Below are 288,358 nucleotides of genomic sequence, written 5' to 3' on the forward strand. Positions count from 1 at the left end.
AGCCAATCAGAAAAGACCATATATGATTCCATATACATGAGGTGTCCACAATAAGCAAATGTGCAGAGATAGGAAGTAAACTGGGGCGCCTGGGTGGCTCAGTCGGTGAAGCGTCCGACTTCAGCTCAGGTCATGATCTCACGGTTGGTGAGTTCGAGCCCTGCGTCAGGCTCTGTGCTGACAGCTCAGAGCCTGAAGCCTGCTTCCAATTCTGTGTCTCCTTCTCTCTCTGCCCCTCCCCTACTCACGCTATCTCTTTCTCTCAAAAATAAATATTAAGAAGAAGAAGAAGAAGAAGAAGAAGAAGAAGAAGAAAAACAAACTTAGTGGCTGCCTAGCCTGAGGGGAAAGGTATATTGGGGGGATCTGGGAAGTGACTCCCAATGGGTACAGGGTTTCTTTTGGGGGTGATGAAATACTTTATTTTGTTTAATGTTTATTTATTTTTGAGAGAGAGAGAGACAGAGCATGAGCAGGGGAGGGGCTGAGACAGAGGGGGAAACACAGAATCCCAAGCAGGCTCCAGGCTCCAAGCTGTCAGCACAGAGCCTGACACAGGGATGGAATCCACGAAGCGTGAGTTCACGACCTGAGCTGAAGTCAGACACTTAACCGACTGAGCCACCCAGGCGCCCCATGAAATACTTTAAAATTGATTGAGGTGATAGTTGCACAACTCTGTGAATATTCTAAGACACACTGAATTGCAGGCTTTAAAAGATAAACTAAAAGCATAGCTTAACATGTAGACTTGTCAGGTCACTACGTTGTATACCTGAAACTAGTGTAATATTATGTGCCAACTGTACATCAGTAAAAAATAAAATTAAATGTGGGGCACTTGGGTGGCTCAGTTGGTTAAGCATCTTACTCTTGGTGTCAGCTCCAGTCATGATCTCACAGTTCATGAGTTCGAACCCCTCACTGGGCTCTGAGCCAACAGCTTGGAGCCTGCTCAGGACTCTCTGACTCCCTCTCTTTCTGCCCCTCCCCATTCATGCTCTCTCTCTCTTTTTCTCACTCTCTGTCTCTCTGTCTCTCTCTCTCAAAAATAAATAAACACTAAAAATAAATTAAATTTACAAATAAAATAAAAGAGAGTTATGCATTTAAGAAATAAAAGAGGAGCTACCCAGGAATAGAACAGAATATTTCAGTTCAGCTCAGTCAACAAAGCAAGGATCATGGTGTCATCCTAGGTAAACATGACCTTGACCCCCTCCGCTGCCCTCCCAAGGAGCCGTGGGGCCCCTGCTCCTTCTCACTGTGCTTCTCATTTTGGCCACAGCCTTGATGATGCAACCCCACATCTCAACAACCCTCGCAGTCAGATGTTCCTTCAACAACAGATACAAGTGAGAACAACTTTTCACTTTGCAAAAAGCAGGGGTAATATTCAAACAATCACCAACCAGTCAGCACACATTCCACGCAATCCGAACCGAAGGCCAACCAATCAAAACGTCCACGCTGCTAAGCACGTGCCTGCTGAATGTCAATGAGACCTCGCATCAGCTTCATGGTGAGATACCGGGCAATTTTCTTTGAAAGGGTCATTCCGAAAATTCTTGTACTAAAATAACATTTTGGTTATTCTATCAAATTAAACTTTTTGAGAAAAACATAGAAAAAATATTTTTTAACCTACAATGTCTCAAATAAGCTGTTTTCTTTAGTATTTATTTCAAAGTTTTGCCACATTGCGGTGGCAAATATAATTCAATAGAATTATATTCCACTGCACAATATAAATTTATCCAATGAAAAATAGGACTTATGTTAAAATATTTTTCGCAAAATGAACAATTACAGAATTTCAGAATTAAACTTCGCGCCTTACTTAAACTAGCCTCAATCATTAAATTTCTTTCCTGTCTTGCTTTCACAGTAATACATTTCAATGTATTTCTGTAATATGGTCGTATTTACAAGCATTAATTTCAATAATTGAAATTCTCTAAAAGCTACAAAAGACGACCCCTTTTGACTTCTCAATCACCAGATTTTTTTTTTATTGAAAACTTCCAACTGATTTTGAAATAAATGTGACCAAATGTAGAAGACCCATTTGTTAAAAGGCTCAATAGAATTGTACCCTCCTGACGTTGATTGACAAAATACTTTTTTGCAATTTCAAATCTTTCTAAACTTCAGTTGACCCCAAACAGCAAAAGGTAAAAATGCCTACTGCCATGCTAAAGAAATGAAGAGGAAGAAGAGGGGAAGGAGTAAACATCAGATTCATCACATAAAAAAAAAGAATATTTAAGGGGTGCCTGGGTGGCTCAGTAGGTTAAGCAACCGACCTTGGCTCAGGTCATGATCTCGCGGTTTGTGAGTTCGAGCCTCGCATCAGGCTCTGTGCTGACAGCTCAGACCCTACAGTGTGCCTCATCTTCTGTTCTCCTTCCCTCTCTGTTCTTCCCCTGCTCTCTCTCTCTCTCTCTGTCTCTCTCTCATTCAAAAATAAACATTTAAAAAATTTAAATAAAAAAGGAATATTTTAAATAAATCATCTTTTGTCACATTTTACTATTAATCACTTATAGTTCTAATCATCTAAAACCATTCTCTATTCATTTTATTGTATTTCCTTCCTCTCTTTTCTCATTACCTAATTTTTTAGCAAAATTGCCGATTTGATATGTATTTCCCTCTTATGCCTTTTTCTTATTACACCAAAAATATTTTTCATGCAGTATATACTTTCCAAACACACAATTTTTTATGGCTAGAAAAAATACACCATGAAAATGTTCTTAAATTTTGAACCCCTGACTTAGCTGGTTATTTTAGGTAAGTGATAGATTTCACAATTTTTATAATACTGCAAGAGACATTGAGCAAAAAGATTTTGGTTTTGTTTTCGAATTTAGGATTATTTCCTTAAGGAAGAATTCTAGAAAAGGAATTTCAGCTATCATCATTAAGAGTGAATTTGGGCCGGTTATTATAAATAGAAGGTTATCACGTTAATTAAATATATCTTAAGACTCAACCACCTACTTCAGGAATTTCAGAGAACTAGCATAAAATTTTGCATTAACCACAGACACTTCAGACACTTGAACCTGTAAGGGGTATTCAAGATCACTGTTGTGTTGTGTGTGTGTGTGTGTGTGTGTGTGTGTGTGTGTGGTTTGTTTTCATATATAAATATAAGTAGATAAATGCACGTATACATAGAGACACAGAGAGGGGGCAGAGAAAGAGAGAAAAGGAGAAATGGGGGGGGGGGACGCACAGAGAGAGACTAGAAAGCTTGAGTGACTCATTCAGAGTCAAGAGCAACTTAATAGCTGACTTGGGTCAAAACAAAATACTGCCCTTCTATCCTTGGATTTTTCCCACTGTACTACAAGACCATGTTAAACAGTTCATCTCGAACCACGTATAAGAAGCTATATTGACTGAAATAGTATAAGAACACTACCTGAGCTTTCACAGCAGACCTAAGAAAGGAAATTAAAGATGCAAGTTATTGGGGCGCCTGGGTGGCGCAGTCGGTTAAGCGTCCGACTTCAGCCAGGTCATGATCTCGCGGTCCGTGAGTTCGAGCCCCGCCTCGGGCTCTGGGCTGATGGCTCAGAGCCTGGAGCCTGTTTCTGATTCTGTGTCTCCCTCTCTCTCTGCCCCTCCCCCGTTCATGCTCTGTGTCTCTTTGTCCCAAAAATAAATTTAAAAAAGTTTAAAAAAAAAATTAAAAAAAAAAGATGCAAGTTATTTAAGAAAATCTGTATTTGATTCAGAAGCTTAAGTAAAAGAAAAAAAGGAATGTATGCTGTACTCAAATGTATTAGCTTTCATTATCATAAAAGCCATGGCAAGTTAGAGCTGCGCTTCCTTCATCATGTCCAAATACCTTAGCTGAGGTTTAGATTTAACATTTATAATGACTGACATATAACTTCTACCCAAAGAAAGAAATGCCACGTTCTGGGGGTGCCTGGGTGGCTCAGCTGGTTGAGCATCCGACTTCAGCTGAGGTCATGATCTCATGGTTCATGGTTTTGAGCCCTATATTGGGCTTTGCGCACCTGCTTTGGGTTCTCTGTCTCATCTCTCTCTGCCCCTCCCCTGCTAGCACTGTCTCCGTCAAAAATTAATGAACATAAAAAGAAGAAAGAAAGAAAGAAAGAAAGAAAGAAGAAAGAAAGAAAATGCTATGCTCTGGAAGTTTACTAAATATTTTACATTATTCCCTATGTTACCTTGAAGAATCCTTGACTCCAGTTGTGTAGACCAAGGTAACACGAACCGTTTATGTAATCAACTGTAATTGCATAAAATATTCTCTTCGGTCCATGGTACCCTCTAGATGCAAAGCAGGATATGATCACTTGACTCAGTATTATGTCATTTCCATGATTCTAAACCAAGAACCTTCAAGAGAGTTTGGGCTGCAAGTTCCAGGGTCAAGTCGAATGCCGTTTGTTGTAGAGTTGGCTCCCTAGCATACAGCTCTCCCAGGTAACTTGCTTTAGATGGTGTGATCGGGGGCGCCTAAGTGGCTCAGTTGGTTAAGCGTCTGACTTCAGCTCAGGTCATGATCTCGAAGTTCGTGAGTTGGAGCCCCACGCCGGGCTCTGTGCTGACAGCTCAGAGCCTGGAGCCTACTTCAGATTCTATGTCTCCTTCTCTCTCTGACTCTCCCCCACTTGTCCTCTGTCTCTCTCTGTCTCTCAAAAATAAATAAAAGTAAAAAAATAAAAATAAAATTTTTAGATGGTGTGATCATATGGCTCAGATTTTCCATGACAGTCTTATTTATACATATTGCTTCAGAATATTTATTATAGCTGCTCCTTTCACGCACAAAAGTGTTCTGGTAATTTATAAAATAGTTAGCCTACCCGTATGGAGTATGTTTACTCATTTAACATTCAACATTCAGTGAGTCACTCTCACACATGGTCCTGTGTTTAAGGCTTAATAGAGGTTATTGGGCAGACCTAGCTTCATTTTTACCAACATCACTTTATTTTAAAATAACTGAAAACCTGCCTTAATCCTCAGACTAACTCCTTAGCAGCCATTAGGTGGCTTCTGGAAATTACTTCTCCTCTATTCTTTACCCACATATCCAGGAAATGGGGAAAATTACATCAATCCTACCACATCACGTAATAAATAATGGTCTAGGAAGTAATGAGGTTTAGGAATTGGACAGAAACTGAGCAAAATGCTTTAGTACTAATTAGCAACATAGCTTAGCAGATCTGGCTAACGGATGTCTAAACGAATGCAAAGTGAGTAAGCTACCTCTAATGTTTACCTTGTTAGTCATCTTATTCTTGTATATATCTTCTAAGTGTATCTTCTTTTATATGTATCTTCGAAGTGTCCACCCTTTAGAAAGTACCAACCTTGAATCAGTTGGGCTAGAGGCTATATTTTATGCTTTGCTAGGCATCTGCTAACCCTAACAGTAAAAGAGTGTGGGCATGGTCAGTGAAGTGATTCCATATCCCTGCAAATGTTATTCTGTTAGTGTGAAGTAACATAACAAAACTCCATAATTATACACACACACACACACACACATATATGTATATATACATATATTTTTACATCAATAATAATAATATAAAGAAGTACATGGATTTACACACATAAAGTGGTTCAGGTGAAGAGTGGCTATGGTGTTCTTGAGCTGTGTCAGGCTCTGTGCTTCTGAGATGTTTGCTAACTACGAGCAGATCTAACGTCAATGCCCACTTCCCAAGTGCCTGCTGCAGTTCTGGTTTGGGACTAGACAGATGATTTGTCATCACATCTTCATTAAAATCCTGGGCGCTGGATATTCTGATCCTCATTTTGCAAGTGAGGTAACTAAAACTTAGAAAGAAAATAAATAATTTACCCAAAGTTACAGACATAACAAAGGAAGTAAGTAAAACTTAAACTGGGATCTTTTAAGTTCAAGGCTAGCTCTCTGTCCCTTGCAACATATGCCCAACAGGGAGGTTGCCCAGAGCAGCAACAGAAGTGAAGAGGCAGCTGCCAGATGGACAATGTATATTTTCCCTGTTGAAATAGTTACATCTCTTGCTACACAAACGGCATGAAAATAATAAAAAGCTTTTCCTCCACACACTACTCCAGCGCAGATAGTCAGAAGTTCCAGATTCTATTTTTAGTTCTTTACGTTTTTCTGGTTACTGAATTCCTGTGCAATTAAAAAGAGAAAAGCAGGGAGGAGGGGGGAAGTGAAGGAAAATATTCTTTGGAATTTCTTTCATGCTCGGTTCCCAGCCTGTGTATTTCTTAGTGTGTTTTTAAAAGGTTGCATTGACTCAGCAACAGGATAGCCAGTTAGGTGACAGTTCATCTCTGGTTTCTATTACCCATGATTAATGCCAGGGATCGTGTTTATACTTGGAGTCTACACATCAGTTAGGGGCTCAGGGAATTTGGTTCCGGCCCTGGGGAAAAAAAAAAAAGAGTTGCGGGGGTGGGGTGTGCACAGGATGGGGCCAAGCAGGTAAGAAAGGGACTGCAGGCATTTCCCAGGCAGTAGGGGTGAAAGGTAATGGTCAGAGGAAGGAACAACTCACCGATCCTGGATTCCAAGTGCCTAGCGTCTCCTGCCCTGTTTCTGATGACAGCCACATTTCAGTCAGGACACTCTTAGGAGAAGAAGGTGGAAGTCAGAGCTGAGAGCTGTGACCTTGTCAGATCAGAGAGGCCATAGCAATCATCCAGTTAATGAATGAGACCCTCTGCCAGCCATGAGTTCATAACCAAAATTCAGAGTGGGGGATGGGGTGTTGGGGATAAACGCATCGTTAAGAAACCACTTTGGAAGGGCACCAAACTTAATGTTTGTTTGCTGGGCACTAGTCCTTTCCATGGTTTATAGAATAATTCTCCCTCAAGGTTGCTTATAGACATTGAAAGTCACCTGGCCTGGCCTGTACTTCATGCTTGAATGTCTTCTATCACGTCTCACCAAACATCATGTCTGGATAATTCCAAGAATGAAGAAACCCTCTCCCTTTTGAGGCAGCTCTTACTGTTTAAAAAATCATTGTTCGTTCATCCAACAAATATTTATTCAGTAACAACTAAATGCCCAAGCCCTAGTTTAGACCCTAGAGAAAAGCCATAAACAAACAAACCCCAAAAAGCCCCTACCCTGATGGACTTTCCTTTCCTTACATTAAGCCAAAAGTTGGTTAAACTTCTTCCCATTGGACTACTTACAATCCTCTGGATCCTCTTTTTAAGGGGAAAATGTGCTTAAGTATTCTCCCTTGTAAATACTTGAAGACAATGGTAGTGTCTCTCTTGGCTTTGTCCATTTCCTTTAACTATTTCTAGTTATATAGTTCCAACACTCTTTGCTACGCTGGTTCCAAATTTCTGAACTTGTTCTGGTTTGTCCATGTTCCTTTTTATTTATTTATTTGTTTTATTATTTTTTTTAACATGAAATTTATTGTCAAATTAGTTTCCATACAACACCCAGTGCTCATCCCAACAGGTGGCCTCCTCAATACCCATCACCCACCCTCCCGTCCCTCCCCCCCCCCCATCAACCCTCAGATTGTTCTCAGCTTTTAAGAGTCTCTTATGGTTTGGCTCCATGTTCCTTTTTAAAGCACAACACTCAGAAATAGTTAGAGGGGTGCCTGGGAGGCTTTGTCAGTTGAGTGTCCTACTCTTGGTTTCAGCTCAGGTCATGATCTCACAGTCATGGGCTCGAGCCCTGCATCTGGCTTCCAGATGAGTTGAGCATGAGCCTCCTCAAGATTCTCTCTTTCCCTCTCTCTCCACCCCTCCTCCACTTGTGCTCTCTCTCTCTCTCTCTCTCTCTGAAAAAAAAAAAAAAAGAAGGGGGAGGAGGAGGAGGAGGGGAAGGGGGAGAGGAAGGGGAAAGGGAAGGAGAAGGAGAAAAAGAAGGAGAAGGAGAAGGAAAAGAAAAAGGAGAAGGAAAAGAGAAGGAGAAGGAAAAGAGAAGGAGAAGGAGAAGAAATGATAATATTCACAAGGAGTTCTGACCAGCATGGAACATAGCAAGGACATCATTCCCTTGTTCTACTTCTCAGATGTCCATCATTATGATCTGAGTTTACTTTGCCAGTTTTGATATCACATCTCTCTGCTGACTCATACGAAACTCTCAGCTAAAGTTTGTAAACCCTGTTATTATGCGAAGGTATTTATCTGAATTGGAAATAGGCCCTATTTTCACTGCTAACCAGCGGCAACAAACCACACAATGAGAAGTGCCTGAGAAACAAGTCTGGGGCCTCCCAGAGAGGTCGACGCCACATTTTTAGCCAGTCTGAGGACCACACGTGCACCCTGTGCAGCTCTCTCCTGCACTGAGTGAGCAGATGCAGACCCTCGTTATAAATGTCAAATCTCAACCTCAGCTAAAGTATTTGCAAACCGTAAGGCAAGAGCAGCTCTACCTTGGTGTCCTATTTGTGACGATGAACGCTAATGCATTTTGTGCCCAACATGCATTATTTCATTTCATTTTTACAACCCTTTGGGTGGGTGTTAAGTTTACCAATATCCCGATTCATGGATGAGAAAACCCAAACTTACTGAAATTAGTAAGTTGCCCAAGGGGCTCCTGGGTGGCTCAGTCAGTTAAGCGTCCCACTTCGGCTCCAGTCACGATCTCATGGTTCGTAGATTCGAGCCCCATGTCAGACTCTGTGCTGACAGCTCAGAGCCTGGAGCCTGCTTCGGATTCTGTGTCTCCCTCTCTCTCTGCTCTTCCCCCACTCGCACTCCGTCTCTCTCTCAAAAATAAATAAACATTAAAAACATTAAAAAAAATAAGTTTTCCAAACTCATTCAGATTTTAAGGGCGAAATAGAACTTACACACAGATCGGTGAACCCCAAAGCCCATCCACGTGACTACTGCAATCACCTGGCTTCTCACCTGCATTACTAGCTGCCCAGGAATGTTCCTTGAGAGGGAAAGAGGCACATCTACCCTAACATATTCTTCTTCTTCACTCCTTTTGAAAAAGTTAATCATTGGGGCGCCTGGGTGGCGCAGTCGGTTAAGCGTCCGACTTCAGCCAGGTCACGATCTTGCGGTCCGTGAGTTCGAGCCCCGCATCAGGCTCTGGGCTGATGGCTCAGAGCCTGGAGCCTGTTTCTGATTCTGTGTCTCCCTCTCTCTCTGCCCCTCCCCTGTTCATGCTCTGTCTCTCTCTGTCCCAAAAATAAATAAACGTTGAAAAAAAAAATTAAAAAAAAAAAAAAGAAAAAGTTAATCATCAAGCAAAAAAAAAAAAAAAAAAAAAAAGGCCCAACAGATCTCTTAAGTGGAGAAGGATAGGACTAGGCTTGACCAGTGTCTCCTACCAGCTCTGCTGAGCAAGAACACTCTTTAAGGTTCTCTCATGAAAAATCCCTCTGGGGGATGCCTGGGAGGCTCAATTGGTTAAGCATCGGACTCTTGATTTCAGCTCAGGTCACGATCTCATGGTTTGTGAGATCCAGCCCCCACATCGGGCTCTGGGCTGATGGCACAGAGCCTGCTTAGGACTCTCTCTCCCTCCCTCTCTCTCTGTTCCTCCCCTCTCATTCAAACTAAATAAATAAACATTTTTTAAGTTAAAAAATGTTTAAAAATCCTTCTGATTCCAGCCTGAAGACTGTGACTCTCTCCATTTCAGAAGTCACGTGGGTGGCGGGGTGGGGGGGGACTGAACTTGACAATAAATAGCACTTTCCTGGCTTCTGCATCGTTCCCCATAGTTTGCAACAAGAGTTGACTGCATTTTCTCTATTGGTCTGACTCAGTGGAGTGGCCTCTAAGTCAGGCCACACACAGCTTTGGATCTCCGTCTGCCGGGCAGGAAGCCACACAACCTCACTGTGCCCTGCCCAGGCAACCCAGGCATCAGGGAGGAACCTTCCACAGACTGTAGAGGACACTCCTGTAATCAGCCATGAAGAAGAGGGGGATCGCAGATTCTAGCACAGTCAAGTCATGTTCACAAAATTTCATGTTCTTCAGGTTTTACAAGGGAATTCACTTTCTTCGATTTCTCCACCTACATATGGGAATTTATTTTCTTTCTTCTTACTTTTTCTGGGTTGCTTCTTTCGCTGATCCCCCATCCTGTACTCCCTGCGTAACTCCAACAGAGACAACGATAAAATTGGCATTATCAGTTTGTTGGAATTGCTTTCTATTTGGTTTACTGAGATGCCTGATGACCAAAATAATGGGGTAGCGATGTATGTTACAGCAAAAGGAGGGAAAAGTACATTTCTTAAACATTTCAGAGAGAGAATTTAGATGTAATTTTTTTCACCCCCTCTTCATTCCATTTAAATAGGGATTTAAGGGCCTTTCTCATGAAATAGCCTCAGTTCGCCTGCTAATGTCACAAAGCTAAGTCAACAAAACACATACGCCTCCAAATTCAACTGAGACCCCAAAAGGCTGATACCATGCATACGGACCTATTCTTTGAACAATTTTTCTTCTGTTTTTACATGGAAGTTACTCGATCAGGTGCCCCAATCTTACAGACTCTGCATGGCAGAAAGTCAGCAAAGAAATAAAGTGGGTTAAATAGAAAGCTTACAGAGATCTAGAATCACTGACTGAAAAATTCACTCAGAGAAGGCCAACATATCTTTCTCCTTGAAAATTCTTTCAGTTTATGTGGTACAAGTTCTGTGGGTATCTAGAATGACAAAGTGTTAAGTCATCTTTTCAAGTACTAATCCCAGAGTAGTGTTTTCCTGGGGGGGAAGGGTCCTCACAGGGGATGAGAAAGCCACAGGGGATTCATTGCAGACTCCAAAATATGCTGGGTTTTTTTTTGAAGAACAAATTCATCTCAGGGGTGGCGGGGGGGGAGGAGGGGTATTGCAGATGATCTAAAAGTGTTTTTACTTTAGGGAGGCTGAGTGGTGGTTTTCATAGCTCCAGCAAGAGTGCAAGGTGTTCCTTGCACTGGTCAATGGCGACAGGAGGAAGAGGTGGAAAGGCAATGACCCCACATGGCCTTTCCAGCCTGAACCTGCATGGCATTTGACTCTTGATTTATGGGGCTCCAGTTCAGTTCTGGATGAAAATGGAAAGAGGCGTTTGTGCCCTTTGCTCTACTAGACAAGTTTGCTCAACTGTCCCCAATCTGTGCAGCGTTCACCTGTGAACTGGGTTAGCCTCAGAAACACTGCTGACTACCAAGCTTCCAGGCTCTTTGGTCCATGCTAAAGGTGGATTTATGATCTCCAAGCCTTGGTTGGCTCTGTTCATGGGATGTGCACTGAATCACAAATAGTAATAACGATGTTGGAAATAAAACAACCTGAGTGTGGCCTGTATGCAAATTCCACCCTCCCGCTGCCCCCTGCTAAGCCAGCACAGAGTTCCCCTTGACCTCAGGCTTGGCTTCACCATTCATCCTTGTAGGATTCTTCCTTGGGTTGCTACCTCCCAACCCATGACCCCAGGGGCTCCTTACGTTTTGTGTTTCCTATGTCTCAGTGCTTTTGAAAGCCTTTAGTAAATTTAATCTTTTTAGGAAGCTAGACATATTGGGGCTGGACCAGAAGACCCAGAGAACCAAACTTCCCAGCCAGTGTTGCCCAGAATTCGGTTCCTTCCTAGAAGTATGATATGCGCTTTTGAAAGCCAAAAGCATTTTGGAGGCCAGAGAGCATTAGACTGACAAAGATTTCCTAACCTCAAAGTTGACATACTCCAATATAGTTACCAGGAGGAAGTGTTCCTTTAATTATTGAATTCTGCAGTATGCATTAAACCCTTTACACAGATTAACTCACTTCTCCCTCCTCCCCTATGTTAAATTAGCTCCCCTTTACCGATGAGGAAATATTTAGCATAAGTAACCTACTAAAGTCACAAAACTAAGAAATGGCCGACACTGGATGAGCTCAGGCATTTGACCAGTATGCCAATGCTGCCTTTAAGAAGCCTTAAGATTGCTGGAGCTCTCCATCCAAACTCTTCTTCATCTGGAATGGTCGGTGACATGCCAAAGGAGAGGGCGGTAGAAGGTGTCTACACTGTGAGAAGGAGTATCACAACACTCATAGTGTTTAGAATTGCCAGTGCACGGTGATAATAAAAAAGCAGATTGACTTACAGTGAGCATCATGATTGTTTTTAATTCTTTATAGAAAATGCACCCTCTACTGCTTGCCTCTAATTCTCCCCCAACCTCCACCTTGGGGTGAATCTCAGGATGGTGAGAAGGTATTTGTTTAAGAAAATTAAGTCTGGGTTATATTTGAACTGTATCATAATGGAACTCTTGCCTATACCTGCCCAAATGTCCCAGACCAGCCCCTGTGTACAGCCTTTTCCTCCTAACCCTGTAATAGAACCACCTCTCGGAGGATAGATTACACTTCAGAAGCCATAGGTTACGATTGTCAGGGAGGGGTTTGGGCTCTGAAGGAATTTTAGCCTCAGTCTTCCCTCTGGGACTTACAGACCTGACATTTTGCAAATCAATGAAGTCTGAGAAACACCAACCCAATCAGTTTTCTCTCACTGAATTGAAATTCCGTTTTTAAAAGGTGTGGTAACTGGAAAAACCTGGCAAACACTGCCTTCACCAACTAATCCAGGTTAACTTCCCCAGAGGTAAGACATATTGCTAGCGTGTGCCCCCCAATATGTATTCTTTATCGTATTCTTCCCCCAAATGCATGCCCCAGTCTAATCATGAGAAAAACAGCAGACAAACCCAAATTTCCTGGTCAGTACTACTCAGAACTACTAGGATCATGAAGGATAAGGGGGAGAAAACTATCACAAACCATAGAGGACCAAAGGGGACATGATGATTAAATGCAATGCAGGGTCTTGGATCAGGACCTGGATGAGAAAAAGGCCATTGGAAAGAAAGAAAAAAAGAAAGAAAGAAAGAAAGAAAGAAAGAAAGAAAGAAAGAAAGAAAGAAAGAAGAAAGAAACTGTTAAAATTTAATTATTATGCGAGATTTGTTAATAGCGGCACACCAATGTTAGTTTTTAGTTTTGACAAATGTACCATGATAATAGTAGATGGTTAGCATTCGGACAAACTGGGTGAGGGGTATATGGGACTTCTCTGTATGATCTTTGCAACTTCTCTGTTAATCTAAAGTCATTACATTTTTAAAAAAATTTTTTGTGAGCCCTTGAGAAGAATAAGGAACACAGAAAAAGAAAACAAGAAGTCTTCGTTTGTAAAGGCCACCAAATGTCCCTAATGTTGACCTGGCAATCAGAACATATTGCTTGTTTTCCTATAATATTAATAGCACCAATTTTCACCCTCAAAATTGTGTTTACTGGGTGATGAAATCTATACTGACTTATCTTTGCGCACGAAGACAAACCAACAACAAATATATAAACACACGGAGTCAATAAACAAAAAGATGCTCAGTAATTCTCTAAAAATTAAATAAATGCACACAGGCATCATTTTCTTGACTTACAAGTTGACTGAAATTTATATTGAATGATGTTTTATTATATGGGTGTTTTATATTTTATTTAGTCCTCTATATCTAGGTATTTAGTAGATTACATCTGGTTCCCAGCTATTATAAATAATGTTGTCAAGAACAATTTTATAACTAGACCCATGATTATTTACTTAAGAATTTCAGGAAGGAACACCAGCAGCTAGCACAGGGACCTGCAGATATTCCTTTCACTAGTAAATAAAATTCCTGTGTCCGGAGAGCAGGCACAAACAAGGCAAAAATACACTCAGTGGAGGAGAAGCCACAGAAGAGAAATGCCAGAAGCTGCTTCAAACGTCAAAAGAGTAACAGCTCAAATTTAAATCTGTACATGCTTTCATTTGATCTCCCCAGGAGGCTCCTAAAGATGAGAAAATGGAGGTTCAAAGTAAATAAGCAACTTGCCGAAGGTCTTCTGATGCCCAAACCAGTATCTTTCCACTACTTTCCCACCCTCTGAAGAATGAACATGTCAACAATGTACATGACATTGATGGGCCTGGGCCCTTTGTTTAGAATATAAAGGCCTGGTTTCTCCTTATTGGTGACTTCCTTTTTTAAAAATTTTTATTTACTTACTTTTATTTTAGACAGCGAGAAAGCATGAGCGGGTGAGGGGGCAGAGGGACAGAGGGAGAGAGAGAAAATCTTAAGCAGGCTCCACTCTCAGTACCGAGCCCAACATGGGGCTCGATCCCACGACCCTGGGATCATGACCTGAGTCAAAATCAAGAGTCAGACGCTCAACCCACTGGGCCACCCAGGCACCCCTTGTTGGTGATTTTCTGATCCTCTCTACCTTGCACCCTCCTTCTGTCTACACACCCCCAACCCATACTCTGGCTCAGAAGTACTTTCCCAAGGGAACACAGGTCCTATTGCTTAAGTCGTCTTCTTAGTCCAGTGCCTTCAAAAAACACCCTATACTTTTGCACTTTGGCACGCTACTTCGTAATTACCCATCATTATTTCAGACAACCAACATGCACTAAGCTCATACAACTGGAAGAAAGACCTCGTGCTAGATGCGGTAGGGTTGCAAAGGCGAGACAAAATCCCCATCCTACAGTAACTCCAGTCTACTAAGGGAGATTGATTTATCCATTCCACCAGTGTGAACTGAGCATTTATTTGCCCTCCTAGTTGGGCACTGACAGTTACCGAATTATAAATTAGTTAGAGATGAGGAATACCAAGGCTGGGGAAGGAACCAGATGTGCCGTTCACATTACACAATCAGCCACCGGGATACAAAGGCCCGGAGATAAGGGTCATGAGAAAGACATAGACACATGCTGAAGGTCTTTCAAAGCTGGCCCTGGATGAAAGTGACCCGGAAGTAGCAGCACTTGAATTGGATATTGAAGGATAAGGTGGATTTCAACACTGGCTGTGGGGAAGAGGCCACTCCAGATAGAAAGTGAGTCCGGTTGGGGAACGATAGGACTTCCCAGGGCACCTGAAATTGTCCATGAATTTGAAATACTTGTAGGTGAGTGAGGAGGGGCATTAAGTGGATGATAGGCCCAAGAAAAGCCTCACTTTGGATGTGATGCTGATATTTCTGAATTTTATTTAATAGGTTTATTTAATAGTTTTGAAGATGCGGGGCACCTGGGTGGCTCAGTCGGCTGAGTGTCCGACTTCGCTCAGGTCATGATCTCGCGGTCCGTGAGTTGGAGCCCCGCATCGGGCTCTGTGCTGACAGCTCAGAGCCTGGGGCCTACTTCGGATTCTGTGTCTCCCTTTCTCTCTGCCCCTCCCCTGCTCATGCTCTGTCTCTCCCTCTCTCTCAAAAATAAATAAACATTAAAAAAATTACCAAAAAAAAAGTTTTGAAGATGCTCTTGTATAAGAGGATAAACGGATCAGACATACATTCCTTATACCTCCCATTAGGCCACAAGCTGCTGGAATAAAAGGGAATATACTTTCTTTCCTTTACATCTTCTTAAGCATCTAGAACGGAGTTTGGCCTGAAAAACAATGGGTACAGTTCAGCAAACATAGGCACCAACAATGTGAACAGGAGAGTGACCTGGTTCCAATCTTTACAACCAAGCAGAAGACCCAGTTGGAAACAGATGCGTTCAATGTCATTAGGAAAATGATAGAGTTATTTGCAGGATGCTTGGAAGCATGGAGGGGCACTAAATATTTACACTCGATAAATAGCTGTGGCCTAACTGCGGGGGAGTGTTTGGAGAGCTAAAGTTGGCATGAGATGTACAGACGCAGAGTGTGATTCTGCAGAGACCATCTAGGATCTCTTCATTTATGGCCCTTTCCAGCTCCCCCGCGGACTCTCCGCGCGAACTTGAGTGAGTAAACCTTCTCGGGATCTGTTTCTTTTGTTTACAGAACTAGGCGTTGCATGACAATGATTTGGGGGTTCAAATTTTGATAAGCTCGTATTTTAAGCTGGGTGATTCTGTGACTTCTCTGGTTCCAGACCCCTTCTCTCACTGCCTTCCCCACCCTGGGCCCCAGAGCCATGTTAGTGTGCCCCCCTCCCCAGAATCCCTGCAGGATGTGAAAACCGCAAGCCCCCCTTTTGGGAGACACAGGGGAGGGCCTGGGCAGGGACCTTGGTAAAGCTCTACACACGCAGTCAGCTTGCTGTTGGGCTGTTGGGCTGTTGGGCTGGGCAGCCCTGCCCCTTCTGTGCACAGACTCCACTCGCCACTCCAGACCCCCCTCTGTAAGGCCCCCCCACCCCCACCCCCACCCCCAGGCAGATGAGCCACCCCTCCTACTCCCACTGGTTTCTAAGCGAAAAAGACTTCTGCACTGTGTCTAACGTTATCTGGTCCCTTTTTTAAAAAATGAGATTGGAAGAGCCACAACTCCTCTCTCCAAGGGAAAACCCTCATGGCACTATTTTAATTGCGTGATGAATTAAGCCCTGCTGAACGGCTTTCATAAATCAACTGGATAATGCCTGGAACTTTAGGAGGCAATAGAGTCAGATGGGGGCTCTAAAAGTCAACTTAAAAGACAGTAGGGGGAAACAGAGAAGGACCAGCAGTAAGCCTCAGAAAAGGATCAGATTCGAGTTAACGAGAAAAATTGGAGAAGCAGAGAAATTTCTCTTTCTCGGAGCCTGGTTATTGTTGGCAAGCCACAGCGGTTCTGCTGGAGGGACCTCCCATGATGTCCAACAGAAAAAATAAAAAGATGAGTCTGTGCGGGTGTTTTCATTTTAATTAGGGTTATTTATAGAGCAGAGAATGCTGTGTTTACGTGTTGTGCATTTTCTTTCTCAATGGTCATCGTCAGCTTTTTTGGTGTTCTCATTACAGAAACAGAGAGGCGACTACTGCTTCTGGTTAGTGCCGACCTGAGAGTTGGTCGGCGCACGGGAGGGAGATTCCAGAAACCTCTGCTGAGTCAGGTGGAGATTGAGCTGAGTCTTAAGAAGCGAGGGTTCTGAGGTCCTGCCATTTCGGTCCCAGAGAAGATAAAAACTGCTGACATGCCCCGGCTGCCCCTGGGAAGGAATTCTCTGGTGTTAGCCTGGACTGTGAATCAGGAATCTCAGGAAGCAAGGAGAAGAGATTGCAAAAGTCTCTGGTGTCAGAGCGGAGGAGCCTGAGAAGTGAAGGAAACAACTGAGGGCAAAGCTACCAAGTCTGCCCCCCCTCCTAGCTCCAGGGTTCGAAGAGAAGGACGGAGGAGGGCCCCTGAGTACTTTGCTGTTGGCTAAACAGACCGCTAGACAAGAAGTCTGGGATCTAAGTGCTGGTCCCAATTCTACCATAAATAAGAGTCCTGGGCAAGTCACTTCTCTTACCTGGTCCTCAGTTTCCCTTTCTGTAAAATGAAGAGTCTTGGACTCAGTGGTCACCGAGAGTCTTTACTGTTCTTTCAGAAACCAGGGAGCTCTGTGAGAAGAGGAGAGAGCTGCCTCGCTCACTATTTCTTCAAACCATCGCTGGCCAAGGCATTGGATTTCCCGGCATGCCTTGGCTCAGCAGGCCATGAAATGGTACCTACTTCTGAAGGAAGGGATAGGGAAAGCAACGGAAGCTGGTCGAATCTGTCCAACTGTACGCGACACCATATTCACACAGATGTATTAGCAGAGACATTCGCTATGTTAATGAACATGTAAAAACACACACCTTGAGATGCCTTAGCCTGTTGTCTTAGGTGAATAATTCGTTACTCCTCTGCAGAGAGAAGTTCCTGTGCCTCCAAGGGTAAGAAAAGAAACAGACGTATCCAATAAACCACCGCCCGAATTTAAGACTGTAATGGCAACAAGGTGGAGGGGCAAAAAGATAAAAAGAAAGGAATGGAAAGTTGATGCTGTTCACCACACACAAAGCTGCCAGTGGCTCCCATTTCATAACTAGGTTCCGTATCCTCCCCCCACCCTGATCGTGATCCCCAGTGCTTGTTCATCAAATCACCTCCAAACACCCCTTGTCTTCGTCTGGGGCAGTGGTGGGAAAAGAAAGAAGAAAGGTAAAAGATCCAACGGGAAGGTTCTGGAGAAATTTATGATTAGCTAAACAAGCGGCAAAAGAAAGAAGAAAGGACAAAGAGAGAGAGGCCGCAAGAAGAATTTGTTGATGTGGACAGGACAAAAAGGGTAACCTTGTGTGTTATACAGGCAACCTCAACACAGGCTGAGCTCTGAAAACAGCGCTCCCCTCCTTGACCGTGACCAGAGGACCCCACACGTGTCACCCTTCCTTCCCCGCCCATGGCTTTCCCATCACCTCTGTCCCACATCCCCTATTCTGTTTCTGAGCAATCGTTCTAGTAAGTGAACAGTGCCCTTCCCATACACTTAGGCAGATGTAAACAGTTCTCACTGCTGCGCTCACTGCCTCTGTCTGCCTCTTTCAATCTCTTCCGAAGATAAAGACAAAAAGAATGGTGGGAAACTAGGTTTCCAGAACCCAGCAGCCAAGGAGCAAATCTTCTGGTTTGGAGCAAGGCTGAGAAGAGGTAGAAGAAAGATTAGCAACACTGTAAATTAGCTTATATGAGCTTGTGGTATATACACCCTTGCTTGTGGTAAGGAGAACTCCTGGCGACTCACTGTATTATTCCTAGGAGTTTGGCTCCTGCCAGCCGGTTTGCTTCAAGATCTTCCTAAGTTTTTTGTGGTTCCCGTATGCTGAGAAAGCCATTCTTTAAGAGGGAACTGCGATCCATTCCTCAAGTTGTGCAATCATCAAATTTGCAAAACCAAAGCGTGTTACGGCTCTGCCAGATTTCATCTGACCCCAAATAACTAAGGGACCAGTGCCGGTCATTTGCATGGCATTGTGGATCCCAAAAAGAAATCTTGAAAAGAAGCACTCGTGCTTACAAGATTGGCTGACACAATTTTTCAACTCTGTTAGCCCACAGAATGCTTACAAATCTCTTCTGACACCAGTCCCAGGCCAGTGATGATATATCAGAGAAATTGTCCAAAGGGGTGCAGTATTAAAGCTCCAAAATTTGACCCAAATTCAAAAGGATCACAGCCTGATTTCCTCTCAGCTCAGCCCAGTGTTTTTCGGCCTCTTCTTCTTCTAGCCAAATTTGAAACAATTGACTCCATACTAAAATCATTCTTTTATTTGGTTTGCAAGTCCAGGGAAGGATGGCCTTACCACAAGAAGTAAAGAGACGCCCTGTATGCATTCAGATGCGCCTGTCCCCAAACCAAGGCACATTTGCACACATCCCTAAACTCGGAAGCCATCCATGGCTTCTGTGCCAGAAACATTCTGATAAGCCCGAGGGGCGAGGATCATCTCTATTTTTCTCTCGGGGTGGCTCAGTACTAGGAGAGCTCTCCAATACGTCTTTAAGGTCTCTAAGATCTCCACACATTTTCTGCACTTTTGATTCTCCCTACCTGTGAGAGACTTCTATCCATTAAATTCCATTCTTCCTTTTTTTTTTTCTTAGTCCAACATTTCCTGTATTTTTGAATCAGCAGCTGCACACATCAGGCATAAACAGATTCCTTTTTTTTCATTTGACGACACATCCTACTTTTCTGTGTTCCCCAGTTTCATTGAGATATAATTGGCATATAGCATTGAATCAGTTTAAGCTGACTCCATAATGATTTGTTATGTGTATATGTTGCAAATGATTACCACAGCAAGTTTCCTTAACATCCGTCACGTCCCATAGCTACAACTTTTCCCCAAAGCAATGGCAGATTCTACCAATTTCGGCATCGACTCCTAATTTTTACTACCATTGTTCCAGTAACGAAAGCTTAGGAAGATATCGTCAAACGACTGCACAAGAGGACCCACTCCGTGATTTAATCCCCTTCCAGACTGTCTCTGGAACACCTCTTTCTGATTCTTCCGTTTCCCTTGGAACGGAGGCTTTTGTTCCAACAGATATTTTTCAAGTCATTCGCTTTGTCACTACAGTGTTGGCAGCAAAGTTTCGTGAAGTGTCCCCTTATCTCCTCAGTAGCTTTTGATCTTTTAATAATCTGGAGAGTGGTAAGGTGGAAGAACTGGCCGCCATCTGGAGAGAATTCTCTGGTTGATATTTCTCTGGCCTTCTGTTTTCCAAGATTTTTCTGTCTTCAAGACACCTCGATCTCCAAGGGGAATGGAGCTGAGCACTCACCCTATGACTCAGCACCCCCGCACCTCAAGTTGGGTGAGATTATGTCTATGTTGAGATATTGTACGCTCATTCTTCTGCTTTTGATATAATGCTTAGCTGTTTATTGCTAAGAACAGGCCCAGTTCCAACCACTGAAAGATTAAAAAAAAAAAGTGACTTGAAGGATATGTGAGTCTAAATCATAAGAGAACGATGAGAATAAGAGAATACTTTCTCTCGGGATATCACGTCACTTTCCATTCCTACTAAATTCCATTACATCAAACATCTCCAGTGAGCACGATAATTTCTAATGCCCAGCTAACGGACCACTTATTTCAAGAAATATTAGATATACCTACATTTGAAGCACATTTTACAAATCAGGCAGATCCTCGAGATTGTAAAGGAATGTTGCGCATGGAACACTCTAGTCACCCTGGTAAATTTCTTTAGTCTCCCATCTCTTGATCCATATAGCTACATTAAAGCAGAAACGATAAAGGCTTTACTATGACCTACAATGCCTGATATAATCTGATACCTACTGCATTTCCAACCTAATCTCCTGTCCCTCCCCATCTTTGTTATTATTTTTATTTTTAATCATACTGGCCTGAAGTTCACCATGTTCTGCCCTACCACACTCCTTAGCAAGCTTTCATATGCTTTTCCCTCAACTGGAATGCTTTTCACCTTCTCTCAAACATATCCAACTTCTACGCATCTTTCAGATCACAAACACCACGTCTCCCAAAAAGAAGCCTTCTGTGTTGTCCCCAGACTAAGTCAGTCATGGTGAACATCTGTGGCTTTTATGCTTCTGTACCCATTCAATTTTCCAATAATAAGCCTATTCCATCATTTCTGGGGAACCATGCACCCCTCACTCACAGACCACAGTCTCCTTCTGGCAGGGATCCATGGAGTCTAGGCTTAAGCCAAAAAAGATTGGTATAGAGGTGGGTTTATTACCGGATTAGATATTTATCTGAGAATGCTGGAAAAAAGATTCTCACTGTTTTCCCCTGGGCTTAAAGTTGAGATGTAAAGCTACTGTATCTACAAACTTTCTGAAAATGGCATCTACACAGTAGGAGCAGAGCTGTGAGATGGAGAAAGATAAACAGATTCAGATGGCTTTGGAACCCTATTGCCAGATAGGCCTACAGATTTCAACTTTCTAATTATGTGAGCAAATAACACCCCCCCCCTTTTTTTTTTTTTTTTTGCTTAAGCCACTTTGATTTGGATTTTCTTTCATTTTCAAAAGAAAAGTCCCTGAGAGCCCTGTGTTTTCTTGCATTTTGGCAACCCTGATGTGGGTAAGCATTTGTTCAATTTCTGTTTTTCACATTAGGTTGGGAATTTTATGAGAGCTGGAGCCAGGCAAGTCTTATTTATTGTTGTTTTCCAGTTTCCAGTATAATGTGGAGCACGTAGTAAAATATCAGTATTTTTGAATGAACAAAGGAACGAATAATGCATGAATGGGAAATTCAAGGATCCCAAGGCCCGTCCTAAGGTCCTGATCTAAGAAATGTTCTTTGTTCCAAGGTCCTGATCTAAAAAATGGGGTCTAGTTCCCTGTGCCTCATGTTGGACTTCATGAGCTGTTAGGGGACATTCCCACCTTCCTTTCTCTCCTTCATTCTCCAGAAGAGTAACTTACGCAGGTATACCTCAGCTATGTAGTCCGGCATACCCCACTCATGCTCCCTCGGCCACCATGCAATTTCTATAAACTCAGCCTTCTGTTTGAGGGCAGTGGGAGGAGGAAGGGTTCGTACAACGCAGAGACTCTCTAGCAAGACCATAGGACCCTCACACCTAAGCCATGTTCTCCAACTGCTTCTTTAATAATAAAGCCATTGCATTAATCTGCAGCCTGTTGACTCCACAGGCTGCGTGTCTAAACTGCTCCATAGACTTCGTGTCTAAACTGGAGCAAGAAAAAATGGGAAGCTATTTACTTTCCCTGTGAACCCCAACATCTTGTTTATCGGGTTGGAAATGTTCAGAAATAGACAAGGATTGTGATTTGGAAAACTAGTAGCTGTAGATTAGGGCTTCAATGGGTCCTTGATTGAAGGCTTCAGGCCATAGATTTTAGCAACCGTGGGTATTGTGAGGTTCTGACCTTCTGCCATGGGGCTGGTTTTCATAGTTGTGTGGTTGGCTTTTAACTAGAGCAACTTGTGAAGGCGGATTTCGGCCTTAGGCTTTAGAAGTAAACCATATGGGATTTTGACCTTTGTAAGTCACTGTAGTTTACGGTAGTTTTGTCTGCAGGTGAGTAGCTTGTCTTAGCACCCACAGACCTTAGCAAAATGCCAAACAAATGGAGGGGAGGTGGTGCTTGGTAAATGTGTACAAGCTGTGCTGATTCTGGCACGGATTTGATCAAAGGAAAGAGTCCTGCTTATCCACCCCTTTGGGCATTGTGGTACAACAGAGAGTTGCTGGGGCCAGATTGAGGAAGGGACACTGCAGGGCAATGTTGGCTGCTCAGTCCAGAAAGTCGGTCTAGATTTTAAACTTCGAAGGTAGCTACCTTGCATTTGTGCGACAGCACATTGTTATGTGAGATGCTAGCTTTAAATTTTTAAACCAGTTAAGTTTGTCCTAGATCAGCTACCGATAGAAGGTCATAAATTTCAAAGTCCTAAGCTTCTTCCAGAAAAGAAAAGATTGTTTACATAAACAAATGAAAAAGAAGCAGAGTCTTTATTATTAAAAGAACATACCATTATCTTGGGATGATAGAGAATAAAGTGGAATTGTTATTGGAATTATTATAATTATCATCAATGGAAATATTAAAAACTCAAAGGCTAGAAGAGAAATTTAAATACTTATGTCTATAATGCTTGATCTCTGGGGATCAAGCCAGCTCAGGAAATTCAAGAAGAACTGGAATACTTTGCAAAATCAAAACCTTTGAGTCATCCAAACAGAACAGGGGCAATAAAATAGTAGGAAAACTTGTCCAAACCCTGGGAAAAATCAAAGGGGAGGGCGGTATTTTCTTTCAATACAGAAGCTTTGTTTAATAGGCCAACCCAAGGATGATTTCATTTTCTTGGGGAATTTGTTTACGTTTGACTTTCCTATTACAATTTGATTAGAACCCAGACATTGTAAAGTTTGCGTTAATGAGAATATTTCTGTCTGATGAAGAAGTTAATCCCAAAGGTTACAGTTTTACTGCCCCGTAGGACATTAACCAATTTGGTATCTATTCTAGCAATCTTAGGCTAACGTTCCTTCTTTTTAATGCCTATAAAATACCTAGATCCTCAAAGCTGTCTTCTCTGAACCAAGTGCACATTCTTAACGGTTCCCTCAATAATGAATAAACATGGATAATGTTTGCGAAGCAGTCCTTCTCTATTTGAATGAGAGTCAGGTTTCTAACTTCTTGAAAATTGTTCTTTAACAGTTGGGAGGGCCCGATGAGATGCCCACAGAGCCAATTAAACTGTAATTGTGCATTTCACGGACTAAGCCCAAGAAGGTCTTTTCTTGGTTCTTATAGTAAGTCTCTAGTGATACTACATCTTTTCCTGCCCTGACTCTTTTCCCAGTCTTTTTTTTTTTTTCTTTTTAATTTAATTCTGTGTTTCTGTTTTTGCTACCGTCGTTAACCAAGCTTGGTTCTGCCTCGGACTTGTGCATGGCTGAGACATAATGTCAGCACTGGTTGGCAACCCAGCCTTATCATCTGATCCTTTGGTGATCTCTCTTGGACGACAGGGATCTATTCCAAGGTGGGACACAGTAGAGATTCTGGTTTATTAACTTTTGTCTTCCTGTCTACTTATGAGCTCAGATAAATACTATATGCCCTCTGAGAAGGAGAATAAATCTTTGAGATCTAGTCTGGTGAGTTTTTGTGGTTACTTCGACCTATGGCTGAAGTTGTAAAACTGCATCTGTAAGTGTGGAAAGTCTTTATCTCTCAGTGTGCAAATGTGAACTATTTTTCTGCCTCTTAAGTATATTAAGAAATTAGAACATGGGGCGCCTGGGTGGCTCAGGCGGTTAAGCGTCCGCCTTCGGCTCAGGTCATGATCTCACGGTCCGTGGGTTCGAGCCCCGCGTCGGGCTCTGTGCTGACAGCTGGGAGCCTGGAGCCTGCTTTGGATTCTGTGTCTCCTTCTCTCTCTGCCCCTCCCCTGCTCATGCTCTGTCTCCCTCTGTCTCAAAAATAAATAAAAACATTAAAAATCTTAAAAAAAAAAAAAAAAAGAAAGAAAGAAAGAAAGAAATTAGAACATTAAGTACTTTATTTATTTATTTATTTATTTATTTATTTATTTATTTTTAAGAGTCAGAGAGAGACAGAGCACAAGTTGGGGGAGGGCCAGAGAGGGAAGGAGACACAGAATCCAAAGCAGGCTCCAGGCTCTGAGCCATCAGCACAGAGCTTGATGCGGGGCTCAAACTCACAAACCGTGAGATCAGGACCTGAGCTGAAGTCGGACACTTAACCCACTGAGCCACCCAGGCGCCAAAGTGCTTTAAATTAAAGGAGATGTATTTTAATTAGTTTAGAGAGAACAGTAAGTGTCTATGCAAATATTTTTCCAGAATTAGGAATATTTTCCTAGAAAATGAAGAAACGGAACACCTCATACTTTTATTTTTATAGGAATAAAAATTCCTTCTTATGGAAATTGCTAGCTCAAAAACATTTTTATGTAAAAATCCAAATTTATGTAATTAAGGTGAATCCATGCTGGTTTGGTCTTTTTATCTGAAAACATCCATACTACTAAACCCTAGTTTTACTGGTATTAAGTATAATATAAGCATATATTTTATTTTTATAAGGCTTGGATTATTTTTCATGAAGCAACTAGTTATTCTGACCTTCCTAAATTTCTTTCATTGGCTTACTGATCAAATAAGCCAATATTTCGCCTACATTAATTACTACAATTATGAAAATTGTAACACTGTGTGTTCAACTAAATTAAAATATAATGTCTACAAAGTTGTAACATGTTCTATAATGTTTCAACTTAAAAATAACTGCCAAGTTTCTTTGTTAACTAGGACTGATATTAAATTAATTAATGGCTATTTTTCATATACCTGGGTAATTTCTAAGTAAGAGAGACTGCTAAAACATTGATCATACCATATATCATAACTTATACACCTTTGTTTCTTTCATATGGTGTGGAGTGAATAAACCTCTGAGTCACATTATCGAATATATTCATTTTTGCCATTTCAGAAAGACAAAAGTGGCTACAGGAAGTGGTACCATGTTATGCCTTTGCAAGTCTGCTAAAATGCTTGCAAATGAACAGATAATTATCAATCATCTACTTCCCAGTTTTTTTCCAATAAAAGTAGAAGTGATTTAGTTACAAGTTACAGTTAACATGGGTAATTTAGGCCATAGTAGCAGAGACGGTGTTTGCATAATGATGAAATGTGTTCTTGTCCGTCAAGAAAAACAGGAAAGGGGGCCAGCAGGCTGCAGACCCAGGGAAGAACTGCAGTTCAAATCCAAAGGCTATCTGCTGACAGAATTCCCTGTTGCTCCAGAGAGGTCAGCCCTTTGTTCCAGTCAGCCCTCCAACTGATTAGTTGTGGCCCACCCACATTATAGAGAGCAATCTGCTTTGCTCAAAATCCACCATTTAAATGTTAATCTCAGCCAAACACATCCCCACAGACACATCCAGAACAGCGTCTGACCGTTTAGCTGGACACCTTGGCTTAAGCAAGTTGACGTAACAAATTATTTTGGAGATTTCCCAGAAAGTCCTGGACAATCGCGAAGATTTGTCCTTTCATCTAATACAAAGGCAAATACTAGAAGTGGTTAGGTATACTCGGTATGGTCTGTACTTTTTAATTAGCTCGGTGATATTTCCGGAGCTGCAGGGGGAGAGTTGTTAAATCAAAGGATAATTTTACGTAGGCAAAATGTCATTAATATAAATGTTTCGGAGATTGTACACTTTATGAATTAAAAGTACTTGGAGATTTATTAATGTCTTCATTCTCTACAATATGTTCTTATCTTCAGGAGAAACATTTGTCAAACTCTTATGAAATAGCTATGTATTCTCCTCCAATAGAAAAGTTTGCATTTGGCTATTATTGATGACTGTAATAGCCTCCATTTGGCTATTATTGATGACTGTAATAAATTACGGACACAAGCTGTGATTACTTTAATTTCACCCACAAATATTTTCTGCTTACCTGAAAGCTCACAGCCTTTTCTTATGTGTTCAACAAACGACAATCTCAGAGCCTCATGCAAAGGATTCCACTGTTCAGTAGTGCAATTTCAGAGTAGAAAATCCCAAGTGTGGGCTACAGAGCTTAAAACCTAAAGTGTTTTTCGTTCAAGAGCAGATGAATTCAAGAACGCAGACTGAATCCAACATCTAGCAGCACAAGAATGAACTTCATGGACAGAATGAATTGATGAGGTTAGTTATGGTTATTTGGAAGATTATCTCTTAACATTCAGTACTCTGATAGAAATAATGAGTAAGACCTTTCCTTTCCCTTCATAATATACCTCAAATTTTCAATGTGGTAGACTCTGCTTTTGCAAACTAAAATTAAACATGTATAAATGGCGCCTGATTCTCAATGACCATTCTGAAATCAGAAGCAGTTTGAGGGTTTGCAGAGCATATAGTCTCCGTTATAACTACTCAGTTTTGATGAATAGATCTAAATTAACATAATGGTCAGTATATCTAAATTCTACGGCAGCCATGGATTATATGCAAATGAATAAATATGGTTGTGTTCCAATAAAACTTTATTTAGAAAAACAGGTGATGGGCCTGATGTGACCAGGTGGGCCATAGTGGGTTAACACCTGATCTCTGGCGTCCTGAAATTTCTCCCTTTGCTGCCCTAGGACCTTGACTATTCCAGTGCCAACCTAATTGCTAAGTCTAAGGTTTATCAGATACAAGCTTTCATTGGTGAATCATTTTTAGCGTCTTTGAATTGGTGAGGCTTTTCCTCTCCGTCTGTTTAAATGGAGATTTTATCCATGAGGTAGAGGCTAACAAGCACCAACCATCTTCACCCAAGTTAGAATTAATACAAAACAAAAAACAAAAAAAACACAGGAGTCAGAAAGTAGCGATCAGCATGTCACTTTTAATGCAGATAAAATCTATTTGGGAGAATGCAACCAAGGTTTGTAGTCAATTAGGAATGCTAGCACCTGTGGGCGCCTGGGTGGCTCAGTCAGTTGAGCATCCGACTTCAGCTCAGGTCATGATCTCACCGTCCATGAGTTCAAGCCCGGCGTCAGGCTCTGTGCTGACAGCTCAGAGCCTGGAGCCTGCTTCAGATTCTATGTCTCCCTCTCTCTCTGCCTCTCAACTGCTCGTGCTCTGTCTCTCTCTGTCTCAAAAATAAATAAAAACATTAAAAACAAAAGAAAAAAAAGGGAATGTTAGCACCTGATTCTGAATTAGGCAGGCTTGGCTTACCCCATCACAAGCACATTTGGACGCAAGTCTCTCCATGTGGACCTATCCCTGTAAAAGTCAGATTTATCTCTCAGATTCTCAATCAGAAAAGTAATTCCCCTCTCCCGGCGGGGGTGGGAGAATTGAATTAGGGGAGTATGAGGCCAGAAGTATTTCTGCACTAGAGGTTTATTCACAATGAAATATAAGTGAGGGGAGAAAAAGAAAGGGTTTCTCCCAATACCTAAATAATTCCTGATCAAAATGTTTAATAACCCCTCTTTCCTTAGAACACCAATTCTGATATCTTAGTGTGGTATTAAAGATGTTTAGCTATCTGGCTCTAATTTACAATGTACCTTATTAGCTACTACCTAGTGTGACTCTGGCCAGATGAGTCTACTCATAATTTCTAGAATATGACATTCATATCGTATGACTCCTTTCTTTTCCCATGCCATCGCTTCCACTGGAATGCCCTCCCTAATTTTCTTATTTGGCTCATATCTATCTTTAGGGCCTGCTCCAGCCTCTGGGGAAACTTCCTTGGTCATTCCAATTCTCTTTGCCCTTGAACTTCTAAAGCCCTTGGGTTCTGTACCACTCATTAGGTATTTGCAGCTTGTGTCTCCATAAATTTTGCATGATTATATCCTGTTACCAAATTTAGATTTTTTGGTTCCTTAAAGATCAGAAACAGTACAATTCTTTGGATTCTCAGAGCGGCTAGCACAGTGATTGTACATACTGTAGGTACTCAAATATCGGCTCGTTGATTATATACCTTTTAAAATGATTTGTGAAATGCTTACAAATGTATACCAACTAGGATTCTTCACTAATCTGTAAAAATTAATGTGGAATTGCTCTCTTCAAGATAAGTCCCCAGGCAATTTTTACATGTTTTTGAGCTGTTGCTGACTCAGAACCACGAAGTGAGTTTTTAGCCAGGTTGTCCCCCAGTGCTGTGGAAATACAGGTATGCTGGACTTCCAGTCCACATGCTTCGGTGAACAGCTCAGATAGTAAGGTTATTTGCTTCCCGAGAGAGAAATGGAGTGGATTCTTTCTTTCTCCCTCAAGAAAGTGTTGACTCATCTTTTGCCACAATACCCAAGTAATTTGGAAGTGTGAGAACATGTGCATAGATAGCGTACGTTTTTTAAATAACACTGTTCCATAAAACGTTAACGCTAATTTCTCAAAGTAATTTTTTTTTTTACCTGAGTAGTTCAGTGCAGATGTAGCTCCACGTTGGTAAAACAGTCTCGGAAATTTGAAGTGAATCTGTGGCTGTCACATATCGAGAGGGGATGTTACTGCCATTTAGTGGGCAATGGCCACAGATGCCAATCAGGGAATGTATAGGACATGACCATGCAATGAAAAATTACCCCACATTCCAGATACTTTTCAAATGCCCCTGCAGTCATATGGGCGAAAACCTATTTGTAAGTATCTGAGCCTAATAATTGCATTTACATATAAACACCAAGGATCTCATTTTTATACAGTTTTAAAACATGGTTTTATGTGTTTAGAGTTTTCCATAAATGCCACTGTTATGTAATTCAAGGGAAGTTTGCATTTTGGCTTGTATGGAAATTTAGCAAGCTCCGTTAATCATTCTGAAAAGTCCTATTTCCAATGACAATACCACTTATGGCCTTTGAACGCCCATTGCCACACACTCGTTAGATGTAGAATCATCATTTCAAATATTTATTCCATAAACCATTTTCCAGGAACTTCTTTTCTCCAGATTTATTCAACCCACTGATCTATCCTGCTCTTATCAACATGCTAAACACCCTCAATTACACTCATTAACGTGGCCTACAATTTTTATTTACATGTCCATGTCCCAGCTTTTAAACCGTGAATTTCCTTAAGAACAAAGACTATGCCTTATTCATTCTGATATCTTTAACATCTTGCATGGTACCCAAAATGGAGAAAGTACTTAGGACATGTTTAGTGAGCATATGAATTCATCCTTGCGTTTGTCTTCTGACAAGTATTTATTTAGCATTCACCATGTGTATCGCTTCTCGGCCTCTTGGTTAAGATCAAGTGTAGCATATACCGTGTATAAAATAATGCCAGATGGTAGGACTATTTCAGGGAGCAAATCAAATGTGGTCTCTGATCTCATGGGGCTTAAACTCTAATCAGAGAGAGAAAAAAGTATTATTTACACAATTTTTAGTTCTGATAAGCATTGTCATCCATTATACAGTTGACAAGTATAAGGTGCTATGAGAGTGGATAAAGGGAGAACCCGATTTAGGCTCAACGAGAAATAGGAAACTATATTGAAGTGTATCAGCTACCTACTGTTGCATAACAAATCAACCCAAAGTTAGTGGCTTAAAATAACCACCATTTATCATTGCCCACAAGTCTGTAGATCAACTGGAAGGTCCTGTGGGTCTGGCCCGGGCTCTGATCTCAGCCAGGCTTCCCCGTGAGTTTGTGGGCCGGGTTGGTTGGTCTGGGATGGCCTCAGCTATGATCCTCCAGGAGGGCAGACCAGGGTCATTCACATGGCGATGGTGGGGTTCCAGGATAGCAAGCAGGAGCCTGCAAGGCTCAGGCTCAGAACTGGCACAACATTTCTTCTGCAGGATTCTATCGATCAAGGCAGGCTGCATGGCCACCTCAGATTCAAAGGGCAGGAAAAGAGAATCCGGCTCCCAATGGAAAGAGCTGCAAAGTCACATGGCAAAAAGTGCAGCTAGAGGAGGGGTGGAGAATTATGGCCATTTTCATGATCAGCTGTATCAAGTTAAGACCAGAAGAAGAAGAAGGAGGCAACCAGACAGACGGGGAAGAGAATTGTGATCGGCATGTAAAGACCCTAAGGCAGAAAGAAGCATGAACGTTCCCAGAAGTCAAGAAAGCCAGAGAGGCAATGTGCTGAGTGAGAGAAAGAGCTGTATAAAAGGGGGCTGGTAAGGAGGGTGGGACCACATGCCAAAGAGCCGTGTAATATAGCCACGTTAAGAGCCTGGCCTTTCTCCAGGAATATATTGTTAGCACAAGAGGGACATGTTTAGAGTTTATACATATATATCTCTCTTACCTTATGAGTGGACCACATCTCAGATGAGTTAAATTAGTAGCTCTGGGACCAGGTACCTGCAGTAGTAAAACTTTCCCAGGTCATTCCAAGATGCAGGCAAGGTGGAAACTCTGTGTTAGAGAGAGGCAAGATGTAGGAAGTTATTACCACCTGCTGTCTAGGTGAGAGATGATCGTGGCTTGAATTAGCATACTTAGTGAACGGAGGAATGATGGATTAAATGAGTGAGTGAATGAGTGAATGAATGAATGATTAAATGAGTGAGTGAATGGACAATTAAACGAGTGAGTGAATGAATGAAATCAAACCTAAGTGAGAGGTCTAGGATCTACAGTAAAACTGCTTTGTTGCAAGCCACAGCTCCATCACGTACCAGCTCGGTGACCTTGGACGCCCTACCGACTCTCTCTGAGCCTTCCACATCTTTGTGTCCAAGATGAGGAGAGCAATCATACCTACCTGTGCAATGTGTTATGAGAACTAATGAGGTAATCCTCCCAGGGTATCGAACGCTGTGCCGGGGGCACGATAGGCACGCAGTAAACGTTAGCCACCGTTATGATCGTCGGTAAATGGATTATATCTGCAGCAGTGCGTCGTCTCATGCAGTGAACAGCTTCATCCCCAACAGTCTCCCAGAGGACACTCTATTCCAATTACAACTGTGCTGTGCAGCCCTGAGTTTGCTCATGTGGTTGCGATTAAGCCAAGGCGTGAGCTGGGACCAGATATTGTCCACTTCTGCTTGGCGTGCCGTCGACCCCCAGGCTGTTCCTCCTTGGGTCTCATGCTCTGTCATCTGGCTTCAGCCCATCTGGGGGAGGACAGGGAGAAGCCAGACAGCCGTGAATCTTGCTGTCTGCTCGCGATGTCTGCTGTCTAGGGAGGTCTAAGAGGAGCTCCTGTCAGGGGAAATGTATGGCTCAGTAGCAGAGGCGGATGCCCTTTGGCTGTGCCAGAGCTCAGGGTCAGCTGAAATCCTTCCAGAGACAGCAGGGCCCAGTTGGGGCCTGGCTTTACCACACACTCCTGTGGAACTCAAGGTGATAAGCAAAGGGGAAAAGGAGGCCACTGCAGCCTGAGCCAGAGCTGTTTCTGTGCGTGTGCAGCTGGGGACGGGGGTACAGCTCAATTCACAAGAAAGAGGTGATCTTGCACCATTCTATGTAAAGAACTGTTTCGACTAAAGTACATGTTTTAAGGAGGCTTGCACAGAAGCTAGAACACTGAGCTATCAGAATGGCGATGGCGGTTGTCTCTGAGTAGGAAGATTAGGGATGTTTTCATCGTCTTCACCCTTGTTCTTGATATTCTCATGGGTTACCAATAAGCCCGTATTTTAATACCCCTCCCCCCCAAAAGGTGGACATTTAAAAATCAAATGTCAAGTGTGACAGGGGTTTGCCCTGCATTCTTCCTGGATTGATGAATTGCTCTTTATAATTCTAGAGTGCCGTTCTGGAGAAAAAAGGTTTCACTCCCAACCAATCCCAATTTACTCCATTTGGATGTATTGGATAAATATGTGACCCCCAAAAAAGCAGACGCACAGTCTCCCTGCCTTTCCCCCCTTAGGCCTCCTTTCCGTCAGCACTTGACACTCAAGATTTGCTGTACCCATTCCTTAGGGCTCGAGAGCCCGGTTTATGGTGTTAGAGGTGAGTTGAATGTAAATCAGACACGTCTCAGTAATGTAAGACTTACCGGACCCTCAACTCAAGCTCATCATCTCTCAAATGAAGATAAAGCTAGTATCTGTTTCACAGGCTGTTTGTGAAAATTAAGTGAGATACTAGATATAAAGCACTTAACAGTGCCTGGCATACGGTGACATTTAAAGAACGATTATCCCTAGCCCAGTCTCTCTCGCTATAATGTGCGTGACGTTGACTGTAATCGCTGGGCTCTGGTCGGTTGCCCGCTAGGAAATATAAACATGAAATAAAAACTAAGTCAAATAATAAAAGCAGGCCAGTTTTTATTTTGCCAGTATGTGCCTTGGTGACATCACGTCAGTGGCATTGGCAAACACCAAGTGTTTTCCGAGGAATCTGAGTGCAGAGGACCTGCCCCAAATATCTCCCCACCTGATAAGATTTCCTGCCTGAAACTGACGGTGGTTAGGAGCAGAGCTTTGAAGACAGACCTTGGTCCACGCCCTCTTTCCCCTCCTGATAGCTGTGGGACTTGAGCAAGCAGCTCTGAGGGTTTTTATCTCTCCCGGGGGTAATGACACCTACCTTGGACAGCTGAGGGGCACGTACTGTGGTCTGTGCTGTCGTCCAGCATGTGCCCCAGAACCACCCCAGGGGCTTCCTCGCTTCTCTCGGGCTCTGATCCCACGGTGACTTCTTGGCAGGCTTTCTCGGCTCACCCTGCATAAAACAGGGGCTCTCCCCCACCTCCAACCCTGCTGAACTTTTTGCCAGTGTTCTTACCTGCACCTGAAATGTCACATGCATGTACTAATCACCTCTCAGGATTTCAGTACCACGAGGACAGGGTGGTTGCATGTTGTATTTGATGCTTTACTAATACATGGCATGTAGCAGACACTCTATATGCATAAAGGATCGGATTAATTAACTAATTTTGTCAAGGAGAGCAGGATCTTTGAGAAAGGAGGATAGACGAACACCACAGCATGATGTGGGAAGAAGTCCTTATTGGTCTCAGAGTAATACTAATTACTCACTGATACAACACTGGCCTAGGACATTGCTCTCGGGGCCTCAGTTTCCCCATCTCTCAAATAAAGACCATACCGTACTTACCTCAAACAGCTGGTTGAAGGATAAATTTCAACCGTGGAAACACATCTGCCTTAAACACTGTCAATCACCACCCAAAAATGAGATGTTAGCATCACTTATTTTAAAAGAACACAGCAGTGTATTTCCTGGGTGACACCCTCAAAAGAGAAAGAAAAAAAAAAAAGGTCCAGTCAGAATGGGACAAAGGAGAACGTTTCATTTGGGATCAGTGTCTGGTCTGAAACCTTGCTGCCTCTACCTGCGTCACCCAACGCTCCCTCACTCCCTCAGCCCAGCCTCACAGCTGCGCCAACATTGCTGAGAGCTGGTCTCTGGAAGCCTCCATCCGCCCTCGCCAGCAACGCGCCTTTGGCACATCCAGCCCAGGGTTAGTAATGGGATACAGAGCTTCTCGCTGGGCGAAGCAGGGTTTACGTCAGGAGTTGTCGCTTCCTGGTGGTTGCCTGGTGACCCTAATGGAAAATGAGCTGTGGCAACAATACCACAGAAACCACTCCCTCAGCTGGCGAGCTCCTCGGAAAGCCCTAGTGCCATGGGAGGGGGAGGGGGCTGCTTCCAGATGACTTGTCACGGGGCGCCTCTGTGTAGGCGGCGGTGGTAGGGATAGGCAGACAAGTGCGAGGCCCAAGGAGGGCCAGGCCCACAGCATGGCTCTCCTTCCTGCCTGATTTGCTGCTCATAAAGGAAGGGACCCTGCACAATCCTTAATGCTGGTCCCAGGCCCAATTTTAGAGAAAAGCACACACATGCAAAGTTCTGTCAGCGCTGACACTCCGTAGCTCCGACAACAGGTGAGGAGACATTCTGAAGCTCTGATGAGGCCCTCTCTCAGACCCATTGCATTGGGAATTAGAGTCGCCATAGAGGAAAGGCCGGGCCCACTCTGTGAAGCGACCCAGCCGAGAGAAGCCCGTGTACCAGGACAAGAGGAAGCTTTCTGGTTGTGTGGCCTGGAGGAGAGAACACCCGGAGGAGGGTAGGACACTAGTTAGCCACGAAAGTATGTGGTGCGTGCCATTATCGGGAAAATAAATTACACGGTGCATTGAAAAGACCTTGAGCCAGAGCCAGACCTGACGAGATGCCAACTTCTCAAAAGTGTGCAGATATGCTCTCCCGTGTGTTGGAGATGCTCTCCCATTCTTGTCTCATTTGATCCCAAGGTTATTACGATAATATTTGTAGGTATTAAAAGTCTTGATTTAGTGATGAAACCGAGGCCCAGAGAGATTGAACAATTTGTCTGAGGGTCACAGGGCTACTCAGAGAGTCGGGACTGGACACTTGCCCTTCGGATTTTAAGTCTCGTGGTCCTTCCCTAACGCCATACCACCACTCCCCAAAGAAAATTCTTTCCCATCACCACACCGCACTCTTTCCCTATTCTATTCCCCTTCCCTCAATATCTGACAAGCAATACGCCCCACTCCAATGGTGGCTTAGTCTCACCTTGATGAATCAAGAGCAAATATTATGGATTTATTCATTCAGTCAGTCACTTATCCATCGAGCCCCCCCTTTTTTTTTTTAGTTTTTTAATGTTTATTTATTTTTGAGAGAGACAGAGCACGAGCAGGGGAGGGGCAGAGAGAGAGAGGGAGACACAGAATCCAAAGCAGGCTCCAGACTCTGAGCTGTCAGCACAGAGCCCGACGTGAGGCTTGAACCCACGAAATCGTGAGACCATGACCTGAGCCGAGGTTGCCACTTAACAGTCTGAGCCACCCAGGTGCCCTTATTTTTTGAGGCAAATTTCAGGCATCAAACCAGGTGCTGGAGATGCCACAGCAAACTTAGGGATTCGTTCCTGATCCTCAAGGAGCATAGATTTATTTACCCCTTGAAACGATAGATTCACAAATAAGCCACAGCAAATACCCACTTATGGGGCTCCCCATTACTACGCCTGCTGTATTCGGAAAGAAACATCATCTGGATGAATGGATAAAGAAGATGTGATATATATATATATATATATATACACACACACACACACACACACACACACACACAATGGAGTATTACTCGGCAATCAAAAAGAATGAAAACTTGCCATTTGGAACTATGTGGATGGAACTGGAGGGTATGATGCTAAGTGAGGGTATTATGATGCTAAGTGGAGGGTATTATGCTAAGTGAAATTAGTCAGTCAGCGAAAGACAAAAATCCTATGACTTCACTCATATGAGGACTTTAAGAGACAAAACAGATGAACATAAGGGAAGGGAAACAAAAATAATATAAAAACAGGGCGGGGGGACAAAACAGAATAGACTCATAAATACGGAGAACAAACTGAGGGTTATCGGAGGGGTTGTGGGATGGGTAAGGGGCACTAAGGAATCTACTCCTGAAATCATCGTTGCACTATACGCTAACTAATTTGGATGTAAATTTTAAAAAAGAAAAAAAAATCATCATTTCATGCCATCCTCTTCTGTTCAAACAACTGCCCGAGCAGCAGGTCCCCAATCCAGCATCCGTCCAATGAAAAGGTTACGAGGTTCCGAAAAATAACAAGTAATATTGTCTTGATTCATATTTTTGTCTTAGGATCGAAAAGACTTTTGCTGAAAGTATTTCAATGAATGTGTTACCAGCACTTACATAATGGTCTGAGCGCAGTGAAGAAAAAGGCTGAGAACACAGCTGAGATCAATCCCATTCATGAGCAAATGAGTCAGGGAGACCCTGCCAGGAGTTCAACCCTCCCTGTCTGCCTCCGGGCCTCCCGAGTTTGGAGCAATCCTCAGGTTTCTGGGTGCTTCAGTTCATTTGTACTTGGCTGAAGACTGTTTCCTGTTTCTAAGAAAAGACTCCTCGGATGTCTTATGAGGTCCCTTGGACAGCAAGTCCTGCTGGCCTAGGCATGGCCCAGGGGTAGCAGGGGTGGGGGTGAGGGGGGTGAGGGGGGGTGGTTGGGAAGCTCCACAGGCAGGGGTGGTTCTCATTAACCCCCTGCAGCCCGAAAGGCGTCCTGGGATTCACAGAATGAGGTTATTACGAATATTTGTCAGACTGGCTGAAAAATGAAGAGACGCGTAGGTCTGGGCCAAATATGCCCAAGCTGGTCGAAGAACATCTGGATTTGCTGAGCCTAAACCGAAAGACAGGACATGACGAGGCCCACAGAAAGGGACAGGTGCGCCTCGCACCTTCCAGCCTCGGCGTGGACGCCACCCCCTCTGGGGCCGGGGCTCCCCCTCTCCCTCCGGCCTGGGCTCCCTGCTTCCAGCTCTGTAGTCCTACAAATGGCTTTTCCAGTCATGCCTCAGGCTGTTACCATGGAGGCAGCTGTTAGGGCAAAACAAAGCTGTCCCATCATCACCCTGTGGCTCGCAGCCACATGTGGAGGGGAGCCATCCTGCAGCCACGGGCCTCGGTGGGGCGCAATCGGGACCGCGGGCAGGGCTGTGGGGGTGGTGGTGGGAACGAGACCCCGTGTCGTAGGCAGGAAAGCCCACAGGAGGGTGGAGCCGAGCCTCCTTGCTGCAGGGAGACCATCAGCTGCCTGGTCTCCTCCTCCCCCCACCAGCCCCAACCCCGCCCTGGCTGGACTCTTCTAACCTAACGGATGGCTAGCCACAATTTTTGTTTTTATTTTCTTTTGCTTTATTTTTTTTAATAAAATTTATTGTCAAATTGGTTTCCATACAACACCCAGGGCTCATCCCAACAAGTGCCCTCCTCCGTGCATGGCTAGCCACTATTAACAGCATCACCGGACAGGACTTACAGAGGTTTTTGATGGGAGAAACAATGCACCAAAGGTTTGTAAACACAGGCTCTGGAGTCAGAGCTTCCCCAGGGTTCAGATCCCGTCTCCGCTGCTTACTAGGGGTATGGCCTTCCTAAAACCACTCAGGCTCCCTGAAGCCTCAGTTTCTCAATTAAGACAATAGCACATCATCCCCGGTCGGGTTGTTAGGATAATCAGTTGAAATACTGTTGGAAGTTCCCTCCTGATGGAGCTCCCGGTTTTCGCTCTTGCTTCCTTTGGATTCTTATCGACCAAGAGCCAGAAAGCTCTTGTTAAAATGTGAATCAGATTATGTTGCTTCCCCTCTGAAACACTCCAGTGGCTTCCACCGGCAATAAGAGTCTCACCGTGTCCCACAAGGCCACACCCGCTGGCAGCCCCATAAAGGCTCAGCTCTTGTCCCAGCCCCACTCATGGATCTGCTCCAGCCCCCCCCCCCCCCTCCCTGGGACCTCTTTCCGCTCTTCAAGTTCGCTTCTGCCTCAGTACCTTTTCGCTTGCTCTTCTCTCTACCAGGAACACCTCTCCTGTATCACGTGGTTGGCTTCTTGGTCAGTCTCTTCCACCTCAGCACAGAAGTCAACTCCTCTGAAGGCGACCATCTATAAAAAACTGCCACGCTCCCCACCCCCAGAGACTCTCCATCCCATTTTCTGTAGCATTTACTTGTAGCAGTCATTAATGTCTGAAATTGTCTTCATTATTTTTGTGTAATTGTTTACTGTCTCTCCCCTCCAGGAGAAAGTAAGCCCCAGGAGAGCAAGGATTTTGTTTTCAACTGTATTGCCAGTTCCTACAACCGTGCCTGGCACGTAATGAGCACTTAAATAAATATAGCTTATTACATTAAATTATTTAGTGCAATGTCGGTTAAATAAATATTCGCTGCATATATTATTAACTAATAGTATAGGATATACGTATCATTAACTAATAACATATTACCTTGTTTGAATAGTGATAATAGTCTCCTCATACACAGAACAGTCCCTTACAGATTCACAGGACATTTGACCTTCATACCTCACTTGCCTTACAAAAAGCCTACAAAATGGCGGGCATTACTTTCACTTGCAGATGGTGCTGGAGGAGACTGGGCAACGTGCTGGACTTGACTCCAGGCCTTCAAACTCCAGGACAGAATTTCAACCACCCATATGATCTGCCTTCAGACGACATCACATCTCAACCCAGGAAAAAATCATGCCTGTCCTGTTCGGGAGGCCTCCCACCTGAAGTGAGGCGAGGTGAGGATTTCAGGGCCTGTGGCAGACAATGGTGGGAGGACCCTCTGGCCACCTTCAAATCTCAGTTCCCTCCTCCACTGGGAAGCGCGGACATCTTGGTTGGCACATCTTCCCGCACTCATTGTCTGAGGCAAAGATAACTTCCACCTCAACAGCTTCCTCCCGGCCACACACCCCCTCTTCCCCTGGCCCTGGTCTGTTTAAGGCAGTTAGAAGTTATGCAAATCAAGGCCTGGGAGAGCCTACTGTGGGCTCTGGAGGCCCCAAGAATGCAGAGCTTGCTTAAAGGTCACAGCTGAGGGAAGAGAGTTTGGAACCCCCTCGCCCACTCTCTCCCTTCTCTGCTCTCCAAAAGGTCAATAGGGGGTTCCCCATCCAAGTGCGGAGCACTGGGGCCAGAGGAAGAGAGGAGGCTCTGGGGCTGTAGCCTTTGTGCAGACTGAGGAAAGGGGGCATTCCCTTCCTCACAGTGTGGGCCACATTCATAAAAACAGTCGAAATAATAACAATGCAGGCCCCTGCTCAGGGGTGACGGCCTATGAGGTACCCTACTGGGCTCTAGGATATTGTGGAAGGACCCAATTCCCTCTGGCTGAACTGGTTGATCCCAGGCCCTTCTTGGTTGGCCCAGAGGTGAGAACCCTCATCGCCATCACCGTTTTCTGTCATGCTCAGCCTTCTCATTCTTCCCATCATGCCAGAGTGGGAGGGGTCGGTTGGAGGGATGGAATCACCTCTGTCTTCTCTCCTTTCCTTTGGATTTGCCCAAGGAAAGTTGTATCCTGGCATTTCTGGTAATATGAATACTCCATGCCACGTTCTCAGTAGGTGACGACGGCTAAGTTTTCCATTCCCACCCACATCCAGCCACTGAAGTGGAACTAACACCAGCACTAAAACTAGAGATTTTGCCGGTAACTATTCCTGGGAAGATGGAAAAGAAAGATACTAAGCTCCCGCGGAGCCCTTGTTGTCTTAGCAAATACCCAAATACCAGTGTGGGTATGAGTTCAAGTGGCAAGGACATGCCATATGACACTGGAAGGACGTCCTGGGCTACATGTTGACACATGTCACAGAGATCTCAGTTTCCAGAGAAGCAGCAACCCCAGCTGGGGTGAATATACACTCCAGTCAATCAGCCAGGGTGCAAATAAACTCAACCACTTTAGTTGCAGGAATCTCATAGGCAAACGGGGGTAATAAGAGTGCTTTCCCTTTAGCATTGTTGTGACAATTAAGTGACATAATTTTATGCAGTGTGATTGGCACGGAGCCCGGCACATACTTGACCAATGCTGTCGTTGCCATTACTATTATCATTCAGTCGAGGCTACGTGCGCTGCTGGATTCAAACGTTGTTTGCGCATTTCGGTCAAATTCGTAGTTGAGGCCATCCAAAAATGTTTATTATTATTAGCCGGGGGAGGTCTCTGAGAGAGGACTCATTCAAAGGAAAGTTGGAGCTAGGTACAGCTATAGTGAATTATTTCAGTAGCAAAGCTTTAGCCAAACAAGGCTGTGGGGAGATTCTCAGATGTTCCTGTAAATAGAATCAAGGCCCTTCTAATGGGACCTCCCACCTTGGTGTATGGTAGGGGTGATGGAGGGGGTGTCATCTGTTCATTTTAGCTCAGACACTCAAACTCTCTCCCATTGCCCTCAGGCTCTGGTGTTAGTCAGTTAGCCCTTAGTATGAATTCCATCAGGCTCTTAGCTCTCCCGCACAGCTGAAGCATTGAAAACTCATTCTCTGGGTCAAGTGGAAGTTTGCAGCAAACGTTGTGTAAAGCAGAAGTTCCTTGAGATCCTTAGGATCCTTGAGATCCTAAAAGACATGGGAAAGGCACTTGTACAACGAGAACTTTGAGTCCTCGGCTGTCAGGAATGGTCTCAATTTCAAAATAATCTCATCTGTTATTCTCACGACCCATCCATTTTTTTCTGGAAACTACATTTCCCAGGCTTTTCCTCACACTTGGATGTGGTACAGAAATCCTTTATTATACCATGTGAGTCTCCAATTAATCTGGCAGAGGGGGTCAGTTCATTAATGGAAAGAATTCTAGATGAGAATCAGTTCTGCTTGGAGTAGAAGACTTTGATGGACTAAGAAGTGGAAGAATTCATGCAACATAACTCAAAGCAAGCGCTATACCACAAAGGCCCATTCTAGATCATTTCAAGGCCTCCAGAAAGACCCACGAGTCCCTGAAGTTTCAGTAAAAACCTCCCTGCGAGAACGATGGAGTTCATAATAGAGAAATACATTAACAGCATCCCTTGGGAATCTTAAACCGAAATCTACTTAGTCCTAATACAGCATCACTTGAATTTTAAAGGCTAATGAAACAGAGACCCGGGCTGAACCATCTATGCAGTTTCAGTGTCCATCAGAGTGATCAGACTGGAATTTGATTGTGCTGACAGGTTCGTCTGTGATCGTCTTAGCCCATGGAACCCATTGCCCCACCCTGGCTCTCCTCGAAAGTCAACATAAAACGGCTTAATAAGTAGAAAGAGGCTTCACTTTAAAAGGCAACTCTGTTACAGAGAAACTCAGTTTTACCACCGGCCCTACTGAGATTCCATAAACGGCATTTCCTATTACTTGGTTTTCATGCTCTCACAGTCTCTGCCTAGCTCTGCTCTAATCTGGCCACCACTCCAAGTCATCTGGGTGTGCTCTCCCTGCCCCTGTTGACTTTCTTGTGAAGTCTGTGGGCGGGAGGCAGGGAGAGGGGCCCTGGCACAGACCTGGCCTCTGCTGAGACTTTCTCATGGAGAGACACCCCTGTGCTTAGCCAGATGGGGCAGGCGGGTGCGGGGAGAGCTATCGAGGCTCAGCCTCCTAGAGATTTTGACTTTCTGAGTCCTACTGAAAGCTGCAAGAAAGGATCTGAGCCATAACCTGGACTCTCTCTCTCTCTCTCTCTCTCTCTCTCTCCCTCTCTCTCTCTCTCTCTCTCTCTCTCTCTCTCACACACACACACAGAGGCACGCACACACACAAATATGCACCGCCCCCATCCCTTCACTCCCCACTCACTGTACGGAGAAACAAGGCAGATATATCCCACGCCTGGCTTTCTTTACCAGCCCTCGCCAGCCTCTGCTGGATTTGGCTCTTTCCAGTGAGAAATGAGCCCTAAAGCCCTGGAGCCTTCTTGGTGATTTACCGAGAACTGTACTTCCACATGGGCTTTCCGGCTGCAACCAACCCCAAAGAGTCAGAGGGAGGAAGAGGGAGAAAATCATAAATGGATAGTAAGATGAGAAACAGATGTTTGGAGCCTTCACTGGCAGGGAATTCTCCACCTCAACCTCCTCTCTTCATGAGATTAGAAGGGCTTAGTCCCTGAGGGCACTCTCTTGCTCTACCCATGTCTCACCTTCCTCCCAACCACCACCCCCAACTGCTACTCCATCTTGCAAGGGTCTTGTGGGCAACCTTGCCATGTGGGTATCCACCTTGTTAGGTTATTTCTTTCTGAATTTAGCCAGAATGAATGAATGCTTGGTGCTCTGACCATAGACATGTATTAGACCCAATCCTTTGCCATCAAGGAGCTCACAAGCTAGCAAGGGAGACAAAGAAATAAACAGGCGGTTCCAAGAAGATAGGGTCTATCCTAGGACAGAAGTCAATGGTGAACACTGTAGAAGCACACAGGAGGGACTCTGAACCCAGGCTTGGGGCTCAGGTGAGTGCTGGGATGTCAAAGGATACCTGAGCTGAGTTTCGAAGATCTTTCTCAATTGACATTGATAGAAGTCACTTTGGATATATTAATGTAGCAGCCTTCAAGAGATTCATACATTTATTTGGTACAATACAATGGTTAAGGGAAACATCTCCAAAGCCAGGCTGCCTGAACTTGAAACCCAGATCGGCAACTTAGTAGCAAGTTAATGAATCTCTGTGCCTCACTTTCCTAATCTGTAATATGAAGACAATTGTACCTATCCTGTAGGGTTCTTACAAGAAGTGTGTGAAATATTATTTGTAAAACATTTAGAATAGTGCTTGGCACATAGTAAGCTCTATTTGTGTTTTTCAAAAAAAATTTTTTTTGAGAAGTTCAAGAAGTATTTTGAGCCTGCTATATATCAGGCAAGTGAAAGGCCTTCTGGATACTCAAAAGTCCCAGTCTCTCTTTTTAAGAAGTCCTGAACAAATGTGGTTGAATTATCAATGCATTACGATGCAGTATCTTAGGTGGTAAGATAAAGGTATCAGTCACAGGCATCTGATCTTCTCCATTCCTTCCAGTTGATCAAACCTGATCTAGGAGCCAGCGTGGACCCTTCCACTGCCCACCCCCACATTCAATCACAGAGTCTACTGCTTTATGATCACTTGCATCCCATTCCTTTGCTCTTTGCATTGTTATGCTAACTCTGGTTCCTTGTCACCTTTTATAGGGACTAGTGAGTCTGTAACCAGTTTCCATATCACAGGAGGTAAGCTGTCTCCTTACCTCTACTAAGTCAGTTTCTTCCTTCTTTCCTTCCTTCCTTCCTTCCATCCATCTCTCTCTCTCTCTTTACGGTTTTATTGATGTATGATTGATACATACCAAAAATGCACATATTTAATATATACAATTTGATGAGTTTGAACATACACACACACACACACCTCTGATACCATCATCACAATCAAGGAAATAAATACATCCACTACCTTCAAAGGTTTCTTCACCTCTTTGCTTGCTTGTTTGTTTGTTTGTTTGTAGCAGCATCAGTTATCATGAGATCCTCCCTGTTAGCAAATGTTTAAGTGCACAACACTGTATTGTTTACTATAGGCACTATGTTGTATAGAAGATCTCTGGAACTTACTCATCTGGCATAACTAGAACTTTATACCCGTTCAACAATAATTTCCCATTTCTCCTTCCCCCTATCTATTTTTGGCTTTTGTAAGTCTGACTATTTTAGAGACTTCATGTAAATGGAATCATGCAACATTTGTCCTTCTGCACCAACTTCTTTCACTTAGTATGATGTCTTCCAGATCCACCAATGTTGTCACCAATGGTAAGAATTCCTTCTTCTTAGAGACTGAATGATATTCCACTGTATGTATACACCATGTTTTCTCTATCCTTTGTCCATCAATACACATTTGGGTTATTTCCATATCTCAGCTATTGTGAATAATGGTGCAATGGACATGGAAGTGCAGAGAGCTGTTTGAGATTGTCGTTTCAATTCTTTTGGCTATATACCCAGGAGTAGGATTGCTGCGTCATATAATAGTTCTATTTTTAATTACTTGAGGAACCTCCATATTATTTTCTGTAGTGTCTGTACTACTGTACATTCCCACCAACAGTGCCCAAGGTCCCTGATTTCTCCACATCCTCACCTAACAGGTGTGAGATGGTATCCCACTGTGGTTTTGGTTTGCACTTTCTTCATGATTAATAATATTGAGCACTTTTTTCACATACCTATGGGCCATTTATATGTCTTTTTTGGAGAAATGTTTATTCGAGTTCTTGTTTTAATTGTGCTGTTTGGGTTTTTTGCTATGGAATTGTAGGAGTTCCTCACATATCTTGGAATTTAACTCCTTACCATCTACATGCTCTGCAAATATTTTCTCCAATTATGTGGGTTGCCTTTTCACTCTGTCGACTCTTTCTTTGCTATGCAGAAACTTTTTCATTTGACAGAGTCCCACTTGTCTATTTTTGCTTTTATTGCCTGTCCCTTTGGTGTCATGTCCAGGAAGTCATTAGACCAAGGTCTTGACACTTTCCCCCTATGTTTTCTTCCAGGGGTTTTACAGTTTAGGTCTGATTTTAAATCTTTCATCCATTTGGAGTTGAGTTTTGTGCATGATGGGAGAGGGGACCGTTTCCATCCTTTGGTGTGTGGGCATCCAGTTTTCCCAGCACCATTTGTTGAAAAGACTATCTCTTGGGGTGCATGGGTGGCTCAGTCAGTTAAGCGTCCGACTTCAGCTCAGGTCATGATCTCACAGTCTGTGAGTTTGAGCCCGTGTCAATCTCTGTGCTGACAGCTCAGAGCCTGGAGCTTGCTTCAGATTCTGTGTCTCCCTCTCTCTCTGCCCCTCCCCTGCTCATGCTTTATCTCTCTGTCTCAAAAGTAAATAAAAACATTTAAAAACATTTTATGAAAAAAAGAGACTATCTCCTTACCATTGTGTATTCTTGGTACCCTAGCCAGATTAGCTGACAATACATGCCTTGATGTATTTCTGGGCTCTCTCTACTTAAAAAAAAAAAAAAATGTTTAGTTATTTATTTTGAAAGAGAGAGGGGTGGGGGAGGGGCTGAAAGGGAGGGAGAATTTCTGGGCTCTCTCTTATGCTCCAATGGTCTATACTGTCTTTTCTAATGCCAATACCATATGGTTTTCATTATCAAATCTGTTTCTTACTGCTGCTAGAGTCATGTTTTTGGCACTCAAATTTCCTCATAGCATTCCTCAATTCAGAATTTCTCCATTGATCCCTCATTGGCTATGGACAAATACCTAAATTCCTTACCATGGCAGAGTCCTTTGTGATCTGGTTCTTAGTTTCCTTTCCACTCACATCTCTGGACACCCTCAGCCCCTCAACCCAGGTGACACATCCTTCTGTGGAATTACTGTGCTCTCTCTGTGAGCATGTTGCTCTCCCTGTTAGCAACGCACATCCTCCTTCTTTACTAAACAATGTGTGCATCCTCTGTAACAAATTCCCTGAATCCTCCAGTTCCTCCTTCATCAAATTTCCTTGCAACCTGCATCTAACTACACGATGGGGAGAGTTTGAGTGGTCAGAACATAGTACCCATTTTCCCTACATGAGCTCTGAAATGCACTTTTGAGAAAGACCAAAAAAAAAAAAAAAGTAGATGGAACGGGATCCCAAAATATTACCCTTCCTAGTGATAAAGCTGACATAATAATGAGGAGTGAATAGCTATGGGCAACTAGACAAACGACCTTCCTAATAATGACCCTAGAATGGGGCTAACTTAACCATCAAGTCACAGGCTCAGATGGACTGGTCAGTCTACCTCACTAGAGGGCCTACCACTATAAGATTTACAGCATGGGCTAACAGAAGAAAAAATGAATCCCTTATGAGCAGGACTAATGTCTTCTTTCAAAACTCAGTCATCAAATATATCAGTCCTTGGAGTAGGGTAAGGAAAGGGCAGTGAAAGGCTAGGAGGGTTACACTGATGGCGTTCCATCCACATTAAAGGAAACACCAGGAGCAGAGAAGAAAATTGCCTATCCCTTCTGCTACACACACATACACACTATATGTTATATGGTATTAGTCTTTTCTTGTCTCTCCATGAAATTTAAAAGATACTTGTAGGCAAGAAACATGCCTTTTTATCCTATATAACTACAAGTCAAATACTTATACCTGACACAAAGTAGGTGCTCAACCTATTTGTTAAACATGTTGAAGAGTGAAGAGTGAAAGTGTGGTGGGTTCACTTAAGCAGGAACGGCTCTATCAGCAGAAGTTGGAGGAGAAGGAAAAAAATAGGAGGAAAAATGGGAAGGAAGACTCTTCCTAAAAAAGGAGATATCTAAGCTGGACTGTGGCAAATATGGAGACTCTTCCTACATAGAAAAAGCCAAAGGCAACAACAATTGCATAAACCCAGAGGCAGGCATGAGATTGCAGAGCAAGTCTCTGGATTTAAAAAATCCAAATGAATGTAGTACAGAATGAGGCAGGAAGGGCTTCATGTGTTCCCCCGCCCTGGAATACTTCATAGAAATACCTAAAAATTTAGCAGCCAAAGGGTGACTCTCTCCTTGAGTTTAATTGTTTTTTCTGTGAGTTTAATTTTGATCATTAGTACAGTCGGGACCATGTTTTAAGCTATAGGGAAGCCTCCTCTAGACCTGTCTGCTTACTCTTCCTGATCCAAAAACAACTCCTACTTAGAGTACTAAGAGCCTCTGGGCTCACATCTGGGAAAACCCAGAATGCTGATGTCACTCCAGCAGTATGAAGCAACAGCGAGTAAGAGGCCACAAACCTTGGCATCAGGGGAACCACATACTGCATGTCTAGATGATGAAAAATGAGAGTCTGAAAAGGCTGCTGGTTGCAGATGGTACGATTTTCCTATTTAAATAAGCCAGGCAGATAAGATGATGTTTCCTTTATTTTCATTTTCAGGATGTTTTTTCATGAAATAATTATATAAAAATTTCTAGCCAAAAATTAAGCTTTTTTTACTCAGGAAATCTATGTTTGAACCCAAAGTTCATCACCAATGTGTGGAATATATCCCAAACTTTGATTTCTAACAATACTTGAAACTCTATGGTGTTTCAGTGACTCATGTGATGACCACCTACAGAGTTTTCCCCCTGGACCCTCTTTTCTGGGAACAATGCACCCCACACATAGGGGCTGGTCACCCGTCATATTTCTGCTGTGTGACCCTGACCCCTGACTATACCTAACTGGTTCAGAAATAGGAACTTGACTCATGCAGAGAATTTGGAACTGGGGCTGAGTTAGTTCATCCTTTATGAGACTTAAATTATAAAATCTAAACTTGGGAACTGAACATCCACCATCTTTTGCCTTTGTGTGGACTGAATACTAGAGACTGATGGTGAACAGATAGGGAAGAAAGATGCTTCCATGGATGGCCAAAACACTTGGCAAGAGACTGGATGCAGCAGAGGGGGGGAAGAAGAGTAGTCCAGGTTGATGCCTCAGCTTCTGGCCATGAATATTGTAGGAGATGATGCTACTAATGACAGAATAGAAGAGCAGTTAAGAAGGGGATATAGGTATTGGAGATCAATATTATAAAAGTGATAAATGAAATTATGAGAATTGGTAAGCTTCCTGAGAGGGTGTAGTCCCTGAGTTCCATGCCCAGATCCTTTGAGGTCACCCAAAATTAGGGGCAGAAGAAAAGGATATTCTAGGAAAGGAGTATGGGAATGAGTTAAAGACACAGAAGGAACAAGATATAACGTTAGATTGTCCCTCTCCGATATTTTAACTATCTAAATTGAATATTACATTTGAAAGACTTGGATATAGTGGGACAGACTGCAGAGCTGTTATTTTGATTTAGAAATAGTTGTTCCTAGGCACCATTGGTGGGAAGGTAGACCATTCTGGAGGAAAACATGGTAATATACATTAAAATAGTTACCTGCATACATTTTGACCCCATAGAGTGGAAACAGTGAGTTGTCTGCCCAGACACTCCTCTCTAGACACTGCCTGCCCTACCCACAAGAGAAGCTCCCAGAAAGAGGATATCTTTCCCACTGCTACATGGTTAGAGGTAAGAATTTGACCCATGCTGAACTAATCGGAGCCTTTTCCTTGGGATTTTTAAAATGATGACAGAGAAAGAGAGAGATTTGGTTTCTTGTTATGTGGTTGGACCCATGCCACCGAAACTCTGGAACTTTTGGAAGGCCATGTTTCCTATCATATGGAACAAGAAAAACAGTGGAAGCTTGCCTACAAAGAGGAGGAATAAACCTGCAGAAGTACAGAAAGCAGAAACAAGAGATGAACGGGAAGTCCTGATGATCTTTCAGTCCCTGGTTCTGGAAACTTCACAGTTCCGGCTGCCTTCCTGACAGTCACAGAGGCCCATCACTCACCCCCGAATCCATAAAATGCATATTTCCCTAGGAGATCTCAAGATGTCTTCTATTACTTGTAACTAAACAAGTCTCAACAGTAATCCCATTGGATGGTGATGGATGTTAACTGAACTTACTACAGTGATCATTTTGCATTATAGGCAGATATCGAAGGATTATGTTACACACCTGAAACTAATATAATGTTGTAAGTCAATTATACCTCAACAAAAAGTTTTTAAAAGACACTAAAAGTTTGGCCTTAGGAAATAGTTGCGGATGTGTGAAGTTATATATATGTGAAAATAAATATCACTCTTTCCAAACAATCCAGCAATCACCCAAAGGAGTTGAAAACTTAGTACACACAAAAACCTCAATAAAGTTTCTTTATAATGTTATCAGTGGCTGGTTAGCTCAGTTGGTTGATGTCCAATGTCAGTGAGGCCAAGACCATGAGCTTGAGTTATCTATAGGCCAGTTAGTTGCTCTATTTCCAGCAGCAACAAAATGCACCTGTATTTTCCCTAAACTTTAAGGTCATTGAATTACCATGTGAACGGCTTAAGGAAACTCATAATTACTATAAGTAAGATAGAATTTCTCCAAGTAAGTTGTTTAAAAGCAGTGGATCTTAGCAGACTGTTGGCTGCAATGGAGAACACTGTATTTTCTAAAAATGGTTTCTAATTAAAGTACACTAAGCTGCACATGTGTCAAGTGTATAATTTGATTGGCTTTGAAATATGTATATTCTCATGAGACCATCACCACGATCAAAGTGCCAAATATTTAATCAACTCCAAAATGTCCTTTGTGCCCCTTGGTAACCCATTGTTCCCTCCCCCTCATCCCCAGCAACGACAGAACTGCTTTCTTCTGTGCTAAATAATTTGCTTTTTTCTATAATTTTATATAAATGGAATCATACGGTAGGTGCTATTTTATCCCTTAATATCTTTAGAAACGAGCTATGCCACCTCTCTTATTCCTGATATTAGTGATTTGGGTCTTTTTTTTCCCCCGATCAGTTTAGAAATGTATTGGTTTTAATGACCTTCTCGAAGAAGGTCATTGATTTTCTTAATTTCATTGATTTTCTTAATTGCTTTTCTATTTTCTAGTTCATTAATTTGGTCTCTGATCTTTCTGTGTCTTTTTTTAGATTTGCTTTTCTTTTTCTAGTTTCTTTCTTTTTTATTTTTGAGTAAGCTTTTTATTTTAATTTCAGTACAGTTCACATGTTATACATAGTGTTATTTTAGTTTCAGGGGTAGAATATAGTGATTCAACACTTCTGTACATTACTCAGTGCTCATCATGGTAAATGTGCTCTTACTCCCCATCACTTTTTTCCCCATCCCCCTCACAGCTCCCCTCTGGTAACCATCAGTTTGTTCTCTATAGTTAAGAATCTGTTTCTTGGTTTGTTTCTCTCTGTTTTTCCGTTGCTCATTTGTTTCTTAAATTCCACACGTGAGTGAAATCCTATGGTATGTGTCTTTCTCTGACTGACTTATTTTGCTTTGAATTGTATACTCTCTAGTTCTATACACGTTGTTGCAAATGGCAAGATTTCATTCCTTTTTTTGTGGCTGAATAGTATTCAGTATATTGTGGCTGAAGAGTATTCAGTCCATTATATATATGTACCACATCGTCTTTATCCATTCTTCTGTTGATGGATACCTGGGCCGCTTCCATAATTTGGCTATTGGAGATAATGCTGCAATAAACACACGGGTACATGTATCCCTTTAAGTTAGTGTTTTCATATTTTGGGGTAAATACCCAGGAGTGTGATACTGGATCATAGGTAGTTTTATTTTTAACTTTTTGAGGAACCTCCATACTGTCTTCCAGAATGGCTGCACCAGTTTGCATTCCCACCGACAGTGCATGAGAGTTCCTTTTTCTCTACATCCTTGCCAACACTTGTGTCTTGTGTTTTTGATTTTAGCCCTTATGACAGGTGTGAGGAGATTATCTCATTGTAGTTTTGGTTTGTATTTTCCCGATGATGAGCGATGTTGAGCATCTTTTCATGTGTCTGTTGGCCATCTGGATATCTTCTTAAGGTGGACACCGTGTGCATCGATTTGAGGCCTTTTTTTTTCCCTTTTCTAACATGAGAAATTTGTGCCATAAATGTTCCTTTAGGTACTACTTAAATCCACATTTTTTAGTGTTGGTTTTTATTTTTGTTCAGTTCAACATACTTGGAAGTTTCTCTTTTGATTTATTCTAAATACCATGAGTTATTTATAATGTAGCTTAGGACTACTTGGGGGTTTTCCAGCTATCTTTCTGATACTAATTTGTAATTTAATTCTGTGTGGTTATAGAACAGATTTTCTATGATTTGACTCCTTTTAAATTAATTAGATTTGTTTTACAACACAACATATGGTCTGTCTTGGTAGATGTTTCATTGATACTCGAAAAGAAAGTATATTCTGCCGTTGTTGGGTACAGTGTTCTGTAATTGTCAGTTAAGTCAACTTGATTAATAGTGTTGTTCCAATCTTCTAGATACTTACTGACTGTCTATAATTTCTATCAGTTATTGAAATCTTTGACTATAACCGTAATCTTTGATCTGTTTTTTTCACCCATCAGTTCATCCTTTCTTGTCTCATGTTTAGTGAAGCTCAGTTACTAGGGGAATGAATATTTAGGATTGTTATATCTTGGTGAATTGACCAGTTTATCATTATTAAATGACCCTCTTTACCCTTGGTTCTATTCATTGTTCTAAAATCTACTTTTTATGGTGCCTGGGTGCTCAATCAGTTGTGCGTCCAACTCTTGATTTCAGCTCAGGTCATGATCCCCGGATCGTGGGATCGAGCCCTGCATTGGACTCCGCACTGAGCATGGATCCTGCTTAATTAAGATTCTCTCTCTCTCTCTCTCTCTCTCTCTCTGTCTCTCCCCCTCTGCTCCTGTCTGCTCACACTCTCTCTCTTTCTCATAAATAAATAAAGAAATAAACAAAACAAACAAATAAAATCTACTTTTGCTGATATTAATACATCTACTCTAGCTATATTTTGACTGGTATTAACATTGTATATAATTTTTCATCTTTTAATTTTTAACCTACTTGTGCCTCTATATTTTAAGCACGTTTTTCTAGCTAACATATAGCTGGGTCTTTCTTTTCATCACTCTGATATTTCTGACTTTCACTTTGGGGTGATTAAACTATTTCTGTTTAACATTATGTACACGATTGGTTTTAAATTTACCAGCTGGCTAATTTTTTGTATTTGTGCCATCTGTCTTTTGGTGCTCTTTGCAATCTCTTTGTGCCCTCTTTTTGATTAGCTGCATATTTTTGTTATTTCATTTTATCTCTTGTATTATGTTAATGGTCATAGAGTATGTCTTCAACATCACGGTCAGCTCTCAAGTAATACTGTACCACTTTACATACGGTAAAAGCAACTTACAACAATGCACTTCCATTCCCTACCTGCTGACCTTTGGACACCTGTTGCCATACATTTTATTTCTTCAGTGCTCTTATGTTTGCTTTACATAATCAGCGTTCTTTCAGAAAGATTTAAATAATAAGAAAAAAAGTATTTTATATTTCTGCTCATTATTACCACTTCCAAGGCTTTTAATTGTATTGTGTGTATCCAGATTTCCATCTGGTATTATTTTCCATGTGCTTAAAAAATATCCTTTGTGATATCTTTTTTTTAATTGCTTATTTTATGTTATTCTTTTAAAAAATATTTTAAATTTTATTTTAATTTCAGTGTAGTTAATATCCAGTGTTACATTAGTTTCAGGTGTACAATATAGTGATTCAACAATTTGATACATTATTCAGTGCTCATCAAGAGAAGTGCACTCTTAATCCCTATTTCACCCATTCCCCTTTCTCTCCCTTCTGGTAAGCATCAGTTTGTTGTCTATAGTTAAGAGTCTATTTTTTTTGTTTGTCTCTCTTTTTTCCCTTTGTTCGTTTGTTTTGTTTCTTAAATTCCACATATAAGTGAAATCATATGATATTTGTCTTTCCCTGATTGACTTATTTTACTTAGCATTATACTCTCTAGGTTCATCCACATTGTTGCAAATGGCAAGATTTCATTTCTTTTTATGGCTGAATAATATTTGTGATATATATATATATATATCACATCTTCTTTATCCGTTCATCTATTAATGGACACTTGGGCTCCTTCCATATCTTGGTTATGATAAATAATGCTGCAAAAACCCAGGGGTGCATATATCCTTTCAGATTAGTGTTTTCATATTCTTTGGGTAAATACCTAATAGTGAAATTACTGGATCATGGGGTAGTTCTATTTGTAATTTTTTGAGGAACTTCCATACTGTCTTCCTGAGTGGCCACATCATTTTGCATTCCCACCAAGACTATAAGAGGTTCCTTTTTCTCCACATCCTCGCTAACACTTCTTGCTTCTGGTGTTTTTTATTTTAGCCATTCTGGCAGGTGTGAGGTTATTTTATTTTAGTCTTGATTGGATATTTCAGTAGGTTGTGAAGTTATCACAGTAATCTAGTTAACATCTATCACCACATATTGTTACAAATTGTTTTTTTACGATGACAACATTTGTTTTTAGAGAGACACAAGAGAAAGGGGGTTTGGAGAAGGGCAGAGGGAGAGAGAAAGAGAAAGAGAGAGAGAGAAGAGAGAGAAGAGAGAGAGAGAGAGAGAGAGAGAAAGAGAGAGAGAATCTTAAGCAGGCTCCACACTCAGTGCAGAGCCTAAGGTGGGGCTCAATCCCATGACCCTGGGATCATGACCTGAGCTGAAATCAAGAGTCAGACACTCAACCGACTGAGCCACCCAGGTGCCCCTATGAGAACAACTTTTAAGACTTTATGATCTCTCATAATGTAGCTCTGCTGATGATAAAATATTTCAATATTTTATGTTTGAAAAGGTCTTTGTTTTGCTGTTGTCTTTGATATTTTCACTAGGTATAAATCCTAGGTTGACTTATTTTTTCTTTCTGTTCTTTAAAGATGTACACTGTCTTCTTGCTTCAATTGCTTCTGATGAAAAATCTGCTATTATTCTTACTTTTTATTCTCTGTATATATATTTTTTCTTTAATTGCCTTCCAAGTTTCCTTTTTATCACTGGTTTTAAGAAATTTGATTATCATGTGCTTTGCCATAATTGTTTTCAAGTTTCTTGTGCTTGGAGTTTGGTGGACTTCTACCTCTTGGATCTTTGAGTCTGTAATTTTGATCAAATCTGTGACAATTTCAGGCAGTAATAATTCTTTAAATATAATTTTTTTCCTAACACACTCCCTGCCCCTGTGGAGAGTCCATTTACGTGTTTATGCAGACACTTAAATTTTTCCCACGGCTCACTGGTACCCTGCTCATTTTCTTTTTAATCTTTCTTTTTCATGTGCTTTATTTTGGCTAGCTGTTTTGCTATGACTTCAAGTTCACTATTTTTTTTTCTTCTTCAGTGTTAAATCTACCATCAATCCCATCCACTGTACCATTCACCTCTTACATTATAGTTTTAACTTCCAGAAGTGTAAATTGTGTCTCTTTTTTGTATGTTCTGCATCTCTACTTAGCATGTTCAGTCTTCCCTGTAGCTATTTGAACATATGAAATTGTTACTCTCCTTTAATATACTGTGTACTAATTCTAGTATCTGTGTCATTTCTGGGAAATTTCCTCACTGATGTTTTTCCTCTTTATGGTTCATGTTTTTCTGCTTCTTTGTATGCCTGGTAATTGTTTACGGGATGCCAGACACTATGGATTTGTTGGATATTTTTGTATTACTAAAAATATTCTTGAGCTATGTTACTTGGAAATAGTTTGACCCTTCTGAGTCTTGCTTTTAAGCTTTTTTAGGCAGGAGTACACAGCACTTAGCCCAGGCCTAATTTTGTTTCATGACTGGTGCAAAACCTTTCTCAGTATTCTATGCAATGCCTTATGAATTATGAAGTTCAAGACCTGGCCAAACCAACCTATGGTAGTCGAGTTCAGTGATTGACTGCAGGGGGTGGATTCGGGAAGTTTCTGGAGCATTATATACACAAATATATCAAATTGAACAATTAAGGTTTGTGAATATCATTGTACATAAATTTTACCCCAATGAAAACATAAGTTTGGTATTAAATATACACATATTCAATAGTGAAGCACATAAGGTGATTTGTAAAATTATCCTCTGAATAGTTTTCAGTATTATTTAAATTTTCAATAAATGCACAATCTTTTTAAAACACAGATAAAGCTAATATTGAAAAAAAACACGAAAGTATTTTGGGGGAACTCCTTGCCGTGTGGAATCAGTGAAGGAGAGGAAACAAATGTTTACTGGGCATTGCCATGTATTAGCCCCATACAGGGCAATTTATTACATTATTTGACTTGATCAACATGTCAATTCTATGAAGTAGGTATTATCCCATTTGCAAAAGAAGAAATGGTGATTCAGGCAGATTGTTATTAGTTCAAGGTCCCCCAACTTGATCTTAGGTCTGCTTCCTTCTGGAGTCCACATTTGGATTTTAAAAAGAGACTGAAGCTCCCAGTATGGACTTTTGAAATTCCGAGAATAAAGAATGCTTGGCAGGATGGGAAAGTCCCAGGAATATATCACTGTCTGCCGGCTTAGGAATTGGCACCCTCAACTCTGGGAGTTCACTCTCATGGAAAAGTGAAGGCAGCCACAAATCGAGTATAGTTAATCTGAAACTCGGAAGTCTGGCCTCAAACAAGAAGAGAATTGGGTGGCTCAGAGATATTCCAAACAATCTAAGACCCTGTGTGGCTAATGGTGGGAGAAAGAGTGATGTGCTTCTTCCTAACAATTTGTCAACAGCTTATAAGGACAAAGCCCACTTTGTCCTCAGATGGGATAACCCCTCTAAGGTCAAGGGTCATGGCTGTCAGGTTACAGGAACGCGGGTATTCCCTATATTGGCTGCCTCCTGCCCAAGCAAGCCTGACTCACATGTTGGTCACCTGTCTGGAATGGACTGTGGGACAGCACACCAGTTAGGTCACCCAGAGAGCAGTGGGCCAGACCAGTTTCCTTGTCAACCTGTTCAGGCCACACCAGCTCACTCACCTTTTGCTGAAGACTGTTTCTTTGTGTAGGTAGTCTCTTTCAATAACTACACAACGTACTTTGCTGGGCTTTAGAAAACCTCACTTGCTTTCTTTTCATCAGCCATTTTCTTAAATATTGGGATGGAGAATCTCTGATTCCCAAAAAGCTCTCCCAGGTCCAATTGCAAGGGGTGCGGGGGGATCTGGGATTGACTTGAACCTAAAGCTCTGTTTAGAATGAGGGGCTCTGACGGGTATGTGCAAGCTGGTGTGTGTTCTCTCAAAGCTAGCATATGACTGTTAGGAGATCATCTAAATCCTAGTTTGAGCCACAGCTAGGGATAGGAGCCGGCAGAGAGGAAGAGTATGGCTCTCACACTCTGATGGCTCCATCATTCTTCACCTTGTATCCGTGTGTGCAAAATGGCAGCTGGGGAGAGGAACCAGAAGGACTGAGCCTCACTCCCCACGCCAGCACCAACACTGCCTCTTTTGTAACAGGGCCGGGCTGTGCCAAATTCTCTGCCAAAGGCCAGGCCCCAGGCTCAGTGGGGGCTTCCTAGTTTCCATGGCTCATTCACTTCTGAGACCTTTGGCCGAGTTGCATCATGGGGGGCTAATTACTGCCAATTGTGGAACTGTTGTTTTCTACCTTCTGACGTAAAAAAATGGTTCTGCTGGGAACTGGGCTAAAACCAACATACAACCATTTATTGCACACTTGTTAGGAAGCCACCAGGAAGGCCTAGCCAGAGTGGTTTTTAAACATACACACTCAAACCTTCTTTCCCCTTAGAGCCAGGAACAGCCAATCAGTGATTGTTTTGAAAAACACAGGCTTACCTTCTCAGCCACAAGGGAACTTTCTCCGACGGGCAGTGGTAGGATTTCATAGAGAAGGAGTTTCACCTGAAACCCTTGGGTCCTCCTGAGTTTCTCAGCAGAAGCAAGATGAGAGCCGAAAAAGCAAAACATTTCTTGAGTGCTTACTATACGGTAAGTACTATTCTAGGCACTTAATATAAATTAATTGATCCTCAAATTCTACCTGTGAGGTGCCCTCATTGTGATTTTGTGGAAACGGAGGCTCAGAGAAACGATATCTATTCCCAAAGTCACATCGTTTATTAAGCAGTGGAGTCAGAATTTAAACTGAGATCTTAACTGATTGCAAATCCTGAACTTTCATCCACCATAAACAGAAATCTTGCTGGCCCACAGAAAATATTCCTTTAGAATAGTCATCTTCAAACTTTTCTGACCCCATATGCCCATCAGGAAATATCTTTAAGCACCACCTCTAATACGTGCATATGTATTTATAAATCAGATGCACTAGTTAATATCTATCAGAATTGATTGATAATACAATACCCCAGGGCATTAATTCTCATTCATGACAATAATCGTAAGTCTATATTTAATATCATGTTGATAATTTGGACATCTTTCTACCAAATCTAATTAAATTGTTGTTGTTTTAACTTCAACATGTGACCGACAAAGAATTTGTTCCAGGAATAGAAGTAATCTGGTTTTTTTTCTTTTTTTTTCTTTTTTTTTTTTTAAGATATATTTATTTTTGAGAAAGAGAATGTGAGCGGGAAAGGGGCAGAGAGATAAAGGGACAGAAAATCCGAAGAGGGCTCTGCACTGACAGCAGCAAGCTCGATGTGGGGCTCGAACTCACGAGCCCTGAGATCACGGCCTGCGCCAAAGTCAGACGCTCAACCGACTGAGCCACCCAGGGGCCCGTGGCTTTTTTTTTTTCTTGTCTTTATGTGCCTGAATTGTTCCTGAATCTGCAATCCAGTTTCATTGCCGGAGACATTGCAAGCCACTTGTCCATTCTGTGAGGGTTATTTGGTTAAAATTAGATATTCTGGTTTATAAATCTGCTCATTGTGTGCCTTGTACACGGTAACACACCAGAATATGCTAAAGGGGAAAAAAGAAGTAAGAGCACCAGAGTAGACCCCCCCTTCTACATCGCATAATTCCTACTTCCCCCCATCATGCTTGGAATATGTGCAGATGACCCAAGGCAGCCTGACTGGAGGCATCAGGGTCCATATGCATATTCAATATTAGTAAATAAAAATGCATCGCCTATATTTAGACTAAAAATAAATATGCCTTGAAGTTTTAACTGGTTTCTGCCGCACCCCATGCCGTCTGTGCAGTTCCTGGAGCGGGCAAGACCTCCCCGGGAGACCCCTGCCCTCGAGGAGGCCAATGCTATATTCCTGATGCAGATACAGAAGGCAGAGGGGTTGGATGAGAAAAGTAGCCTGTCAGGACGTGGGGAGTCAGTGCGTGGGGCTGGGACCAGAGGACGCCCAGGCTGGAGGACCACACGAAACACTCTGAGCACAGGCAACAGAACAGCTCCGGGGCGTGAAGGCCCCACCAGAAGTGGGTTCTGGGCCATCCCCGCGCACTTCTCCCCCGCCCCCCCCCCCCCCCCCGTTCTGAGGAGGGCCCATCGGCTCCAACAACTTGGTTTTCTAGATCTCATCCTTTCTGAATCCAGGTCTTTCGCAGGCCTCCCTCCTAAATGCTTGAATACCAGAATAAATGGAAACACACGCACCAGCACAATGACCCCTTAAGGTTTGTTTTCCAAGATGGAAAATAAAGGCATTTCAGCCCTTCCATGGATAAAAATAACTTGCCGTTGATTTTGAAATCGGTTTCCTTTGTCTCCCACAGACCAGCCCCATACAATGGCACTTTGTGTGAGAACGTTCGGCAGGGGCCGGCCAGGCCCTGCTTCCTTCTGCCGGCCAACGGGAGGAGACGAGAGGTGGGCTCGGAGCCCAGCCCTGGGAGAGGACTCTGGGCAGGCCCAGCGTTGTTGTTGGACGTCATTCAGAAGTCCCCGCTCCACCGAGGGGGGAGTCCAAAGAGGAAAGCAAACAGAGCAAGGAGTAGTGGAAAATGCTGAGTCCTGGAGCTGGCCGGAAGAGCATTTGCCTTTCCATGCTCAGAGCCAGTCTCTCTGCCCACCTGCTGCCGCAACAGCAAGCATGACCCACAGCAAGCAGGGAGGCCTGGGCACCCAGCGTCCCGTCCAACGGCTGGGAGGGCAGGGAACAGACACTCCTGTCTCCAGACAGGGCCCCCCAGAGCCCTTACACTGAATGCTGAAGTCTTCTCATCCGGGAATCGGGGAGGAAAAAAAAAAAAGGTTCTCAAGGGAGAAAAAGGCTTTCTTGAACCGTAGTTGCAGATTTACTGATAACTCCCGCTTACCCAACACTGTTGTGTCGAACACCAACAGATATGAATTGGCAATCACCGTATCAATCCTTTAGGTTGGTATTATTATTCCTGTTTTTCTGGATGAAGGAACTGAGGCACAGAGAGGTTAAATCACCTGCCCAAGCTGCACAGCTCGAAAGCGAACGGGGCTAGGACTGAGGACCGTGCCGTTTTGAGTCAGAACCTGTGTTCTTAAATGTGACTGCCTCTTGTCTTCAGCCAATCACATGCATTTTCTCTCCAGGAATAAGAGATAGGAGGGGCAGAGAAAGGAAACTCAGATGAAGAATGAAGGGAATGGGTGAGAAGGAGAGAGAAGGAATCACCAGGGACTAGAATAACAGAAAGACTTTAAAAAAAAAAAAAAAAGGCAGGAAGCTGTCAGTCCAGGAGAAGGTGTGTGAGGCCAAGGGATGCACATGGCAGAAAAAGCTGGGTTGAAAATGGAAGCCATGATGGTACTGGCCAAACAGACACCTGCTCTTTCGTAAGCCCCAAATAGGACTCTGGAAATAATACTCAGAGATCACTCAGCAAATGGGGCTCAAACAGCTCTCAGGGAGGCTGGAGAGCAGGCAGCTGGAGAAGAGAAATGAGCACCTTCTCTTTCTCTTCCAATTACAGCCTGGGCTGGAGGCAGGTGCCCAGGGCTCCAGGGAGAGATTAGCACCCTGATGAGAAGAGACAGCCTATGTCAGCCCAGCGGGGAGGCCTGTCACATCCATTTGTAAGCTAAATAGCTCTTGTCCTCCCAGCAAAGAAGGGTAGGAAGGAAAGAAGGAAGGGAGGGAAGGAAGAGATAGGTTATTGGTGGCCTGTGTTTGGAGGGACGAGCCCTTGATCCTCATCAGATACCTAAAATTGGGTTTAGACTCAGAAGACCTAAGACCTAATTTGCCCCTGTCACGGGTTAGCAAGGTGATCTCAGATAAGTCACCTACACCCTCTTACCTTAAATCCTTTATCTATACAATGAGAGGATTGGACTTTATCTCCAAGGTTCTTTCCAGATCTAAAATCTGTATAACGGGGGCACCTGGGTGGCTCAGTCAGTTGAGCGTCCGACTTCGGCTCAGGTCATGATCTCGCAGTCTGTGAGTTCGAGCCCCGCGTCAGGCTCTGTGCTGAACAGCTCAGAGCCTGGAACCTGCTTCAGATTCTGTGTCTCCCTCTCTCTCTGCCCCTCCCCCACTCATTAAAATAAACATTAAAAGATTAAAAAAATAAATCAAAAATAACATTAAAAACATTAAAAACATTAAAAAAAATAAAAATAAAATCTGTATAATGGTGACATTGTGACGAAGGACAAGGCGCCTTGGCATACAGCCCCCTCTATCCCTCCCCACCCCCCACCCCGCCCCCACCCCCGCCAAGTCCTGTTCCTAGCAGTGGCTCACCACCCATCCACACCGACCAATCACCCGGTCCTAGCAATTCCATTTCACAAGTACCTTTCTGATCTCGCTGCTGATTCTCTCGGAGGGCTCTCTTCTGGAAAAATAAAGCCATTTTCCAACTGCTCCCCTTGCCTCCGTCCTTGTGCCCTCTGATCCGTTCTCTGACGAACAGAACGATTTTTCTAAGCAGAGATCGGATCACGTGACTTGGCCTGCAGGAAGGTCCTCCGGCCTCCACCTTACCCATCGCAGGGGACACAAGGCTTTGAATCACCTATCCCTTCTCCCTCTCAGCACCACTCACCACTAGTCCATTTCACCGTACGCACTGGTTCCACACTGCGACTTCCAGTTTCTCAATCCGTCCATGAACTTTCTCACCTCTAGGCCTCAACCTGAACCTCTTTCCACTTTCCACTTGGCTGACTGCTACTTACCTTCAGGATATAAATTCTTCCAGGCTGAGTGCTCCTCCTAGATGTCAAATTACACTGTTACTGCACTGGATGCTCATTCTCCCTTTACTTGTCTACAGCCTCAATTTACGAAGAGCAGAGTAAGGTAAGAGTTGTGCCTAAATTTTCCTTACGGTTTCCCTGATATTGAACCCAGTGCCAATGGCAGGTCGTCGATGAATGTTTGCTACCTGAATAAATTTGTTTGGTAGTATCGTCACATAGCGTACCTTCTGGCAGTCACATCCTGCTGGAAACCTTCCTTCACCCCAGGAATCTTCGGTTCCCAACCTGAACGTGCGCATTTCGCAGATTGTTGGAATCCATCAGAACTAATACAAAGAACTGTCATTATCAATTCCGAATCAACTACGGTCAGCTTGAAACGAGGATGTGTCGTCTGGAAATTGGATGAGATCCAATCCAGTAGAGAAAGAAGGATAAGGGCTGGGAGGACATGGAGAGAATCAGATCTACCTTCTAGTGCCAGTTCTGTCATTAATGGGGTGACTTTGGGCAAGTCTTTTGGCCTCTCTGGACCTTGAGTTCACGCATGCCTTCCTAGTTGAAGAGGCTGGACTAGATAATCTTTAAGGCCCCTTTTAACTTGAAAATGTAGAAATTTGAGGAGCGCCTGGGTGGCGCAGTCGGTTAAGCGTCCGACTTCAGCCAGGTCACGATCTCGCGGTCCGTGAGTTCGAGCCCCGCGTCGGGCTCTGGGCTGATGGCTCAGAGACTGGAGACTGTTTCCATTTCTGTGTCTCCCTCTCTCTCTGCCCCTCGCCCGTTCATGCTCTGTCTCTCTCTGTCCCAAGAATAAATAAACGTTGGAAAAAAAAATTTTTAAAGAAAATGTAGAAATTTGAATTATGGCGTTCACTCTTTCATTCATCAGCTTCTAGGCCATTAATGGTTTTTATAAGGAGACCATATAAAATATCATCAAAGTGGAAGGAACTGCTGTGAATTATCCCAGACAATGGGTAGACACTGGGACTGTCCCAGGTATACCAGGCTCTGTGGTCACCCTCGTCTTAATTCCGTCTTTGTTGGCTGGGTTTCAGGCTTTTGGCTGTTGTTTGTGGTGACAATTTGGAATTTGTGCCAAAGCCTCTGATCTGGGATTTCAAGCGGGCTGCTCACATGCGTGCCCAGAACAGCTAACAGATTCCTCCCCTCCCCCCTCACCACCATCATGCAGTTGACCCACCTGGTTCCCCTACCTGCTCCTGAGCAAGAAGCCTGAGCCCAGAGGAGCCCATCCCCTACCCCAGTGGTCTAAAGTCAGTGAAGAAACTACTTTAAATCCCCATGGGCTCATGGACAGCTTTGCTCCATCACTCTGAAAACTTGACCACAGAGAGAACAGATCCCTGAATGAAATATCTATTTACCCTCCAAACACAGCTTGTTGTCTTTACCATCACTCTTACCTTTCCTCTGATACGTGTAAACATCTCAAATAAAAGGTGCAGTGGCTGGACTGTAATTGTAAACTATCTGATTCCCGTGGAAACTAGAACACATGGGACAAAACCAGTCTACCCGAGAAGTAGATTAGTAGAGAAGATTCCCGGTTCAATCACTTTTGAGGTTCTGAACTTGTATTCCCCTGACATCTGTAAGAGCAAGGACCGGTTCATATGAGCACAACCATTCCCAGAGCCTTTTTCTCCTTTAAGTTCGTTTATTTTGAGAGAGAGAGAAAGCAGGGAAGGGCAGAGAGAGAGAAGGAATCCCAAGCAGGTTTCACGCTATCAGCGTGGAGCCTGACGCGGGACTCAGTCCCACGAACTGTGAGATCATGACCTGAGCCGAGAACAAGAGTCAGATGTGTGACCACCTGAGCCACCCTGGTGCCCCCCCAAAGCTTTTTGAAGTTCCCAGTCCCATTTCTCATCTCTCCTTCTAATATTTGGAATATTCTTGCCTCCAAAAGGCAATCCCAGATCAAAGCCAATAGTCATCATCAATTTTCTAGCCTTGTGAAGATTCTTGCCACCTCTTCAGGCCACTTACTATATCCAGGCACATCTGGGGGACAGCCCTTCTAAGGGTAGAAGAAGAGTTACAGCTGAAAGTTCAGGATTTGCCTGTGGAAAGATTAAAACTGGCCTGCTCCTGCCCAGGGTCAGTGGCTCAGTCTCACAGCATGGAAGGAGCAGAGAGAAGGTAGTGGTCAAGCTATCTCCTGACCCTCTGTAATTCCCACAAGTGGCTGCTGAAAACCCCCTTGGTCTTCCACGTGGCATCTCATGGAATGACTAGAGCTGACCTGACATCAAAGCTCTGTAAAAATGCCGTGGCTGAGAGAGCACTAGAGCCTGAGTGGCAGAGATGAGAGATTAGGGACAGACTGGGAACTCAAAAGGGCTTGGGGACTGCACAGCATGTCATGAGACCTGGGGGTCATTGTTGATTCTCTAGTGCTGCCATGGGCAGATGATCATCACTATCGTTACTTTGGACGTCAGCACACAGAGAGAGACCAGGCAATTGAACGAAACCGGCTTTCTCGGGATAGAAATATTTTCCAGGAAAAGGGAAAAGAGATCAGAACATTGAGTAAAAGAGGAAATGGCACTGGACAAGGGGCAGGGGCAGAGCCACTTGACTCCCAAATTTGCAGTTTTAAATTCTCAGCGAATGGTTTGTACCTCAATTTTGAGCCTTTTCCATTTTTCATCAATGGATTGGCACCTGCTTTCATCAGAATTCTTAAATCTCTGCCTCATTGCCAGAGGTGCTAGGAAAATGCTTTGCTCTTTGTTACTTGTTGTTCTTAGGGGAGGGTTCTCATAGTACGGAGGGATTCCAAACAGCGGTGAACAACCAGCCGCATGCTGAGTCTATTTACCCATAAAATGGCAAGGGCCAGCTACCCAGGTCAAGTTTCCCTATAGCTGAGCCAGAGAAAGGCCTCTGTCCAACTGAAAATGCATTACAAACCACCTTCCCAGAGCTACCACTGGGAAAAAGCAGAGGTTAGAAAGCTGGTTGTGGAAATGGAAAAGCTTCCTCATGGAAAGAAGACTGCCCTTGTCCCGTGTTTGATGTATGAGGTGTACCTCCTAGTAACTGGGGCTGTGGCTCCCATGGATGGAGGGCCATTAGCCAACATCATCAGAGGAGACCTTTTGGAGCTGCTGGGTGGCAACGGGACGTAACGGAAAGAACAAGGGCTCAGACGTCAGAGGGTGCTGATGAATGTGATGACCTCTTGTACTCCCTTCCACCATAGGTTCTAGAATAAAATGGGTCTCATGCCAAGTAAGCGTAGATCCTGAATAGATAGCTTCATGAGGGTCACCAAGTCAAATTCTACAGGGACCAGGCAGGAGTGCAAATGTGTGGGGCTGACCTAGAGACAGAATAGGAGATTCATGTTCACCTTGAGGGGCACCTACTCCTCGGTGTCCACGGGTGCCTGCTACAAAGGAATGCCGGGATTCGAAGACCACCCATGATTGTCCTGCAGTACACTGTTCCCCAGAGCTGCATAGGTGAGTCCCAACACCATGAAGGCCAAACTGAACATCTTTATGGTGCACAATTAGCCCACGGTCGGCCCCCACGTAACTTCTCGTCTACGTGGCCTGCCTCATTTTACCCAAAGCGCAAATCACAATCCTTTTCCTTTTTAGGTTAGAAAATTACACCTCATTATACAGGATTTTTATGTATTTGTATGTGTGGCCTGAATGTTACAATTTGCTCCAAAGTCATAGCAGTGGTGAGCCAGATTAGCCTTGGGCAATTACGTTATCCCGTAACCTCCTGAAAGCCTGTCAAATCTAGAGATTTTTGATGACCAGCTTCTCTGAACGACTCCCCTTTTTCCCGCGTCTCTATCCTCACCCTACCTTATTCCTCCAGGTCCTGTAGTTGTTTTAGAAGATACTGTCTCTCTGGCCCAGCTGCTCCCACCACGGCTCCAGTATGGTGGTCTTGGCAGTATCATTAAGAGAAATCACCCAAACCAAGTTGTCTGAGACTTGCCCTCTAAACTCTAACCTCAAACTCTAAACTCTAGCCTCAAACTCCTAGTTTGAGAAACAGAGGTCTAAGCTTATTTCATTCAAGCATATCTTGTATCTTTTAACCTGGTCAGCATTAAATCAGATTCGTTGGGGGAGAAGAGCAACTTGGCACCAAAGGAAAGCTCTCTGACCTACTCCTTGACTGAGGCAGAAATCTATTCTCTGTGTAGTGTTTATTCAGGGGAGATAGCTCTGATGGGGCCTCAGATTGGCTCAGGGACTCCGGCTTTGCTTGGGATTGCAGCTGAAGACTAAACCATATAAGGACCTCAAGCCACCTTCCCAAAGTCTCCCAGGGGGTGGTGGTGGCTTGTCTGAGGTGTAGGACCCAGAGCCCCCCTCGTGGCCAGTCCAGCGCTCTAACCACTAGACCACACAGTCAGCGTTCAGCATGCACTCAGCAAACCTCAAGCTCCAGGCCTGAAGAAATAGATTTTCCAGAAACAGAGCTCTCTTTGTGAACAATTCAGCAAAAATTCTCTTTCCAGCTGTGACTTGGGATTCGTGTTGCAAATGCTGGTGTTAATTAAAAACATCCACCTTCTACAGTTTCAACAACAAGAGAGGAGTTCCACGCAGGATGTGTTCCCAAGCACTCGTCCCCAAAGCACTTACAAATATGATTTTATTTATGGCATGGGCTGCTGGGGGTTCTGACAGATTATCATCATTCTCAGTTTTCAGTCCCAATGAAAGAGTTGGGGCCATGGAAGTGAATGTGATGGGTCCAAATTTGCACAGAGCAAAATTAGTTTCAGAAGAAACCAGAACACTGTTCATGTCCAAAGCACCAACTAAGATGTTCAACTTTTTTTGTTTTTTTACTTATTAAAAAAGGGGAGGGGCAGAGAGAGGGAGAGAGGGAATCCCAAGCAGGCCTTGCACTGTTAGTGCCGAGCCCGATGTGTGGCTTGAACTCACGAACTGTGAGATGGTGACCCGAGTTGAAATCAAGAGTCGGATGCTTAACCGACTGAGCCACCTGGGTGCCCCATCTTTCTGTGTTAATATCAGGAACTTTATCCAGTTGAAATCAAATGTTTATCTGTTGGGTCATTTAAAACTTGTTTCACGTGGCTCTTAGTTCCTTCAGACATGAGCAAAATGCGTTGTGAAAGGCCGCGGACATCCAGCTAGGATGACACCATATTATAGTCAATAATCGGGGCCTTACTTTATACTTCCCTGTATTCTCTCATTGTAAGTTTATTAGGAAATCTTTAGCTGAACTGGTCCTGAGATAGTGAGATCAGCGAGACTGAACTGCATTGATTTCTTCCTGTGCTTGTCTCTGGTTGGTGAGTCTGTCCCGCTTTCACACATGCACCAGACAGGAAAGAATCGAGCCAAACCCACATTGTTATGAATGAATTTCTTTGTTTTTAATCTCACACAGTTTAAAATACAATATGAAATCAGGCTACAGTATATAAAAAACTCTCCAGCAAAATGATGTGCCAGCATCAGCTACTAAAATAAACAAACAAAAAAACTCCCCCGTAAGAAATTTTTTTTGCATTTTAAAAAAAAAAAAAACACATAGACACTTACATCGCTACATCTCTAAGCTACCTCAGTTCTGATTTTTAAAAAGCACCTGCTTTTCCTTTTTTCATCTTGCTTTTAAATTTTCAGCTTTTAAAAAATATAAATTATATGAAAATACAAGTTGGAAAATAGTCAAACACAATATAACATCTTTTTCACCCCTATACTTCTCAGCTTAAAAAAAAAGTATTCTTAAAAAAAGTTCAATAACTGAGGCAGTATTCCTGATAGAGATAATTTCATTTTAATATATATACTTTATATATGTATATGTATACATATATTTATGGTTCCTTGAAATTTCTTTGGAATGTAGATATGAGTTCAACACATTTATATAGACCCCAACAGAAAGCAGCATGCACAGCATGACTAGAACAGAGAAGGTATAATTTTCACCACGAAGATTAGGCAGGTTAATGCTTTAAAACCCAGAGTGTTCGTCTCCAAAGTGAGGAAAAGCATATCTGATCTTTGAATGCTACCTCCGATCCCCAAAGCCACAAAACCAGGGCTCTGTGTAGGGAAGTCCCTCCTCTGCATGGAGAAGGAAACAAAAGTGACCCTGAACCCTACAGCCAAAACCAACATGGGTTATGGCATCTCCAGGAAAATAAGGGTTTCACCAGCTAAACCAGATTTGCCCATCCTTCCTCTGAAGTTAATGTGTTTTTAAAAAGCATAAATGCAACAATTCTGCTACATTTCCAGTGTATAAACCACCCACCACTCTTCCTGGGATGGTCTCTGGCCTCTGGACAGAAGGAGAAAAAGCATCTGGCCAGATCGACAAAGCTGTCTTAACTAGCACACTATCTACAAATACTGAAAACGGCCGACCTCGAGAGAAAGGCATCTTAGCAAACAAGCGGGCTGAGGAGCATTAAGGAGGCACTTTCTTATCTCTTATCTGCTATGGAATGATTGCAGGACTTAGACACACTCACACAAGGGGAGTTTTCAGCACAAATTTAACAGGAAAGGTGGATGCACGGAGAAAGTGATGTTATGCCTGGTTGCGAACAGCAAGCAATGACCGATGTCCCGCCTTGGTTCTACTCTTGCCCGTTCATTACTGAAATGTGGAAAGACTTAACTGAAAAACTCAGGTATTATCTCAGCTGTAGTTTTGCATGTCTGCAAGCACACACACACACACACATACATGAACACACACACACACACACACACACACACACACACCTTTGCCAGTGCCCAAGAAAGATCACATGATCTAAGAGAAAACAATGTAGTCTGACAGTTCCGCCTAATACTCCCTGAGCAGCTCCTAAAATATTTCGAGAGCTTCATTAAGGCACCTGCATCCGGAAGAAGATCAAAATACACAGCTGGGCCAATTCTGCTTTTGCTTTCCAAGTGGATGCTCTGATTTGAGGAAACTCATGAATCACAGAGCTAAGTTCCTGATCATTCAGGGTCTGTAAGAGGACCTGGGAGTAAACAATCCACGTTCTCGAAGATAAGCCAGCAGGTAGTTAGTACTTCCAGTTTCTCAGCCAGATCCCAAGAAGGGCTAGCCCCTGAGAAACCCACCTAAAATGTTTCTTCGCCTTGCCCACTGGTCCGCAAGAGCTAACTCTCTGTCATCATCCTTTTAAATCAGGTATCTATGGGACGCCTGGGTGGCTCAGTCGGCTAAGCATCTGACTCCGGCTCAGGTCATGATCTTGCCGTTGGTGAGTTTCAGCCTCACGTTGGGCTCTGTGCTGACAGCTCAGAGCCTGGAGCCTCTACAGATTCTGTGTGTGTATGTGTGTGTGTGTGTGTGTGTGTGTGTGTGTGTGTCTCCCCCTCTCTCTGCCCCTCCCCCACTTGCACTCTGTCTCTATCTCTCTCAAAAATAAATAAACACAAAAATTTTTAAATCAGGCATCTATGGTGGGGGGCCAGGGTTCAACTGTATTAGGCACTTTTCCTCACTGGTTAGATGCTGGTTTCCCGCCCCCCTAAAAAATCCACACATTTTTCAGACCACCCTTCACCACTGCCCCAGGTGATTAAGTTTCTTGTTAAACTTTGGAGGAGCTAAAAACTATAGTTTTTAGTATAGCATATTCGAATCTCACAGACCACCTTATTTTTCCAAGCTCCTTTTCTTATGTTTCCTCTGCCTTCAAGTCATTTCTCTCTTCTGCAATTATTACCCTTCACTTAACCCTGATCCAAGCACAGGGCTCTCCTAGTGTCTGCACTGTTCACTCTGCATGCACAGCCTCACCTGACGTCTGACTCAACTAGCTCAAACTCTTCAAAGGAAAGCCTTGTACTTCTCTCAAAGACGGCCAAGCCACATTTTTACTCCTATGCAACCCTAGTCTCCACTGTTCCCCAAACTCAGTACGTCTAAATGGCTTTGTCCGGCACTCTTCAACTCACGTCACGTCTGCCATTCCTCTTTCACTCACCAATTGGAAAGCTGTACATTTCTCTCTACTGAGTCATGGGGGGGGACGGGGTGGGTAAGCAGTAAGTATGGGATGCCGGGAAAATCAGACATAAAGGAGGAAGTGTAGGGTTTGCAATGACATGCATTCAGGACTTACTTCTTAAGACCTGAGGGGTAATGCCCGCGCACACAGCTTTTCTTCCAAGTTCTGTATGTTACAGGTATAGAAACCATTAAGAACCAAGTCAGTCCTCCTCCTTCGATATCCATTCTATGACTTCAACAGTGCTCCTACATTTACTGGGGTCCAAAACCAGGGTGGCAAAATACATTCAGTTCAAAGACTTAATGCTTCTTAACTCAACGTTAAGCCCAAACCCCGAGAATCCACTAATGACAAGTAAGTAGAGGGGTGTGATCAGTTTTTAAAATACAGATGAAATTCACATGCACAGGTCCCTTGTACCCAAATCAGCATTGTTTCTTTTTCCTTCATATAGAAGTCACATGAATTTGGGATCCCCGATCTGAGTGACAGCACTTTGCGTTTCCAGTGGGGTCTATATAAACAGTTTCCTTTCACTGTGACAGAATCCTCAGTCGGCAAATAAAAACAAACTCGCATGAAACCGCAATACTGAGACCACCTTAGAGCTTAAGACGATTTTTTAAGAAAAAAAATACTGGCACAAAATTTAATAAAATAAAATTTTAACACAAAAACAGTTTTGGCCCCTCCCCACTGAAGTCTATCTTTGTTTTGAAAGTAGAGTAAAAGGTAAATAGTCCTTGGTTTTTAGTGCATCCCCCAAACAAAATGTTTTATCCCACCTCCCTCTTTTTTGCCCTCCCAGACCTAAAAACAAAAGCAAATAAATTGTCTCTCATGGGTCTCATGACTCCTGACGTGTCAACTTCTTTTGCTAATAGGTCCACCACTCGAGACGCATTGTTTTCACGGATGAGTTTTAAAAGTAATGGGACACATTAGTCTCCTCCCTTAAGCCAGATTCTTCAAGCTTCTTAAGAAGACCCTTCTCTCTGTCCTGAAAATTTGCTCAAGAATTTCTTGTCCCCCCCCACCCCTCAAGTCCTGGCCGTCCTTTTCCAACTGCGCACAATTGATTATAGCTGCAGCCCACTTAGCGCCCACCCCTGAATGTAAAAAAATGAGTTCTGGAAAATTAAAAATAGAATAACAATTAAAAATTAAGAGTCCGACCGACGTGGTTGTTCTTCGAAATGTCTCAGCAGAGGTGCCCCGACCCCTTTGGTGTCCGTCACTCGTCGGCATCGGGCTTGACGTCCAGCATGGCGTGGAGTTCCTCGGGCGTGTACCCGAGGAGGCTCTGCAAATCACACACGAAGCGGTACACATAGCGTTTGCCCGCCGTCTTGTGGATGATGTTTTTGTCATAATAGTAGCGGAGGCCGCGGCTCAGTTTCTCATAATTCATCTTAGGTTTGTTTTTTCCTTTTTCCCCATCTCCTGGCCACCTGAAATTAAAGGACAAGGGGTGAACACCTACAGAATATTCCAAAGAGACGTGTTTATATGCCTCCATATGTACTCATGGGGACCCATGACGTTCGAGTAGGACCGATGGAGATTCCCGCGCACCGAAGATCTTTTTTTCTGACCCGTCTCTTCTAAATTCCCCCTTTCAAGAGCTGGGCAACAATGGTGATCAAGTTGATTCTTTAAATTAATGAAAATCAACCGACCCTGTATCTCTATGTGATAGAGTTACCTGATACTGAAGGGAAGAAAAGACAAACAACACTAGAGACTCTCCTTTCCTTATGTTACTGGCAGAGTGTCCTTGCTTTGAAAGCGTGAAATTTAACGTGAGCAACTGGAGCAGAACTAAGCTGCCTTTCATCCAGAGGACACCTGCTTTTCATCCACAGGAAGCCTTTTTCCTGTACTGGGGCACCATTATCTACGGGGGCACCATGTCTCATGTCTGCCGGGACACAGCTATCGTCTCTCTTCTTCAGCATCTTTGATTCTCTCTTGATGTGGGCCCAGAGCAAGCACTCAATATGCACTTGTCGAATAAAATAGTGAATGGAGTGAATGAACTGTAGTAATCCTCGAACACCTCTTGAATTGTCCCACCCCTTCCAGATTCACAGAACCACAGGGCCAGAACACATGCTAAGACATATTTATGAAGGGTCTGCTATGTGCCAGGCACCCTTTGTGCATCGTATCTGTGAGTCCTGGAAAGCAAGTGGGCATTGTGGGTATTTTCTCTATTTTCCAAATGATACCACTAAGGCTCAGGCAGGCTACATAACTGGCCTGACCGAGGTCACGAAGTACCCGGGGGCAGAGGTGGGACTGGAATCCTAGGACAGGTCATGCAGGCCCACATAACCACTTTCCAGAGTTCACCTTCCTCCCCTTCAACAGGAGTCCTCACAAGTCGATTCCTTCATACCTCATCTGGATCAGAAAGCTTGAATTCCCAGCCATCTCCGGTCCAGCTGATAAAAGACTGACAGGATTTATCAGTGAGTAATTCCAGAAGAAACTGCCACAGCTGGATTGGTCCACTGCCTGGAAACACAAGGCATTGTGAATCATTACACCAGATGCTCAGCACTGCCAGCAATGAATCCCATTTTACGTGTCCCTCTTGCCTCCTCTCCAGTCCATCCAGCCTAGAGAGAATGGAGGCAACATATAGCACAAGTGTTGGAGGAGGTGCTAAGAGTTCAAATGGACTGAAAGGTGAAAAACTTTCTATCAAAAACAAACAAACAAACAAACACAAAAAACCACACATAGTATACCATGGTCTTATCAATCTCATCTTGATTGGCTTAAAGGTCAGTCCATTTTTGTTGCTACACAAACTCTAGAAAGAAAATACTGGATCTATCCTCTGAGATATCCTCAGGCAGCACAATCTTCTCTGCCTTCAAGAACCAAGTCATTATTTTTGCCTTAATTCGTAATAAGGATATTAACTAAGGAATATCTTTGCCAGTACTAATCTGAAGTCAGAGCTCATAAACACTTCTCTGTATCTGAGAGCTCTTGGCCCCTGATTTGTAAGTGACAAGGATTGCTACCCTGGGGCCATCTAACAAGGACACAGAAGTTAGATATTCTTTAGTCATAAGGTCATAATATTCTCCACCACCATCCTGTTCCTCCAGGCCACTGGCAGGCACCCAAACTAAGAAAAGAGAACATCATTACTTTGTAAGTGATTAACCTGCCACCCACGAAATCCTCACAGGTGAGGTGAGGACTGTCTCAGAAATTCCTCATGGGTTCACTATATTCTAACTTAAATTTTTTTTAATGTTTATATATTTTTGAAGGGGAGAGAGAGAGAGGGGGGGGAGAGAGAGAGAGAGAGAGAGAGAGAGAGAGAGACAGCATGAGCGGGGAGGGGCAGACAAGGAGGGAGACACAGAATCCGAAGGGGGCTCCAGGCTCCGAGCTGTCAGCACAGAGCCTGACACAGGGCTCGAACTCATGAGCTGTGAGATCATGACCTGAGCTGAAGTCGGACGCTTAACCGACTGAGCTACCCAGGTGCCCCATAGTATACTCTAACTTAAACACACACACACACACACACACACACACACACACACCCCTCTTATCTTAGCCATCAACACTGCCAAGATCTTAGTTCTATCAAAAGCCAAGGCATACTCTGATACTCAATTTATCTTACGCTAAAGGACTTCTGCTAATAGATTTCCTTTTAAGATCACTTTCTATTCAGATATGACAATGCTGCCAGTGATTCCTATCTAATTTATGGGTGTAGCCAGAGAAACAGATATGGGTTCAATTGTCTCTGCTGCTTGTTATATGTCTACACTCACAACACCATCTTAGAAGCCATCTGGCAGAGCAGGGCTGGGAAAGACCCAGTCTGTGCAGATGAAGGAAGCCAGGAACACTCTAACTCACACAGAAAAACTTGACTTTCTAAGGCCCTCATCCTTAATCTGAGCTTCAGATTCATCTGATCCAAAGTAAAGTGAGATTCAATAGAAAACAAGCTTTAGGTTCTCTCTGTCAAAAAAGGCAACGTTCTTTATGATCTAGAAGGGTGATCTCTTGTTATGTGTGTGTTCACACACATCATTTTGCTTACTCCTAAACTCCGTCCCCCAGCTCTCTCTATAGGCGAGGCACAACAGGTCTTACTATTTCCACCCTATTAAGGCAGAGAAAGAAAAATGCTCAAGAAAGCGATATGACTTTGCTCCAGGGCACAGTGAGAAAATGGTGGTGTGGGGTCTAACGCCCTGGCCTGCAGACTCACTCCAAGTACCAAGGCGACAGCGACTGGCATGGACTGTTATTAAGCAACCAAAGAAAGGGCCACCCCCACCGCCCCCCACCCCAGTAACGGCCTGCGGGGGGCGAGTCTCGGTGTCCTCAGCACAGCCCAGGCTAAATATGGAAGATGGAACAGCTCTGCCTTATCCTTCCAAGAATGCACCTGGAGCTCTTTAAAACCATCCTGCAAGTAACACCTTATGCCCGTTCTAGAATACAATGACTCAGTGGGCCCTACAAAATAACCAGACGTTCAAAGAAACAGCCCAGAGTGTGACACTGGTAAAGCCTTAGCCTCTCCTGGTTCCCTGTGCTGTTAAAACACCATTTCGGATGCAACTCAGACACACTGGCAACTTTCTTGGGAGGGGAGTTCAAGTTACCGGCTACCGCTGCCTGCCTGGGCTCACGGGCTGCTGAGATGTGACATTATACGAGGAATCCGTTGAGAAGCCATCCTGGTGGACAGGCATTAAGTGAACAAACCTCTGTTAAGAAATGCTATGGAATTTCTGGCAGTGAAGAACTTCAGAATCCTTGCAAAAGAACAGATTTCTGGAAGAGGTGCAGAATGGCTCCATACCCAACAGGACACCGCTGTCTTCCTCTTATTTTGAAGAGAGACATAACAAAGGAAAAGTCAACTACTCCAAAGCTAGGCAAATGAGCCCTGGAGTCTGCAGCCCTCTCCTGGGCCAGACCCACACAATGGGGACACAAGACAGAGACAGGAGTTGCTTCGAGACCCTGGACAGAAAAAACTACAAGCGAGAGCTGTTACGCTGTTGCACACCTACTATGCACGATACTACGTTTGCTGCATTATGCTGATCTCATTTATTCCTTACAATCACTCGAGGGAGTAGATACTATTACCGAATTTGCTTTTACCATTCTTACGACAGGGAAAACTGCTACACTGTGCGGCTTGTGTCCACTGGCCTTGTCCAAGGCCATTCAGAAGTAAAATGGCCGTGAGTGGAACCCAGGCAGTCTGGCACTCCAAACCCCTTTGCCTCGGCACTGCTTTGCCATTAGACAAAACAACCCAGAGGCTGGCATCTAATCAGCCTGGCTGGTTGAGGTGACCACATGATAACATAGCTTTTAAAAATATATATATATATATATATGTCTTCCTCACCTCTCACGGCAGACACAAGACACTGGACGGCCAGTGGTTCTCCAGACGATCTGACCATTGGTGACCTTGGTGTTCACCTCCACAGGTGGTATTTCCAGCCCAGTGAGTCAGCCCCCCTCCCGGTAACTATTAGGCTAATGTTACTTCACTATCCCTCCCTCCCTCGGTCGCCTCCAAACCTCTTTCACACTGCTCATCTTAACATCCCTTTGGGGAGTGAAGGGCCAGTCACACCAAGCTGAGGAAGGGAAAGGAAGGACATACCAGGATACTTCTACCCAGGCAAGTCCTAGTCATTGGCAGAGAGCCGCTAGCCTGTTCCAGGTCCCAGAGAACATACCACAGTCCCTTGCCCTTGAGATGGGGCAGCCAGAAAGTGCAAAGGGGGAGTTTAAGTCATGTCGGTGGAACCAGCTCAGAGGCAGGGATGTCAGACAGAATTATTATTGCTGTTTTTCCTGGCAGGGCCATTTCCCGAATTGAAATGTCAGAGGCGCGGGTTCTATATGCCTGCTCCAGCTCTTTCTCTGTGTGCATTTGACCCCCGTCTGCATATAACGGCCGGGTTGGGTGGTGAGCAGGGTATATTCTTATCCGCGGGTCTCCTCTTTTGCTCATTGTCAATTTTCCTCTGTTCACAAGGAATACAAAACTGACACATTTAGGAACGCGGAGCCCAGGTCGTAGGGGAGGGGCTCTCAAACTTCTCTTTTGTCTTTACCCTAAAGGGAAGAAGGGAGCGTAAAGAGGTAAACCAGATGTCTAACAACAGCACAGACACTCGAATGAGGAGAAATGTCTCTGGGGGACGTCACAGCAAGGAAGTCAAGACAGGGTGATGTCAGCTCAAGCCTCCTTCCCCCGACTCTGGGAGAAAGATCGTATAAGCCCACCCAGCACTGATAGGCACACACAGCCTTCTCGCCGTGGCTTTCCTGGAGTGGCTGTTTCCCCCTTCGGAAGGCTCTCGCGTGGTACCAAACGAAAGGAATCCAGGAGACCCCACCCACCCACCCACCCCCCGCAAGGTTCCTCCTGTTTGCTGATTCCCAAACTGCCCTTTGGTTGCGGGGAGCCATAAAGAGGAAGGACGTGGAATTATTCTTCCGGTTAGAAACGCCTGGTCAGGGCAAGCATTCTGGTCTCGGGTGGCGGGGGGGGGGGGGGGGGGGGTTCGTTCCCTGGCCGGAACCAGCAGCCAGACTTAACACAGGAGCTTGCTTCCACAACCACGTGTCACCTTCATTTCAGATCTGGGCAGGCACAGCAGGGCCACCTGAGGGAAGCACACCGCAGGGAGGCAGCTCTAGGGCTGGAATGCATGGTGGCCCCCTGCCAAGAGCATCCACATCTAGGCCCTGGGGAACTGCTGAGGCCCCACAATGGTTGAAATGCTGCAAGGAGGCCAGCGCTCCCAGAGACACATCTCCCACAGGACATTTCTGTATTGCTTAGCATAGCTCTGCCCCATCTTGCACCTCCTCTCACCCCGGGCCCAGCCCCATCCACCCACCCAACTCGAAGGTGCTCCCAGTGACCTCTGTCCCAGGGAGCAGAGGATGGTGCTAAGAATAGTACCAGTCATGGGAAGGGGGAGTTCACAGACTCAATGTGACTCACAATGGTGTCCCTGTCTGGGGCCCCCAAGGCAGTCAACGGCGTCCTTCACCATGCTGCCCTGGGGTGTCACACATCAGGAATCCGGTGGCATCACTGGGAAACTATGCTTCTCAAGTAGAGACTCTCAGCCACAACAACAGAGGGGTCCCTGTTAGAAGGGAGGCTCTCGGCAAAGAAGTGCAGGAGGGAGGGCCCCACACACGCTCTCGCTGGGCCTGCACACCCCCCAGCTCCCTCGCTGGCTGCAGCAGGGGGATTTCCTCAGTTCCTCACACTGCTTTGTTCTTCTCAGCTTCTGGGCCAGAGGAAGGTACAACAGTGACAGTCCTGATGTGAAGAATGTGATACGATCTTCGAAGCAGAGGTATCAGGTGGGAACCCTCAAGGCTTACTTCAAATCCAAGGCGCCAATCTACAATTTTTTGAGGTACAGCTTCGAGTAAATTCCTACTCATTCTGGTGATGTGTTAAGTCCCTTCTCCTTGTCTAGGAACTGGAAGGCCTGCCACGTATCTTGATGAGGGCTGGTTGTTAAAAATCCCCTTCTATTTATGTCGTTGTCGTTGTTGTTGTTGTTCCCTTACTCTGAGTCTAAGAAGTGAGCAACTGCAATTTTTTTAAATGTTTATTTGTTTTTGATAAAGAGAGAGACGTAGCATGAGCGGGGGGGAGGGGCAGCACGAGGGGGGAGACACAGAATCCCAAGCAGGTTCCAGGCTCCGAGCCTGACATCACAGAGCCCGACAACGGGGCTCGAACTCACAAACCTCGAGATCACGACCTGAAGTCAGACATTTCACCGACCGAACCACCCAGGCGCCCCAAGAAGTGAGCGACTTAGATATACGGCAGTGGGCTAGGACCAAATTTCAGTAAGATTCTCCTGGTAACAATGCCTTCCATTTGCCAATCTGTCAGTCGATTTCTTCGCACTTTCTAGCTTTGGGGGCTATCTGCCCAACGGACTCACTGCTAGCGAACAGGGCCCAGGATAGGACTTGAGTTTTTCCTTTTCATTGCCACCGCAAGGTCTCACCCTGTCATCTGCGCCCCAGCACGAGGCTGACATATCAGAGCTGATTTCCATGCAGACAGAGGTCAACACAGAGCAGTCGCTCTGTCTGGTACCCGTCCATTATGGTGTATTTATACCAAGGCCGTCAGCTCCAGGCCCATCTCTCTCATCACTAGAATATATGCTCTGAGGACACACACTGTGCTTCTTCACTGCTGCAATCCCAAGCCTAGATGGTGCCTCACCGGCAAATACCGACAACCAAAAAGCTACCTGCTGCCGAATGACCCCAGTTGTTGGCTCGCTGTGCGCACGGACTACCCCTCGTTGATCCTTATTTTCTCGATGGCAGGTATGGCTTCTCAGACCAGCGCTCAGGAAACATTTACTGACTTGTACTGCTCAAACCATCGTCCTCTGAAGAAAGGGGTAAGGATCTTAAAAACCACCCCACCTGCTTCTCTCTATTAAACCAGATCTGGGACTAATCAACATGAGTGACTCCCGGGCTGTTTCATCAACATGTTCCCCAAAATAAAAACGACCACACCGCCTGCCCTTTGGGGATTGATTTGCTACTTTGAGAAGTTAATCTCTTCAGCTTGACTCTAAAAGTCAAATCAAATACCTCAGTGTGGGCAGGACACCACATTTATTTTAACCTATGAAACTCTCATGGTTGGTCACCCTTGCAAAAGGGCAGACTCTGCCCTAAGAACACACATCTGGCAGGTGGTCCTAAAACAGAGGAACGGGCCTGATGGGCCCCTCCCTTCCACCCAGGTGTCTCTACCCACAGCCAAACGATGATGGCAAAAACAGAACCCTCAAATCCAGAAATGACCCATCTGTTCACAAGTCTTATCTTCCTCTCCTACTACTGCAAAGGTGCCCACCTCTGGCAGCAGACGGGGTGACCCCAGAGCCTAAGCATCACACCCCTTCCTGTCAACCCCCTTCTAAGCTCTCGTTCATGAAAGATTCCAAAATGTCTCTATTTCTACGAAGTCCTTACGAAATGAAGTTGAGGAATGACCAGGAAACATCCTGACAGTTTCTTGCTCTCTGGACCCAACGCCACCTGAGGCAGCAGACATCTTCTGCCTGAGGATGAGTAACTGCTGGGCAGTTTGACAATCAAAGCACCGGGAAGATTTTTAAAAGAAAAGGAAGGGCAGAGATTGCTTGATATTTTGGCTTGGCTTTCTGTCCAAAAAAGGTATCTTTTCCCCTTTTTTTTTCTGAGTTACGCCCATCTCTTGCCCCCCAACCCCAACCCTATCGCATCTCACCTCCAACATGATCTAGATATGGTACGTTCTATAACTCGCCAACAATGCCTTGGTTTAATGAATCACATGTTCTATCAGTGAGTTCCCATATCAGTGCCTAGAAACTCAAGGACAACAGTTGGGGGATATAAATTCTAATAATTCAATGCACAGCCACAAAGAACACTCTCTGACAGGGGCTGGAAAAACACACTCCACGAACATAACGTACAATAACTCCGTGAACTTTATTGCTGAAAGAGCCAGTACCTAACAATGGAAGCAAGTTAGAAAACCGCTCTCAAATCAATTAAAACCAGCCTTTGATGTCAAGTCCATGTCTCTGGCACGTGAGACCAAAAGAAAGGAGAATTTCAAAAAATTAAAAACAGACAAACGTGTCAGGCGGTGGCGAACCGAGAGAGGAGAGCAGAGAGCATCCTACGAAATTAAAAAATACATAACATATGCCCATGGGATGCCCCAAGTGGGGAGTTCAAGCATTCGGCACTTCCCTGATTCACTGCACGATCTTATGCAACTAACTGAACCTCTCTGGGCTTACTTTTCCCATCTCTAAAATGGAAACAGCTATCCCTGCTCCTCCCTACTTTATAAAGACATAAATTAAGTTCCTGTTATTAAGAAATATAGAAATATAAATACACACACATATTATGTATGTACATAAAGAGGTGACCATAATACTGAACAGTTTGGGAACAATATAAAACACAACAGTGGAATTAAACAGAAGAACAACACAGCAGAAGATATAGATATAGATATAGATATAGATATAGATATAGATATAGATAGATATATTTATAGTTAATTTTTTACTTTGTGAGAGAGCACATGCTCACATGAGCAGGGAAGGGGCAGAGAGAGACAGAGAGAGAATCCGAAGCAATCCCAAGAGAATCCCAAGTGGGGACTCGAACCCACGAACAGTGAGATCATGACCTGAGCCAATACCAAGAGTCTGACGCTTAGCTGACTAAGCTACCCTGGGTTCCCCTAGAACATATATTTTTAAAAACAGACTTTTCAGAGAAAGACAAGCAAAAAAGATGAAATTAATAAAACACACACACACACACACACACACACACACACAGCAAAGCACAAGATAAAATTCAACTATTCTTCCGAGAATTAAACCGGCCTTTTACATGGCAAGCTTGGAAAAGGAGGAAGCGGCAGGCTGAAAGGAAGGTTCAAGTATATAAATGCGTGATTTTTAAAAGATACTGCACATGAGAACAACCCGTGAAGATTTGCTAAAGTTAGGGATTACTCTGTGAAGTTCTTGCTCTGATTCAAAGTAGGTGCACACAGACAAGAGCAGATGCATACTGCTTTGCAAGTGAAAGTATCACACACATTTATGGTTTGGGGAAATCTTGGCCACAGACAGACTTAGATCCTCTTTCCCCCAGTGTGCTTTTTTTCCCTAATCATTTATGCTCCTCACAAAGCACGCTCCGCCTACTTATTTTGTAGGGCTGACCTAGGAATTCAGCAGCATTGCCCACAGATGTCGGTGGGTCGGACCCGGAGGCGGATCTCATGAGCATGACCTGAAGGTAAAGCAGAAAGTCCTGTCCAGCTCATCCATGTGCAAGACAGACCGGGGGGCAAGCCGAGGTGGCTGGCCACAGGTCTGCCGGGCCGCCCCACCTGGAACAGACGTCGGCGAGGCTCCTGGGCGAGTCTGTCTCGGTCCTGAGAACGAGACAGTCACACGCTTTAGGGTGTAGAGGAAAGACCCTTGTTTTTGCTTGGGCTCCTCACACCTGCATGTGCTCAAGTACACCTGCGTGGGGGTGGAAGGAGAAAGGAGACGGGTCTTCTCTTAAAGGGGCCGCCTATATTCAAATACAGCCACTCCTGCCACCAGACCCAAGGGCCCTGACCATACTCGACCCACCGCTCACACACAGACTCGGACACAGAGAGGGGGAAGCTCGAGTCAGGAAGTGGGTTATTCAGAGCTTTTCCTCCTGATGTCTTCTAGGTAACGGACTCTTTTACGAAGTCCCCAGAAACAGGCTGGGTTTGGATTTGAGGGTACGGGGTGAGAATCTTGTTAGAAACCCAAGAGACGCTTTGTGGGACCAATGCAAACGTCAAAAGAAAATGCCTCCCGAATGATGTATCTGGGCAACAGGAAGAAAGAAAGGTGTGCTCACTGATGAGGATTAGAACACAGAATTGGAGGAGTCGGGCGCCCGCGCTTCTCAGGGGGCGGAGGGCAATCTCTGGAACTTATTCTCTCCTAGCAGCAAAGCCCCCCCCCCCCCCCCCCCCGCGTGTCCAGGATGCGACGAAATGACCGGCTAAGTCTGTTAGAATTCTCGGGGAGGTGAGCTAGACCCCAAGGGACCATCGAAGCACCGAATTTTTCAATTCTATCCAGCAATCAACCACCGAACGCCCCTCAGATGTAAGGTGTGGTAGCCAGACCGGGTTGGGTAGCAAACAGAACGTGAACAACAGTGAGGAGGTAGACAAAGGAACGCATTTTGTTCCGCCATCGTGTGATGGGCTGTGTCCTACCTACGCCTTGCCTTTAAAGAAGAAAGGACCGAGAGCCTCGCCTTGAGGGGCCCTGCCCGAGAAACTGCACCCACCTCGGCTCTGAATGTCAACCACCTCCACAGAGCTGCACCCTGCGAGCACCTCTCCAGCGAGGAGCGCCCTGGCCTCCCGTCAACGTTTCACATTCACTCACTCAGGACCACTTTCACTCTTGTGATTCTCAGGGAGAGGTGAGTCACACAGAAGACAATGCCATTTTGGCTTTGTTGAGGGCAACAACAGGCACAGAGCTCTGAAGCCTATCGTGGGCCACCAAGAGCACCGGGACCGTGGCCTTGAGTCCTGCCGCGCTGGCCTACCCGACAACCCGTGTTCGTCGGGGGGGGCTGATGTGGCCGGTCAGCAGACCTGCGGCGGCCGTGACGAGGTGCTACTCAGACCTCCGACTGCAGGCAGCAGGACTGATGGGATCCATGTCCCCGCTGAGGCCACACTACCTGGGGCCGCTCCCCAGAGGCATGAGGTTCATTCCTGGGGGACACAGAGCTGCTCCGCTGGGCGACTCTGGCATGAGGATTCCCCAGGAGTCCGACCAGACTTTTCTTGGCACTGAGCCGCTCATGGAGGCTCTTCCCCACCCAAATCCGCCCTCCCTCCCTCCTTTTACAGGTGTCAGACCTGCAGCCTGGTCTAAAAGCTCCCCGGCCTTCCCGTGCTGTCCCCCACTTTGTCCTTCATGGACCTCCCTCACACACCAAGACATTTCTTGCAAGTCTAATCCCGTCTTGACATCTACATCTTAGCAGACCCAGAATGACACTAACCCGGCCACTAAGAGTGGATCTCTTCCTACTAATCGCCCGACACCGTGAAAAACTTTGAAAGGCATCTTCTTTGTGGTTTTCTAGGCGACGTTGGGCTAGACCTCTTTCCCCCCTCTGAACTTCGATTCCCTCATTCGTACAGTGAGACTCACAGAACCTACCTGGTGCGGTGGTTGGTGACAGTTCAAAAAAGGTAATGTCCATGAAAGAGGCGAGTGCACAGTAGGAGCTTAGCACAGGTGGTTTGAGCTGAATGGTCAGAATGACCTAATCTGATATTAAGTATCTTTTGTGCCCTAAGTCACTGCCACCAATTACTGGAATTCTCTAAATAAAATACATTAACCTCTGGCCTCAAGGAATACAGAATTACACCGGAAAGACAAAAGTTGCAGGATGATATGGAACAGTGGTAACCCGCTATGTACCTAGCAAGGCTTCTGGACGCTTTCCCCAAACGATTCCTTCCATCCTCACAACCGTCCTATGAGACCATAACTATTACTGCTACCATTTCGCAGATGAGAAAACGGAGGTACAGGGACGTCTGCTTGCCTGAGGTCACACACGGTCAGTGGCAAAGCTGGCACACACGCAGGCCGACCGGCGGCCGAGTCCAGCTCTTGACGTCTCCATGAAACATAACCAGGGCTTAAACAGCCTAGGAAGGCCTCCCTCTTGGGCGTTTTGCCTGGACTGAAATGGGAAGGCATTCCCAAGTGACAGACCTACCAACCTGGGGGTGTCACATGGAAGTCGCCTTAGGGAGAAACGGAAGGGGTACAGCTGCTCTTGAACTGAGTCTCTATACCAAGGAACCACTCACTGCTCATGCTCCAGAGCAGTGAAGGCCATCCAAGGAAAAGAGAAAGATGCCAAGGGGCAAAAGCAGGAATCTTTGGGACGCCTGGCAGGGCCTTTCCCAACAGAAGCTGCGGGGAGTTTCCAAGGCCTGTTGGTTGAAGGCAACGAGGACCTGTGTGGATGCCTCAGCAGCGTGCTGGCTGACTTCTGCTCAGTGGAAACATTTTACTTCAAAGACCAAAAAGGTGGAGCCTCAAACTGGAGACAGAGCAGGAATTCCAGAACAGTCACCACCCAATTCCATCATTTGTAGTTAGCTTTTGTTAAAGAAACAGGGACCCACAAAATCGGAGACTTCGGGACTCCTCCAAAACGGGCAGGGGGGGCCGTCCCCAAAACAGAGGGGTCAACTTGCAAGTCGCCTGCCACCCAAAATCCAGGTACCCGCTCGGCCTCGGGTAGCTGGGGACGGCACCAGGGACTGGGGCACACCGTGTGAAGGGTAAATGGGCAAAGACAGCTTGCAAGGTATTACTGCAGCTGAATCAAGACGAGGAGGTGGCTCAGTCAGCTGTGGCCTTCATCAACAACGAGCGGAAACAGGGAGCCTCCCTTTCCACGTTTTTTTTTAAAGACATTTAGAAAAAAAGAAAATTAATAATGAAGCCGAATCCCGCTCCCCTGTGATCCTTTTCTACTCGTGTCAGATGATTACGAAGAACTACCACAAAGTGAATCAGGGGGCAGAAGCAGGAAAAGGGCCCTGCAGACCAGAGAAAGGGACCTCTCTCATCCAGTTCAAATTTCCCAAGGAGTTTCCCTCCCCCATGACCCACGGTGTTTCCCCGTCAGTCTCCTAAACTGAGCGGCATGTTAACCCATTACTCCAGGGAGATCCCTCCCCCCAAACCATTCCACGCACCCCTCCCCCAACCCAGGACCCACCGCGAAACACAGCACAGAGAATCAGAATCCTGCCCGGCTTCTGAGATGCTGGCTGGCAGCAATGCCCCGCTTTAGGCCAAGGGGGGGTGTCTGCCTGGCTTCCTGCAACCTGCTCATCACAGGGCCTCTGAACCGGAAAGGGGAGACACTCTCTGTTGCTGCCTTTCTCATTTCTGAGCTCGCTTCCTCCTGCCCATTCAGGTGCTACCCAAGGATGCTCTACACTGAGACTGTGGTTGGCCGCCTGCAAGCCTGCGGGCCAGCTCCAGCGTTGCCTGCCCCCAGAACCTCAGGGCACCTGGAGAAGGCAGTCACTGCCCGAAATGGGGACCAGAGTTCTATATTCAAGTCCACAAGTTGTTTCTTCTCACCTACAGCCCATGCACACACTCTTACACTGATGGCCTTCACCCAGAGACTATATTCCAGAGCGTGGCTTCGGTAGTTATCCCTCCCCTGACCCCCAAATTAAAAAGCTCTATGCTGTTCCTAATAACATACCCGTCTGGATTCAGAATTGTAGAAATCTCCCGCACAAAGTCCCGCCGCACTAGGAATTTGCTTTGGTGACCCCTCTCCCCTTTCCTTATCGGTAACTTGGGCTTATACCAAAGGTTTCCTAGGTTGCTGTTTGTACCTGAGTACCTTGAGATTGTTTTGCAATCCCGTTTTCCTTCAGAAAACTCCGATTTCAGGTAACACTGCCAAATCTCGGGTTTCATTCTGAATTGAAGGGCTTTGAAGCACTTCCTTTTGCAGTGAAGTTGTTTATTTTCAAAAACACGTTTTAGCAGTAGCTTTGGGTTACTGAACCCTAAAACTTAACTGTGAGCCAGAACGCCAAGGTTCTGGGCTTGGCCTAGGGACTTTCTTACTGTATGACTCTAGACTGGCTCCAGGGCCATCTGTGACATGGCAAGAAGTCTTTCAGTCCAGAAGCAGTTCGAGAGGGTTCCAGGGGAATGCACTGCATGGGGCTTCGTTTTCTACAAGACTAGTACTCCTGTTTTTGGTGATGTCTCACGCAAAAGTATTTGGAAGTTGAACTCCCGACAGTCCCACGTTTAGCCATAAGGAAAATGAGGGACCGTATTTTCACCAATCTGCAGAGCACTCCATCATTTCGTTACAGTTAATGAAACGAAAGTTAATGAACGGCTTTGGGCTCAGCCTTTTTCAGCCCTCAGGAAGAAAAAGAGACCTTAACCACTTCATTCACAATTGTAACTCTGGGTGGGGACATACCCAGGCACTGGACAAACAACAGCATTACCACCAGGCCTGCTCAAGAAGCACCAGTGATAGGAAGGGTGCCTTATCTGGCATAATGTCTGGCCATCCGGAATGAAGTTCGCTCAAAGGTGACCTACAGGCCAACGACTCTAGACTGAAGCCAAAGGCTAGCATTATGTCCTCCAAAGAGCCCCAACCCGTATACGTGCGGTGCTAAGTGGTAACAAGTGGGAGACGAGGTCTCTAATCTACTGTAGGAAAGCAACTGAGGTAAGCAATGAGTCTTCTCGTTCCTTAACATGGACAAGGACTGCAGGGGTGAGTGAGACAACTGGCACTTGAGGTTCAATTCGGGAGCTACTTCTGGGCACGTGGCAATGACGCGGTCACTTTTTGTGCCTCAGTTTCCTCATCTACAAAATGGGGCCAGAGGAAGAGGGAACGCTATTTGACAACACAGAATGCTCCTCTGTAGCTACTGCAATTGAAAAAATAATCAGAGACTGCTATGTTTTTCAGGGATCGGGGAAGCATTTTGCTTAGGTCTACCAAACAGATAGGAAAACACTGGGCCACTTCTCTCAGATTGTTTTGTAATTGGACGGGGTTCATAATGTATCTTCAAACAAGAGAAAATGGAGCTTTCTGATTGTATCAGTTTGATAACCGTAAGCAGTTCACAGTAAGGTAAGAAGGTACATTTTGGCGGAAGCCAGCGTTGCATTTGATGTATTCTTAACTCAGCTAACAGGCAGCCTTTCAAGCCACGTTATCTGCCCCCACATCTTGACCTAATTTAACAAGTTGCCATGGGAGCCCAGTGAAGGTTGATGCAATTTTCTTATCTTCGGAGGAAGAATGTAACAGTGCAAGAGAATGTGAAAATTCAGTTTCTAACTGATTTCCACACGTACAGTGCAGTAACTAAGACATCACATGAAGAAGTGAAATGCAGTCCTTTGAAGGTGATAGAGACAAAGACCCAAGCTCCCTGTGCGTAATGGCAGGGAAATGACTCTCTTCCCAGCTCGGAGGACGTATACATACACACTTTAGCTGAAGCCAAGTACTGGTGATGGAAACGAACACGGCTCCTCCTGTGTGGCCACACATACTCTGGAGTAACAGAATTTTAAGGGAATGAACAAAAAAGGAGAGAGAAAATAGGTGTGACTTTAACAGGCAAAAGAAAGTTTGCCAACACTCATACAACGCTTTCCGCTTGCCAAAGGCCTCTTCCAAACTTCAGCTCATCTTAACACGTCTGCATAAGGCCAGAGCCCCATCTCTAGGAATCCCAGGCACGTGCACGCCCTGTGGCTGGCGGAGGGGGCTGAACAGGTATGTTCCATCCCCTTCCCCATCCCCTAGAGTGGACCTGAAATGATACGGGACCACAATGAGCGGGCAAGGGCAAGGGAACCACCACAGAGCATTCGTTTGCAGTGTGGACAGATCTCCACCAAGCACTGAGCCCAGGAAAAATGTCCCCAAAATTTGGGCTGGCTCCCCCACACGCCTAACAAATCCTGACCTTCATGCAGACCACAGCAAGAAGAAAAAATCTAGTCCAAGTCTAAGGACAATTCTCATTACACGAATTCGACAAGATCATGAACCCTCAAGGGCTACTCCTGGCCCTTATCTGCACTCAACAGTGCTCAGAAACATTTGTTGGAACAACTGGTTTGTTACAACTGAGCTCCCAACCCACACCCCCCATGCTTAGTATCATGCCTAGCACTCCTTTGCTTCATTAACTGATTTAGTGCAATTACATTTGCCCAGATCTCCCACCACCAAGATAAGGATGAACACCTTCCACTTTACTAAAAGTAGAAAAGGGTACAAGGTAAATTTGCCTAAAATCACACAGTGTGGTAGAGCTGGGGGGCAGCCCAGGGGACTTCTGTTTTCTGGGCTATTGTTCTCACCACCATATGAGACAGGGTGAAAAGCTGTATCCCCAGCCATAAAGCAAAACTGGATGGTGAGATGCTTAAAACGTGCTTTTAAATGCAAGCGGCTGCTTTAGTCTTCGAGGCCTTTAACTGGCATTCACCTTCCCTCTTCTTCCACTCACTGGGTGTTATACTCCCTTAGAGAAAGAGAGGGAGAGAGACAGAGAAAAGAAGGAAGAAAGCAAGAGCACCTTTTAAAAACAACCCACTCAGGGGCGTCTGGGTGGCTCAGTCGGTTGAGCGTTCAACTCTTGATTTCAGCCCAGGTCATGATCCCAGGGTGTTGTGGGATTGAGCCCCATGTCAGGTTCTGTGCTGAGCGTGGAGCCTGCTCGGGATTCCCTCTCTTTGCCCCTCCCCCCTCTTGCACACATTCTCTCTTTCTCTAAAATAAAATAATTTTAAAAAATCCATCCAAATCAGGGGTGACGTCAGCCATAACTCAGACCTCCAGAGCACACCTGTATTTCTGCTGAAAGAACTTTCTGATGCTCCTATCTATTTGGCTCTGAGCTGGACTTCCAGGGAAGCCTCGCGGGCAGCAGGCTGATGCTGGGCTATCTTGATGGCAGCCCATGTCTCTAATTTGTATTTCACATTCATTCTGAATTCACAGTTCATCCCTTCCTGTCTCTCCCTGAAACAGGGACACTTGGAAAGATTCTCAGATAATTCTTTCGAGGTACTAAGATCATCTCAGTCAAAACCCTTTCAGTCACTCTTGTAGACTGTTAGCTCGGCAGGCTTCTCCCACACAGGAAATCCAATAACTAAGACACGTAACACTTTCAGAGGGGTTTCTATTAGAGGCGGAGATCGGGCTGCCACCCCTCCCAGAAACTCCTAGATCTGCGCAACGGCCAGAGATCCTGACCAGAATCTTATCCCATGAAGGGCGACGGAAACCATCAGGCTTTCTCTGGCCATAATCCAAACTTTAGAACTTAGGGGTCAGTTTCCTTAATCTCATTATCCACAAAACCACCCTCCCAAGCCAAGTTTTCATGATCACATACCTAGCTAAGACAGACTGATGAAAACTGCCATAGGAGAAACATTGACTGTAGATGCTGGTGGTGAGAAGGGTGATTATGCCAGAGAGAATACAGAAACACCTTCAGCGAGGGGAAACTAAGTTCAGGACTTGGTACCGGAAGTCAGGGTTGAGCTGAAGAAGGGCTGGCCTTTACATTCGGCAAATGGCAGAGCACGGATCTCCCCGCACTGCGAGAACAGAAGCAAGCGTGACCAGCTAGAGACCCCACCACCTCCCAAGCCCACACAGTCATGCTGGAGGTTCCTGGGTCTTTCCTTTCTCCTCCTAATTAAGCTGCATGACTCCCCACTCCTTCCTCAGTATCCAACTGGAGTCCGGGGCTTAAAATACCCAGGAGCTGAGACTACAGGAGCCAGCACTCTTATACACCTTGAAAGAGGCTGAATACATTTTTTGAATATACACCTTGAATACACTTTTCCTCATTCCAGAAGTCATTAATGGAAAGGGGCAAACTTTCTAACAGTCTGCTGTCCGGAGATGAGAGAGGACTCCCTTGGAAAGCAGCACTTTTCCACATGCTAGTGACGTTCAAGCAAAGACTGTGGGAAGCTACCGTAGAAAGAACCGGGTGCCTTTCTGGGTCCTGACTCTGTATAGACCTTGTTGCTACCTTAAAACACAGAAATAATCATTCCTGGCCACCGCTTCATGCAAGGAACTGCACCAGGAGCTAAATGGAATAGACAGTACGAAAGACACACTCCTGAACTTTAAAGGTGGAGTAAATTTTCTCAGCCTTTGAGTCGTTCTCAAAGGTCAGCTGGCTTCCCTAGTAAAACCCTGAGAGTTCCCTGCTAGAAGAATGAGGATCAAGCCCGCTTTTGAGATCAGCCAGGCACCGCCCTAGAAACACAGGTATGACGATTTGCCTCCATCCACACGAAGGGTGCCCCCATGTCAACCTGTCCAGGGTGGAGTCAAGTACAAGACAATGGTGGCCTACACAGGGGAGTAATCAAAGCTTAAAATAAGCTCCACTCAAGCGACACAATTTCTAATTCTTAGAAAACACTACAGTCTTCTAGAAAGGATCTGACAGTTAATACATTAACGCTCCTTGGATATTTCACAGATACCCTCTTCAAAAGCCTCCAAGGTTAGGCAGCACGTGGGCTACGACACGTTCAGACAATGAACTGTTTGATTACCCAGATTCTCCATCAAAGCCTAAGCTCTCAATATCCACCTCCCACACCCCATGCTCTTTCTTCATTCACTCGTAGAAGAAAATCAGTAATAGAGCTAAGTGAGAAAAAAAGCAAGGGTTTCCCAACAGAGAGGCCAGGATCTGGACAGTGTAGGGTGACCAAGGGCACTTTTACCATTTGAACGGCCAGCCGATTGAGAACTCCCCTATAGAACAATCTAGAGTGTAAGCCATTCCATGATGCCTCTGAGGGAGAAGTTTTCCCTACCACTCTTGGAAATGATCCCTTGGGATAGAATGACGCTGTTTACTTCCAAAAGTCAATGGCTATTCACAGAATGGGGGGACAGATGGATCAGACGTCTTAGAGGCTTGTTCGTCCCAGCTCCCCCGCAAAAAAGAAAGAGGCTGACTTCAGTCTCTAGGGACATGCACACGGTGCCTTCTACTGAACCCACCCATGGCAATAAGCACACAGAGGCGGCTGGGGTGGGGGCAGGGCACCTACCTGTGTAGCCCGCCAGGGCGGCAGCAGGAATGACAGGCTTGTCCTTGTTGAGGTCAGCACGGTCACGCACATAGTCCTTGAAGGTGCCCTTGGGCTTGTGGTTGGGCAGGGCGGCTGGATAGTCCTCTGAGTCGAAGCTGTCATAGGAGGGGACGCGCTGCAGGCTGTTGAAAGAGGACTGGCTGCTCCAGGACTGGGTGAGGCGGTCACAACTGTCGTAGCTCTCCACGCTCTCAAAAGAGTCCTGGCCTCCGAGCTTACCTGGGGGAAAAGGAGGTGGGAAGAGGGCAGGGGGAGAGGAATTGGGAAAAGACAACTGTAAAAACCCTCTCAGTGACGACGGATTGCTCATCAGACCCGAAGGAGGGATGGAAGAATGGAGAGGCCAGTGGAAATGGAAGCATATGGGTGTCCGGGGGGGGGGGGGGGGGGGGGGGGGGGAAGGGCGCCTCACTGGGCCACCATCCGCGAGCCCAATGCCACCGTGTTGTCCTGTGTTACAGCCCCTGGGACAGAGACTCAGCTGCATGTTGCTCTTATCAGTCAGAGGGGCACAGGAGTGTTCAGAACCAGAATTCCAGAGCCAGAAATCCAAGAGCAGAGCATCCTACATGGTATTACAGAATTTCTGGCTGACGCAGTAGACTCAACGAAGAGATAAAGAAATCAGAGCAGTGTCAGGCTTAACTCCCTACTCCAAATCAGGCCAATGAGATGATTTCAAAAGGCCCAATTTGGCAAAATACTTTGGTCATAAGAAAAAAAAAAATTTCCACTAGACTAAGAGCAGATTCACCTTCCTTGACCTTGGAACTGAAGTGTTATTTTTTAGCATTTTTTCCAAATACTATTTTTAAATGAAATACATGCAATGCCTTTATGCCTTCTCAAATACAGAAATAAGTTAGGAGATGCTTTTTTCCAAGAGATTAAAAAACAAACAAACAAACAAACAAAAAACACTATCGCTCTTCTATCCATGTTCTTTGTCCTCTCCAAGTACAATTTTGTACTTGGAATTTATACTTCACTGGGGGAGTGTGGCCAATAAAAAACAAAGGAGCTGATTAAAGAGTTAAGGTCCATAGCAATGTCAGAAATCCTTTACTCTAGGAGTTGCTTCAGGCATTCTTAACTGACCACAAGATCATGCAAGTTCATTAATTTCCCAAACCAGGTTATAAACAGCTGCTGTGATTGCATAATAGCTCCTAGAGAAATTTCCATTGGCAAAAATGCCATTAAAAAGGAGACTAACCAAAAAAATAAATAATTTGGAGGAAAATAAATGTATCTAAAAGCTAAAAAGCTCACAGGAATATGTTCTATATTCTCCTTCCAGACAGTTTTCAGACAACCTAAACTAAATCCCGGGAGACTAAATGGCCATCTCGATTCAGCACTAGCCAAGAGGCAAAAGGATGTGACAAATGTATATGCAGAAATACTACGTCAACTCTCAGTTGTTCAGAGGTGGCTGGTCTACTAGAAAGCTTAAAGCCCAGAGTAAGATTGGCCTATACAAGCTAATACTGGTGGGTTTCTGGTGTATTCTCCCCTTCATAATAGTGGGGGTTGTGGTTAGCACAGTGTAATTCAAATATTTAATTATGGTATCCAAACTGAAACTAAATATATACTAATTGGGAAGGAAGATATGTTGCTCATAAAATTTAAACAAACAACCACAAAATCCAAGATAAAAGGTATTCACCTAAATATATACTTTTTTGTAAAGCCACTGTTACAGATTTCCTGAGCCCCTTATCCCCTCCAATACTGCTTTACCTACTTAATCTCATTCCTTCCTCAAATCATCCATTCGAAAGGTAGTTATTTACCTACTTAATCTCATTCCTTCCTCAAATCATCCATTCGAAGAAGAGTAACCTCCAGAAGACAAACCAAAGAACTCCATGGGTTACTGGCTCTGCCTACCCAGTCCACTGGCACGTTTGCAAGTCTTTATTATTATGACAAATGAAAGAATTGTCTTTTCCAGAAAATTCACATTACAAGACTCAAGAAAACAGCCTACAATGCGAATGCAATAGCCTCTTTTGAACAGAACAGGAAATTTTGTGGTGTCTCATAAAAAGGTGTTGGCTAAGACCAGCTCTCCATCTTAATGGTCATTCAATTTCTCTGTGAGACAAACACACCGACAGAAAGCCGAAGAAAGAGAATTTTTCACGAAGACCACCCCACCCGAGTCGCCAGTATTTAGGTGGTATTGATACGTAAATCTCTCTGAGCTGATCCTACCTCCGTCAGTCACTTTTATAGTTGGAGGCCGTGGAGAATGGAATTTCCACAAGCAGGAGAGCTGAGTTTCCAAGGAGCTCCAATAAGCAAGGGCACTAAACTAGGCCATAACCACCCTCTGGCAGCCTCTCAAACATGAGCCAAATGTAACTCAGTGGAGAGTTGTGGTTTATGGCAGTAGGCTGCTTTCTTTTAGCTCTATTTCACAATCCTGGAGCTGGGAACCTTCGTTTACGGGTATTTTCTCCAAAAATGGGTTGAATCCAACTGGATTAGGCACTCAGTTATGCTACTGTGCTCATGCAGGGAAGCATGTGCTCTCGAAGACGTCCGCTGGCAAGCTCCTCGGAGAAATGGCTCAGAGCAAGTTCCGTCCAAAGCTATCGGACTCCACCAAAGAGACCTCAGAGCACTCTGAACAGTGGATGGGGTAGCCCCACAGCAACCCGCTGCACAGACTAACACAAAGACAGTACTCAGAGTCCAAATAAGTGGGACACAGAAGCACTTTGTATACTATAATGCTGTACACGAATACCACGATTATTACTACTAATAATCCGCTAACAGTGATGCATTCATTCGAACCAATCACACCATGGCCGTTTCCATCAGCCCCTGGAAGATGTCATGTTTGCGGAACTTCTCGACTGCAAAAAAGCAGCCATGAGCAAAATGGTCTTCCTCCCCAGTTCCTGTGGTCAGTCTGTCGTAAGGGAAGGAGAACGAGGCCAGAGAGAAACACCCCGCGCCCCTTCGTCCGGGTCACTCTCTGGTCCACAGTCACTGACCATGGGGTCGGAAGGATGCTGGGGCCCAAAACCAAGAACGAGAGAAGGAGGGGGAGAAGGGACAATCACACAAATGCAAAGCCAGACGCAATTTAAAAACAGCGTGACGGCAGAGCTACCCGAAGTTATGCCACGGCAGAGCCCAGCCCTCACACTCGGCCTCATCGCATATATGTACAGAAAGCCCCATGAGAAAGAGTTCTACTGCTTTGACCTGCCTGGAAAAAAAAAAAAAAAAAAAAAGCGCACACATAACACATGTGTGTGTATGTATTTAAATAGACATGCATCCAAAAATAAGAAAAAAAAAGAGAGAGAAAGGGGAAGGCAAAACTGGTTCCACCCATCCCCTTCGGTCTGAAACACAAACACCCTGGGGCCCTAAGACGGAAGATTACAGGTTCAGATTTTGCTAGGGACTTTCCCTCTGTAGGGCCTACTGCCTACCCTAAGTGCCTGCTGGGAGGAAGTGTAAGCCTCACACTCAAAGAAGATGACAATGTGTATGGCCCCTGGTGCCTGTAGAATGATTCTTCAAAGTGAAGATGTCTTTGGGCTCCCCTCTGAGAGGCTCAGAAGAGGCAGCAGAGGGATTCATCACTGAGCAGAAATCACTCCCAGGCCAGCCCAGCCTGTCTTCTGTGGCCGAAGCGCTCAGAGCACCAGCTCGAGGAGCTTTCTCCTGTTCCTCTTCCTGTTTGTAATTTTTCTCCGTTTATCCATTGGAAGAAGAGTCTTTTTTTTTTTTTCCAACTTTCTAGAAATCAGCTCATTCTTCCTCGACGAACAAATATCTCCTGACAGAAGACTACTTTTCTCAGAAACAAAACAATCTGGACACTTCACGAGGTGGGCGTGTGCCTCTGAGTGTTGATGTCCTGATCTTAAATTCGGGTGTGCTTGACCTTTCTTTGCTTTATAAAGTCAGTCAGCTCCATTTTGAAACATTTACTTCCCTGTCAGTGAATGTTTTATCATTGTCTTAAGAGTCGTGTCAACAAGACTACCTTCTTTTGGAAGCCTCTGGCCACCTTGTTCCCTGGTCCTCTAGCTAAATATTACACATTTCCACCACACTGCTGATGACCGATTCCAAATAATCCACTGGTTAACCATCTTGTGTCTTCCCAAATCAAAGAAGTCACCGGAGGCTAGAGAGCCCAGGCGAAGCAGAGGTCATTCAGATACCAAGCCAGGGTCTACGGTCTGATGCAGAAATACTCTAGGATGAACACTAGGGCACATGTAGAGTTCAGGGCTTTCCAGGAGGGTCACCTGAACCATTTTTAACTGGTTGTGTCTTCTTGAAGCAAAATTCTCCCAAAGAAGATAAATTATACCTTTAAAAACCACCACATGCAACCAGTTATTATTTAATAAAATATCTTACCCAGGTAAGAAATGTGACTGGTCACCATGCCAATTCCAGCACGGACACCATGGTCTTTGTCATCATGGTGGACCTGGCTAAAATTCCCGGTTGGAAAGCCCTTAATATCTACCTATTCTTGGGACCTGGAAAACTCACAAAGTTAGGTAATTTCTCGGAAACCCAAGAGCCTCTAGAGAAGAAATCGGACCTACCACGACTGGTCCTCCCCATGCACATGTTGTCTGGGGTTACAACTTCTTGTTTGATGGCGAAGTAGTCTGTCTGCAAAGTGTCTGTCTGCAGAGGGTCCCGGAGAATGACCGAGGGGTAGTCGTTCTCATACTTGAGGGAGAGGAGTTCCTCTGAGCTGATGGGATGGAGAGTCTGGTAGGACTCTGTAATGAAGCTAGGCTCTGAGAACTCCGAGGGAGGAACGCACTGAGCATGCTCGATACCATAACCTGGAAACAGAGAGCGTGTGCCATTGGAGAGAGGGCCAATTTGCACCTAAAATAAGCACATCTTCACCATTTACAATAGCCCCACAAGCTGAAAACAAGCTTACTACCTTAGAGATTGAAAGGAACATATTTTAAGTCAGGAGGGCCTGGGTGTTTAACCTTGCTCTACTACTGAACAAGATACTTCCTTGACAAGATACTTCCCTTTTCTGGCTTAATTTACACATCTCTAAAATGGGGATGATTGCAATCTTCCTCAGAGCGTTGTGATAAAGATCAAAGGAGAGTGTATGTGTAAACTGCCTACCAACACCTGCCATCTTGGAGTGAATACCACTGTTGTTATTAGAATAAAAATCATAATAAACCGGTAAAATGAAGACAACCTGCTCAAGACTCCCTTCCAAAGCAAGGCCATCAGATAAGAACAGCCCTACCCTACTTCTCTTCTTCTGGCCACCTCTCCAGTATGGTTGGGTTGTCACATCTGCTAGTAAAAGGGAAAGAGAAAGGGCCACAGCCATATCTCTAACCCAACCCTCTGATGGCCAGCATGGTGCACGGGATCAAATAAGGTCAAAGTTCAGGGGTCAAGTTGTAGTCTCTCTGCATGACTTTTATGCTGAAGATATCAGAGAGAGAGATCTGGCGTGGAGGAGTTTGCAGGTTAATAAAAACATCAACATGTAAATAGGTTGAAGCCTTGTGCCTTGTGGGAATAACAAAATAAATAACATAGAGGCTACAGTTAAGAAAATATTATTTTCCACAGAATTACCACAAAGGAGCCTGAGATCATCTGGGACAGGAATCCTTTCCTAGGTCCCCATCATAGGAAGAAAAAAACCACAGGAGACGAGTGAAAGGCGAACTTACTAATGAAGTAATCCGAGGTATAGCGGGATTCTGGATAGGTAGGGTTCACTCCATTAACTTGATATGGTTTCACATCCTCTGTAACAGACAGGGCGAGGAACAAAACAAAGAGTTCAACGCGCAAGTAACGTTTGGCCTAAAAGGACCTTGGACACAAGGACCGCAATGATCTCAGTCCCTCTTCTAAGAAATCTGCATGTTCATTAACTGAGTTGGTGTCTGAGTCTATCCTGACTGGGGCCTTGTCTAGAAATGAGATCACAAAAGTATGGCTAAGTCTATTATTTCAGTAGCTGCAAAATGGTATTTAATATCTTGGAAAGAACACCAGTGAGTAATCTCCAAGGGCTGGGAAGGCATTCCACCCTCATTCTAATGGACGTGTGTACCACATTACCATCGGAGGCTTGGGAAGTTACCAGCCCAACACTCAGGCTGATGCGTCCCAAAACTTTTCGGAAACATATTACAATCTTTAGGTAGGTTGATTTTAACCTCTTCTAACAGAAGTCTGGTTTTTGTGTTGTGTTTTTTCGATCGCCCCCACATTTCAAGTGTGGGCCCAGAGGAGAACAGGACACTGGTAAGGTGACTCTTTGGTGGAAGTGGCAGGGCTTGTACAAAGAGAGAAAACAGTTATCACCAACTGCTGCTGGTGACCTGGTGCTAACTCCCCTTGGAAGGAGAAAGGAATGTAGGCGAATTAACTAAGCACAGACAAGGTCTCCGCTGAACGAAGGTAAATTCAGGATCCTCTCATTACCCTGGAATCCAGTGCCGTGACCTCAGCCATTGTATGGAGGGGTCTGATTCTGTTTCACCGTAAGAATCAGACATAAAGAGGGAGTATTGGTTTGGGTTTTTTCCTCAGATACCTGATAGCTTGTTGGGAGCAGAGACTGCTGGGAAAACAAGTTTATGCCTGCACCGAAAAAACAGTTCCCAGTCGAGATAAAATGATTAAACTCTGCTTTAGCAGCTTATCAGATTGAAACATCCCTGTACCTTTGGCCTTCCACCCCACCCCAAACAGCTATGTTCTGTTGCTCTAGTTTAATTACAGAACAAAAGCCATAGCCTCCATGCAAACACGCTGCTCAGCTCTTCAAGGATCTGAAGGGAGATGGTTCTTTACTGCCTCTCCCAGTAGAAAATGGGTAGGACGAGAGGACTCGTGTTCGCAAACATCTTCAATTATTTCCCCATCTGCCTAAATTCTATTCCATTATGCCTTGGCGGGGAGCAAGTAAAGCCACACCTGTCTTAGGGACCCAGAGGCTCCTGCAGGAGTCCATATTATTACACAAAGAAGGCAGGGCGGGAAGTTCAATCAAAGAAGACCTACGTTTAAGGAAATGAGCGATCTAGGGGAAACCACCTAATCTGCCCTCATTTCACAGATGAGGACACCAATGGCACCCGTGCTTCTCTTCCCATCTCACGGGGCTGTTTTGAGAATCCAGAGACAACACGTATTTGAAAGCACTCCGGGAACAAGGAGGTGCTGCGCAGTTATTAACGACAGCTGTGATCACAAACGCTCCAGAAACACCTGGCGGCTCCATGGAGCTCAAGAGAGGGAAACAGCGTATCAGTAGAATATATTTGGGTTACACGGTCTGGTAGAATCCACCTTTGTGTTTATACGCCAATGGTTACATCAGATCTGTTCTGAGCCTGCCCCATCTCTTCCCTCTATAAACAGGTCACTCGTGTCAACACGTAGGAGTGGGTGTTTGTGCAGTCACAGGGACATGTCGGGGTTTCGGGAAGCCTGTGCCCGGCCGTCCTCAGGCCTCAGGCCTCAGGCGTGGTAGCCGCAGCGAGATTCACCTAGTTCTTGACTGCGTTTATTTATTTATTTTCCGGCAGAGGCGGAGAAGAAGGAAGATAACACCTCTGGGCCCAGAGGAATCTAATTTGGGGCTCTCCTGAGCATCGAGGAGTGGAAAATCTCCTCAAACAAAGGAAGGTATTATATGGAATAAAAGTTCTAATCCGGAGCTCTGCTCCCCGCCCCCAGCGTCTGCGCCACGGGCTGGAGCTGGTGACCACAGGGAAAGGGTGGGCCTGGGTCAGAGAGGCCACCGGGCTTCTAGGCTTACAGTCAGCTGGAGGGCACCGCTGACTGCTGGTAACTGCAATTTATTTTAAGAAGAAATTCAGAAAAATAAGTGCAAAAACACCCAAGTTTGCCGCCTGCTGCTGTTTCTATACTCAGCCAGGACTGTGGTACATGAGTCACTTGGTCCAAAAAGGTTGGAAGAGGCTCGTAGGGGAGGCCATGTCATTACAAGGTTGCAACATGGTATCCTGACATGACCCCGGTGTCTGTTCTGGATGACAAAGGTATACCACACCGCTGTAACCCCAACCCCGTTACTGGGCAGGGAAGCCGGTCTTACTGGTTAGCTCCGAGCATCGAAGCTTTCTTGCGGGATGTGGACAGGTACCACACTGCCATGGATCAAGGGAATGGGTATGAAGACTGCCAGGCAAAAAACAAAAAAAAAAAAACAAAAAAACAACTATCTGTCTTGGAGCTGGCCGAAGACACTGCTCGAAGAGAACATGAGTTTAAGATAAGGACGAAGATGAGAATTTTGCATCGCAAGAAGCGTCCAGAGTGTAATCTTGTGAAATATTACAATCTGGACCCCTAATACACAGGAGAAAGAGAAACTAACATTTACTAAGTACCTGCCACATGCCAGCCTGACATGCCTCCACAGCCCGTATTAAGACCTCGAGGGGACACCCACACATCATGGCATCGATGTCCCACCATTGGGTGTGTTCCCTCACCTACCACTGCAGCAGCCCCACCCAGCCTCCACACCGTTACCTTTCTGCAGGATCTCGAGATGTTCCCACAGAATGTCCCCGACGAAGTCCGGGGCCAGCTCGAGAAAGCAGTCTTTCCCTAGCGCACAGAGAGCTGCTCCATTCATACAGAACTTCTGGAAGTCCACACCTTTCAGGCTGAACTCATTCACAGCCCACATCACCCAGTCCCGCACATGGGTTTCTGTCCACTGCCGGGGGTCTGAGGAAAGAGAGCAAAGGGAGATCCAGCAGGTCACGTTTTACCTCTTGCCCATGCCCCAGACAGGACATTAAAGGATCTGAATGTACTGAGGATGCTCTCTCATTTACAGATTTAGGAAGCACCCGCCTATAAAGGCATGTTGTGGGGCACCTTTTATAATACTCCCCCCCCCGACACTCAACATCCCCAACTTCTCTATCTCGCCAGTTAGCAGATCACTATCATCGACCAAAAAGTAATACATGAGTATTCTCCACCCTTCATTAAAAAATTCACGAAGCTCCTCTCTCACTGCCTTATTTTCATTAGGTTTTTTTTTTTTTTTTTTAAGTCCAGGACAAAGAAGTCCAGGCTTCTTTAATAGCAGTAATGACAGTCAAGTCTGTTCTAGAGATTGCACTCACCCGTCCCTGCTCTTCACTGTTATAACTGACTTGAGGCATTATCATTAATCATTTTTACCTTGGTTAATTACAACTAGTAATAATCATAGCAACTAGTAACAGTAAGTCAAACGGTACTTGCTAATAATATTATCAGGTGCCTGTGTTCATCACACCAGACCTCCTGCAAGGATGGAACAGCATCAGAGAACAGACAATACATACTCTTCCTACGTGGCCTGAGGTGGAACGTGAGTACATCAGCGTGGCCCTCACAGAGTTCAGAGGGCGGCAGGCTGTGGTGCTCACACCAGACCTGCTGTCAAGGTCACCCCCTTCAATCTAGCAGATGACTTTATGAGATGCTGGCAAGCCAGTGGTCAGAATTCCCTTTGTGAATATTCTGCTTTATGTTCTCGATAAGATGTTGGCCATTGCTGTCAGCTGAGGTTTGTGGGAAAGTAGGACATACACGAGAGAAGGTTTGGAGACGCATTCACAGAATCTAACATGGGGGTCTGACTGGGCTGGAAGCAATAGACAGTGTTACCCTTACTCAACAGAAAAGTATTCTTTCTGCTCTCAATTGTTCAGGAAATGTTGCTTGCTGAAGGCTTAAGTGTTCTCCAGTCATTTGTCCTTTCTGACAACTCCAGTCCCCTTACATTCCTAAATAAACCCTTTCAGATGAGAACACCCAAGTATAAACACATTTCACCAAAGTACATGGAAAAGAAAAGAGCGATCAGTTAAATTCCAAGGAATGTAGCTCGCTGAGTTCATCCAATGATGGCCCAGAATGACTTGAAGACTGTGTTTTCCAAGCTTGTCTGTGCTTTGGAATTGCCTGAGAGGCTTCAAAAATACTGATGCCACCAGGAATTGCATGTTAATGGGTCTGAGACATGGCCCCCGGCTAGGGATTCTTTGAAGATCCTGAATCTCATGTGCAAATAAGTTTGGGAACCACTGTCCTAAGACCAAGATGGCAGTTGTCAAACCCGGCAGATGGGAAAACATTAGCATGGAGGCACTGACCAAAGTATGATTAGCAATCACGTCTATCTCACTCTATAGGTGAGAAAACTGACCTCACCTAAAGGCCTGATCCCATCTCTTTTTCTATCACCAACATACCTTTGGGAATTCCCAGTCGTTGCTGTTCTTTAGAGAAACCACTGAAAGTAGCTTTCAACGCTTGAGACATCATTTCTTTACTGCTTGGAGTTAACAGTGGGACATCAGCACATTCCATATCTGGAAGAAAAAAAAATATCCCATGAACAATAAAAACAACACGGGCGATGGATGTTAGCTAGACTTACTATGGTGATCATTAAGCAATATATGCAAATATCAAATCATTATATTGTACGCATGAAACTAATACATGCCAATTATATCTCAATTTTAAAAAAAATAATAGGTAGTTAGCCACCCGTAAGATATGATAGGACATGTCTGAAGAAAGCAAGTTGAGAAATAACTATACTAACATCCTCACCAGGGCAGGTGAAATTTGGGGGGCTTTCCACAGTGTGCTAGGCCCTCAAAAAAAAAAAAAAAAAACCTGACTCTTGCCTAGAATGATGTGCATCCTTCACAAAAAAAAAAAAAAAAAAAAAAAAAAAAGCTTATTCTTTCTGTGTAGCTTTATTAATTCACCCAGAGTCCCTACTCACACTTCACATTCACTGAGAGTGTTATTGTGACTACGTACTTCCAGTTACCTATGAAGAGGAAACAACATTCATTCATTCGACAAAACTGAGCACTTGTCATGCGTAAGGAATCAAGAGAAAACAGAAATGATCCCTACCCTCCTGGAGCTGGGTTATCAGATTCTGGCAGGGGATTCAGTCATTATAAAACCATTTGCCCAATTAAACATTCGAAGATGTCAATAAGGGCTTCAAAGGAGAAGCAGGAGATGAGATGTTAATGTGAAACAAAAATTCCGTCAAGGCTGGAGGAACCTGAAAGGGTCTCCCTTAGGAGAAGAGACGTGCATGACCAGAGATCTAAACCATGCATACTAGTTTAAAAAAGGAAAGTACTCTAGACCAGTAGTTCTCCAAGGGTGGTCCCCAGCCCAGCTGCATCATCATCACGTGGAAATTGTTACACATGCAAATATCAGTCCCACTCCAGACCTCCTGAATCAGAACCTCTGGGGGAGAGGGGGAAGCCCAGAAATCTGTGCTTTTAACACACAATCCAGGGGATCCTGATGACCATGGTCCTAGACAAGGGGGAGAAGCACAAATAAAGGCTGTGAAATGGGGGAAACTTTGCCTGTTTTAGTATCAAAAAAATGAATGCAGTGGGAGCAGAGAACCCCCAAGGACAGTTGTTTGAGAGAGGAAATAGACAAGCGCAGAATCTGTTAAGGGGTCCTGATGGATGTGAAGTGGCCCCACACTATAGTTCTGATTTGCATTTCCCTAATGATTAATGATGTCTAGCATCTTTCCATGTGCTTGCTGGCCAACTTTGTATCTTCTTTGGAGAAAGGTCTATTCAAAGACTGTGCTCATTTTTAACAGAGTTGCTGAGGTTTTTGTTGTTGTTGTTGAATTTTAGGAGTTCTCTACATACCCGAAAGAGTCGAGACAGGGTCTTAGAGAGATTCGTATCCTTCTGTTCACAGCAGCATTATTCACAACAGCTAAAATGTGGAGGCAAAGCCAAGTGGCCATCAAGAGATGAATGGATACGCAAAATTTAGTGTATACACGCAATGTGGTCTTATTCCGCGGGACGAACCCACACATTATGATAAGTGAGATAAGACAATCACAAGAAGACAAATTATATAAGGTACTCAGAGTAATCAAATTCACAGAGACAGGAAGCAGAAAGGTAGCTGCCAGAGCCTGGAAGGAGAAAGGGATCGGGGGAGTTTAACGGGGACAGAGTTTCAGTTTCACAAGATGGAAAGAGTTCCGGAGGTGGATGGTGGCAATGGCTGTACAACATTGTGAATGTCTGTAACACCACTGACCTGTACACTGAAAAATGGTTAAGATGGTGAATTTTACGTTAGGTGTATTTTACCATAATAAAAAAAAAAAAAAAAAAAAGGAGAAAAAAAAAGAGAGAGAGAGATCACCTTAGCTGTTCTGTAAAGAATGGTTGAGGCAGTGACTATGAATAGAGGTGGGAAAATTTGGTAAAAAGTTATTGCATTAGGGGCGCCTGGGTGGCGCAGTCAGTTGAGCGTCCGACTTCAGCCAGGTCACAATCTCGCGGTCCGTGAGTTCGAGCCCCGCGTCAGGCTCTGGGCTGATGGCTCGGAGCCTGGAGCCTGTTTCTGATTCTGTGTCTCCCTCTCTCTGCCCCTCCCCCGTTCATGCTCTGTCTCTCTCTGTCCCAAAAATTAATAAACGTTGAAAAAAAAAAAAGTTATTGCATTAGTTGCAGTGAAAGATTATGGTGGCTTTGAGTAGGGAGACGGTGTTACAGATAAAGTAGGTGGACAAAGTTGAAGTGCGTATTGGAGGTACTATCTATAAAACCTGATTTCTGTAGGTGGTAAGGAAGAGTAAGGTATCAAAATCTGTACATTTGCAAACATGTCGTCTTTGGCTACATCCATCTGTATTTTTATCTCTATGTCCAATCCCTCTAGTACTTGGAGAACAGGTTCAAAGCAAAGATCCACAAATATGGCTCAAGGTAAAAATTCTCTGCATTCAACGCAGGCACAAGTTCCTATATAAAAGCCAACCAGCAAAGAAATGACCTGAGAATTCCTACCAGCCATCCCGTCCGTGATCTTTAGGCAGTGATTACACTTTATTGCAGTAATTTCCAGAAGCCCTCTTCCTCACCCTGAATCTGGAGTGTATCATACGAAACTGACTTATTCAATGGCTGAGTTCCAGGCACGGCTACTGCAGAAGTTCCTCGACTAGCCATCTCTAAACCCTGGCCACTTAAAAAACTTCCCTGGACACATAGAATGTGTTATTGGCTGAATAAAATGGAAACACAGAAGGGAAAAGATGGCAATAGATGACCTCTGCAAAAAGGAGCAAACATATTGCCTCTGAATATCAAAATGAATGGAAACTACATTATAAGAAAGGAGAGCCAGCACTTGCCCTCTGGTTTGCTTTGGGGGTTGCTGTCAGGAACCAGCTTGGGGTCCAGCTTTGCCCTGAAAGGACAGAAGGGTTCACTGCAGCCACTCCCCAGGCCCTGCCACGGAGAGTGAATCTGAAGGTCTAGAGAGTGGAGAGTCTGGGCTGCCCTGGGACAATGCCCCCAAACATCTAGTAATCTAGTGGAAAAACCAACATGCCTCCAGGAAGGTTGACAAAATGATGGAAAATCCCAGATTGTTAAGAGGGAAAAATGGGGGGGGAGCGGATCAAATGTTGATTACATAACATCCAGCCCTTCAAACAATGGAATAATCACATGAGTCACCAAGAAAGACATCAATGCCGCCCCTTTGTGCCTACTCCACACACCCAAGAACAGCTAAGTGCGAGGTCCAGAAGTGTCGCCACTTAGAGTCGAAGTCAGCTTTACCTCAGAGAAAGTAACTTTTTCTTTAACCCCAGAGCATTATTTTTGAAAGGGACGACCAACTGTAGCATCCTTACCTCCCAGCACGCAGAACGTGCGAGTCAATCAACAAATGGTCAGTGAATTCAGTGTTGTCCCAATTTGAATCAACCTTCCTTCCCTTCACGCCCGTCCAACACAAACCCACGAAGTCGAACGGCGTGGGTTTCGTTTTGTGTGTTTGTTCCCTCCACTGATTTATGATTCGATGAAAAGAACTTTACTGATGGCGGATATTGGCCGGGACAACCCATGTGGAAAATACAGGCCAGGCCAAACGGACAAAGTGATTCTGCTGCAAGCTGGAAGTGAAGGAGGAGATTGGCTAGGAGGCCCCAGGCATTTTCTAAACAGAAGATGCCAAGGTGATGTGAAGGCCAAGGATGACAGCAGAAAGCCTGAGAAAGAGGTTTCCTGGAGTCTGCTTCCTATAACTCCACACACTCTGAAAGTATGGCCTGGACAGGACTGCTGGGCTGACAACTCTCCATGCGCGTTCCTGCTTCCTGTTAGGGAACCAGCCTTTTCAGGCTCTCGCTTGCTCTCTCCAAGAGAAGCAGCTGGAATTACTTTCACCTGTCCACCTCAATGCCATCTCCAAAAGCCTGGTCCACACGCTGTCAGCTGCAGCTGTACAGCACCCATCAGCTTTGTCCCTGGCCCAGGACACAAAGTGCTGGATCCTTTGGAAAAGGGCTCACAGCCCAGCTGGCTGGCAAAGGCCAACCCCACAAACTTGGGACACCTGCACTTGCACTCGATGAGCTCAGCAGAAGGCATGTCATTGCTCCTGGACCCAAAGGATTCAGACAGAAAAGTCAGAGCTATTCTCCCTTGTTAAAACGGATGGAATGCTGGTTTCAAAAAATTCAAACCTCCTCTGCAAGCGAGTGAACAATCAGCCAGGCCCGTCTTTATTAGCAGGATGGGTGCTGTGTTTAAAAGACGATGAACATTCCCAAGCAGACATTAATCTCAAATATTAAACTCTTTTTGTATAAAATACGAACGCAAAATCTCCCCCCCCCATTGCTAATCCGTGGCTGCAGCAATTCTATTAATTACACTGATCAACAATAATAATGACATCATTACACGGGTGGAGAATCCAACCTGCTGTAGCCCAAGCAGGCATCCCTGTCATTCCTGCCACATTTGGTCTCATTACCCATTATAACATTTTTGCACTAGGTACCAAATATTTCTAATTTTAGGAATGGCATCTAGAAATTAATCAATGCCCCCCCCCAGAGAAATTAACTAATTATATTTCATGGACAGGTACTAAAATGGCCTTCATGTTAATATTTGCATTGGCAGTATCTTGAATTTAAATAACACGTTTGTCTCCAAATGCTGAGAACCTGACCTGAAGATATATTATGCCCATACAGTGAAGACTAAACAGGATGCATTAGAAAGTGAAAACATTATGAGCGTATCAGGTTTCTAACCCAGTGATTATCCTTCAGGACCCTACATGTGGGTTAATATTTATAAGAATCACCACGAGTTTTGGAGAAAAGAGTTGTACAGAAGCTAGGGAATAAGGAATAGTCCCAAACTCCATCTTACCAAGATTGTACAGTATCGAGGCGGAAATGAGCACGTAGCACTACTTGAATCAGTAAGGGCATAACGAACCAGGGGCCTTCTGAACTTATGGAAACATCTGCTCATTTTTCACTGCGGCCTGACCCGTGAACAACAGCTTATACACACCCCATGGATGGTTTAAGTCAAACGCAGAACAAGGGTTTCGATTCACTCATATGCAACTCAAAGTTTAGGGCTGTTCGATGTCCAAGAACCCATGCAAGACGTTTTCATGTGACTTTTCACACCATCCCTTTAAGTCGTTTGAAACCAAATGGCTCGTATCAACCATGTTACATAGAATCTAAGCCTGAAGTGATGTGTGTTCTGGGAAAAGTCAGGCCATGGCCTTACTGACCTGAGATGTTTCTCCCCTCACCGTTCTCAAACTACAGAAGAAAAGGGGAGCATCGGGAAAGGAAGGGTTAGGTGATGAAAGACAAAGCCAAGCGCTAGAAACGCCAGGTGCATTATTCCAGTCTCGCACAGTCTCGCACAACCATCAGACTGGCCAAACCCCAGCAGGTTAGCATGATAATTAGCTGTGTGTGGTGAGTGCTGTCCCAAGGAAGAGCAGCCTGAAAGAAACACCAAGAATGAATAACATGCCTTACAGACAAAAGCTGCTTTTTGGTCCACAAAGATCTTCCATGAACACTATTTCACAATATCACCCGGGAAACTTCTGAGGCTCCTGGGAAGACATTACAGGATACCCATTTTACAGATGAGGAAACAGAGCTCCAAGGGAGCAAGAGACTGGCGTGAAATCACACAGTGAGCCTTTTTTTTTTTTAATGTTTATGTTTATTTTTGAGAGAGAGACAGAATGGAGCAGGGGAGGGGCAGAGAGAGAGGGAGACACAGCATCCGAAGCAGGCTCCAGGCTCTGAGCTGTCAGCACAGAGCCCGACGCGGGGCTCGAACTCGGGGACCGTGAGATCGTGACCTGAGCCGAAGTCGGACGCTTAACCCACTGAGCCACCCAGGTGCCCCACAGAGCCAGTCTTTGAACTCTTCAATCCAAGCTCTTTCTACTCTACTCCACTGCTGCAGCAAACAGGAACAGATCAGAGATCCAAGAAAACTAAAAGTCTGACAGCTCAGAGAGAGAAAACGGGACTTGCATTTCTTTCTTTTTTCTTTCTTTCTTTCTTTCTTTCTTTCTTTCTTTTTTTGGACTTTTATTAGTTTAAAAATTAGACACATTTGAGGAAATAATTATAAACTTAAAGTTTATTTCTTAGTTTGACAATTAGATACATTCGAGGAAATAATTACAGACCTATGAACTAGCCCCATAAAGACATAATTAAAAGCCATTTACAGAATCAACTGTAGTCTTGTCCTTGTTCGAGGGAATACGGGTAGGGACGCTTCCTTCCTTCCATACAAAGTGCCCACGTTAAATGACAACCTGGCTTCCTTCCCTGTCTGTGTTCACCCCTGAGTCACCCTGATGTGTGATCATGCACATCATATAAGGTGCATTAGTTACATAAGGTCTTACTGAAATACATTTCTTAAAGTGAAGGAAATCAAGAAGAAATCTTCCGGTTCATAGGGGGAGGAAATAAGAACGACAGTCCCAAATGGAAAGAGAACCCCAAAGACAAGGGGGAAAGATGGCGTGGGGGGTGTGCAGGGGGCTTGACCCAGCCTGTTGCTCAAAATCCCTGGGTTCTTATCCCAGTCTTGCCACTAACATAATCACCCTGGATAAGTCACTTAATCGGGGCATTGCTACAAAGAGGTCTGTTGATAGGTCTAACATCCCTCATAGCATTTTGAATTTTCCTTATGGAAACATAAGGAAACATACACCAAAGCAGAGAGACTAGTACAATGAAATCCCATTCAAAAGCTATCAAAACACTACCCATTCTATTTCGCCTCCTTCCTCACACACTGAAGACACGTAAAGCTCATCCCAGGCCACACGTCCTCTCACCCACAGATATTTTATTGTCACGAAGACATTCTCTAGGTAAAGGAGGACCATAACGTGAAAGCTTACGTGAGACAGATAAACTCCTGGAAAAATACGATAAAGATTACTTTCCACGGTGCTTACATGTTATTTACTGGCCCATCTGAACCACAGAACTTGTTTTCAAGCAGCACTACCATGATCTGGAACGTGAGGAAGTTGGATCAGAGAGAGGAACTCCAATCGGGATGGTAAGCCAGTGCCTTTGACTCCCGTGTCCTACCAGAAGAGACTGCAGGGATCATTGTTCCTGATGGTTAATGTCCGCATGAACTTCTAACTGTGACTTTGGAGTGTGCAAGAAAAGGCTGGAGCTCCTGGGAAGCATCCAAAAGGGAGTGCCAAGCCGCCTAGAAAGTCCCAGTGTGGGACGGAAGGCATCTTTACTCTTTTAGATCAATAGAAATAGAAAAAACTGGCTGTGGCCAGCAACTGATAACTGACTCCAGAGCGGCTTGTTCCTGGAAAGTTGTCACTGGTCTCTCAGAGGACTTCCCCCAGTGAAGATACTGGGATCTCTGAAAAATGTGAAAGGGAATCTCAAAACCCATTCCACGGCCCTCTCTCTCATTTGCGGAAGGGTGGATTGGAACTGGGCATGAAGAGACCTGGAAGGATCCTCTTTCTCCCACACTCCTGAGTCTAAAGCCTGTAGCAGGCCCTAGATCGTATAATCCACAAAGCTTCCGGCTGTGGTTAGTGCAATGAAGGGAAATCAATGTCCCTCCTCAGCCCCTCGGCTCTGTTGTCATAAACCTAATGATGTGACGGCAGTGAGGGGCAAGCAGGACTCTGCTCCAGCAAGCACGTATGGCGTGGTGCCCTTGTGGAGCCATCCATCCCTATCAAACGGTCCATCACTGTCCCCAAGTAATGGGACATCATGAGCTCTGAAACAGACTTCTCACAGCTTCCGCCCTTCTCTTTACACATCCAATCTCCTAAGAGTCACCGGCCAATAAAAAACCATTCCAAAGGCGGGGGGGAGGGGGGGTTGGGAGAAGTTGTACAGAAAATCCCCAATCCACCCTCCAATGACGTGAGTGACCAAAATTGCAAGCCAGTCTCCAGTGACAGCATCTCGGCTCCACTGCCAAGGTGCACCGCCACTGGGGAGTGCACACCTCTCGGGTACGACATGCCAGCGCAGAGGTAGGCGCCCCTTCTCAGGGGGAAGCCGCCTCGGGACAAAAGAGATGGTCCTCGGCGAGGCACAGCACGCTCCCAAGTGCACTGGGACAGCGGCCTCGGGTCCTGCAGCCGGGCCTGGGAAAAGAAGCCTGCAGAGAGGACTCCCGAACATCGAACATCTGTAGGAAGTGACTTCAGTCCGCTCCCTTCTTCCCTTCATCCACCCTTGCCCCATCCCCCAAAAGGAGTTTTAACACATTATTACCGCCGAAGTCCTGAGGATTTGGTGACTCACCAGGCTCACACATGGTTCCAATGAGCCCTTGACCATTACATGGTAGGGGAGCAGGAAAAACAAATGAAAGCAGTTGTAATTCGGCAGCGCCGGAGTTCAGACCTGCCAGACAAAAGGGATTGCAGGCATGTTCCCAAATCCGTTCAGGCACCTGACATGCGAAGCTATTTTTAATCACTGGATTTATTTCTTTCCTACCCCCTCCACCATCCTCCACCTCAGCAAATGTTTCGAAGTCAGAGCAAAACCCAAATTAATTCCAGGTGTTCAGGGAAACCCAGAGAGGCTCTTCCGTTCCAGAATCTGAGCCAGAAAACAGAACTGCCCCCTGGGCCCTACAGCTAAATTTTCTTGCTCTTTCCTTAGAATAGTTCAACTCTCCTACCCTAAACGTTGGGCAAATGGCCTGAAAGAGGAAATATCGGAACAAGTGGAAGGACTCCTAAATCACATGTTGTTTGTTTGTTTGTTTCTAGCAGCCCTGGCCAAGTGAAGGTGCCAGAGACAGGGTCTCCAAGACCACTGAGACAGAGCATTCTTTCGTTACCCAGGATTCTCTCCCCTCCTTGCAGTGAGGATGAGATTAAATTAAATTAAACGTGGGTGAAAATGCCAGAGCCTACTACATAGTAGGTGCTCAGTAAATTCTTGGTGACCTGAACTAAAAAGTGTCTTGTAAAATACCAAGACTAAAAACAAAAACAAACAAACAAAAAATGTACACAATTTTATTTCCTGATGTTCAAGAGACAGCAAGGAGAAGGCCTCTGGCCATTTCACCAGGTACAAGGAAGCAACTGAGAAAACGAAAAACTTATTGCAAAAAAATCAGATTCTGAGAGGTCACTGGAAATTGACATCTCCTGAATCTGGCTCTTTGTTTTACCAGACTAAGCGGGAAATCTGCAAACGAGAGAATCTTTCTTGCAGCAACAGCCTCTCAAATGTGTCCTGCCAGGAGAAGACCTCACAGCTACAGGATCCAATGCACCGAAGATGCCTTTTGGTGTTCAGCACTTCCCAAGAGTGCCACTTTAGAGCCAATGTGCCACAACACAAAATGGTAATTCTGTGCTCAAAACTCTCTTCTGTAGGTTTGCAGCTTGCCCAAACCCAAGCTGCACTTGACCCCAATCACGTGCCCTGAAATGGACTGACTCTCCCGCGATTTAACTACTGAGATGAGGATGCCTGCGTAAAAGGCCCGGCTCCGTAGAGTATTTTCAAGAAAAACTAAAAGTTCTTAAATGATCATGTAAAGCCATTTACAGAGTGCGTCACGTGTTTCATATCATTTCCTGTGGGCAGGATCACACTTGATTCCCACCATATCACACATTTTACAAGTCCTGAACATCCCCAAACTGTGCGGCTTCTTTGTCATGAACACCACGGAGAAAAACACACAGCCGTGTTTCCACATTATTCAGGACGAAAGCATGAACCGGCCCCTTTCTACCCCAAGGCTTTGCAGACAGTTACAAGAGATCCTACTGGCTCTTCTCCCGTCTCATACTTCTGTGAGGGCAAACTCCTGTCCTGCCTTCAACTGAAATCCCCATGACAGGACCACTGGCTCTTGGTCCCCATGTGGCAGAAGATAACCCCACCCAAGATGACCCAGGGAAATATGTGACATCCTACACCTTGCTTCCACCACTCCTAGTTTACGTATCAGTCTTCGATGCCTCACAGCCTGAGATCCCGGAGATGCTGGTTAACTGGGCTGACCAATTTATTTCACTTCAATTGCCCCCCCTCCCCCCCCGCCAGTGCACCACCTCTTAATTTCCAGCACGGTTATCGGAACAGAATTTCCCCTGTTGCAGAACGTTTGCTCCCATACTCCAGTATGACCCTGCAAACAACAAAGTGTGCACTCTCATCTCCACCACCCCGAGTGACTTAGCTGAGACAGTCAAGCCGGTCTCGTGGTCTAACCAGCACTCGCACCCAGATCCTCGGACACTAAAGCCAGGTGTTTTTTCTACCCAGACCTATTAGCAGAGGTTAAAGCGGGGCAGGGAGAAATGCTGAGCACAAGGACATGTCTTTCTATTTCCCCCATCGTTTTTATTAGAGAGAAAATCCTTCCTGGAAAAGGAAAGCACCTCAATCCCTGAGACCCTCTGCAGAGAGCAGTCACGTCACCAGAGCTGTTAGGGGCTCTACCGCACGACCTACCCAGAATCCCCTGGCTCGGGGCCCACTTGATGCCTGGGTATGGGGGCAAGACAGGCATGGAGGGGACTCATGAGGATCACCAGGCAGGCCAGGCTGATCAAGGTGGAGGATGAGGAGTTTTCTCCACGGGCAAAGGAAAAATCTGGGCAAACAAATGGAGTAGAGCCCGTTTATTTAGGCTGGAAGAGGTAAAGTTTTTCTGCACTTTTGAACTGTTTTCTCAAGGCCTGCCTCTCCCTCCCACGCAGGAAACAAACACAGAGACAGGCCTCTTGCAGCGAGGGCTCCAGTGGCTGAAGGCTGGCCCGGCAAAGGCTAGAAAGAAGAGGGGCAAGGGGTGGGGGGCAGGGTGCACAGGGGGAGCAGACAGAGAGGAGCTGGGAGAGGAGGAGGAGGAGGAGGGGGAGAGCTGGCAGAGAAGACAGAAGGCAGGAGGGCAGAGACGGAAAAGAGAGGCAACGAGAGGAGAACGCAGAGGAAGCAAATACTGGGAAATCTTAAACCCGCATAAAGGCCAGAGAGCAGAGGAGAAGTGGGCTGGGAAGATCCAGCAACTTCCAATTAATGATGTTCAGAAAGCAGCATTTTTCCATCAATTTTGAAAGGAAATTCTCCCTCGACTTTCTTATTTATTTATACATTATATAAATACATTTTTTAAACCAAAAAAGGACCGTTTTTTTCCAATGGGAAAAAGCCCTGTCTGAGATGAAAGCCGGTCTTCAAAAACCCCTCAGAGGAAGCTGAAACCCCACATGTCTTGGTGCTACAGAAAGAAAAACAAAGTGGACATTCTTCCTGTGTTCTAAGGCTTTTTTATGCAGATGTGTTTTTCTTTTAATAAATAAATCTGGACACAGAAGGAAAACGCGTACGCACACACATTCACACAGTGCAACTGTCTGCCTTCAACCCAGGGAAACCGCAGTGAAAAAGAAGAATACGTAAGCCCGTTTGCCGAGTGCAGGGACAAAGCTTCTCAACATGCCAACCACAGCCAGTAAAGCTATATGCTCTACCTACGTAGCCCGCCCAGGCTCCCCAGGTGGACAAGGGACTGGGTGGTAGGGAGCAATGGCAATCAGAGGTAGGGCTGGACCGGAGACCCAATCACCAGGCTTCCCAGAAGGGCCCACGGCGGTCTTTTAGGACAACACCTGACTTCCTAAGACATGCAGTCGCTTGGTCCTTTGTGAGGACCACTCAGGTTCCCTCCCGGACCACAAGAACGATTTCTTAGTGATCACACACACTGAGCTCACATCTGCCTTCTAATGAGTTCTAGCCTTTGCCCCTCGTGCTGGAGGCTGAAGCCACGCATACAGGTTTAACCTTTCTTCATCTATCGGCTTGCCAACGGCTTTAACATCCCGCCGTCACCGCCTCTATCCAGGCTTTCAAATTCCTTGGTGGTTCCTTCAACCATTCAGGACGGTATGGTTCGTGCCCATCTGCCCCCTGCTACCCAGAAGCATTCCTGTGGGCCCGTGTTCCTACAGAGCATCCTGAGCCAGGCCAACATCATACTTCTCAAGAGAAAAGGACACAATCACCCTACACGGTCCACCTCTGTGGGCCCAGCCGGCCACAGGGTTTTCCAACAGCCACACGACAGAAGCCACTCAGAGTGCACTCCCAGGCCTACTCTTCCACAGGGACTGAAGTTCAGCCAGTTCTGCACCCGTTGACTGAATCTTATTAACCTCAGTGTCAGGCTTCACATTTATCCTTATGGAACTTGACCTCGTTTGTTTGGATCCATGTTTCCACGTGTGGAGATCATTTTTATATCACGAATCTGTCCTCATTCTATGAGCTCTGTGCCATGTGCAATTCAGTAAGTATGCTTTCTGTGTCCTTCTCCAATCTGACCCCCCGATAAAAATGTTGAAAAGGCAATGACCAAGTCCTGAGCCCCATAACACCGGAGACCATGCATCATTCTGACACGGGCGCATTCAACAAGACCCTTTGGGTACAGCTGCTCAACCAGTTACAAATCCTCCTGATTTTACCACCGCTGGATCCCCATATCCTCACTGTCAGCACAGATATATCATGGAAACACTTGGACAAAACCTTCACTGGAGTCAGAACCTGAGGCTACAATTTTCAGATGCTCTGCCCAGGAAGCCAGTTCTCCCAGTTTGTCACTAAGGCCCAGGCAAGTGCAAAGGCAGCTGAGGGAATGAGAGCGGGGATTCAGATCTCTACACAAGGAGAGAAAGAGAGAGAGACCCAGAGAGGGAGGGGGGTGGGAGGGAGGCAGGGAGAGAGGAGAGGAGGGAGGGAGGGAACAAGAGAGAAAGAGAAAGAGGGACAGAGAGAGATGGAGAGAGGGAGGGAGGGAGCTGCAGCCACTTTGCATCCAGAAACAATGGGCATTTAGGGAACAATGGCTACAGACAAAGTCTTGGTCTATTTATATCTGCCACTGTGAGTCCCAGACAGGAGGAACTGGAAGTCTGCCCTGTATGCACAGCTCCAACTGGACCCGAGCTGGGAGGAAGATGAGGTCACCAAGAATGCTGCCTGCTTATAACGGGCTCCTTTTTGCTTGCATAGTTTCTTCTTAGCCTAAAGGATCTCTTTTGCCAAGTGAAGTCTGCTTGCCTACTTGCTAAAATACAGCCATCACTGAGAAGGGGTAGGTCATATGTGTAACTGCTGCTCAGCCAGGCCAAAGCAATGAAGGCCTTTCTCTATAGAGGTCAAAGGAAGGTGGGGATGTCAAGGGAAGCCTAGCCAGTAGATGGAGGTCAACTCTATGGTTCCTGAAACAGAGGAGTCCTATCAGATCTGTTCAGTACACATGTCTCGAGGCACTATGAGTTTTCCTGCAGCAAAGTTCCCTCCTCACTCCTTTGGAGCTAGCAGAAAGAGGCTAGGAGCTGAAGCTCACAAATACGTCTGTCTCACGTCTCATGACGATCTCTGCCTCCCCTTTAATTTCAGCCCCTTCGAACAGTCTCTCTCTTTTCTGGAAAGGTCATCTTCTGCTCTAACATTACTTTGGAGTGATCATCAATCTTTTTTTTTAATTTTTTAATGTTTGTTTATTATTTCTGAGGAGAGAGAGAGCATGAGCAGGGGAGGGCAGAGCAAGAGGGAGACATGGAATCTGAAGCAGACTCCAGGCTCTGAGCTGTCAGCACAGAGCCCACCGAGGGGCTTGAATTCACGAACCGCGAGATCATGACCTGAGCCGAAGTCGGACACCTAACCGGCTGAGCCACCCCGGCGCCCCTGGAGTGATCATCAATCTTAATCCTTCCCATGTTACTTATATCCGTTTCTTATATGGTTCTGCTTCTCTTTGAATTTTTTTCTTTTCTTTTAATTCCAGTATAGTTAACAGACTGTGTTGTATTAGTTTCAGGTATACAATAGTTACTGTGTTACTTACATTCTGAATCCTCCAATCCTTCCTGAAAAGAACCGGCAGTAGCCACATTCAGCCTGTCACTGACACCAAAATGAACACGGACACAGCCGAGCCAGGGAAGGAGGGGTAGGGATGCGGCAGTGAGCCCTGCGGGCAGTCACCCTGCTGCACCCCTCCACAGACAGCCCTCAGCATCCAAGAGCCACAGGTGGCCAGCGACTGCACCTTCCCGATCCGGTCCAACCTTACAGCCTCAAGAATCCTAAGTGCAAAGCTGGTATCTCCCAAAGGCAAGAAACTCATGGCTGATACAGAGATTAAGCAGCAATTAATCCGAGGAGTAATTTCCGCTTCCCATTCATGCCTACAAGCTCCTGTCACCAACTCCCCTCCTTGCTCCTAGAAAACCAACTCGAAATAGGCAGAAAGGAGCCTAAACATTAAGATCCTTTTCCTCCTTTATATTGAAATAGCTTAGGACGTGTCATTGAAACTATCCCAGGTAATGTCACCACAATTCACAGGGAACTAGAAACAATGTTTTGGAATTTAAAAGCTTAAGCACAGGGCAGACAGGTGCCGGACATGGCTGCAGTCGGTGCAAACAACAAATGGTTAAGAGTGACGCGTTGTATTCCTTCACCACCCCACACCCTCTTCGGTGACTTCAGAAGTCCCTGAGTCAAGATGCCCAGGGTTTAGGCCACTTGAGGGTGGTCTAAGAAACCTGAATTACAGACTAAGATGATATGTACCACAACATGCAAACACTCCTGCACATCTTTCTTTCTAGGCAGGTGGCGGAGACAGAAATGCAGAAGAAACATCGGACCACCTGAAATACGCCAATCTCTGAGGATGGAAGTAGGTGCGTGAGCCACCTGAGCGGACCCACTGCTTCGTTCAAACCCTGCTTCCTGGACTCCACCACCCGTGCTCCCAACAGGCTAAACCTTACCTTCTACTCCAAGGGCTCTACTGAACCATCCCAGGGAAATTCAAGAGAGCCACATGGGTGGGGCACCTGGGTGGCTCAGTGGGTTGGGCGTCCGACTTCGGCTCAGGTCATGATCTCGCAGCTTGTGAGTTCGAGCCCCATATCGGGCTCTGGGCTGACGGCTCGGAGCCTGGAGCCCACTTCGGATTCTGTGTCTCCCTCTCTCTCTGCCCCTAAGCCACTCGCATTCTGTCTCTGTCTCTCTCAAAAACAAACATTAAAAAAAAAAAAAATTTAGAGAGCCACATGGGAGCCACATGGCAGCAGCAGGGAGAAGTCAGAGACACAAATTCTCATCCTGAAGCGGGGCTGACATCAGAGAAGATGCAAAAGTTGCCACCCAAGGTATGTTTGGCAAGTGGCTGGGACAGCCCTGCCCAAGACCTATCGGTCTTCAAAAATGCCTGCACACCCGATAAAATGTACCAAAACCCGACGGCGTTGCCCTAACACAGCACATCTGGAGCTTATATCATCAGGCTTTATGTATTCAACAACTCATGAAATAAAAGGCCGCGCTCAGTTTAGTAAACGTGATTGTACGTCCCTAATGAGGAATCAGAAATCCTATTGCTTTGAGGGATTTAGGTAGTAATTTCAGAGTACCAGCTCAGGTTCCCTGAGCTGCTAAAGGAGTACTTAGGACGCAGAAAGATTGCTTCAAAAGGATTATGGGTATTCTCCCTAAATCATTAGGTTCACTGCTTAAACCTATCATCTGAGGCCACTCCAAGGTTTGTTTAGATCCACCTAATCTATAATTTTGGCCCCTGTATCTTCAACTTTGGCCTTTTTTATGGCCTTGAGCAGTAACTATCATCCCATCCACCCCACTTGTATGTTCACACTTTTCCTTGTCTCTCCTCCTCTATACCGACCTCACTATAGCGATATGACACATAAAGCCTTATCTGGGGCCAAAAAGCAGGAAAGAGGAATTTATAGAATTTGCTATAAAACTTTAACAACTCCTTAGAGGGATGTTCTCCTTCCTGGCAACTCGACGTAATTACAAGATGAATGAAAAGCAGGCTGTTCATAGAGGGGAGGAGGGGCCGAGCTCTGTCACTGGTCTGGGGTCCTACGTGATTCTCAGTACCCAGAATCAGAAGGGCCTGTAGATGTCAGCTAGTTCAAACCCTTTCTTTTACAGACAGGGAAGGTGAAACTCAGGGAGGTGACATCAATGTGCCCTTGGTCACAGGGTTACTAATTCTAGACCTCTTGATTCCTGTTCAGTATTTTTTTTTCTCTCTCTACACCATTGCTGTTTAACTAAGGCAGTGGACCTGGGAGGAGTCGGTCTCCCTCACAACTTTGCTACTATCAAGATCAGGTTCATCATTCTGGACAACCACAGCTCCCCCTCCCCCAAGTTCCTAAAAATCACAGAGGATCAATCTAAACGAAGATCCAATACACGTGACGGGATGGTACAGACCCATGATGCTCCCTGTTCCCAGTGCAGACTGTAAGTTTTCAATATCGATGGTCAGGCTCTAATACAGAAGCGTTTCCTTTGACGAGAGAGTCCGGCTGAATACCAGGAACTCGAAAGCAAGCAACCTTCAATGCCTAACTTCAATTGCGTGATACCACTGTGTGTAACAGCTTTAAAATTTAAGGGTGCTATTCCTATGAATCCAGAGTGAAGGCAGCAGTTAACTTTAGTGACCTGTTAACCTCGACCTAAAAAGCACTGAAAGGAGCATGGATCACCATCATGCTATTCAAAGATTCTATAACATTCCAGTCCTGCTGGTCCTCCGATCAGGTTGAGGGGATACAACAAACGCCACTGAAAAAGCCAGAACATAAAATCAAGGCCATTGGCCTGTACATTGAACCTGATGCTTCTAATTAATGAATCAGTCAGATCACATGTCTGACTCCAAAGGCCATCTCCCAAAGTAACACAAGCAGCTCCAGTTCTAAAGGAAATCCATTTAAATTTAGGGAGCTAAGGACTTAGGGAAAGACACACCCAGCTGTGATCTCTCAGGCTCCACGCGCTGGTTGGTTTGTGTGTTTCTCTCCTATCGGAACAGGCCTCTCTCTCCTAATGGCCCCAAACCTTCCGACAAGCCCACTGCTGCCCCAGAGTCCCGCCCACACCGGCCCAGAGCAGAAGGCACCGGATGTCTCTCCAGGTGGCAAACTCCAGAGGCTGAGGTCTCCAGGCAGACCTGCTCTCCAGATCAATGGGTATGATAGGCCAATAGGTGGAGAGCAGTGACCAAGTGATCGATGCAGAAGGGAGAGGGAGCAGAAGCCACTCTCCATCTGCCCGCGTCAGGTGGGAAAGAGAGACAAAGATGCACAGCGCTCAGCCCTCATCCGCTGCTAATAAATGGCTCTGCCTCATCAGGAAGCCATTAGGAAATTGCAGCCACCACAGCCCCCCGCTCTCGGACTGAATGGTCGGCATGCAGCTGGCGAAAGCACTCATTACTCTGCCCAGACATCCACTGGCTTTCTGCATGGTGGAACCTAACCAAGGGAGCCACCAGAATAAGGCTGGGGCTTGCCTGGTGAGGCGGCAGGGGATGGGAGGGTCTTTAGCGACTGTGGACATGCAGAGAGCACCCCCCCCTCCAGGAAAGTGCTTGGATCACCAGGGAGAGTAGCGGGGGCTCTTCTCAGGACACACGGATCCACTTCTTCATTCCTCTGTGGGGCAGCCTCGCTGGCATTCCTTTATGCAAAAAGAGCCACTGACTGCTCATGGGTATGGGGTTTCCGTTCAGGGCTGATGAAAATGTACTAGAATTACACATCAGTGATGGCTGTACAATTCTGTGAATGTACTAAAAACCACCGAACGGCACACTTTAAAATGGTGAGTTTTATATTATAGAAATTAAATCTCTGTCTTAATACATCACCATTTTTTTAAGAGCTAGGGAGCCACCTGCTATGAGCCGTGCAATGCCTTGGTGATGGGAAGACACAGAGCCTTCACTCGGAGTTTCCCTTCTAGCGGGGGAAACAAACCTCACATAGGCACCCAAGCAATAGCTACAGAGTCACATCTCATGATGGGCGATACAACAATGACTAAGACAAAAGGTTTTGCAATGGAGACGAAGTGATGTGGCTGGGCTCCAGAAGCCTTGGGGAAGAGGGCAGGAAACAGCTTGCTGATGTCCTGTGTGTAGGGGGTGAGAGACAGCAACAGGGGGTGGTCAAGGTATGAAGGCCAACTCCAATGGCAGATGGATGGCATTATAGAGAAAAGGGAAGATGGAGAGGCTGGGACTCTGCCATAGGAAAGCCTTCTGAGATGACAGAAAGGCTCTGCTCACTGGAGACCACAGGAGAGGCCGGGCAAGGTCCATTTCCAGAGGCAGACATATGATGTCTACAACTACGGAGCCACTAATACATAAACACTGAGGGGAGGGCCACAGACTCCAGAACACCTCACATTCCCCAAACCCCAAGATGTCCCCAGGAGATGCTGCCCAAACACTCAGATTCCTATCCTACAAGGCTTTCAAGAGAAAGAAATTTCCATCAGAACCTGGTGCTTTCTGGAGGTTTCTCTCCCAACCCCTGGAGGGAGACAAAGGAAGGGCAGACAGAACAGGGCTTCAGGCAAACAAACACCCGGCCAGGGCTCACTGGACATGAACCAAAGAAGGTGCAGTCACAGCACTGTGACCAAAAGAGATCTTTTGGAAAATTCTTTTCCAAGAGGGATCATGAGTTCTGTCCCCTGGAATGCCCCAGAGCAGTTCTGATTGGTTCCGTGGCCCTGACTCAGAATGAGCGCGGGCTCCACCCTCAGATGAGTAAATAAACTGACCCAAGAAATGGAGGGAGGGGGAGGAGGAAAGAGAAGAGCCGGGGCTGAGAGCAGGACAGGAACCAGGAGAAGGCAAGTGCCGAGTCTGGTGCAGGGGACAGACGGATGAAATTCTGACTCCATTCCAGAGACGGGCGGTGTGGCAGAATTCAAGGAAGAATATTCTCTGAGCCTTACACCCCACTCCAGTTGGGATACAGCCCTGCCTTGGCAGCCTGCTCACGGCTGCTTTATAATATACTGAATTAGTCACTGGATTAGCAAGCACATTTACACACACTGGCACACAGCTGTTTAAAGACACAGGATCCCCTTCTCTAGGTGCCAGATTCTGGCTGTAAATCAACCACTGCAATGGGCAAGTGGCACATCCCAGAGCTTCACGGTTCCCACAGACGTCTTTAGCTGCGAAGCACTTTAGGGAAAGTGGGCTAGAAGCTGGGAAGGTCTCACAGGCTTTTGCTGGGGGACAGAAGGGACGGGGTGCAGAGAGGAAAGAAAGATCAGTGGGCTTTTTCAAGTCCTGAGGCTTATGGTCTTCAGCAGGTTTGCCAAATGCATCTGCGGGCCTGGACCCTCACAGGCAAGAGTGACGTTTCCCCCTGGTTTGCCGTATACACAGCTAGAAGTGTTTCTGTCCCAGACCTCGGATGCCTGAGGTCGCTCCCAAGGAAAGAAAGGGTCCCAGGGCAAAGAAGAGAGTGCTTCGGCAGTCAAAATAATTTTATGCCCTGATTATGACAATTCCAAGAAACGTCCCTATTGGCGAGGCGAGGGCAATGCCTGAAAATAAAGCTTCTGAGTTGGAAACGTGACTGAAGTCCTACCTCCAGTTTGGTTAAGTATGCGTGAGTGCAGGGAAATACTGTGACTGGAGGCAGGGACTGCTCTGGCCCAATGGTTATGGGGGTGTCAAGTGGAAAATTTTCTGTAACCAGGTTAACAGAAACCACAGTTTTAACAACCGCTGAAATAATAAGAGCGCTGTCAGCAGGGAAGATGTGTGCAGAGCACGGTGGCCTAGGAGATAATGGTAAAATACCACTTACTGAGACCCTGTGGCAGTGGAAAAGTATTTACAGGAATCACCTCAAATCCTTACAACAGTTCTGAAAGCTCTTTATTAGGATCTCCACCGTAAGGATCATTTTTGAAAAGCAAGGCTTTTCGACACTTTGCCTAAGGACAAATAAGTCGGCAGAAAGCCTGAATTCAAACCCAGGGCCGGCTCACCTCAACCCTGTCCTTCCAGGACCCCATGATGCCTGCAGTGAGGGACATCATTAAAACCCACATCATGAATGACAGACTGTGATTTGGGGACAAAGATTCCTCTCTATGGAGCAACCTAAATGTAAACCCCTTCCCTTTGACTCAGATGGGATGTGGGAAAAAGGGAATGTGTCAATGTGTGTGTGTGTGTGTGTGTGTGTGTGTGCGTGCGTGTGTGTGTATAAAATATATATAGGTATATAGGTATATAGATATGAAGATCAGGGGAAGAAACTCATGGCATAAACAAATCCACCTGACAAACAGAAGAACCAAATACAATTACTAAAAAAGGGTGCAGTGCATTGAGGGTCCAGAAGTACACGCAGGAATTTCGAAAAGATTTGCAAATAGATTAATGACTGGTTTGTGTAGGAGGAGCTTATCTCGCACCAGCTTTTACTGTATTACTTTTTTAACGTTTCATTTATTTTTAAGAGAGAGAGAGAGAGAGAGAGAGAGAGAGAGAGACAGAGTATGAGCAGGGGAGGGGCAGAGAGAGAGGGAGACCCAGAATCCGAAGCAGGCTCCAGGCTCTGAGCTGTCAGCACAGAGCCTGACACGGGGCTTGAACTCACGAACAGTGAGATCATGATCTGAACCGAAGTCAGACACTTTACTGACTGAGCGACCCAGGCACCCCCAGCTTTCAGAATTCAAATATTAAGTCCTTAGAATTAGTTTGCCCATAAAAACACTGAAAATATTCTCTTCTTAGAAAGCAAGGCAGCCAAGGGCGACCGGAGACTGGACTCATCTTTGCTCCTCGCTCACTGTCTGCAGCACGTCTGTGAGCATCACAACGTGACCAAACCCTATGAACACAGAGGCAAGTTGCCAGGGCCCAATCTCATTGAAAAAAACCAACATCGCTGTTTTGTTCATCCAGCACCCCAACTCTCTGGAGACACTGAAGCCAGCCTGGAATTCCATATCCCCCCCATTAGCCCATCCATCACAGAAGAGTATAGGTGAGGGCATAGAAAAGCCACAAAGCTCCCCAAAAGAAGCCTTCAGAAATCCAGAAATAAAGAAACAGATACTTGATTTTTCAAAAAACAAAAAAAAAAATCTCCAACTGAATCAGAGGTTAACGCCAGGTCTTCCATGTAGACATTGATTCATTCCATGTGTGTTTATTTATCTACAAACATTCCTGTTGCATCAAGTGGCCTCAAGGCTGAGACTTGTACCTCTGAACATCCCCTCCCTGGAGAATTCTAAAGGAAGGGTGGGGCTCCTCCTTCATTCCTCGATTTCCCAATCTGAAAAATGGGGGCCAAGGCTCCAATTCTGTATGGGAGTTTGGTCAGTTCAGTTAGCTACTTTTCATTTGTGTATTTTGAATTTGAAAATGCACAATGAAAACTCTGGGAACTATTTTTTTTTCTCTCTCCCTGTATTACACATACCAGCGGTAGATATTTACAGATCTACTGAATGTTTTCTTCCTTACCCTGGTAATAATGAGGAGCCTAAAGAGCATAAAGCACAAAACGATGTGCCAAGAATCACAGCTTTCAAAAAGAATGTTAGCAAATTTGCTCTCCCAACAGATTCTAAGTTGGTAGGACTTTGTAATCAGAGAGATCTAAGCTCAAATTTGTGACTCGAAAGCTCTAAGGCCTCCAGAAAACGGACTGAACCTTTCCGAGAGTCAGTTTCTTATCTTCAAAATGGGGATTAAAACACTAACCTCACCAAGTTGTTTAAGGAAGGGGATTATTTGTGCAAAGCACCCCGCCGTGTGCCTGGCACACAGTGGGTGCCCTATAAATATTAGTTTTAGTTTTCTCTCATTTCTCCAAACTGAAGCCCAGATACACACAAAGGCCAAAAACGAGCACCCGGCAGTTCTGAAGAACGTTCGGTTGCCATTCGGAGGCAAGGAAGGTGTGACACTGAACTCTTGTTCTTATGCAAAATCAAGGAGCATTTCCTGTACTCACACACATGACTCATCCCAGTTCCTATGTATTCAGTACTGCAACTCTGTCTGTATCATCTCTCCCACTAATTTAATAACATTCCCTGCATCACCAATGACTCCAGAAGACTTTCCAAACCTGAGCTCATTAACTCTCCTACTCTCTCCCAATGAGAGGCAGCTCACTAGGAGTGAGCACCCTTCTTCCAGAAGAATCCAGAGATGATGCTGAGATGTGGCGACAATCTGGCAGCCCAGAGCAAAAACAGACACAGGTATCCTCATTCTGATACCCCAGGCAATACAATGTAAAGGATGACCACCTATAAGCGGACCCGTCCAGTTTTCAGCCCAGAAAATGTGCACACCAGGAAAAGGTTAAGACCAAGGGCTCCTTAGGATTGACCCAAACTACCCACCGGTGGAGAGCAGGGAGCCAAAGGCCCAATCCCATTTGAGAAGGAGACACGCTGCAGCCACAGGAAGATATGCCTTAGAGACTACATTTTCCTGACAAGCATTAAGTTCAAGTGCCGAGGTTCAAAAGGACCAAACATAATGTGATTATCTCCATTTTTGGTGCAATAAGGGTACCACCCTCTCCTCCCCATTAGTAACTCCTCTTGCCCTATGATCCAGAGCCCCCCAAGGGCCCTGCTGGCTACTCAGGATTACATTCCCCCCCAAGAAAACAACAACATGCCAAGGGGGACACTTCTCAGTGTAATCACCTGTCACTCCACGTTGGAATGCTCTAGCTTCCTGAACAACCAACACAAGGAGGGAGGGGCCTTCTTTTTACTGCTAAGGAACAACACATTGTATTAGAGGGGTAATCAAATATAATTTTGCTAAACTCCAAGTGTTTATACCTGGAGTTTATACCATAGCAAATGCCCCTGCCCCAAATGGAAACTAGCAGAGAGGTGGCGGGGGGTGGCGGGGGGGGGGGTTAAAATCCACTCATCTAAGACGTCATCACTTCTCACGTGGCTCTTTGGCACAATTCTTTCCCATAAAATGCAGGAGGAGATTCAAAGGTTTTTGTTTTTTGGCTTTAGGGGTTTTTTTCCCCCCTCCGGCTACCTGAGGTTTCTGCCAGTCATTAAGATGGACCTCATTTGCTAAAACGGGTAAACAGAGGCACAGAAGATTATATATTTCAACACAGGGAAATAGGCGGGACAGGAATTCTTTTCAAAATTCTTTATATTGAACAAAATAATATATTTCCCGAAGTCTAAGATCAAGCCACCCCAGAGGGAAACTGCCGATTTGTCTAGAAGCCTGTGGAGTAATAACTCACATTTTTTTTTTTACTTGAGAAGAAACTAACTTGCCATCCTACTGAAAAGTTGGCCAGTGGGTTGGCATCTTGGAAAGCTATGCAGATTTTTCAGATCCTATGTCAGAGTCGTCGGTGAAACCCACTCAGAGCTCAATAATGAGCCAACTGTGTGGGACCCACTAACTACATATAAAATATGTGGAGGAAATCTATATCTAGCAATAGAGAAGAGGGTGTCCTGATGGCATTTCTGATCTCGAGCTAGTGTTCATTACCATTACTGTCATTAGCCATGTATTTACCAAGACATAGAAATAGTGAAAATATATGTGGCTGAATGGAAAAGTCAGGAGCTTTGGAGGAAGACAGCTTCATGTCCTAACTCTGCCACTTACCTACCATGTAACCTGGCGAAAGAAAACTTAGGATCCGCCCTGCAGGTTCCCCATTTGTAAAATGTTCCTAACCCAAAGAATTACCTCGAGTGGGCGTCAAATGTGGTGAAGTCACGTGTCTCCCTGTAAAATCTCTGCCAAATGATAAGCAAGGATCAAGTGAACCGGTCAATCCTAAGCCCAGACAGACTGTAGTGTTTCCCCCCAATTCAACAAACATCCAAAGATCTGTGCAAATTCTGGAGGCAGCACACACAGAACTTCAGAGTTCATGGGTCTGAATCCGAACCCCTACACTCACCGGCCGTGTGAGCTCAGACAAGTTGTGTGACCTCTCAGTTTCTTCATCTGTGAAATGGAAAGAATACTCGGCTAGTAGAGATTAGGGTAAAATAGTGAGGTCCCTGGCACATCAGTATCTTGACACATTCATAAGTTAGCACCTAGTAACTAATAGAAGAAAAAGGAAAAGGATCAAGAGGAATGGAGAGACTCTGTCCCTATGCACGTAGCAGTAGATAAAGTCTACCTTATATTACCAGTGGCAGTTTTTCTTGTTTTTCCCCAAACTGGCATGCCACTGTTGGTCTGCCTGCTGCTGACAGAAAAGACGAACTGTGACAGGCTTTTCTCAAAATGTAGAAATAACATGGGGCACCTGGGTGGCTCAGTCGGTTAAGCGTCCGACTTCAGCTCAAGTCTGTGAGTTCGAGCCCCGCGCTGGGCTCTGGGCTGACAGCTCACAGCCTGGAGCCTGCTTCAGATTCTGTGTCTCCCTCTCTCTCCCTGCCCCTCCCCTGCTCATGCTCTCTCCCTCTCTCTCTCAGAAATAAACACTAAAAAAATATATAAGACAAAAAAAGGAAAGCAGGGAGGTGTTGACTTTAAAAAAAAAAAAAGAAAGAAAAAGAAAAACGATTTTCAGATAACAGCTGTGTGCAGGTGACACTCTTCCACGGTGGCAGAGAGCGGCCTTTGCAAAGCCAGGCGGCCTGTGCTCGCCACACCCCGACACACACTTGCAGCTTCCTGGACGGCTGTGGAGACTGAAGCAGGTGGTGTCCTGTCTGGCTCAGACTCCACCGGACGGCCTGCGCCCCGCGGAAGGGTCAGCCGGTTGCTGCGCAGACACCATTCCCCGCAAGGCCAGAAGCAAGCGGGCCCGGGGCCTTTCCCTCTGTACAAACAGGAGGCAGGGGCCTTGACTCACTGACTATGTCAGGAAGAGGCACTGAGGTGGCTTTCAGCAGAATGCATTCCTGCTGCAGGAGGGGACTGTTTACCTACCGAGCGAGCAGCGCACGGAGAAGTGGCAGCTTAGACGAAATAAGCTCAGGGCTCAGACCACATGCTCAGCCCTGGGGAGGCAGCTGGGGCCGGCTGCTTCACCTACTGGACACCTAACCTCCATCTCCTCCCTCCCGATGAGACCCCACCCTGGAACTGCCTTCTGCTGCAAACGTAGCGAAGGCTCCTGGAACGAGGAAGCCGTCTCAGGGAGGGGGACCAAGAGGAAGGTATGACTCCTGGCCCAGTGTCACCCCTGAGGCAACATGCCCGGATTCTCCAACTGCAAACGAGGCCAGGAATGGTCCCGGACACCTCTCTGCAGGCAAGTTATTCACCTTCGCAGATGTATCCCAAATTCTCCCACTGATGGAACTGTGAGGAACAGAATTTGAGGATTAGGAGGAAAGCATCCTCGTTTGGCCTACCCCTTGAATGACATTCTACGCTCCTTCCGCACCTGAATTATCTTACATGTTATCTAGAGTCATAAAATGTCAGTGTTAATGGGGCGCCTGGGTGGCTCAGTCGGTTGAGCGTCCGACTTCAGCTCAGGTCACGATCTCGCGGTTCGTGGGTTCGAACCCAGCGTCGGGCTCTGTGCTGATGGCTCGGAGCCTGGAGCCTGCTTCGGATTCTGTGTCTCCCTCTCTCTCTGCTCCTGCCCTGCTCATACTCTGGGTGTGTGTCTCTCTCTCAAAAGTAAATAAACACTAAAAGAAAAGGGGGCGGGGGCGCCTGGGTGGCTCAGTCAGTAGAGCGTCCAACTTCGGCTCAGGTCATGATCTCGCGGTTCATGAGTTCAAGCCCCCGTCGGCTCTGTGCTGACAGTTCGGAGCCTGGAACATGCTTTGGATTCTGTGTCTCCCTCTCTCTATGCTCCTCCCCTGCTCACACCCTGTCTCGCTCCCAAGAACAAATAAAGAAAAAAAATTTTTAATAAAATAAAATAAAATAAAATATAAATAAAATGTCAGTGTTAAGAGAAACCTCATAGGTCATCTTCTCCAGCTGATGTATTTGACCGGGGAAGAATTTGAGGTCCAGAAAAACGAAATGCTCGCCCAAGATCACACAAACAGGTGCAAAGCCATGGCGAGCACCCAGGGCTGTGGACTCTCCAACCAATGATGGGCCCCCCAGAGGATACCCTATTCACTCGACACACAATATGTATTCCTACTGTGCTGATGAGTCTCCTGTTCCATCCATGGAACCAGTATTTCAAGGATATAAGACAACCTGTGCCTCATGTACAGAATTCACTTCAATTTTAGGCAAGGAATAGCCAATAGACAGGAAAAACATATAAATACTGAAAGTATAAAGGTCATCGCATGGAAACTCTTCCACCAAAAATTTCCTGTGATGGAGTTTCTGAAGGCTATTTTAAAATCCGACTCCAAAACACTCTTACTTTAAACCTGAACGCTGAAGTAATGAATTTCCCCAGCACTAAACTGTCATCACACAAAAAAGTCATTAGAGAGGAGCCGTTACAGTACCTGGCACCCAGTTTAGAGTTCCTAAATGCTTCAAAAACCATGATCTGCAAACACTCCCTGGGTTTAGGAATGCCCTTGCCTGACCTAGATTCTTTATTTTTCATTCGTACCTTGAAAATACGTACCTGATTGATTCTGTCATCTTCTCTGAGGTTTAACGCCTATTCTGATAAACTGATACAGAGGTTTTAACAACTAACAGTATGAGTAGGAGGTAAAGTAATGCTACCAAAAAAAAAAAAAAAATTCACCCCTCTCAGAAGCCTATTCAATGTAACACTTCTCTGTCCTTAAAATCTCCCTACCTTCAAAGGCAAAATTCATCCTGAGATTCAAAATGTTCTTACATGGGTCCTGGCCTCACACTTCCTTCTCTCTTCCCTTTCTACAATCAAGGTATTTTTCTTCATATTTATGTAAGCCTTTCTTTTAACTCTAAACTTTTGGCATTCATCCCACACTGTTCTATCTAAAATAATCCTTTCCCTGTTCTTACGCCCCCTTCCAATGCTTCTGAAATAGCCACGTTCTCTCTAAAGCTGACCCGTGAAATTATTCTAGCTGAGAAGTGTTGGAAGAAAGAACCCAACGGGCCCAGGAAACAGAAATAATCATTGATCCACACAGAGTTCCATAAATTCACACAATGGTTCTCCTGCGTGTTTAGCCATGGAAGCATCTGGAACACAGGGAAGATTCCATCTGATTATCCCTGACCAGCCGTGCATCTATGAGGGATTTAGGGGGTTCTGAAAAGATTCCACGGCCTAAGAGTGGGAACAACAGAGCTGAGGTCACCCACTTGACCACCTGAGATGGGTCCCTATGAGGAGTTTTCCAAAAGTCTATGAAATAATCACGTGAATTCTTGCATTCCTTTCTTTAAGTATTTCTTCTTGTTCCTTTATGAGTTCTTTCTTACTTTCTTACTCTCTTCCTGCCCTCATTCGTTTTTCTGTCTCTTCCTTTTTAGCCAAAAGGGATGTTGCAACTGAATCCACCACTCCCTTCCTCCTCTCCTAAAGCACCGAGGGCTTGCTTTTTGCTTTTGTTTTTACCCACTTTAATGGTACCAAAAAAACTCTTTTTCTTTTCCTTGCCCTTTTTGATCCCACCAGTAAAACTTCTCATCGTGGACGCGCATTAAGACAAAGCAAAGCAAAAATGTTAATTGTCTTTGCTTCTGTAATGATGACATTTCCCCCCTACTCGAAAGTTCATTTTCTCTCTCTCTCACACACACACACACACACACACCACACATGCACAGATACACCACACACATACACACACAACCACACACACACTACATGCAGAAAGTTTACAGTTCCTCTGCAGAACCTTGCAAAGCAAAAATCAACAGCTTAGCATAGCTACCCAAAGCTACCAAGAGGTTTCAAATGCCTGAGGTGGACTTGTTTGAGGTTGATTTGTAGTTGTTTCTCAGGCTCTGAGAAATATTATATTATGCGTCAAAAACACATTTAAAAATATAACTCATGGTTGGGGGAAACCACACTGAACTTGAATTGCTTCAAACTCTTAATCTGGTCCTCGTAGCTTAGTTTGGAAGGTCTAGCCCCCAAGATTAGCGACTGAGAGTAGGTATCATAAAGAATATTATCATCTCAATTCAGTGTCTAAGTAGTGTGACCCTCGTTTGCTGGGAGAGTCCCAGTTTATGTCCATCATTCTAGTATCATTATTCACAGTGCCCATCACACTCTCAAAAGCGTCCCAGTTTAGATGGTAAATTAAATGAACTCACTACCTGTACAACATCAAGATATGAAACCCATTACAAAACTGGCCAATACTACTCTGGGCCTTCAAGCACCACCTGCATCAATATTTTACAAATCTCAGGGACAAAACTAAATGCTACAGAAAAGGACAATTGAAAAGAGGTGATAGGACCGTAAGAAGTGCCCAGTGACAGGCTTGGACACAAGCGGCAGAAACTGGAAAGCACCTGGGAAATATGACGAAATTGGCCAAAGAATCAATAAATATTTATGGCTTGACCAGCAGTATTTTGAGTGTGTCTGTAAGCATGGCTCCCTGCCAATGAAATTGGATATACTGCAACCTCCAACACAGACCAATTTCTTCTCATATCTGCACAGAGACTCCAAACTACACAATGAAAAAAGTAACGCAGATAGGCATAGGGCTTCGAAAAGTAGCCAAGTAGAAATAGCCTGTTAATGCAATTTGAAAAACATCTACCGACCTTTTGAAAAAAGATGTCTTTAACCCAACTGAAAAAAAGCAAAGCCATAGGCACATGACCAACAGAAATGATACATTTGGGAATTGTCTTGATGTTCCCAGTGCTGGGTTAAGAGCTTAGCAGCTGTAAGCAAAGAGTGGGCCTAAAAGGCTGTGAACGTGAGAGCAAATCTTATAAGAGATTCTGTCTGAGCAGAGAAGTGGGACCAACATTTCATTCTGGAGTAGCCAGATAAAAAGATGGAGACTGTGTTGTCAATATACAAATCCATCTCTACGATGACTGTGTGGGCCCGAGGATGTTACTTACTTGGGAGAAAATGCTCCCCATAAGGCAGTGATAGAGGGAACAATACCTACCCCATGGACAAGTGGTCAGGACATCTGTTTGTTCCCTATTAACCCTGGGTCGTAGAGGGTTGGTGAATCTTCAGGTAGAATCCCAAAGCTTGCCTTTCCTCCCTGTGCCAAAATACCCACAAACAGTGCCCTGACCCATGGAACGGACTTGAAAATGCTACATTTTAGTTGGAAAAAATAAAACATCTGGTGCATAGACAGAAAATGTAGGCGCCTATGGCTTCTTCCGGAAGCAGGAAAATTAAACTACAACCAAACTAAGAAAACACACTAGTTGCTGATCTATGTCTCTCATCAACCAGATTGTGAGTGAGATTCTCCGCAGAGCTGTGTGTGTGATACAAGAGGCTAAACAGGCAGCATCAGGAGGCTCCAGGAAGGATGTGAACTTGGAAGTGACCATCATCACCTGGCCACCTGTGACAGAGCAGAATACATCTGGGAAGACATCAGACAAACAAGAACCCGGGTTCTCCGCGTGGTGGTCCAAGGCAAGCATTGCTCGAACCTTCAAGCATCTTTCTATGGCAACACATCCGGACTGGCAGGCCTGGAGACTGTCTGCAAAATAGGCCCTTTCCCTAAGGTCAGAGGAGTCATGCAAGGAGGGAGCCCTGTATCTCCTCAGCCCCCAGAGCACCCACTATCACTGCTTTCTCGCGCCCCCTTTTAATTTCCGGAGTGTCTGTGAATAACACGGGGCTTCTATTTTAGGTATAACATGCCTGCAAACAGCTCATCAGTTTGTAAGTTTCTAACAAGTGTGGCCTTGGGCAAAATTATGTATCTCTTTGAGTTTCCCATTCCTCATCCGAAAAATAGATAAAAAAATAGCTCTCCCCACCTGAGTCCGGGTGAAGGGTCACAGTGTTATTTTATGGGAAAGTCCAGGCTCCATGCATGTTTCAGAGAAATCCCTGTAACTTGGGACGGCAAGAAACTACCTCCAATGCAAGCTCATGGAATGCCATGATAGCCACCGGTTATTCATTCCGCAAACCAGAGAGACGTCTGTAATTATGCTGTTGCTATAGCCATTGTAGAGTTATCTGTGCTCTTTGAAATAGAGAGCCCTGCTTTCCTGAAAAATCCTGACCTATGCTAACCAGCTCTCTCTGCCTTGTAGAGATTTTGCTGGAGCCCAGAGTAAGCCGGGCTCTGGGAGGCTGCCCATGGGCTGGTTTGTCTCCTGGGGGCGGGAACCCTACTACAGGGTGGTCTGGTCTCTTTAAGAAAGAAAAAAAGTTACATAGACAAAAAAAAAAAAAAAAAAAAAAAAACACAGCAATACAAACCAACCAAAAATGCCAGGAATGCAAGCTTTGCCAACCAAATAAATAAATAAAATGTGAGATACTTTATAATAACTAGACATGATGCATTTCTCAACTCTGCATAATTGAAACACTACTTTTCCGTCAGCCCTTCAAGTGTCCCCCTGACTCCTAGTCTTGGTGGCTCTCTTGCTTGCTTAGAGATAGCACTGATAACCCCCATCACCCAAAGTAACTGACCAAGCCCCATGCCTTAGCAGAGAGTTGGGACCTCGAGGTACTTGGACACTCTGAAAGTTACCTGGTTCACTGTGTTTGCTCCGTGGGCCACAGAATGGAACCTCACTGGTGTGAGATCTCAACTAAGGAGATGAAAAAGTTCTCTTCAACTTTACATTCTCTCCCAAAAAAGGAGATGAGGGGAAGTACATTATACAGCAACAGCCCCTATTAAACATTTCAAGGGGCCCCTGAAAATTCTACACTGGTTTTCTGTTGACTTGTTTTCTAGTTAACTGTTTAGAATCTACTTGGGGTCAGTACTGCTTTAAGATTTTGTACACCTCAATAGACACAATTCTCCTGGCAGCCCTGTGAGACAGAACAGCTATCACACTCATTTTGCGGATGCAGGAGCGAGAGCACAGAGACATGAAGTAATCTGTCCAAAGTCACACAGCTAGTAAGTGGCAGAGCTGGGATTCAATCCCAGACAGGCTGGCTCCAGACTCCGGGCTCTGAACCACTGGGCTTGTTAGTCACTAATGGAGTGTGGTCCTCGGGGGTCTGGGAGCACAGTGAGCTTAATAGCCTGGGCAACGCTGCCCGTTTTTCTTGTCTACGCGGATGACGGCATAAAGACTGACCAAAGGGACGACCGAAGGAACACATCTTCTTCCTGTCTCTGAGGACTCTGTGAGTGTCTGATGGAGGACAGGGGTGATCCTTTCATTCTTATAAAATAGCAAACATGGAGAATCAGCACTCCTGCTCCTCCCTGAGCATTTCGCTCACCTCACCAGCAAGGTGGAGTGGAGAAGGAGGGGAAAATTAAGCGGCTTGGGAATGTATTTGCTTTGGCACCCAGCCTCCACCCTTCTCAGTGAGCTCCACACCAAGAGGGAACTCATGGACTCTCCATGGCTTTGTTTCTTTTAGCCCATGTAAGACCCGAGAGCCTTGCCATCATATATTGCAATCAGAATGGCATACCCACTTTACACTTACAAGGAATATGCAATTCCAATGTTATTTCAAAGCGTAGGTTAATTTGGTACTTAAAGCTGTTGGAAATCTGGGAGGTCTCAATCTAGAAGAAAAGTGTGAAAAGGTTCAGGATCAGGTCCTAGCCACAAAAGGCCGGCAAAAAACCCAGGACTCCCATTTCAGCACCTACTTCCCTGCTGCCTCTCTTTGGCTCCTGGATTTGGGGAGGGAAAATCTTGGTTTAATTATTTAAGGCAGATAAGATCCCACACTAGTTGTCTCCACACATAAGAAACTAAACAACCCAAAGAATCATTGTGAAAAATATTTAAGTCACAGCTGTGGACACAAAGCCACGCTGTGAGAAGTTAAACTTTAAACACATGTCCTATATGGTCTGATGGGCAAAGCAAATCCCCACTTAGCCAGTGTCTTCTCCACCCCCCAACAAAGGCAGCAGCCATGGCGAATGTTTCTTCTGTCCTTGCACCTGCAAGTTTAAGCCTCAACTGACGTTTCTTTGCTGAGCTTTTCAAATGTAATTTGCAGTATCACTCAAGGAAGGCAACGTACACTGAGAAGTTAGAAAAGGGATTAATTTTACCTTAGCCACGGGCTTACTAGATTTTCTTAAGTGACTTACCTTCTCTGTGCCTCTATTTTCCTCTCTAAAATATGGGTACAATATTCACATATATGCTACCAAAAATCCAAAAAAAAAACAAAACCAAAAACTTCTATATATATTTTCAAGTTTCTCCGTCTTCCCCAAGATAGTGCCAGAAACCAAACCTCCTTACGATGAATGGCACAAGGTTGCCCAATTTCTCTGATCCACTGACATTTTGTTGTATTGAAGGATGCTTACAAAACCTGACCAGTGGCTTGTCAACCTTTTCTGGAAAAGAGAGGCATTGTAAAGATTCCTATTATAATAGATGCTGACTGTAGCATTAGGGCTTCCTGTCCCCAGTTTACAGATGGGAAAGCTAAGCAAAGTTACTTGCCCGGGGGCTTATTTTTTTTATCAATAACCAAAATAACAGCGCCATATGCTCAAAATCCCTAGTGTTAATATTAACTTACCCCCCAGATCACCTCAGCTGTTCACTGTGACCCAAAACACGTGGTGCCAGGGGCTCTTCACTCCTAGCCCCTGAAATCCACTGTAGGTATGAAAACTGACCAGCTTACATGCTATTTCCCAGACAGCCGAATCTGTCTCTTCCATAGGCATGCATACAAACAAGCCATTCTTAAGGAAAGAACCTACGAGATGAGCTTATGTCTTGGCTGCGAACTATCATTTCTTTCACGCATGGTTTGGTGCAATTGTGACTAACAGAATTTATTCTGGCTTCCTTGAACCCCAAACACAACCATCACAGCAGCATCACTTCTGAGCTGTAGCTCTAAGTGCCCGAAATGTCTCCAAGGTTCTAGCTGAACTCAGCCTTGCTCTGACCATCAACATCCCTGTGACAACAAACAGTCTTAGCCTTCTTTGTGCACCTCCCAGTGGAACCCCCAGTACCGGGGCTGAATGTGACAGGGTCTAACAGGACAAGACATGGTCATCCATGTCTTTATGAACATTTCGGAATGATCTCCAAATGACAAAACATCAGCTGGGCTTGGGTTTGAAGTTTAAGCAGATTAAGAAAGGGTTAAACTAAGCAACTCATTACAGCAGAGGCAAAGAAGCCTGAACCACAGGCGGGAGCAGCTAAACTTATTGATAATCAGATACCACAGAGAAGCAGGTTACTTCTGCGTATTATTTTCCAGATGGCATCACCTTCGCACTATACCTTATTATATACCTTTACCTCTAAAATCACTAATTTCTAAAAGATAGCTGGCTGTTGCCCATCCTAAAAGAAAACATCTATTCTTCTCAAAGCGCATCTATCCCAGGGATTCTGGATTCCAAGACAAAATCACATTCCTTTCCTATCCTCTTCTTCAAATCTTTCAAACCAAGAAATTGGACAACCAACCACCAACCAAAGACGCAAAGTCGCGTTTGGTGTCAGGACGTTGTTCCCTCTTGTAACAGATCTTTGGTGGCAGAGGGCAAATTTATGGCAGACTAGGAAGAGGGATAAAGTAAGTAACCTGCAGGAATAGAAGCGGGATGTTTCCAGAAGTTAAGACGATCATTTCAGTTCTCCTCCCATGTCCTTGCCCTCAACCCAGAAAAGAGGAGCTAGATAGCAAAGGGACATGTGACAGAGGGGCGCAGGACGGCAAGATGTTTGAAACGTGCTTGCAGGCCAGTCAGTTAGACACTATGTCGGTTCTCACTGCCCAGGGCCCTCCATCCAGCTCCAGCTCTGGTAATGCGGGGGCCAGTGGATGATGTCTTCTGCGGCAGTGTCCACCCCCCCCCCCCACAAAGCTACGGAAAAAGGCCAGAGCGTTCTCACTCATTTGGAAAGATAAGAAAGCAGGAATGGGGGTGCTGGACATTCTATAAGCTTTTTCCCATTACTCACAAAAACACAGCTGTGAAAATAAATACCACCCCCCAAACAAGGGTCCCAGGCCACCAACAGTCTTCTCTACCTTGCTTCCAGCTGCTCCCAGCATTGCCTTGCTCAGGCAGAAACGAACTGCCTGGAAGGGAACAGCGAAGCGGGGGGGGGAGAAGCGGAGGGGACCCCAGCCTCCGGCCCAAAGCTGGCGTGGGGGCCTCGACAGTCACCACTCACCCGGGGAGGGGAAAAGCTCCAGATCGACTTTTTCCGTCTTGATGATGGTGAGAGTCGGTTTGAGATCGACGGCCGCCTTCATGGTGCCAGGAGTGGGGGGCAGACAGGATTATGGCAAGTTTGCTGTTATTCTTGTTGTTTGTCTTTTTAATGGGGATTAGTAACAGGGGAAAAGGGGACGGGAGGGGGGGGGGGATCCGACTTTCTTCCCTAAGATTTCAGATTGCCGCTGACTTTTCCCCGCGCCCAGAAGGTGCGCGCCCGGCACTCTCCCGGGAAGTTGGCACTTTGCGGAGAAGTGCGCGCGCCCCGGGTCCCAGCCTCGCCTGCGCCTCGCCCCGCTCCTCCTCGTCCTCGCCCCGCTCCTCCTCTCCGCCGGCAGGCAGCTTCAGCTCGCTCTCGCTCTCCGGAGCCGCGGTCTCCCTCCCTCTCTCCCTCCTCTTTAGGGCGTTTCTCGCGGCGCCGAGGCTCGGCGGCCGGGTCTGCGCGCCCGCCCCCCCCCCCCAACCCCCAGGCTCTCCGCGGGGGGCAGGGGGGAGGAGCGAGGGGCGGGGACGGCGGGGCGGGGGCGGCCCGGGGGCGGGGCAAGAGGCCAGCGGCCAATTGTCGGCGGCGGCCCAAAACGAAAGGAAGGCGGGGCGGGGCTCCGCGGCCGCCGGCGCCCTAGCCCCCAGCCGGCTGCCTGCCCGGGCCCAGCCGCCCCGCTGCCTAGAGCTGAGCGCGGAGCCGGCGGGGCACTGAGCCCTCTGCCGCGCTGGGAAGGGCCCAGGGCCGGCGAGCAGGCTGGGTACAGAGGCTGCCACGGCCGTTGGGGAAAGTCCGTCTGATTCGCCACGCATTCTTGAGGACTTGGTCACCCGCTCCTGCCCCCACTCCCCAGTAGCAGCATAGTTTTCCGAGTGCGTGTACATCATTCATTCACAAAGACTGACACACAGGACGTGAGGCATGCGGAGGAAGGGGCGTGCGTGCGAGCGGGCGCAGGGGGTTCTCAAGCCAATGTCCTCGAAGGGCTTTATGAGTCCTGGACTGCAGCCGGTTTGTGAGTCAGGAATCGGTTCAGTCTTTCTGGAGGAGCCTTCGACTTTTCAGAGCTCACCCGTATCATGGTTACGAAATGACTTAAGACGAGGCAGCGTTGGAGAGCCGAAATCTTGTTTCGCTGTCCTTGAGAAGGATCAAGCTCAAGGCGGCCTCCTGGAGACCCCTAGACAAAGGCCCAAATACTTCTGTGTTACTGGGAGAGCAGAGAACAGGGCCCCCAAACTGGAATCCAATCATGGGCTTCCATAAGCTTCCAGTTTACCTATAGCAGTGGTTGAGTGGAAGGGGAAGCTATTATTCTTCTAATTATGTAGTCACGGGCCCTTCCTTTCACAGACTCTCTTCCACTGGAGAAAACTGGAAACCCCACAACTACCACCAGCACGGAGAGAAATGCAGAGGCCCTGTGGTTTTGAATTTCTGGAGTACATCATTCACAGCTGTGACACAACAATGCACAACCCCTGTTCCACTTGGGAATTTCGGACACTTCGGACACCACAACGCCATCCCAAATAATTAATGGTTTTGCACTAACACATTGGTTATCATAAGTGGAGGTAGTTGGTTCTAAGTAACAAAGCAACCAGTGAATATAGAGGTACGTACATAGACACGCTTAGGTATAGCTAGAGCCAGACATTGAGGTCTACCTTTAGGTAACTAGAAGATTAAGCATATATCTTTCTGAACCCCAGAAAAAGGTTATTTTTAATACTGTTTCCTGATTTCTAAGCATATGTTGAACTACCACCACCTGCCTGTTAACTGTATGTAACTGCTGACAAACACTCTCCCCCCCCCCCCACCCCATCAATTGGAACACACCTGCTTACCTTTACCTAACCCCAGTTTTGTCTCCTTGAAGCATGAGTAACTTGCAGGTTTCCCACAGCAAATGAGAGAAGGAGCCAGGAACAGAAAATAAATCTCTAGCTCTTGGTTCAAACTTCAGATGATGCCCCTCCTTCAGTAACAAGAGGAAAATATTTGTATGTGATAATCCTAATTTTTGAAGGATTGTTGTAATCCAGCTGTTAGATTTCCAAAAGGTGTGAGAAAACAATGCTGGCTTCCAGATGACAAGAACAGACACTTCTGATCCCGGGAAAAGCTGGGGGAAACCGCTGATGAATGAATTGTACATTTACACGTCCAAATGAGCCGCAAAGGAGAGGATCTTGAACCAATCCTGCCTTGCCCGTTCTGAACACATCAGCAAAACAACTGAGCAAATCAAGAGTTGCTTTGGGGAATCTTGTTTTATTGATGTTGTGTTAAGAAAATGCTGGTATTTTTAAAATCCAAGTGTGAGTACTTCTCTATTTGCAAAGGAAGCTTCCTCGGAGCCAGTCTTTTCTGTCTTCCCCAGAATTCTCCTCAGCTTTCTTCCTGCTGCCAACACCCCTCACCATTAGACACTAAAAGAAGCCACCATGATCAAACCATAAATACTTTCCACTCTGGCAATGGGGGAATTTATTATTTCGGTTCCTTAAAAATGACATCTCTCCTTGTCATCCTTTTCTCTAACCCAGTCCTGCAGCACAGAAACTCAAAATAGCTGAAGGTCCAAATCAAGGAAGGGGTTTAGGTTAAGACAAGAAGGAGGGTGAGATAGCCAAAGACCACCACGGACCTCCAGGAAGTCGACTTCTGCCCGACACTGATTGTGAATAGTGAAGTTATCAGAAATTATGCATCTAACTTCGGACCTAACTGAAACTTCACTTGGGACAAGGGGCGCTAGTATAGACAAGTTAAAACATTTTTTACATATTTGGGATATTTATAATCCAATCAGGCTTGCAAGTATCCAATCAAGTTTGATAAACGAAATTTTTATTCTCTTTATGACACAAGTAGATTCTTGTAAATGTTCTATGGACTTTCGATGGCAGTTCTATCTTACTGTAGCCTAAAAACCAACAAACACCTGGCCCAGTGCTGGACACATGGGAGACAATCAATATGTCCGCAGTAATGAACTGTCAACCTCCTGGTCACTGTGGGCACCTACTTTGTCACCATCTCTTTCTAATTTAAAGGTTAAGTGAGTTGGCTGTGCTATGGCTTGTGAAGATAAACTACAAAATGTCAGTGACTGTGCCCCTAGGTCTGCTCCTTGTCCCCCGGGGCAGAGCAGAACCCCTGTTCCCCAACGTTCATGTCCACTTAGTTTCAGTTGTGCCTCAGTTTCTCCACCAGCAAAACAAGATCAGCTGGGCCTCGCCTTCCAGCTACTTGGCAAGTTGTTTCAAGACCCTGATTTCGAGACACGCAAGAAAAGTCATCCAAGGGAATTCTTCGCTTTTGTTTGTAATGCAGCAGTCTGTTCCTCCTGCACTTGCGAGAAAACAGAATTGTATCTTTAAACATCCCTGAAACCTAGGGAATTACATCCCTCAAGGGCTAAAACTCCTTAAACTAGGAACATCGTGTCAATAAGGGTCAAAACAAAGCTGCAGGGGTTGGGGCATCGGGGAATGCGATTAGATGTTAACGGTATCAAAGAACTAGTCACATTTTTACACAGAATTCTCTCACACACATAGAAGATGTCAAAAACATAACCTTTCTCTTTTCTACTCCCCCTCAATGCCACGCCAGCCTTAACAAAAAAAGAAACATAAAAAATACACCCCATTTCAAACAATCGTGGAAGATGGACTCCCCCTCTCCACAACTGTGCTGGAATAAGTTATTTGTCTATTTCTGGAATCTTAAGCTTCAACAAACAAAAGAACCTCTGAGTTTTGAGCTAAAATATGCTGTATTGGAAGTAGGTGCAAAAACATTCAGACCACTAACGGCTGATCCAGAACACGTTTATGACTCACAGATGTTGATTTACTGGTTTAAATGTAAGATTTAAAAAAAAAAAAAAGAAAGAAAGAAAAGAAAAAAAAAGGTCCTCAACAACCTGTCTGAGTTGCGTTTGTGGTTGTTTTTCTCTGAGAAAAGGCAACAGTCCCCATCACACACAGGGACCTAGAAACAGGCGTCTAAAGCTTAACTCTAAAGCAAGTGGTTTCTATGTGATAAGTTGAGTCATTAAAAAAGCACACCGGGGCAGAAAAAGGCCTGGGGCTTCGATATCTACCATTATCAAGCAGCAATAAAATGGCAAATTGGAGATGGAAAGGAAAATGAAAATAACTCTCCTAATTAAACTCTGATGCCAGAAGGCCTGAGGGTCAGTTCAAGAACCCCATCCGCGGGCTCAGGACTGCTCTGCTGCAGGCTGGCTCTGTGACCTCAGTGAAGCCACTTAACCTTTCTGTGTCACAACCTCCTCTCTGTTTCATGGAATAAAATCACCCCTGGCTCTCCCTACCGTGTAATACAGGCTCATTAGCTATTGTTTAGAAGGTACAATAAACAATGGGCGATAAGAAGTGCTGTAGTTGGGGGAGGGGGGTGCGGGAGTTGGGCAGGAGGTGGGGGCGGGGTGCAGGGAGGGGCAGGACTTAGGGGCTGGTAGGCCCCCGGGGTGGAGGGGGGAAGCTTCCACGATAAAACAAAGAGGAGAGTGAGCAGTGGAGGCTCTGGAGTAGGACTCTGGTTCAAACTCCAGCTCTGCCAACCAGCCAGCTGAATTACTACTCCTAAATCACTAACCCCAAAGCCTCAACTCCACCAACTCCACCACATTTAAGGTAGAGGCCATAATAGCTCCCACCCTTAAGGCTGTTTGGAGGATTAAATGAGATGACACATGCCAAGCCCTTCACACAGTGTCTGTCTAGGTCAGAAGACGTGCTCAGTGAAAGTTACATATTGTTACTGGTGTTCGTCTCCAGTATGAGGAAGAATAGCCAAGAAATCATGCTGAACCTCGATGACCATCCCCTTTACCGAGTAACTTGGATCCTCTCTTCACCTGAACTGTCCTCGGGGGAGAGATAGGGCGAGCGATCGTGTGTAATTGAAAAAAATCTCTGCAGACCCCTTCTCCTCAATTCTTGATCTGGGAACCTGCCCAGCTTTGGCCTCGTTGGAGACATTCCAGCACTACCTGATTAGAAGAAAAAACCGCAGATCTGTATTTGTTTTAAGAGTATAGGAAAACGGTAGTTCAAATGCAGAAGGAAGATCGTGTTTGTGGCGCCTCTGTGGACACAAAATCTCAGGTCCTGGCTTCATCACATGTCGGAGCTAGGTGGGAGGTTCTCAGAGACGGTCAAGTCCAGCCCTCCTGCTCCTACCAGGGGTAAAACATGAGTTTGAGAGAAGAGGTCATTCTGCCCGAGGCCACATGGTCTGAAAACGACAAAGGCAGTCCAGGATCCCGACTGCACTTCTGTCTGTGGCCTCTCCTTGGGTTTACAGATACCACGCTGGCAGAAGCCACTGCCATTCAGCGTGGTCTGTTACCGGGCACTCTGGAGACACAAAGCAGGATCCCACGTACACAGGCACAGATGGATGATGATCCGACTCCATTGCTAGAAACCTGACAGTGTTCTCCGCACCCGCTGTGTCGTCTTTGGGCAAGCCTAGCGCAGGATAACCGCACTAGCGCTCCCTGCGGGAGACAGCTTGGCACGGGCGGTAGGAAGGAAAAGGGTCTGGGTTGGCTCTATTGCTGTCTGCAGTTTCTTTAGACTGTAATTAAGAACCATTCAGCTGCATCTGCAGCCCCAACAATGCGGGATGGATTGGCCCCATCCGTAGACCAAGCGACATTATAAAAGCCACCAGTTTAGACATCACGTATTCCTGTAGCAGCAAATCAGGCTCTGCTCATGCAGAAAGAGGTGAAGAGCTGCCCATCAAGGCTCCAGGGTTCTGAGGCTTCCTCCACACCCAGACTGACCCTGTTTCCTGGGATTGTTGCTCCCTCCTGGGCCTGGGTAATGCAGAACGCAGGCTACCCTAGGAGCCTTTGGGGATCATGTAATTTGGATTCCCACTTAAATTGTCCTAAATTGGCCTCTTGAGGAGGTAGAGGGAGGAGAGCATTAGCACAGGTGGCAGGAGAACCAGTGTTCTTTAATAACATGCAGAAGCACAGAACCAGGCTCCTAGCTAGGAGCTCCGCGCCCCAGGAGAACGGAATCCCAGCCCCCTCCCGAGGCTGCAGGTGGTTTCATCTGGAGGAAGGCTAAGGCCTTCCTCTGATCTCCCCCTGCTTTTCTCTTGGGTTACAAAGACAACAGCAGACTTCAAAACAGATGTTCTCTGCAGTTGTGGTCTGAATCTTAAATTAAGATAATATCATTGTGGAATCTTCCCCTTCCCCCCCCCTCCCCTGCCTTCCATTTTAAAATACCAAGACAATTGCCCCCAAAAGACTACCAGTTACCACCCCAGAGATGAAGGAGCAGAGATAGGGTGGAAAAATCTCTCCATCCTGTTCTTGATGTCGTAAGGCAGGCAGAGGAAGCAGATAGCACCAGAAGAAGAAACAGTCCTGACGGGAAAAAGGAAAATGGGAAGCGCTAGGAAGGAATCTTCTCAGAGAACAGGGAAAGGATAAGTTGGGGTCGGGGGCAGGCATGAGGAGGTACAGTGACAGTTGTTCTGTGTCCTGGTCACTTGAGGACTGAAAGCCCCAAGATCTCAAAATGAAATGAAGGCCCGGTAATGTGTCCCAGTATTGTCACAGAGTCCATTTACTTGTCCCGCATGGCCGACAGTCATGGAATGACAATAAAACAAATCAATAGGAGGTTCTCAAGCTGGAAGAGTTGCAAAGGATACAGAATGGGATCAAGGGGAGAGGATCTCGGGAGGAGGTCACAGAAGATGCAAGGGAAGGTCAAGCTGAAAATCGACACCAAACACAGACTTTCCCCCTCGTGGATGTGGATGTGCTATATGCAAAGAATTTCCCTCCTCATCCCCACGAGGTGCTCCTCTTGTGCTCAGCAGCCGGTGCAAACACCGAGTGAATATTTGAATGTGCACATCCACCTCCCCCTCTACCTAAAGGCAGCAACCAGTTAGTTTCAGTATCATACCTTCCGGTGCCCAGCTCAGGATGGGAGGAGCTTACTAAACTACACTGATTATTTCACTGATGAACAGGTGACTTCCCAACATTCCACAAATGGATCTTGAACTCAGACATCAGTCTTTGATTTCATTTCACTGACTTGCTCGTTTGTTCAGTTTTGTCGAATGCGAGACTCAAAGTTGCCCCAAAATTTAAGACTTAAAGACCTAGCCACGTGACTCTTTTCCAACGGAAAAGGTCTTCATGAAGTTTGATTCTGTTCCTGTCATCTCCCACCTCCTTTAAAGGAAAATGTTGCTTAAGGTCTGCATATTCTTTTTATTTCTCATCTGAGCCTTTTGGGGATAGTTGTTTGTGAAAAGATGGCACTTGGCTTCCCACAAAGCCAACCGGTTGCTTTGTCGTAAGTCTGAACGTTTATACAATATACGGTCCATAGTCTCACTCGGCTGCCCAGAGGTAGTTCTTTAGGGAGTTCTGAACTTCAAGCTGAATCGAATTTTATTTCACTGATTGTCATGAAGGTACGATATATAATCGTTACATCCATTATTTGTAAGAGACAAGAGAATGCATGCGATGGGCCTCATTTTCTCCATCTTCGTTAGGAAGAATGGACCGTCAGATGCTTGTAGGGAGGCCAGTACCTGTTACCAATCTCCTTTACCTTCTCAAATTTGCTCGAACTGGTCAGGTTCCCCGAAGCACTACATTTGTAAACATCCTTTGGCCTTCCTGTAGGCATCCCCCCAGAGTGACAGGTGATGGGAAAGGGGAAGGCAGAGGCTAACTGAGCCACCAGCACCTAACAGATGGCACAAGAAAACACACTAAAAAAGCCTAACCCCTCTTGCTGGCTGGACTGTGACAGACTACCTCTCTCCGTACTTAGTTATGTCTGCTAACGGATAATGGAAGTGTCGCAACAGAAAAGCAGGCTGATCTTAAACCATAGAAACCAAGGAAATAACGGGTGTGGTTAAGGTCCACCTTTACCACCAAGCTGTGGTGAGGATCATAAACCGCACATTATTTTATACCACTTCATCCAGACCTCGGTCCATACAACAGGCCCAAGGAAAAAAAAAATGGAACCTGTCACACTGAGAACATCTTACTAGCTAATAATAATAACATCCTTTGGGTACCACCATCGTGGGCATCTACAAACATCTGACTCAGGAACGTATCCCTATCTTACCTTTAGCATCCTTCACTGAACATTATCGTGTCAGAATGAATTACCACGAATACCACCTTTGCCGCTGCTGAATCGTGCAATGCAGAGGACTTTTAAAATTCCCTTGCGGTTTCAGATGTCCCTTGGTATGTGCACTGCCCTGAAAAATGGGCACAGGGTCCCAGTTTCGCACACATTCAGGACCGTAGACCCATGAAAACAACTCCAGGGTGTCCTGCGTAATTACTCATTTTTAGAACCCAGTACCCAATGTGCCACTGATAGAAAGTCAACAGTTGAAACAACCTCAAGAAGGGACATGTCAACTTTCTGGGATTAGAGCTCACATGTAGTTCTCTGTTCTTAAGAGCCAAGGAGAGATGGAGCCTTCCTTCATTTGCAGGAAGCCAGCTGTGTTCGCTCGGCATCTTACATCACCTCACGTGAAGGAGTCAGAATGTGGTGGATGGTCCCGGCGGTGACGCATGAGGTGGAACAGACCCCAGCTCACATCTCATCTATCTGGATTGGCTTCTATACAATAAAAACCTTTCTTCCTTGGAGTTAGCGGAGAGGAGGGAAGCAAATCTGACATGTGTGACGTGCAAGAAGGCGCCATTTAATCAGTCAGGCCTGTGAAGCACTTTCAAGCGTCCAGGGCTTGAAATGATAGGTAATGATAGGTAATGTGGAGAATGAAGAAAGTAGAAAATAGAGAAGTTACTTCTTAATGGGAATGTATTTCATCAGACTGATCAGAAACACGTGTTTTCCCCAGACTGGGAAACCATCTTGAAAGACTTCATCACAAAAAGGCCTTGGGTGGGAAGGGCCACTAGAGACCTACTGGGGAGGGGAGGAGGGAGGTGCAGCTGGGCGGGGAGCTGGCTGCAGACTGTGGGAGAAAGAATAAACAGCAGGCAGCTCTCTTGTGGCAGGTTCCCCGGAGAGATCCCTTTCCAGGAATTAAAAATTCTAAATAATGTTGAGAATCGTCAAATATCAAAAAGATTACGGACTTTTCTTTCAGGGCATTCCAAAAACAGTGAGAGAGACCAGACGGCTGGCAACGGCCCTTCCCGCGTCCACACACGCTCTTCCTTTTCAGTGAGCTAACATTGTCTCTTGTGGAGAGTATTTTGGTAACTGGAAAGAATGGAACTGAGGTGCAGAGGTAAAGAGACGATTCCAAACAAGTGTTCCTGCTTCGAAACAGGCCATACGAAGACCTGAAGCTTCTCGTCACGTCGACTATCAGGCTTTGATTTCTTAACTTCCCAGAAGGCTCTTAAGCTCTCAAATAACTGAGGAGGCAATGTAATAGCGTGGTTAAGAGCCCAGATGTGGCGGTAGATGGACAAAAGTTTGAGTTTCTGTTTGGCCACCCTCCAGCTGTCAGTCCTTTGGCCTCAGAAAGCCTCAGTTTCTTCATCTATAATGGAGGTGATCATCATGCCCCACTCGCAGAGTTGAACTAAATATGGAAGGAACTTGTGCCGAGTAATTTGCCCTGTGTCTGATGCAGAAAGAGCACTCGACAACACTTTGCCCCTATTTTCAATATGAAAAGTCAGAATTATGACTTTGGAGTTAGTGAGCATACCATTTTCATAGAAGTTAATCCAAGCTGTGGTGCACAGCGTTTCCACGACGAGCTTGGGATATGGTGGTCCCGCTTGCTGTGTGCCATTAAATCATGAGATAATAATAAATATAATTTTAGGTCTGGGTACGTAAACCACACGAAGTCTGACACCATCCTCTTGGACGAAAGGGGATTGATGCCCATTACGTAGACGTGACGTACGGTTATGGAAGCTGTTGTCACATGTTCACAGCTATGTTACATATTAGCAGCAAAGAGAAATATTCACCCCCTGGGATTCCTTCCAATATCGGGTCGTCCCCACTCGGGGTTGCAGGTCTGATACCCACTTGTACAGCCAGAGCACAATAAGACCATAAGCAAAGAGCTTTGCCATTTGGCTCTCAAGCTGGCCAGTGACTTGGCAGAACCTTCCACGCTGTCTAATATATACCCCATACCATACCGTTTGAGACATTGCTTGACGCGGTCCCCGTCGGGCAGTACGCCGTTGCATTCACTTCGCAGAAGTCTTTTCGTATGTTACCCATTCTACATTTCTCTTGGCTCGCTCTTTTTCTGAGTTTTCTACCCCCTGAACTTGGGCCGGAAATCTGAACCTCAAACTACCCGTGGCGCCATACGCGTGCATTTTAGTTACAGAATTCTGGACCCGTGTTGCACTTCTCCAAGCTTAGACGTGCCACCCAGAATTCAGAAGTGTTCTATTTGCTGGCATCGCCAACCTGCGCTGACCAGTTGCCCGAAAGAACCGTAGGGAGAGGTATTTCACACCGCCCCTCCTGTCGCCCGTCGGAACCCTCGTTGCTCTGCGTTGCCCAATAGCCACACAGAGTTTGCTATTTCGGGGGCACCAGCTATCATTTGTATTCTGGCACCACCAGTGCTTGGCACCTAGCCATCAAGGCTGGCACATCAGAACACACAGAGTGTCCTCACTAGCTGCCTGCTCCGTTCTGGCCAGATGAATGCCGTATCATTGGAAAAGTGGACTGAACTGGTTTTCTGGGGGTGTTTGGTTAAGTCACCCCACCTCAGCTCCAACTTGATTAAAGTGTAGCTTTGCCCTTTCCAACGACCGTGGCAAGTAAATGATGGGGAAATACTCCAACATGCACATGGCTGGGTCCTGTCGTTCTTTTTTTTTTTTTTCCTAGTGACTTTGGGGAGGTTTGGGCACTGGTCCTGTGGGCACAATACTGTTCTTGTTCTTCTTTTCTCTACAGAGCAGCCTTGAATAGCTCTGTCTAAAATTATAAGCAGGGGCAGCCCTAGGCTCCAAGAGATCAGAGCCCTCATGCTGGGTCTGAACAAAGACCTTGCTTTTCCCCAACAATTAGCCCTGTAAAAAAGGACATCTATCTCCCTCTATTAAAGCCACCACGTGCCTTCAAGTCAGCCCATTGTAAAGCTAATTAAATAACACGCCTCTCTCCCCATGCAGGTCTCCTGATTAGCTTTCCTCTGTCCAAAACCTCTGCAAGGCGCCTGGAGATAGACGCCAACGTACCACTCCTAAGATTCCCCCTTGGAAAAGCCACCTTATCCGTATCGTCGACTCTGTTCATGGCCCACATTCATCCAGAGCTCAGACTTAAGTCACCTCCAGCTTAGAGGAATGGATAAAATTGATTGTTACCTGTTATTAGTATTTGCTAGTATTATTTAACATTATTTATAAATAAATAAACAAACAAACAAATACATGAATGATTTGGGAAGGCAACATTTGTGTCCCAAGGTAAAATCTTCGGTGGGAACCCACCCACGTGGGACTGAAAGCGCTGCCCACCCCCCCCCCGCCACCATCCCACCCCCTGGAGTGGAGTGAGTGTGAAGGACTTTCAACAAAGGTCTCAGAGCCTGGGGAAGACATGGCCAAAAGGGGCCACGGGCAGTTCTCCACCACGGAAGTAGGCAGACGTGTGTGACAGATGAAGCACAAGGTTTTCGAAAAGGTATTAGAGAGGAAAGCGGAAATAAGAAGAAATTTCAACCAAAATGGTTTTTTTTTTAATTTTTTTAAATGTTTATTTTTATTTTTGAGAGGGAGACAGAGCGTGAGCAGGGGTGGGGGGGTGGGGCCAGAGAGAGAAAGACAGAGACACAGAATCCGAAGCAGGCTCCAGGCTCTGAGCTGTCAGCAACAGAGCCTAACGCACGGCTCGAACTCACACACCATGAGAGATCATGACCTGAGCCGAAGCCGGACACTCAACCGACTGAGCCACCCGGGTGCCCTTCAACCAAAATGTTTTAAACATGATGTAGAAATAATAAACTCCTTCAAAGTCTCCTTACTGCTAACCAGATAAAATCCAAGCACCGCCCAAGAGGCCAAAATTGGCCCCTGCCCACCTTCCAAGCACCCTTCACCTTCTTTCTCTCAGAGGGACGCTGGTCTCCAGTGCACCTGCGCTGGTTGGAATCCCTTGAACACACCCAAGTGCTTCACCCTTTTGTGCATTTCTGCAGGCCTGGCCCTTTCTGGAAAGCCCTGGTCCACCTGTCCCACCCATCTGTCAAGACAGAGCAGCAAACATACCCCCCTTGTGAAGGTTTCCTTGGGCCTTCAGGATAAAATCCGACACTTCCTCCTCTGCTCTCTCACTGCGAAATGCCTCTGAGTCAGCACACACAGGCTTCTGACTGAGCACATTCAACCTTCCCGAAAATACACCTCAGCCCTTGGAGGGTAGGAACCATATTCTATTTCACATGTTAATTTCCAGCAGAAAACACAGCGACTTGGACATAGGGACATCCTAAATGCTTAATAAATGTGAAAGAATAAAAAACCTGAATGAGTGAGTGAATGGAATAATGAGTAAGTGGGTAAATGAATAAAACAACCATTTGACATTAAATGTGATCTGAGACGGTAGAATTGGGCACAGCTTCACTGTGCCTGGCGCTGTGTGCTTGAAAAGGGGCGCTGTTGTTTTATGACATGGTTCCCTCTCTCCTAAACGGTCCGACCTCACACACATGCATACACATGCACATACTTTTCAGATACAATTTTTTAAAATAATAAAATGGAGAGAGACCAGGCAAGCCATTTTCTAAATCTGCTTCATAGTTCTACAGCTCAGCTTTTCAAACCCACTCTAGTCTTTGAGGTTCCCAGCTCATTTGTTCACTGGACCATACACATCTTCCTTCCCAAGTGTTTTTAAGACTCACCGATCTTCTTGGGCATCTTATGCCAATGAGTGGATGCCTAAATTACAAAGTAATCCCATATACAATTTAAGTTGCACATGAAATACTAATGGGCTTCCAAATTAGCAGAAAAAAAAGAAAAAGAAAAAAAAATTAAAGCATGTGGCAAAAGAGATTTTGAACTCTGCCAAATTCCCCAACATTAAAAAAACAGCCAAAGTCATGGAATGATTCCCATCTTTAAACCATAAAGCCTTGGGGCTCCTGGCTGGCTCAGTTGGGGGAGCATGTGACTCTTGACCTCAGTCAGGGTCATGTGTTCAATCCCCACGTTGAATGCAGAGCTGACTTTAAAAAATTAAACAAACAAACACGCAAATGTAAAGCCCCATAGCAAACTCACCACCGGATGATTTGTCCCTAAAGTCACAGCTGAACATGATGACTTGGGTTTGGTTCTTTCCTTGTTACATTGCCACCACAATCTCGATTTTTAAAAAGATGTTTTTCTAATATTTGAGGGAAGGCATAAAGACACAGGGGAAGAGGGACACCTGGGTGGCTCAGTCGGTTAAGCGTCCGACTTCAGCTCAGGTCATGATCCCGTGATCCACCAGTTCAAGCCCCTCGTCGGGCTCTGTGCTGACAGCTCAGAGCCTGGAGCCTGCTTCAGATTCTGTGTCTCCCTCTCTCTCTGCCCCTCCCCCCTGGCGGTCTGTCTCTCTGTCCCAAAAAATGAATACACATTTAAAAATTGAAAAAGAAAAAACAACAGACACAGAGGAAGATTCCACGATCCTACGGAAGCAATAAGTGACCATTTCAGCAAAAGAATTTGTAACATCCAACCTGAAACTAAGGGAGAAAACACCATCATTCATTTGACAGTCACTTTATTCTGGCAAACTTCCTACTTGCTAAAGTGGAATGCCCACTTTATAATGATCATAACGGATTGAAAGCCATAAAATTAGATTCTGGTTGGCAATAAGCTCTTTATTACTTGCCTTTGCCACAGTGTGCCCCCATTCTCAGATCTTGCCTTAAGGAAGACGCATCCAAGACCTCTAAGGTATGTAAAAATAGGATAATAAATGAAGAAAACTAGACCTGCATTTCTACATGGATCTGTCTCCTCAAGATACAGCTTAGTGTGAATACAAAGCAGCCATTGAGCATTGAGCGTGTAAAAATCACACCTGTTAATTTATCAAGAACAGATCAAATAAGCTCCATGGCAGGAATAAACTATTACAACGAAGATAAATAGAAAACATGGTACCAAGAGAAGAATGATTGGAAATGAATGTAAGTGGGAATGCCACTGTATTAATCAAAGAGAAATACCAAATGCATATAATCAATGAATGCACTTTAAGCAAAGAGTAGGAACACAAGGTAAGAACTGTGTTTGTAGATGTGAGTACTGTCACAGAGATAATGGGTACAAGGATTAAGGACATTGGGTAAACACAATATTATTAAGGTCCTGGAAAATAGCATACTTACGTGGGATAGAAATGGCTGCTTTCTAAATCCAATTGAGGTTTTTCAGCAATATTCAAAGCCATAAAATAGACAAATCAAGACACACAAGAACCTTCTCATTAGGAGGAGGAAGAGCTCAGAATTGATGGTATATTACAGCCGTGTTGATAGTTCATGTCAATACATTCCAGTTAGCAGGTTATTTGAGCAATGACTTCAGAGTAAGCTGGCCATGTATCTCTGCAAATGGGAGCCCTTAGGAGGGCAATCAGGAGACATCCATTTCATACTACCTTCCTAGAATTTGGGTCATTTTCAATCCTTTATGTGCCAAACCTCAGGACTGAATATGAGTAAGTATGGTGCCCTTCCTCTGATTGAAGGAACAGCAACGCTTTCCCTGGTCTGGCCTAGAAGGTCACAAACACTTGTACCAACATCGTGTCCCAGCACCTCCTAGATATATCTAGGAAGAGGGCACGCATCCCAGCCCTCAGCATGCCAGTGTCGGTCCAGAGTTTCACTCAACTCTGATCTACGAGAGCTGTGCAACATACTGAAGACACACATTTGCTCAACTCTTTGGAATTATCCATATGTCCCACTTTGCTCTTACCTACCACTCAGAGACCTTTAAATGCCATTTTTTCCCCACCAAGTCTTTTGTCTCCTTTGTTGGATTTCTTATTAGACCCTTTATCACTTATGTACTATAAACCATCTGAGTCATTATTTTCCCACCAAGAAAGCGTGAGGGGGAGAAGGAGGGAAGGCGTGGTGTGGTGGAGAATATATTATCATTGCATTAATTCCCAGCCATCTTCACTCAAAATAGAAATAAGCAGAGCTGTCATTGGGAGGTGGATAGAGTAGGATCCCAAGTGATGCATCTGGCTGAGCTCACGGATGAACCAGAGGAAGAATGAAATAAGGGCTGGGATTAAGGGAAAGGGAAGGAAGGACTCAGCTCCCTTCCCATGGGAACTAAGAGGCAAGGGAAACTGACATGGAGTAAACTCCTGCACTCAGAACACTCGACATCGGCTGTGCACCTCACAGCTGCAGCAGGAAAATGTTGGGAAGCATTAGAAGTAAGAGCAGCTGGTCACAAAACACATATTTCTAATTGTCTTTTTTCTATTTATATATGTATATTGGGATTTTACAATAACGTGTTCCAATAGTGATTTCAGGACAAGTAAGACATTCATTACAAATGCACACACAACACATTCTGGGAAATGTTCCGTCCTTCTAAAGTTACATACCCCCATTCTTCACCAAAGGCCAAGTGAGCACCCGAAAGAAGCAAGAGAGAGGAAAGAAACGGGAAGAGAACTTGGGGGATTGATTTCAGAGGTGATATTTATTGACACCTCTAACAAGAGGCAGTTCGGCTTCCCTTAGATTCACAATGTTTATCCCTTCAAGATGCCCAAATCGAATGTATTAATTTTACTAAAAGTCTTCTTTATGGCCACCTCTTACAGACTCAGGATATTTTCAAAACAACTGTGAGTGACTTTCTTTGAAATCTATCAAAGGTAAGACCCTCAAAAACATAAATAAATAAATAAATAAATAAATAAATAAATAAATAAATATCAGTATTGATGTCCTGGGCAAACAAACATGCATTAAGTGATATTTACACAATTAATTCATAAAATGAATTAATAAAATTTTCTTAGAAAAACCTGCTGTTGTTTTTTTTTTTTTTTTTCTTCTTGGAGTTAGAGAAGTTCTTGGAGTTTGATTAATTGATTGGTTGATTTATCCACCCTTTGCCTTATTGAATCTTCTTAACATCCCCCACAATGTTAAAAACATTGCATCAAAAAGGACAAAAAGAAATACACTGAAGTAACTTAAAAATCAAATACTGCTTGTTTTGGGCTCCTGGGTGGCTCAGCCCGTTAAGCATCCGACTTGGGCTCAGGTCATGATCTCATGGTTTATGAGTTTGAGCCCCACGTGGGGCTCTCTGCTCAGTGCAGAGCGCACTTCAGATCCTCTGTCTCCCTCTCTCTCTCTCTGCCCTTCCCCTGCTGGTGCACACCCTCTCTTTCTCAAAGCAAAATGTTTATTCATCAAAAATAAATAACCATTACGAAAATACTGTTTGTTTTGGCTTAATTGTAATACAAGAGGTAAGAGGAAAGTGCTATGTTCCCATTCAGAGGTGAGGCAATTAATATCCATTTAGCATAACGAGATTTTTAGATTTGCATTCTTCATAAATGGTATGCACAATGGCTGCTTTCTGCTGCCTTTTCCTGGTGACTATCATTCATGGAACCTACCCAAGGTCCAGCACCCGGTTTAATACGAGGCTAATAGGAGCTCAAATTTGGGGTCTACGACTTCTAACAGTGCAACTTTATGTTCAGCTACAAACTTTATGAAGCTCAGCTCCCTCCTTGATAAAATGGACTTAATAATAACTTACAGGATTTTTTGGTTAAGATTTAAATAAGATAATATACATAATATCTATTGAACCAGTGTCTGGTTCAAAATAAACAATAATTTTTTTTCAGGTTCCAAAATTTAAAAATTACACTCCAAAACAGACTGAGAACTCAGGTATCCTCAACCCTCTAAGTCTACTCTCCATCAAAAAATACTTATCACAGCAGGCAATGTTGAAAAAGCACTTAATACAAATGAATATCTAGGCCATAGATTAAGAAAGACATAGGTGGCTTATGGATTTAAAAATACGTGTTTATTAACTGTGCCAGGACGATAGGATGAGAAAAAATCTTTACTTATTTATTAAGTAAACTCTGTGCCCCCACGGGGGCTCAAATTCCCATTCCCAAGATCAAGAGTCACCTGCTCTATGAACTGAGGCAGCTAGGCACCCCAAAATAAGAAAAATCTTTTAAGAAATAGTGCTGGGACAATGAGCTATACATATGCAAAAGAAAGAAATTGGACCCCTTTCTTTACATTATGCACAAAAGTAACTCAAAGTGGATCGTAGACCTAAATGTAATAACTAAAACTATAAAGCTCTTACAAGAAAACATAGGAGTAAATCTTCACAACCTCGAGAAACAAAAGAAAAAAATAGATATATCGGCCTATTATAATGAAAAGTGTTTGTGCTGCAAACTACAACATCTGAAAAGTAATAGACAACCCATGTTAAGGGAGAAAATATTTGCAACATATATAACTGATAAAGAACTTGTATTCAGACGATATAGAACTCTTATAACTCAGTAGTTAAAAGACAACCCAATTTTAAAAAAATTGGCCAAGTTTTAAACAGACATTTCTCCAAATACAAATGGCCAATAAGAAGGTGAAAAAATGCTCAAGATCATTAATCATTAAGACACTCAAATCGGGATACCTGGGAGGCCCAGTCGGTTAAACGTCCGACTTTGGCTCAGGTCATGATCTCTTGGTTCGTGGGTTCGAGCCCCACATCCGGCTCTGTGCTGACAGCTCAGAGCCTGGAGCCTGCTTCAGATTCTGTGTGTGTGTGTCTCTCTCTGTCCCTCCCCTACTTGTGTGTGCGCTCTCACTCTCTCTCTCTCTCTCTCCCTCTCTCAAAAATAAATAAACATTAAAAATATTTTAAAGAAAATCAAATCAAAACCACAACGAGGTACTATTTCACATTCACTAAGAGAGCTATCAGAAAGACAGACAAGAACAAGTGTAAGAGAGGCTACCTAGAAATTGACACCCTTGTACATTGCTGGTGGGAATGTAAAATGTTGCAGCCACCCTAGAACATGGTTTGTCAGTTCCATGAGAGTTACCATACAAGCCAGCAATTCCACTCCTAGGTATAAACCCAAGAGCAATGGAAACATACCTTGGCACAAAAATAATACATGAATGTTCATAGCTGCGGTGTTTATAACAGACATAAAGTGAAGACAACTTACCTGTCTATCAAATGTTGGGTAAATAAAACGTAGCATATCCATATAATGGAATACTCTGCAGTGATGAAAAAGAATCAAGTACTAATAAATGCTACAACATGGATAACTCTTGAAAGGAGTCAAAGAAGCCAGTCACAAAAGGCCACATATTGTAAGACTGCCTTTACAAGAGAAGGCCAGAATGGGCAAAGTTCTAGACAAAAGTTGCACCACCAGTGCAGAAGGGTGGGAGGGATGAGGAGAATGTGACTGACTGCTAATGGGTATGGGATTTCCTTTAGGAGAAACAAAAATGTTCTAGAATTAAATTATGGGGATGTTCGTGCAACATTGTGAATGTATTTTAAAACCTTAAATTGTTTTTTTTTTAATGGGTGAATTGCATAGTGTATGAATTATATCCCAATAAAGTTCATCTCAAAACTTTCTAAAAAAACAAACAAAAAAACCTCTGCTTTTCCAGAGGTGAAGTCAAGACAAATAAAAGAGAAAAAGAATTTCCTATCATCCAGTAAAGCCTGCCCAGTGGAGTCAATGAACATCATCTCAAGACCATTTGCTTAGCCAAAGTTCAGTGGAAAAACATCTAACATTTCCATGACCTTCTTTTCTAAACTTCCTAAGTGGCTCAGAGAGAGGCTGCCCGGGGAAACTCCAAATGGAACCTAAAAATATTATCTCCTGGCTTTATAAACATCAGGAACGCTAATGAAGTGAGGAGCAGCAGACCTAACGAATGGAACATTTCATTCAGGTTGGGAGGCCCGAGCAGAGTCTAAACTCATCTCTGAAGGCGGTCAGGAAGGCCCAGATTAGGGCCAGCGAGGTGAAAATCAACACAGGGTGAAGAAGGAAAGAATAACAGTGAGGGAGGATACATAAAGCAGAGCAAGAGTGACCACTATTCTAAACATCAGTAAAACAACCCCCGTTCACATCAAACTGTCCATCCTCATTCCGCTGGCCAAGTTTGGACGAGTGAGTGCTGTTCAAGGCAAACACTTTCACGTCACGTGCAAAGAGGCCACAGGAGGAACCAGGTCGCCTTGGTGTCTGCTCACTCTGGTATACAGCAAGAATATTCTCCTTACAATTCCCACACTCCCGGTGCTCCTTTGACTGCCCAGCGTGGTCACGTCTGTCTTAGCCTCCCATCAAGGTTACGTTGATGCTCCTTGAGCGTTAAGTGTACCACCCTACTTTGTGTGCCCAATACCTCATGCAGAATAAGGGCTTGGCAAATATGTGTTGATTGATAGAGACAGAATAAAAGTTCTTTAATGTAACCAAGACCCTAAACCACTCAAAAACCTTGAATTACCTCTGGTCCAATTGAGGACCAAGACGCCAGCCACCCCACCAGGAGCTATGATGAGCTTGGACAACCAGGATACAGATATTCATCACATCCTCTGCTCTATGGTAGGTACTGGGGCTAAGCACTGAGGAGATGGAAATAAATGGTAAATTCCCTTGGCCTTACAGGGAGAGACACTGAATACAAAGAGCCTTATGGAACAATCTTTGGATTTTGTCTGAAAAGCTTGGGGGGTTATTTGTTTGTTTTGTTTAGTTTTTTTTTTTTTTTTAATTTAGTAACTTCTTAACTGATTTTAAAATCCTGGGTAGTTTTCATGATCTTCCCGACAGAGGAATCTCATAACCCTGTTTTACTTATCCAACAGACCTTAACTGAGTGCCTGTGACAATTCAGGCACTCTACTAGGTACTAGGAACAGGACAAGGACAAAAGCCTACACTCAAGGTGCATATAGACTAACAGGAAAGGCAAAAACCAGTGATCGCAATACAGTCGGGTAATCTCTACAATTCAGATACTCACCACTATTGGGGGAATGCAACCGGCGCCTGAACTAAGAGATTGACAATGATGACAATGATAATAATAATAATAACAATAACCCTTATAAATTTAGAAGATAAGATTGACAGGACTTGTACCCAACTTAATATTAGGATATAGTGGTCATCAGGTGTTTTGGTATCCCTATAGTTTTCCCCTCTTCTTTCGGTACAGGACCCCTCCCACTTCCCTTCTAGAAAACATAAGACAGGAGCTAAGAGAGAAGGAGGAGAAGGAGAAAGAAAGAGAAAGAGGGCAAAGGACTTGACAAGATCATTGATTCCGTAGGGTTCCCCATACTGGCTCTTCTGGACTTCTCAGTTCTGTAAATCAAGAAATTCCCTCTTAAATTTAAGCTAGTTGAGCCAGATTTCTGCCACGGGCAAACCAAGGGTCCCAGAAAGGAGGGTGTCAATAATAGCTAGTTTTCAAGGCTGGTGATTGGTAGATCACTTGGTCGGACAGGACGAAGGGTGTAGGTTAGGTTACAGAGGCAGGAGAGAAAGCGATGAACTCAGGTGGATAACTGTGTGATATCCAGGTGAACTATTCATAGGAAAAAATATCCAGAGGATAGACTTTAACGGTAACCATTAACTTATGAAACCAAAGTGCCCTTTCCCCCGAAGTATTCTTTAACTGACACATCTTCTTTAAAGGGATGTATTATTTTTATAATAATTACTGCAAAGAAAGTAAGCAGGGCATATATGCTCATGGTGAAATAGTAGCACACACCAGAAGGAGGGAAATGATTATGTGTTTTAAAGCAACCCAAACTGCACACAGCCTCGCTTGCTTTCCTCTTGCTTTTCACTTTGGTTAGAGGGAGGGAAGAATGATTAATTTCCATCTGCCCACCTGCCATAGATATTGGCAAATTGGGTATCGTAAAGATTACGTAAGTGACTGATAGCAATGGGAAAAGATTCAGAATTACATTTCAAACCTTCTGCCCTTTGCCCCCAAATCTTACTGGGTGAGTTCTCCTAAGGGCATGCTTCGCTGCATCCCCTTTTTGCTTCACTCATTGAAGAAACTCTAAAAGATTATTCTCAAAGTCAATAGCTTTCTTTTCATGCCTGACCTGCTCTTTCCCACTTGATGGCTTCCTAAAACATTCCCTTGAGGGGCGCCTGGGTGGCTCAGTCAGTTAAGCGTCTGACTTCAGCTAAGGTCATGATCTCACAGTCTGTGGGTTGGAGCCCCGCGTCGGGCTGTGTGCTGGCAGCTCAGAGCCTGGAACCTGCTTCGGATTCTGTGTCTCCCTCTCTCTCTCTCTGCCCTTCCCCCACTCATGCTCTGTCTCTCTCACTCTCAAAAATGAATAAATGTTAAAAAAAAAATTAAAAAAAAAAATTCCCTTGAAGTTCCCTTAAAAGGTTTCAAAATTTTTGTCTTACATTATAGAAGTGGAAGGATAATAAAAAATTACTCAACCTACTTCAGAAATAACCAGAAAGATATTTGAGAGGATAGGCAATTCACAAACTCCTGGAATAATGGATTTCAGAGTTAAATTTCACCAAAGCTCATCTAAATCCCTCTTTTCCCATTTTTTCTCCATTTTTTCCCCTCAGTCTCCAGTGGATCTGAAGGGGTCCTGGTAACTCCCTGATAATACTTTACAAAGAAGAGGGAAGTCCTCATAGTTTTTTAATCTTAATTGATTTTATACTCAGCTCCAACTCACTGCTTACCTGAAGCCCGATTTCTATGAAAGGCAGTGAAAAATTTGAAGAGGAAAAGTAATTCAAGCAAGGGAAGAGGAGTGTTCGCTTGATATAGCACTTGATGGCACAGCACCAGTAAGGTTGAAAATGTCCTAATTGTGGAAACCACCCTAAGTGGTACAGGAAAGCAGTTTTCCTTATATATTTCACAACAGTTTTCAGGTGCTCTTTGATGTAAAAATAGGTAGAGAGCAAAACCGGGGTTCCTTCAGTTCCACTAAAACTTGTGAGAGCAGGAAGAAATTTTGAAAAGACAGATGGAAAAGTGATTATTTACTAAACATACATATTATACATATTATATATAACATCTAATATATTATATACAGAATTATATATTATATATTATATGTGGAATATAATATATAATTATATATTATATATTTTAATATATTATATATTGTATACGGAATTTCCCTCCTCCGTAGCACAGTCAGTAGGGCTGGGAGAGGCAGGCAGCCCCGGGGGAAATGTGGATAAATACACTGAGGCCAGAAGCCCCATCTCTGAGCCCCTCACCCCTGCCTGCTCCCAATTCTGCTTAGAGACATTTCCATTCCATTCTTTTCCAAGGCTCCCCCTCTCCCGTCTCCAGAGCAGCAGCCCCGAATCACATTGAGTTGAAAATAAAGAAATGCTTTTCCTAAAGAATTCGCACACAAATAATCTCATTACCCAGCGCTTGGGTTTATACAGCAGACGTCTTCTGCCAGGGGGAAAAAAAAGCACTCTACGCTCACTCACACGGAACAGCTGCGAGGAGAAAAATGGTATTTAATTCATTGTGAAATATTCAACAATGGCTACACTGCACTTTTAAAAGCCTTTTGATAGTAAAACCCACAGAGAACAGCCCATCCTGTGTGCTGAAAAGCAGCTTCCCCACAATTAGTCCCTCTATTCAGAGGTCTGAGAAGTCTGTGTAAACTTCAGCACGTGCTGTGTTCACTGTGGATAGCTTCAAGGGTATAACCTTTCACAAACTTCTTAGGGTTTAGTCTTGCTCAGCGACTCTGTCTGCTCCAAATGCTAGTTGGTGGAGAAAGAGAAAGGGGGCGAAGGGAGTGTGATGCTTAGGTGACAGACCCTAAGTGAATGCCCAGCAGAGAAAAACACATTCTCCCAAGAGGCCTCGCAGATGACCGCGCTCCTTCGTGCCCAATGTCAGACTAAAAGGAACCGGAGAGTAGGTCCAGAAAGATAGGCTACCCAGGCTCACTGTCTCTATTCAGCCCCAAGATTTTCATGGGTCTCTGGTTTGTGGAAAAACTAGGAAACTTACATTCTCTTATCCCATAGGGCAGGCATTAGCCACTAGGCATAAGGCAACAGTGAAGTCCTAAGTACGTTTTGGGGGCAGGTCAAGTTTGCTTCATGGTTCAGACCATGGGCTTTGGGGTAGGATCCCAGTTGAAATGACCTTCTCCCTACCTCCCAGAGTTACAGCTAGACTTCTTTGGGGAAGCAAAGTTACCTCTCCGGGCCTCATTCATCTCATCTGCAAAATGGGTCATAAGATCACCCTCACAAGAAAGTTTGAAGAGTGAAATCACCACATATGTGCGATTCTTAGCATACAGAAAGTATTTAATGAGTGACAATTAGTCGTCCTCTCAATCTGTTCTAGAAAGAAGGCAGGCCTTCTCTTGCACAATAAGAATATTTAAAATTAAACAAGAATGGGATATGGACTATTTTTTACTCTATATTCTTAATTCTTTTAATTAATCAGGAGAGAAGCCACAGGAAATAGAGACAGGCACAGCTATCTAACTGGAAATTCTGAGGGAGCTGAACCATGCTGGAGAAAAAAAATTAAAAAATAAAAACTAAGAGTCAAAGGAATTTTGCATCACGATAGGTTGGCTTTGTTGTTCAGTAACTTTAACCTCAGATTTTCAAAGCACAGAGTACTGATGAAATGCCTGAATATTTCAGGTATGGCTGAAGCAGACACAACTCTTCTGTTCTTTCCAGTCTTTACTCAACTGTCCACGAACAGGGCCGCAGGCATGTCAGCCACTTTCATTATAAAACCCAACATTCAACTTATCAACGCGATGTAAGCCCTAAGCCCTGTTCAGTTAAGAACGTCCACCTGTACTGACCAAAGAAGAAAATGCTGAGATGTCACTGGGCAGTTCAAAGTAGCTGACCCAGGGTGGGGTAATCTCTCTCCCTAGATGGAAGACTTCTGAAAAAGGTCTCCATTTGGCCAAGCCAGTTTGTGGGTGCGGATGGATATAACAGCCAATGGTTCCACAAGAGGCCAAAGGTCAGAAATGAGGGCTGAGACCCTGAAGAATGCCCAGAGTGGGAGGCAGTTGGCTGGGAATATGCAGCTTCTGGAGTTTTGTGGGCCATCATTGTTTCTGTCCACGTTGCTGGTGGGGGTGTCAGCTCTGGACTCCCGCGCCCCTCCGGAGGCAGTGTTTCCACGGCTCACTTTCCACCCCCCGGAGGATAGCGGTGCTGGTCTGTCACCAGAGGCAAGTCTGTGAGAAGCAGATCACCGGGTGACTCTCCTGCGGCACTCGGAAGTGGCCTGGAGTGCTCTGCCCCTCCCCCATCTCCACCTCACAGGAGAGAGGCCGCAAATCCATAACCTTCATGGACGTTTGAAGAGATATTTTATTTTATTTTATTTTATTTTATTTTATTTTATTTTATTTATTTTGAGAGAGTGGGAGACAGAGTGCAAGCGGGGAAGGGACACAGAGAGAGAATCCCAACCAGGCTCCACCCTCAGCTCGGAGCCTGATGCGGGGCTCAATCCCACGACCCTGAGATCATGACCTAAGCCGAAATCAAGTCAGACGCTTAACCGACTGAGTCACCTGGGTGGCCCTGAAGAGATCATTCTAAAAGAGCATGAAATGAAAGGGGGTGTTGGAAAAGAAAAAGGAGAGATGCGGCTGGACTTCAGCCAAGACTTCAATGCCCAGTGTCTCTGACACAATGGGATAGACTCAGCTTCCAGATTTAAATACACTCTCTTGGGCCTGGCCAGAGTGGTGACAAAGGATTGATAGGAAGGAAGCTTCCACCGCAGAATTCAGTCCAGTTCAACAAAATAGGCCTTGCATACTCTCCACATACAGCATGCTGAATGCTGCAGGGGGTACAAAAGTACCTTTTCTCTTGGACAGCAGTAGTTCTTAACTTCTTGGGGGTCTCAGATCACTTGGAGAACCAGAGGAAAGCCACAGACCCTTTGGAAAACTCCTTGCACGCAATCGCGGAGGCATCACGCCTTTCTGAGTCTCAGCCAGGTCAAGCACCCCTGCTCTATGAGAATCTGCAGGTCTGAGACTTGGCAGAAAGCTGTCAGGGTTGATTAACACGATGTATGAAGCCGGTAAGAAATCCAGAGAACAGCAAAGGTGACCAGAACCCTGCTTCTGTGGCTATTCAAATCACCCACACCTCTGTTTCTCAGGCACCACTGCATCGAGTCCAGGGAGACGTGGGAAAGAGGCAGAACAGCCTGGGGAATCAGCCCTTTTGTCTTGTTTTGTTAATGCCACCCTGCAAGGATGAGAGGTCCCACAGGTCTATTTTTTTCAGCAGCCAGAGAGTCCGAAAGAGCCACTCATTTTCACAGAGGTGGGAAGTGCATCTCACTGGGGTGTTCAGGAATGCACTGGGGGACGCACGCCCCTATTTTTATAAACCAGTGATCTGGGACAGGGGGTGATCAACTGACTAGATTGCCACACAGGGGCAGGGTCTGAACGGAAAGCTGCCGGACCACTCACACTGGCAGCCTCGGAGAGCCGAAGGTGGCCCTATACATCAGCGGAAAGGTAATTTCTCTCACAGTGCAATTAGGACTCACGTTTGGCCTCTGACCTCTGGCCCAAGAGATATTTATGCTCTCCAGACAGAGAGCAACAGGGCGAGGGAGTGAAGGTCCAAGCTGAAGCAAGGCATTTAAGAGGGAAGGGAAGAAAGGAGGGGAGGACAGGAAGGAAGGAAGGAAGGAAGGAAGGAAGGAAGGAAGGAAGGAAGGAAGGAGGGAGGAAGGGAGGGGGGAAGGGAGGAAGAGAAAGAAGAGAGAAGGGAAGGAATGAATGGAAGGGAGGGGGCAGAAGGAGACAGGAACCTGATCAATTTACAGCAATCTATGAAATTGACTTTGGTGTTTGCTATTTCCATGTTCAGTGTGGTGTTTTGTTCCTCACCCTAATTCTGTGAGGGAGGCACTATTGTCTTATAAATCGGCAAACTGAGGCTCAGAAGGGCTCAGTGATTTGGCCCTGGGTACAGAGCTTGTAGGCAGCAGGGCCAAAACCTTGACCCCGAAAACCCTCGCGCTCGTTTCTAAACGGTAACAATCCACACGTGTGCTCTGGGTAGAGCGTTAGGCTCCCCTACCTATCTCTCTATCTCCCTGACCTACCTAGAACTCCCTCCGACCTCTTGCAACACTGCATCTCAGTGCAGAATCTCTTCTGTTCCAACCGTCTCTTTCCAAAGCCAGGCCATGGGCAGATGTGCTACCACAGACTGAATGGAAGGCATTCAGGCCCAGGGAGTTCACTCCCCTCTCCTCTCCTCCCTGTCTGGATCTAGATTTAAAAACTCTCTCGTCCTCCAGCGCCCTACCTCCTGGCTCTCTCCGCCCGCGCCAGCTTCGCTGGCAGCGCGGGGGTTAACCCGCCAGCCCTGCGGAGCAATGATTTCTGTTTTATTTCAGCAGGGGAAGTGTGTGCCTGCCTGATTAGCCTGATGGTTTCCTCTTTTCCCATAACCTCCAGACCCCCATGGCCCAAGTGTTTACTCTCTGAAATAAAAAATCTGCTGGTGTTTTTCTTTTTGTGTGCTCGTGTATTTTGGGAGGATTGCAGAGGAGGGAGGCGGGGTAGGGGTTAGGGACGCGGAGGCTGGGGGAGGGAGCGAGACGCCTCCCCCTGCGGGCGGCCCTCCCCCACAGAGCCTCCTCCAGCTGCGGGCTCCAGGCTCAGACCCCTGGCCGCAGTGCAAGAAAGAAACTTATTAATGAGGGAGCTGGGTCGCCTGCTTCAGCAGCTATAAACACAGAGAACATCTGGAGAGAGAGAGTAAGAGTCTCTCCGCGGCCAGACACTGAGAAAAACAGGCTGTCTCTGCTCATCCAGCCCCCCACCCCTGCACGGTCCCACGCAGCCCTCTCCTCCCTGCCGGACTCCAGCTCCCACACCATTCACCCGGCCGGAGCTTTCCATTCACAGAGTGCAGCGGGGCCGGCTGAGCCAAGCGGGGGCCGACGCCAGGCGCAGCATCCACCGTCCCCAGCCACCCTCCACCCCCCACTCGAGGAGTGCCAGAAGAGGGGTCAAACTGCTTGAATCAAATAAGAACTCGGTGCCCCGGGGACCTTTTCCCAACTCGGACCAAATATTTGTGGTTTGAAAAAGTTCAGAGAACTTTTTTTTTTCCCCTCCTCCTCCCCAGCCCCCTGGGATTTTCAGTGCAATGTTGTTACATCCTAGGATTTTTGAGAAGCAATGCAGAGAGGGTAGCCAACAGAATGCTTGTATTCTGATTGTAACTCCGCGAACGGGTTCTTCTTCCGGGGGTCCTTCCTCCCCAAGCATCTACAGAGATGATTCATATCTGTGAAGACCTTTCCACTGCTTACTGCCCTGGGCTGCTGAAGTCATGAGAGAGAGAGACTCTGGGCCCTGGTGGGGGTGGAGCTTCTCTTTCTGGTCCTTACCAGGCTCCCTTCTCCCTTCACTGGTGAAAGGAGACACATAAAGGATAAAATGGGAGGGTGTCAGAAAATTGCCCTTGGGCAAGATGAGTGGGCAAGATTCATTGGATAAGGGTGGGGCATCTAGTTACTTTGGCTCATGCTGAAATCATGCTGAAATGCACAAGAAGGAAGGTAACATTTATTGACCACCTGCTAGAGGTCATGGCCTTTTAAGTGTTACCCCCGTTTAAAAGGAGGAAAAGAAGCAGGGTCTGCCTTGCTTCTGGTTGCAATCAGCACACGTAGCCCACCTGTAAAAGGTGAGGTCACAAGATTCCAGGCACGTCGATGCTCTTTTTCCATTATGCCACCGCTAAACCCTTTGTTTGGACTCAACACCCTTCCGCTTACACTCAAACTTCTTCCGATCAGTTCTTGTAATCTGAAGATGAGATAGCCCAGGCTCGAAAGCTGCCAAGGGGTCAGGAGGTGGGAGTAGAAAGGAGGAGGCGATGTGACGTTGGCGAGTAGGAGCAAATTGAGTCCGTGGCCAGAGCGATAGCCTTCGTTTATGGAGAAGAGGGTCAGGCATTTGTAGACATCTCATGACCGGAAGACCAGAATAATATAGCAAGGGTGGAGGGTCGTTTTTTTGCATATAGAGTCTCTTCCTAATGCACTACATGCGCAAGGCAGGCCCTGCTTCTTTCCCTCCTGGCAACCTCTCGTCCTCTCTGGTCCTCTCAGAGATGGGATGCAGGTGGGGAGAGGGTACTTTTGCATCAAGCTTCTCTCAGCCCTGTCCCCTGGATGTGACTTGTCAGGGCAGCTGGGCCCCAGCCAGGGCCTTCTGCGAATGGCCAAAACCTAAGACACGGTTAGACCTTCCTCCTTCCCAAAGGCGGCATCTATCAAGTCAGCATCTGAGAAGGTCAGAATTTTCCCCCAGAGGAATGATGCACATCACAACAGCCCAGAAACCCACATACACACACAGGATCAGAACTGCTTTTAAAGAACCAAGAAACTGAAACAGGTCCTCCAGAGAAGGAAAACACACCCCGAATGAGGAAAGACCAGATATGTGTAGCAGACAGTGTTTAAAATACTGTTCCTTAAAACCGCAGGGCCATCTGAGATAGTCGGTTGAGAGGCCAAACCTGCTATGAGAGTAAACATTTCAGAGCAAGGTGAATGTCCATTCAACAAGTGTGCCTGGCATTCTCTCAATGTTCTCAACGCTTAAAAGCCAAACTGGAGGCATGTTTCTCCTGCTGAAACTTCCCACCTGGTTGTCAATAGCCCTTTCCAAACACTGGCCCGGGTTTGATCTCTCCCAGCCGCCCCGGCCCTCAGACAAAGCCCCAGGAGAGACCAGAAACTCAGTCTCCCGGCACATCTCCCACTTGAACTTCCAAAGTTTATTTGAGAAAGACATTCTTTCATTCTACCATTTTACTAGTGAATTTATCGCGGAAATATTAAAGAGTGAGATCCAAAGTCGCACACGCTGCCAAACATTATCTTATGAATAAGTATAATATTTCACACGGGAACCATTTCTTCTATCGTGTAAACGTACCCCCCCCCCATACACGCTTGAACAACGTTGCTTCGAGACAAGGGGTGAGTCTTCCCCTTCTCCGTGCATCTGTTTCCAGTGGATGGCACTCGACCACCCAAAGTGTTCAACCAATCAGTGGGGTCACTTTATGACTCAATGATGCTCAGACATTTCTGGACATTTCGGGGCAAGGAGTGATGATCGCAAACATTCATATCGTGCTTACTAAGTGACAGCACTGCTTTGAGCTTTACATAGATTAAGTTAGTGGTTTTCAAAGTGTGGTCTCTGCACCAGCAGCAGCTGCAGCAACAGCACCTAAGACTTTGTGAAAAATGCAAATTCTTCAGCCTTACCCTAGACTCACCGAATCAGAAACCCTGGGGATAGAACCCAACAACCTGCGTTTCAACAGGCCCTCCAGGTGATGCTGACACTTTGAGAACCCCTGGTGTACAGGAGGAAACGGAAGTACAGAGACAAAGTAAGTTGCCTAAGCTCACCCGGTTAGGAAGAGTTGGTGTGCAAACCCAAGCAATCTGGCTCCAGAATCAGGATTCTTTACCAACATACTCTATATACTTCCTCTCTCGTGAAGAATTAAGAAGTGGAAAGCATGCTGTAAATGTGAGCAGGTGACGTTTTTACCGTGTTTGATGACCAAAAGCATGCCAAGGTGCATTCTACAAGAAGAAAAAGAGCGTTGTCTTACTTCTGAAATCAAGGACCGTGGTAATGACACTATAGGTTCATTCCCATAAGGGTATAAGTTGGGTATACTGTGTTCTGCAGCTACAGACGGCCCTAAGCAGTTATTTCGGAAAAGGGAACCCCGGTTACAGCGTCATATCCGTAAGTTTGGCTAATTCAAGACAAATCCACCCGTGAAATGAAAAATAACTTGATAGGATATCACTCTGGAAGGGTGGTCCATAAGCATCGTATTTTCTGATATGCACTCTTGTCATTCATAATACTGACATTAAATATGGACGGGTGTTAATCAGAGGGATGGACTGTGGTCTTGTGGCCTGGGTGCTCAGTTGGGTCTCCGATGTCAGTTTTCTAGTTCCCAATGGAAAACAGGCACGGCATGGCTCCAGCTGGGTCTGGCACCACTCTGAGCTCACTGGCCCTATCCCAAAATGGTTTGCCATCTACTCCGTCCCTTCTCAACAGGGCTGCGGTTAGGAACTAGTCATAATAGTTAATGGCAGTGAAATGTCAATGAGTTCTTAGGGGCAAGAACTCAGAGACTGACAGAAAAAGTGATTCTAGCTATGATGATTGAGAGGAAGGGCTGATGTTGGGGACACAAGAGAGGACGGGAACAGAGAGGAGGCAGGGTCAGTGGGCTCCACTCCAGTCAGACTATAAACAGTAACAGACATTTCGGCCGTGTCTCGTGTAAGGGGCTCCATTGATTCACAAGGCTCCCTGACAGAGGGATGACGAAGAGCTGAGACAGAAAGGGCCATTCATTCATGCAGAACACCAGCTCGCCGTCCCCATTGGCTCCTGCGAATGGCTCCAGGCTGATAGGGAGGAGGGGGAAGAGGCGGACGGGAGGCGGAGGTAGAAATAAAAGAAAATGATGACTACAAGATTGTCATGAAGAAATGTACAGCTGCACAGGCAATTGCATGCAAATGTGGCTTCCCTTTTTAGCCGTATAGTTAATGTCCTCAGATTCATCTGTTGTGCTCTTTCATATCATATCATCTTCCCCTCCCCTTCTCGCCTTGTCTTTTTCCGGGCTCCCCTTCGTCTGCCTTCCCATTCAGCTTTCGTTTTCTCTTCCCATCCTCCTCCACTTCTCTACCAATACCTTTATTTCCTGCCTATTTCCACCCTTCACTGTCTTCCTCAGCAGCTTCTTTTACTGTCTATTCTTCGGTCCAACCCATTCTTGACTCTCTTGGTTACTGAGTATTCTCCCCCCCTCCACCCCCCCACCCCCCCTTCCCCGCTCACCTGGCAGGCTCTCTCCCACTCACGGCTTCTCTTCGCTTCATTCTCTCTCTTCCCTCTCCCTCCCTCACCCCCTTCCTCCTCCTCAGCCTCTGCCCCTCCTTGAATAGGAGCCACATTATTAGCAAAGGGCCTAATGTTCCTGGAGTGCCCCTCCTGCTGGGTATTCCAGTCACTGACAGATGTGGAGTCCTTGGAAAAGAAGTTCATTCATCCCTTCTGCGAGCACAAAACGTGAGACAGGAGCGGGGGTGGGGAGTGGCCATGAGACGGAGGACGGGAAGGAAATTGAAGTTAAAAATAGGATAAAAGGAGATGAAAAAAAAATGTAGCGTATTTTTTTTCTCTCTTTCTTCTTACTCAACACATCTCCAAGGAAATGTGCTGCAGCTGGAGAAATCATTGGTTGGTCCACATCTTCATTTCCCTTCTCTATAACCCCAAATCTCCTTCCAAAGGACACCCATCACTGAGGAGGGCTGGACCACAGCCCAGAAATAATCGCTGCAACTACTTCGTCTGGACAGCTCAAAAGGCAAAGGAGGGGCTGCAAAAGCTCAGGGTTCTTGCCAGATACTTCCATCAGAGGGAGCCTAGGGCAGAGGGAACTGCGGACCTCACATTTGCCACCAAGGCACAGCTCCCCATGGAGGCTTTCTAGTATTTTCTGAGCTGTGGTTGTTGACAACCCAGGTCCTTTTAGGACCCATCTTCCCATCTTACTAAAAAGCCACCAGTCTGGGTGACCCCAGCTCCCTCCTTCTTGCAACAATAAAAGGGACGAAGTGGGGAAAACGACTATATCATATGGCTCTGAATCCTTGCATTTTAAAGCAGCTTTGCCCTGAGAGGGTCTTCCCATGCATCACAGACACTGTGTCATTGGCTCCGAAAAAAAACTTCCTTTGCCTTTGAGGACCTTGACAAAGAAAAGAATGAAAAAACCATCTTTGCTTGGGAATTTATGTAGTTCTCAGCTGGGAAAAAAAAAAAAAAAAAGGACCACGTCTTTTAGCTATGAAGAAGGGACATCTAATCTTGAGGCCATGGACCAGTGTGGAATAGCCTCGGCTATTAACACGGCGTAACTTGCATCAAACAGAAGCACCGTCTAGAGCAGAGAGGGTTAAGGCAAGGTAACTTTAACCTGGATTGCATTCGAAGACACAAGACTTAAGCCCAGCGGCATTGGTAAGTTTCAAGAATTATACAAATAGAGGCACAACCGTTCTGACCTTCTGCTTATACAAGTGAGACCTATTTGTTTAGGGGCATCTGGGTGGCTCAGGCAGTTGAGCATCCAACTCTTGATGTCAGCTCAGGTCATGATTGAGCCCCGCATCAGGCCCTGCACCTGCTTAAGATTCTCTCTCTCCCTCTCCCCCTGTTTCTCTCTCTCAAAAAAAAATTTTTTTTTTATTTAAAAAGATCTATTTGTTTAGAATCATAAAGGATGACTTTGTTTATCTCTTAGAATTTTAAGTCCTTAAGTCTAACCTGTGAACAGGTGCAAAATCCTCCCTGTCTCCTGTTTAAATGGGTAGATAGTTACTGAGACACTTGTATTTATGCTTGGGAGAACCGAGCAGAAAGTGACAGCATAATGTCTGGTGTCTGAAATCCAAGGGCAGTGCCCCGAAGAATATGACAAATATCAATGGCTATTGACTTGAGAGACTAGGGAACACAAGGATTGATTTCATTCTGCCCTAGAGAAGAGCCAGGCAACTGGAAAGCAACTCACATGCCTTCCTCCCAACTCCCACCAAGATGCTACAGCATCTTGCTTTGTGTCTTGGTATTTCTGGTCAAAGACGAAGAATGGGCAACAAAACCAACACTTGTGTTCTCTCTCCACTATTATATAAAGTAGTATACCATATCGTTATGTGGAGTAAAGAAACATTGAACAAAAAGTTGCATTTAAGTTAGTGCCCCAGTGGCTTTCTCCCTATGTTAGCCTCAGAATTACATATTTTATTTTATTATTTTTTTTAAGTTTATCTGTTTCTTTTGAGAGAGAGTGTGTGAGCAGGGGAGGGGCTGAGAGAAAGAAAGAGAGAATCCCAGGCAGGCTCTGCTCTGTCAGCCCTGAGCCCAACATGGGGCTTGAACCCACAAACCATGAGATTATGACCTGAGCTGAAACCAAGAGTTGGACACTTCACCCACCGAGCCACCCAGGCACCCCCGGAATTATATATTTTCCATTTGTGAGAGTAATGAGATTTCTTAGGCTAAGAATTCATCCTGGAAGAAAATACAGATTTGAACTGGCTTTTTGGTATTTGGATACATAATCTGGTCTCATGATCCATTGAACTTAATAGCAGAACCCACCACTTCAGAATCCCCAAATCAAGGTTTACATTTTGCAGTAAAAAGAAACTAACAAAAACGCTAGCAGGTAAGCACAGACTAATGGAATTTGTGAGATACACGGTGACTTCGGCAAAACAGAATGGGGGTAAGGACGCTCAAAACCTGTCGGGTCTTTGGGAGACAAGACCCGGGGGAGAACTCTCTGGAGGAGTTTGATTCCTGATCACCAGGGGGCAGCACCGTGAGCAGCAAGCCTGGGAGAGAAGAGAATGCTGGGAGGAGAGGAAGGAGGTCTGCAAAGGAGAGCTGAGAGGAGGGAGAGAGGGGGCGGACCAAAAAGAAGCCAGACGCAGGTGGGCACAGGCGAAGAGGTCGAGGACAATGCGGGAAAGAAGATGAATGAAAGAAATGATGTTTTGTAAGAAGGCCAACTGTTTATCCAGCTCTTCCTTCAGGACCGCAGACCTTCTAGGCCCTTTGTCAACAATGAGGCTGCAACGGGTAACTCTCAGGAAATGCACAGTGGACAGAACTATTTACAGAATGGAGACCTGAAGCAACCCCTCTTGGGCTCATTCCTAGAGTTTCATCTTCCTGTTGTTGGAGAAGAAAGCAACTCGGAATTATGGAGAAGTCCGGGGACTTTCCACCGGAGAACAATAGCATCTTGTCCCCACATAAGCCGCGGCAGCTGTTGTTGCTACAGAGAATGCAGCCCTCATCACACTTCGCTGTCCTTCATCTCTATCCGCACCCCGAGCCTCTGTTCATGCTCCTACCTGAGCCACAGTGTTCCAGACCAGTGGGAACTTCCTGAGTGGCCATCTCATCCCAGAAGGGGTAGTAAGCTCTTTGCGGGTGATAACTGGACTGGAAACCACAGGCCATTCGAGGATCTTCGTAGGAGTTGATGGGTCCCTGCCTCTGTGACCAGGAAAAAAATACGGAAATATATTAACCCGAAAATCTCTATACTCTAACCTGAATGGGACAATAACCTCCTATCAAACAGCCGCATGTGAGTAGGAATCATCCATAGATGACAACAAAATAGAACCAACTGTTGATCACCCCTCCCCCCAAAACAGACACAGGGAAGAAGGGTCTCTTACTCAGACTGTGCATGCACTGCCTTTCATCCATTTCTTTAAGCATTGGACAATGACCTTTCCTATTTTTTTAAGTTAATTTATTTATTTTGAGAGAGGGAGAGGGAGGGACAGAGAGAGAGGGAGAGAGAATCTCAAGCAGGCTCCATGCTGCCAGCACAGAGCCCAACGCAGGGCCCGAGCTCAAGAACCAGGAGATCGTGACCCTGAGCCGAAACCAAGAGGCAGACACTCAAGCCACTGAGCCACACAGATGCCCTTCCTAATTTTCAAATACAGACCCAAGATTCACAGCAAGGCAGAATCTTGGCCATCTTTACAGAATCCTGGCTTTTGAATTTTTATGTGATCTTACTCTGTAAGAACACCTCGAACGGATGTTCTTACAAGACATTCCATTATCATGGAACCAGTAGGGGACAAATGCCAAGGGAAAACCAAAAAGTGGGCCTACATAATAATAATCACTCATTTTTCAGTCAATCAATTGTGCAGAAGTTTTGATGATAGTGATTGCCAGACTGAAATTTCCAGCTTCTCCCAATGGATGGGGACTTGTGCCGTCCTTTCATCAGCTTTAGGAAATCCGTAAAATATAGCCTCTACCCAGTACTCCTTAAAGAAGGCAAATGGGCTGTGTAGGCGGCACGCTTGGAGGTGTTTAAACCCTATTCTTTGAAGCTGCGTCTACCTGGATTCAAATCTTGGCTGTACCGCTTACTAGTGAAGGGCCGAGGCCTGTTCCCGTATCTAAATCTCAGTTTACTACTCCATTATAAGATGGGAATAATATCTACCTCATATGTAGGAAGGATTAAATAAAATACGTGTAAGAAAATTATATATAAAACAAAATAAAATATAAAATGCATGTTGGGGCATCTGGGTGCCTCAGTTGGTTAAGTGTTCAACTCTTGGTTTTGGCTCAGGTCGTGATCTCATGGTTTGTGGGTTCCAGCCCCACATCCATGCTGATGGCGTGGAGCCTGCCTGGGATTCTCTCTCTGCTCCTTCCCTGCTCTCTTTCTCTCTCAAAATAAATAAATTTAAAAAATTAAATATATATAATCCATGTCGTAGCCTATGTGAATCCTAATATAAGGTAGATATTATTTTAATGTAACAGGCCCTTAACATTCCTGGGATTGAGCAAGAGGATTAAAAACTAAGACACAAAAGGAGAAGCAGCAGATTCATAGAAAGATTTCCTGAGGAGTCTAATCTCCACTGGCTCAACCTTTATTTTCCTTTTTCTTTTTCATTCTTTCTCTCTTCTCTCATGGTCCTTCTACCTCCATAAAAAAATCTCAGTTAAGAGAATCAAACTCTGCTAGAATTCGATGTGGTTAAATCTATCGATGTTAAGGGGCTAATTAACAAAAATAGCTTCACAGGTGGTATTCTCATCCCTGAAGGGTAGTTTGCTAACCTCCAGTAAGATTCTCTCATTCGAGAATCTCCTATGCCCTCGTTCCCCTTGAGCTGCAGACAAAAACTCAGCCCTATTCTTTTAGATTCAGCATTCACTATCTACACTCTCTTCCCATTTTTCAACTGTCCTTCCCATTTTTCAACTGTCCATTCACTTAAGCTCAGTAAAGACAACGAAGAGAGTATAGTGGCACAGACAAAAATGACCATTGAGGCCCAAAGGACATTTTGCGTGCGTTAATTGGGACAACATTCTCCATAATATTCAAAAAATCATTCAAAGTAGAGCTGGATGAAGTTTACTTTGGGGCTGTTCCACTTCTAACTGGGCCAACAGTGCTGAGAATGTAGTGATACCCTTGGAACTGAACAGAGGCATCTTGAGTTGTTGAGTAGCAAAGGCTAATGCCCTTGGCTTCTGCTCCCAGACCCTGATGAGAACCACTAGAATATAAATGGAGCAATGGTGTTCTGCTACCTATTTGGGTTTGGGACCAAGAAATTTAGGGAAATCATTGGCAAGAACACTCCCCTAAGCTTCAGTCAGAAAACGTTTCCTGAATTCCGGTTCAAACCACTTTGGGGACATTGTATTTTCATATTGTAAGCTCTTGAGGCAACTGCATTTGAATCCCCAAGAATAGGTAAGTCTTCAATAATCCTTTGCAGCTGAATCCATTTGAAACATATTCCCTGGACTCCCTGTGTGTTGTTAATATCTGTCCCCATCTTTTGATATTTCCCCAGAGTCTTTCTCAAAATTCAATGTCAAGTACCCGAGCTGTAGGAATAGGGTCTTGAGTGAGGAAATTTTGATTCTAAATTATATAAAGGAGAAATCTAAGTTGTCTAGCCCTGTTTTCTTTTGGGACAGTGTGTGTATGGTTTGCCTAAACCGTTCTTGCAAGACCCTTCTAAGACAGCAGTCGATAGTACAGAGAGAATTCGTATAGATAGGTAATGGGTAGTCTGTTATAAACCCTGCGAAGGTAAGTAGAAACCTAAGGAGAACATTTTGTTTCTGCATTTGATATCACTTATTTCTTTTTTTACATTCATTACTCAAGTAGAGTTGACATATAATGTTACATTAGTTTCAGGTGTAGACCATAGTGACAAAACAATTCTGTACATTACACTGTGCTCACCATGGTAAATATAGCCTCCATCTGTCACCGTACAATGGTATTACAGCGTTACTGAATATATTCCCTATGCTGTACTTTTTATCTCCACGGGACATATTTATTTTATAACTGGTTGTTTGTATTCTTAATCCCCTTCACCTCATTGGTCCATCCCACAAACCTCCCCCCCTCTTGCAACCATCAGCTTGTTTTCTGTATTTACGAGACTGTTTCTGTTTGTTCATTTGGTTTTTTTTTTTCTTTTTAGATTCCACATGTCAGTGAAATCATATGGTATTTGTCTTTCTCTGTCTGATTTATTTAACTCAGCATAATACCTTCTAGGTCTATCTGCGTTGTCACAAAAGACAAGATTTCATTCTTTTTTTTATGGCTAAGCAATATTCCTCTGTGTGTGTGTGTGTGTGTGTGTGTGTGTGTGTGTGTGTGTGTCTCATATCTTCTTTGTCCATTCATCTGTCCATGAACACTCGGTGTTGCTTCCATATCTTGACTATTGTAAATAATGCTTCTATAAACATAGGGGTGCATGTATCTTTTCAAATTATGGTTTTTATTTTCTTTAAGTAAATAACTACCCAGTAGTGAAATCATTGAATCGTATGGTAATTCTATTTTTAATTTTTTTGGACGAAACTCCATACTGTCTTACCCAGTGATTATGTAACACAGTTTGCATTCCTGCCAAAGTGCATGAGAATTCCTTTTTCTCCACATCCCTGCCCATGCTTGTGGTCGCTTGTGTTTTAGGTGTGAGGTGATATCTCATTGTGGTTTTGATTTGCATTTCCCTGAAGATTAGTGATATTGAGCATCCTTTTATGTGTCTGTTGGCCATTTGTATGTCTTCTCTAAACAAGTGTCTGTTCATGTCTTCTTCCCAGAAGAATCTGGATTATTTGCACTTTGTTTTTTTGGTGTTGAGTTGTATAAGTTCTTTATTATTTAGGATATAAAGCCCTTATCGGATGTACCATTTGCAAATATCTTTTCCCGTTGGGTGGGTTGTCTTTTTGTTTTGTTGATGGTTTCCTTCACTGTGCAAAAGCTTTTCATTTTAGTGTAGACCCCAAAATTTATCATTGCTTTTGTTTCCCTTGCCTGAGGAAACACATCTAGAAAATGTTGCTAAAGGCTATGTCAAAGAAATTATTGCTTATGTTTTCTTCTAGGAATTTAATGGTTTTGTGTCTCACATTTGGGTTTTTAATACACTTTGAGTTTATTTTTGTGTGTGGTGTAAGAATGTCCAGTTTCGTTGTTTTGCATGTCACTGTCCAGTTTTCCCAGCACCATTTGTGGAAGAGACTGTCTTTCCCCCATTGGATATTTTTTCCTCTTTTGTTGTAGATTAATCGACCATGTAAGTGTGGGTTTATTTCTGGTTTCTCTATCTCGTTCCATTCATCTATATGTCTATTTTTCAGTACTGTGCCAGTACCATACGGTTTTGATTACTATAGTTTTGTAGTGTGTCTCGAAATCTGGGATTATGATACCTCCAGCTTTGTTCTTTCTCAGTATCGCTTTGCCTATTCAAGGTCTTTTGTTGTTTCACACAAATTTTAGGAGAATTTGTTATAGTGATACGAAAAATGCTATTGGTATTTTTATAGGGATTACATTGAATCTGTTGATTGCTTTGGGTAATATGGACATTTTAACAATATTAATTCTTCCAATCCATGAGCATTGTATGTCTTTTCATTTGTTTTTGTCATCTTCAAAGACTTCCATCAATGCCTTACAGTTTTCAGAGTACAGGTGTTTTACCTCCTTGGTTAAATCTATGCCTAAGTATTTCATTCTTTTTGATGCAATAGCAAATAGGATAGAGACACATTTTTCAGGTTTAAAAGTTTAGACTTTCTCTGCTAAGGAAATGCCACTGATGGCAAGATATACAGTGCCAAGAAGTGCTGAAGGAAAATGATCTAGACGCAAAGTGCAGGAGAGAGATGGAAGGCAGAAGGAGTACTTAGTGGGTTAGGGATAAAGCAATGAGGTTCCAGACCCGGGCAATGACAACAATGTAGCGGTGTGGTGAGTCAACTCCCAGCCTCTGATTAACAACCATGCGCAGCAGCATCAGACTGAATTTATGCGGTTGGCTTTTGTTTTTTGTTTCTTGTTTTTTAGGAATCCCTCCTGCCCGAAACCAGGCTCTTTGTTGTCAGGGATAGTTCATCCATTATTTTATAAATGGAAATCTATTTTTAAGACGTTATTTCCTCTTGAGCTGCCTTCAGTGGAACCAGAGGACCCTATTTTTAAGAATTAGGAGGACATAATGCACCAAGCCTACCGTGAACCGCAAACATCTTTACTGACAGATGCTCCTGGAAGCACCATGATTCTCGTTATCTAGACACCTGCTTGTTTATTAGACATTTCACAAACTGACTTCATACCTATTTCACAGAGTATGAAAATGACGTTTTTACTCAAAAGAACCACATAGCTATTTCCAATTCATTATGAAACTGTCTTAGTTGAGGAGAAAGAAGCAGGTTATTAACAGGTCAGAAATCTGGGCTGCCCAGCCCCCACCTCATTGCCTTAAAAAAGCGCCACCCAAAATGAGTTTGAGTCTCTTCGCTGACACCTTCCTTTCCTGGCTGCAACTGGAGGTTGAACTCATGCGATGCAAGCGCCATTTGCAGCCCCCGTCACAGTTTGAAGAAAACCATCTGACGGGTCCTTGCTTATTCATCCCACAGGCAATTATCGAAAGGAACTAACGCACATCACACACCTGCCCTATGCCAGTTGGTGTGCTAAACATAGTGCAGAAATGGTCACGTTGAATCCTCACCACAATCACGCAAGACGAGTATTTGTATCCCCATTTTACAGAAGAACAAACTGAGGCATTTAGAGGATAAGTAACTGCCCAAAGGCCGCACAGCTAATAAAATAATAAATATAGAATTCACACCCAGTTCTATTTGGTTTCAGACTGTCTTTGCTTCTCCCTGCCCAACATGAAGCTTACTGGCTCTTGTACAGATTCTGAAGAAGGGTAACTGTTGTCCTGGGCTAGGTACTTGACAAATTATGACAACATGCATTTATGGAACAAATTTATACCATGCACCTGGTCTATGCCAAGTTTTATGTTAGATGCTAAGAGCACAGTATGAACAAGAAATGAACTTCACCCTCATGAGCACACAGACAAGTAAACAGGAAATTACAGCAAGGAGATATGACAGGGTTAAGTACCAATGTGCAGGGGGAGGGGAGTGACAGCAGGTAATACTTCCTGGAGGAAGCAAATTAAGGTAACTGAAAGGTTGAGTAAGATTTAGCCTAGAACACTTGGTGGAGGGCCTAGAGAGCAAAAAAAAAAAAAAAAAAAAAAAAAAAAAGACGATCACACTACCTTAAGGTGAAGAGGAACATATAATCTGTTTAAGGAAGAAATAAGAAAGATTCAGAGAGGTGATCTAGAGAGATAAAGACCGTGTTGTTCGGTGGTGATAAGCATGTGGGAAGAGTGTGCTCTTGAACAACGTGGAGGGTAATTAGTAAAAAGTAAAGCTGGTGGGACAGGGTAAGATCACATTGTTGAGGGCCATAAATACCAGACAGGAATCTGGCTCGGGGAGAAAGGCTTCGGAGGTTGCATTAGAGGTAGTGACATGTGCATCAATATGTTCTAGAAGACTCATTTGACTGTGCCAGGTAGGATGGGTTGGGCAGGAGAAGGTGAAGAAGCTGACACAGGCACGAGAGTACCTCACGAACCCTCCTGGAGACTCAGGCCGAAAGAAAAAAAGCAGCACTACTAATCCTAACTCTGTTTAAAGTTTTTATTTTTTATACTAATTTTTGCATTAATTTTGATTTTTGAAAATATTGCATTAAGGCACACGTGGGGGGCTCAGTGGGTTAAGCATCCGGCTCTCAGGTTCTGCTCAGGCCATGATCTCACTGTTTGTGAGTTCGGGCCCCGCATCGGGCTCTGTGCTGATAGTGCAGAGCCTGCATGGGATTCTCTCTCCCTCTCTCTCTGCCCCTCCATCGCTCGCTCTCTCTGTTTCTCAAAATAAATAAATAAGCCTCAAAAAAATTTGTAAACAAAAGAAAATATTGCATTAGGATCTCATTTAGCTTGATGACTGAGCACTGGGACACCCCTTACGTTTTGTCCCCCACCTGAGTGCATCACTGGTGTCCCGCTATTTCTGGTGCTGAGCAGGGGTCCAGGTACAAGGGCAGAGTTAGATCAGGGTTGTGAGGGCAGAGGCGAAGAGGAAACAAGAAACGTAAGTATGTTTCAAAGGGAGAATCAACATGATTTTCTAACTGACAGGAGATGAAGAAAAAGGGAAAATCCCAGATAAGGCTCAGAATGCTTGCTTTTATAATAATGCAAAAGGTGAGTTTAAGTACATAAGTAAGGAGAGAGGAAGAGAATTTCACCTTTAGCTGTGTTTAGATGGAGTGATGACAGAACAGCTTGGTGGGGCGGGGGGTCCCAAAGGTGAACGCAGGATAGGAGAGGACAAGAAAAGTCACAGTTAGCTCTGGAGGCGTGGAACGTCCAGTGAGAGGACAGAGTCAAGAAAAATGGCTGTTCAGACAAAACAGAAAAGAGATCAAAAATGGGTCTGTAAAATTGCCTATAGTTTTACGAGACATGAAAGGGGAAAAAACACCAAAGAAGGGCCTGTTGAAGACAGAGGAAGAAAATCAAGAAAGTGTACAGAGTGGTGGAAGCCAAGGGCAGAGCTTCAGGACCAAGGGCGGTTGGCCAGTGGCCACCAAGAGAAAGATGGCAGCCACACAGCCTTGGAAGGATTGGGGCCCCTCCCCCAGGCGTCTCAGGGAAAGCACACATTTTGCCCTGCTCTACCACACACAAGGTGACGAGCTGCCTGGGGAACAGCACTCCTCCCTGGCCTCTCGGGGGCTGTCAGAGGACATAGCCAAGCCTACATGCTTCACCTTTATGATACTGCAAACAGATAAAACAAAAGCCAGGAAACGCAGAAACTACCAGGACGATGGACACACGCTCTCCCTGCTCTACTCTGACGGTGGTGAGCCAGCTCTAATGGCCAGCACAGCAGCTGACCACCTCCATTAGCCCGCCGGTCAAGGTCTCATGTACTTTATGACCTCTCCTGAGCTCCACCTCTCAAAGTTTCAGAGTCTGAGGCCTCTGTCTTCCCCCGCCCACGTCTCCCTGCTGCTTTTTCTTCACAACCGCCTCCTCGCCCTTCCCCACCCAACCCTGCCAGACCTCACAGCTTTTGCCTGTTGTCTGCCTTCTCCCTGCCCCCCAAAATTGGAAAAGGGGGGATAGGGGAATACTTTTACAACACGAAATCACAAACATATGGAGTTCTCATGTTTAGAAGGGTATGTGAGGGGCGCCTGGGTGGCTCAGTCGGTTGGGCGGCCGACTTCGGCTCAGGTCATGATCTCGCGGTCTGTGAGTTCGAGCCCCCCGTCGGGCTCTGTGCTGACAGCTCAGAGCCTGGAGCCTGCTTCCGATTCTGTGTCTCCCTCCTTCTCTGCCCCTTCCCTGCTTGTTCTCTCTCTCTCTCTCTCTCTCTCTCTCTCTCTCTCTCTTTCAAAAATAATAAACATTAAAAACATTAAAAAAAAAAAAAGAAGAGTATGTGTGATCCATTCTTCAAGTCCATTTCTGTCGTTAGCCAAGCAACCTTGAATGTCCTAGTGTTTGCCTACTAATTCCCTCCTTTCTCTTCCCTATGTGGGCTCAGCACACAATCTCTGTGGAAGCAAACCTGTCTTTTCTTGGATCGACTTCTGACTCCTAGGCGTTAGCCTTAGTATGAGGCCACGAGCATATGAGACCCAAGAACTATTTCTAGATGCTGCTGTTTACAAAAATAAATTAAAACAACAACAAAAGACATTTACGCCCAGAAGCGAAGCTAAGTGAGCCCTGGATGTCTGCTTCTGCGGAGATAACTGTGTTTTTCTAGGCGTGTCACAGATGTTCATGCGCTCTAGTAGGCAGACTGAAGACTGGGAACCAGGAAGCCTGGATTCAAGTCCCGCTCTGCTCCTAAGGAGCTGTGTAACCTCCAGCCTGTCACTTAACCTCTTTAGCTTTTGTTTCCTAAGGAGGCTAGCCCCACTGATCTCCGGCCTCCTTTCCAACTCCGTTCTCGCCTTCTGCCACCCTGTCCCCATCCTTTCTCCTGACCTGTGACCAACCGCCCCCATAAGTAGAGAAGCCTGTAGAGCCAAACGTTGCTCGTAGTCATAGTTTGGATTCATGGCATACGATGTCCCCCCTAAATTTCCGAAAGTCTTCATAGCATTGTCCTCGTTCTATCCTAAAGCCATGCTCAAACACTGCTTTGACCCCACGTCCCCCATTTTTCAGTAGAGAACAGGGAGGCGGAGGAAGTGCCTACCTCCGGAATAGCTCTAGGGGCTCTGGCACAGTACATACTCAGGAAAGGCTGTGTGACCAAGAGACGAATCCTCAGCTTAGACCCTCTCAGCCCATTGCATCACTGCATGCAGGTGCCTTTCCACGGTGGGGGGGGGGGGGGCTGCTGAACCCTGCAGCTTATAATCAGGTCTGGGCCTCCTCCTCCGTCTCAGAAGATGCCAGACAAGCCAGTGTCTTCTTTCACTCACTGTCCAGCGGGTCATGGAGAAGCTCTTTCCACAAGAAGCCAAGGGGGGTGTTCTGGGCGGACGGCGTCTGGCCTTCAGGACGCTGGGGCAGACCTGCTTCGGGAGGGCACATGTGTCCTGCTCCCTTGAGAGGCAGAGGGAAGGACGCAGACAGAAATACTCCTTCGCGTCCATTTAGCTTTCCTCAGCCTGCTCTCAAGGAGGAGGGAGGGGAGGGTGGTGCCGCCACAGGAGAGGCGGGAACAGACAAAATAGGAAACTCTCAAAGGGCAGTTTAATTTTAGACTCAAGGCCAGGAAATTCTTTTTAAAACAATAAGAGCGCTGGGCTTGGGGCTGGGTGAAAGGGCAGGCCTGACCCACGGCAGGTTTCTGAGGGAGAAACGTGAGACGGTCCCGTAGAACTCCTCCGGGACTGTGGCTGAGGCTGCCCGGAGATGTGACCGGCCCTGCTCGTGGCAGCCTGAGACCACCGCCCCCTCCACCCACAGCGAGCACTTAGTCACATAGCTGAGGGTCCAGGGGCCTCTGAACCTTGCCACTAGTCCAAGCTCCTAGACTGGACACTTTCCTGTCGAGAGACCAGCGGTGAGACACGGGTTACTGGTCGGCTTCTACTCCCTCGACGTGAAGCCTGCAGACTCCCAGTGGCTCCAGAGGGGACAGCCCCAGGCTCCCAGTGGCTCCAGAGGTGACAGCCCCAGGCATCCCACGGTGCAGGGAGAGCAGGTGTGGTGACTCAGAGCCTCGTTAGGAGACGCTGGGTGGTGGATAGAAAACTCTCGCCTTGGCCGAAAGATGGGGCAGTAATTCCAATGTGTCCAGTGGTCCGCTACAAGCTGGGGTTTTGGGTTTTTTTTTTCCCCCTAACTCGGGGAAGACCCACTTCCTCATTCATTAGGCATAGAGATGCAGGAATGAGAGTCTATTAGAAGTTCTTTTACACTACCACACATCTAAACAGTGATTAAGATGAATTCCAAAGTAAGGAGTGTCCTTAGCCCTGAGTCAGGGGATCTGGGTCACACGCCAGTCTCTCGCCAGCTCTGTAAACTCAGGCACCTCCTTTAATCTCTCAGGATCTTAATTTCCTGATATCGGGAGATGGCCTCTCGGCCGTGTCCTGGCTCTGAACTCCTTGAGGTTGTGCCCACTGAACTCGGGACCTTAGAAAAGCCCCACCTTTTCAGATGCTGGAAAATACAGACATTATCGGTCTTTCCTTCCATTTTTCTGACCGGCCCGAAGTATCCATTTATATTCCAAATTTCTTTCGCACGTTTTCTCTAATCCCAAAATGCTTCATCCATTGTCCTCCGGGATTTGCAGAGAGAAGGAAAGGGCGTCGGTGCTGGGCTCCACAGTCAGTGACAAGCGCGTGCCCTTCCCAAGAAGGGCAGGGACAGCACAGACTCCCTGATGACCACTCAAAGGCTGGAATCCTGAGGCCTGTAGGGTGGAGGTGAAGAGTGTGCGAACAGCCCTGGCTAAGAAGGGAATTGCTTCCCAAGGAGGCCCAATTAAACTGCAATTACTCAAGATAAGAGAACCAGGTCTGTTTACACAATGGGGTTGTAAACCACCAGCCCATTACAAGAGAACTTTGATCTGGTGGCAAGGGAGCTGTTTCTAGGGCAGGGGAGTGATGAAGCAAGGAGTTTACTCAATAAGAATGTCTCCATCTTTACCCCAGAAGCCCCGTCTTGTTGTGGCAACACCCTTGCACAGACAATAAGTGGAATCATCTCCACTCCTCCCTCCATGCTTCCATCCAACACAATCGAAAAGTCCAGAGAAAGGCATAAGGGAGAGGGGCTTAGCTGAGGTCATCTTTGTGGGAGGCTCTCGACACGCATTTTCTCATGTAACGATCATGATAGCCTCACATGGCAAGTTATGCTCTGTCTTTTAAAGAGAAGAGGACGCTGAAGCACAGAGAGGTTAAGTAACTTGTCCAAGGTCACATGGCCAAGGAGTAACAGACCAGAACTGAACCCAGATCTCTCTGACTCCTTGAAGTGCTTTCCATTATAATTGGCTGGGCTGCATTCCAGAGCTGCCTGGCCCAGGACTGAAGGCTCTGTCTGAGGCTCCTGTAAAAGAGGCGGGAACAAGGGGGGTGGGGTCGCCCTTCTGCCTCACCAAGTGTCAGAAGGTAGAAAGAGTTACGTGGCGAAAAAAAAAAAAAAAAATCCATCAATCAATCAATGATGAAAGGAAGAAAGAACGTGTACAAAAGGGAGTCACTCATGCCACGAAGTGATTGGCAAAGATTCAGCCTCAGAGGTCTCTGTGCCGGGCAGCTGTGTCCGAGGGCACGGCATGGAGTTCATCTCTGCAATGCGCTTAGCTAAGCCCCATGGCCATGCCACTCCCACTTGCAGGCACCGCCGTGGAGACTCAAGAAGGCTGGCCAGCGCCGAAAAGTTCCTCTGGAAAAGCCCAGGAAGGACAGAGTCCAATGCCTAAAACCAGCCAGTGGCTGGCAGCCTTCCTCTGTCCCTTAGAAAGCTGGTATTCGACCCGGACTCTGGCATATGTCCATCAGTCCATTCAGTGATCCTGTCTCTGACATACCCCTGGCTTCATACCATGTTATTCTACACAGTTATAGCAACTAAGTGTCCAGTAGGTACGATTGCATTCATACCACTCATATCATAAAGTCACAAGTCGGGGGCGCCTGGATGGCTCAGTCGGCGGAGCGTCTGTCTCTTGATTTGGGGTCAGGTCATGATCTCACGGTTCATGAGGTGGAGCCCTGAGTTGGGCTCCAGGCTGACAGTGCGGAGCCTGCTTGGCATCCTCTCTCTTTGCCCCTCCCCTGCTGGTGCACTCTTTCCCTCAAAATAAATAAATAAACATTAAAAAAGAATAAAGTCACGAGTCAAAAGTCTTTTGCCGGGCAGTTTCTGAAACACTTCTTTTCACTCAGGAAATATAGTTGCCATATTAGTAAGAGAACATTGGATCCAGAAAGAGTAAAAGAATGCCAGGTTTTTAATGCAATTACCCCACCTCGGACTGCATGGGATGTTCCCCAAACCCAGAGCCTTAGCCTAGGAAATTCTGGCATCTTAGACCAACCTCTTGGGTATTGGGTTTTCCTGGGGGATCTGGCCCTCCGGGAAGCCACTCTCGCCCCAGCAGATTGCTCTACCCCCAAAGGACTGAGCTCTGACAGGAGCTGAGTGGGCAGGACTGTTCCTTTCCTCTGAATAGTTCAAGGTGCTTCCTAAAGTTTGCATGGCCCAGGGGTCATCAATCCCCGTGGACCTCCCCCACACATCCTCCTCGCTTTCAAGGTGGCCAAAGACTGTGACATGTTTGGTCAAAACCAGGAGCGACTCATCCCTCCCATTCCTGCCCTCCCCCAGCTCTGCAGCCCTGGTGGCCTGAGAGGATGACGCAGGAGAGGATAAAGGGACCAGCACTGCTGGGGACTTCCAGGGCTCACCATAGGCTTGCTGAGGTAGCATAACAGGAAGGAGCGCTTCCTCCCCTTGGATGAAAGGGTCCCTGACACACAACCCATACTCGTACCTGAAAACGTCACCCCCTCCCACACAATGGCCAGACAACTCCCAAAAGCGCTGCCGCTCTATCCCCCGGGTATGACATCACCTCATTCGTTACCATGGTCTCCTGAAGGACTGACCTTACAAGGAGGAAAGCATGTATCCTGGTTTGGACAAAGGGACCCTGAGGCAGATCTTGTGAGTTCCCCCTACAATGATTATTCCCTGACCGTGGCATGAAGTTTCTAACTGTTGCTGTGATTATTGTAAGGCTTCTTCTGGTACAGGGCATGATCGAATAATGCTAATGCTACCTCTCATTTCTGAATAATGAATCAGAATTAGCAAGCTTCGGGGACTGGGAAGTATTCGGATTCTGATTTAGATCGAAGCCGACTCTAGATCGAACAGTTAAAGCAGCGTGTTAAGCAGAAGCCCTCATAACGCGAATATATCCTCACTTGTTTGTCTTTTCTGAGATTTCCCTTTCTAGAGCAACCGTTTACAAGTGGCAAAGACCTGCTCAGACCAACCTGTACACGTAACACCGTCCTCCCTTCAAACTTGATCCTGGGGCGGCTGCAAGCAGGGCCTCTCAACCTCAGCACTACTGACATTTGGGGCTGAATAATTCTCGGTCGTGGGAGACTGCACTGTGGATTGTGGGGCTGGCTAGCTGCATCGCTGTCCTCTATGCCCTAAGTGCCAGGAGATGCCACCACCAAGTTCTGACAGTTAAAAACATCACCGAATCAGGGCACCTGGGTGGCTCAGTCAGTTAAGCGTCTAACTTCAGCTCAGGTCACGATCTCTCAGTTTTGAGTTCGAATCCCCGTGTCGGGCTCTGTGCTGACAGCTCAGAGCCTGGAGCCTGCTTCGGATTCTGTGTCTTGCTCTCTCTCTAACCCCTTCCCAGCTCATGCTCTGTCTGTCTCTCTCTCTCTCAAAAGTAAATAAAAACACTTTAGGGGCGCCTGGGTGGCGCAGTCGGTTAAGCGTCCGACTTCAGCCAGGTCACGATCTCGCGGTCCGTGAGTTCGAGCCCCGCGTCGGGCTCTGGGCTGATGGCCCGGAGCCTGGAGCCTGTTTCCGATTCTGTGTCTCCCTCTCTCTCTGCCCCTCCCCCGTTCATGCTCTGTCTCTGTCTGTCCCAAAAATAAATAAACGTTGAAAAAAAAATTATAAAAAAAAAAAAACATTTTAAAAAATTTAAAAAATAAAAATATCACCGAATAGTCCCCGGGGGGCGGCTAAAGCAGCCCTATTAAAAACTCACTTCTCTACAGTTTTCCTTCCACCCTCAGAGTGGAAGAAAAGAGACAGAGTTTCTTTTCTTGGTGGCCCAGCCTAACCAAATTGGAGCCGAGGGCACCAGGCAGGAGGATATGGATTATTGGATTAAGTACCTTTGGTTGACCTGTAGATAGAGAGGCTCCAACAGAACTGACTAGACCCGGGCGCCTGCGGCTTTGACGTTCTTGTCCGGGAAAGTTAATGAATCTGTGCTCACTCCTTCACGAAATCTTAGATTGGGATCGAGGGTGTGAGATCTGTTGGTGTCGCTAATGCCAGTGCCCCAAGGCTATAGTCTGCAGGCAATTTACAGATTCTTCAACTGTTTCTTGTAATGCAGGCTAAGGTTGGGGGTCATCTGTAGGAGCTGGTTTATTGAACCTGAGTTTGTACTGAGCGATGTTATTTGTTTGTTTGTTTATTCATTCGTTTGTATTAGGGAGAGTATACGCAAAGAAGTTTCAGGACTTCACTGCTTGTTATATGGTTCTGAAAGGTTGCCTAACTAGTCCCAGTGATGGAGAAACTAAGGCCCAGAGAGAAGTTATGCGTGAAAGTGCTAGGGCAGTAACTTAGCAGTTCTCTTATGCAACCTTCTGCTTTTGCCCAAGCAATTCTGAAATTCACAGCAAAAAGGATCCCACACGCTGATAATGCTTTTCAGATATGGCTGTTGGGGCTGGGAGTAAACGCGTCCTTTGTTTTGAAACCAGTGGAAACCACTTAAAATGCATTAAAACTAGCCAGTGTATGCAGTTGGGGGTGGGGTCATTCGTTGAAAACATGTACCCAGAGTTGGGTTTTGGTTTTCTAATTTCATACAATTTCCAGATACCCTGTCAAGGATAATTTACTTATACCTGTGGTTTGAATCCTTAACATAAAAATGCATTTTGGTGTCAAAAACATAATAAAACAAATACAAAATTTGCATGGCACTGCTTTTTAAGAGAAGTTATTCATCTTGTTTCGTTTGGTTACAGGACCGCTAAATAGAGTTAACATAGGCTGGTGTTTAAATCTCTTCTTCCAAAGCCAATGATATATTTTGCCCTGCAACCGCAGCATGCTTTATCTGTTTTAACAAATCTCTACAATATCATCTTTAAGAATAAGTTAGTGTAATTTGCGCCAACCTCAGATGATAACCTCTGTGTGAGAAACAAGAGGACCCCTCCCCCGGAGATTTTTCCAGCCCCTTATGTGACCTGCAAATTAAGGCTCTTGGCAACTCCTACGAAGCAGAACTGAGAGACCACTGGTCTGGACTTGTTGTGTGAGTGCGTGTTTCTAAACATATTTCCGGTGGTCATTATACTCTAAACTTTTTCCTGATTCTAATTTTTTAGAAAAGTGAATGGTGTTTCTATGAAAACCAAAGCCATTTAAAACAGAAAACAAAACAAAACACCAAAACAGGTGTTTCAGAATAGCCAGGAAAGAGAAATGTGATAATCACTCCTTGAACACAGAACAGCTTTTGAGCACTTATTTTTTTCAGTGCCACCGAGAATCATTTTCAAGTACATCACATCTTTCAATAGACAATTACAACGAGAGGCCATGGTTAACTTCAGGTTACCAGTGTTAAAAATTCTGCAGAACCACACACAGGACAGTCTAGGACTGGAGTCAGAAAAGAGCTCTGGTCTACTGGTGTCTCTTTGGACCCATAAATGTAGTGCAAAGAATTAACAGTAAACGTATCTGTCCATTTCCAGAGGAAGTGAAAAGAGCTCAACATTTCTGTTGGCTGTCTTTGCATGAAAACATACACAATTAGGAAGGAATAGTTAATAATACATCAGCTAATATTAAAGATTCATTGAACATTGGGATGGATCAATGATAGCATTATGGGATTGCTCTCACAATACATTTATAAGAAATTCATCTAGGGGTGCCTGGGTGGCTCAGTCGGTTGAGTGTCCGACTTCTGCTCAGGTCATGATCTCACGGTTTGCTTCATGAGTTCGAGCCCCACATCGGACTCTGTGCTGACAGCTCAGAGCCTGGAGCCTGCTTCCAATTCTGTGTCTTTCTCTCTCTGTCCTTCTCCCCCTCATGTTCTGTCTCTTTCTCTCAAAAATAAATAAACGTTAAAAAATTTTTTTAAATAAAAAAAAGAAATTCATCTAAACATTCTACTGATGACCACATAGCTTGGGTTGGTCTTCTTTCCTAAGGGAAAGAAATTTTATCCAGTTCTATTTTAAAGTTCCTTTTACCTCTCTTATTCTGAGATACATGACATTTTCCTATAAAGTTACTATCACATTCCCTAGTTTTAAATTCTGTGATTAGATGGCTTGGGTTATTTAGCTCTATCGATATGTGAAAAATCTTCACCAAATGAACTGAGTAATGAAAAATCACCTGGCTTTCACCATTAATCATGGTTGAGTTACATTCTCTGAAACACAAACATATTTTTTAAAATAAAACCTTTTTAAGCAAGTCCATCAGTCTTGGATTTTTATTTTATATGCTGAGAAAAAGACAGATAATCTCACACTTTAGCTCCTCCAAAAGATTCAAGGCTGATTCCAACTTTGAGGGTGGGTCTCCGGCTTCTCTGTCCAGGAGGGGTTAGGATGCAGGAAGGAAGGGGAAGACAGGAGAGGCAGGTGGGCAAAGGAAGAGCAGGGAGGGGTCCACTTACCGCCACCGCAGGACGCACTGCTGAATAAGGGGCAGGGCCACTGGCTGTGGAATCCACAAAGTAGCTCATCCTCAGGCTTTCAGCACCTGCATGGGAGAAAGTCTTCACTGAAGCACCAACGTGTGTGCTAGAACCACAGCTGGTTCGAATCTTACAATGGGATGTCTCCCAAGGAACCATAGAGTTCACCTCTTTATGCTACAGAGAAGGAAACTAAAATTCAGAAAGATAAAGTACATGGACCCTTGGCACACAGAGAATGAGCAGGCCCCAGACCGGGACCCTTCTTGACCACAAGGCAGCAGGGATAGCTTCCGTGAGCTGTAGACAAGAAGCAGTCACAGCATCTACAGAAAGACCCTCTTGTAGGGTTTCTGGGCAAACACCAGGTCTTAGTGTCATTTTTGGTAATAGCCCCATCCATATATCACCTTCCCTCCACCCCAACTAGGTCTGCCACATAGCAGGAGCTCAGCACTCAGGTGTGGTGTGAATTAATTGATAAAGGAGTAAAGAAAGAAAGGTCGGAGGGGAAGAAGGATGGAAAAGCCCTATCTAAGAGACACATCAACCAGGACCTCAAGACACAGATAAACAGAGAGAAGGCCTGAAAAAGGGATTGAACATTATTCATCTGGGGCGGGGGGGGGGGGGGGGGGGGGGGAGGAGAAATGCTTTTAAATAGTTCTTGTCCAGAGCTGTTATCTACATTGAAAATCTGGATGTCAAGAACGCTTGAGGAATGTTCTGGCTGAAGGGATTTTCCAGCTGGCTGTCGGTCATCAGGAAAATCATTTATGTATCAAATATTTCTGTTGATCTCAATGCTTTCTAGAGTGCATTAGTTCATACACTTTCATAAACTCAACATTATATACTTTAAAAAAGTCTTTCTTGAATGATGTACACGAGATGAAGTTCTTAGGCACATCATCTGAAGGCCAAATTCCCATTGTTTAACAAATGACATTTTAGCTTCAACTCCACTGCTTTCCAGTTCATCTTTGTCTTTTCCTCTACTCCTGCTAATATGTAAAGCCACTGGCACCTTTCAAGAAAAATAGAGTACTACCTGTCCTATGTTCAGTTTGTGGTGTTGGTTCACCGTCTTCATTCAGGTGACAGCCAGTGAGCAGGTCTTCCTTCATATGAAATGTATTTAAACGATAATAGGTAAATGGGCTCAGCAATAGAAAATTATACCACCGAAGGGCTAAATCACAGAGCAACTAATATCATATGGTTGAGATTCGTAAGCTAGAAACCTTCTAAAGACATAACTTACCCCAGGACTTTGCTTATTTGCTTTTAACTAAAACTTTACTTCTCTTACGATGCGTTTTCTCCAAAAAAAAAAAAAAAAAAAAAAAAAAAAAAAACAAAGAAAAAAACAAAAAAACTGCAGGCGAGATAATATTAATTTTAAAAAATTAAACAACTACGGGTAGTTAGGCTACATTAATCAAAGTTTTGTTCCCTTGTTTTTAGGGGGATTGATCTCCACTGCAGCAAGATGGCCCCCGGAAGAACACCCGGTGGTGACATTGAAGAACGGAAAAAGATCCAAGTGTGCTAGTCCAAGGACATTGTTAATATCTGTTATCAGTGGTCACCTATTCAGTGCTCATTCCTCAGAATAATGAGCAGCTGCTATGTATCAGAGCACACTGGGCACTGACCATGAAATAAGGTCCATACAGCACAGCTCAACATGGACGGGTCCTGACCATACGTTCTGAAGATAATCTCAATGAGCTCATTGTTCCCTTCCTACTGAAACATCCCTTACTTTTAACCTTGAAATCAGGTGCAAAGGTCCCAATGAAACATCATCAGTCTATTCATCCCCACTTTTGATCTACTCCCAGATGAGATTTACAAGTTAACAATATGGAGTATGTCATACCTCGAATGGATTAACCATGGTCAGATTCCCTAGGGAAAAGCTGGCCATCCCTCCGGCCCTGCAGGGCAACCTATACCTTTGGGGAATGTCTAGGTATGGGGTCACCGTTTGTGCCAGCCATTCAGCCCTCCAGGGTCCTCCAAAAAAAAGTCTCGTGGATCCCCTGAGACATCACGGACCTCCACCATTCATTCAACAAGCACAATGAAGACTTCCTTTGCTAGGAACTTGTTTATTCATTCAGCAAATAGCTACTATGTGCCCGCTATGTGCTAGACATTCTTCTGGGCATTTGGGACCCACGGGCAAACAAAGACCTCCGATCTCATCATGGACCTCACATTCTCTCCGACTCAGAATAAAGCTGAGAAAGACAGTCTCTATCTTCAGGCAGTAGAGAAGACAGACTTACCTATGGCTGTAATATCATGTGATGAGTAGTTTACCAACAATATGGAAGAAAAAGAAAAGCAGTCAGTTCTTCTGGGTGTGGGGAGTGGGAAATCGTGGAAGATTGCACAGTGTGATGTGTGACCCCACGGCCCTATGAGTCACCCCTATACTCCCACAAGCAGCAGAAAGACCTTTACTCTTCTGAATTCCCATTTTCTTTACCTATTTGTAAGAAAAAGGATTTTTGGAAGTGGCAGCCTTGTCCTGAAGGCCAGCCGGACAACACCCCTCACAGCAACATAGCCTGGGGAAAGGTTCAGTGGAAATATGTGTTCTCTTTCCAATTGACGGAGTGAGGGAGGAAACCTATGGCCCCACATATGGTGCATTCTGTGCGGGATTGTGTTCCTGCAGTTACGTTATATGAATGACACTTCCCTTGGGGAAAAGCCCTTCACCCAGGGAGGAAGCTGAAAAGAGGGAGTTGCCAGGGCACTCGAGGGCCCTCATCTCAGGAAATAACTCCGGGACAGAAATGGATTACTGCTGTATTATTTTTTGGAGAAAGAAAAAAAGAACTCACCCTTTTTCCACTTGTAGATTGTGACACAGAACAGCTGCTTAGGACATAAACCCTTTCAGAAAAAGAAAGAGGAGTGTCTGCGTGATACTTTTTTTTTTTTTTTTTTGACTTGTTGGCCAGAGAGAATTCCCTCCCACGTAACATTAAACATCAGCTGGACCAACTTTTTTTTTTTTTTTTTTGGTCTTGGCATTATAAATGTTTATTACCTAAATACAAAACAACTGTGTGACTTAAGATTTACTACCCAGCCTAGAAGCAGCCACGGGCCTGTCAGAATGTAGAAACAATGTGAACGGTTGAGAACAGACTTTTGAAGACCTGAGTTCATTTTTCTTTCTTTCTTTTTTGGATTTTTTTATGTTTATTTATTTTTGAGAGAGAGTGAGACAGAGTGTGAGGCGGGGGAGGGGCAGAGAGCGAGAGGGAGACACAGAATCCAAAGCAGGCTCCAGGCCCTGAGCTGTCAGCACAGAGCCCGATGCGGGGCTCGAACTCACCAACCGCAAGATCATGACCTGAGCCGAGATCGGACGCTTAACCGACTGAGCCACCCAGGCGCCCCTGTGTTCATTTTTCTTGAAGGGGACTAGCTACTCCAGAGCAGCGGATAAATGGGTCTGAAGTGGCTTTATCCTCAGGACACTGCCCTGGCTTCCACAAGCGGCGCTCCCAACCTCTTAGGCCTCATGGCCCCCACACACCACTGCACCTCTGCTCCCCCAAGATGGAATCTCTGCTGTTCCCATAAGCTCCTGGTGCCAGTTCTCGCTTCCCCCCGTTTCTCCTATGATCACGTCTGATAGAAATGCCCTTCTGCCCTCCTGCTCCCCAGCTATCAACCCGCTTCTCCTCCGGCTTTAAGGCTCATCTCAAGAAGTTCTGGCTGCCAGGAACCCTTCCTGCACCACCCTTCACCGCAGCCAGGGGTGTCCCCCTTTCTCTGTGTTCCCCGCCATCACTGGGCGTAACACACCGTTTTATAAACATCTGTTTCCATTTGCCTCTCGCCCTAAACTCGGAGCTGTTTGAAGGTAGGCACTATGCTTTTTTAACCTTTGTGTCTCCAGAATCGAAGACGGACTAGGGGGCATCAGAGAATTCGTTTTTGTTGTTGTTGTCGTTGTTGAATTGGCGAATGAAAGAATGAATTGCTCTCACAAGGCCGAAACTATAAAGCAGATCAGATGTACGTTGGATTTTCAACTCAGAGAAGCTGAATAGATTGCAGATCTGGATGAAGATCCGCTTGAAATCATCAGGTTTGTTGCGTGACCCCATCCCTAAGCGTGGGCCGCTAGCGTCACCTTCTCACAGAAGTGCAAGGATTTTGTCCACCCTTCAGTCCGTCCCCCTGGCCCCCGTGCCACTGCTGGTAGGAGAGGGACACACAGATTAGAAAGCTCGTACTAGCCCTTTAACCGACTTAAGCCCCTGTTTTACAGATAAGGAGGAAGACGCAGGCAACCCTGTAAACTGGTCAGGCTGAGCTCTGACCCTGGGTCTTCAGCCACCTTCTCCTGGGCTTCTCTCTCCTCACTAGCCCAGAAGTTTCCAGAGAAAAATGCTCAGTCTCTGCGGAGGACAAAAAAAAAAAAAAAAAAAGGATAGCCATTTGGTTTATGTGGGTGTATCTCAGTCTGATAATGGATTTTGAACAGTTTTCTGCGGGACTCTGGGGAGAGCTCTGTTCTTCGTAAAGCATGCTACTGACTGCTTCTGGAGCTTTCCACCCTCCGCAAGCCCAGTGACAGGGCCAGTCCTGCAGGCTGACACTGCCTTTCACCCATATCCCTTTGGGGCAGGGTGTGGGTGATGCCTAGAGGACAGAGAGGCTGGGGAGTGAGAGGGGTGCACCAGGCCAGGCCACAGCAGTAGGAAATCCCAAAGAGACCAGGTCTGCGTGAAGGCTGAACCCAGGTCACATCAACTCTGCCCCTGCTTGGCTGCGTTTCTAGTGGAGCACTGTGACATCACTTAGTGTTTTTCTTTTGGCGTTACGTGCTTTTCAAGGAGAGACTATGCCTTGAAGGGAACTAACCCAATAAACTGTACTTAAACATTTTTTTCTTTTGAAAATGATTGCTTTGGGCAACAGGATACGTGCGTATTGAAAAAAAATTACACTAAAAATACAGAAATGTCAAAGATGAATGCCAAAATCACCCCAAATCCCACCATCTAGAGGTCATCGTACTAACCCTCTATTCAGTGTTCCCCTGGGTATTTTTTTAACGTGTCTTTACAAATGTAGGTATAACGTATACGTATGATCATAATTTTACCGTCGTGATATAATTCTCTGCATGCCATTTTGCTATCTGCTTCTTTCACTGACATCTGACATAATGCTATGAATATTCTTCTTTGTCAAGAAATAGAACTCTACATTCCAAAGATTATGGTTGTCAAGTATTCTATTGTATGGGTGCCTTATTCTTTTCTGAACGAGCCGCTTATTACTGTATAATTAATTTGTCCCGAATTCCATGTCATTATAAAAGTTCCCAAAATGTTTTCTCTTCTCATTAAATATCTATAAGTGGTAGTGTTGGGACAAAGAACGCGTACAAACTGCCTTCCATAACAGAGAAGCCAAAATTTTACAGCCACCGACAAAGGCATTGTGTTTTCCATTTGACATTACCCCCTAGTCTCCCTGTTACCTTCATGGGTCAGAAATCATGGCTACTGTGTAGCCTCGATGTAAAGATTACAGGTGGACAATTCAACTGTGGAATAAAGCCATGACATGTGGATAATGTGGATAAGTTGCTATGCAAAATTTACATAGATATGCAATCAGGATTTCTCCTAGTATCAACAATTTAGGATTCTCATTAATTCGTATTAAAAAAAAACACCCTTTTGGTCTAGAATGCAGGAGAAAAAGAATTTGACCTCTAAAAGGATTATGCATTCAAAGAAAAATGACAGAACCTTTGCCAAACTAAAGACATTGTTCTCTATGTTATCAAGGCAACACCATGAATCTCCAATGAATAGAGTTTGAGTTTCTTCTTTCAGAATGCCATGAAAAATCTGTTTTTAAAGACTCAGACTGAGCATTACTTCTTTCAGGAAGTTTTCCCCCAACCTCCTAAGCAGTTAGATGGGCATTCTCCACCCTCCTCCACAGGACTCACCATAACAACGTGCCTACTTTGGTATTTGGTATTTGGTTCAGAGTACTTCCTGTATGCATATCTGTTTCTGTTCCTGAATCCTGAGTTGCTTAAGAGTAAGGACTATCTTTTTATATGTCACATAGTAGACATGCAACACATTTATTGACTGAATGGAAGAACCTTTTCATGAAATAGAATTAGAATGTGCAACAGTAGGTCTCAGGGCCTGAGTATATCCAAGAGAGTGGAAGAGAGATCTAGGCCAAAAAAAAAAAAAAAAAAAAAAAGAGTTATCACTTGTGGTCACATGCATCCATATGCAACCCTAGGCTGAGACTTCTTTAATGTTAACCACGAGCAGGATCATATTTTTCCCTAAACTAATGAATGCACCAGATTGACAAGTTTTATCTATTCTCCTATATCATTTTCTCTCCAACTCTCATGAGTAATTCATTGGCATTTTTCAAATCATTTTAGTGGATCTCTCCTTTCATCTGGCAGTGTAACAAAAGCTACCAAGTTCAATTCCGGCAAGAACGTCAATCTAAGCATATTCAGATAGTTTCCCAAGGAAACTTGTGGTTGCAATAAGGAGGAAAAAAAATAGTTTGAAGGATTGGAGACGGTTTCTCCTCCTTGTTCCTAAATCCATAAGAACTTCGTTTTCTTGACTAGGTTTCTCAACATCCCAGTAGTAAACATTCCTTCTTATTTTAGGTAGCCAGCCCTGGGGCGCCTGGGTGGCTCAGCCGGTTAAGCATCCGACTTCGGCTCAGGTCATGATCTCACAGTTCATGGGTTTGAGCCCCGCATCGGGCTCTGTGCTGACAGCTCAGAGCCTGGAGCCTGTTTCCGATTCTGTGCCTCCCTCGCTCTCTGCCCCACCCCTACTCACGCTCTGTCTCCCTCTGTCTCAAAAATAAATAAACATTAAGTAGCCAGCCCTGACCCATAAAGGCAGTGGTCTGATTTATGTGCTGTTACTCATGGTATCGGACTATCACACGAGGACAGTGTTTTGCCCTTCCTCAACGAGTTAACTCCTTCATATGTCCTGAAAAAGAGAGAGAGTAAGAGACTGCTTTGGTCTGCTGCACCATAGCAATTCGGAAATAAGGAGTGCCTCGTAGAGTATTTAATGTTTCCTCTGTGTGGACAAGAGTCCCTCCCAGTCACACTGCTGGCATGGCATGATGAACAGTGGGCAGAATGGAGTGCCTTCTTGTAAACATCAAGGGAGTACATTAAAACCCGCTCGCTCCTAAATGAGAGGAATTTGATGACCACAATGTCAATCCTCGTCTCTGAAACTTTGCAAAACCTAATGCTCTCCTTTTGGTAGTCAACCAGGCTTCACGTGGAAACATTTCCTGGAAGGCTGAAGGTAACATTCAATACACTGGTTTACAGTAAAAGACCACAGCCTGGTCTCCAAGTGCTATTCTTCAAATGCTACATGAATGCGCCATGAAATTCAGCAAATGATCACTGAGTCGATAAATTAAAATGTTTTTTTTTACTAAGAGACTAGAAACACAAAACAGTAAGCTGGAGAAAAGACAGGAAGTACTCTTTGCTTCACAATGACAGATGTAGCAGAGGTCATGATATACGTATGAGATTCTTGGCCAAGATGAATCTGAAGAAGGCCCGAAAGACTAAAATGTCAACTCTAACCCAACGGATGCTGCCAAAGGAATCCTCAAAGAGCCTAGAATTTTAAATTACTTGTCAACTTACAGCGTGTGGAGCATGTTGGATATAAATCTAGACTTCAGATACGGTTCTGGCTCTTAAGAAGTGCTCAACAAAACTGAGAGACATCACACACAGAGGTAGATACTCAGAGAACAATGAAAAGGGGACAGGATAGATATTGAGAATGTCCTTTTCCAACTGTACCAAAGAACACCAGCTGCCTGAGAGCTCTCAAATCCAGCAAGCAGCTCCTTGGACTATGTCTGATTGTGATTTTCATGGTGGCGTTTCGGTTGTTTTATTGCCCAAATTGTAAGGTTCCAATTTCTCAGTAGAATCTTGAACGGCTTGCTGCCATTCTTACATGAAGAGGGATTTTGCAAATTCAGTCAGTTTTGGAGTTGGAAAACAAATTCACCGACTCTGCCATTTTTTATTGGAATAAACTGACTTCAGAGAGGTGACGTGTTTATCCAGTGATAAAGAGCTCGGGAGATGCAGATGGTGAGTTAACCTGTAGCTCCTTACTGAGCCAATGGCCATGGGCAAGTCTCTTAACCTCACAAAGTCTTAGTTTCCTCAACTATAAAATGGAGATGATAATACCAACCTTTTCAGGATTATTGAGGAGGGTTCTATAAAATAAAAGTGCTCAGCAGAATGCTTTACGCATGATAAAGCGGTCAACAAATAGTGGTTATTATGTTTTGCTCTTTTGTCACAGTGACTGGCATTAGTAAGCATTCACTAATTAAGCCATAGTGGTTTTTATACATTATTATTCTTACTGCCCAAGGCGGCTATTCATTCAGGTACCATAGCTGGAACCCAGATGGCCTAAATCCCTGTCTCTTTTTCTAAGGGACTTGCATTTAAATAATCAGCAAAGGATTCCCTTCCATAAGCATTAGTTAAGAATTTCACTGCAGCAAAGAGCCACCATTGCTGTTGAATGGTAGTCTGTTTGTACCATTGTTATGCATAAAACCAAGAAGTAAGCATCTTTCTGGAACTGAGGAACAAACTCATTGGAAGATTCCAGGGCACAAATGGGGAAATACTGTCGCGTCTTGAGCGAAACCAACATCTTTTTGACATAAATGTCGGTCTTTTGTGGAGTAACCCATTAGCAACTAGATATACACCTACGGAAGTAGTAAGCTGCTACGGAGAATATTGCAAGAATTTTTGTTTGTTCGTTGTTTTTAATTTTGTTGTGTTTGGCTTTTTTTTTTTTTTTTTTTTTTTTTTTTTGCCAGGGGTTGGGGGGATCACGCTTCCCCAACTGATTTGCATAGGAATCACCTGGGAATTGCGTTACAATGCTAAGCCCGAGTCAGCAGGTCCGAGGTGCAGCCTGACCATCTGCATTTCTAACGAGATCCCACCTGATGCCCAGGCAGCAGCTCTCCGAAGACCTCGCTTTGAGTAGCACGCCAGCGTCTGGACAAACTTGGTTAAATTCATGAGTAATCCTAACAAGGCAGGTGTTCAGGAGACAGAGCCCACCGAGGAACGGGCAAGAAGACGTCTGTGGCGCAGGCTGATGAGAAGTTTGATTTTTATCCTCGCTACAATAAGAGCCTGGCTAGGGGAACGTGGAACTCAGCACTGTCAGTGCCTCTCCAGCCACATGTCACATGATGGCCACATATGACAAGGCTTCTTGCCTTTCCTGAGAAGCTGTGGTTTGAGTTACTTAGCCTCTAATGTCAAGAAATGGGCATCGCTGTGGTCTCCCCATTGACAGGAATCCCTCTGGACTAAAGACGGCTGGGGGCACCACAAAGACGATTACGTCGTCATTTGCGTTATATTTTTCACAATTTTCAAGGACTTAACATCTGTCGGAAACTCTTCGATCTGTGTTTTGCAATTTTGATGCATCTGAGATTATTTCGAAATGAAAAGTTAAAAAAAAATTGAAATGCAAAAAAGGCTAAAATTCTGGGGTTTTTGACTTTTCCCGGTGGCTTGGAAATTTAGAGACTTTATTCCCCCGTCGAGAATATTTTCTTGACATTTTCACTAAAAGGTTGCTTCTTGGTTTTCATTCTAGTTAATACTACCCAAACATTCTCTTCTGAGTTCCTGAGACAGCAGCAGCCCTTGACCAGGTAGAATATCAAATCTATTCTTTTTCTTTGAGAAACAAACTTGATCAGAAATGTCCTTCCCGGGGCGCCTGGGTGGCTCAGTCCGTTAAGCATCCAACTTTAGCTCGGGGCTCCTGAGTTCGAGCCCCACGTCAGGCTCTGTGCTGACCGCTCAGAGCCTGGAGCCTGCTTCTGATTCTGTGTCTCCCTCTCTCTCTACTCCTCCCCCACTCATGCTCTGTTTCTCTCTGTCTCAAAAACATATAAACATGAAAAAAGAAAAGAAAAGAAAAAGAAAAGGAAAGGAATGTCTTTCTATCCCTGTGTTAGACACCAATTCTTGCCATCTGAAGTCCCAAAACACTCATAGACTGGGTCACATCGCTTAACACTTATATTGTCTTTTACTTTCAACCCCTTTTCAGGTAAGATCTTGTCTCCTAAAATAAATTATGTTGACTTTATGAACAAAACTTCCATTATTGTTCCTTCTGCATCTGTCACATCACCCAACACAAGGCTGGACACAGCATAGAAATTCGATCAATATTTGTCATGAGAGAGACTGAGGGAGAGATTTGCTGATCTGATCAACTGGACCTTGTAGCTTTCCTTCAGAGTCAGTATTACTCTCTAACAACAAATAGTTGAGCGGCAGATCCCCCTTTGGAAAAGAAGCCTAATCCACAGAATTCTCCCATGTAAAACCAAAACATCAGTCTGAGCAGAAAAATCCAGCCTGAACTCATGTAAGTATCTCAGAGCTACTAAGGTTCCTGCGAGATACAGTGCCAGCCCCAAGGTCTGGACTCACATCCCCTTGGTTCTAATCAGGTCCCTCTTCTACACTGGTCATATTACCAAGCCTCAGTGCCTTCATCTGTTAAACGGGAATAACAAAAGTGCCCACCTCAAATACTTCCCTGTAGATTAAATGAAGTGGTCTGTGCAAAGCACTCAGCAAGGGTCCTGGCGCATACCAAGTGCTCAATAAATATTAGGAATTATTATCCTTCCTCTGGTGAATTGGAGGAAACCAGGTATGATACCCAGAGTATCACCAAGATGAAAAAGTTGACTTCCCTGGGGCGCCTGGGTGGTTCAGCCAGTTAAACGGCTGACTCTTGGGTTTCGCCTCAGGTCACGATCTCACGGGTCCTGAGTTTGAGCCCCAAATCAGGCTCTGTGCTGACAGCATGGAGCCTGCTTGGGATTCTCTCTCTCTCTCTCTCTCTCTCTCTCTCCTTCTCTCTCTGCCTCTCCCCCACTTGTGCTCTCTTCTCTCTCTCTCTCTCTCTCAAAATAAAGAAAGAAACTTTAATAAATAAATAAATAAATGGTTGAATTCCCTAAAGCTACATTTTCGGTAGAGCAGGGGCAAAGGAGATGAAAGGCATAAAACAAGTTATTTTCCTATCTAAGTTTCTCCAGGGTTGAAAACTCACCCAGCTTGCCTCACAGGCCACTAAATTGCTGCATACCACATTTAGTTTGCTCTAATACTAAATACTTTTACATTTCCATATAGAAAGGAAGAAATGGGAGAGGGGGGGAGGGGGACCGATATACCAGCTTCTGGGGTGTAACCCTTCCTTCTGCCACTTGATGCTGAGATGGGAATTTTAAATGGGTAATCGGAAAGGGAGAGTTGCTGTGGAAAGCAGATCCCTTCCTCAATAAATAAAATCAGGAAGGATGGCCGAATTCGAATCGTCAGGGAGAAATTTGGTTCCACCTTGAGGCTCCGCGTGTAATCAAAGAGAGGATTGTCAGTGCCAATTATTTGTGTCCCTAACATGTATTTGTCAGTCTCCCACCCCACCCTCCCCTAGGGACCTGCACCCACACACCCAATTTGTTAGACTGCCCCTCAACATGATTGGCACTTTTCTTTACGCTGTTCACTTCTAGTCGCCCATCTTTGTGGAGTAGGTGGGGCACAAATCATTATTCACATTTTAGGGATGAAGAAAATAAGGCACAGTCAGGTTAAATACCTTGTTCCCAGGTACCAAGCCCATCTCTACTAGGACCCAAATGCATATCCGCTTTCTTGACTCCAAATCCAGTGCTGGTTCCAGTTATGAGCCTACTCAGCCTTTGAACTTCATTATAATCTGAGGCAGGCAACTGGCCTGCGTCCATGCTCTCACCCAGTTCGCCAAGGTCACAGATTGCCAGATGTTGAAGGATTACACCTTTTACCCGCCTTCTTCCAGGCTCTACTCTTGGACCTTCTAGCACCTCTACCAACTAGCACCTTGGTGCCAGGAGCCTGAAAGGCAGAGATACCCTCTCTGTAATCAGACTTTCATCAGACCCTCTGCTTCCCTCGTCCTCAGTCCTCAGCAGCGGAACCAGGACGGAAGAGGCTGCGTGGCTGCCTTGGCTGTTTGTTTTCTCACTACTGAGTTGGCAAGTATGGAAGTTGTTGATTTACAATTAGAAGCAGCATGCTTCTTCAAATATTAATATTAATAACTACAATACTGAACACATGAAAAGGGCTTTTCATCTTCAAAGCACTTTGCAGACATTAACTCATTAGCTCTCCCTTCCCTCCATTCAAGAACAACAGGTAAGTAAGAATCTCAACAGCAACAGCGGCCACGCAGCAACCCTCCACGCGTGCACAGCCCTCGCCTGCAGGAGCAAAAGTTTTCCTCTTTTAGGATAAAAAAAAGAGACGATGCAATCCAGAACCACAACTGATGAAACAGTCAAGATGCCAGTCATGTTACAAATCAAATGGAACTGCTAGAATTATCATTTTAGAATCTGTATTTCCTGCCGTGTGGCAAATAGGTCTGTCTCCTCAGTCGCACGGCAATGGTAGGGAGTGACCGAGAAAAAATGGTGAGAAAAAAAAAAAATCTTCCCCAAAAGGCAATAAGGAGAACCTACAAGCGAATGCCTAGTCTTTTCAACAGTTCATCCACGTAAAATGTGACTTTAAAAGGGGTAACAGGGATGTTTTAACAGCCGAAGCCACAAAGTGGCATTGCAGGATAAAATCCCCAAATGGAGGGGAATGGCCACCCACACCCCCCCCCCAACCACAGCCACAGCCCATAGCAGTGCCCCTGACATTCAGCTCTGCGGTGGAGAAAAGAAATGCCCCCCCTGACTTTGAGACTCTCCCTGCCTCAGCCACAGCCCCCCCAAAACAGGTAGAATATGGAAGAACATGGAGTCACAGAACAGGGAAAAACACCAAAAAACAAAAACAACAAACAAACAAACAAACAAAAACCTGGCTAGTTTGGCTTGAAAGATTCGTGTAGCAATTTCCTCTCCACAGAAATTCATTAAGCTGCTATGCAAAAAAAAAAAACAAAAAAAAAACAAAACAAAAAAAAAAAAAACAAGTAAAGCAACAGGCTTGCTAAGAGTGAGAGGGGGGAAAAAAGGAATTTCTATGTTTAACTACAGCTTTATTTCTTTGGAACCACTCCAATATGCAAAAAAAATTCAGAGTTTCTGACAAGTAATCTGCGAGTATCTAAAACGTGTATGATTTTGCTTTTATAAAGCAGGGGAAAGAGTGAAACGAACTGATTTCAGACTATTTTAGGAAGGTTAGGAAGTATTTTTGAAAAATTATGAATGGAAACTATAGAAACATGTGAACAGAGGAAAAGAAAACCCACTTGTATCCTGAAAGTCCCCCATCAATTTACTGTTTAATTCCACAGACTGAAACAAACAAAAAAAAAAAAAAAAGGAAAAGGAAAATAGCAAAGTTTTAGGCAGAAACTCACACTTCACTTACTACTTGGCCGGAGAGACTGGGTGAGGAAAAGGTCCTGAGTAAGCTTCCCTCAATGTCTGTGGTCTCTTTCCAACTACCTGCAGGAATCCTCCGCTCGGTGGCTATAGAGGATGCAAAGACCATAATGTTTCTAATAGAGCTGCCTCCTTAAATTGGGGGGTGTGGTCAAGGCTGGGAGGGCTGGAAAAAAGGCTGTGCTCTGCTAGCCCCTGACACCGCGGAGGCAGCCGCTCGGACAGGCTCTTCGGTCTAGGTGGAAGAGCAAATATTGTTACTGGCTGGAGCGACACCAGATCACACCTTATTTTCTATCCTTCAAATTATCCTTCAATTAAATATAACTCAGCCACGCAGAGTACTGGGGAGGGAGATGAGCCAGCTAGCTCAGTGGGATAACTTGTCTGGTCCTCCGCGGATGCATTAGGTTTACTTTCTACTGAATATGTGAATATTCATGGCTTCACATTTCTTGACTTTCTCAATGGAGCCCCATTTAACCCAGGCAAGGGGTCTGGAGAGGCCGGGCTTGCTGTAGAATCAGGCCCGGAAAGACAGTCAGAAAGTAGGATATCTACCAAACAGTTACCTGCTTTGGCTTTTTATTTAGCTCTGTTAACCTAATGTGAAAATGTGATATTTCCTAAGAAGAAGAAAATAATTATATGGAAGGGAGCTGACCAAGTAAAGCATCGGGAGTTCTTAAAAGTGAAGTTAAAATACCCTATTCATATAAGCCTGGTCTTGGGTGATTTCTAAAATAGATTGGTTTGGGGACACCTGAGTGGCTCCATCAGTTAAGCCACCGTCTCTCTCTCCCTCTCTCTCTGTTCCTCCCCAACTTGTGTTCTCACTCTCTCTCTCTCAAAATAAATAAATAAACTTGAAAAAAAATTTAAAAATAGATTAGTTTTAGTGGCCCTGATTTGTGTAGTTCTCGTGCAGCAATTAAAGGACAGAAATGCTCATATATTTCTCACTTAGAGAAAATGTGAGCAATGTGAAAGTCATGCATTTGTTTTAGGTGAACATATACAGCATCTTATATTTACATATTCAGAACCATGGTAAGAATGTTACATTCACGTAATATCGTTTCTATGAATAGGGTTATTTTGTTAGAGAATTTTTTTTAAGTCAGTATTTGGCTGCTTTTTTTTAAATACTTTTTTTGAGGGATAGAAAAAGAGAGAGAGTGAGTATGAGCAGGGGAGGGGCAGAGGGAAAGGGAGAGAAGGAATCCTAAACAGGATCCACACCCATGGCCCAGCAAGGAGCCCTTCTCAGGGCTTGATCTCACAACCTTGAGATCATGAACCAAGCCGAAATCAAGAGTTGGAAACTTAGCTGACTGAGTCGGTTTAACTCAACACTTTTATCCTAAAGGATTCCATTTTCTTTGAGGAATAGATGGGAGATAAGATTTGTCATGGTTCGTTCCTTTCCCTTTCTACTGAAGACGCAAATGCTCAACTTGGAAAGTCTATGAACATCTATTGAATGTCACTCAGAGCAACATCCTCATTTTCCTTTGCTGTATAAGGCTAGCAATGCAGTTAAGATGGCATTGTAATTAGAACAAGATTTTACTGCTCATCTTTGGCCCTTGCACCTTAACATGGTTTAGAAAAACGAAAGAGATAGTGCTACGGATGCAGTTTTGTTTAGTAAAGGTCTGTGCCAGGCACTGTGCTAGACTCGAGAGAAATAACAAGGTCACGCTGCCGTGGGCAGACAGACATAAATCAATAGTTGTAATACAGAACAATACATGCTATTTAAAAATCTCATTGTCGATTTAGCCAATTGCAGCTAACTATGGTTGTATTCACTATGTTCCAAGAGACGTGGGAAAAAAATGCAGAGAAGACTTGGATTCTTGTCCTCCAAGGGTGTACAAGGTGATGGTTAAGAACTCTGGAGTTTGGGGCACCTGGGTGACTCAGTCGGTTGAGCGTCCAACTTCAGCTCAGGTCATGATCTCATGGTTCATGGGTTCAAGGCCTGCGTCAGGCTCTGTGCTGATGGCTCGGAGCCTGGAGCCTACTTCGGATTCTGTGTCTCCTTCTCTCTCTGCCCCTTTGCTGCTCATGCTCTGTCCCTGTCTCTCAAAAATAAATGTTAAAAAAATTAGAAAAAAAAAAAAAGAGGCTCTGGAGTTTGGCATTGTGTCCATAAGAGTTCATACAGACAGCAACCTTTTGGGACCTTAGCTCTAATCTCTACCACTACTTGTCATGGTGACAAAGAGCATAAGAGCATAAGCTAGAAATCTGAATGATGCAAAATAAGCCACCACTGGTTTAAATTGCCTGGAGAATGCCCAAGAAAGCAGGAAGCTTTGTTTAAAATAATATCTTCAAAAATATAGCATTAGATCAGTATCGACATGCAATAAATAAATGAATAAAGCTGGATCCTTACCTTACACCATATACAAAAACTAGCTCAAAGTGGACCAAAGACCTAAACATAAGAGCTAAACTATAAAATTCTTAAAAGAAATCATAGGGGAAACTTCATGACATTGAATTCAGCAACGATTTTGTGGATGGGACACCAAAAGCTCAGGCAACAAAAGAAAAATAGGTAAGCCAGAATTCACCAAAATTAAAAACTTTTATGCATCAAAGGACACTATTAAGAAAGTGAAAAGGCAACCTACAAAATGGAAGAAATTATTTGCAAATCCATGATAAGGAATTCATATTCAGAATATGTAAGAACTCCAAACAAAACAAATAACTCCATTACCAAATGGATAGTCCCGTTAAAAATGGGTAAAGGACTTGAGTAGACATTTCAGTCAAAGGTGTACAAGTGACCTGTAAGCACATGAAGAGATGGTCAACATCACTCATCATCAGGGAAATGTAAATCAAAATCACAATGAGATACCATTTCACACCTACGAAGATGGCTATTATCCACCCACCCCCCAAAAAAGACCAGTGCCAGAAAATAACAAGTGATGGTGAGGATGTGGAGAAATTGGAGCCCTTCCTCAGTCCTGGTGAGAACGTAAAACTGGTGTAGCCACTATGGAAAACAATATGGTGGTTCCTCATAAAATTAAACATAGAATCATCATAGGATTCAGAATTCCACTCCTAGGTATATGCCCCAAAGAATCAAAAGCAGCGACTCAAACAGATACTTGTACACCAATGGTCATCGTAGCATTATTCACAACAGCCAAAGTGTAGAAACAACTGACATGCCCATCAAGAGATTTTGAATGGATAAACAAAATGTGGCACATACAAACAATGGAATATTATTCCGTCTTAGAAAAATTAAATTCTAACACATACTACCACATGAATGAACCTTAAGGATAGTAGGCTAAACAAAATAAGCCAGACCCCAAAAGACAAATATTGTATGATTCTACTCAAATGAGGTACCTAAAATAATCAAATTCATAGAGACGAAAAGTAGAATGAGGTGACCAGGGTCAGAGGGAAGTGGCAAATGGAGAGTTAGTGTTTAACGGGGACAGGGTTGCAGTATAGGATGATGAAGAGTTCTCTACGTGCATGGTGGTGATAATTACTTAATGCCACAGAACGTGGCATTTAACGTGGTTAAAATGGAGGAGCGCTTGGCCGGTTCAGTCGCTAGAGCATGCGACTCTGGATCTTGGGGTTGTAAGTTTGAGCCCCGCGCTAAGTCTACGTAGAGATTACTGAAAAATAAAATCTCTACAAATCACAGCGGTTAAAATGGTAAATTTTATGTTAGGTATATTTTACCAAACTTTAAAAAAAAATGCACTGTACTGAAGGAAAAAACGTATAGCACCAGCGGAAAGTAGACCATCCCCAGAAGGAATGCTTTCTGACCCACATGGATGGTAAGGGGCGAAAGGATCCCCCAAAAGAAGCGGGTATGCACTCACAGAGAGCTGCGTGGGACCTCCTTCTACTACAAAGAGCCCTTCAGTTGAGTCATCTGTCAAAGAGGGGATGATATACCATCACGGTTTCACAAGGTTGTTGAGATTACTATATAATTGGTTGATTGGATATAAACAGTTAACTGAAAAAGGCAAAGCTCGTTGTTCTTCTCCATGCTCTATGATATCAAATTCGATGGAGAAGGACCTCAGGTAAGATACTACATATTTCAAGATCCTCAAGAAAAAAAAAATGAAAACCTGGTTATCCAGAAGACAGGTATACCTCTGGGTTCCCATGTGAAAGACTCGTTTGCTTTTCTGAAGATCTCCATAGCCCCACCTGAAGAATGGTAGTTTCGGTATAGTTTAGACACAATTGGAACAGAGCCTGAATGAATTTCTAGAATAATTACCACCAAGCTATTGCTGCTCTTACTGTGGAGAAATATTTCTCCTTCTTCCAGCCTGACAAACTACATTGCAAGTTAGTATTTCCTAAGAGGAAAAATGGAGAAGACACATTCCCAGAATCCTAGCCTTGCAAGGGTGCTCAACCCTTCCACCACCAACCTCCCTTCCTCCCACCCAACCTCCAATAACGCAGGAATCCCCTTTAGGGCAATCCATATTCTAAACCACCCTTCACACTCAAGACTCCTTGGACCTCCACAGTGGCATTGAATTTAATGACAAACCAAGCACGATCGTCCTTTATCGCATTGCAAGTGCTATCTCCTTTTTCCTTCCATCTCACTTAAAAACAAACAACAACAACTGCTGATGCTTCAGAAGACTTGGCGTAGGCAGGAAAGCGGCATCTAAACCAATTATCAAGACCGAGTGGAGGTAAAACCCAGATCCCGTGGTCACCAAATATCGAAGAGGCCCCAAAAGACGAGATGAAAGGGAAGCAAGGAACAGAGAACCTTTGTCTATTCGCCCTCCAGCTCTGGAACTTCTTACCCTGTACTTTGTGATGCATCTATCTCCTTTCCATGATCAAAAGCTGAGAGCCTGTGTCTCGGGCCGCAGATGAATCAGCAGTGGCACACGTATGTGTGCGTGCACATCTGGCACCCAGATGCTCGTCCTCCTCTGTGCCAGCGAGCCTCTGGAGAAGCTAGAGTTCTTGGCATGGTGCTCCCAGGACCCCACGGTTGCCGGAACCAGCTTTCTGTTGCTTCCTCCCTGTCTACAATGTGAAATGGCCTGGGGAGAGCGCCCCGGAGGGGCACCCTGCAAAGAAGCGTTGATTGAGCTGGTCCACCCGGGCTCTCTTGAGTTCACTGACCATCCTCGGAATTCTGTAAAGTTCAAAAAGTTCCAACAGAGCAAAACCCACGGTTGTGGGGTGTATGATGGCCCACTGAAACCCGTCTCTAACCACCTCCTTTTTGACCCTCTTCCTTTTTTTCTGTACTTGTGTCCCTGAGTTCCCTGTCCCCTCCTCCCCTGAAATCTCTTGACTTTTTCTGTCAATCTACGCCTACACGGTTTTAAACCTCTATTTTTTATTACTAAATTAATATGTGGTGGTAGTATATTCAAACAATACCGCAGAGTATGGATAAAAACTAGAAGCACTACCCCTGCTCCCTTTTACCCAACGTCACACCAAAAAGGTTTGATATGCAGCCCCCTGACCTGTTCCTACACCTTTCTCGTGGGATTACGTTATACACACCGTTCTGTGATTTGCGGTACGTTTACTGGTGTCGTCTTTCCATGTCTCTCCAGCTAAACTACCTCACTGACTTCAGCAAGCAAGCCTAATTCTGTCACAGGGCACATGAATATGGGCCACGTGAGTCTAACAGGCTATGGCGTGACAGGTCAAAATATAACACGGACAGCATGGCACCACTTGAAATCTGAAAGCACAAATCGCCCAAGTCCTCTCTGGTGGTATGGGGCATTTCTGTGTGTTTGTTTTATTCTTGTTATATGTGCTTTCTGCTTTGCTCCATTTTGTTTACTCCATTTTGTGCGGGAGAATTTTCTTTTCTTTCTTTCTTTCTTCCTTTTTTTTAAGTTTATTTGTTTACTATGAGAGAGTGTGCAGGAGGGGCAGAGACAGAGAGAGAGAGAGAGAGAGAGAGAGGGAGAGAGAGAGAATCCCAAGCAGGCTCTGCATTTTCAGGGCTCGAATTCATGATCCGTGATATCATGACCTGAGCTGAAATGAAGAGTCAGACACTTCACCCACTGAGCCACCCCGGCGCCCCAGCAAAATTTTATTTTCAAGTGTGTGATCAAGGTTACCGTAGAGCACAGTGTTCTAGCACAGTGTTATAGACTCAAGGTTCAACTGCCCCAGCTCGAACCCCAGCCCCGCTTCTTGCTGTGTTACCTTGGGTATTGTAAGTTTCCTTACCTTTAGTTTCCTTGTATGTCAAATGAAGACATACTCAGGGATTATGGTGAGACTCAAAGAGGCATTGAGGGCTGAGTATTTCATTCATTGAGTTTGCACTTGATGAATATGAACCATCGTTACCAATGGCAGGGCAGGGCTAGACCCAAGGCTTCCCATTTTCTGACCACCACGCTCCATGAATCTTGAGAATGCAGGGGCGACTCCTCCCTCCTGGCTGCAGTGCTGGTCTGCTGATCAGGACAGAAAAGGCCGATACAACATTCAATGATGTAATTGGGACATGCTTGCTGATAGAAGGGGACCTGCTGAGTTTACAGATGGACAGCCACAGGTATGGCTTGGGGGTGGCTCCCACCAAGTGATATTGCCCGTGTGAATTTTCCCTGTTGAAACAGTCTACTGATTACAGATTGGGCCCAGTCTTGGGGTCAGGCCCTCCTCCCAAGATGACAACAGGGCTGACCCTTTGAATTTCCCCCAAGCAGGTTTTCTAGTCCCAGTTTAGAAGACAAACTGTTTTTTTTGTTTTTAATTTGTTTTTAATGTTTATTTATTTTTGAGAGAGAGAGAGAGACATAGCACAGGTGGGGAGGGGAAGAGAGAGGAGGAGACACAGAATCCGAAGCAGGCTCCAGGCCCTGAGCCATCAGCAGAGAGCCCGATGCGGGGCTCGAACTCACAGACCGCGAGATCATGACCTGAGCCGAAGAGGGACGCTCAACCGACTGAGCCACCCAGGTGCCCCGAAGACAAACCGCTTTCAATGGAGGGACATGGAGACCATTAATATATTTTTTGATTTATACGAGATTTATACTCCTTTAGGGGAAGTTGCTGGGGCTTCTGGGAGGCCGTCTGAGCTCTACTTTCTCAAGGTGCCGAGGAAGTAGCTCCCTGTGCTCCAATTGCGACCTCTCTCTGTGCCTTGGCCATCTTCCCATCTGTGCCCCATGCCTGGGCCAAATCAGCAGCATCTGCTCAGACAAGATATGCTTCCCAGAACAGGACCATCATGGCAACAATCCCATAAGCCATGAGTTTGTGAGCTGGGAGGAAACTCTGGGGATTCTGCAACCTCATCGCCTCTCAGTCCACGGGTGAGTCCACGGGTCTAGTTTCGAAGCTAGGGTAACTAGTACTATAGGAGCAAAATTCAGATTAATTGAACTGTTGACGGAGCGATTCTCCCATTTTTACATCAGATGCCTGGGGACTCAGTAGGTAGTTCAGTCCCCAGTGAACCAGGGAGAGGAAAGGGCAACCCAACGTACCACCAACGTACCACCTGGGCTTAGGCCCAGGAGTCCAGTAACCGCAGTCAGCTGCGGCCATAAATGTGTCAAGAGATTTATAGAAAGCCACATTCATCAGTTATTAATGTCCTCTTTTATTTTGGTCTGGTGCTGATGAATGATTAGAGGTAGATTGGTTTGTTTTTGAGCTTTTTCAATCAACGCCAGGTTTGCTGTTGACATCTTTATCCTCAATACTTCCCTTTCTTCCTCTCCATCACCAAGATGATTCCTGAACTCAGGGACTAGGGAGACATGCTAAGGTGATCCCTATGTCTCAACCATTCACATACACCTGGTTTCAACCTGAATTCTACCTCTTCCAGGAGACTTTCTCTGACCACCCGCATCTGCCTTCTCTCACTAGATCGTTACATGTTTGAGTAGCATAATACTCTCTCTTTCGGAGCATCGATGATATTGTAATTGTTTGTGTGATGTCCGTCTCCTTTGTTCATTGTAAAAGCACAGGAAGATCAGTCTTGTTTACCGTTGTTCCCACAACTCTTATCATTATACCTGAGACCTAAAGTAAAGGCTGTAGAAATATTTGATATTGAAGGTCGCATGGATGGATATTTGAATGTTGGCTATCCACTGTCTAATTTACTTCTAATTGCTTAACTTTGGTTCTTTGATCTTTAATTCTCCTTCCACTGCTCCTTATATTGTCACACGTTTTCCCAAATTCTGGCACCCAAACCTGCCCCTAGAAAACGCATCACACAACCGTTTCAGCATGAACTTTTCCCCAATCAACATAAAAATAAACCTGTCAGGAGAATAATTTATCTTTTGCATAGCACGAAGTGAAGAACTGACAATTAACCAGAAAATTCAGGCTGTGTAAACAGGCAGAGTGAGTCACGACTTCACACCAGATTTCTTTTTGTCTGTTATCTGGGTAATTCAGTTCACATCTGGAGTGTTTTTCCTTTACTATTTGATTAGTTGCCTCAGTACAATCCCTCGTCTTATTTTTCCTTAAGGGTAAGAAAAATAGAAGCAATTGACCAGTGATTGCCAGACTGAATCTAGACTTTTGAGTTTTATTTCCCTCCTAGTTTGTTTTCCAAGAGTTTTAGGTCTGAAAAAACAAACAAACAAACAAACCTTGAAATATGTTACTCATTCTTATCAATGGCTATGGGCCACAGAAAACTCTTCATAGTGTATAAATGTATAGAAATGGGATCCCAGGACTGGTTCAGAATGGGACGAGCAGAGAGTCTGGAAAGAAACACTGTGGTTGTACAATCCAGTCTTTAACTTCCCAAGAAGCATACACATCTGTTACCTACAACACTGATTTCTTCCTTCCTTCTGTCCTTCCTTCCTTCCTTCCTTCCTTCCTTCCTTCCTTCCTTTCTTCCTTCCTTTCTTTAAAGAGGCAGCTGAAGAAGTCACATAAGCTTGAACTCAAACTTTGCACCAACCAGAAAACATCTGGAATAGCCAAAGATGCTGACCTAGCTCTCAGAGAGAAGCTTGTGACCAGAGAGAATCTGGCTCATTATTCAATAAATTGAACTCCTAATTAGGGTTGCCTCTTGCATCATAGCCCATCCCTGGCCAAAGCACAACATGATACAGTCCAGCACTTTTTATCTTCTCCTGGCGGCACTTTGAACATGGGTTTTTAGAAATTGTGGGTGTTTGGGTAATAGATACCTCTAAAGAAGGCTGAAAAGCCCCAAAAAGAGTAAAAGTGAAAAGAGCATTATTGTTCCTTGCTCAGAGTAAGGTAAAATCCTCTGATGGGTCAGAGAGGGAGGGCTGGAACTTGTCTAGAATGTAGAGGTCAGCTCTAAAGGTGACCCAAATTCAAGGAAGCCTAGAGTGAAGAATGTATATTGAAATTATGTTCTTCCTCTTAAATCACTGCCCAAGATAGAAATTCAAGGACTTTAATCTTAAATCCAAGAACGGTTCTGGCTTCTATCTCTTTTTCCAAGCCATTATCTTTTGAAATCCAAAACTAATACGTCTCTACTGTTTAGAATTCGGGAAGTATGGAAAAAATAAAAACAGAAGACTGAATTCCTTTATAATTCTCCCCCCGGAGATAGCCAATGATAACATTTCGTAAGGACAATTTCTTTCTAGGTTTTCTGTGTGGGCAAGTATTTTTAATTTATACAAAACAAAATTGGTCATGTTACACACGATATTTTCACCTATTTTTTCTTAGTTATTAATCTTAACCTCTTTCGAATGCCATTAAATCATTGCCTTCTACAGCATTTGCAGTGCTTCCTGATGTGCTCATATGTGTTCCTGCAAAGTCTAGACATTTAGCATAAGACTGAGCCTTCATTTTAAACTGTGCCAGTAATGAAAGAATCCTGAGACCTGGAGTCAACGCCTAGTTTCTACTAACCGGCTGCATGTTTGGGGCACTGGTTTCCTCATTGATGAAGTAAAAACTTACATAGTTAACTTCTAGAGAGTCCAGGAGGTGGACTTCTGGTACCTGAATCACGTAACGCACAATTTCTTAACTGTTCCGCTTTGCCTGCTATGTCTCCTCCATATGAGAGGGATTTCCCCTTTTCCTTCATCCTTTGGTTTTCCTTTTATTTTTCCATTTCCTTTCTCCCGAAACAATGAAACGTGATGCCTTTGATCTGCTCAGCAGAAGATGGGCGCCTGGATTCTTCTTCCATGCTTCCGTAAACTTGGCACCACTCTCCTGGTGTGAAGTGCAAAGTCCGTTTGAAGCCCCAGGCATCCGAAAGGCACTTGTACAGAGTGCTCTTGCACCAGGCTCGCTTCCCTGGCGTAGAAAGAGAAGTCCGAGAGCTTCAAGTAAGTCTCTGCCTTCTCGCGGTCTCCAGCCAGAGAGAGACCATAAGGAAATATAAAAGGCGCAGTCATTTTCTTTGGACCGGGAGCAGAAATTGTAATCTCTTCTGCTTTTAGAAGGGCCAGTAAGGATTTCGTGTTCCACATCAAAGAGAAGGTAGGAAGAGACAATGTTTTTCCACCGTAACTTATGAAAATGGATGGGGAAAGCAATCTGCCCGGGATGGGGAATCTAAAGGAATTCCTGAGGTCTGATACAGTAGTTCAGAGAAGGATTTGTCACGTTTCCTGAAACTTCTGCATGCAAGCCTGCACAACTGAGTCCTCGAGGTATTTTTCATGCCGATTGCCTGAAAGGAAGAACTGTCTTCCTCCCCCATCCCGGCCCCTTCAGGTCTCACCAAACTGTTCACGTTACTGGCCTCCGACGAACAAAGGTCAAGAGTACAGATTTGAATTTTATCTCTGCCTATTTCTGGAGTCTGTCAATTCGTGTATCTCAAGAAGAGCTAGCATCTCATCGGAGAGTTTTCTGTAGCAGATCCATAGAGAAGATGTGAAGAAGCCTCTGATGTTTTGCTTTTATCATGAATTCCGTTGACCCCAGAGACTTGTGATTCTGGTGTGAAATAGGAGGGAAGTGAGGAATAGTCCTGGCACATTTCGTTATCTCAGGAGGTGCTGCTATTGCCACATATCAGGAGGCTGGATTCCAAAGAATGATGGCATCAGACCATTGAGCAACTCTGGAGACATTTCCTTCTTGATTATTTCTCTCCTGTCCTTGCCAGTGTGACTAAACCCAGCAATAATATTCATTGAACTAGGCACCACTCCCTACCCCTGCCTATCCTCCTAGCAGGTCTTTTCCCATTGAGATGTTGAAAACTAAAATGAGATAATAGAGGCAGAAAACGCTTTGAAAGTCAAATGCTTTGCATATGAAAGGGGTTGGAGATTTTGTTTATGATAGCTCAGATGAATCCTGCCTTGTCTCATTGCAGCAGTCAGTTATAATATTTCATTGTTAGAACTGAAATCGCCTCATAATAGACAAGTGTCATAGAACTGGAATCAGTAGATAAACATTAAGGGAAGCATATTTCAGATCAAAATGATGAAGTGCTTTTGAACCTTTAGAGAGCTTTTGAACATTTGGAGCCATTCAAAAAAGAAACGAGCGCCTGGAAAAGTAGGGGATAAGTTGAAATAGAGCTGTAGAACCAACCAGCAGGGATGCTGCAGGGAAGCGTCTCACAGTGCACCAGACAGCTAAGGATCCATCCAGTTCAAAGAATCTGTGAATCCACTCTTATGATGATCTTTACTGCTATTTTCATATATTTTTATTTTTTTAATGTTTATTTATTTTTGAGAGAGAGAGACCGAGGGTGAGTGGGGGCGGGGCAGAGAGGGAGGGAGACACAGAATCCGAAGCAGGCTCCAGGCTCCGAGCTGTCAGCACAGAACCCGAGGCGGGGCTCAAACTCGTGAACTGTGAGATCATGACCTGAGCCCAAGTCGGAGGCTTAACTGACTGAGCCACCCAGGTGCCCCTCTACTGCTATTTTTAAATAGGTACAGGGCTGTAATGGAAAAGATGAAGTGCTTTATTTCAAAATCGTCAAGCTAGGCCTAGTTAATAGAAGTTGTAAGATGAGCTTTGGCACAACGGAGAAACTATATTCAAATATTTGTAGGTAATTAATTGATTAAAACTGGAGTAGATGTAACTATGGATAAGTAATTGGACCAAAGCTAACCCACCAGTTTTAGACTACAAACTCCTGGTGTTTAGTTTAGTTCCAGGTCCCTGTCTCATGCCTCCTCCAGTCCAAGGCCACACATACTCGGAAAAACCTGTATTTTAAAAATCAGAGGAAAGCCGGGTGTTGGTGACTATTCACTAAGGGTCCTCTGATGGTCCTACCGCCTTATAACCCCCTCCTTTCTTAGACTCTCTCTCTCTCTCTCTCTCTCTCTCTCTCTCTCTCTCTCTCTCGGGAAAAGTTAAGTTAATATGCTTGTGCTACTCTCAGACCTCCAGAAACTAGATTTCATTGAATAAAAACTCCTGATGGGAACTTTCTATTTGTTGTTGGGTGTTCATGTGGTCACTACCACATGGTAGTGACATGGAATGCCCCATAACAAAAACCCTACTCAATTACCATCTCCTCTCTGAATCTTCCCTGGCTGACTTTACCTTCTCACCAGCAACAGCACTGTGGGATCAGGTATTCACATTCCCAAGTCACATTTTCGATTACTTTGTACATACATCCAATGTGTTTGCTGCCTTACACATTAGTTATTTGCTTACATTCAGGGTAAGGACTGTGACCGATTCATCTTTGTATCTCCAGCCTCTCACGTGGTACTTGGTCCTCAGGAGCCTCTCAGTATAAGTTTATTTGATGGAAAATATACATAAGTGTTCATTTATTTTGGAGCCCAGAAGGTTAGTTGCCAATGGATCCCATGGCAGCATCCAATGCAACAAAATATGAGTATCTTAAAATTTTGGATATCGTTAGGAATCTCCCAAAATACTTTTTTTTTAAATTTTTTTTCCAACGTTTATTTATTTTTGGGACAGAGAGAGACAGAGCATGAATGGGGGAGGGGCAGAGAGAGAGGGAGTCACAGAATCGGAAACAGGCTCCAGGCTCCGAGCCATCAGCCCAGAGCCCGATGCGGGGCTCGAACTCACGGACCACGAGATCGTGACCTGGCTGAAGTCAGATGCTTAACCGACTGTGCCACCCAGGCGCCCCCAAAATACTTTTTTGATCTACCATGGACAAAGGTCAAAGAGCAAGAAAGACCCTACCTCAGGACCGTTGCCCTTCCTCTTCCTGCCATAGTTCCACATAGCTCCCCCTGTCACTTCATACGTGTCACATGGCTATATTAACCTATCAGTGAAGTCTTGCCTGACTGTCCTGTATAAAATAACACCAGCCACCCGATCCTCGGTGCCCCCTCTCCACTTTACTCTGCTTTCTTTTTCTTCCTAGCACTTACTTATTCTTTTTTTAATTTTTTTTTAAGGTTTATTTATCTTTGAGACAGAGAGAGATAGAGCATGAATGGGGGAGGGTCAGAGAGAGAGGGAGACACAGAATCTGAAATAGGCTCCAGGCTCTGAGCTGTCAGCACAGAGCCCGATGCGGGGCTGGAACTCACGGACCGCGAGATCATGACCTGAGCCGAAGTCGGAAGCTCAACTGACTGAGCCACCGAGGCGCCCCAACACTTAATTATTCTATATCTACGTGTTCACTGATTTGTTCACCAAAACAAACAATCATCAAAAGGAAACATACTTTGTAACTTTTGTTCACTGCACTGTCCCAAAAGAGAATGCTTGGCACATAACAAGGGCTCAATAAGCTTTAGCTAAACAAGTGAATGATGAACAAATTAATTGTTGAATTTAAACATATGAGTTCCCCATAGAAATTTAACAACATACCTGGGATAAAAGCTTAAAAGTTCTCTTAGAACAAAGAGCAAAATGTAAAGAGATGCAAAATATCGAATAATATACATTTACAGACATAAAAGATCAATGTAGGATGTGCAACACTCACCTCATGAGGCTTCTCGAAAGAAAATAAAAGGTAGAAACATGTGAAGAAAATTTATGAGAGATTGTGGCTTTAAAGAAAGCCACCAATGTTTTAATTTTAATTTTTAATTAATTAATGGATTGATTGATTAGCTTATTTACTTCTTTATTTTGAGAGAGAGAGAGAGAGTGCATGTGCACATACAGGGAGGGGCAGAGAGAAACAAGAGAGAATCCGAAGCAAACTCTGTGCTGTCAGCACTGAGCCCAATGTAGAGCTCGATCTTACAAACCATGAGATCATGACCCGAGCCCAAATCAAGAATCAGAAGCTTAATCGACTGAGCCACCCAGGCATCTCTTAATTTTTATTTATTTATTTATTTATTTATTTATTTAAAAAAATTTTTGATGTTTATTTTTTGAGACAGGGAGACAGAATACGAATAGGGGAGGCACAGAGAGAGAGGGAGGGAGACACAGAATCCAAAGCAGGCCCCAGATTCTGAGCTATCAGCACAGAGCCCCGCGTGGGGCTAGAACTCATGAATTGTGAGATAATGACCTGTGCCCAAGTCAGACACTTAACTGACTGAGCCACGCAGGCTCCCCCATTTTTATTTTTAAGTAATCTCTACACCCGACACGGGGCTTAAACTCGACCCCAAGATCAAGAGTCACACGCTCAACCAACTGGTCCCGCCAGGCACCTGAAAGTCACCAAGCTTACAATTGAAGTTTCATTCAAGGATAAGATTAGATACAAAAAGCTTTTAGAAAGAAGGTACCCAGTCATTTACAAAAGAATGAAAGTAAGATTGGCAAGAGTCTGCAAATTAGCAGCACTGGATTCTAAAGGATAATAAAGTCATCTCTTAAAGATTTTGAAGAAAAATTATTTTGAAACTAAAGTCTATACCTAAACTCTCAAGCAAGTATTATAACAGAATAAAAACAGTTTCAAGCATACAAAGAATGTGAAAAGTTACCTTCCACGAAGTCTTTCTGAAATGAAAAATAACATTCACTTTAGGAAAATAGAAATAGAAACAAAGAAAAAGGTGAAAATAAGATCTAGGAAACAACGGACCTCACCCAGGAGACAGGTTTACAGTAGGTTTTAAAAGCAATCATAGAACAGGAAAATGTCTTTAAAAGAAGATAGATCCCCTTGTAACATATAATTAATAACAAGTTGGATGAAAGGTGAAAACATAAACTGCTTTGATTGATAAGGAAAAAAAGCAATCAGAAACACCAGGAGAAACAAAAAGTTATTTGAGAAAGCCATATGATGAAAAAGAGAATGTGATCTGATTTTAACCAATTTATGAAATATAAGAAAAAGAATTCATTTGCTCTTAAAATTTGGCATGTTTTTCATTGTCACACATGTGTAGCGACATAAAATTGTATCTCATTATATAAAGTCTAATTACACAATTGGGTTCTGTGGTGAACCATCTCTCTTTTTTTTGAAGTTCATTTTATTTTGAGACAGAGAGAGAGCAAGCTAGCGAGCATGAATGGGAGAGGGGCAGAGAGAGAGAATCCCAAGCAGGCTCTGCACTGTCAGCATGGGAGTCCCATGCGGGGCTCAAACTCTCAGACTCCGGAACTATGAGTGAGATCGTGACCTGAGCTGAAATCAAGAGTCAACTGCCTTACCTACTTAGCCACCCGGCTGCCCCTATGGATGAACCATCTTTCATATGAATATATAATCTTAATAGAATTGGGATTTCAATTTTTAGAATCAATTTACCGACAAAGCATGAATGACTTACTTATGGTTACAAAATTGAATGCAAATATAACTTTGATAATATGAGGAGGGAGAGAGTATGTAGAAAGGTAGAGAGAAACATAGGAGTGCTAACTTCCTCATTTCACATGACATGAGATCAGAGATATTGCCTAAAGGTAATGAATCAAGATATGAAAATTTGAAGTGTATTATTCAAAGGTATAATGATAAGAAAAAGAAACCTTAAAAATCGAAAAATCACTTAAAGATTAGGAAGCTGATGGGGTTGGGTGTATTGTGAGGTACATTATCTTATGTTTGGTATCGATGCTTAATGGGCATGGCCTAAAGTGATGAAGTCAAGAAAGCACAGAAGTCCATTGCATAAATTATGGAATTCGCTACCCAAATACCACAAATAGAAATAGTTTAAGTGGTTACCTTTTGGGTGCGTGACTCACTGCAAAATGGGAATGTCAACTTTCTCTCCTCATTTCATAACATCTGTTCTGTTTGGCTTTTCATTATCGCACAAATAAATTATATGTATACAATCTCTCGGCTTTTTAAAGGAAGAGACCGTTTGGGTTGGGAGATACTGGGCTGTAATCATTTCCCTCGTGACATGTGATATGTCAGCATGAGGTAAATCTGAGCAAGAAAATCCTAAAAATGAATAATATGCTCTTATTTCTGATTTGGTTTACAAATGTTTTGAGGACCTTTGGAAAGACTACAAAATTTGGTCTCAAAAAACCCCCAGGAATCTTAGACACATCTCTTGATAAATTTCTGTCTCCACCTTCTCCTCCTCCGATGGGTTCCTTGCCCATGTCTTACTCCTTTAACCAGTGTCCCAAGGAGATGAGAAGTTCCAATCCTAAACTCTAGGAGACACTGCCGGTGGCTGTTTTCGGACTGTGTGAACCAGAAATTGTGGAAAACAGCAGGGCAGTCTTTGTGAATTTTCGGCATGCAAATGAATGTGCCAAATGTTGTTAAAATTGCTTGGTATGATGGCAATGGCATAATCAGATTTCTGCATGAAGAGCTGACTTACTGAACACCCTGCACCCAGCCACCCACACAGCTCACAGCACACCTCAAAAACACTCGGGGGTGGGGGTGGGGGTGGGGGCAGTGAATGGAGAACTTTCCTCACAGAGACCTGTAGCCAGCCTCATCCTCCTGGAGTTTCTCAAAGACCTGGAGTTTTTACATTTTCCAACAGTCTCTGGATTACCATCCATTCTACTGTGTCGGGCTCTGAGAAGACACTGGAAGGTGCCCTGAAAATCCCTCTCTCCCCCGCTCACACGCACGGCTTTCCTCTCTCCGAAACAAAGGGCTTTCCAGTTACTTTCCAGAGTGGTGGTGTTTCCAAGGGGTACATTGGGCTGGGGTGGGGGTGGGACAGGAAATAGACAGAAAATAGAAAACAAAAATGATTTGTGCAAATTCTCATCTGGGAAGCCTGCATTCCTGGTTGCCTGCATTTATAATATTAAGGGGGGAAATTACAAATAAGGCAGTCAATGAGTTAGTATGAATCAGATCTTTGTTCTTTGGCAAACCCTGCCTGGAAAGCTGAGTTCAGACTTCTCATTGACTTGCAGCATCAATATTATAAAAATGGCTTTAAAATGTGCCCAACGCCCATTCTCCTCCCACCGGGCCAGAAAGAGTAGGAAGGGGTGGCCACACAGCTGGATCCCCTGTGGTCTGGCTTATGAAAGGGCCAAACTCTATGCAGTGCCTCTGTGCTCCCCCCAAATCTGGAAGGGAGATGAGAAAATGGTCCCATGGAGGGACCTAAGGACAGAGAGAAGGAGCCAGTAAGAGTAATAAGTCTCCTGGCTCTGTTATATGCCACCCACATCCATGGGCTAGAAGCTTTTTCTGAATGCCAAAACTGCCCTTCCCGGTCACCCTGCAGCCAAAATGTAGCTTGAGAAGGCAGCCAGAAAATGCTACAGGCCAGGCAAGCAAAAAGAGTTTGTATACAAGACCATGGAGTCGAAAGTGAGAAAGGTAAATCATCTCATACATGTGTAGATTCCTTCGTAAGGTCCAAATGCTTGCACTTTTGACTCATTTGCCCTTCGGATAAATGTGTGGGGCAAGTTGATTTTCTCCATTTCAGACCTATTGGGCTTGACGCTCAGATTTGATTCAGATCATAGCCATTTTGCCCAGATAGAACTACTCTATTCAGTGGCCTTCTTGTTTAATGGTCTTTTCCTTCGAGCATATTACCAGTAGATGTCATTATCTGCCCAGCTGATAAATGCTTGACAATAGAGAAATTCTAGTCATTTGGCGGGACGTTAAGGTTCAGGGGGATCTTCACTAAAACTGGAGAGGCCTGAGACCGGTCTTCCCTACCCAGAGCTGGAGGACTAGACCTCATATGATCTCCCAACACCTTCTTATTTCTTCTTTTACAGACACTCAGTGACACTTCATTGCCACTCAGATTTTTTTTTTTTTTTAATTTTAGAGAGAGAGAGAGCGGGGGAAAGGGGCAGAAGAAGAAAAGAGGGAGAATCTTAAGCAGGCTCCATGCTCAGAGCAGAGCACAGCACCAGGCTCAATCCCACAACTCTGGGATCATGACCTGAGCTTTAATCAAGAGTCGGACGCTCAACCAATTGCTGGGGTGCCTGGGCGGCTCAGTCGGTTAAGCGTCCGACTTCAGCTCAGGTCATGATCTCACAACTCGTGAGTTCGAGCCCCGCGTTGGGCTCTGTGCTGACAGCTCAGAGCCTGGAGCCTGTTTCCGATTCTGTGTCTCCCTCTCTCTCTGCCCCCTGCCCTGCTCACACTCTGTCTCTGTCTCTCAAAAAGTGAATAAACAGCAACAAAAAAAAATTTTTTAAATGGAGGTGTTGGACCACATGATTTCCCTCCAGATATAAAATAAAAACCTTCCAAGAGGTTTATTTTTATAGTGTTATTATGTTTTATTTTTTGCTGTTGTTACTTCTCCTCTCTGATCATGAGTCTGTTATACATCCTAGAACAGGTGGGTTCGACTATCTCCCGTTCTACATAATTTTAATTTCTACATAAACGGAACAAACATGGCTGCCTTGATATCTCAGTTTCCTGTGCTGATGGAAATTAAAATTCAACCTTTCTCTCACTGGACAGCTTGCTGTTTTGATGCTCCCGCCATTATTAGCATGGCAGCTGTCGTAACAGTTAACCATGGAAAGACCCGTTAGCTCATCTGATCCCGTCTCCCTGCCAGGACAGGATATAGGCCCTAAAAATGCTTCCTGGTCTAATGACTGCTTCAGGGTTTATTTATCCTAGGTTACAGCAAACACGGCCTCAGAAAACAGGAAATAAAGTCTCATCTTAGTTAATTATGATACCAGTTATAACAACATAGTGGAGGCTTTCTGGAAGAAAACTTGTACTTCCATACAAGGCTGTGTTGGAATCGCATCCACTATCAGGGAGCTGGAGTGTGCAGTTATAAGTCTAATAGGACCTGGGAAGTATTGCATATTCCTATTGTCACGTTTCATAGTCCCATCAGAAATAAAGAACACTATATCGGTTTGTGAAGTTCTTAAACTCGTCCTAATTTACTGAGCTCCCTATGGGCAAATGAGTTGTCTCATTTGCCTTTGTTTGTGGCCAACCCTTAAGAAATGCCCCAAAATTTTTTAGTTAATTAAAACTGATCGAAAAGGAACCCGGGTTTATCAGAGAAAAGGGGAAGGAGAAAGTGCACAAGGATTCTGGCTTCCTTTGTATGGAAGGAGCCGAGTGAATAAGATCTCAGCTCAGATTCAAGAATCATCTCCCCTACCAATTACCACATTGCTAACAACAGTAAGCGCTAACTACATACTTACCACTTGTCCGGCACTGAACTAAACACTTCACACGCGTTATCTCAGCTAACAACCCTTAAGGGAAGTGGTATTATTATTCTCATTTTGCTGGAAGGAAAAAATGAGGCCAGGAGAAGTTAAATAATTCGCCTAAGGTCACATACAAGTGAGTCTGAATTCAAATTCAAGTCAGTCTGACTGCCGAAGCCCATATTAGTGACCACAGCATTAGGCCACCTTTCTGCCCTTGGTTTATTTTTGGAGAACGCTTGCTTTCGGAGAAGAGAAGCGAGGACAGTCCCATTGCTGTTATTCATGAGATGATGTTACCTCTTCCCCCACTTCGGAGAGCTGGTTGTTTTCCTTTTCCACCTTCCCTTGGTCCTCAGCTGGCCCTCACCATGTCTCCCCTTTCTCTTCTTAGCCTCTTTCCTAGTCCAACTCCACATGATGGGTGAACTAGGAAGCACAGTCCTGGTCAATAACCTGGGACAACTCCACTTTCTTTCCATTCCTGCCTCAAGCTTAGGAGAGGAAATAATCTCCTACCTTCCATGAATCAGGGTCTAGCAACAGCTACTATTCACATACAGCTCATTGAGCACCTTCACTCTCGTTGTCTTATTTGATATACAGGACAACATTAGGCCAGGCAAGATTCTGAACCTATTTTACAGACGACACAAATGAAACTCAGACATCAAATCGTGTCAAATCTGATTTCCAATAATCTCATCTGCTTCCCTCCCCGCACCCCCCCACCGCCCCCACCCCAACTATGACAACCTCTAATGAGAATCAGGGTCTGCCCGTTGACGCCATCCTGAAGAGGCGATCTGTTTTTTCTGGGATTTCCAGGTCCACCCCAGGCAGCAACGATGACGTTCATGTAGGTGAACAGAGGTTTTCTATGAGATCTCATGTTTATGTTGGGCATGGGATTGCTCTTCTCCTTGTACGTAAACCACATTATTTTGATTTTCTTTAGTTGTTTCTGCATTACTTTCAACATTATTTGATATGAAGGGAGAAATATAAGGTGTTAGGTATCAGTACAAAGTTTATCAACAAGTCTAAACAGAAATGTGTTCATAATTACAGAATATAAAGTGTGGTGAAATGTTAGTTCAAAGGCCTGGATTCTAGCTCACATGTCTCGGTGAATTCTAGGACCCCTCGGGAGGGTCTCCCAAGCTCTTCAAGACTCCATTTCTGCAAAGGAAAAAAACAATGGTAGGATGGATGATTCGTATAGAGCCTCAGCATTAAAAATTCCGTGTTTTTAAGATTCTTAGCCATGCTGACCCTGACCTAACCCGGGGAAGTATATTAGTTCTAAACAATTGTTATTGTAGAAGACTCCGGTGTTTTCTTCATGGAGTGGCCAGGCAGAAAGGTAGAGGTGAGAAGATGTCCAAGAAACAAGGACACGTGCTGAGCCAGAGTGGGCTGGTCTGTGGAGAAAGAGCAGAAGTACTGGGAACCTTCGCTGAGGAGAGTGCTTTGAGCCCAGTTGACGGTGCTGGTAACTCTCCGTGGGTGGTCTCCAAACTCTTCTTTCTTCTAAGAAACCTGTTACAAAATGGGCTTCGCGGGATTAACTCCTCCAAACAACATGTAATAATAAGCCCTTCTGTGTTCCCGATATTTGATAAGAACCGAAAATAACAGATAAAGCAGGGTCTGTTCTCAGAGCTTATGGTTGCTCAGGGAACAAGTAACCAGATGATCCAAATTTTCAGTGGAGGCTTCTAAAGTAGCAGAGGAGGGGAAGTTAGGGAAACGAAATCTGATGATCTCTGAGGATCCTTTCATCTCCAAAATTTGTGTAATTACTCTTTCTATTTGAACACCATACTATCTAGGGCATTTTTTTTTTTTTCAGATCAGATTCTCCTCATTTGCCTCCTCACAGCTTGAAACACTGTATTTGAAATCCTACCATCCCTTCCTTCATGGTTCAACGGGATACGTTATTCTACGCCAACTCATCGTGTTCGTCGACCAACCGATGTAGGGCAAGCCCTGGCCCCCCAACCAGACAAACAGCTCCTTGAGGGCAGGCATCAGGAGCCCTGTTTGCTCTGTTTGTCCAATGATACCTGACCCAACAGTAAACCCATCAAATCTGTTCACCGAGTATTTCAGCCCTTCCCCCATCTGGGCACGTGGTGAAATTTCACTTCCCTGTGCCCTTGAAATTGGGAGTAGCCTTAGGACTTACTTTCACTGATGAAATCAGAACGTTTCTGGCAGAAGCTTGGAGAGCCCATGCACAGTTTCAACCATTCTGTTTTTCTCTCTGGCACGTGTCAGGTGACAGCTGCTTATCATCCCGGGGCCCAGAGTGACTCAGATGTTGTTGAACATAGCCCCCCTGCCGCCACAGCCCCCACCAACCTGTGATGTTCACGTAAGCGATGTCGGTGAGTAAGAAGTGTTGCTGCAGGCCCCTGAGGTTTGGCGTTTTGTCTCCACAGCATAACCGAGTCCGACTGACTGGTACAGAGGTGCTCAGAAAATATTTGCTGAGCTCTGTACCAGTGGCTCAATCATAGCAGATAAGTAGGGGACAAATAAATTAGGTTGCCAATGCCCTGGGAAAAAGCCATCTCCACTGGAAACTACTTTGCTAGCTCTAATAATCTGTTGTTCCTGTTTCTAGAAAAGCATTGACATTTCATATCTGTAGCCATTTCTTCCATGTTGAGACCGCTTTCTCTTAGCAGGAAATGTCTGTCTTTGCTTACAGAATGTATTAATCAGGCCAAGAAATGCCAGGAGTCGTCCTAGAAAAATGGAGAGAACTTTGGAAATAGTTACAAACACAGAGATTGTCTGAACGAGCGTGTAAAGTTTGGAAAGGAAAAAGGCTCCGCTAAGAGAGAGCTTCACACGGAACTCAGTCCAAAGGGAAATTGAAATCAATGGTGAAGACTTTTGGAGCTTGGCGTCTGGTGTTGGCCAAGCCTGAGTTTGAATTCCAGCATTTCGCTCACCGGTCGGCTGACTCTGAGAGGTTCACGTAACCTATCAGACCACTATGGTGTCCTCACCTGGAAACAAAGGGTAAGACGAGAACTCAGTTCTTCGGGTTACTGCGGACATAAAAAGACAGTGTTCCCGAATAAGAAGGAAGCATCTTTATATTGTGTGCTTTATACTACGTGAGAGCGTCTTCTAGTGCGCTTAGCACGGTAATTGCAACATAGTAGTCTTCAAAAAGAAAGATAACTCTAAGAAAATGCAAGGATATGGAAACATTCACTAAGGGCCATGGAATATATGAGGGAGCACTGCCCGGGTTCAGCTCCAGGAAACTCTAGAGTGCTTGCCCAGAGCACAGTAAGGCGGCCACTGGCCCTCACCCACCCCATGATGATTTATTTTCCAGATACCAGAGCTTGCCTAAACCTCTGCCAGTTAAAAGTGTTTTCTGGGGGCGTCTGGGTGACTCAGTTGGATAAGCGTCTGACTCCGGCTCAGGTCATGATCTCACGGCTCATGAGTTCAAGCCCCGCGTCGGGCTCCGTGCAGACAGTTTAGAGCCTGGAGCCTGCTTCGGATTCTGTGTCTCCCTCTCTCTCTCTGCCCCTCCCCTGCTCATGCTCTCTTTCCTTCAAGAGTAAACAAACATTAAAAACAATTTCAACAGTGCTTTCTGAAAACGGCTCAATTAGGTTCTTGAGAAACCTAGGGGACCATGAAGAGTGAGGGGTCGAATGAAATGGGAACTTCTTTCTTCCCGGGCTGAGTTGCAGGGATATCCAGAAAGACAGAGGTGACTGACTTTTGTGCTACTCCTCTCACTCTTAGACACTGGCCAGTGGCCTTAGGACGAGAGAGAACATGGAAGGTCATCTGTCCATCTTCATCCGGGGGTAGCCACCCTTGTCCCCTTGTTCCAGGTGGAAATGGCCCCAGAAAAAGTGGTGAAGGAGGAAAGACTTGCTTTGAGTTTTCCCCACTCCCCTCCTTCTGTGCCCTCTTCCTTCCCAGGGATTTTACCTGGGCCCCTGCACCCGATGCCTCCTTAACCCTCTGCCCCCGCGAAAACTGTTCTCCCCTGCAGACTGGAGGAAACGAAAGTTTTGGAATAAAATATCTGAGGCCGGATACTCTCACATCAGCTTTTAAGGCATGATCCCAAATAATAATTATTTTATTATCTTACAGCAGTAACAGATTTGGGCTTGATTTGGATTAGCAAGGACAAAGTCAGATGGATTTCTGCTCTTGCGGGCGAAGACAAAATTCCCTAACCTGGCTGACCCATTTATTTTGCATCAGTCTTTTCACTTAATACACATTTATTCTGTGGCTATGATTGCACTAAACAGTGCTAGTGGGGAGCATGAAAGGGTAATGAAGGCAGAATCCCCGACCTCATCACGCTTACAACCTAAGGAAGGAGCCCGATGCACAAATGGATCGTAAGGCAAAGCAGCAAATACAGTGTTTGACATACGGCCAGCTAATTACAAAGGAGGAATCACCAATTCACTCTAAAGCTGTCAGGGAAGGCTTCGCGGGGGAGGTTGTGGCGACCTGAGTGTGAACAGTGAGAGCGCCACAGGGAAAAGAGGCAGAAGGGAAGGAAAGCAGGGATGCGGTGAGAGGGGCCAAGGTCAATTCAGGCAAAGGGAGGCAAGAAAGTGAAGTGGGCAAGAGAAAAAAAAGCATTTCCTTGTGGCTGCAACATTTAGTAGGAGGTGGAGAATCATGGAAACTGTAGATTTCCCTTGCACCCAGCAAACTTTCATTTTAGAAAGAAAACTCTAAAGTGCACCGTTCCTCCCTAGAATCACCTCTACATCCTGCCGTCCGCAGATTCCCAGGTACATTTAATCTATGCTGAAAATGGAAGGAAGAATAAAATGCGATCATCAAAATGTTCAAAGCTTCCTCCAAGTCTGCCTCTTACTCACTCTTCTCTCTCTCTCTCTCTCTCTTTCCCTCTCCTGTTTTCTGTCCCTTTTGTGAGCACCAAACCTCCAATGGTAGGAAGCATTCGTCTAAAAATAGCCCTTCTAAAAGACCCAATCTTTTCTGAGTTTCATAAAACATCTGCTGAACAGTTTCCTATAACTGTTTTTGGCCATTAAATCAAAGCCGGGAGAAACAATGTTCTGTTTCTGCCTTTAAAGCAAAGAAATGCCATCAGACCTTCCTCTCAGACCCCGACGACAATGGGGCCAGAAATAGCCACGGGAGGCTTTGAAACACCTTAAGGCCCGGGTCCAAGAAGAGAGTTACTAGTGTCTTGTTTTTCTTCCTTTTTAAAGAGGCTGCTCATCTCCCAAGAGCAGAAAAGAAACTTGGAGAGGCAAAACCTCATGGGAGAGGCCAGGCCCACCCCATGCAAATCAGCACCTGCAGCGGCGGGCTGGGGCCGTGGGTTGTTGGCCACAGCCGCGCATGGAGGGGAGCGTGGGGTTCCTGCTCTCTGGCCGTGTGTTTGTACTGCGTTGGCTGACCCGCTTCTGTGTTCTGAGTATCCGCGGGGCTCCCACTCGTTCATGTGGCTTGGAGTGTGGGCGTTTGCACCACCCAGAAAGCGTCTGGAAGAGCCAACGATGCTGACCTTGTTCCCGGGGAGAGGCTTGGGGCCAGAGAGAATGCGGCTCATTATCTAATGAAATTGAACTCCTAATTAGAGCTGCCTCTCGCAACGTGCTCCCCAGTCCAGCCTCGGCCAAAGCCCCGCGTGATCCGGTTGTGTTTGCTGCTCCAAGGGGAGAATTCACAGACACCAGTCTCAAGGCCTAGCAGGTGCTGCTGTCCAGACCCTGCTTCCCACTAGCTGAGGGTCCTCGGCAAGGCATTTCACCTCTCCGACCCCTCTGACCCCTGTGAGCGGCAGGCCGCCCTCATGTGAACGAGCGTTGGGAGACAAACTGTCCGGCCTTGCAGCTAAGGCAGATGGGAGGAGGCGGGGGAAGCCGGGTGTGATGCAGTCTGGGAAACAGCCAGCAGCAGAGAGGTCAGCTCAGTGCAAAGGGTTGGCCGGGGGGCCGATCTGGGAAGAGCCAGCGTCACCAGCAGTGCTGGGAGCTGAGACGTCATGCACGAGACCCGGTCAGCGGCTGGGCGCACATAAGGCTGGATCCAGTCCCCCACGGGGACGTGCCTTCAGTCTGCGCAGCCAACTCGAGGATTAGGGGGGAGAAAAGAAGGCGCCCTTTCGGCGCCAAAGAGCAGCAGGTACGACAGCTGAGGGACACGTGACGCTACATTTATAGAGCACCCAGGATTCATCTGCGGTGTGTGTCCAAGGCCCTCCATGGTGCAGGAGACCATACCGTCTTTGAAGATAATGCTGTCTTAAAACGGGTGACGAGGCCACACTCTTGGCCTACTCTGGGCCATCATCAGGACCAGCTCAGAATGGAGATGGGCCCCGGGACCCACCCGTCAGCACAGATGTGAGCAGGTAGGGGTGCGGGGAGCCAATAGTCCAAGGCTGACGAAGGGCTCCACCCTCCTGCCACATTCGGCTCTCTCTGACGCCGTGAGGTTTGCTGTCTCTCCATTTACACAGGACCCCCCTGGCAGGTATTGCTGGAGACTGGCTTCCTCGATTTGTGATTGGATCAGAGGGCAATGGAGGCTAGCCCGTTTCATCTGTGGGCACAGTTAGGTGGATGCCATGTCTTGATTGTGAGGTCAGAACCAGGAGCGGGAACTTGTGTGTCCTTCTCTTGGTTTATAGGCTTGCCCTGAAATAGCCACAGGATGGTCATGCCAGAAGAGAGGTGGGCTCATTTTCTTTCTCCTTCCTTCCTTCCTTCCTTCCTTCCTTCCTTCCTTCCTTCTTCCTTCCTCCCTCCCTCCCTCCCTCCCTCCTTCCTTCCTTCCTTCCTCCCTCCCTCCCTGCTTCCTTCCTTCCTTCCTTCCTCCCTCCCTCCCTTCTTTCCTTCCTTCCTTTTCTCCCTTCCTTTTCTCTCTTCCTTTCCTCTCTTCCTTCCTTCCTACCTTCCTCCCTTCCTTCTTTCCTTCCTCCCTTCCTTCCTTCCTTCCTTCCTTCTTTCCTTCTTTCCTTCCCCCTTCCTTCTCTTTCTTTCCTTCCTCCCCCCTTCCTTCCTTCCTTCCTTCCTTCCTTCCTTCCTTCCTCCCTCCCTCCCTTCTTTCCTTCCTTCCTTTTCTCCCTTCCTTTTCTCTCTTCCTTTCCTCTCTTCCTTCCTTCCTACCTTCCTCCCTTCCTTCTTTCCTTCCTCCCTTCCTTCCTTCCTTCCTTCCTTCCTTCCTTCCTTCCTCCCTCCCTCCTTCCTTCCTCTCTTCCTTCCTTCTTTCCTTCCCCCTTCCTTCTCTTTCTTTCCTTCCTCCCCCCTTCCTTCCTCCCTTCCTTCTTTCCTTCCTTCCTCCCTCCCTCCCTCCTTCCTTCCTCTCTTCCTTCCTTCTTTCCTTCCTTCTTCCCTTCCTTCCTTCCTTCCCCCTTCCTTCTCTTTCTTTCCTTCCTCCCCCCTTCCTTCCTTCCTTCCTTCCTTCCTTCCTTCCTTCCTTCTTTCCTTCCTATCTCCTTCTTCCTTCCATCCTTCCCTCCTTCCTGCCTTCCTTCCTCCTTCCTTCCTTCCTTTATATCTCCTTCCTCCCTCTTTCCCTGTTTCCCTCCCTCCCTCCCTCCCTCTTTTCCTTCCCCTCTCTTGTCTAGATGTCAGGTGGTATTAGCAGTGCTCTAAGAATAGTTTAGTAAAAAAGATATAGATTCAGATTGTCTCCAAAACAATGAAGCCAAAAGCCATTTAAGGTGAAGAAACTATCCTAACACAGTTGTAAAACTCTCCCCAAATCTGCCTGAAAGCCCGCAATCCAGGAGATACCTATAACATCCGAGCAAACAATGCAAAGCGAGTCAACATTTTGGCTTGTTTATAAAATCATTTCTGCACACCTGTCACTTTTTGAAGCGGAATGCAAAGGTTATTTATAGATCTACATTTCTTTGATAGTATAGCGACAGCATTGAATGGGCAGCTTTAGGGATTGCCTGTTGCAAATTAAGTGTGTGTATGCTTGCATATGTGTATGTGGAGTGTGTGTGTGTGTGTGTGTGTGTGTGCACCAAGCTGGGAAGCAATAATGAATAACTCAGGCTCTACTCACAGCTCCTGAGTCCCCAACCTAACCTCGCTGTTTCCCTGCTGCCGCACACAGAAGCCCAGACCTGGACCCGGCCCTCTGTAATGTTGTTGATGAACCAAGTGTGACTCCTGCTAGTGAAACACAGCCATACACAACTGGGAAGGGGAAAGTAGCCGAACCGCCAATGGGGTCACAATGGTCGTGTCCAATGCTATAACTGTGGGTGAAAAAAGCTTCATAGATACTTTAAAAAAAAAAATGATTCCATTTCATTTGCCATTTTATTCTCAACCTTCCTGCCCAGGGAGGCGAAAGATAAGCCCTCAGATTCCGTGCATCAGGTCAGGCATTACCAAGTTTGCACAAGGGCCAACCGATCCCTGCGCTCGCCACTGACTTCTAAATCCAGGTGTCTGTCCCAGTCCTGCCCCACTGGGCACCCCCGGGGAGGCCTATGCTGCCCTACCACAGGCGGCCAGGCTCATGAGGCATGCTTGGAGCCAGCACTGAACTCCTGTCGGGCGGGCCTGAGCCTCTCTGGAAAAGCGTGGGCTCCTAGAGCCTGCAAAGTTAGAACGGGGTCTGACTGTGGGCACGGGGCGAGGTGCTCAGCTGCTCCTGTCCGTCCCCATCAGTGAGTTCAAGGCCCTTTCCAGCTGGCTTGGAAGTGCGGCCCCTAGTTTGTCCCCTTCTGTTTTTAAAGAGTCCCTTGTTTTGCTTCCTCTTTGCCCTTTCCCTTCCTGTAGAAAAGACCAGCACGTTCCTCGTGGGATGCAGATGTGAGTGCGCCACCTGCCCTGGGGGAGAGGAGAAACAATGGGTGGGACGGTTGGGCCCCCTCAGCTGTGCCCACGCGGGCTGGCGTTACAGGGCCAGGCCAGTGCGGCCGGCTCCTGCTGGGGGGGCAGCATCTGGACAGGCGTCATCCTGCCCTTGGACGTAGCTCACGTGGCTGCCACGCAATGTTCAAAATCTCCCAAGGCCGTGTACTCTGTGTGCGCAGAGACAGGACCTTGGGCCTTTTGTTCTCTGGGAAGCCATGGATTTAGTTGGGCTCAGAGGGCAGGAGGGAGTCGTGGGACCTCACAGTGCTGGGCAGCGGGGTGTCAGATGAGGTTTCTTGAGAATAAAGCAGCCTAAAGAGCAGAGGCAACGTTATGGCTCTCAACGTTATAAAAAGCAGAGTTATGGCAGCAGGTAACGGGGACTAGGTAACCAGAGGTGGCAACTGTGGACAGCCCTCCGTGCAGGGGGCGGGGGGCTGGCGGCACAGTGCAAGAGTGGAGAGAGAACACAGATCCTGGCACGCTCCCGCACACACACAGGCGCACGCTCAGCCAGACAAGGTCTAGGTTCAAGGTGGGCTCCCCCTCCTAGCCCCGTGTCTGTGGGCTGATCACTCAACCTCCCTGAGCCTCAAATCCTTCATCATAAATAAATAAATGAGTAAATAAATAAATATTGTAATCACCAAGCATGCACTCCCTGTAGGCCTATCTGCCACGTACTAGGGACACCATAGAAAATAAAGCAAACACACAATGAGGTGGTGACGGTCAAGGGAGAGACAGCTAACGAACAAGCGAGGACCCAAGTACATATGCATTCACAAATTGTGACAACAAGCTCTGGAAGAGGGTCCTGACAGAGCACCAGGGAAGGGGTGGGGGCCCCTATCCTGTCTGGGATGATCCCTAAGGACCTTCGGGCCACAGCCAGAGTGCGAAGAAACCGACCTTCAAAAACGCAGCAACGCTGTGCCCATGACGGAGGACCTGTGATGTGTCACCAGGTCCTTGGGACACAGAGACAAAGGTTCCCGCCCTGGCGGGGCTTACAACCTAGGGAGGGAAGAAAGACAGGAAATGGAGGGCATAAGAAGTAATAATGTGAGCCCTGTGGTGCAAAACAAAGCAGGGCAAGAGGGATGGGGGTGCTGGGAAGGGGGCATAGCCGAAGGGGCTACTGTTCTTTCATACAGAGGGCTCAGAGCGGGACATATTGCGGAAGTGACGGCTGGCAAGACTTAAGGAAGGTGAGGGAAGAAGAGAACCGCGGTCTGTTCACGGAGGCAAGCTTCCAATAGGACAGCACGGACAGGGTGGAGAACACAGGAGAGGAAGCCATTTGCAGAGCTCCAGCGAGACATGACGTGGCTTAGACTGGGCCGGTGGCAATACAGGGACAGGAAGCAGCTGGATGCTGGATATAGTTTAAAAGTGGAGCCAACAGGATTTGTGGACGGGCTGGATGGGGTTGCAAGAAACAGAGGCGTCAAGCACAGCTCCAAGGAGCACGGCCTCAAAAACTGGAAGCCGGGAAGTGATGAGGCAGAGAGAAGGAAGACTGAGGCGGGCATGACCAGGAGACCAGGCGTCTGGTTGTGGCCACGTGAATTCAAGGCGTCTACTTTGTGGGTGTCCCGTGTGCGTCTGGAGTCCAGGAGGGAGTTTGGGCTGGAGACACAGACACGGAGTGGCCCTCCTAGACCACCACCTCCTAAAGCCATGAGACTGGCCAAGTTCGCCAGGGAGGAAAGAAGAACGTGGAACCGAGAGCCAAGGGCCCTCCAATGCTGAGGCGGCAAGAGGGCGAGGAACCCACAGAAGGGGCCAAGTGGAGACCGCAAAGTAGGAGCAGAACCAGAAAGAGGGCCCTCCTGAAGGCCAGCGAGGAAAGCATCGCCAGGAGACGGGGGTGACTGTGTCTCCTGCTGCTTGAGAGAAAGTAAACCGAGGACAGACAATTAACAATCTTACCTCACAGTCCAATAGCCTCATCCCCTGCCCCAGATGGTTTCCCTTCCTGCCCCCAGCCTGGAATCCCGGCCTGGAATATGTCCCCTGGGGGGGACACAGCAACAAAGGCCGAGGCATGCTCTAAGTCCCAGGGGGACACCACAGTGGTATGGTCTATTCCCCAAGCTGCAGCCAGCCTTCCCCACGGCTTCCTAAGTACCCTAGTGTGAGAAATAGGTCCTTCTAGGTGCAGACAGTCAACCGACAGGGGACTATTTTGGAGGGAACGGTGTGGTGAATGGAGACTTACCGACAGCTCTCAACATTCGCACGTTCCGCACAATTCTGAAATTTCCACCCGATCCCTAAACCCCTCTCAGCTGCAAGTGTGGGGAACTAAGGGCCACTGGACAGGAGAGGAGGTCTTGCTGTAGCATCTGTGGTGGTGGGGGCAGGAGGGGGGTGGGTGGCCAGGAGGGACAGCGCACAGGGCAGCCTCCTCTGCGGGCCCTGGGGCCACCTTCCTGTCCCCTGCTCCACCGTGTTTACGGATAGGAAGACAGCGGGGCTGGGCCACAGAGAGGAAAGCCAAAGCCCTGGTCTGCTTGCTGCTGATAAGTGATTCTACAAGACAAGCAGAAGGAATCCAGACAGAGATCTAAGAACATCCAGATGCTCGGCACAGCGGCCGGTTCCTGAGGTATGACAGGCTTTCATGTGCGCCCCAGCTCCTGGGGAGAAGGGCCTGGCTGCCGGCCTTCCAATCTCCAGCTCAGACCCAGGCCCCCCAGGCAGGGGAGGGGACCAGGTCTGTAACCAGATCCCCCCCCAGTCCTGGCTGCTTCTTCTCTGTGGCCCCTGAATGCACGGTCCGGGCTCTGCACAAATGAGGTGTTCAGCCTGTGTTTAATAATTAAAGAGGATGCGTTTGGCACAATGCCAGGTTACTTTAGATCCTTTAATAGATTCAGTCCTCACACACACAGTCTAGGAAGTAATTATTATTCTGTCTCCATTTGACAAATGAGAACACGAAGCTCAGAAAGATGAAGTAACTTCCCCAAGGTCCCACAGCTGATAAATGGCCACACTGTGGCTCAAATCCACCCCGTGCAATTTCCAGAGTATCCCAGCGCTTGCTGACTTAGCCGGCCACGGAGCCTAGCTTCCTTGATAATCAGGGAAGAACGAGCACCCATAGTTGACTTGCAATGTTTCCGTGCCGAAAGTATTTTACAACAAGAAAGAAACGGGAGGAGGGGGGATTTAGTGAAAGCTAGGTACCACGTACCAAAAAGCACAGTCCAGACGTTTCTGGGTCCCCCCATCCCTGCATTCCCTATTCTCCAGAAGAGGAAAAGTAAATTGCCTAGTTCCTTCTCCCCTGAGTTTGACAGAACAAAGAGGCATAGGACAAAAGCAGGGAAGGATGAGATGACAGGCATGCAACTGTGGCCAATCAAGTTGGCCCATATCAAAGACGGTAATTAAAACAAGATCTTCCCTCGTGCCTGGGGGGAAAGATGAGCTAGCCTCAGAGAGTGAGAGAGGATTTCCTTCCTACCTTGGGACCACTGTCCATCCTGCGGGACCGGTGGTATAAAAACACCAACAAGTGAGGAAAGAAGTGGAGAAAAGAATGGGGCAATGGTGAAAAAAGAGAGACACAGACAAAACCAGAGACAGAGACAGATCTAGAGAGAGCCAGAAGACCAAAGGACTGGGCACACTTACTATCAAGGTCTTTTCCACCCCCTCCGAGTCTGTGAGATCTGGTGATTTGGAGGGATGACCCAGAACCTGGGATTCCAGAGTTTTCACTGGGAAAAGATAAGTGCAAAAGAAAAGGAAAGCTTCCAGGCTATCAAACCTCTTGGTAAATAGAAACCAAAGATTGACAAGGACCAGCAGGGAGAGAACATGGAAAGCGGAAAACGGGGGTGTGAACAAATGAGAGTAAACCCAAGCTGAGTGAAGAAAGAAAAGTCATGGACAGAATAATCAGTGGGATGGAGGAGGAGGAAAATCAAGGTGACACGCATCACCTAATGTTATTCCTGTCCTTGACCTTCAGGTCCGAAGCAGCAGTCACTACCACCCCAGGGCCTTGTTGGCTCCTTCCTGGTCCTGAGATCCATCTGGTTGGTTGACCTCACTGGGGGTCTGAGGCCTCAGGGAGACATGAGCTCTGTGAGGCCCGGAAGGCGGGGGGGGGGGGGGGGGTAGTCAGTGAACACTGGGTTGGATGGCACCCACTCTGTTCCCCCTGGGCTCCAGCTGCCTTTCCCAGAGCCTTGTCCCGCTGAGGGGGCTGCTGCTCTCCCCGCACTGATTGTCAGCTCTGTCTCCACATCTGCCCCTGCCTCTCCCCACATTGACTGTGAGAAGCCTCCTGCGGAGCCAGAAGACAGAGGACAAACTGGCCCAGGGGTGCCTGGTGGCTCAGTCGGTTAAGTGTCCGACTTGGGCTCAGGTCACAATCTCGCGTGCGGTTCGTGAGTTGGAGCCCCGCGTCGGGCTCTGTGCTGACAGCTCAGGGCCTGGAGCCTGCTTTGGATTCTGCATCTCCCTCTCTCTCTGCCCGTCCCCTGCTTGCACTCTGACTGTCTTTCTCTTTCAAAAACAAATAAACATTAAAAAAAATTGTTTTAAATTGGCGCAGCGCTGAGACAGGCGGGATTGGCAGAGCCTTGTCCTTTGTGTTTGCTTGTCTGCCAGCCTCCCATCTGGGCCAGGGCTGGGGGAGGTGGGGCGAGGGCAGGAGGGTCCGGCTGGGGCTGGATACAGAGCTCTGCCGTGGATACTCCTCCCAAGGGGGCCTGGAGAATTTCAGCCAGAGACTAGTTTTCTGTTGCAAGGAACGGAAGAAAACGCGGTAGGGCCGGGATGTCCTCTCTAGGCTGACCCTGGGCTCGACGCAAAATGAAAAGACGGACAACTTCTGCCGTGTGTTTGGGAGGTAGACTCCTTGGGTCCTGTACCCTGGTTTCTACCTCCAAGTCGATTTGGGAGTCTTAGAGAAGAAGGTGGAGAAGGTTGCCTTGAGGAAAGTCAAAAGGGAGGCAACATGGGAGAGTCGACAAAGAGTGGGGAGGGTTCCAGGGGTGGGAGGGGGGGAGAGCAGAGATGAAGGAGGTGGGCACCTCGCATCAGAGAGGAGAGTCTGAGCGATGACTCCAACTGGCCAAGCTCCAGGCCAAGAGATCCGCTGAATTCTGGGTGGAGGATTTTTTCATGAGAGGCCCTGGGAGCACTGAGGGGTTCTGAAGAGTGAGCAGCAAACGAACGAAGATGGAAAGAGAAGTTTCGTCAGAAAGGGGTGGGCAGCACAGAAGGGGAGGGGAGAATAGCGGGTTCGGTGCCTCAGCGATCTGGGCCCTTGGATGCTGGGACCAAGGCTTCCACAGCAGACGGGACGAGAAAGTGCCAGATCTCAGAGGCATTTCCAAGGCAGCAGACGGGATCTTGCGTGGCGGTGGGAATTACGCTCCTCAGCGTACCCCAAGATCTGGAGTCTGACTACTTGGGATGATGGTTGTCGTAGGCAAAGGTGAGGAGAGAAGGGGAAGACACAGAACAGATGGTGGGGGGACGGGCGCGTTTCATCGGGGACATTTTAAATTGTAGCAAAGGTGGTTTCAACCTAAAAGTCAGTGGTTGCCAAATTTATTTTAAGCAGCCGGCCAAACCTTAGGAGGAACCTAATACATACAGTAGATTGAAAGGGAGATGAGATGGGCTAGTTTCAAACGAGGCGTGCATGCTGGGCAACGCCTGGCTGGCTCCGTTGGTTACGTGTCTGCCTCTCGGTGTCAGCTCAGGTCACGATCTCATGGTTCTGAGTTCAAGCCCCACGGTTCTGAGTTCTGGCTCTGCACTGACAGTGTGCAGCCTGCTTGGGATTTCTTTCTCCCTCTCCCTCTCTGCCCCACCCTGGCTCTCTCTCTCTCTCTCTCTCTCTCTTTCTCGCTCACTCTCTCAAAAAACAAATAAATAAAATTTTTTAAAGTAGGCATTCTGGGGGCTCTGGCCCCTCCACGCCCCACCTCCCACCCCTCAGATTGTCAGGGCTCCTCAGAATTACGTTGGAAACCCAGTGCCATGGGCAGTTGAAGATACTGACCCACCTCGGGTGAGAGATTAGAGTCAGAGATGAAGATTCGGGGTCCCAGCATAGAACTGATAACTGTAGGCGTTTATGACATTTCTCAGAAAGACAGAGCCTGGGGACGCTCTCAGGGACAAGGAGAGCAGCTGGTGACCTTGAGCTCAGCCTCCAGATTGTTTTGCCACGCCAAATGTTAAGTTCATGTTTGCAGCCCGTGTATGCAATGACACATCTTCGCTCTGGGACCCTCCTTCCTCTGTCTCCTCCGTCCTGCACCAAGGCTCGTCTCTCGTCCAACAGACATTCCCCTCCCCTCTTTCTGCTCTTCCCCCCCTTGCTCTCCGTCCTCCCGTTCCACTGGCACCTTTCTCCTATCTCCTGTCTCCCTGCCCTCGGCTCTCTCAAGTTCTCACCACCCCCCTCCCCACCGCTTCTCACTGGGGTCTTTTCCATCATGGCTTATTTTTAGCCCCGTGCCATCCTGAGGATGTGAGCAATATTCCTGAGTCATGGTTTTGCAAGGAAGCAGAAACAGAGCTCCCTCGACATCTCTGAAGATCACTTATCAGCTTCCAGCCAGGCCTGTCATGGAGAGAGCATAACCTGCCAGTTCCTCTTCTGGACAGAACTCCCAGCTCAGCCTCCTAGTCTCTGGTCCCGGAGAAGCAGCTTGAGCTAGACTCACCACGTCCACATCACGTCCTCAGCAGAACCCATTCCATTAAGAAGGACCATGCGGAAGCCTCTGCTGTCTGTGTGGTTGAAAGCAGAGAAGAAGCCCATTCAAAAAAAGGAATGGGGTGAAATCGATTCTAAAGAGCCCTGAATCTGAATCCACAGACTTGGGTTTTAAGGCCCCGTGTAGCCTGTCGATTCTACTCAGCAAGTATTTACAGAATCCCTCCCCTGTGCCAAATGACAGTCCAGGTCCTAGTCTCACCGGACAAAACTAGACAATTTCACCAGATGACAAAAAGGGCGGCTCTCTGTTGAACAATAACCGTATGAGATCCTCGGAGGCACTCTGACATCGCCCGCAGGGAGAGGCTGAATCTCAGAGGGCTTTAATAGAGCCATACGGCCAACAAGTCAAGATTTCAAATCATTTAAGCGTTATCCAAATCTCAGGAATCTCCACATCCCCAGCTCTGCCTCCTTGGACCGCTTCCAGCTCCAAGCTTTAGCTGTCATTTCCACAAAAGAAGAACGATGAAATCTTGTAAATGTAACCACTTGCCAGGGACTCGGGCTGGTGGTGTGAAATTAAGTGGGGTTTCAGCAGCTCACGGTGATTAAGGATTTGGGGATCCTTCTCCCTCTGGATAACATGACCGAACAGATGCCATGTTTGGCTATATAATGAGGAACGAGGCCCGGGTCAGGGACACATTACACGTCTGAACATACAACATTCCCTGCTGGACGATGTCCCCCAAATGAGGGAGAAAGAAATTTTTGTTCCTTTGACACTGTTTCACCCAGCTCTATAATCCAGACATCTCTAATGTTGTCATATCGTGTCAAATATGACAGAACTATTAATTATAATGGCACAGTATTAGGCCTTGGAGACATTGCTTCTTCCTGGCCATTTCCCTTCTACATTCTTGTGTGTGTGTGTGTGTGTGTGTGTGTGTGTGTGTGTGTGTTTCTTTCATTCTCTCTCTCTCCTTTTCTTGCAGCCCTCCCGTCCCCCCAACCCAACACACATATACCTTTGGCCACAGCTTGAGTATCACTGCTTGCCTTTTAGATGCTTTGGGATTTCCCAACAGAAAATGTGAGAGGAGGTGTCAATCACGTGGCCGGGTGAGAGGTGGGAAAGAACCAAGTCCTCAATCGGACTCAGAGATGAGCTTCTTCCAGATGGACATGAATGGTCCCAGGAGTGTTGCTCAAAGGGGGGCTGGGCTGCTGACCCCGATACAAGTCCTGGGACCCAAACGATCCCTGTAGGATATTAGTCACTCGATAAAACCTCCAGGCCATTTTCCCAGGCTGTGGGGCCCTATAGGGCAATTTCCCATAGGGTCGCAGAGCCTGAGAACCTATGCATCTCACTGCTCGGTGGTGGGTTCCTGTTGCGTCGGACGTGATTTCTCTTAAAACATGGCTTAGCAAATGTCCCAAGACAAAGCTGTAAACTTTCTCAACTTCTCTCACAAAGAGACCTGGGACGCACCGGGTCATTCTCCTCCCGGCCACCAAGCATTTCTGAGCCTGGAGGGGTCCAGAGACCTTGCCACCTATGTTTCCAAGAAGGCACACACCTGGAGTCCCAGAGACGGTCTTGGGGCAGACGAGGTGACAGCAAAGAGCTGGGAGAAGAGAGTCTGCTCGCCAGGACACTTTGCAGAGGAGCCTGAGGCACAGGAAGCAAGACGCTGGTGGCATCCATTGAAGATGACCCAGCACGAATCCCTCCCACAACATCCTGTTCTTGGATTTGTTGGGTCTTGGCTGAAATTCCTCTCTACCCAGCCCCCCTCCAACAACCCACTTCGTCGTTGGATTCTTTTCAGTGTTATTACATTTTTCTGTCGCTGATAATCAAATAAAGCAGTGGCAGGGATATGTCACTGGTGACAGAGCAAGGGAACACATTCATTCATTACTCACCCCATCTCTCAGGACTATGGGCCTCTTATTTTCACAGAAAGGAATTCAGATATAGAAAGGGGAGCAAGGGGGCGCCTGGGTGGCTGTCGGTTAAGCATCTAATTTCTGCGAAGGTCACGATCTCACAGTTCGTGAGTTCGAGCCCCGCATGGGACCCTGTGCTGACAGCTCAGAGCCTGGAGCCTGCTTCGGATTCTGTGTGTGTCTCTCTCTCTGCCTCTCTTCCTCCCACTTGTGCATGCGCATGTGCACGCGCCCTGCACCCACCACTGTCCTTCCTCCAGGGAAGAAACAAGGGTCTGAATCCCCAGGTGAAGCTGAGGGCAGTGAGAGAAATCTAGAAGACAGCAGGAGGATGGAGGGGAAAATGGCTGGGCCCTGGAGAGGCACAACTTGCCAAGTCTTAAACCGACTTTCTGAGCACGAATGAAATCCAAACCCCTGGGTGTGGGGGCTGCTTTACACTGGCCTGAGGTGATTTCCTGTTTTTGAAGAAAAGAGGTGGGTAGGAAGCTCAGAGACATGTTCTGGGCACCAGGCAGCTTTGACAAAACAGCCCTCTCCTGACTTCAGCATAACTGGGGCAGATATGGCAAGATAGAATTACTCCGTGGGCAAGAAGTTTTCAAAACCAGGCGGGCTCTGTGCTTAGGAGAGGGGACGATGCCAGCTCCGGGGGGTTGGGCTCTGGGGGCCTGAACAGGGCGGGCACGGGCACTTAGCGAGCTCACAGGCCGGCCAGCGTCCGGCCGCCTTTGCTCAGTGCGGAACAAAGCGAGCGGCACGGAGAGAAACTGAGAGCGAGAGACCAGTGTCAGTCAGCCGCCGCTGCTGGGGGTTGGCTTTCTTGGTGTGTATTCCTTGCTTACTCCCCAGAAAAAGCCTCACGGTGCACAGGCTGTTGAGCAGGTGCCGTGGGACCGAAGTGCACACTACCGGCTCCGTAGGGCAGCAGCCCACTCTGGATTTTCCCGGCAGGACCCGGTTTCAAGTTGCCCCTCCAAAGCTGCCTGTAAGTAGAACCTAGCTGGGAGAGTGCGGCCCTATGGCAGCAATGGCGTGAAGTCACCACGACCATGGACAGCCCTGGGTGGGTGGGCCTGGATCTCTCCGTGGATCAGGCAAGCGCCCTGACCAGTGAGACTTTCTCTGTCCGCTCCATCTGAGTCAGCACACGGGCCCTGTCACACCTGCCTCCACCCTGAGTAACAGCAACTATCCCCACCGGACACGTTGTTCGCTTGTCTTCTGTCCATCTCACCCTTGAAACATAGTGAAGCGTTTGATAAATGGTGTTTAAATGAGTGAGTACTGGAAGGAATCTATGGGCTGTGCCGAGGAGCACCAAGAATGCACACATCATCAGGGCCTGCACCTCGGGTATTCACTCAGCAGCCCCCTGGGTCTCTTCCTGCTCCAGCCCACAGCACGCCCCACACTCCCTGCCTCCCCACTCCCCTGCAGCCTCCCATTTTTGCCCTATAATCAACGTTACCTGGTCATTCAGAGTCTCTAAGCATTTTTATGCCGAAATCAACCAGACCCACCTCTGACCTCAGTTTAAAGATACAACACCCCTGGTTTTCTCCAGCAGCCCAGAATCATGGCAGCTGACTCTTCCCAGGGAAAAATTTCTCCGGCCAGGAAAACACAGTAAATTCAAGAAGGGATAGGAAATAAGAGTGGAGAAGTGTGTCAAAGTCCTCATTTACCTTTTTGGAATGCCTGCTAAGTGCGGACGATTTATTATGAACCTGTTGCCCTTAGCAACTTTCCGGAGGATTGCATTCAGCATATCTGTTTCCACCTCACACGCGGACGAGGGGGTGCAGAAAAGCCAGGAGCTCACAGGAAGCATCCGGGAGAACTAAACTCGGGGCCCCGGCCCTCTGGTCCCGCGTGCACATACCCAGTCACTGTGCAGTTGCTAAGGGGCAGTACAGAAAGGGCCAGCTTCCGGGTCAGAGAGGCCTGAGTATGAATAATACCATTTGCTGGCAGTGTGACCTTGAAAAAGCAATTTAAACTCCCTGAGCCTCAGTCTTTCTTGTGTGAAAATGAGCAGATCACGTTGAACTGCCAGGGTAGTGTGCTTTCTAAGTGAGACGGCAAACATAAGGTGCCTGGTCAGAATCCACGCAGTGTGAATATTTGATAAGACAAAAATTAGCATGGGAACCTTTTGTTTTTGGTGGAATGCCAGCTATCATACAAGTAGCGATTTCAAAAATAATATTATTAGCTATTTAAAAAGTAAAAGAAGAGAGGGTGCCTGGGTGACTCAGTCGGTAGAGCGTCCGACTTCAGCTCAGGTCATGATCTCATGGTGTGTGAGTTCGAGCCCCATGTCGGGCTCACTGCGGTCAGCACTGAGCCCGCTTCAGATCCTCTGTCCCCCTCTCTCTCTGCCCCTCCCCAGGCGCCCTGTCTCTCCCCAAAATAAACATTTAAAAAAAAATTAAAAAAGAGGAGAAAGAGATGAAGAGGAAAAGGAAGGCAAGAAGGATGAAAAGAAAAGGAAGAACTAAGTGGCTAGTGGTATATTTGATTGGAAGTGATAATGAGAAGAGTCAGGTGGCAGCTATTTGGATGGACGAAGGGCAGGGGAGACCTTCTACGTAGGACAGTTTCACACAGCAAAAATGGAAATGGGTCTCTATGGACACAGAAGAATCCAACAAGGAAGGGAAAAGGCATTTGAGGCAGAAGGAATCACATGTGCCAAAGCACTAGGGTAACAGCCCTCACCTCCTACCAGCCATGGTGCACATGGAACTCAGTTTGCCTGACTGAGTAGTGGGATTTTATCTGAGTCCTCTGGGGTTTCCACAAGGGGAATGGGGGAGACGTGACCAGATTTGCTTCAGAAAGATGACTCCGGTGGTTGCATATGGCGGCTGGGGGTGGGGGTGCAGGGTGGGGGAAGCCGAACCAGGAAGAGGGCAGCCACCCCAAATAGGAAAGCAACAGGTAGATGGCCCCATAGGGCAAAGGAGTATAATCTTCAAAGCCAAAGGTGAATTCCAGGGTCACCAAAATCTAAAACGTGAGCTGGGTTGCTTGGCACGGCCTATTTTTCTGCTCTGTGTGAAAGTCACTATAAACCCTATCTCTGCTTCCCAGCTGCTTTGTAATCCCAGAGATAAAGGTGAGTAATCCAAAGGAAAGGGCCCCCAAAACCAAAGGGAATATTTATTTTAAGTAGATTGACGTCTGTAGGAAGGGGGAAAACAACAACAACAAAAAAAACCCAACAATAAAAAAAACCTTCCAAGGCCTGAATGGAGAAGCATGGCATGACATTCACCTAGCCTGGCCATTGTGCGAAGAGAAAAATTCCTCAAGATTGTGTTTGTCCAAGAAATCAGACGGTTTACGGTCCCTGAGTCAAAACACTCAAGGATTGGAAGCCAGAGTTTCCTGGGCTGAACCCAGTTACTAAATAAAATGAAAAGGAAAGGGCAATTAGATGCCGTGAATTGTTGTTAAGCGGGTAGGGTTGGTTGCCAAGGCTCTAATCCAGCAGATGCGACAGAAAAAATCCAGGAATGAAGCACGTGGGTTTGCCAACCACCCCCCCCCCCGCCGCCGCCCCCGCCCCCACGTCCGCAGTCTGCCTCCCCCACCCAACCGGTGCTCCTGGTGCCACAGTGAGACCGACTGGGATCTGGAGATACCCTGGGACTCAGCCGTGGCTCAGCACCAGGCCCCTCCCAGAAATAAAAGCAATTTCCACTCTTCTTGCTAATTGAGTGACAGTCTTTGCTGGTGCCCTGCAAAGAATGACCACCAGAAGGAGTATGCCTGTACTCCTTCATCCTGATTGAAAATGCTGGAAGTGGGGGTGGGGGGCTTTATTACCTATGGAGGAAGGGGATTAACAAGGAAAGTCACCCGCCTGGGAAACAGTGGAAAGGAAAGGCAGGGGAGAGAAAGAGAAGAAGAATGAAGGGGAGGCTGACCCCCAGAACATGCTGGGGCCGATTCACTCCCTCCTGTGCCCCCTCACCCCCAGTGAGCTCAGGAGCCCCCACTGCACACAGGCTGTTAAGTTAAAGAACTCTCTGTTGGTGACGGAGCTCTTATCGGGACCACCCTGGCTGAACACTCAGGGAAGAAATGGGGACAGTGGTGAGGAAAGAGCACCGCTGGACACTGTAACGCGTCATCTGCACTCCGAGTCACAGGGAGCGACCTGTGTGGAGTAAGTTACAACCCAGCTGCCTCCCCCCTGGGGAGCAAAATGCACCAGGCCACTTCTGGCCGGGCTGTGTGTGTTTGGGGTTGCCCAGTGACCCCGGACATTGCTCAGATGTGTCGCACATGATCACAGCCCCGTGGCCCTCAGAGGGGTGCGCTTTCCGACCTGGGGTTACTAGCGGATGGGTATTTGCTGCTTAAAGATTCTCCAGGATTCAAGTCCTAATGATTGCATTTGAGGAGCCACCCTTCAGCTGAGTGTTCAAAGGAATGACAGGTTCCCAGCGAGGTGTGTGATCTCTTAAAGGTGCAGAGCAGGAACATTTCATCAACCCAGGAAAGAAGACAAACCCAAGTCAAAGCCTGTAAACTATTAACTACAGCTCCGTTTATTAAAAAAAAAATAGATGAACTTGACTTGCTTTTTACAAATTAAAGGGTTATGTATATATATATAAGCATACATATATATGTACATATATGTATACATATATGTGTACATATATGTATGTATACATATATGTACATATATATGTATATATACAGGACTTTAAAGAAAACATATATATATGTGTGTATATATATATATGTGTGTGTGTGTGTATATATATATATATATATGTTTTCTTTAAAGTCCTGTTTAAGGAAACATTTCTGTGACTGGCCCTTCTGAGACCAGAACGGCGTGTTTGTGGAGCGGAGGCTGGTCCCGGCAGCACTACTGGGGTGAGTCGGTGATCACCCACACTGCGGGACAGAAAACAGCACACGCTATTAGACCTTGCAGATGCCATCAAAGTGTGTGGGGGGCGTACAATTAATATTCATCTCTGGTCGCTGCCTTAGGCTGTGAAGATCTGCCTACTAGGGTAGGTGTGGAGGGTGGGACCGGTGGGTTTTTTTTATATTAAATATAATTTATTGTCAAATTGGTTTCCATACAACACCCAGTGCTCATCCCAACAGGTGCCCTCCTCAATGCCCATCAGGTGGGACCAGTGTTTTGAAACAAGCAGTGACATCCTCTATCTCAACCCACTTCCGTTTACAGAGGGTGGTGTCTTTTCAGGGGCGGCCCTGAAAGGCAGCACCTCCTCCCTTCTTTTTTTGCTGACCGTCCTGTTTCTGCTCCCACTCCTAGTTCTTTTTCAGCCAAAAAAAGGAGCTGTAAACTAGATCACAGTAAGACACTGGGGACTAAATTAGCCATCCCTTATGGGGGTGTTTGCATTTTACACAGCAGAAGATTCAGACCAGGAGATGATGGTGCCCATGCAGCCAGGAAGGCCAGGACCAGAATGGGGGACACCCGGGGGGATCTGAGTATATCTCAGATGCCACCAGATTGGCCCTGATGGTCAGGCCAGAAGTGAAGACGTTTTTGATAAAGACGACCTTCGGAGAGTGAGGGGCAGGGGGAGACAGAGCAAAAGGTGATCTTATCACACTCCCCAGGGAAGTCCTGCAGACGGGGAGGGGAGACAGCCGATGAAGCTGAATGGACTTGATCTTCAGCCTGGCCGCAACTCAGCAGAAGTGAGGATGTGGTTATTGAAAGACCCAGGACTCAATCAAAAGAGCCAGAACCTCCACAAAGCCCCATTAGTAGCTGTGTGACGTTGAAGCTATGTTCCTCCTCTGTAGCCCCCTGTAAAACATAGACCATCACAAGAGATTGTTGGTAATGAAATGGGCTAATGCCCTTGAAGGTGCCTCCATTTAGAGATGGTCAGAAGATGGCCTCCAGAAGCGATGGGATTGGGAGGGTTTTCATTGAGCTCTCTTCCACGCTTGGCTTACGCTTGAGAGAAACAGAAATCACACCAGTGCACACTGTTTATGGGAGAAAAGGGTAATCACGGGGCCTTTGACAATTGTCCAAGAGCCCAGGCCGTGACCACAAGGAGGCCGGCAGCAGAGGCGGGCACCGGGGTCAGGCCAGGGAGCAGGGAAGTGGATGTAGCAATGCCCCAGGTGGGCACAGCCCATGTTCCAAACAGCGAGCACTCAGGCCTTCCTGTTGGAAGCTTTCAGAGAAACCACCCAGCTTGGAACCTCACATTTGGCAAATAAGCAAAGGAAAAATTGGTCCCAATTATTTTCCAGGGTTTCCATTCTCTTCGGACGTGTTAGATTCCTGTTAGCATTAACCAGAGGCAAACATTTGTTTTATTCTGTGGATGGACGGTCGGGCTAGAAAACACCTTTCCTGACAAGGTTAAGGCTGCGGAGTCTGACATTGATACTGTCTCCAGAGTTGTGTGAGTGTGTGTGTGTGTGTGTGCGGGTGCGCGTGTGTGCGCGTATGTGTGTGAGTGTGTGCCTCTGTGTGTGTGTTTTGACGTAGCTATATAGTTGTTTTTTTTTTTAAGTACATGGAGGAAAGAAAAGACATGACACACATTACAAGAGACTTGACTTCTGAGAAATCCTCTCATTCCTGCAGGGGAGAAATTTTGTTTTTCAAGAGCTGTTTTCTCATAAAGACCAAAGTCTTCGCAGTTTGGATCTCAGCGTTTGAGTCTTTTCTTTTTCTTTTCATGGTATGTGATTTCAAATTGTGCGGTTTCGGCGGCCTGGAACGTGGCGAATACAGCTCAATGGCGCCCCCTGCAGGCCAACGGGGAGGGGTGCAGTAAAAGAGGATAAGGTGAAAAAAAAAAAAACCCATGACTTAGGTGCTGATGTCCATGTCATGCAGATGAGACAACCGAGACCCAGAGGGAGTTACCAACCTTCACTGCTGGTGATCAGCGGAACCAGATTTGAAACTTCATGGTGTAACGTGGGGCCTAGGCTCATCACACCCTGCGCCGCCTCCCACACTCTCCGGGCTGGGCCCCCAGAGCACTGAGAAGAAAATGGCAACTGTTTGACTCTGAGCCCAGCACAAAATAAATGCTCAAGAAACAGTAGCCATAATCAGGTTCCCGTCCTTGGTCAACCACTTGCATATGCATGACCGTAGGCAAAACATTGTGGCTTCTCTGTGCCTCGATTTCCTCACATGGAGAATAGGTCTGTGGAAATGTTTTCCAGGCATTTTTGAGTACATATTTTATGTTAACCTAAGAGTCCGGTAGAATCTACCAGATAAACTGGTCACTTCACCCGTCGGGACATTTCCTCATCCATGAATAGAAGTGGTTGGTGATCGGGGCGCCTGGGTGGCACAGTCGGTTAAGCGTCCGACTTCAGCCAGGTCACGATCTCGCGGTCCGTGAGTTCGAGCCCCGCGTCAGGCTCTGGGCTGACAGCTCAGAGCCTGGAGCCTGTTTCAGATTCTGTGTCTCCCTCTCTCTCTGCCCCTTCCCCGTTCATGCTCTCTCTCTGTCCCAAAAATAAATAAACGTTGAAAAAAAAAAAAGAAGTGGTTGGTGATCTTTAAGAACACGAGTCATGTCAGTGAGCACCATTCTGGCTCAAAGACAATTCAGCCATTTCTGTTAGCTATTGAGAGAAATGTAGAATATCATGGACTGTAGGCCTCCCAATAAAAATAACCATACATGCAGGGAATTGATTAAAAGAGATAATGAAGAGGGGGGCACCTGGGTGGCTCAGTCCGTTAAGTGCCTGGCTCTTGGCTTCAGCTCGGGTTATGATCTCGAGGTGCACGGGTTCGAGCCTCACCTCGGTCTCTGTGCTGACAGCGTGGAGCCTGCTTAGGATTCTCTCTCTGCCTCGCTCTCTACCCCTCCCCTGCTCATGTGCTCTGTCTGTCTCTCTCAAAATAAATAAATGACCTTACAAAGAGAGGGAGAGAGAGATAACGAAGAGGATGCTTTTATCAACTTTTATCAACTTTTGTGTGACTGCCTTGTTTCACTTCGCGTAACATCCTCCAGATTCACCCGTGTGGTCACGTGTGGTACAACTGTCTTCTTTTTAGAGCCTGAGTAATAGTCCGTCGTCTCTACGTATAAGCCACGTCTTTGTCCACTCATCCGTCAGTGGACATTTAGGTTGTTTCCAGATCTTGGCTACTGTGAACTGCGCTGAAGTGAACCCAGGAGTGCAGATATCTCTTTAAGATCCTGATACCAAGTCTTGCGGATACATGCCCAGAAGCGGGATTGAGGGATCATAGGGTAGCTCTATTTTTATTTTTGTAACTTCTTTTGATTTTTGAGAAAGAGACAGAGCATGAGAAGGGGAGGGGCAGAGAGAGAGAGAAGGAGACACAGAATCCGAAGCAGGCTCCGGGCTCCGAGCTGTCAGCACAGAGCCCGATGTGGGGCTCAGACTCACAAACTGTGAGATCATGACCGGAGCTGAAGTCAGACGCTTAACTGACCGAGCCACCCAGGAGCCCCTCTATTTCTAATTTTTTGAGGCGCCTCCATATTGCTTTCCACAGTTTGCACCAGTTTTCATTCCTACTGACAATGCGCAAGGGTTCCAGTTTCTCCACATCCTCACCAGTGCTTGCTGCCTTCTGTTGTTTTTAGAACAGCATCCTGACAGATGCGAGGCCATATCTCATTGTGGGCGAGTAGGAAAATGAGGCGTCAAATTAACGGGTAGAGAAACCAGTACCTAGTATTGGGGCAACGGGCACACCACATCAGAAAATAAATTACGTATACATGAAATCATTCAGTTAACTCTTACTTTAAATTCTTAGTCTCCCTATTGTTATTAACTTGTGACAATAGCAAAATTCAGTTCAGGGAGGACTTCCCAATTATATGTTGTTACACACACACACACACACACACACACACACATTATTATGAAAAGAAACTCCTTGTCTGCATTTCTAAGGAAAAGGACAGGTGAATTTAGGGGGTAAGAGGGAAGAAGAGAGAAGCTGTCTTCTATGGGGAGGAGGTCTTGAAAGCTGCCTTCCAGAAGGAGGCCAAATTTAGGGGCGGTTCTTTGGAGAAAGGAGAGGTGCTGACTTCCTCCCAAAGTAGCAACTAACAAGCACAAGCCAGAGTTTCAAGGAAGTCTGGCTTCTGTCCCTCACTGGAAGATGCCCCTCTGGGCAGCTTCCTTTGGCTGCGGCCTCGGGAACCTGTGTTCTGCGATTAGAGAGACCCCTTCTGCTCAAAAGCTCCTGGTGCAAGGCTCGAGCCACCGAGACCTTCCAGGAGCCGCAGGCAAACAGATGTCCAAACCCACCTGGGGAGTCAGAGCACCACACGTCCCCTCACTGTCACACGCTGGGCCCCCCGTGCCATCCAGGCAGCTCTTCCTGGCTCCCGTGCTGGGAGCCAGGCGCTGTGCTGAGAGCTGGGAGGACAGAGATGGGCACAATGCTGTCCCTTTCCAGGAGACACTCAGAGCCCACTGCTGAAGGAGGGACCTGGCATGTATGACTCTAATGAGGCCGGAGGGTCCCTACCAGAGGGCATAGCAGGGCAGCGACGCCCCTTTCAGAGGAACACACAGAACTTTCTCAGAGACCCCGGTGGGTCCTGGGGGTTTTCCGGGGCTGGGGCATGCCGGGGGAAGCAGGGAATGGGATAAAGCCAAAGTTGGAAAGGCAGGCTGAGGGGGTGGGGAAGGATCCTGCGTGCCCCACTGAGGGTTTGCAGTTTGTCCTAGAAGCAATGCATGGCTTTTTCGGATTTTAGTGGATGCCACAGATTTAGAAGGGAAACCTGGGATTCCTCCAAGATGCGCACCTGGCCCGAGTTTGGAACGACACCGGGACAAAGTGACGGGACAGTGGCCTCCCAGGGAGCCAAAGATATCTTCCCTGAGTTAGCCTCAGTTTTTCTGTTTAAATGTCCTTTATCACCTCTTTCCTGAGGACAGTATGACGCATTTATCACCAGTAGGGCTGGCAGTGGAGGCCCGTATGCCAATTCCTAACTTCAAGCACATAACCACTGCAACAAAAAAGCCTCCGTGCAACTTTTGAGGCAACTAGAATCCAACTTAGAGGAAGTTTGCAATGAAGCAGAGGTAAAGAGATGAAAAAAAACAAATAGAAAAAAGAGAGGCATTCCCAAATTCACCTTTAGAGTACCTGAGTGGTTTAAGAAAGATAAATCACATCAACTTAGCCACTGGGTGCCCCTCGGGAAGAGGTCAGGAAAGAAATGACTCGTGTCCCAGATGGCCCAGACCTTTAGCATCTCTGTAATTTTTTTAAATGCCCGTAAAAACAAGGATTCCTGCAAGACCCAAACAGAATAACTGATCGGAAATCAGAAGCCTGAATGCCTGCTCGAGCAGAGGCTGGTTGTCGGTGGCTCTTCGAGGCAGACAGCTGGGGCTGCCCTGGGCTCTGGGCTTCACCTCCTGCCGCCTGGGGGTCCTGGGTACAGAGAAGAAGTCAAAAGTCCATTTGGCAACAGGGAGTAAATGAAAGGACTGCTCTGTTGATCTAGAAAGCAGCACCACACCCTCAAGCCCCTGGAGCTTCTGGATTGAACCCAAGGGCAGGGACTATCCCAAAGCCTGGGGCTTCGTCCGAGAGCCCCTCAACCGTCTGCCCTCCCCCCAAGGTCGGCAGTGGAAAGTGATGGCCTCTCAAGCTCCCGTTACCAAGCAGGGGCTCCAAGTCAGGTAATGTGATCCTTCCCCGGGGCCCCACCCCGTGGCTTTCTCATAACCCTGGCTGCCCCGGGAAGACAGAGTCAAAAGCTGCTGACAGTTCTCTTTCTGGAAAAGAGCAGGAAATGGGGCTCCCTGAGAGACCCCTGAGATCCTGGAGGGGTCTCTCCTCAAAGGCTCTTGCAAGGCCAGGAGTGTCCGCCCATTAAGAAGGGCCATCCTCCTAAAGCCACAGAGTCTGGGAGCTTTAGGGTGACCCCCAGGTTTAAAGAAGTCCGGGCTCCTCCCTCTCAAGGGCAGGGGGCTGCCTTGTTTATCCCTGTGCTCCCCTGCCGGGACACTTCATCATATGCAGTAGGTGCTCAATCGTTGTTTACTGAGTGCACTGTGTTGACAGCAGAATTACAACTTCGTCATCACCTTCATCCCCACCGTCACCATTGTCACCCAAACAGCAGCATCAGCAGCCACATTAAGGCATGTGGCTTATACCCTATAGTCTCCAGCAACCCCCTGAGGTGGACACCATGATTGTCCCATTTTCCAGATCAGGGTCGGGGGCTAGCAGAGCTGGGCTGCACCCCAGGCCTGGGCACAGGTCACTGCCTCTCTCTCTTGCCTAGTCACCGGCCCCAGGAGTCCCCGACACAGTGCCCAAGAATGGTCTTCTTCCAAAGGGCTGACAGTCAGGAGGGCACTTTCTCCCCACTTGCAGACCCGGGAGATACTGTTGGCATTGCCCTCTTTTTCCACCTCGTCTTCCACTCACTCAGCAAAGAATTTGGGGGTGCACACAATGTGTTCTGCTAAGCACGCGAGATAAATAGTGAATGTGACGCGTGTGGGTCTCTAGGGTGAGTGCGTGCTTTAGTGAGGGTAGTGGGGACTGAGTACTGAAGAGAGGGGTGAGCATGAGTTCCAATAACCAGAACACCACTTTCCCTAACTTCTATGGCGCTCACAGCCACCAGCCACCCACCCCCAAGCCTGCCTTTTAGATGAAACCCTGCAAGGGATCTAAGGCACCTGCTGCCAGCCCCTCCCCGTCAGCGTCGACTTGTGGGAAAAGCATAGATATTTAACAAATGAAACCCAAGTCCAAATCTGAACTTCACCATTTCCTAACGGATGCCCTTGCTGAACCCCAGCTCACAGCTTAGGAAATAATTTTCCCGTCGCTGCTCTTGGCTAGGCTGGCATCAGTTGGGGCCAGACACATTTTGGATGGGGTCAGGGAGTGAATGTCAGGTGAGGGAATGGAGACAGCCAGTGAAAATTGCTCTGGGGAAGGGTGCACAGAAGAAGAAAGAGAAATTTGGTGGGAGTTGGGCGCGAGAGTGTGGTCGAGAGAGGGGGGGTTCAAGGATGGGAAGGAATTTCGATCGTTTCTAAGCTTGGGAGGAGAGTGAGCAGCGGGAAGAGGTCAAGACACCGGAAGAGGAAGTCTGACCTGGGAGACTCAGAAGCAGACAGGTGGACAAGGGGTGAGGGCAGAGCTGAATGACTTGGCCCCGCTGCTCGGAGCCCAGGGGAAGGAAGGAAGTACAGGTGCAGAAAGGTATAGAGAAGTAGCCAGTGGCCATAGAGGAATGGTCACTCCTGAGAGCCTTCCCTTTCATTCCCCTGCGAAATGGGAGTAAGGGCTGCTGTGAGCACCGGGGAGAGAAATATTTACAGGTAGCTTGAGACGATGAGGGAGAAGATGTGAGGTTTGAACCCGGAGTGGGGGTCATGGAAGAAGGAGGTGATTAAAAGCAAGTAAAAGAGCTGATGGGAATCTCTGACTTCTAGCTGAGTGAGGAGACCACGAGGTTGAGTCATAAAATTACACTTAAAAACAAAATGTAGCTAAAAAATGGTAAAGGATGATGGGAAGCCAGATGGAGGGCTCCAGTGGCTACAACGGCAAGGGGCGGGGAGGAGAGTGGAGGGACAGGGGAGCTCGGGGAGCAGGGAACTGATGGGACAAGAGAGAGAAAATGGGCAACGGGGCGCGGGGCAGGAAGGGGTGCCCTTGGGGTGACCCAGTGCCATAAGAGGAAGCAGTGTGACCGGGTGTAGCTGATCTCAAATACCTGAGCTTTGGTCCAAATTTGTTTGGAACCAAAGCTGACCTGAGATCCAAGACAGAATTAAACTTGACCTTGGGGAAGCAAAACGGCATTTCAGGCTGCCTCTGTCAGTCCCGCAGGTCATGCCCTCCCGTTTTGCGCACGCTCTACCTTCTAGAATCTGTTCCTGACCAGCTATCTCCTCGTTGGGAGCCGTGCTGAGGGACCAGGGCCGGGGGCTAAGCAGGCCAGGTGCCCAGGGCACAAAGCACAAGGAACACTTAACTCTCGGTCGTCATGTGCAAGTTCAGGTCGCCGCTGCCCACTGCCCTCAAAAACGACCGGCCTCAGCCCGGCCGTGCCCCCACGGTGCAAAAGGAATATGCGTGCTGCCCAGTCTCGAACCCGCAGACCACCACCGGCTGGCTCTATTTTAGAAACAGGCACAAAGACAACAGAACAAACTCGAAACATAAGTAAACAAGTAAACCGAATCAGCGTGGTACAAACATGTCCTGCTTCTGCCAGGAGGTGACTTCTGAACATGCATGATACAGTCACGCCCTTTTCACCGTCTGTAAATGAGGGGGCTCTAAAAGCCTGAGCCACCGTCAGCTTGGGCTCTAGAATTTACAGAGCACCTCTCAAGAGCCAGACATTGTAATACATCCAGAGCCCTTGGTTTCTCGAAGTTTCGGTTTGGCGAGGCAAACCTGGGGCAGCCCCGCAGCCATCCTGTGCGGGATGCCTACCACAGAGAGCGGCAGCTCGCCTGTGGCCCTGACAGCCCGCCCCCTGGTGGCCGCTCGCTGTGCCTGCAACGCGCGAGCCCTCCGTGCAACCACGTGAGAAAGCTGTCACTCGGGAGAGACTCCGAGGCCCCACCGAAGCTGCTGTCCCTTCCTTTCCCTTTCTCCCCACCTGCTGCCATGAATCAGAAGCCACTGAAATGCAAAAGTAAATAAACAACAGATCGTAGCAGGAACAACCGGAGAACCCGAGAGAACCTTGGCCTTCCTGCCCATCTGAGACCACCACAGGCAGCTTGGGAATCTCACTCTGGACGTGCCAAAAGTCATACGTGTGCTTCTTCCCCTCCCTTCCCCACCGCATTATTTTCCCATTACCTCCAGCTTTCAGGAGGCCTTGCGGAGGACCCACGGGAGCCGAGCCTGCTGGCAGGCTAACTCTGGAGAATGACATCCTTGGGCCACATTTCCACATGCTTCCGGTGGCCCCACAGAAGACCCTCCGGGATCTCTGATGAAACCTCTATGGTGCCTTAAGGAGAATGGAACAGATAAGGACAGCCCCCCCCAGATGAATTTCTGTGCCCTCTGCCGCGTCCCTTCCCCAACTCTGGCCACTGGCAGAATATTTAGACTTCCTTTTCTTCCCTCTCCTACAAAAGGATGGATCTCAAGGAAACTAAGATTGGTACCGGCGGCCGATGGCAAAGCAGGCTCTGGTGAATTAGACTTCATTCAGACGTTGTCAAAGCCAAGCAGGAAAACCCAAGAAAAATGAAACCTGAGTTACTGGATTGGGGTCTTAATTATCGTGTTGACTACGTGTTCCCCGTCTGTCACAGCTTCACTTTGTTTGATTGCCATGTTCGCAGGGGGGAATGACAGGTCCTCAGCAGGCTTTCCGTCCTCTCGAAATACCCAGCTTGGAGGGAAATTCACAGCACCCTCGGAGTGCTTCTTCACCTCAACATTCTTGGTTTAACATCCTCCTTTCCATTTCCTCATCCTTAAACTTTAAAACACGTATTTTGTAAGAAAACCATGAGTGCCGTCGATCAGACTGTCCCAGCGTACAGATGTTTACTGGGAGCTCCATCCCGTGCTTTCTGCCTTAAGCCCTCAATAGCTCCACCATCCCAGACAGTGACTGGGCTCCTCACGGTCCCAGCACAGTCCGTTCTCACGCTTTGCCCTCCACCAGTCTCTCATGCTACCCCCCCCCCCGCCCCGCACATAGGGAGCTGCCCCCTCCTGGACAAGCTCGGGCTCTCATGCCAGCTTTGGCCAGAGCTGGTAGAGAGTCTCTGTTGACATGGGCTTAGAGCATCTGAAAATGGAGGCAAACCGGTTTCCTCTCTCCCTGCTTCCTTCCTCCCTCCCTCCCTCCCTTCCTTCCTTCCCTCCTTCCTAGCGGGCTTCCTAGGGGGCTCCCTAACCAAGCCCCCCTGGAAAATCTATATTCACCTTCCGGTTCCTGCTCACACGTCCTGCGAAAATGTCTCTGACCTCAGCAGAAAGGGCGTGAGGTGTCCCCAGCTCTAATAGTGCTTCTTAGTGTTACAGTTTGATTATTGCTTGCTCTGGCCTTCCTTCTACACTGAGCTCCTCGTGGGCAATATTCATCCCGGAATCCCCAGAATGTGGAAGTAACATAGCCTGGCTGTGAGAAGCCCTCAGAATTCTTGTTAAAGGGATAGATGAATGAATGGAAGGATCAAGAGATTGGGAGGAGAAAGAAAGAAGGAAGGAAGGAAGGAAGAGAGAAAGAAAGAAAGAAAGAAAGAAAGAAAGAAAGAGAGAGGGAAAGAGAAATAGAAAGAGGGGAGAGTGAGGAAAGGAAGGAAGGAAAGAAGGAAGGAGGGAAGGAAGGAAGGGAGGGAGGGAGGGAGGGAGGGAGGGAGGGAGGAAGCAGGGAAGGAAGAAGGAAGGAAGCAAGGAGAGAGGAAACCGGTTTGCCTCCATTTTCAGATGCTCTAAGCCTATGTCAACAGAGACTCTCTACCGTGGCATACACTTCTGTCCTTCAGGTAATATTCCCTACTCTTCAGGTTCCTTAGCTCCTGTAAAAGTCACATGTTTGGGATCTCCTACCTGTAGAACCCCTGGGAGGCAGGGGTAGCCGAGAGGCTAACGCATACTGCGGTATCAGTGAGTAATGTTTATCTCCTCTCATTTAGCATTTGGAACTCCAGCAGTCTTCATTGCCCTGATCTCAGGGAGTGAGGGTTATGAAATGGAGATCCCTCTCCCCCATGGGAAGTATTCATAGGACAGAAGGGAGATTTGGGAGCTCTTTAATTACCTACCGATTTATCCTGCTTGTATGACTGGGTCAGAATACCTGCTTTATCCAGAGCTGAAGGAGACCCATAAGGGTCCTGCCCAAATAGAGGCCCTTGGACTCACAGTCTCTGAAATCATCACTTGGCATCTACAGAGGAAGTCTGAGGATTTGGGGCAAGTGCGGAAGGGTGCAGAGATAAGGGACAAGAAGGAAGCCAGCAAGGGAAGAAAAAGGGAGGAAGAAAGAACTCCTCTGGGAAGCACTCAATGCAACTTGACTCCCCTGTTGCACACGCTTGATCCATGAGCCGGAAGCCTCTGCAGGATGTGTCGGTTCTGATGGCAACAGGAAGCTTGTGAAGAAGTGTCTAGAAGAGGAAGAAATGTTTCAAAAGATAAAGCAACACTCTGGAACCCCAGAGATGGTGCTCATTTGGATGCAAAAGCTAAGACACACAGGACACCCAAGTGAGCCTTAAAACAGAGACCACGGATGGGGACCGCAAGGCTGTGGTCTGTGCAACCACTGCCCCCGGTCATGAGTGCTCATCCCCAAACCTGCAACTGCTGTTCCTTAAATACCTCACATTTCAAGCAAACAAAATCAAATGCCATTACAACCTGAATGGATCTTGATTCCTCACGTTCCCCAAGAAGCGTAAAGAGTTTCTATCAGTTTCGACCCCACTTTTTTAGGAAATAATTTCCACCTGCCCGAGACCTCCCGCGTGGAGTTTCCAGGACCACGTTATAAAAGATTATCTGAATCTCTTACTATATGAACCCCCAAAAAGGCAGAGACTGGGTCCCGTTTAGGCTGATATTCACAACCAAGCACAATGCCTGGCCCATGACAGACCTGCGTGTGCCCTCCATCACCCTGGTGGAAGACAGATATTCGACTGATGTGTGTTGAATTGAACCATTTATTAACCCTGCTTAATAATAACAGCGAATGTTTCTCTAGTTCCCGCTGATCTGTGTCCTTTGAATGTATACATTCATTTCATCTTTACCATCACCCTCTGAGGTATGTGCTAGTATTCTCCAGACAACAGAACTGAGACCCAAAGAAATGGAGTTTCTACCCAGGGACCACCAGGAACTTTATGCCACAAGGAGGCTCTGGACCCAAGGCAGTCTGGCTTCCAGAAACCCTGGAAACTTCCAATTCAACACTTACTTGGTCTCAACTATTCCAGATCTGGAAGTAGAAAGATGAGCAGACCATGGTGTCCTTAAGGAACTTCACAGGAACAACTCATGTTAAGCAGGGTCAGGGCTACTCCAGAACATTCATCAGCGAGCCCCTCGAACACTGGAAAGAGCACGTTGTGCAATGTACTAACTAGCACAAAGGCTCCGTGGCCGGAAAGTACCACGGAGATCCCTCATTAATTCAGATTCCCGCCCCCCTCCACTGTTTAAAGGTTCTCTTCTTTCTGACCTAGTGCTGAACTCTGTCTTCAGGAATGTAAGTATACATTATAACCCCTTCGTACGGGAATTACTAATAGCTTTTCAATTATATAATGCTCACTGAAGCAGGTTCTCTCTGACAGGATACTAAAGGCACAGTGGTAGCTACGCTCTGAGCAATGGGTCCATCCCTGAACATTTGCAGGGTCCAGGTCAAGTGTACAAATGGAGGCCAAACATAATACATGTTTAAATATTTAAAAGTTTAACTCAAGCTAACATACTGGTAAATATATATATTCTATCCTCCTGGCCTGGTAAATAAACTTTTACAATGACCACAGTTTTTTGGTTTTTTGTTTTTGTTTTTGTTTTTTTTTTTTTTTTTTTTTTTTTAATGTGCAAAGCTATGGTCTTTGCAATACTGAAAGTTAGAAAAATATCAAAGATGTCTGAATTTAGTAATTATTTTGAAGGCCTGATTGATATAACGGAACAACAATGTTTGAGTGAGATGAAAATAAAGGCAAGTGTAAATAATAAATTGTTCCATACTTCCTCCATAAACTGTATTGCTTGTGTCTACATTTTGCTCCAATCATTAATTATACTCTTATAATCAGAATTTTCAAATAATTTATGTCCTATTGACAGTACTAACTCAAAAGGCAATTGTACTCAAAGTGCAAACATTGTGAATGTAGCTTATCAAAACCCTAAATTAAAGTGAATGTTAAAAGGGGAAAATCAATGGTTATCTTTCTTTTCCAAGTGCCCTTAATCTGGTACATAATTCTTCTTTTTTAAAAAAAAAATTAACATTTATTTAATTTTGAAAGAGAGAGAGAGAGAGAAAGAGAGAGAGAGAGAGATTGAGAAGGAGACACAGAATCCGAAGCAGGCTCCGGGCTCTGAGCTGTCAGCACACAGCCTGACGTGGGGCTTGAACCCACGGACTGCAAGATCATGACCTGAACCGAAGTCGGACGCTTCACCAAACTGAGCCACCCAGGCGCCCCCGAGGCTCCATAAGTTGATAAGAATGTGCCTACCAGCACCTAATGTTCAATGCTGGGCACTGATCTCAACGACTTTCGTGTGTTAACTCGTTTAATGCCCACAACCACATTTTGAGGTAAGTATTCCTGTTATTTCCATTTTACAGATGAGAAAGCTGAGGCCCAGCGATTAAGCAGATGGCCTAAATTCAAACAGCTCCTACGTGATGGAGCCAGACTTCAACCACAAATGGTCTGGCTCCAGAACGTGTGCTGTTCGCTGCTCACCACATGTGTACCTTTCATAAACATGAACGTGAGTGGATCTTGGTGTCTGCTTTGATCTTGCAGACTTAGGTCTTTTTTCAACCCAGGAATGTATCCTTCTATACTAGGGCTTTTTAAAATATGGACTCTTTTCTTTATGTCCTTTTTCTTTCTAGAGTTTGTGCATTGCTTCCTTTAGGAATTCGTCCTTGATCTGCTGAGATTAAATTGTTCCCCCCTTTGCTCTCTCATAGTACCATAGGGTTACCTCAATTTCAGGTCTTAACACATAGGGTTTCCTGGCCACTTGTCTCTCTACCCACCCCCCCCCAACAAACTGCAAGCTGCTTAAGGGTAGAGCATACGTCATGTTCGCTACTGTATCCCCAATACCTATTTCAGTACCTGAATCATGGTAGGTTCTCAGTAAATGTTGGCTCCTACTAAATGAATGGAATGGACTCTGACTTCCAAATACACTATGTGCTTCTGGCAACTACTCCAGAGAGCCCTCCGGGCAGCTCCCTTCTGTTGATCCATAGGTGTTTCTATCAGGGGACCAGCTGAGTCTACGCAGTGTCTGGTGGGCACCCATCTGTCTTGTTGAGGCACCCCCAAGGGTCTCGGTCGGCCAGCATCCTCCCCTCTAACTCCTTCCCGTGCAGTTAGCTTCAGCAGCACTCATGTCTAAGCACATTTTAAACACCCTATTCCAAGGGATGGAACCGTTGAAGGAGATGTACGAGATCTCAGAATCCCCAAGAGAGGAGAGATCCACACAGTCCGAGAGGTGCGAGAGAGTCTGGAATGGTTACGTCCTTCAGAGGGCAGCAAAAGAAAAGCTGATCCGTGCGGAGGCGCACCGTCCACAAGCCACCTGCTGCACATGACCGGGCTGGCTCCCACCATTTCCTCACCTTTGCCCAGAGCTTTCATCTTACTCGGTTGAGATTTATTTCTGGGGAGCCACCACTCAAATTTTAAAAGAAAAGCACAAAATGGCATCTGGCCTCAATTTAAGTGCTTCATTGAAAACTCCGCTGGCCTCCCATTTAATGTTCTAAGATAGAAAAGGAGAACAACTCACGAGGCCAACATTTCAGACATTGGTAGAATCTGAGAAGACCCATGGGCTACAGATCCTGTAGAACTTGACGGAGGAAAGCGGCCGGTGGGGTGGGAAGCAAGGCTCACCTGCTCATCCCTCTGCTTTGCTTCAGGGCTACAAGATCAGCATCAGTAGGGAAGCCAGTCAGCTGCCTCTCTGTGGTTCAGGCACTTCCGTCCACAAGTGCGTCCCTTCCCCAGATCAGGATTTGCTTCCACCACCAGAGGCTGCAAATCCGGGGATAAAACTGGCCAGAACCTGGGTGCAGGGACTAGAAGCAGGGACTGCAGACGCAGTTCTGCAGCAAAACCATTGCCTCCTGCAAGGCCTGAGCGTGAGAAGAAAAGGACAGCGAGGGAACGAACGTAGAGTGACAGAAGCAGGGTGAGTTCCCATTGCCACGAATGCTGGAGCTTTCGGGGGTTCATGCAGCCCTGTGCTCAGTGTGACAGAGAAGGGTAAAACTGCAGGCTGGAGAAGATGCTCTCCCGTGCCAGTTAAGCCAGTGGGGTGGGGAACGAGCAGACACTGGGAATTCAGCCACAGCCTGAGTCTATATCAGCCTGACAAACAGACGGGTTGAAAGAAACAGGGAATTGACCACATGCCTAAGGGTACAGAGGGCATACACAGGCAATCTGCATACGGAATATTTGCAAACACGTTGGTTAGCCAGGGGTTTTACTGGGAAAAAACAAGTCACAGAACAAGAGACACATTGCATCATCTTAAAGACTCTGGAAAAAAGCAGACCTCTAAAATGACAGCTCCAAAAGAATGCCAGAAGACACGGTCTCGTTGACATAGTAACAGAACGCCTAAGGTGAGATGGGCTATGATTTTTAAAAGAATGCAAAAAGGTAAAGAGGAGAGGAATACAATGATGGAAGATTGCAAGCTAATGCAAAATAGAGTCCCAGTACATTGAAGGCAGCAAAAAAGAGAATGGAAATTGCAGAAGGACACAGTTGGTAACTGGAGAATACACTTGAAAACTTCTTCCCGAATGCAAAGGAAAACGGTCAAATGAAAACAGAAAAAATAAGAGACATGAAGGACAAAGAACGAAGATTGTGTCTAAGGCTGACAGTGTTCCCGAGGAATAAACCAAAACTGCTCAAACCAGAGTAATAATCAGAATCAGAACTAAAGAACACTTTTTTGAGGAAAAAAATGTCCTCAAAACCATAAGTGTTCACCATGTCCCAAGCTAGATCAACAACAAAGAGCCACCTTCTGGAAATTTATTGTGAACATAAGATATCAGGAACGCACCTTGCAAGTATACAGGTAGGAAACCAAGTTAGCTATCGTGGAACAGAAAATAATATTGGCCGAGTATTTATGGAGAATATTGAAATATAAGAATTCTATGCTCATGGTTGTTTTTTACTTGTGAAGGTAAGAAGAAAATATTTTCAGTTACTCAAGAGTTCAGAAAACATCATGCTCTATACCTTTTTGAACACACGTACCAAATGAGGGAGGAATTTCAGACCAGGAGTGGGGATGTCATAGGGACCTCATAGCAGTAGGCAGCATTTAAATAAATTACATCCAGAGTTAAATCTAAACAGTTGGCTTAAACCATGGTGACAAAATTAAATGCAAATGTCAGAAGTGAATTTTAAAAGGAAAACACAGTGTGTAAAAAATAATTATTTTGCAACCATCACCTGGATGAAAAACTCAGGAAAAGGAAAAAAGGTATGTGGAAAATGCTTAGCTGCATTCTTTTCTATAGGAAATGCTTTAAGGGCGCCTGGGTGACTCAGTCAGCTGAGCGTCTGACTTCGGCTCAGGTCATGATCTTGCAGCTTGTGGGTTCGAGCCCCATGTCGGGCTCTGTGCTGACAGCTCAGAGCCTGGAGCCTGCTTCAGATTCTGTGTCCCTCTCTTGCTCTGCTCCTTGTCCACTCATGCTCTCTCTCTCTCTGTCTGTCTCTCAAGAATAAATAAAACATTAGAAAAAAATTTTTTAAAAAGGAAATGCTTTAAAAAGCAACTTTACTCTGGACTTTGGATAATTATAGAAATGCAGATTAAAATATGTTTCTAAACGTCAAGGTAACCCATGGTGCAGTTAAAAGCATAATGCATTCCACTGCTTCTATGGGTTTCTTTCTCCTGCAGCTCAGGATTACACAAACAACTGTGCCTACTCTCCCCTCCCACCTAGACCCCTCCTATCAACAATTAAGCACATCCAAGGCTCTGCAGTCCTTAAAATGTATTTGTATATAATTTCAACCTCATATCTCCTTCTATCCTGGTAATTGTCAGTTTGGGTTGTGCATTGGAGTCATCTGGGAGTTTTATAAACTGCCCCGGTGCTTGGGTCCAACTCCTAGTGACTCTAGGTCTAGTGGGTCGCCTTGGCACTGGGATTTTCTAAAGCACTTCACATAATTCTTGTGGACAGACAAGTTGAGAACCACATTAGCCCTAACTCTCTGCTCCCCTTCCCAGCAAAATTCCTAGAAGTTTTTCATAAGATCTGTTTCCATTCCTTTTTCTCCCAACCTCTCCTCATACCACAACTGGGCTTCTGCCCCCATCATATCCCCAAAATAGGACTTGCTAGAGTCACTAAAAGCCCAAATGCTACAAAATCCAAGAGCATGTATCAGTGCTCATCCGTGCAGACCTCTCTGCAGACCTAGATGTTTGTTATGACTCTGTGTTTCTCGACGCACTCTCTTACTATAGACGACAAGATGCTGCACTCTTCACTTTATTCTTGGACTTCTCTGCTGCTTCTTGGGGATTTATCCTTCCCACCCAGTCATCTGCCCTTGAGCAACCCAAATGTCTGTTGATAGATGAATGGACAAAGTACACACACGTGCGTGCACACACACACACACACACACACACACACACACACAGGAATATTATTCAGCCATAAAAAAGCATGAGATCTTGCCTTTTGTGACAATATGGATGGACCGAGAGGGCATTATGCTAAGTAAACTAAGTCAGGCAGAGAAAAACAAATACCATATGAGTTTACTTACATGTGTAATCTAAAAACAGATCTTTTTTTTTTTTAATTTTTTTTTTCAACGTTTATTTATTTTTGGGACAGAGAGAGACAGAGCATGAATGGGGGAGGGGCAGAGAGAGAGGGAGACACAGAATCGGAAACAGGCTCCAGGCTCTGAGCCATCAGCCCAGAGCCCGACGCGGGGCTCAAACCCACTGACTGCGAGATCGTGACCTGGCTGAAGTCGGACGCTTAACCGACTGCGCCACCCAGGCGCCCCTAAAAACAGATCTTTTTTAACATTTATTTATTTTTGAGAGAAAGAGACAGAGGATGAGTGGGAGAGGGGCAGAGAGAGAGGGAGACACAGAATTGGAAGCAAGTTCCAGGTTCTGAGCTGTCAGCACAGAGCCCGACACGGGGCTCAAACTCACAAGCAGTGAGATCATGACCTGAGCTGAAGTCGGATGCTTAGCCGACTGAGCCACCCAGGGGCCCCATGTAGCATCTAAAAACAAAAACAACCAACCAAACAAACAAACAAAAACCAAAACAGAAACAGACTCATACAGAGAACAAACTGGTGTTTGCTGGAGGGGGAGGGATGGGGGTGGGTAAAATAGAAGGAGAATAAGAGTTATAAACTCCCAGTTAGAAAATGAGTAAGTCACTGGGATGAAAAGTAATATAGTAGCATAGTCGATGACATTGTAATAACTTCAGATGGTGACAGATAGTAACTACACTTATCTTGGCTGTAACTTTGCCGTGTGTAGAAATGGTGAATCACTACATTGTACTCCTGAAACTAATACAAACTAATCCGATAGTGTATATCAACTATACTTCAGAGAAAAGAAAAAAAAACCGTGGTGTTCCTGAAGACCATTTTGTGAATGGGAATCTCACTTGCATCCTCCTTCGTGAAGGACACTCTCTTCCACACCCAAGACTGCAATTTCCATCTTGTCTTTGATGATTTACAATGTGTCTCTCCAGCCTAGACCTCTCCTGTGAGCTATAGGCTGCCCAGCCCATGCCACGTGAGCTGCTTCGCCTCAGTCTCTCCTGGAGGATACTATCTATACTCATGACCCCCTCTCTCAATGCACCCCTCCATCTATTCCCAGGAACCCACAAGCAAAGTGTGTCCTCCACTCACCACACCCACCTGTCACCAGGCCCCCTCCATAGGGATCAGCGTCTCCTACTCATAGTTTCTCCTCCACCTCTCCCACCGCCTGCCCAAACCAATGGCCATATCTCTCTAGATGGTGGAACTTGTCACCTGGTATCCTCCCACCTACCCTGTCATAATACGCTTTGCAGGCCAAGGATCAATGCTATCAGCTCCCTGCCAAAACCCTTTGATGTCTCCCATTTATCTCAGTCAGGATAAAAGGGGGAAAAAAATGAAGAGAAAAGAGAAGGTTCTTCCTGGTCTGGTCCTTGCCCTCCTATCAACTTCTCCTCCCCCCTTCAACCTCACCCCCACCATCTCTTCTCAGCCTCTCCCCTCCGCTCTGTCCTCCCAGGATTGCAACCATGGTGACCTTCCATTTCCTCAAATGTGCATGGCTACCTCCTGATCTGTGGCCTTTACCCATTCTTTTTCTCCTGCAGAGAAGAGTCTCCCCTACCCATCCCCTTCCCTCAATCCAGCTCTCTTTGCCTAATCCACTCAAACACGATTTCTGCATGGAACACTTCACTTCACACCATTCTAACATCGAAGATTCCCTCCCCTTTAACAGAAGCCTTATTGTGTAATAATGAATTTATCTCTGTGGTTTGACACATAGTCAAACCTAAATGTCTGCCTTCTGCACCAGACTATGAGGCCCCTGAGGGCAGGGACTGGGGTTGGTTTTTATGCATTAGCCCCACAACCTACCACCAGCTTGTAGTAAGTGCTCAGTAAATGATCGTTTAATGAAGATATATCTATCTTATATAACACAAGTGATAGAAAGTGAAATTGCAAGATATTACAAAAGAATACACAAACATAAGCCCAAACACAAAGTTTCATTTCAGCAGCTTTGAAAAAAATATCTATATACATAAGTGGTTGAAACACACTGCCATTAAAAAAAATTTTTTTTGTGATGATTACATAGGGCAATGTAAATTTTCATATAATACAATGTTCAGGAAATAAAATCAAGAGATAAAGTTTTAGTATATAATATTTATGTTTAATTTCTCCTCAATAAAAACTGCAAAGGCATCCCCAAAATGTTATCAATAATTTTTCTGGGTAGTAGAATTATTGATGATTTTTATTTTCTTCTTTATGTTTTTCAGAATTTTCTGAGTTGTTTATGAGAAAAATATATTAATCAGACAAAAATATATCAGTCAATTATGCTTTCTGTGACAGGTGACGGAAAACTAAACTCAGAGTGGCTTAGAAATGACAGGATTTTATGGATAACGTAACAGAATGTTTGGTTATGGTTAAACAGGGCCCTGGCTTCATTTCCTGCAAATATTTTGTGTTTGGTCTATTTCTGTGTTTAGTGTTTAGTTTCACCCCCAAATTGACCTCCCTCATAATGGCAAAATGGTTGCAGCGGCTCCAGGCTTTCCATCTTTATACTGTACCATAAAGAAACCATCTGTGTGCCTCTCAGATTAGACCAGCTAGGACACAGGCCTATTTACAAACCAGTTACTGTGGCTTAGGGGATGCTGCTGGTCCATTTCTCAAAAGCTAGAGCTGGAACTGCGGTCAAATTCCTTAGAACCATATAGATTACCAAACACAAATTCAGGGCCATTGGAAATGAGCAAGCGCAGAATGGATGCTTGACAGACACATCTGCTATAAACATTTTAAAATAAAATGCTTGCTTACCTAATCTATTTATTTTAAAAAATTTTAGTATTTATTCATTTTTGAGAAAGAGAGAGATAGGGAGTGGGTAGGGGAGGGGCAGAGAGAGAGGGAGACACAGAGTCCGAAGCATGCTCTAGGCTCTGAGCTGTCAACACAGAGCTCATTGCGGGGCTCGGATCCATGAACTATGAGATCATGACCTGAGCCAAAGCCGGATCTTTGACTGAGACATCCAGGAGCCACCACCCCCCCAATTTAAAAGATTATGGGGCACCTTCATGGCTCAGTCAGTTAAGCATTCGAGATTGTGGGATCCAGCCTCAAGTCAGACTCCATGCTGTCAGAGCTTGGGATTCTCTCTCCCTCTCTGCTTCTCTCTCTCTCTCTCTCTCAAAATAAATAAATAAACTTTCAATTTATATACATAAATGTTACATATATATATAAAGATTATATATATATATATATATATATATATATATATATATGTAGAGAGAGAGAGAGAGAGAGGGAGAGATTAAAAAGCACTACAATACGGTGAAAAGGACATTAGTACAAGACAAGGATGTTCCCTTTCACCACTTCTTTGCAACATCATACTGGTTACAATACCAATACAATTAGTAAGGAAAAGGTATGCAGATTGGGAAGCAAGATATACAATTATTTTTCTTCCCAGATGATATGATTATCTATGAGGAACACCCAAAAAAATCAAGGAAAAACTCCTGGAACTATTAAGAGATTATAGCAAGATTGCAGAAGACAAGATCAATATACAAAAGTCAATTGCTTTCCTATATACCAACAACAAACTAGTAGGACTTAAATTAGAAACACAATATCATTTACACTAGCACCCAACACATGAAAACACTTAGGTATAAATCTGACATATATACTTATGAGGAAGACTCCAAGCTCTGATGAATAAAGCCAAAGAACAAAATAAATGGAGAAAGATCCATGGATAGGATGGATAGGAAGACTCAATATTGTCAAGGTGTCAACCCTTCCCAACTTGGTCTATGGATTCAACGTGATCTCAATCAAAAGCTCAGCAGGTTATTTTATGGATATCAACAACCTGATTCTAAGGTTTCTATGGAGAGCCAAAAGACCCAGAATGGCCAACACAATATGGAAGGAGAAGGACAAAGTTGGAGGACTGACACTACCCAATTTCAAGACTTACTATAAAGCTGTGGTAATTGAAACAGTGTGGTATTGGGAAAAGAACAGATAAATTATCAGTGGGACAGAATAGAGAGCCCAGAAATAGACCCACGTAAGTATAGCGAACTCAACTTTGGCAAAGTTACAAAGGGAATACAATGGAACAGAAACAGCCTTTTCAATAGTGGTGCTAGAACAAGGGACATCCACATGCAAAAACAGGGGGTCTGGACACAGACTTTGCACCCCTCACCAAACTTAGCTCACAATGGATCATAGACTTAGATGCAAAACTATGAACTTCTAGAGGATAACACAGGAAAAAACCTAGATGATCTTGGGTATGGTGATGACTTTTTAGGTACAACACAAGGGCACAATGCATGAAGGAAAGCATTGATAAGCTGGGCTTCACTAAAATTAAAATCTTCTGTTATGTGAAAGACAGAATCAAGAGAATGTGAAGACAAGCCCCACACTGGGAGAAAACATTTGCAAAAGACACGTCTGATAAAGGACTGTTATCTATCTATCTAACTATCTACATATATATACACACACGCAAGTAATTCTTAAAACTCAAAATGAGGAAACTTTTAAAAGTGGGTCATCTTAACAGACAACTCAGCAAGGAAGACGTACAGATGACAAATAAACGTGGGAAGAGATGCTCTACTTCTTAAGTCATCAGGGAAATGCAAATTTAAAAAAAGTGATACCACAGCAGACCTATTAGAATGGCCCAAATCCAAAACACTGACAAAACCAAATGCTGACAAGGATGTGAGGAAACAGGAACTCTCATTCATTGCCAAAGGGAATGCAAAATGGTACAGCCACTTTGGAAGACAGCTGGGCAGTTTCTTACAAAACCAAATATACACTTACCATGCAGTCCAGCGATTGTGCTCGTTGGTGTTTACCCAAAGGAGTTGAAAACAAACTGCCCAGATGTTTAGAGTAGCAACCAAGGGGATGTTTTGGGAAGCAACGAAGATACCCTTCAGTAGGTGAATGGATGAATTGCGGTACAGACAGACGATGCATTACATTCCGTGCTCCAAAGCAATGACTATAAGCCACAAAAAAGACATGGAGAAAACGTAAATGCATATTTCTAAGTGGAAGAATCCAATCTGAGAAGTCTACATACCATTATTGCAACTATATGATATTCTTTAAAAAAACAATTTTTTTTTAATGTTTACTTATTTTTGACAGAGAGAGAGACAGAGCATGAGCAGGGGAGAGGCAGAGAGAGAGGGAGACACAGAATCCGAAGCAGGCTCCAGGCTCCGAGCTGTCAGCACAGAGCCCGACGTGGGGCTCAAACTCACAAACTGCGAGATCATGACCTGAGCCAAAGTCAGACGCTCAACCGACTGAGCCACCCAGGCGTCCCTCAAATATATGACAGTCTTAAAAAGACAAAACTGTGGAGACCAGTTCAGTGGTTGTCAGAAAGCAGAGGTGGGGAGATGAATTAGAACACAGAGGATCTTTAGGGCAATTAAAATACTCTATATAATGTTATAATGTTACATTATACATTTGTCCCAACCCAATGAATATACAATATGAAGAATGTATCCTCAGGTAAATTATAGACTCTGAGTAATTATGATGTGTTAACAAAGGTTCATCTTTGGTAGGAAAAAAAAAAGCATCATTCTGATAAGTGATGTCATTAATTGTGGGAGCATGGGGTATATGGGAATTTTTGTACTTTCCTCTCAATTGTAGTGTGAACCTAAAACTGCGCTTTAAAAAAGGGGGGGGGGGTCAGGCTCTGGGCTGATGGCTCAGAGCCTGGAGCCTGTTTCCAATTCTGTGTCTCCCTCTCTCTCTGCCCCTCCCCCGTTCATGCTCTGTCTCTCTCTGTCCCAAAAATAAATAAACGTTGAAAAAAAAAAGGGTGGGGGGCACCAGGGTGGCTCAGTCGGTTAGGTGCCCAACTTCAGCTCAGGTCATGATCTCATGGTTCATGAGTTCGAGCCCCACATTGGGCTCTGTGCTGACAGTATGGAGCCTGCTTAGGATTCTCTCTCTCCCTCTCTCTCTCTCTCTGCCCCTCCTCCACTCACTCTCTCAAAATAAGTAACGAATAAACTAAACTAACTAAATAAATAAATAAAGTCTATTTAAAAATGGAAGGAGGGGGGAAGGGCACGAGGACCAAAAGTCAGGGGACCTGAGTTCAAATTCTGCCACCACCTTTTACTTCCTGTAAGATAGTGGACAGTTGTCCAGGTCATTCTGTATGTTTCCTGCTCTGTAAAATAGTTACCGAATAGATCCTAAGAGACCCCTCGTAGGAAGGAAGAAGGGTAACGTGGAGGCAGATAGAGGATGCAGGTTCAGCGGCAGTGCTAAAGGCAATGCCAGCTGACGGCTTCCATTTTCTCAGTAAATAAGACCCAAGATTAGAGCAGGAGGAGACGTGGAGGGACCAGAAGCACAGGGGGAGCAGGAAAGGTTTAAAATCACTGCTGCAAAAGTGGGAGAGGAGTACAGGGAGATCATCCTCACCAACGGGTAACTAGTAACTAAATAAAGAACTAACAGCTTTAAGAATGTTAAAGCTGTGTTGTACAGTTGTATGATTAGAACACAAATGAGCTGTAAGAATGAATGTGCTCTTCAAATATAAAATAGGAAAAAAATATATATATATATATAAAATAGGATTATGATTGAAATTAGCAGCTAATGAAAGAATTCGCTTACCAGACATTTGCTTTGGATTTTCTAAAATGCAGATGGTCTGTTTCAGTAAGACCATGGTTTAGGACTAACTGTAAGTATTTTCACATGGGTCATCACTAGGTCTGTATAATCTGGACTCATGGCTGGGTAGCATGGTCATGTAGTTAACTTGAGCATCATCAGGACCAAGCAATGGTTACATTCAACTCAACCTGGAAAAGGTAAGAGAAGTTATTTAAAAAAAAAAGGCAATAAAAGGCAAGGTGGCATTTTCCTGGAGTCAGCGAAGGAGAGTCGACATAGCAAGGGAATATGCAATTAGGGATGACTTATGTGGGTGCCCTGAAAAGGGGGAAGTTCTCTGCCTAGGATGTAGGCAAGATTATTACTAACGTTCTCTTTCCTCCCCACCTGGCAAGGCAGGGCCATATGAAGTGCCATCAGGCTTCCCTTCAATGACTCCAAGAGCTCACCTCTTCAGCCTTCATTTCTATCCCAGTAAAAACTTTGCCTGGCCTCCCAGCATCGGAGGAATTAACCTTAGTGGAAAAAATAAATTCTTCCTTCTCGTCCCACCTCTCGACAAGAATACCATAGCTGTTTCTTGTGAGCGCTGCAGTCTTGTTTGACAATATAACGAGATCTGGTTAAACAGATGAAAAATGCCTTAACCTGAGTGTTTATCTCAACCCCGCCAAAGCTTTCAGCCCCCCAGGCACTCCCTTCTCCGGAGGGAGGGTCAAGAACTTTTAGTTGCAGCCAGCCCGTGGCTCTGAGCTGGCGTCTTGCTACAGCAAGCCACTTTTGCAACAGCAGAAGGCAGGGGCTCCTGTCAGTTTGAATTTCCTGAAGTGCACTGGCCTGTGTCACGATCTCAGTGGTGTCTGAGGGCAGTTTGTTCCATCAGATCCCTGGAACAGAATGGGAAGAGGAAGGAGAAAGTGGGTGTTAAGAAAGTGGCAGAAGAGCAGGTTGGTAAGTGACACTCAACAGCGTTCATCTAGGGCTGGGCTGGATGTGTGGGGGCTGGGACCTCCCCCCTCCCCACCCTACCCCCTCCCCCAGCGAATACACCCCAGCACCTTCTCAAGGTTCTGGAGAACTGGACGAGTGGCCTAGGCAGAGTCTGTAATTCCGCTGACTCACTGGTCATTCCTTTACAAGTCAAGTCGACGAAGACCATAGCAAAAGGGAACTGAGAAATTATCCAACTAATGTAAATAAATTATGTGGCCCAATCAGGATGGTTTTGAATGAAATTGCCATCTGTCATCTGAATACTCAGTGAGAGAATTACTCTGGCCCATCAGGTGATTTCCAACCCATCCGCTTGGGGTCTTGCGCTCTAACCTGATCTTTATCTCCCTCTACAGTCTGGCACAGATCCTTAACGCTTCCACACTGTGCTGTAGCTGTGTAGTTACATGGATTTCCTCTATGTGATAGGGCTCCTTGAAAGCGAGGAATTGTGTTCTCCTGCACATCTTCGTTCCTAGAAGGTGCTCTATAAATAGGCGGTGGTTGAATTCACCGGTTCGTGAAGGAATGGAAGAAGGCCATTTGAGAAAGAACACAAGAAGCGATGCCTTAAGGGTAGCATTTTGGGAGTCTCCGGAAACTACTGCAAGAACCAGGTTAGCATGCACCCTTACCCACCATACTCCACAAAAAGCGATTTCTTTCAACTCCGTACGATTGCCCCCACGTGTTTCAGAGAGAAAGCAGCTTCCTCTCCGCTTCCTGTTCTCGTGCTGGACAGCATTGCCATTTAGCTGCGTGTGCCTCCACCACTAGACTTGATTTTAGTGAAGGATCAGTGATTTCTAGAAAGTTCTCGAAAGGATAGAAAGATATCAATGTAACTAGATATTCACAAGTTTCATAGGAGATGTTTAAGCAAGTTGTCTTTACCTGCAATTTATTTTCTTTTGGTGGTTCACTGTATTTTAGAATGTATTGCACTGTGGTCCGATCTAGTCTACTGTGGCTATTTATTTCCACGTAAACTCTAAGCTCCTTGAAGACAAGGAAGGGCCTTGAGTTTGTACCTACCACAGTGCTTGGCACGTGGTCATTAGTCCATATTTGCAGGATAAATACATGCAAAATGTACTTGGGAATGAGCCTAAAGGGATCTAAGACGTGGACCTATAATTTATACCTGGCCTTGCCTCCCTCTGATGTGGATAACGTTGTTCTTTCCTACTCTTGATGATGCTGAACCCTGCAATCTAGACGTCGAGGAAAACCATAACCCTTACGTGCCTTTGTGTGAAACTGTTGGTGTGTGTAGATCTGTCTGGGGGTTTTGCTTTCTCTTCTAAGTGCATATAAGTGAAACGAACACCAAATAGTCTGGATTGCACAAACTGCCTTCCCCAAATGGTAGTCTGCCCAACATCCAACGAAGTCAGATCTTAAAAATAAAAGGAGAGCCTTTGGTGGAGAACGTGATGCAGTAAAGAGAGGAGGGAAACTGAACAGTGGAGCTGAACAGGGCACAAGGCAAAGCTGGCAGGAACAAAGGAGATGTTGTCACTATTTTCCCCTTCAGATTGTTTCCACAAGGTTAGAACTGAAATAGAGCTGCATGTTCCTCCGAAAATTAAGATGTCCCTTTTAAAAATGATCTCTCCAGTTATCTTCAGGGCAGCCTGTGTCCCGAGGATCGTTAACCTTCTGCCCTCCATCCCTAACCCAGGGGCTCTGGGGGTATCTGTCTAAGAGACCGGCTTCCAGAGGGGGTCAGTATTCCCTCTTAAGAGCCCCAGAGCAAATGACTGAACAGATTAGGACGGATTAGACAGATAACAACTCAGACCCTTTTACAAGCACATTTTTCACTCGACACTCAAATTCCCTTCTGTGCCCCCACGGTGTCACACAACCCAACGACTGGATAGTATTACTGAAATATCTTTGCGCCAGCCGAGTGCGTGGAACTGTGCAAAGCCAGATGTTCCTGTAACCCTGTTTTACTGAGTTATTTATATCCATATAATATTTGACATTTCCTGTGTTGTTAAAGAGTTGGGGGCCTTGACGTATTTTTAAGAGAACAGTGCTGACTTTTTATTTTTTTCTTTGATGCCCAGCACCAGAAATAAGTAATAGAGGAGAAGGGCTGAATTAAACAGATGCTTAGATATCTAAAGTCTACCTTATTTTAATGCCTTTCATCTTAAATGATCTTCATGAACAGCAAAATGCTAGAGTCATCTAGACCCGAGCGTATGAATTTTTAAGCCTACCATGCAATAAAAGCACATGCCCATGGGCCTAAAATAAGTCAGCCAATAGACAAAAAATTTTAATAAATATTGAAACTATAATCCACATTTCTGGGACTAAACTTTATGGAGAATTGATACAAAAATTATACCATCCCTTTGAACTTGATAGATATGGAGAGGGCCAGTTAAAATATTTTCAGGCTTAGTAAAATATTAGCTGGCAGATTTCTCTGGTTAAATGAAATAATGGAAACTTTATAGAGCTGAAAGTATTTGGTTGGTTCCAAGTGGTAAGAATATTTAAACTGTATGTGAAATTTGATATCATAAAAGGGAATCATTCTGTTTTCTTTGTTTATTGCGAGGATCCATTCACAAACTATTCTCTTTATTTTTAAGAATTCCAAATTTGAAAACAGCTTTCCCCTTTATAAGATGATGAAAGAAGAGGGCCATGGTTTACAGTCAATTTTTGATATTTCTGGCTGTCCAATACTGAAAGCAAGGGTCTTAGAAAAGCAGGAGAAGCAAGATGTGAATTACTTGTGGCCTTTTTGGTCTTCAGAGTTGCTTTAGATACTTTTTCAAAACTACCTATGCTAGTTTTGTTTTTTTTCTTAAGATCTGTTTCCTAATCTTAAGAGATACATTCATGTCATTGAACAGAGAAATTTCCAGTCTTCCACCGTATGTCTTATTCCTCTTCATCCCACTCTCCTGACAAATCAAATCCTTCCCCCCAGTTTATGAAAACAAGACATCATGGTCCAGCGGTGCCCATCTGAGCATAGTAAGCCTGCCCACACCAATCCAGCAGTCAAATCCCTTGCAAATCCTCTAAGCTGTGATAAGTCTCTAGTCTTCAAATAAGGGAGATATCCTCTTGGAGCACAGAGGTCAGGAGAGCCCTCAGGACACAGGCTTCCTCCTTGGTACCACCAATTCCCCAGCCTTTTATCACTGATCGTATCAGATTCTGCACTGAATCTTGTGCTAGGACTGCCCCGCTAAAGCAGTTGGGATAGGCGAGTGGTATCTAGAAGGGCAGCCCAAACGGAACCACTGACACGTGTTTTATTCTGGATCTGCATCTCCGAGATTTTCCTAGACCTTAGCTAAGCCACTGGTCTCTGGCCCCCAAGTCAAAATCTTTTCCTACCTCCTGGGCTTTGAAATTTTTCCTTCTGCTAATGTTCGACTCCCTATTCTTTTCTTTGAAAGACTCTAGATTTTGGGGGCGCTGGGTGGCTCAGTCGGTTGAGCATCTGACTTCAGCTCAGGTCACAATCGCGGGGTCTGTGAGTTCGAGCCCCGTGTCAGGCTCTGTGCTGACAGCTCAGAACCTGGAGCCCGCTTCAGATTCTGCGTCTCCCTCTCTCTCTGTCCCTCCCCCACTCACCCTCTGTCTGTCTGTCTCTCTCTCTCAGAAATAAACATTAACAAAAAAAGAAAGACTCTAGATTTTTGTTTCTCTCCACATTTGTCATCCAATTTTGCTTGCTTCCTTTTTACCTCAGAACCTTCTCCCTACTGCCACTAACAATGTCTGTCTAATGCTAGAGAATGTTCCATTGGGAGCCACCTACAGTTCCTTGGGACAGTTGCCCCATAGGGTTGGTTATAGGGTTTGGGAAGAGGTAGAATCCTGTTCACAATCTTCTTCCATCCAATACGCACACCCAGTATACTCTCGTGGAAGCATTTTCTTTTTAAAGTATGAATTTACACACCAAATACAAAGACTTGAGTCCAAGAGATATTTCCTCCAGAAAACCTGGTCCTTTTTCAAAATATCAATTGATTTACCTAGTTGGAGCCTGGAGCTTATGAAACAAAGGTCCCGTGTTTTGACTTGGGATGGGAAAGTTCCTTTTACCTGAAGACTTTCACCATCACAAGTAATAATACCATTAACCCGGCAAGACCGGACTACAACAGATGTGGATAAATTGAGACAATCCACGAAAACCATGTGGAAAACAACCAACCAAACAAATATTATACTGGGTTTGGGAACACTACAATCTCTAAATGTGAGAACTGTATGTTTAAGTCTAAAGAATGATATCCACCCCCAAAATAGAGATTAAAAAATTGTAGATTCGAAAGAGTTAAGAGCCACCCCTATAGTGCCTCACAGATTCTAGCATATGAAAACTGAATGCAAATAAGAAAACATAAGCAAAGTGTCTAGTACAGTGCCTGTCATATAGTAAGTGCTCCATAAATTATAACTAGAATCATGGTTATTATATCAGGGAACCGTAGAGTCCTGTCTCCAAACACAGACATGGAGGCACAGAGAGGAATAAGCTACCTTCTGCCAGGCCATGCCCACCTCTCCTACTTTTGTCCCTAATCTCTACTCTCAAAGCAAGTGCTGCCTTTTAGAGTGGCCAGAGAAGACCCTATTCTATTCCTGATTCGCAGCCTCTGAGCGTAACATTCAGAAATGCTTCGAAAACAAACATCTAGTCACCAGATGTCCCTAACATCTGGCTAAACCCATAAAACTATCCTCTACCAACACCACCTCCTTCCTAAACTCCAAAGTGTAGGGGAAGGGGGGTGGGGGAAACTTATGAAATCTCTGATGTAGTGAAGTAAGATCTTGACATGTTCATCGTTTTGATTTTTTTTCTTTCTTTGTTGTGTGCCCCAACTGTCTCCTCGTTGTTAGAGGCATCCACATGGCCGTAAGCAAAAGTCTGACTTCTACAGCAAGGGGGCTGAAAGAAAAGCAATTGTAATATTCTACTCTTTTCCAAGTTCTAAGCGCCTGTGAATCAAAAAGAAGGTCGTGAGTGTAACAGGCGATGTGTCTGCCAGAGCAAAGACGCGAGAGAAAAGTAGAAGGAGAGGAAAATGATCACCCCCTCCAGCCCAAGGAGACATGATCATGGTAACCTGGGTTGGCAGTAGAGGAGCGAATGTGCTGAGGTCAAGATTAGAACGTGGCAGGGGCTGAGACAATAGAAGTAAACCTTGGGGGATAGGTAGAAGAGAATGGAAAGAGTGCATAGAGACAGTCAGGCAGTGCGTCAGCTCACCACACTAGGTCCCAGTAGAAATGAAGTGCCTGAAGACCCTCGCACACTGTTTGAGACGAGTTCATCTCAACTCTTGCAGGGGAGAGTCTTCTGTCACCAGTTTCTTGCAAGAAACCTTCTTGCTTCTACTGGCTTCTACTGGCTCCTCCAGTAGAAGGACGTCCCGGCCAAACTCCAAGGCTTCACTGCGCCTCAGTGTAGGTGTCAATTTGTGAACATTCCAGAACCTTTAGAATAGGCTGGGTTGCCTGACTCCTAGCCGAGCAAGAACGGTATAGAGAGGAAACAGCAGCACTGGTCCTTGGGTAGTCTGGACCCAGATCTCTCAACCTCGGCAAGATTCTCATTTAGAACTGGATACTTCTTTGTTGTGGGGACTGTCCTGTGCACTGCCAATAGCACACCACTGCTTCCTAGTTGTGACAATCAAAAATCTCCGTATTGCCCCTTGGGGGGGGGGGGAGAGGAGGGGTACAATGTCCCCATTGGAAAACTATTGGTTTAGACAGTAAGGTATTGAAGATAGAATCTGTACCTACCTTCAATATTCCAGTGCCAGACATCAGCAATACCCACTTCTAGCTACAATCTGTGACTGGCAAGCCACTATCTCAGACGTTATCCCAATAAGTGCATTGATTTTAATAGTCTCAAAATATTTAAAGCACTCATTACTATTATAGATATCCCAACGCACTATTCTTTTTTTTTTAATATTTATTTATTTTTGAAAGAGAGAGTGGAGTAGAGGCAGAGAAGGAGGGAGACACAGAATCTGAAGCAAGCTCCAGGCTCTGAGCTGTCAGCACAGAGCCTGATGAGGGGCTTGAACTCACAAACTGCAAGATCATGACCTGAGCTGAAGTCAGACATGTAACCGACTGAGCCACCCAGGTGGCTCCCAGCACACTATTCTTACAACACACACACACACACACACACACACACACACACACACAAACCTTTAGAAGTCTGGTGTAAACCAACTCCATTTCTTTGCTGAGTGCAATAAGTACATTCAGTGGTTAATTATGAAAGGAAGATTTTTATAAGCTGAAGGACTTAGGGAGAAATAAAAGGAAGCTAGATAATGATAGTATGCATAGAAAAACATTGAAAATGGGAACAAGTCTTATATAGGATTTGGGGCTGGTGGCAATTGCTATGTCACGGATATTGCTTGAATAATTATATATATATAAGCTCCCCCATTTAATAGATGTATAATATTGGGAAGAAACATTAATTTCTCTAATTCCTTTTATTCATCTGCAAAATGGGGAAATAATAACATATTTTATAAGATTGCAATATAGATTAAATTAGCCAAGTCATTAAAGCAATTAGCACAGGGCCTGACATTTAAGAATCTCTATTTTGTTTAATGTTTATTTATTTTTGAGACAGAGAGAGTGCGTGCGTGCGCATGGGTGGGGGAGGGGCAGAGAGGGAGGGAGACAGAAGATCAGAAGCTGGCTCTGAGCTGTCAGCACAGAGCCCGATGCGAGGCTCAAACTCACAAACCATGAGATCATGACCTGAGCTGAAGTTGATTGTTCAACTGACTGAGCCACCCAGGCGCCCCTTTAATAATCTCTTAATAGAGTTAGCCGCTATTATTTTCATCATAATAGAATAATGAACTGAACCAGCAAATGATGCTAATAACAGCATTTTACACATTTGGAAGCTGACTTATCTGATTCTTACTCAGCCCTATGACATATAGATGCAGTGATCATTACACCCCTTTAACAAAGAAATCAAGTGCCGAAGGTCGACCAGACTTGCTCCGGGACACATCACTAATACGTGGTAGCCCGAGACCCTCAGCTAGATCCTCGGATTCCTACCTGAGTTCTCTTCCAACAGATAGCTCTACACCATGCCAAGAGTTGAAACCCTAGGACAGGATGATTTCAGCTGACCCAGATGGCTTTTATTTGCTCATATAACTGGACATCCAGAGTTTAGGCAGATTCCAAGAACACGCAATCAGGACTCTGGCTGCATTTCCCTGAGATGTTCTCGAGCTGCCTTCCTCTGGGTATCAACTCTGTCCTCAGGGCAGCTTCCCTTGTGGCAATAACACGGCCATCGGAAGAAACTGAGGCGGAGGGAGAAAAAGTGGCTATTTACTGTTCCCCTTAAAAGCGAGAAAGAGCATTGCCAGATGCCTCTGCAATCTTTGCCTCAGGCCACACAAGGTCCCGTGGTCACTGTTGATCTAAGTGTGTTCAGGAGAGCATCGCCCTGATGTATGTAGATGAATCTGAGCCCCTCCCTGGAGGTGAGGGTGGCCGAGGCATCCCTGAGAAACTTGGGCAGTGCGTGAAGGGGTATGCATTGTGCCAACATCGGCTCGGGAAGGAAGGGAAGACAGGTAGGCAGTCATCAAACCCACTATGGTGTTTACGACTTACAATTTCCTAATGAGGAAATTGTCCCGCTTCTACTTTCTCTGTGGTGATCATCCAAAAAGAGTTCTAGATGAGTCTAATAAAGCCGTCAACAAAGAAGCAAGATTCAAGGAGCATTTGAGAGAAGTGGGGGATTCTTACATTCCAGAAAACCTCCTGAAGAGACACTTCTATCCAAAACAGGAGAGGCAGCGGGTCTAAATGAAGAGAAGTGAACTGCATGAAATCCTCAGAAAGATGAAAATCCCCGTGTGGTTTCATTCCAAAGTCCCAGACATCCCACCAACTGCTCCACGGTCTTTCCTGTCATTTCATTTGCTCCGAGTAACGAAAAGCAGTGCTACACCCTTAGTTTGTTATTTAACACGTTGCAGAGAAGTTGGCTCGTCAGCTTTTTTATGAACAGTTTCTCCTCTGAAACATCATAAATCCTGAGCCGTTCTTCAAGTGTTGGGTTTGCTCTTTGTTTCCAGATCTGAGCGGCAGCTGATTCACAGATACTGGCTCACACTGGCCTGAAGACGTCCCCTGAGAACAGAGATGAAGAACTGGAAACCCGCCCCCACATGCCTAGGAAACACGACTACTAGGAAATGCTTTCCTCATGGGCTCGGGGCTTATGTTCAATCCTGAGGTGTAAGTCACTGCTCTGTGTGTCCTGGCAGAAGACGGAGGGAGGGATGCCAGGGGAAGCCAGAGGTGAGAGAGCATTTTTACAGGTCGAAGAAGAAAAGAAGAGTATGGAACCGGAGGGTTCCTTAGCAATGCCCGGCTCCAATGCCAATGCTCCAATGCCAGTTCTTCCCGAGCAATGCCCAGCTCCCCACTCGGAACCCACCCTGGGGGGGGAAGGGACACCAGCCCTTCTCCGACATCCAGCCACCCCTCCATCCCATCACGAGGTCCCAAGCCCTCCGCGCTCCCAGGTGAGTCCTAAGACACCATAGCACTAAACGAAAAGAAGTCTGAGAAGGCTGATCTGATAGTGAAAATAAGTCAGCTGCCTGTTAATTTCTCCCGAAACACCCCCAAACGACTCGCGACCAGTCACACCCACACTTTCCAGCACCAAATGGAGAACCGTTCCAAGCAGCATGTCTGTAGCAGCAACGTCCAGAACCCCAGCCCCCAACTCAAATCTCCATGAGCAGAAAACCCTAACTTGGGGGGCACAGGGGCCGGACTGCAAAAGAGCAAAAGAAGAAGAGCCGCTTGCTCGTGAGGTGCTTCCAGGCCAGCTCTTTCTTTCTGGGGTCCTGGGACCCGCGGCCGGGACTGAGGTGTGGCGGTCCAGCGGAGACATCCCCCGGTCTTCGGAGCAAAGCGCTCCTCCTCGCTCCACACATGTGCTCCCTGAGTTATGCGAGCTCCAGCCTTCTGTTTCTGTTTATTTGTCTTGCGTTGTGTTGTTTTATTAACCAGAGACTTGAAAAGGAGGCTTTCTTTGTTGTATTGCCATTTGGCAGAAGACGAGAGGTTACAGTAGCAAAGCGGAGCCTAAACATTTTTTTTTTAATCTCGATGAAAGTTTCTTCCAGAGAGAAAAACTATATCCGATTCCCTGTCTCCCATTGAACCTCTGAAGGACTTCCCACACCTTACCTTCAAATAACAGAACCCCAGCCAACGAAAATGGAAAAAACATAAATTTGTGCACGTAAAATGAAAAATCAGAGGGTGCCGACAGGCCTGTGTCAACAGGATATTTTTAGCTATCAGTGAATTTTTAGAATCAGGTTTTAAGGCATGGTTCTTTGCACATGGGCCTGGGACGTGTATTTTAGGACCTCGGCCACCATTTTTATCCCTCTTGAGTGGATAGTATCCCCACTTAAAAGACTAGGAAAACAGAGGTCCAGCGCTGGGGAGACTGACCGGCAGAAGTTGCCCGTGAACGGAGAGCAGAGACGAATGTCTACACAGAACGACCCCTTGACACCTCTCGGGGCAAGGATTCCAAATTCCATCACTCCCGATTTCCATTTCTCAATATGCACTCCCCGGGCCCCTCTCTAGAATTAAGGAGAACCCTTGGGGCACCTGGGTGGCCCAGTCGATTAACCATCTGACTTTGGCTCAGGTCATGATCTCACAGTTTGTGCGTTCGAACCCCGCATTGGGCTCTGTGCAGACAGCTTGGAGCCTGGAGCCGCTTCGGATTCTGTGCTTCCCTCTCTCTCTGCCCTTCCCCCACTCACGCTCTGTCTCTGTCTCTCTCTCTCAAAAATAAACATTAAAAAAAAGAGTGCCCTTTTATTATGCATTACTTTCGTCTTTCTCCATTACAGACAGAGTTCCTCATCTCTAAGCTCAAAGGAAAAATAAAAATAAAAATGAGCATAGAAGGATCTCTCCTGCAAGGTTCTCAGAATCTCTGTCCCAGATCCTCACGGAATGGTTTTCACACACAGGGTGACAGTGAAGGGCGAGCTCTGGCTGGGGTTCAGTTATCTCGGGCCCTGCCCCTGATGCCAGAAGAGGAGACGCAAGCAGCAGCTCAATTTTCCCTCTATTTCCCTCAACAGTCACGGGTGGCTAAGTCTCAACGATCAAGCTGTGGCCGTTAGAGGCAGGAAATGGAATCCGAGAAGAGAGCCTCAAACTTACCCACCATGGAGAGCCCAGGGTGTTTCAAGCTCTTCCAGGTCCCAGAGCCCCCAGCCAGGGTGCACCTGAACAAATCCTCTAGGGCTCAGGTGGCCCATTGCCTTTCATGAACTCCCTGTGAACCTGTGTCTGGGTCCCCACGAGTTGGTGTTGCCTAGTCGCTTTTGAGGAGCTGTCCTGAACTTCCTGAAAAAAACGGACTCCGTAGGGTCAAGTCGTGCACAATACTCTGGGCTGAGAATCAGATGGTGTGTTCCTATCCTTGCTCCTTAACCAAGTGGGAAGATTCACTGAAAACCGCTTTCCTTTTGTCCTCAGTTTCCACAAATCTGACAGATTATGGATATAAAAGTAGGACACAGTCCTACTTTATAAACAGAACTGTTTATAAATTCAGCTGGATCAATTCCTAAAGCCAAACACATTTAGCTTTTCAACCTACCACAATGTGTGTGTGTGTGTGTGTGTGTGTGTGTGACAATAAATAAAGAGAGCTTTCTGACTTTAATAATTAGTCAATTGAATGCAATTCAATTATCAAGCTTCCTAGCTCTGTTCAAAAATCAGTCAGCATTCAGTCACTTATACTTTTGGTTTTTCTGAAAAACAATTTTTGAATACCTCCCTTATATGTAGACTGATTTCAATGGAAATAATTCCGTGATTTTCTTTTCTAATTAAGAGTTTTTCTGGGGATGTGACTACATTTCAGAATAGATGCACTTTAGCAACTGTAGCTACTGAATTCTTTAGAGTTTGGTATAACCAAATTTCATCAATGACAATAACAAATATTTGAAACATCTAGGATAAAAAGCTGTTTATTCATATAGCTAATAGTTATCAAGAATCAAGTTCCAGACATTGGGCTAAGTACTTTAATACATGAAATAATTTATTCTTTATTTGAAACTTTTTGACCCGTTAGAACCCTTTGTTAATGAGGGGCCATTACACAAACATAGGTCTATTTTTTTTCAACGTTTATTTATTTTTTTGGGGGACAGAGAGACACAGAGCATGAACGGGGGAGGGGCAGAGAGAGAGGGAGACACAGAATCGGAAACGGGCTCCAGGCTCTGAGCCATCAGCCCAGAGCCTGACGCGGGGCTCGAACTCATGGACCGCGAGATCGTGACCTGGATGAAGTCGGACGCTTAACCGACTGCACCACCCAGGCGCCCCAAACATAGGTCTATTTGACCCAAAGCTGGATCTTACCCACCATACTACATTCCTTCATAGTACTGCTCGTGGTGGACATTTAATAGAACACGTAGTTGTGAATTTAGTCTTGATAGCCCTGTTAGTCAATCAATTTTCCGAGCCCTTAATATATACTCAAATTTCTACATATTTTTTCAGGAGTTCTCCTATAGATAAAAAGGGAAACAATTCTTTTTAATTGAAAATATAATCAAAATATAGGCACAAATAAGTCATTGTGTATGTAAAGCATTGCATGATGATTCACACCTCATTCTGGAGAATCATTACCCTTTATCCCTTAATAATCAAGGGTAAATGTTTGTTTACATTTCATGTCCCTGCACTGAACCATTTATGTAAGGTCAAATATTGATATTTGTGGCTCATTTTAGGCACTAGTGACGAAGTTGAGCAAAAGTTCGTACAATAAGTTCAGATGCAACAATAAACACCAGTGTTACATATATAAATTCTTTAGAAGATGCACTCACATTTTATGTTTCTTCATATTGTTAAATGTCAGTTCCCTTGGTTTTACTATAGGTTCATCACAATCCCAAACACAACCCCAGCAGTCCTGTTGAGCTATCGAGATGATTCTAAAATTTATATGGAAAGACAAAGGTACTAGAATAGCCAAAACAATCCTGCAAAAGAATAAGGTCACAGGATTCATGACATCCATACACACTATGATTGCAAGACTCACTACAAAGCTACCATAATCAAAGCAATGTGGTATTGGCAAAAGGTTAGACATAGATCAATGGAACGGAATGGAATACTCAGGAATACACCCACACAAATACAGTTATTTGATTTTTGGAACAGGTACCAAGGCAATTCAATCAAGAAAAGATAGTCCTTTCAACAAATAGTGCTGAGCATTCAGATGTCTATATGGAAAATATTAAGTAATTAAATAGTGAACCACTACAAATATCTTACAACTTATATAAAAATTAATTCAAAATACATAATAGGCTGCAACATAAAACTTAAAGCTATCCAACTTCTAGCAGAAAACACAGGAAAATATATGCATGACTTTAGGTATGGCAAAGAGGTTTTAGATATGACAACCGAAACAAGATTCATACAAGAAAAAATATAAACTAGACTTTATCAAAATTTAAAACTTTCTCAGAGAAAGACATTTTTTTTTAACATTTATTTATTTTTGAGACAGAGAGAGACAGAGCGTGAACCGGGGAGGGTCAGAGAGAGATGCAGACGCAGAATCCGAGGCAGGCTCCGGGCTCCGAGCTGTCAGCACAGAGCCCAATGTGGGGCTCGAACCCACGAACCGTGAGATCATGACCTGAGCTGAAGTCGGACGCTTAACCGACTGAGCCACCCAGGTGCCCCTAGAAAGACATTGTTAAGAGAATCACAAGACAAGCCACAGAATGAATGAGAATATTTGCAAACATAAATGTGATAACAGCTGTGTTTCCAGAGTATATGAAGAACTCTCAAAACTCAACAAGAACTAGCAATAAAATCCTGGACAAAAGACATGAAAACACACTTCACCAAGGAAGATGTTTAGATGCAAGCACACACATGAAAAGATACTCAGAATGGTTAGTCATTAGGGAAGTGCAAATTACAACCAAATGCTCAGAAGTATTAAAAGCAAACAGAGCTCTCAAACCTACTGATAGGAATACAAAATGGCACAACCACTTGGAAAGATAGTTTGGCAGTTCCTTATAAAGTTAGATGTTCATTTAGCATAAAGCCAGAAATCCCACTCCTAGATATTTGCCCCAGCAAATTGAAAACTTACATACAACCAAAAACCTGCATACAAGTACTTATAGCTTTATTTATATTCACCCCAGCTGGAAATGGCGTAGATGTCCTTCAGTGGGTGAATGGATCACTAAAATGTGGTACATCCATTCAGCAAGTACTACGCAACAATGGAATACTACTCAGCAGTGAAGAGGTACGCATTACTAATTCATACACCAACATAAATAAATCTTAAATATACTTTGCAAGTGAAAGAAGCTAGACCCAAAGTTTACATATTGTATGAGTTCATATTATGAAACAGGCAAAACTCTGGGGATGAAAAGCAAATCCCAGTGCTTGTCAGGGATTGGGGGTGGGAGAAAGGGCTGCACAAAAGAATTTGGGGGGTGGTGGAACAGTAGTATAGTTCTGCACTGATGCGATACAGAACCGTGAATTTTACTGTATGGAAATTGAAAAACTCAACCCCAATTTTGGAAGAACCCCAGATGGAATTCATTCCATGACAGTTGAACCCAACTACATTGTAAGTGGTTGACATAACCACACCAAAAGGTTGAGTAAGAAAGGGGACCTAGTAACTTTGGGAAACAGTGTGTTGACCAAACACTGTAAAGCTAAACATAAAAAGGACCATATATAAAAAGAACCAAACTGCTACACTTTAGTTGGGTGAATCTGTTTCTCCCAAGGGCATGGATTAGCCATTCTGGAAGGGCTTCATAGGTATGCTACGGTTGAACAAATAAATAAATATATTGTAGATAGTAAGTGCCAGATTCCTCACTGCTGCAGACAGAAATTACACATAAGCAGAGAGGAAATTCCAAAATGAGCCGTATAGCACTGAGCTGGCGGTGTCAGCATTAGCTCGTTTTAAAATATATATACAGATTGCTATGGACCAAATAATTCATAGACTGAAGTCCTAACCCACAATGTGACTATATTCGGAGAAAGGCCTTTGAGGACATAACTGAAGTTAAATGAATCTTAAGGATGGGCCCTAATTCAAGATGACTGATGTCCTTATAGGAAGATAGAGAAAGACTTGGACAGCTGCAAGTCAAGGAGAGAAACCTCAGAAGAAACCAACTCAGTCAACACCTTAATCCTGCACTTCCAGCCTCCAGAACTGTGAGAAATAAATTTCTGTATTGAAGCCACTACTTCTGTGGCATTCCATTATGGCAGCACTAGCAGACTAGAGAGATACAGAAAGGAATCTAGATATGTGTGTATATTTAGGACATATTTCCTTGTTCTGTCTGCTGAGAGGGACTAAGGCTGTAACCCCTAGCAGCAAGTAGCACAACTAAACCTCTAATCTTGGTTTCTAAATACCATTCTCAATCCAAGGAACCAGGGATCCTTGGAGAAGCAAATGATCGCAGGCCTGGGGCAGGGAAAATATAAGATAATCCTGAAGCACTGCGTGGTGCCAGAAAATAAGGAGATGCTAAAGGAAAAAATTCAGAAAGAGCTCCCAATGGCCCAAGTGAAGCAATCTGAAATTGGAGCAACAAAATAAATTGTAGTGATAGATGGCAATCCAAATAATAAAACAAATATCCATAAGTTCATACTGATGAAAGGAGGAAGGAAGGAAGGAAGGAGGGAAAGAAGGAAGGAAGGAAGGAAGGAAGGAAGGAAGGAAGGAAGGGAGGAAGGAAGGAAGGGAGGAAGGAAGGAAGGAAGGAAAGGAGGGATGGAGGAAGGAAGGAAATGAAAAGAAATGGAGAGAGAAAGGAGAAGGGACAGTTCTTTTTTTAAAAAGAATTCCAATTAATAAATGTAGAAGGAATGAGTGAAGTCATCATTAGAACACCACAGTAATTATTGCTTAAGATGAAATCCACCAATGGATGCTAAAATTAGTGAGCAAAAGGGTAAGGAAAAACAGGATATTTGCATGGTACTCCAAGTATTCCCTCGCCTCCCCCCCCCCACCAAATACTTGTTAATGACAAAGTATCTCCCTCCTAATTCTTGTTAATTGTGAAGGGAAAAAATATGTAACTTTGTAGTGGAGTACCCTGGCCAATACCACTTTGACCAAGTGCTCAAGGTCAACATCACCAGTAATAAGACATCAATGTCATGGACCCTCCAGGATGATGTGCTATAAAAGGCTCATTCTTCCTATGTATTCTTCCCCAAAATACATAACTCTATCTAATCATAGTAAGACTTCAGACAAACCCAGATTAGAGGCATTCTACATAATACCTCACCAATGCTCTTCAAAAGTGTCAAAGTCACGCAACAGAAGGAAAGACCAAAGAACTACTACAGATATAAGGAGGTTAAGGACACTTGACAATAAAGTACAACATGGGGTCCTGGACTGGACCCACGAACTGAATAAGAACACTGCAGGAAAACTGTTGAAATCTGAATAGTTTGAAGTTTATTTAATAGTATTGAACAAATGCTAAGCTTTGATAATGAATGGCACCATGGTTATGTAATACGGGAACATGAGAAAAAGTAGGTGAAGAGTATATATGAGCTATCTTTCTTATCTTTGCAACCCTTCCTCCTGGGATAAAGGGAAAGGAAACAGAAAGCAACACTAGGTGTTCTAACCATGGAAGAAGAGAGAAGGGAGTTCTGAAATCAGTGAATTGTCATTGATGGTGAGCAACCCCACCACCACTTAAAGGAGATGGAAAGTTTGTCAATTTCATGTACCATGTTCATAGAAATTCAACAAGGCAATAGAAGAGTACAAGTGAAAAGACCTCAGTTGGGGCAATTGAGTGGCTCAGTTGGTTAAAGCGTCAGACTCTTGATTTCAGCTCAGGTCATGATGTCCCAGTTCATGAGCTCGAGCCCCACACCCAGCTCTGTGCTGACAACATGGAGCCTGCTTGGTATTCTCTCTCTCTCTCTCTCTCTCTCTCTCTCTCTCTCTCTCTCTCTCAAAATAAATAAAAAATAAACTTAAAAAAAAAAAGAAGTGAAAAGACTTGAGGTCTAGCCAGGCCCTATGACTCCCCCTGCAAAGTTTGACAAATTACTTACATAATTATAGATAATGTCTAAAACACATTACTTAAGTAATATATTAATGATTCTAAGAAATTCAGGTTTCTAATGTATGATTCAATTTCACCATGTAAAAGATGGTGCTAACAATAATCATGTTGCTTAATGAAATAACATATTTAAATGTTGCCATGAAAAAAGAAGTAATTTCTATTTCAGATTCTGTTTCTTCATCTCAGAAATTGAGTGTGAATTTGTCTAGGGTTTGTCCAATCACACATGACTGTAAGTGCTATGTAAAATTTGTGATATAAATACTATAATAGAACAAGATCAGATTTTCTACATACATTCACATCTTTGATAGAAGCAATAGGTGAAATTTTTTTATTAATACAAGTGATCTTTTCAACAGCACATATATCAGAAACGGAATAAAATTTACCCTAAAGATAAGTGCAAGAAATGAGGAGAGGTACTTCTCTTTACAAAAGCATTATTTGTTTACAAACTTAAAAAAATTTTTTCTAACATGTATTCATTTATGAGAGACAGAGAGAGAGAGAGATAAAGCACGAGTCGGGGAAGGGTAGAGAGAGAGGGAGACACAGAATCTGAAGCAGGCTCCAGGCTCTGAGCTGTCAGCACAGAGCCCGACACGGGGCTCGAACTCACGGACTGCCAGATCATGACCCGAGCTGAAGTCGAGCATTTAACGGACTGAGCCACCCAGGCGCCCCTTAAGATGTCAAACCATGGAATTTACATGAATATTTCCCTGGTGCAACAAAATGCAAATGGTTATATTTTAAGATAACCAATTTAATGGCAGTTTGTCAGAAGTATATGACAATATATATCAATTTCATCAAAGCAAGACAGCTGGGTATCCATGCAACACACATATGCAGAATATGTACCTGGGCATGTGTGTGTGTGTTCAAATAAGTAACAATGGGTGTTTCTTTTCTTATTTTATGTGTAAGAAGGCTGTATGAAAAGTGTATCAGGAAAACAGTGACCTCCTTAGCTCGAATTCACACCATTGCTGATCTCTGGGTGGGTGCCCTCTTCCCCCCCACCCCCCACCCCAACCCCCGCAGCAGCTGCAGGGCTGAAATGGGAAAACCTGAACATCAGCAGTGTGTTCCCTCCATTCCTGTCCCCAGTGGGGCAGGCAGGAAATGCCAGCCTCCTCACAGGAAAGCCTGTTGTAGTGAGATTTCCCGATTTACTTTATAAATGCAAGAAGGCCAGATACAGGAGGAGATAAGCGCTCAAGATTGCAAATGCTTATCATCTCTCAGGGTTCTGGGCCCCACAGCCATGACCAGTTTCTTTTCTAGAGACGCAAGCCAAAATTCAGTTTGGTTCCAAATCGAAAAGCCTCCGCAGCTGGAAAATTTGACCATCCCCCCTTGTCAGCCCTTACAGGGAAACCATTTCAGAAAACTTGCTAAAGTTCTACCGTGAGTGAACTTGAAGAGAATCATCTAGGGGTTCAGTTAAAAAAAATTGGAATAACTGGTTTCCCAAGCTAGTAGCTGAAGTCCTGGTAGCCATTTGACTCTTGTCTCAGCTGATCCATAAAATTTTCAGCGGGAACCCTCTTCCCTGGCTCTAATTTTTTACTGCCACTGCGCTTATATAAAGCGTTGAGCAGAATGAAAAGGATATAGGGATATCAAAAGGACAAAACAGCTAGCTAGCTGAGTGGCTAGCTGAGTTAATAAAGGACACGCAGAACGAGCTCAATTTGAAGTCGCATGTGCTCTGGTAGCCACACAGGCCAACCCACCTTTGAGTCAGAACGTGGAGAAGGCAGTAGGGAAGATTGGAGTGGGGCATTCCACACTTACCTATTTCTTCAAGATCCGCTTTATCCTGCCCCTCCCATTCTAGTCCATTTTTATAAGATGGAACCAAAACCATCACCAGAAGCAGCAGCAAGAAGGCTTCATAGAGTGTGAAATATAATTTCCTATTCTTTCCATTTCCACAATACCCAGTCACTCTGAAGCAATGAGAATTTCACAGTTGCTCAGTTCACCCCTGTGTCACTCACAAATCTGACCTTTTAAAAAGAGAAAATAAGATTTGGAAAAAACCTGTGTCCCCTTGCCCTCGACCAAAAATCTAGGAGACACCTTGCTTCACTAAGCCGGATTTAAAGACAGACACCCAGAAAATGAAAATATACCCTCTACTTTTGATCTCTTATCTAGGGAAAGCAGGTTCCCTCAGAGGAACTCACAAGGCAGTGAGTCCCCAGTGTTTATTGTGTTAAGTGGGGGACATTGTTTTGTGTTCGGCTGTGACGTGCATCGAAGTAACGCTAAGTGACCATGCTCTCTCCAGGACCCCACTGTCCCCATCTATCAAAGTTGAGGGTCACTGAAAAAAACAATAATGACACATCAGACCAGTATTTGATCAGACAAGTATTTACACAGCGTCTTTTCCGTCTAGAGGTTGGAAGTACTTGGTCAAAAGCATCTCAATTCTCAAACGGTTATCCTTAGACGTTAGTATCAGAGATATTATTGATCTCTCTCCTCACTCAAATACCTCCCACACCTCACCCCACTCCCACCCCCTCCATTAAAAAACATACCGCAAGACCTTTGTGCCAAAAGTAACTAGTATTGGCCCTACTCGACTTTTGTCTAAGGTTTTTTTTTTTCTTTTTTCTTCTGTAAATTGGGGTTCAGAAGGCAAGAAGGGAAGAATGAAAATGGCATCTGTATTTCAGACGGCATTGCTCTAGTGTCTTCGGTGGCCAGAGCGGGCACACTTTTTCTTCTTTGGCATTTTTCTCAACAGCGTCCCAAAGGGTTCGTTTCGTTTTCAGCTAAGACAATCATCGTCCAACTTCAGAGTTACAGCGGACACACTGACTGTCCCACTCCATCCAATTATGCCTGGAAGCCTTTAAAGTCACCGATTCATTCTCCTTAAACTGTGGTGGTGACTCCTTCTACACATGACCCCGAACTTGATGCTTTCATTAATTCTGTTCTCTTTCCTCTTTTTATAAGGTTAAGTCCAAGTCGACAGAGCAAAGATAATACAGTCCTTGCAAACCTTTGCCTTCTCAGTGATATCACTCAGGTCCTTCTCATGACCCTTCCCCTGCAAATGAATGAATGAATTATTCCATTCAATCAGAAGACACTGAAGCCACACGGAAACCTTACTAGAGTTATTATGAAGGATGAATACCACAGTTTTTTCAACAGGAACAGGAGAAAGAATGTCTCCCAATAACCTACAAAATACGTATAACCATAGATGAGACTAGGAATAGGCTCTTTAGAATTATAAAAATTTAAGCTAGAGCAGGGCTCAGGGTTAGCTAATAAAATCAAATTAACTAATTGACATTCATGAAGAGATAACTTAAGGAGGAGAGAAACTTGCTGAGGGACCAGAGGGAAAGAATATAATGTATATAAAAGTCTTTGGTCTTAGGGCTCCTCTTTGCTTTAATGCTTGGTCTCATCCATTCTCCAGTGACCTCATCTCTTCATCTGCAGTCCTGGGAAGCTTTATATATGTCTAATCTGCAGCTAGAGGTGAGGGATGAATCTGTCAGCCTGGGAGAAGTCCCTCTTCTTGCACCCATTCAGGTCACTGATCTCTCAATCCATTGGTTCTCCGTCCTTGCTCTGAATGCTCTTTATTTTGCACCCCATGTTCCCCCATTCCAAGGTCCCCTTTTACACTGAGAGTACGTGTGAATGGCAGCGGGTGTGTGTGTGTGTGTGTGTGTGTGTGTGTGTGTGTGCTGGTATATGATAGGAATCAAAGGCCTGACCAGCTCACACACATCTCAAAATCCAAAGTGCCCCCGTCGGCCAGCTCTTCTTAGGGGACCCTGTTCTACTCACTGCCTCCATTTCCTGGACTTATCTCCCTGAGCAGATTTCCCACTTCTTTCTCCTTGTAATTTCCAGGAGCTCAGTCTAGGTTTGCAGCCTGGCAAGGGCTATAAGAGGACACAAATAATGAGAGATAAGGAGCGTGACATCTCGTTGGCTACCCTTTAAAATCTGAAATTGCTTGCTAGAGGAGCAGGAAGCAACTTCCTTCCTTCCCGTCATTAAGAGCGAAAGGAATAGAAAATATAGAGGACATTGAAACTCAATGAGGTTTAAGCCATTTTGGGGGGTGGGGAGGGGAGGTGGAAAGAACCACAAAGACCAGAATATTGCTTTACACACAAGGCTACACATGGCCAGAAACATTGTGGATATGCAATAAATAGATATTTATCATCACAATGGGTTCCAGAAGAGTTGAGTAAAGTGTTTCAACCCTGTCAATTCTTTTACTTGCTTGGAGAAACCAAATCATGGTTCTAGTTCACTAGGGCTGCCATAATAAAATACCAAAGTATTAGTGCCTTAAACAACAGAAATCTATTTCCTCACTGTTCTGGAGATTGGAAGTCCAAGATCAAGGTGCCAGCAGGTGTGTTTTCTCCTGAAGTTTCTCTCCTTGGTTTGCTGTTGGTGGCCTTCTCACTGTGCCCACACACGTTCTTTCTTCTGTGTTCCACATTTCTGCGTACCAATCTCTCTATAAGGACCCCAGTCCTACCGGGTTAGGGTCCATCCACTTTACCTTATTTACCTCTTTAGAGGCTCTATCTCCAAATGCATTCACAGTCTGAATTAGTGGTGGTAAGGGCTTTTGAGTATACATTTCAGGGGGGACACAATTCAGTTCATAACACTACTCATCAGGAGCAGAGCTAAAGCTGGAACCCAAAGTTTCTGTCTAACCCTAGACCATTAATTTGCCTTTGATTCACATCCTTTCCCAGGTTAAACACTCACAGAATTATAGCATACTCTAATCGGAAGGCATCTCATGATGATCTAATGGTAGCTCTCTCATTAGCCAAATAAGGAAGCTGAGTACTAATTGGCATAGAACCCATGGTGGCACCACCCAGATAAAGTGCCCCCCCTTCCCCTGCTGGGAGCGTTTCTTGGATTCCAATCTCCCACCCTCCTAAACTCTGTACCAGGGTCACTTGCTAATGACCAGGCTCTGGATTACAAATCTATGACCCAAGGAAGCAGCCTGGTATGAGCTGGTGAGGCAGCAATAACTATGGAGCAACCCCCCCCCCCCCCCACAACCCTTTCCCTTTGGAAGCAGTTAGAGGGATAAGCTGGCTTTAATGAGTCTTCCTGCCCCTTTTCCTTCATTCTCTCCTCTCTTAGGCTCCTCCTTATGGCAGCTGTTACCAATTTCAGCAATTTTCTTCTGGCAAATTGAAGGCTCCAGGTGACAAAGGGAGTTGGCTGTATCTTCCCAGAGGATGAGATAGCCAGGGTTCTAATCGTACCCCACCTCCCTATTCCCAGACGGGTGGTTGGGGCTGCAGGCACTTCTCCCATTCGGCATCCTTAACCCGCCCTACCCCCTCACGTACACAAACACGGCAGGCTTCCAGGTCTACGTCCAGCTCTGAAACCCCAGTTGGAAGGGAATCCAGATCAGCTCATCTGTTTTTCCCAGGACCACCAAGATTTTATTATATGCATGATCCTTGGAGTGAATGCCCATTCTGGCTCTTAAAATTATAGGAAGAGGAAGAAATAGGACACATACCTGAGTGTGTGTGTCCACACACACAACCTGAAGAGTTGGGTACCAAACTAGGGGAGGACACCCCCATCAGCTGACCATACCCATGGTACTTGGGCAGAGGGATGATCTCAGGATTCCTGGTTAAACCATGTATGTAAAAAGGAAGCCAACGCATGAGCACTGATTTCATGCAACCCTGCAAAGCAGAAAATGAATTAGTATACTCAGGGGAACTGTCCCTGTCAGTTTGCCCTTAATAACAACAGGATGGTTTTGTTTTGTATGTTTCCTTTTCCCCTCTCTCCTTATTGTTCAGAAAGAAGACATGTGGTTAAGAAATTGCCCCACTTCTCTGCCTGTCCATTTCAGTGTGGACACTGGTATCCTGCAATGAACAAAACAAACTCAATGCTTGCCTTCAGGAAGCTTACAATCGAGTGAAGAGAGGCAAACCTCAGATAGATAGGTCTACAAATAAGGACGTGATAGCACCTGTGACACATAAAGAAGGAAGAATTTAAAATCTGTGATAACAACTGTGAAATCTGGAGAAAGTACTCAAGTGATCTCTTACAAGTCCCCTCCAAGAAAAGAAAGGAGACTAGGGAGGTGAAAAGAAAATGACAAAAGACCAAGGCTGGAAAAACTTAATCTGGATGGTGAGGTATTAATTAGACAATTTGTTTAGTGCTCACCTCCTCTAATATAGCTGAAGCCCTCATTTCCAAATTTCCAACTTCCCTGAAAAGAACCTCTGTTTAAAACGCACGACATCGGTACAGGATGCAGGAGCACCTTCTGTTTTATTTGTGGTTGCTTGGAATAGTGTTTGCTCCCTTTGGGAGGCAAGAAGATCTCTCCAAGAATCCCAGGAACAAAATTCTGGGGGCACTGGTTCTTGTACTTCAGTCCCCTCCCCTCCACAAGCTTGTCTTGTTTTCCTAAGCAATGGTCAGGAATGTGCTGGGAGGGGGCAGCCTGGCCATCAGCCCCCAGCCCAGGCAGCCCCAGTCA

At 45.4% G+C, this 288,358-nt stretch overlaps 1 protein-coding gene and 3 long non-coding RNA genes across 5 annotated transcripts; 1 reads left to right on the forward strand and 3 right to left on the reverse strand.

Annotated features, from left to right (window-relative positions):
• Positions 1 to 29,227: 29,227 nt before the first annotated feature.
• Positions 29,228 to 33,675, reverse strand: LOC109491884. The gene is made up of 3 exons (XR_002736147.2): positions 31,073 to 33,675; positions 30,614 to 30,723; positions 29,228 to 30,237 (listed from the first exon to the last, which is right to left on the reverse strand). It is a non-coding gene; the product is annotated as an uncharacterized LOC109491884 (long non-coding RNA).
• Positions 33,676 to 68,480: 34,805 nt separating this feature from the next.
• ETS1 (ETS proto-oncogene 1, transcription factor) lies at positions 68,481 to 198,183 on the reverse strand. Its single transcript, XM_023239297.2, is given in 11 exon segments — positions 68,481 to 69,687; positions 69,689 to 69,712; positions 70,663 to 70,781; positions 88,610 to 88,870; positions 93,250 to 93,498; positions 94,375 to 94,452; positions 97,220 to 97,420; positions 98,944 to 99,063; positions 167,494 to 167,638; positions 184,505 to 184,590; positions 198,073 to 198,183. Coding segments are annotated over 10 exon segments (1,458 nt in total). The 5' UTR covers positions 184,574 to 184,590; positions 198,073 to 198,183; the 3' UTR covers positions 68,481 to 69,495.
• Positions 76,032 to 86,130, forward strand: LOC109491885. Of its 2 annotated transcripts, none has more exons than XR_002145460.3 (3): positions 76,032 to 77,531; positions 79,090 to 79,172; positions 79,604 to 86,130. It is a non-coding gene; the product is annotated as an uncharacterized LOC109491885 (long non-coding RNA). The 2 variants fall into 2 exon arrangements; XR_006586111.1 differs by having other exon boundaries at positions 82,902 to 86,130.
• A 52,915-nt stretch (positions 198,184 to 251,098) lies between the features above and the next one.
• On the reverse strand, positions 251,099 to 265,354 carry LOC109491886. Its single transcript, XR_006586112.1, has 4 exons — positions 264,488 to 265,354; positions 262,649 to 262,832; positions 252,148 to 252,282; positions 251,099 to 251,332 (listed from the first exon to the last, which is right to left on the reverse strand). It is a non-coding gene; the product is annotated as an uncharacterized LOC109491886 (long non-coding RNA).
• Positions 265,355 to 288,358: the final 23,004 nt, after the last annotated feature.

The sequence above is a fragment of the Felis catus genome, chromosome D1 (genome assembly GCF_018350175.1).
Source record: "Felis catus isolate Fca126 chromosome D1, F.catus_Fca126_mat1.0, whole genome shotgun sequence".
Lineage (NCBI taxonomy): Eukaryota > Metazoa > Chordata > Mammalia > Carnivora > Felidae > Felis > Felis catus.